Source organism: Pleurodeles waltl, chromosome 4_2 (assembly GCF_031143425.1).
Source record: "Pleurodeles waltl isolate 20211129_DDA chromosome 4_2, aPleWal1.hap1.20221129, whole genome shotgun sequence".
Lineage (NCBI taxonomy): Eukaryota > Metazoa > Chordata > Amphibia > Caudata > Salamandridae > Pleurodeles > Pleurodeles waltl.
Genome location: NC_090443.1, coordinates 540,568,106 through 540,856,463, shown reverse-complemented (window position 1 = coordinate 540,856,463; position 288,358 = coordinate 540,568,106). Strand labels below are relative to the sequence as shown.

At 45.7% G+C, this 288,358-nt stretch overlaps 1 protein-coding gene across 3 annotated transcripts; it reads left to right on the top strand.

Moving 5' to 3' along the window:
• The first annotated feature begins 121,356 nt into the window (after positions 1-121,356).
• On the top strand, positions 121,357-285,764 carry RNASEL (ribonuclease L). Of its 3 annotated transcripts, none has more exons than XM_069232069.1 (7): positions 121,357-121,482; positions 137,935-139,635; positions 218,420-218,520; positions 221,418-221,602; positions 250,386-250,515; positions 269,231-269,352; positions 276,931-285,764. In XM_069232069.1, the coding sequence occupies exons 2-7, from the start codon at positions 138,174-138,176 to the stop codon at positions 277,070-277,072; spliced, it is 2,142 nt and encodes a 713-aa protein (XP_069088170.1). In that variant the 5' UTR covers positions 121,357-121,482; positions 137,935-138,173; the 3' UTR covers positions 277,073-285,764. The 3 variants fall into 3 exon arrangements, with proteins under 3 accessions (XP_069088170.1, XP_069088172.1, XP_069088171.1); XM_069232070.1 differs by lacking the exon at positions 121,357-121,482 and adding an exon at positions 121,789-122,176; XM_069232071.1 differs by lacking the exons at positions 250,386-250,515; positions 269,231-269,352; positions 276,931-285,764 and adding an exon at positions 243,986-244,089 and having other exon boundaries at positions 121,365-121,482.
• The last annotated feature ends 2,594 nt before the right edge of the window (positions 285,765-288,358 follow it).

Sequence of the window (288,358 nt, the reverse complement as noted above, 5' to 3'; positions counted from 1 at the left end):
GGTGAACAGGAAGCAGAGATGCCCGCTATGACAGCTGAGAGCATTCAAATTTGGTGAATAAGGCGGGTGGTTTGGGGAAGTAGATGAATGAGTCAGGGAGACGGCGCATGTGAGCAATTGGTTGGATGTGGCATAGAGAATAATCATGGCATGCAAACTAGGCAGTAGTCCCTGAATTGGCAGCGTCTGCAGAGAGTTTGGGGTGCTCGACAAGTGACTTGTCCTCCTTGGATTGGGTATATAATCCACAGAGGGAAGGTCACAGCTTATAGTGAGGCAGATCGTGTATATCGAATTTAAAGAAGGGTAGTTTGAGTGTGCGGAGAGGGGCTGCACGGAGTGGTAAGTGGATAGGGTGCCGAGCAATGTGCATCCAACTGGTCACTGGAGGCTGGACAGTGGCAAAGCACCTGGGTTACTGGGAGAATTACAAAAGGAGGGCCGAAAGGAAGGGTGTTTATGGTCATTCAGATACTAGGACGGAACACTTGAGTGGCAATGAGATGGGGGTATTGAGAAGTCACAAATGGTGTCCCAGGGGTAGAGGTATGGGGATCAGATATTCCTGCTAGGGTGTAATGTGCCACCCTGCCCCTTTTTTTTGTGCAGCCTGGTTCCCTCTCTAGTTTCTCTCCATTGTCCTTCTATCCTGCAGATGATTAGAGCAAGCTTCCTAACGTTTTTCTTGGCCTCATATCCCCAATTATGTGCCTGACATGCCTGGCCTAAGGATACTCCCAAAGAGTATGCTACTTATATTCTGGGAAGAGCCTCACTAGTTCTGCCTATTTATGCAGCAACAAGGCAAATCTTACAACCTGCAAAGTTGGAAGCTTTGAGATGAAGTAAAGGTTTTTATTTTGTGGAAAATGCTCTTCTATGCTTCTTCTCTCATCTGAAGGCCATGGGCTCCTGTTCTTCTCTCACGTGTCCTTTCAAAGAGACAGATGACACACTCACCCAATCACTCAGCAAACATCTATGCTTTAACTCTGTCATCTTGCCGTTTTCCCTCCAAGTGCTCTCCCTTCCCCACAAATGCAGGATAATCTTTCCTCATTACTCATTCACTCGCTTATTGTAGTCCCCCGCTCCACAGGCCCAGCAAAGACCAAGAAAGACAAGCGGTACGTCAGCAAACAGATTTAACACTTCTCTCTTCTATTATGGTCATACTGCTGCCCTCTAGTAACACTACATGGCAACTGCAGCATGATGATGTGATTTTGAAGGGGGCTGTCCTATGCAAATAATGTCCTCCCATGCTTACTTTGGCCTGAGACATTCACAGGCTTCCATCATGATATGGCCTCCAACATATGGCTTTCAGCAGAATTTTAAGCTTGACAACTTGTCTTAGGCTAAAGCTTTTCCTACTCGAAGGTCGCTCATGGGAAAGCACCCTCATTTAGCAGGGTGCCAAATTGTCTGCAGTCTTCCTCTAAACAGAACATGGGCGTTCGTGGGCGTTCGGGGGCCTTGCTTGCTAGCTAACGACTGAGTGCTGGGTTGTTTAAAGACCCAGGGCCAGGCCAGGCCAGCTGCTGCAACAGGCATGATGCAGGCCCAATGAAGCACACGCCGGACTTTACCCTTTTCTGACTCTTGAAAACTTCAACATGTCTGTCTTCTGATTGCACCTAATAAAGGGAGTTTGACCAGCTCCAAACTTTGCCCATCATTTCGTGAGTGAGAGCTAACACTAGGCCAATATGCCTAGCCAGCAGCACAGGCACTATCCCCCTGATTACACAGCTCTGTTCACACCAAAATGAAAAATCCCCACCACTCAACCTATTTTACTATTTGTGGGAGGCTTATTTCTGCTCAGTTATAGCCCCTAGGCCACATTCGCCCTACGAAATGCCAAATTCAAAGACAAGAAATCAATAGATTGATAACTGAAGATAATGCTTTACCCATATTTCACCTACTAATGAAAAAGGGGGCTGCATGGGAGTCAGGAGAGAAAATATTTATAATTTTCAGGCACTGGTGCAAAAAAGAGTGTCTGAAATTGCTCCTGGTTTTTATAAAATCGAAATATTAGTTAATGGAAAAAAAAAGAAAAACATTTTTTTTTCCACCCATGGCGGGATTTGAACCCTCGGCCAGGGGAGCTTTCAGCATCAGAGGCAGATGACATTACCACTGAGCTATTGCTCCTTGCTGGTAATCAGGGATTCAGGAGCATCTATAAGCTACATACAGGCCCCCTAGTCTACATGACACACCATAGCCATGATATAGGGACTATTGGAAATAATACAAACATGGAAGCCCGTGTGGTCCAGTGGGTAAGTTCCTGCCTTCCACCCAGGCGACCAGGGTTCAAATCCCGGGTTCGGCACCAGATGACTGATGGCGGTGATGCAGAGGTAAGTCGGTAAGTAAAATGTGTGGAGGTGTGCCTGTCTGGTGATTGGTGGATGTAAGAGTGGTTGGTGTGTAAGGAGAGAAGCCTGAATGGTGGAGAACAGAGTGGTTGGAGTGTCTGGGCAGAGAGAGTGAGGTTCAGGCCCAGGCCGAGTGGGAGTAGAGTAGAGTAGAGGGGAGGAGCCACAGAGGGGGAGTGTGAATGGGCGGAGTAAAAAAGGAAAGCAGAGAGAGGGGGGGGGGCATAGTTCGGGGAGGAGCCTAGGGACAGGTGGTGGCATACAGCCTGGGGGAGGAGCCACAGAGGGGGAGTGTGAATGGGTGGAGTAAGAAAGGAAAGCAGAAAGAAGGGGGGGCATAGTTGGGGGGAGGAGCCTAGGGTGGTGGCATACAGCCTAGGAGGGACCAAGGGGAGGGGCATGTGTAGAGAGGGGTGGGGCCACAGAGGAAAGGGAGAAGTAGGCAGAGTCTGGGGCAATAGGTCAGGGGGCGGAGCATAGGGGAGTGAGCCCAACAAGGAAAGAGTACCCCTCCCCCTTCAGCAAACAGAGGGGGGGTGACCTGATAGGAGGGGCACTACGATAGTAGACCCCCAACATTTTATGACCGCTCCCTCCCCCTCCCCAAATACAGAGTGGGGGGGACAAATTTTGGGGAGCAGTGTAAAAAAGGGGTGTTGGGGTGCATTACAAAAGAGGGTGCTAGAAGGCACAGAATGATGTGGTTTGGCTTTGGGTGCGCTACCCATCATTTTTTTTTGCCCCCCCCCTTTTCCGGGGAGAGGGGGTGTACCCCAAAAGTATAGGGGCAACAGAGGGAACTTAGGGGAACAGCCTTAGGGCACTTTTTTATTACCGACCACAAGGGGGGCACCAGACAGACATACTGTAGTTATGGTATTGAAAGAGGTGACAGCAAGGAGCACGTGGTAAGACACGGTGAGGGGGGACAAGGCACCCCAAGTTTTTATTACCCCCACCCCCCACCCTCGCAGGATCTGTTATGAGGTCTCTTGGGGTAGTTGTATTGAAAACAGATGCTTAAGACACTGAAGGGAAGGGGAATGTTGACAAGTGTCCCCCCCATTGTGTGGGTACTTTCTTGTGCGATACCCTCTTCTTCATTTACTCACCACAAAGGAGCAGCCACAAAATGACAATTGCTGTGATGGTAGTACTGAAAGGGGCTTTATAAGGTAGAGAACCAGAAGGAAGGCGAGCTTCAAGTGGCACTTGGAGGAATGGCCATCTGAGCACAGGTGGGCAACTAAGAAAGAAGGGGAAAAGTGGGTGAACAGGAAGCAGAGATGCCCGCTATGACAGCTGAGAGCATTCAAATTTGGTGAATAAGGCGGGTGGTTTGGGGAAGTAGATGAATGAGTCAGGGAGACGGCGCATGTGAGCAATTGGTTGGATGTGGCATAGAGAATAATCATGGCATGCAAACTAGGCAGTAGTCCCTGAATTGGCAGCGTCTGCAGAGAGTTTGGGGTGCTCGACAAGTGACTTGTCCTCCTTGGATTGGGTATATAATCCACAGAGGGAAGGTCACAGCTTATAGTGAGGCAGATCGTGTATATCGAATTTAAAGAAGGGTAGTTTGAGTGTGCGGAGAGGGGCTGCACGGAGTGGTAAGTGGATAGGGTGCCGAGCAATGTGCATCCAACTGGTCACTGGAGGCTGGACAGTGGCAAAGCACCTGGGTTACTGGGAGAATTACAAAAGGAGGGCCGAAAGGAAGGGTGTTTATGGTCATTCAGATACTAGGACGGAACACTTGAGTGGCAATGAGATGGGGGTATTGAGAAGTCACAAATGGTGTCCCAGGGGTAGAGGTATGGGGATCAGATATTCCTGCTAGGGTGTAATGTGCCACCCTGCCCCTTTTTTTTGTGCAGCCTGGTTCCCTCTCTAGTTTCTCTCCATTGTCCTTCTATCCTGCAGATGATTAGAGCAAGCTTCCTAACGTTTTTCTTGGCCTCATATCCCCAATTATGTGCCTGACATGCCTGGCCTAAGGATACTCCCAAAGAGTATGCTACTTATATTCTGGGAAGAGCCTCACTAGTTCTGCCTATTTATGCAGCAACAAGGCAAATCTTACAACCTGCAAAGTTGGAAGCTTTGAGATGAAGTAAAGGTTTTTATTTTGTGGAAAATGCTCTTCTATGCTTCTTCTCTCATCTGAAGGCCATGGGCTCCTGTTCTTCTCTCACGTGTCCTTTCAAAGAGACAGATGACACACTCACCCAATCACTCAGCAAACATCTATGCTTTAACTCTGTCATCTTGCCGTTTTCCCTCCAAGTGCTCTCCCTTCCCCACAAATGCAGGATAATCTTTCCTCATTACTCATTCACTCGCTTATTGTAGTCCCCCGCTCCACAGGCCCAGCAAAGACCAAGAAAGACAAGCGGTACGTCAGCAAACAGATTTAACACTTCTCTCTTCTATTATGGTCATACTGCTGCCCTCTAGTAACACTACATGGCAACTGCAGCATGATGATGTGATTTTGAAGGGGGCTGTCCTATGCAAATAATGTCCTCCCATGCTTACTTTGGCCTGAGACATTCACAGGCTTCCATCATGATATGGCCTCCAACATATGGCTTTCAGCAGAATTTTAAGCTTGACAACTTGTCTTAGGCTAAAGCTTTTCCTACTCGAAGGTCGCTCATGGGAAAGCACCCTCATTTAGCAGGGTGCCAAATTGTCTGCAGTCTTCCTCTAAACAGAACATGGGCGTTCGTGGGCGTTCGGGGGCCTTGCTTGCTAGCTAACGACTGAGTGCTGGGTTGTTTAAAGACCCAGGGCCAGGCCAGGCCAGCTGCTGCAACAGGCATGATGCAGGCCCAATGAAGCACACGCCGGACTTTACCCTTTTCTGACTCTTGAAAACTTCAACATGTCTGTCTTCTGATTGCACCTAATAAAGGGAGTTTGACCAGCTCCAAACTTTGCCCATCATTTCGTGAGTGAGAGCTAACACTAGGCCAATATGCCTAGCCAGCAGCACAGGCACTATCCCCCTGATTACACAGCTCTGTTCACACCAAAATGAAAAATCCCCACCACTCAACCTATTTTACTATTTGTGGGAGGCTTATTTCTGCTCAGTTATAGCCCCTAGGCCACATTCGCCCTACGAAATGCCAAATTCAAAGACAAGAAATCAATAGATTGATAACTGAAGATAATGCTTTACCCATATTTCACCTACTAATGAAAAAGGGGGCTGCATGGGAGTCAGGAGAGAAAATATTTATAATTTTCAGGCACTCGTGCAAAAAAGAGTGTCTGAAATTGCTCCTGGTTTTTATAAAATCGAAATATTATTTAATGGAAAAAAAAAGAAAACATTTTTTTTTTCCACCCATGGCGGGATTTGAACCCTCGGCCAGGGGAGCTTTCAGCATCAGAGGCAGATGACATTACCACTGAGCTATTGCTCCTTGCTGGTAATCAGGGATTCAGGAGCATCTATAAGCTACATACAGGCCCCCTAGTCTACATGACACACCATAGCCATGATATAGGGACTATTGGAAATAATACAAACATGGAAGCCCGTGTGGTCCAGTGGGTAAGTTCCTGCCTTCCACCCAGGCGACCAGGGTTCAAATCCCGGGTTCGGCACCAGATGACTGATGGCGGTGATGCAGAGGTAAGTCGGTAAGTAAAATGTGTGGAGGTGTGCCTGGCTGGTGATTGGTGGATGTAAGAGTGGTTGGTGTGTAGATGAAGATGGTGATTGGTGGATGGAGAGAGTGGTTTGTGTGTAAGGAGAGAAGCCTGAATGGTGGAGAACAGAGTGGTTGGTGTGTCTGGGCAGAGAGAGTGAGGTTCAGGCCCAGGCCAAGTGGGAGTAGAGTAGAGGGGAGGAGCCACAGAGGGGGAGTGTGAATGGGTGGAGTAAAAAAGGAAAGCAGAGAGAGGGGGGGCATAGTTCGGGGAGGAGCCTAGGGACAGGTGGTGGCATACAGCCTGGGGGAGGAGCCACAGAGGGGGAGGGTGAATGGGTGGAGTAAGAAAGGAAAGCAGAAAGAAGGGGGGGCATAGTTGGGGGGAGGAGCCTAGGGTGGTGGCATACAGCCTAGGAGGGACCAAGGGGAGGGGCATGTGTGGAGAGGGGTGGGGCCACAGAGGAAAGGGAGAAGTAGGCAGAGTCTGGGGCAATAGGTCAGGGGGCGGAGCATAGGGGAGTGAGCCCAACAAGGAAAGAGTACCCCTCCCCCTTCAGCAAACAGAGGGGGGGTGACCTGATAGGAGGGGCACTACGATAGTAGACCCCCAACATTTTATGACCGCTCCCTCCCCCTCCCCAAATACAGAGTGGGGGGGACAAATTTTGGGGAGCTGTGTAAAAAAGGGGTGTTGGGGTGCATTACAAAAGAGGGTGCTAGAAGGCACAGAATGATGTGGTTTGGCTTTGGTTGCGCTACCCATCATTTTTTTTTGCCCCCCCCCCTTTTCCGGGGAGAGGGGGTGTACCCCAAAAGTATAGGGGCAACAGAGGGAACTTAGGGGAACAGCCTTAGGGCACTTTTTTATTACCGACCACAAGGGGGGCACCAGACAGACATACTGTAGTTATGGTATTGAAAGAGGTGACAGCAAGGAGCACGTGGTAAGACACGGTGAGGGGGGACAAGGCACCCCAAGTTTTTATTACCCCCACCCCCCACCCTCGCAGGATCTGTTATGAGGTCTCTTGGGGTAGTTGTATTGAAAACAGATGCTTAAGACACTGAAGGGAAGGGGAATGTTGACAAGTGTCCCCCCCATTGTGTGGGTACTTTCTTGTGCGATACCCTCTTCTTCATTTACTCACCACAAAGGAGCAGCCACAAAATGACAATTGCTGTGATGGTAGTACTGAAAGGGGCTTTATAAGGTAGAGAACCAGAAGGAAGGCGAGCTTCAAGTGGCACTTGGAGGAATGGCCATCTGAGCACAGGTGGGCAACTAAGAAAGAAGGGGAAAAGTGGGTGAACAGGAAGCAGAGATGCCCGCTATGACAGCTGAGAGCATTCAAATTTGGTGAATGAGGCGGGTGGTTTGGGGAAGTAGATGAATGAGTCAGGGAGACGGCGCATGTGGCAATTGGTTGGATGTGGCATAGAGAATAATCATGGCATGCAAACTAGGCAGTAGTCCCTGAATTGGCAGCGTCTGCAGAGAGTTTGGGGTGCTCGACAAGTGACTTGTCCTCCTTGGATTGGGTATATAATCCACAGAGGGAAGGTCACAGCTTATAGTGAGGCAGATCGTGTATATCGAATTTAAAGAAGGGTAGTTTGAGTGTGCGGAGAGGGGCTGCACGGAGTGGTAAGTGGATAGGGTGCCGAGCAATGTGCATCCAACTGGTCACTGGAGGCTGGACAGTGGCAAAGCACCTGGGTTACTGGGAGAATTACAAAAGGAGGGCCGAAAGGAAGGGTGTTTATGGTCATTCAGATACTAGGATGGAACACTTGAGTGGCAATGAGATGCGGGTATTGAGAAGTCACAAATGGTGTCCCAGGGGTAGAGGTATGGGGATCAGATATTCCTGCTAGGGTGTAATGTGCCACCCTGCCCCTTTTTTTTGTGCAGCCTGGTTCCCTCTCTAGTTTCTCTCCATTGTCCTTCTATCCTGCAGATGATTAGAGCAAGCTTCCTAACGTTTTTCTTGGCCTCATATCCCCAATTATGTGCCTGACATGCCTGGCCTAAGGATACTCCCAAAGAGTATGCTACTTATATTCTGGGAAGAGCCTCACTAGTTCTGCCTATTTATGCAGCAACAAGGCAAATCTTACAACCTGCAAAGTTGGAAGCTTTGAGATGAAGTAAAGGTTTTTATTTTGTGGAAAATGCTCTTCTATGCTTCTTCTCTCATCTGAAGGCCATGGGCTCCTGTTCTTCTCTCACGTGTCCTTTCAAAGAGACAGATGACACACTCACCCAATCACTCAGCAAACATCTATGCTTTAACTCTGTCATCTTGACGTTTTCCCTCCAAGTGCTCTCCCTTACCCACAAATGCAGGATAATCTTTCCTCATTACTCATTCACTCGCTTATTGTAGTCCCCCGCTCCACAGGCCCAGCAAAGACCAACAAAGACAAGCGGTACGTCAGCAAACAGATTTAACACTTCTCTCTTCTATTATGGTCATACTGCTGCCCTCTAGTAACACTACATGGCAACTGCAGCATGATGATGTGATTTTGAAGGGGGCTGTCCTATGCAAATAATGTCCTCCCATGCTTACTTTGGCCTGAGACATTCACAGGCTTCCATCATGATATGGCCTCCAACATATGGCTTTCAGCAGAATTTTAAGCTTGACAACTTGTCTTAGGCTAAAGCTTTTCCTACTCGAATGCCGCTCATGGGAAAGCACCCTCATTTAGCAGGGTGCCAAATTGTCTGCAGTCTTCCTCTAAACAGAACATGGGCGTTCGTGGGCGTTCGGGGGCCTTGCTTGCTAGCTAACGACTGAGTGCTGGGTTGTTTAAAGACCCAGGGCCAGGCCAGGCCAGCTGCTGCAACAGGCATGATGCAGGCCCAATGAAGCACACGCCGGACTTTACCCTTTTCTGACTCTTGAAAACTTCAACATGTCTGTCTTCTGATTGCACCTAATAAAGGGAGTTTGACCAGCTCCAAACTTTGCCCATCATTTCGTGAGTGAGAGCTAACACTAGGCCAATATGCCTAGGCAGCAGCACAGGCACTATCCCCCTGATTACACAGCTCTGTTCACACCAAAATGAAAAATCCCCACCACTCAACCTATTTTACTATTTGTGGGAGGCTTATTTCTGCTCAGTTATAGCCCCTAGGCCACATTCGCCCTACGAAATGCCAAATTCAAAGACAAGAAATCAATAGATTGATAACTGAAGATAATGCTTTACCCATATTTCACCTACTAATGAAAAAGGGGACTACATGGGAGTCAGGAGAGAAAATATTTATAATTTTCAGGCACTCGTGCAAAAAAGAGTGTCTGAAATTGCTCCTGGTTTTTATAAAATCGAAATATTAGTTAATGGAAAAAAAAAGAAAAAAAATTTTTTTTCCACCCATGGCGGGATTTGAACCCTCGGCCAGGGGAGCTTTCAGCATCAGAGGCAGATGACATTACCACTGAGCTATTGCTCCTTGCTGGTAATCAGGGATTCAGGAGCATCTATAAGCTACATACAGGCCCCCTAGTCTACATGACACACCATAGCCATGATATAGGGACTATTGGAAATAATACAAACATGGAAGCCCGTGTGGTCCAGTGGGTAAGTTCCTGCCTTCCACCCAGGCGACCAGGGTTCAAATCCCGGGTTCGGCACCAGATGACTGATGGCGGTGATGCAGAGGTAAGTCGGTAAGTAAAATGTGTGGAGGTGTGCCTGGCTGGTGATTGGTGGATGTAAGAGTGGTTGGTGTGTAGATGCAGATGGTCCTGGATGGTGATTGGTGGATGGAGAGAGTGGTTGGTGTGTAAGGAGAGAAGCCTGAATGGTGGAGAACACGGTGGTTGGTGTGTCTGGGGAGAGAGAGTGAGGTTCAGGCCCAGGCCGAGTGGGAGTAGAGTAGAGGGGAGGAGCCACAGAGGGGGAGTGTGAATGGGCGGAGTAAAAAAGGAAAGCAGAGAGAGGGGGGGCATAGTTCGGGGAGGAGCCTAGGGACAGGTGGTGGCATACAGCCTGGGGGAGGAGCCACAGAGGGGGAGTGTGAATGGGTGGAGTAAGAAAGGAAAGCAGAAAGAAGGGGGGGCATAGTTGGGGGGAGGAGCCTAGGGTGGTGGCATACAGCCTAGGAGGGACCAAGGGGAGGGGCATGTGTAGAGAGGGGTGGGGCCACAGAGGAAAGGGAGAAGTAGGCAGAGTCTGGGGCAATAGGTCAGGGGGCGGAGCATAGGGGAGTGAGCCCAACAAGGAAAGAGTACCCCTCCCCCTTCAGCAAACAGAGGGGGGGGTGACCTGATAGGAGGGGCACTACGATAGTAGACCCCCAACATTTTATGACAGCTCCCTCCCCCTCCCCAAATACAGAGTGGGGGGACAAATTTTGGGGAGCAGTGTAAAAAAGGGGTGTTGGGGTGCATTACAAAAGAGGGTGCTAGAAGGCACAGAATGATGTGGTTTGGCTTTGGGTGCGCTACCCATCATTTTTTTTTGCCCCCCCCCCTTTTCCGGGGAGAGGGGGTGTACCCCAAAAGTATAGGGGCAACAGAGGGAACTTAGGGGAACAGCCTTAGGGCACTTTTTTATTACCGACCACAAGGGGGGCACCAGACAGACATACTGTAGTTATGGTATTGAAAGAGGTGACAGCAAGGAGCACGTGGTAAGACACGGTGAGGGGGGACAAGGCACCCCAAGTTTTTATTACCCCCACCCTCGCAGGATCTGTTATGAGGTCTCTTGGGGTAGTTGTATTGAAAACAGATGCTTAAGACACTGGAGGGAAGGGGAATGTTGACAAGTGTCCCCCCCATTGTGTGGGTACTTTCTTGTGCGATACCCTCTTCTTCATTTACTCACCACAAAGGAGCAGCCACAAAATGACAATTGCTGTGATGGTAGTACTGAAAGGGGCTTTATAAGGTAGAGAACCAGAAGGAAGGCGAGCTTCAAGTGGCACTTGGAGGAATGGCCATCTGAGCACAGGTGGGCAACTAAGAAAGAAGGGGAAAAGTGGGTGAACAGGAAGCAGAGATGCCCGCTATGACAGCTGAGAGCATTCAAATTTGGTGAATAAGGCGGGTGGTTTGGGGAAGTAGATGAATGAGTCAGGGAGACGGCGCATGTGGCAATTGGTTGGATGTGGCATAGAGAATAATCATGGCATGCAAACTAGGCAGTAGTCCCTGAATTGGCAGCGTCTGCAGAGAGTTTGGGGTGCTCGACAAGTGACTTGTCCTCCTTGGATTGGGTATATAATCCACAGAGGGAAGGTCACAGCTTATAGTGAGGCAGATCGTGTATATCGAATTTAAAGAAGGGTAGTTTGAGTGTGCGGAGAGGGGCTGCACGGAGTGGTAAGTGGATAGGGTGCCGAGCAATGTGCATCCAACTGGTCACTGGAGGCTGGACAGTGGCAAAGCACCTGGGTTACTGGGAGAATTACAAAAGGAGGGCCGAAAGGAAGGGTGTTTATGGTCATTCAGATACTAGGACGGAACACTTGAGTGGCAATGAGATGGGGGTATTGAGAAGTCACAAATGGTGTCCCAGGGGTAGAGGTATGGGGATCAGATATTCCTGCTAGGGTGTAATGTGCCACCCTGCCCCTTTTTTTTTGTGCAGCCTGGTTCCCTCTCTAGTTTCTCTCCATTGTCCTTCTATCCTGCAGATGATTAGAGCAAGCTTCCTAACGTTTTTCTTGGCCTCATATCCCCAATTATGTGCCTGACATGCCTGGCCTAAGGATACTCCCAAAGAGTATGCTACTTATATTCTGGGAAGAGCCTCACTAGTTCTGCCTATTTATGCAGCAACAAGGCAAATCTTACAACCTGCAAAGTTGGAAGCTTTGAGATGAAGTAAAGGTTTTTATTTTGTGGAAAATGCTCTTCTATGCTTCTTCTCTCATCTGAAGGCCATGGGCTCCTGTTCTTCTCTCACGTGTCCTTTCAAAGAGACAGATGACACACTCACCCAATCACTCAGCAAACATCTATGCTTTAACTCTGTCATCTTGCCGTTTTCCCTCCAAGTGCTCTCCCTTCCCCACAAATGCAGGATAATCTTTCCTCATTACTCATTCACTCGCTTATTGTAGTCCCCCGATCCACAGGCCCAGCAAAGACCAACAAAGACAAGCGGTACGTCAGCAAACAGATTTAACACTTCTCTCTTCTATTATGGTCATACTGCTGCCCTCTAGTAACACTACATGGCAACTGCAGCATGATGATGTGATTTTGAAGGGGGCTGTCCTATGCAAATAATGTCCTCCCATGCTTACTTTGGCCTGAGACATTCACAGGCTTCCATCATGATATGGCCTCCAACATATGGCTTTCAGCAGAATTTTAAGCTTGACAACTTGTCTTAGGCTAAAGCTTTTCCTACTCGAATGCCGCTCATGGGAAAGCACCCTCATTTAGCAGGGTGCCAAATTGTCTGCAGTCTTCCTCTAAACAGAACATGGGCGTTCGTGGGCGTTCGGGGGCCTTGCTTGCTAGCTAACGACTGAGTGCTGGGTTGTTTAAAGACCCAGGGCCAGGCCAGGCCAGCTGCTGCAACAGGCATGATGCAGGCCCAATGAAGCACACGCCGGACTTTACCCTTTTCTGACTCTTGAAAACTTCAACATGTCTGTCTTCTGATTGCACCTAATAAAGGGAGTTTGACCAGCTCCAAACTTTGCCCATCATTTCGTGAGTGAGAGCTAACACTAGGCCAATATGCCTAGGCAGCAGCACAGGCACTATCCCCCTGATTACACAGCTCTGTTCACACCAAAATGAAAAATCCCCACCACTCAACCTATTTTACTATTTGTGGGAGGCTTATTTCTGCTCAGTTATAGCCCCTAGGCCACATTCGCCCTACGAAATGCCAAATTCAAAGACAAGAAATCAATAGATTGATAACTGAAGATAATGCTTTACCCATATTTCACCTACTAATGAAAAAGGGGACTACATGGGAGTCAGGAGAGAAAATATTTATAATTTTCAGGCACTCGTGCAAAAAAGAGTGTCTGAAATTGCTCCTGGTTTTTATAAAATCGAAATATTAGTTAATGGAAAAAAAAAGAAAAAAAAATTTTTTTCCACCCATGGCGGGATTTGAACCCTCGGCCAGGGGAGCTTTCAGCATCAGAGGCAGATGACATTACCACTGAGCTATTGCTCCTTGCTGGTAATCAGGGATTCAGGAGCATCTATAAGCTACATACAGGCCCCCTAGTCTACATGACACACCATAGCCATGATATAGGGACTATTGGAAATAATACAAACATGGAAGCCCGTGTGGTCCAGTGGGTAAGTTCCTGCCTTCCACCCAGGCGACCAGGGTTCAAATCCCGGGTTCGGCACCAGATGACTGATGGCGGTGATGCAGAGGTAAGTCGGTAAGTAAAATGTGTGGAGGTGTGCCTGTCTGGTGATTGGTGGATGTAAGAGTGGTTGGTGTGTAAGGAGAGAAGCCTGAATGGTGGAGAACAGAGTGGTTGGAGTGTCTGGGCAGAGAGAGTGAGGTTCAGGCCCAGGCCGAGTGGGAGTAGAGTAGAGTAGAGGGGAGGAGCCACAGAGGGGGAGTGTGAATGGGTGGAGTAAAAAAGGAAAGCAGAGAGAGGGGGGGGGGCATAGTTCGGGGAGGAGCCTAGGGACAGGTGGTGGCATACAGCCTGGGGGAGGAGCCACAGAGGGGGAGTGTGAATGGGTGGAGTAAGAAAGGAAAGCAGAAAGAAGGGGGGGCATAGTTGGGGGGAGGAGCCTAGGGTGGTGGCATACAGCCTAGGAGGGACCAAGGGGAGGGGCATGTGTAGAGAGGGGTGGGGCCACAGAGGAAAGGGAGAAGTAGGCAGAGTCTGGGGCAATAGGTCAGGGGGCGGAGCATAGGGGAGTGAGCCCAACAAGGAAAGAGTACCCCTCCCCCTTCAGCAAACAGAGGGGGGGTGACCTGATAGGAGGGGCACTACGATAGTAGACCCCCAACATTTTATGACCGCTCCCTCCCCCTCCCCAAATACAGAGTGGGGGGACAAATTTTGGGGAGCAGTGTAAAAAAGGGGTGTTGGGGTGCATTACAAAAGAGGGTGCTAGAAGGCACAGAATGATGTGGTTTGGCTTTGGGTGCGCTACCCATCATTTTTTTTTGCCCCCCCCCCCTTTTCCGGGGAGAGGGGGTGTACCCCAAAAGTATAGGGGCAACAGAGGGAACTTAGGGGAACAGCCTTAGGGCACTTTTTTATTACCGACCACAAGGGGGGCACCAGACAGACATACTGTAGTTATGGTATTGAAAGAGGTGACAGCAAGGAGCACGTGGTAAGACACGGTGAGGGGGGACAAGGCACCCCAAGTTTTTATTACCCCCACCCTCGCAGGATCTGTTATGAGGTCTCTTGGGGTAGTTGTATTGAAAACAGATGCTTAAGACACTGGAGGGAAGGGGAATGTTGACAAGTGTCCCCCCCATTGTGTGGGTACTTTCTTGTGCGATACCCTCTTCTTCATTTACTCACCACAAAGGAGCAGCCACAAAATGACAATTGCTGTGATGGTAGTACTGAAAGGGGCTTTATAAGGTAGAGAACCAGAAGGAAGGCGAGCTTCAAGTGGCACTTGGAGGAATGGCCATCTGAGCACAGGTGGGCAACTAAGAAAGAAGGGGAAAAGTGGGTGAACAGGAAGCAGAGATGCCCGCTATGACAGCTGAGAGCATTCAAATTTGGTGAATAAGGCGGGTGGTTTGGGGAAGTAGATGAATGAGTCAGGGAGACGGCGCATGTGGCAATTGGTTGGATGTGGCATAGAGAATAATCATGGCATGCAAACTAGGCAGTAGTCCCTGAATTGGCAGCGTCTGCAGAGAGTTTGGGGTGCTCGACAAGTGACTTGTCCTCCTTGGATTGGGTATATAATCCACAGAGGGAAGGTCACAGCTTATAGTGAGGCAGATCGTGTATATCGAATTTAAAGAAGGGTAGTTTGAGTGTGCGGAGAGGGGCTGCACGGAGTGGTAAGTGGATAGGGTGCCGAGCAATGTGCATCCAACTGGTCACTGGAGGCTGGACAGTGGCAAAGCACCTGGGTTACTGGGAGAATTACAAAAGGAGGGCCGAAAGGAAGGGTGTTTATGGTCATTCAGATACTAGGACGGAACACTTGAGTGGCAATGAGATGGGGGTATTGAGAAGTCACAAATGGTGTCCCAGGGGTAGAGGTATGGGGATCAGATATTCCTGCTAGGGTGTAATGTGCCACCCTGCCCCTTTTTTTTTGTGCAGCCTGGTTCCCTCTCTAGTTTCTCTCCATTGTCCTTCTATCCTGCAGATGATTAGAGCAAGCTTCCTAACGTTTTTCTTGGCCTCATATCCCCAATTATGTGCCTGACATGCCTGGCCTAAGGATACTCCCAAAGAGTATGCTACTTATATTCTGGGAAGAGCCTCACTAGTTCTGCCTATTTATGCAGCAACAAGGCAAATCTTACAACCTGCAAAGTTGGAAGCTTTGAGATGAAGTAAAGGTTTTTATTTTGTGGAAAATGCTCTTCTATGCTTCTTCTCTCATCTGAAGGCCATGGGCTCCTGTTCTTCTCTCACGTGTCCTTTCAAAGAGACAGATGACACACTCACCCAATCACTCAGCAAACATCTATGCTTTAACTCTGTCATCTTGCCGTTTTCCCTCCAAGTGCTCTCCCTTCCCCACAAATGCAGGATAATCTTTCCTCATTACTCATTCACTCGCTTATTGTAGTCCCCCGATCCACAGGCCCAGCAAAGACCAACAAAGACAAGCGGTACGTCAGCAAACAGATTTAACACTTCTCTCTTCTATTATGGTCATACTGCTGCCCTCTAGTAACACTACATGGCAACTGCAGCATGATGATGTGATTTTGAAGGGGGCTGTCCTATGCAAATAATGTCCTCCCATGCTTACTTTGGCCTGAGACATTCACAGGCTTCCATCATGATATGGCCTCCAACATATGGCTTTCAGCAGAATTTTAAGCTTGACAACTTGTCTTAGGCTAAAGCTTTTCCTACTCGAAGGTCGCTCATGGGAAAGCACCCTCATTTAGCAGGGTGCCAAATTGTCTGCAGTCTTCCTCTAAACAGAACATGGGCGTTCGTGGGCGTTCGGGGGCCTTGCTTGCTAGCTAAAGACTGAGTGCTGGGTTGTTTAAAGACCCAGGGCCAGGCCAGGCCAGCTGCTGCAACAGGCATGATGCAGGCCCAATGAAGCACACGCCGGACTTTACCCTTTTCTGACTCTTGAAAACTTCAACATGTCTGTCTTCTGATTGCACCTAATAAAGGGAGTTTGACCAGCTCCAAACTTTGCCCATCATTTCGTGAGTGAGAGCTAACACTAGGCCAATATGCCTAGCCAGCAGCACAGGCACTATCCCCCTGATTACACAGCTCTGTTCACACCAAAATGAAAAATCCCCACCACTCAACCTATTTTACTATTTGTGGGAGGCTTATTTCTGCTCAGTTATAGCCCCTAGGCCACATTCGCCCTACGAAATGCCAAATTCAAAGACAAGAAATCAATGGATTGATAACTGAAGATAATGCTTTACCCATATTTCACCTACTAATGAAAAAGGGGGCTGCATGGGAGTCAGGAGAGAAAATATTTATAATTTTCAGGCACTCGTGCAAAAAAGAGTGTCTGAAATTGCTCCTGGTTTTTATAAAATTGAAATATTATTTAATGGAAAAAAAAAGAAAACATTTTTTTTTTCCACCCATGGCGGGATTTGAACCCTCGGCCAGGGGAGCTTTCAGCATCAGAGGCAGATGACATTACCACTGAGCTATTGCTCCTTGCTGGTAATCAGGGATTCAGGAGCATCTATAAGCTACATACAGGCCCCCTAGTCTACATGACACACCATAGCCATGATATAGGGACTATTGGAAATAATACAAACATGGAAGCCCGTGTGGTCCAGTGGGTAAGTTCCTGCCTTCCACCCAGGCGACCAGGGTTCAAATCCCGGGTTCGGCACCAGATGACTGATGGCGGTGATGCAGAGGTAAGTCGGTAAGTAAAATGTGTGGAGGTGTGCCTGGCTGGTGATTGGTGGATGTAAGAGTGGTTGGTGTGTAGATGAAGATGGTCCTGGATGGTGATTGGTGGATGGAGAGAGTGGTTTGTGTGTAAGGAGAGAAGCCTGAATGGTGGAGAACAGAGTGGTTGGTGTGTCTGGGCAGAGAGAGTGAGGTTCAGGCCCAGGCCAAGTGGGAGTAGAGTAGAGGGGAGGAGCCACAGAGGGGGAGTGTGAATGGGTGGAGTAAAAAAGGAAAGCAGAGAGAGGGGGGGCATAGTTCGGGGAGGAGCCTAGGGACAGGTGGTGGCATACAGCCTGGGGGAGGAGCCACAGAGGGGGAGGGTGAATGGGTGGAGTAAGAAAGGAAAGCAGAAAGAAGGGGGGGCATAGTTGGGGGGAGGAGCCTAGGGTGGTGGCATACAGCCTAGGAGGGACCAAGGGGAGGGGCATGTGTGGAGAGGGGTGGGGCCACAGAGGAAAGGGAGAAGTAGGCAGAGTCTGGGGCAATAGGTCAGGGGGCGGAGCATAGGGGAGTGAGCCCAACAAGGAAAGAGTACCCCTCCCCCTTCAGCAAACAGAGGGGGGGTGACCTGATAGGAGGGGCACTACGATAGTAGACCCCCAACATTTTATGACCGCTCCCTCCCCCTCCCCAAATACAGAGTGGGGGGGACAAATTTTGGGGAGCAGTGTAAAAAAGGGGTGTTGGGGTGCATTACAAAAGAGGGTGCTAGAAGGCACAGAATGATGTGGTTTGGCTTTGGGTGCGCTACCCATCATTTTTTTTTGCCCCCCCCCCCTTTTCCGGGGAGAGGGGGTGTACCCCAAAAGTATAGGGGCAACAGAGGGAACTTAGGGGAACAGCCTTAGGGCACTTTTTTATTTCCGACCACAAGGGGGGCACCAGACAGACATACTGTAGTTATGGTATTGAAAGAGGTGACAGCAAGGAGCACGTGGTAAGACACGGTGAGGGGGGACAAGGCACCCCAAGTTTTTATTACCCCCACCCTCGCAGGATCTGTTATGAGGTCTCTTGGGGTAGTTGTATTGAAAACAGATGCTTAAGACACTGGAGGGAAGGGGAATGTTGACAAGTGTCCCCCCCATTGTGTGGGTACTTTCTTGTGCGATACCCTCTTCTTCATTTACTCACCACAAAGGAGCAGCCACAAAATGACAATTGCTGTGATGGTAGTACTGAAAGGGGCTTTATAAGGTAGAGAACCAGAAGGAAGGCGAGCTTCAAGTGGCACTTGGAGGAATGGCCATCTGAGCACAGGTGGGCAACTAAGAAAGAAGGGGAAAAGTGGGTGAACAGGAAGCAGAGATGCCCGCTATGACAGCTGAGAGCATTCAAATTTGGTGAATAAGGCGGGTGGTTTGGGGAAGTAGATGAATGAGTCAGGGAGACGGCGCATGTGGCAATTGGTTGGATGTGGCATAGAGAATAATCATGGCATGCAAACTAGGCAGTAGTCCCTGAATTGGCAGCGTCTGCAGAGAGTTTGGGGTGCTCGACAAGTGACTTGTCCTCCTTGGATTGGGTATATAATCCACAGAGGGAAGGTCACAGCTTATAGTGAGGCAGATCACGTATATCGAATTTAAAGAAGGGTAGTTTGAGTGTGCGGAGAGGGGCTGCACGGAGTGGTAAGTGGATGGGGTGCCGAGCAATGTGCATCCAACTGGTCACTGGAGGCTGGACAGTGGCAAAGCACCTGGGTTACTGGGAGAATTACAAAAGGAGGGCCGAAAGGAAGGGTGTTTATGGTCATTCAGATGCTAGGACGGAACACTTGAGTGGCAATGAGATGGGGGTATTGAGAAGTCACAAATGGTGTCCCAGGGGTAGAGGTATGGGGATCAGATATTCCTGCTAGGGTGTAATGTCCCACCCTGCCCCTTTTTTTTGTGCAGCCTGGTTCCCTCTCTAGTTTCTCTCCATTGTCCTTCTATCCTGCAGATGATTAGAGCAAGCTTCCTAACGTTTTTCTTGGCCTCATATCCCCAATTATGTGCCTGACATGCCGTGCCTAAGGATACTCCCAAAGACTATGCTACTTATATTCTGGGAAGAGCCTCACTAGTTCTGCCTATTTATGCAGCAACAAGGCAAATCTTACAATCTGCAATGTTGGAAGCTTTGAGATGAAGTAAAGGTTTTTTTGGGGGGGAAAATGCTCTTCTATGCTTCTTCTCTCATCTGAAGGCCATGGGCTCCTGTTCTTCTCTCACGTGTCCTTTCAAAGAGACAGATGACACACTCACCCAATCACTCAGCAAACATCTATGCTTTAACTCTGTCATCTTGCCGTTTTCCCTCCAAGTGCTCTCCCTTCCCCACAAATGCAGGATAATCTTTCCTCATTACTCATTCACTCGCTTATTGTAGTCCCCCGCTCCACAGGCCCAGCAAAGACCAACAAAGACAAGCGGTACGTCAGCAAACAGATTTAACACTTCTCTCTTCTATTATGGTCATACTGCTGCCCTCTAGTAACACTACATGGCAACTGCAGCATGATGATGTGATTTTGAAGGGGGCTGTCCTATGCAAATAATGTCCTCCCATGCTTACTTTGGCCTGAGACATTCACAGGCTTCCATCATGATATGGCCTCCAACATATGGCTTTCAGCAGAATTTTAAGCTTGACAACTTGTCTTAGGCTAAAGCTTTTCCTACTCGAAGGCCGCTCATGGGAAAGCACCCTCATTTAGCAGGGTGCCAAATTGTCTACTGTCTTCCTCTAAACAGAACATGGGCGTTCGTGGGCGTTCGGGGGTTTTGCTTGCTAGCTAAAGACTGAGTGCTGGGTTGTTTAAAGACCCAGGGCCAGGCCAGGCCAGCTGCTGCAACAGGCATGATGCAGGCCCAATGAAGCACACGCCGGACTTTACCCTTTTCTGACTCTTGAAAACTTCAACATGTCTGTCTTCTGATTGCACCTAATAAAGGGAGTTTGACCAGCTCCAAACTTTGCCCATCATTTCGTGAGTGAGAGCTAACACTAGGCCAATATGCCTAGCCAGCAGCACAGGCACTATCCTCCTGATTACACAGCTCTGTTCACACCAAAATGAAAAATCCCCACCACTCAACCTATTTTACTATTTGTGGGAGGCTTATTTCTGCTCAGTTATGCCCCCTAGGCCACATTCGCGCTACAAAATGCCAAATTCAAAGACAAGAAATCAATAGATTGATAACTGAAGATAATGCTTTACCCATATTTAACCTACTAATGAAAAAGGGGGCTGCATGGGAGTCAGGAGAGAAAATATTTATAATTTTCAGGCGCTCGTGCAAAAAAGAGTGTCTGAAATTGCTCCTGGTTTTTATAAAATCGAAATATTAGTTAATGGAAAAAAAAAGAAAAAAAAAAACTATTCCAACCATGGCGGGATTTGAACCCTCGGCCAGGGGAGCTTTCAGCATCAGAGGCAGATGACATTACCACTGAGCTATTGCTCCTTGCTGGTAATCAGGGATTCAGGAGCATCTATAAGCTACATACAGGCCCCCTAGTCTACATGACACACCATAGCCATGATATAGGGACTATTGGAAATAATACAAACATGGAAGCCCGTGTGGTCCAGTGGGTAAGTTCCTGCCTTCCACCCAGGCGACCAGGGTTCAAATCCCGGGTTCGGCACCAGATGACTGATGGCGGTGATGCAGAGGTAAGTCGGTAAGTAAAATGTGTGGAGGTGTGCCTGGCTGGTGATTGGTGGATGTAAGAGTGGTTGGTGTGTAGATGCAGATGGTCCTGGATGGTGATTGGTGGATGGAGAGAGTGGTTGGTGTGTAAGGAGAGAAGCCTGAATGGTGGAGAACACGGTGGTTGGTGTGTCTGGGGAGAGAGAGTGAGGTTCAGGCCCAGGCCGAGTGGGAGTAGAGTAGAGGGGAGGAGCCACAGAGGGGGAGTGTGAATGGGCGGAGTAAAAAAGGAAAGCAGAGAGAGGGGGGGCATAGTTCGGGGAGGAGCCTAGGGACAGGTGGTGGCATACAGCCTGGGGGAGGAGCCACAGAGGGGGAGTGTGAATGGGTGGAGTAAGAAAGGAAAGCAGAAAGAAGGGGGGGCATAGTTGGGGGGAGGAGCCTAGGGTGGTGGCATACAGCCTAGGAGGGACCAAGGGGAGGGGCATGTGTAGAGAGGGGTGGGGCCACAGAGGAAAGGGAGAAGTAGGCAGAGTCTGGGGCAATAGGTCAGAGGGCGGAGCATAGGGGAGTGAGCCCAACAAGGAAAGAGTACCCCTCCCCCTTCAGCAAACAGAGGGGGGGTGACCTGATAGGAGGGGCACTACGATAGTAGACCCCCAACATTTTATGACCGCTCCCTCCCCCTCCCCAAATACAGAGTGGGGGGAACAAATTTTGGGGAGCAGTGTAAAAAAGGGGTGTTGGGGTGCATTACAAAAGAGGGTGCTAGAAGGCACAGAATGATGTGGTTTGGCTTTGGGTGCGCTACCCATCATTTTTTTTTGCCCCCCCCCCCTTTTCCGGGGAGAGGGGGTGTACCCCAAAAGTATAGGGGCAACAGAGGGAACTTAGGGGAACAACCTTAGGGCACTTTTTTATTACCGACCACAAGGGGGGCACCAGACAGACATACTGTAGTTATGGTATTGAAAGAGGTGACAGCAAGGAGCACGTGGTAAGACACGGTGAGGGGGGACAAGGCACCCCAAGTTTTTATTACCCCCACCCCCCACCCTCGCAGGATCTGTTATGAGGTCTCTTGGGGTAGTTGTATTGAAAACAGATGCTTAAGACACTGAAGGGAAGGGGAATGTTGACAAGTGTCCCCCCCATTGTGTGGGTACTTTCTTGTGCGATACCCTCTTCTTCATTTACTCACCCCAAAGGAGCAGCCACAAAATGACAATTGCTGTGATGGTAGTACTGAAAGGGGCTTTATAAGGTAGAGAACCAGAAGGAAGGCGAGCTTCAAGTGGCACTTGGAGGAATGGCCATCTGAGCACAGGTGGGCAACTAAGAAAGAAGGGGAAAAGTGGGTGAACAGGAAGCAGAGATGCCCGCTATGACAGCTGAGAGCATTCAAATTTGGTGAATAAGGCGGGTGGTTTGGGGAAGTAGATGAATGAGTCAGGGAGACGGCGCATGTGGCAATTGGTTGGATGTGGCATAGAGAATAATCATGGCATGCAAACTAGGCAGTAGTCCCTGAATTGGCAGCGTCTGCAGAGAGTTTGGGGTGCTCGACAAGTGACTTGTCCTCCTTGGATTGGGTATATAATCCACAGAGGGAAGGTCACAGCTTATAGTGAGGCAGATCACGTATATCGAATTTAAAGAAGGGTAGTTTGAGTGTGCGGAGAGGGGCTGCACGGAGTGGTAAGTGGATGGGGTGCCGAGCAATGTGCATCCAACTGGTCACTGGAGGCTGGACAGTGGCAAAGCACCTGGGTTACTGGGAGAATTACAAAAGGAGGGCCGAAAGGAAGGGTGTTTATGGTCATTCAGATGCTAGGACGGAACACTTGAGTGGCAATGAGATGGGGGTATTGAGAAGTCACAAATGGTGTCCCAGGGGTAGAGGTATGGGGATCAGATATTCCTGCTAGGGTGTAATGTGCCACCCTGCCCCTTTTTTTTGTGCAGCCTGGTTCCCTCTCTAGTTTCTCTCCATTGTCCTTCTATCCTGCAGATGATTAGAGCAAGCTTCCTAACGTTTTTCTTGGCCTCATATCCCCAATTATGTGCCTGACATGCCTGGCCTAAGGATACTCCCAAAGAGTATGCTACTTATATTCTGGGAAGAGCCTCACTAGTTCTGCCTATTTATGCAGCAACAAGGCAAATCTTACAACCTGCAAAGTTGGAAGCTTTGAGATGAAGTAAAGGTTTTTTTTGGGGGGAAAATGCTCTTCTATGCTTCTTCTCTCATCTGAAGGCCATGGGCTCCTGTTCTTCACTCACGTGTCCTTTCAAAGAGACAGATGACACACTCACCCAATCACTCAGCAAACATCTATGCTTTAACTCTGTCATCTTGCCGTTTTCCCTCCAAGTGCTCTCCCTTCCCCACAAATGCAGGATAATCTTTCCTCATTACTCATTCACTCGCTTATTGTAGTCCCCCGCTCCACAGGCCCAGCAAAGACCAACAAAGACAAGCGGTACGTCAGCAAACAGATTTAACACTTCTCTCTTCTATTATGGTCATACTGCTGCCCTCTAGTAACACTACATGGCAACTGCAGCATGATGATGTGATTTTGAAGGGGGCTGTCCTATGCAAATAATGTCCTCCCATGCTTACTTTGGCCTGAGACATTCACAGGCTTCCATCATGATATGGCCTCCAACATATGGCTTTCAGCAGAATTTTAAGCTTGACAACTTGTCTTAGGCTAAAGCTTTTCCTACTCGAAGGCCGCTCATGGGAAAGCACCCTCATTTAGCAGGGTGCCAAATTGTCTGCAGTCTTCCTCTAAACAGAACATGGGCGTTCGTGGGCGTTCGGGGGCCTTGCTTGCTAGCTAAAGACTGAGTGCTGGGTTGTTTAAAGACCCAGGGCCAGGCCAGGCCAGCTGCTGCAACAGGCATGATGCAGGCCCAATGAAGCACACGCCGGACTTTACCCTTTTCTGACTCTTGAAAACTTCAACATGTCTGTCTTCTGATTGCACCTAATAAAGGGAGTTTGACCAGCTCCAAACTTTGCCCATCATTTCGTGAGTGAGAGCTAACACTAGGCCAATATGCCTAGCCAGCAGCACAGGCACTATCCTCCTGATTACACAGCTCTGTTCACACCAAAATGAAAAATCCCCACCACTCAACCTATTTTACTATTTGTGGGAGGCTTATTTCTGCTCAGTTATGCCCCCTAGGCCACATTCGCGCTACAAAATGCCAAATTCAAAGACAAGAAATCAATAGATTGATAACTGAAGATAATGCTTTACCCATATTTCACCTACTAATGAAAAAGGGGGCTGCATGGGAGTCAGGAGAGAAAATATTTATAATTTTCAGGCGCTCGTGCAAAAAAGAGTGTCTGAAATTGCTCCTGGTTTTTATAAAATCGAAATATTAGTTAATGGAAAAAAAAAGAAAAAAAAAAACTATTCCAACCATGGCGGGATTTGAACCCTCGGCCAGGGGAGCTTTCAGCATCAGAGGCAGATGACATTACCACTGAGCTATTGCTCCTTGCTGGTAATCAGGGATTCAGGAGCATCTATAAGCTACATACAGGCCCCCTAGTCTACATGACACACCATAGCCATGATATAGGGACTATTGGAAATAATACAAACATGGAAGCCCGTGTGGTCCAGTGGGTAAGTTCCTGCCTTCCACCCAGGCGACCAGGGTTCAAATCCCGGGTTCGGCACCAGATGACTGATGGCGGTGATGCAGAGGTAAGTCGGAAAGTAAAATGTGTGGAGGTGTGCCTGGCTGGTGATTGGTGGATGTAAGAGTGGTTGGTGTGTAGATGAAGATGGTCCTGGATGGTGATTGGTGGATGGAGAGAGTGGTTGGTGTGTGAGGAGAGAAGCCTGAATGGTGGAGAACAGAGTGGTTGGTGTGTCTGGGCAGAGAGAGTGAGGTTCAGGCTGAGTGGGAGTAGAGGGGAGGAGCCACAGAGGGGGAGTGTGAATGGGCGGAGTAAAAAAGGAAAGCAGAGAGAGGGGGGGCATAGTTCGGGGAGGAGCCTAGGGACAGGTGGTGGCATACAGCCTGGGGGAGGAGCCACAGAGGGGGAGTGTGAATGGGTGGAGTAAGAAAGGAAAGCAGAAAGAAGGGGGGGCATAGTTGGGGGGAGGAGCCTAGGGTGGTGGCATACAGCCTAGGAGGGACCAAGGGGAGGGGCATGTGTAGAGAGGGGTGGGGCCACAGAGGAAAGGGAGAAGTAGGCAGAGTCTGGGGCAATAGGTCAGAGGGCGGAGCATAGGGGAGTGAGCCCAACAAGGAAAGAGTACCCCTCCCCCTTCAGCAAACAGAGGGGGGGTGACCTGATAGGAGGGGCACTACGATAGTAGACCCCCAACATTTTATGACCGCTCCCTCCCCCTCCCGAAATACAGAGTGGGGGGAACAAATTTTGGGGAGCAGTGTAAAAAAGGGGTGTTGGGGTGCATTACAAAAGAGGGTGCTAGAAGGCACAGAATGATGTGGTTTGGCTTTGGGTGCGCTACCCATCATTTTTTTTTGCCCCCCCCCCTTTTCCGGGGAGAGGGGGTGTACCCCAAAAGTATAGGGGCAACAGAGGGAACTTAGGGGAACAGCCTTAGGGCACTTTTTTATTACCGACCACAAGGGGGGCACCAGACAGACATACTGTAGTTATGGTATTGAAAGAGGTGACAGCAAGGAGCAGGTGGTAAGACACGGTGAGGGGGGACAAGGCACCCCAAGTTTTTATTACCCCCACCCTCGCAGGATCTGTTATGAGGTCTCTTGGGGTAGTTGTATTGAAAACAGATGCTTAAGACACTGAAGGGAAGGGGAATGTTGACAAGTGTCCCCCCCATTGTGTGGGTACTTTCTTGTGCGATACCCTCTTCTTCATTTACTCACCCCAAAGGAGCAGCCACAAAATGACAATTGCTGTGATGGTAGTACTGAAAGGGGCTTTATAAGGTAGAGAACCAGAAGGAAGGCGAGCTTCAAGTGGCACTTGGAGGAATGGCCATCTGAGCACAGGTGGGCAACTAAGAAAGAAGGGGAAAAGTGGGTGAACAGGAAGCAGAGATGCCCGCTATGACAGCTGAGAGCATTCAAATTTGGTGAATAAGGCGGGTGGTTTGGGGAAGTAGATGAATGAGTCAGGGAGACGGCGCATGTGGCAATTGGTTGGATGTGGCATAGAGAATAATCATGGCATGCAAACTAGGCAGTAGTCCCTGAATTGGCAGCGTCTGCAGAGAGTTTGGGGTGCTCGACAAGTGACTTGTCCTCCTTGGATTGGGTATATAATCCACAGAGGGAAGGTCACAGCTTATAGTGAGGCAGATCACGTATATCGAATTTAAAGAAGGGTAGTTTGAGTGTGCGGAGAGGGGCTGCACGGAGTGGTAAGTGGATGGGGTGCCGAGCAATGTGCATCCAACTGGTCACTGGAGGCTGGACAGTGGCAAAGCACCTGGGTTACTGGGAGAATTACAAAAGGAGGGCCGAAAGGAAGGGTGTTTATGGTCATTCAGATGCTAGGACGGAACACTTGAGTGGCAATGAGATGGGGGTATTGAGAAGTCACAAATGGTGTCCCAGGGGTAGAGGTATGGGGATCAGATATTCCTGCTAGGGTGTAATGTGCCACCCTGCCCCTTTTTTTTGTGCAGCCTGGTTCCCTCTCTAGTTTCTCTCCATTGTCCTTCTATCCTGCAGATGATTAGAGCAAGCTTCCTAACGTTTTTCTTGGCCTCATATCCCCAATTATGTGCCTGACATGCCTGGCCTAAGGATACTCCCAAAGAGTATGCTACTTATATTCTGGGAAGAGCCTCACTAGTTCTGCCTATTTATGCAGCAACAAGGCAAATCTTACAACCTGCAAAGTTGGAAGCTTTGAGATGAAGTAAAGGTTTTTTTGGGGGGGAAAATGCTCTTCTATGCTTCTTCTCTCATCTGAAGGCCATGGGCTCCTGTTCTTCTCTCACGTGTCCTTTCAAAGAGACAGATGACACACTCACCCAATCACTCAGCAAACATCTATGCTTTAACTCTGTCATCTTGCCGTTTTCCCTCCAAGTGCTCTCCCTTCCCCACAAATGCAGGATAATCTTTCCTCATTACTCATTCACTCGCTTATTGTAGTCCCCCGCTCCACAGGCCCAGCAAAGACCAAGAAAGACAAGCGGTACGTCAGCAAACAGATTTAACACTTCTCTCTTCTATTATGGTCATACTGCTGCCCTCTAGTAACACTACATGGCAACTGCAGCATGATGATGTGATTTTGAAGGGGGCTGTCCTATGCAAATAATGTCCTCCCATGCTTACTTTGGCCTGAGACATTCACAGGCTTCCATCATGATATGGCCTCCAACATATGGCTTTCAGCAGAATTTTAAGCTTGACAACTTGTCTTAGGCTAAAGCTTTTCCTACTCGAAGGCCGCTCATGGGAAAGCACCCTCATTTAGCAGGGTGCCAAATTGTCTACTGTCTTCCTCTAAACAGAACATGGGCGTTCGTGGGCGTTCGGGGGTTTTGCTTGCTAGCTAAAGACTGAGTGCTGGGTTGTTTAAAGACCCAGGGCCAGGCCAGGCCAGCTGCTGCAACAGGCATGATGCAGGCCCAATGAAGCACACGCCGGACTTTACCCTTTTCTGACTCTTGAAAACTTCAACATGTCTGTCTTCTGATTGCACCTAATAAAGGGAGTTTGACCAGCTCCAAACTTTGCCCATCATTTCGTGAGTGAGAGCTAACACTAGGCCAATATGCCTAGCCAGCAGCACAGGCACTATCCTCCTGATTACACAGCTCTGTTCACACCAAAATGAAAAATCCCCACCACTCAACCTATTTTACTATTTGTGGGAGGCTTATTTCTGCTCAGTTATGCCCCCTAGGCCACATTCGCGCTACAAAATGCCAAATTCAAAGACAAGAAATCAATAGATTGATAACTGAAGATAATGCTTTACCCATATTTCACCTACTAATGAAAAAGGGGGCTGCATGGGAGTCAGGAGAGAAAATATTTATAATTTTCAGGCGCTCGTGCAAAAAAGAGTGTCTGAAATTGCTCCTGGTTTTTATAAAATCGAAATATTAGTTAATGGAAAAAAAAAGAAAAAAAAAAACTATTCCAACCATGGCGGGATTTGAACCCTCGGCCAGGGGAGCTTTCAGCATCAGAGGCAGATGACATTACCACTGAGCTATTGCTCCTTGCTGGTAATCAGGGATTCAGGAGCATCTATAAGCTACATACAGGCCCCCTAGTCTACATGACACACCATAGCCATGATATAGGGACTATTGGAAATAATACAAACATGGAAGCCCGTGTGGTCCAGTGGGTAAGTTCCTGCCTTCCACCCAGGTGACCAGGGTTCAAATCCCGGGTTCGGCACCAGATGACTGATGGCGGTGATGCAGAGGTAAGTCGGAAAGTAAAATGTGTGGAGGTGTGCCTGGCTGGTGATTGGTGGATGTAAGAGTGGTTGGTGTGTAGATGAAGATGGTCCTGGATGGTGATTGGTGGATGGAGAGAGTGGTTGGTGTGTGAGGAGAGAAGCCTGAATGGTGGAGAACAGAGTGGTTGGTGTGTCTGGGCAGAGAGAGTGAGGTTCAGGCCGAGTGGGAGTAGAGGGGAGGAGCCACAGAGGGGGAGTGTGAATGGGCGGAGTAAAAAAGGAAAGCAGAGGGGGGGGGGCATAGTTCGGGGAGGAGCCTAGGGACAGGTGGTGGCATACAGCCTGGGGGAGGAGCCACAGAGGGGGAGTGTGAATGGGTGGAGTAAGAAAGGAAAGCAGAAAGAAGGGGGGGCATAGTTGGGGGGAGGAGCCTAGGGTGGTGGCATACAGCCTAGGAGGGACCAAGGGGAGGGGCATGTGTAGAGAGGGGTGGGGCCACAGAGGAAAGGGAGAAGTAGGCAGAGTCTGGGGCAATAGGTCAGGGGGCGGAGCATAGGGGAGTGAGCCCAACAAGGAAAGAGTACCCCTCCCCCTTCAGCAAACAGAGGGGGGGTGACCTGATAGGAGGGGCACTACGATAGTAGACCCCCAACATTTTATGACCGCTCCCTCCCCCTCCCGAAATACAGAGTGGGGGGAACAAATTTTGGGGAGCATTGTAAAAAAGGGGTGTTGGGGTGCATTACAAAAGAGGGTGCTAGAAGGCACAGAATGATGTGGTTTGGCTTTGGGTGCGCTACCCATCATTTTTTTTTGCCCCCCCCCTTTTCCGGGGAGAGGGGGTGTACCCCAAAAGTATAGGGGCAACAGAGGGAACTTAGGGGAACAGCCTTAGGGCACTTTTTTATTACCGACCACAAGGGGGGCACCAGACAGACATACTGTAGTTATGGTATTGAAAGAGGTGACAGCAAGGAGCACGTGGTAAGACACGGTGAGGGGGGACAAGGCACCCCAAGTTTTTATTACCCCCACCCCCCACCCTCGCAGGATCTGTTATGAGGTCTCTTGGGGTAGTTGTATTGAAAACAGATGCTTAAGACACTGAAGGGAAGGGGAATGTTGACAAGTGTCCCCCCCATTGTGTGGGTACTTTCTTGTGCGATACCCTCTTCTTCATTTACTCACCCCAAAGGAGCAGCCACAAAATGACAATTGCTGTGATGGTAGTACTGAAAGGGGCTTTATAAGGTAGAGAACCAGAAGGAAGGCGAGCTTCAAGTGGCACTTGGAGGAATGGCCATCTGAGCACAGGTGGGCAACTAAGAAAGAAGGGGAAAAGTGGGTGAACAGGAAGCAGAGATGCCCGCTATGACAGCTGAGAGCATTCAAATTTGGTGAATAAGGCGGGTGGTTTGGGGAAGTAGATGAATGAGTCAGGGAGACGGCGCATGTGGCAATTGGTTGGATGTGGCATAGAGAATAATCATGGCATGCAAACTAGGCAGTAGTCCCTGAATTGGCAGCGTCTGCAGAGAGTTTGGGGTGCTCGACAAGTGACTTGTCCTCCTTGGATTGGGTATATAATCCACAGAGGGAAGGTCACAGCTTATAGTGAGGCAGATCATGTATATCGAATTTAAAGAAGGGTAGTTTGAGTGTGCGGAGAGGGGCTGCACGGAGTGGTAAGTGGATGGGGTGCCGAGCAATGTGCATCCAACTGGTCACTGGAGGCTGGACAGTGGCAAAGCACCTGGGTTACTGGGAGAATTACAAAAGGAGGGCCGAAAGGAAGGGTGTTTATGGTCATTCAGATGCTAGGACGGAACACTTGAGTGGCAATGAGATGGGGGTATTGAGAAGTCACAAATGGTGTCCCAGGGGTAGAGGTATGGGGATCAGATATTCCTGCTAGGGTGTAATGTGCCACCCTGCCCCTTTTTTTGTGCAGCCTGGTTCCCTCTCTAGTTTCTCTCCATTGTCCTTCTATCCAGCAGATGATTAGAGCAAGCTTCCTAACGTTTTTCTTGGCCTCATATCCCCAATTATGTGCCTGACATGCCTGGCCTAAGGATACTCCCAAAGAGTATGCTACTTATATTCTGGGAAGAGCCTCACTAGTTCTGCCTATTTATGCAGCAACAAGGCAAATCTTACAACCTGCAAAGTTGGAAGCTTTGAGATGAAGTAAAGGTTTTTTTGGGGGGGAAAATGCTCTTCTATGCTTCTTCTCTCATCTGAAGGCCATGGGCTCCTGTTCTTCTCTCACGTGTCCTTTCAAAGAGACAGATGACACACTCACCCAATCACTCAGCAAACATCTATGCTTTAACTCTGTCATCTTGCCGTTTTCCCTCCAAGTGCTCTCCCTTCCCCACAAATGCAGGATAATCTTTCCTCATTACTCATTCACTCGCTTATTGTAGTCCCCCGCTCCACAGGCCCAGCAAAGACCAACAAAGACAAGCAGTACGTCAGCAAACAGATTTAACACTTCTCTCTTCTATTATGGTCATACTGCTGCCCTCTAGTAACACTACATGGCAACTGCAGCATGATGATGTGATTTTGAAGGGGGCTGTCCTATGCAAATAATGTCCTCCCATGCTTACTTTGGCCTGAGACATTCACAGGCTTCCATCATGATATGGCCTCCAACATATGGCTTTCAGCAGAATTTTAAGCTTGACAACTTGTCTTAGGCTAAAGCTTTTCCTACTCGAAGGCCGCTCATGGGAAAGCACCCTCATTTAGCAGGGTGCCAAATTGTCTGCAGTCTTCCTCTAAACAGAACATGGGCGTTCGTGGGCGTTCGGGGGTTTTGCTTGCTAGCTAAAGACTGAGTGCTGGGTTGTTTAAAGACCCAGGGCCAGGCCAGGCCAGCTGCTGCAACAGGCATGATGCAGGCCCAATGAAGCACACGCCGGACTTTACCCTTTTCTGACTCTTGAAAACTTCAACATGTCTGTCTTCTGATTGCACCTAATAAAGGGAGTTTGACCAGCTCCAAACTTTGCCCATCATTTCGTGAGTGAGAGCTAACACTAGGCCAATATGCCTAGCCAGCAGCACAGGCACTATCCTCCTGATTACACAGCTCTGTTCACACCAAAATGAAAAATCCCCACCACTCAACCTATTTTACTATTTGTGGGAGGCTTATTTCTGCTCAGTTATGCCCCCTAGGCCACATTCGCGCTACAAAATGCCAAATTCAAAGACAAGAAATCAATAGATTGATAACTGAAGATAATGCTTTACCCATATTTCACCTACTAATGAAAAAGGGGGCTGCATGGGAGTCAGGAGAGAAAATATTTATAATTTTCAGGCGCTCGTGCAAAAAAGAGTGTCTGAAATTGCTCCTGGTTTTTATAAAATCGAAATATTAGTTAATGGAAAAAAAAAGAAAAAAAAAAACTATTCCAACCATGGCGGGATTTGAACCCTCGGCCAGGGGAGCTTTCAGCATCAGAGGCAGATGACATTACCACTGAGCTATTGCTCCTTGCTGGTAATCAGGGATTCAGGAGCATCTATAAGCTACATACAGGCCCCCTAGTCTACATGACACACCATAGCCATGATATAGGGACTATTGGAAATAATACAAACATGGAAGCCCGTGTGGTCCAGTGGGTAAGTTCCTGCCTTCCACCCAGGCGACCAGGGTTCAAATCCCGGGTTCGGCACCAGATGACTGATGGCGGTGATGCAGAGGTAAGTCGGTAAGTAAAATGTGTGGAGGTGTGCCTGGCTGGTGATTGGTGGATGTAAGAGTGGTTGGTGTGTAGATGAAGATGGTGATTGGTGGATGGAGAGAGTGGTTGGTGTGTGAGGAGAGAAGCCTGAATGGTGGAGAACAGAGTGGTTGGTGTGTCTGGGCAGAGAGAGTGAGGTTCAGGCCCAGGCCGAGTGGGAGTAGAGTAGAGGGGAGGAGCCACAGAGGGGGAGTGTGAATGGGCGGAGTAAAAAAGGAAAGCAGAGAGAGGGGGGGCATAGTTCGGGGAGGAGCCTAGGGACAGGTGGTGGCATACAGCCTGGGGGAGGAGCCACAGAGGGGGAGTGTGAATGGGTGGAGTAAGAAAGGAAAGAAGGGGGGGCATAGTTGGGGGGAGGAGCCTAGGGTGGTGGCATACAGCCTAGGAGGGACCAAGGGGAGGGGCATGTGTAGAGAGGGGTGGGGCCACAGAGGAAAGGGAGAAGTAGGCAGAGTCTGGGGCAATAGGTCAGGGGGCGGAGCATAGGGGAGTGAGCCCAACAAGGAAAGAGTACCCCTCCCCCTTCAGCAAACAGAGGGGGGGTGACCTGATAGGAGGGGCACTACGATAGTAGACCCCCAACATTTTATGACCGCTCCCTCCCCCTCCCGAAATACAGAGTGGGGGGAACAAATTTTGGGGAGCATTGTAAAAAAGGGGTGTTGGGGTGCATTACAAAAGAGGGTGCTAGAAGGCACAGAATGATGTGGTTTGGCTTTGGGTGCGCTACCCATCATTTTTTTTTGCCCCCCCCCTTTTCCGGGGAGAGGGGGTGTACCCCAAAAGTATAGGGGCAACAGAGGGAACTTAGGGGAACAGCCTTAGGGCACTTTTTTATTACCGACCACAAGGGGGGCACCAGACAGACATACTGTAGTTATGGTATTGAAAGAGGTGACAGCAAGGAGCACGTGGTAAGACACGGTGAGGGGGGACAAGGCACCCCAAGTTTTTATTACCCCCACCCCCCACCCTCGCAGGATCTGTTATGAGGTCTCTTGGGGTAGTTGTATTGAAAACAGATGCTTAAGACACTGAAGGGAAGGGGAATGTTGACAAGTGTCCCCCCCATTGTGTGGGTACTTTCTTGTGCGATACCCTCTTCTTCATTTACTCACCCCAAAGGAGCAGCCACAAAATGACAATTGCTGTGATGGTAGTACTGAAAGGGGCTTTATAAGGTAGAGAACCAGAAGGAAGGCGAGCTTCAAGTGGCACTTGGAGGAATGGCCATCTGAGCACAGGTGGGCAACTAAGAAAGAAGGGGAAAAGTGGGTGAACAGGAAGCAGAGATGCCCGCTATGACAGCTGAGAGCATTCAAATTTGGTGAATAAGGCGGGTGGTTTGGGGAAGTAGATGAATGAGTCAGGGAGACGGCGCATGTGGCAATTGGTTGGATGTGGCATAGAGAATAATCATGGCATGCAAACTAGGCAGTAGTCCCTGAATTGGCAGCGTCTGCAGAGAGTTTGGGGTGCTCGACAAGTGACTTGTCCTCCTTGGATTGGGTATATAATCCACAGAGGGAAGGTCACAGCTTATAGTGAGGCAGATCATGTATATCGAATTTAAAGAAGGGTAGTTTGAGTGTGCGGAGAGGGGCTGCACGGAGTGGTAAGTGGATGGGGTGCCGAGCAATGTGCATCCAACTGGTCACTGGAGGCTGGACAGTGGCAAAGCACCTGGGTTACTGGGAGAATTACAAAAGGAGGGCCGAAAGGAAGGGTGTTTATGGTCATTCAGATGCTAGGACGGAACACTTGAGTGGCAATGAGATGGGGGTATTGAGAAGTCACAAATGGTGTCCCAGGGGTAGAGGTATGGGGATCAGATATTCCTGCTAGGGTGTAATGTGCCACCCTGCCCCTTTTTTTGTGCAGCCTGGTTCCCTCTCTAGTTTCTCTCCATTGTCCTTCTATCCAGCAGATGATTAGAGCAAGCTTCCTAACGTTTTTCTTGGCCTCATATCCCCAATTATGTGCCTGACATGCCTGGCCTAAGGATACTCCCAAAGAGTATGCTACTTATATTCTGGGAAGAGCCTCACTAGTTCTGCCTATTTATGCAGCAACAAGGCAAATCTTACAACCTGCAAAGTTGGAAGCTTTGAGATGAAGTAAAGGTTTTTTTGGGGGGGAAAATGCTCTTCTATGCTTCTTCTCTCATCTGAAGGCCATGGGCTCCTGTTCTTCTCTCACGTGTCCTTTCAAAGAGACAGATGACACACTCACCCAATCACTCAGCAAACATCTATGCTTTAACTCTGTCATCTTGCCGTTTTCCCTCCAAGTGCTCTCCCTTCCCCACAAATGCAGGATAATCTTTCCTCATTACTCATTCACTCGCTTATTGTAGTCCCCCGCTCCACAGGCCCAGCAAAGACCAACAAAGACAAGCAGTACGTCAGCAAACAGATTTAACACTTCTCTCTTCTATTATGGTCATACTGCTGCCCTCTAGTAACACTACATGGCAACTGCAGCATGATGATGTGATTTTGAAGGGGGCTGTCCTATGCAAATAATGTCCTCCCATGCTTACTTTGGCCTGAGACATTCACAGGCTTCCATCATGATATGGCCTCCAACATATGGCTTTCAGCAGAATTTTAAGCTTGACAACTTGTCTTAGGCTAAAGCTTTTCCTACTCGAAGGCCGCTCATGGGAAAGCACCCTCATTTAGCAGGGTGCCAAATTGTCTGCAGTCTTCCTCTAAACAGAACATGGGCGTTCGTGGGCGTTCGGGGGTTTTGCTTGCTAGCTAAAGACTGAGTGCTGGGTTGTTTAAAGACCCAGGGCCAGGCCAGGCCAGCTGCTGCAACAGGCATGATGCAGGCCCAATGAAGCACACGCCGGACTTTACCCTTTTCTGACTCTTGAAAACTTCAACATGTCTGTCTTCTGATTGCACCTAATAAAGGGAGTTTGACCAGCTCCAAACTTTGCCCATCATTTCGTGAGTGAGAGCTAACACTAGGCCAATATGCCTAGCCAGCAGCACAGGCACTATCCTCCTGATTACACAGCTCTGTTCACACCAAAATGAAAAATCCCCACCACTCAACCTATTTTACTATTTGTGGGAGGCTTATTTCTGCTCAGTTATGCCCCCTAGGCCACATTCGCGCTACAAAATGCCAAATTCAAAGACAAGAAATCAATAGATTGATAACTGAAGATAATGCTTTACCCATATTTCACCTACTAATGAAAAAGGGGGCTGCATGGGAGTCAGGAGAGAAAATATTTATAATTTTCAGGCGCTCGTGCAAAAAAGAGTGTCTGAAATTGCTCCTGGTTTTTATAAAATCGAAATATTAGTTAATGGAAAAAAAAAGAAAAAAAAAAACTATTCCAACCATGGCGGGATTTGAACCCTCGGCCAGGGGAGCTTTCAGCATCAGAGGCAGATGACATTACCACTGAGCTATTGCTCCTTGCTGGTAATCAGGGATTCAGGAGCATCTATAAGCTACATACAGGCCCCCTAGTCTACATGACACACCATAGCCATGATATAGGGACTATTGGAAATAATACAAACATGGAAGCCCGTGTGGTCCAGTGGGTAAGTTCCTGCCTTCCACCCAGGCGACCAGGGTTCAAATCCCGGGTTCGGCACCAGATGACTGATGGCGGTGATGCAGAGGTAAGTCGGTAAGTAAAATGTGTGGAGGTGTGCCTGGCTGGTGATTGGTGGATGTAAGAGTGGTTGGTGTGTAGATGAAGATGGTGATTGGTGGATGGAGAGAGTGGTTGGTGTGTGAGGAGAGAAGCCTGAATGGTGGAGAACAGAGTGGTTGGTGTGTCTGGGCAGAGAGAGTGAGGTTCAGGCCCAGGCCGAGTGGGAGTAGAGTAGAGGGGAGGAGCCACAGAGGGGGAGTGTGAATGGGCGGAGTAAAAAAGGAAAGCAGAGAGAGGGGGGGCATAGTTCGGGGAGGAGCCTAGGGACAGGTGGTGGCATACAGCCTGGGGGAGGAGCCACAGAGGGGGAGTGTGAATGGGTGGAGTAAGAAAGGAAAGAAGGGGGGGCATAGTTGGGGGGAGGAGCCTAGGGTGGTGGCATACAGCCTAGGAGGGACCAAGGGGAGGGGCATGTGTAGAGAGGGGTGGGGCCACAGAGGAAAGGGAGAAGTAGGCAGAGTCTGGGGCAATAGGTCAGGGGGCGGAGCATAGGGGAGTGAGCCCAACAAGGAAAGAGTACCCCTCCCCCTTCAGCAAACAGAGGGGGGGGTGACCTGATAGGAGGGGCACTACGATAGTAGACCCCAACATTTTATGACCGCTCCCTCCCCCTCCCCAAATACAGAGTGGGGGGGGACAAATTTTGGGGAGCAGTGTAAAAAAGGGGTGTTGGGGTGCATTACAAAAGAGGGTGCTAGAAGGCACAGAATGATGTGGTTTGGCTTTGGGTGCGCTACCCATAATTTTTTTTTGCCCCCCCCTTTTCCGGGGAGAGGGGGTGTACCCCAAAAGTATAGGGGCAACAGAGGGAACTTAGGGGAACAGCCTTAGGGCACTTTTTTATTACCGACCACAAGGGGGGCACCAGACAGACATACTGTAGTTATGGTATTGAAAGAGGTGACAGCAAGGAGCACGTGGTAAGACACGGTGAGGGGGGACAAGGCACCCCAAGTTTTTATTACCCCCACCCTCGCAGGATCTCTTATGAGGTCTCTTGGGGTAGTTGTATTGAAAACAGATGCTTAAGACACTGAAGGGAAGGGGAATGTTGACAAGTGTCCCCCCCCATTGTGTGGGTACTTTCTTGTGCGATACCCTCTTCTTCATTTACTCACCACAAAGGAGCAGCCACAAAATGACAATTGCTGTGATGGTAGTACTGAAAGGGGCTTTATAAGGTAGAGAACCAGAAGGAAGGTGAGCTTCAAGTGGCACTTGGAGGAATGGCCATCTGAGCACAGGTGGGCAACTAAGAAAGAAGGGGAAAAGTGGGTGAACAGGAAGCAGAGATGCCTGCAATGACAGCTGAGAGCATTCAAATTTGGTGAATAAGGAGGGTGGTTTGGGGAAGTAGATGAATGAGTCAGGGAGACGGCGCATGTGGCAATTGGTTGGATGTGGCATAGAGAATAATCATGGCATGCAAACTAGGCAGTAGTCCCTGAATTGGCAGCGTCTGCAGAGAGTTTGGGGTGCTCGACAAGTGACTTGTCCTCCTTGGATTGGGTATATAATCCACAGAGGGAAGGTCACAGCTTATAGTGAGGCAGATCGTGTATATCGAATTTAAAGAAGGGTAGTTTGAGTGTGCGGAGAGGGGCTGCACGGAGTGGTAAGTGGATGGGGTGCCGAGCAATGTGCATCCAACTGGTCACTGGAGGCTGGACAGTGGCAAAGCACCTGGGTTACTGGGAGAATTTTCAAAAGGAGGGCCGAAAGGAAGGGTGTTTATGGTCATTCAGATACTAGGACGGAACACTTGAGTGGCAATGAGATGGGGGTATTGAGAAGTCACAAATGGTGTCCCAGGGGTAGAGGTATGAGGATCAGATATTCCTGCTAGGGTGTAATGTGCCACCCTGCCCCTTTTTTTTGTGCAGCCTGGTTCCCTCTCTAGTTTCTCTCCATTGTCCTTCTATCCTGCAGATGATTAGAGCAAGCTTCCTAACGTTTTTCTTGGCCTCATATCCCCAATTATGTGCCTGACATGCCTGGCCTCAGGATACTCCCAAAGAGTATGCTACTTATATTCTGGGAAGAGCCTCACTAGTTCTGCCTATTTATGCAGCAACAAGGCAAATCTTACAACCTGCAAAGTTGGAAGCTTTGAGATGAAGTAAAGGTTTTTATTTTGGGGAAAATGCTCTTCTATGCTTCTTCTCTCATCTGAAGGCCATGGGCTCCTGTTCTTCTCTCACGTGTCCTTTCAAAGAGACAGATGACACACTCACCCAATCACTCAGCAAACATCTATGCTTTAACTCTGTCATCTTGCCGTTTTCCCTCCAAGTGCTCTCCCTTCCCCACAAATGCAGGATAATCTTTCCTCATTACTCATTCACTCGCTTATTGTAGTCCCCCGCTCCACAGGCCCAGCAAAGACCAAGAAAGACAAGCGGTACGTCAGCAAACAGATTTAACACTTCTCTCTTCTATTATGGTCATACTGCTGCCCTCTAGAAACACTACATGGCAACTGCAGCATGATGATGTGATTTTTTTTATAGGGGCTGTCCTATGCAAATAATGTCCTCCCATGCTTACTTTGGCCTGAGACATTCACAGGCTTCCATCATGATATGGCCTCCAACATATGGCTTTCAGCAGAATTTTAAGCTTGACAACTTGTCTTAGGCTAAAGCTTTTCCTACTCGAAGGCCGCTCATGGGAAAGCACCCTCATTTAGCAGGGTGCCAAATTGTCTGCAGTCTTCCTCTAAACAGAACATGGGCGTTCGTGGGCGTTCGGGGGCCTTGCTTGCTAGCTAAAGACTGAGTGCTGGGTTGTTTAAAGACCCAGGGCCAGGCCAGGCCAGCTGCTGCAACAGGCATGATGCAGGCCCAATGAAGCACACGCCGGACTTTACCCTTTTCTGACTCTTGAAAACTTCAACATGTCTGTCTTCTGATTGCACCTAATAAAGGGAGTTTGACCAGCTCCAAACTTTGCCCATCATTTCGTGAGTGAGAGCTAACACTAGGCCAATATGCCTAGCCAGCAGCACAGGCACTATCCTCCTGATTACACAGCTCTGTTCACACCAAAATGAAAAATCCCCACCACTCAACCTATTTTACTATTTGTGGGAGGCTTATTTCTGCTCAGTTATGCCCCCTAGGCCACATTCGCGCTACAAAATGCCAAATTCAAAGACAAGAAATCAATAGATTGATAACTGAAGATAATGCTTTACCCATATTTCACCTACTAATGAAAAAGGGGGCTGCATGGGAGTCAGGAGAGAAAATATTTATAATTTTCAGGCACTCGTGCAAAAAAGAGTGTCTGAAATTGCTCCTGGTTTTTATAAAATCGAAATATTAGTTAATGGAAAAAAAAAGAAAAAAAAAAACTATTCCAACCATGGCGGGATTTGAACCCTCGGCCAGGGGAGCTTTCAGCATCAGAGGCAGATGACATTACCACTGAGCTATTGCTCCTTGCTGGTAATCAGGGATTCAGGAGCATCTATAAGCTACATACAGGCCCCCTAGTCTACATGACTCACCATAGCCATGATATAGGGACTATTGGAAATAATACAAACATGGAAGCCCGTGTGGTCCAGTGGGTAAGTTCCTGCCTTCCACCCAGGCGACCAGGGTTCAAATCCCGGGTTCGGCACCAGATGACTGATGGCGGTGATGCAGAGGTAAGTCGGTAAGTAAAATGTGTGGAGGTGTGCCTGGCTGGTGATTGGTGGATGTAAGAGTGGTTGGTGTGTAGATGAAGATGGTGATTGGTGGATGGAGAGAGTGGTTGGTGTGTGAGGAGAGAAGCCTGAATGGTGGAGAACAGAGTGGTTGGTGTGTCTGGGCAGAGAGAGTGAGGTTCAGGCCCAGGCCGAGTGGGAGTAGAGTAGAGGGGAGGAGCCACAGAGGGGGAGTGTGAATGGGCGGAGTAAAAAAGGAAAGCAGAGAGAGGGGGGGCATAGTTCGGGGAGGAGCCTAGGGACAGGTGGTGGCATACAGCCTGGGGGAGGAGCCACAGAGGGGGAGTGTGAATGGGTGGAGAAAGAAGGGGGGGCATAGTTGGGGGGAGGAGCCTAGGGTGGTGGCATACAGCCTAGGAGGGACCAAGGGGAGGGGCATGTGTAGAGAGGGGTGGGGCCACAGAGGAAAGGGAGAAGTAGGCAGAGTCTGGGGCAATAGGTCAGGGGGCGGAGCATAGGGGAGTGAGCCCAACAAGGAAAGAGTACCCCTCCCCCTTCAGCAAACAGAGGAGGGGGTGACCTGATAGGAGGGGCACTACGATAGTAGACCCCAACATTTTATGACCGCTCCCTCCCCCTCCCCAAATACAGAGTGGGGGGGGACAAATTTTGGGGAGCAGTGTAAAAAAGGGGTGTTGGGGTGCATTACAAAAGAGGGTGCTAGAAGGCACAGAATGATGTGGTTTGGCTTTGGGTGCGCTACCCATCATTTTTTTTTGCCCCCCCCTTTTCCGGGGAGAGGGGGTGTACCCCAAAAGTATAGGGGCAACAGAGGGAACTTAGGGGAACAGCCTTAGGGCACTTTTTTATTACCGACCACAAGGGGGGCACCAGACAGACATACTGTAGTTATGGTATTGAAAGAGGTGACAGCAAGGAGCACGTGGTAAGACACGGTGAGGGGGGACAAGGCACCCCAAGTTTTTATTACCCCCACCCTCGCAGGATCTCTTATGAGGTCTCTTGGGGTAGTTGTATTGAAAACAGATGCTTAAGACACTGAAGGGAAGGGGAATGTTGACAAGTGTCCCCCCCATTGTGTGGGTACTTTCTTGTGCGATACCCTCTTCTTCATTTACTCACCACAAAGGAGCAGCCACAAAATGACAATTGCTGTGATGGTAGTACTGAAAGGGGCTTTATAAGGTAGAGAACCAGAAGGAAGGTGAGCTTCAAGTGGCACTTGGAGGAATGGCCATCTGAGCACAGGTGGGCAACTAAGAAAGAAGGGGAAAAGTGGGTGAACAGGAAGCAGAGATGCCTGCTATGACAGCTGAGAGCATTCAAATTTGGTGAATAAGGCGGGTGGTTTGGGGAAGTAGATGAATGAGTCAGGGAGACGGCGCATGTGGCAATTGGTTGGATGTGGCATAGAGAATAATCATGGCATGCAAACTAGGCAGTAGTCCCTGAATTGGCAGCGTCTGCAGAGAGTTTGGGGTGGTCGACAAGTGACTTGTCCTCCTTGGATTGGGTATATAATCCACAGAGGGAAGGTCACAGCTTATAGTGAGGCAGATCGTGTATATCGAATTTAAAGAAGGGTAGTTTGAGTGTGCGGAGAGGGGCTGCACGGAGTGGTAAGTGGATGGGGTGCCGAGCAATGTGCATCCAACTGGTCACTGGAGGCTGGACAGTGGCAAAGCACCTGGGTTACTGGGAGAATTTCAAAAGGAGGGCCGAAAGGAAGGGTGTTTATGGTCATTCAGATACTAGGACGGAACACTTGAGTGGCAATGAGATGGGGGTATTGAGAAGTCACAAATGGTGTCCCAGGGGTAGAGGTATGAGGATCAGATATTCCTGCTAGGGTGTAATGTGCCACCCTGCCCCTTTTTTTTGTGCAGCCTGGTTCCCTCTCTAGTTTCTCTCCATTGTCCTTCTATCCTGCAGATGATTAGAGCAAGCTTCCTAACGTTTTTCTTGGCCTCATATCCCCAATTATGTGCCTGACATGCCTGGCCTCAGGATACTCCCAAAGAGTATGCTACTTATATTCTGGGAAGAGCCTCACTAGTTCTGCCTATTTATGCAGCAACAAGGCAAATCTTACAACCTGCAAAGTTGGAAGCTTTGAGATGAAGTAAAGGTTTTTTTTGGGGGGAAAATGCTCTTCTATGCTTCTTCTCTCATCTGAAGGCCATGGGCTCCTGTTCTTCTCTCACGTGTCCTTTCAAAGAGACAGATGACACACTCACCCAATCACTCAGCAAACATCTATGCTTTAACTCTGTCATCTTGCCGTTTTCCCTCCAAGTGCTCTCCCTTCCCCACAAATGCAGGATAATCTTTCCTCATTACTCATTCACTCGCTTATTGTAGTCCCCCGCTCCACAGGCCCAGCAAAGACCAAGAAAGACAAGCGGTACGTCAGCAAACAGATTTAACACTTCTCTCTTCTATTATGGTCATACTGCTGCCCTCTAGAAACACTACATGGCAACTGCAGCATGATGATGTGATTTTTTTTATAGGGGCTGTCCTATGCAAATAATGTCCTCCCATGCTTACTTTGGCCTGAGACATTCACAGGCTTCCATCATGATATGGCCTCCAACATATGGCTTTCAGCAGAATTTTAAGCTTGACAACTTGTCTTAGGCTAAAGCTTTTCCTACTCGAAGGCCGCTCATGGGAAAGCACCCTCATTTAGCAGGGTGCCAAATTGTCTGCAGTCTTCCTCTAAACAGAACATGGGCGTTCGTGGGCGTTCGGGGGCCTTGCTTGCTAGCTAAAGACTGAGTGCTGGGTTGTTTAAAGACCCAGGGCCAGGCCAGGCCAGCTGCTGCAACAGGCATGATGCAGGCCCAATGAAGCACACGCCGGACTTTACCCTTTTCTGACTCTTGAAAACTTCAACATGTCTGTCTTCTGATTGCACCTAATAAAGGGAGTTTGACCAGCTCCAAACTTTGCCCATCATTTCGTGAGTGAGAGCTAACACTAGGCCAATATGCCTAGCCAGCAGCACAGGCACTATCCTCCTGATTACACAGCTCTGTTCACACCAAAATGAAAAATCCCCACCACTCAACCTATTTTACTATTTGTGGGAGGCTTATTTCTGCTCAGTTATGCCCCCTAGGCCACATTCGCGCTACAAAATGCCAAATTCAAAGACAAGAAATCAATAGATTGATAACTGAAGATAATGCTTTACCCATATTTCACCTACTAATGAAAAAGGGGGCTGCATGGGAGTCAGGAGAGAAAATATTTATAATTTTCAGGCACTCGTGCAAAAAAGAGTGTCTGAAATTGCTCCTGGTTTTTATAAAATCGAAATATTAGTTAATGGAAAAAAAAAGAAAAAAAAAATGTTTTCCACCCATGGCGGGATTTGAACCCTCGGCCAGGGGAGCTTTCAGCATCAGAGGCAGATGACATTACCACTGAGCTATTGCTCCTTGCTGGTAATCAGGGATTCAGGAGCATCTATAAGCTACAAACAGGCCCCCTAGTCTACATGACACACCATAGCCATGATATAGGGAATATTGGAAACATGGGAGCCCGTGTGGTCCAGTGGGTAAGTTCCTGCCTTCCACCCAGGCGACCAGGGTTCAAATCCCGGGTTCGGCACCAGATGACTGATGGCGGTGATGCAGAGGTAAGTCGGTAAGTAAAATGTGTGGAGGTGTGCCTGGCTGGTGATTGGTGGATGTAAGAGTGGTTGGTGTGTAGATGAAGATGGTCCTGGATGGTGATTGGTGGATGGAGAGAGTGGTTGGTGTGTGAGGAGAGAAGCCTGAATGGTGGAGAACAGAGTGGTTGGTGTGTCTGGGCAGAGAGAGTGAGGTTCAGGCCGAGTGGGAGTAGAGGGGAGGAGCCACCGAGGGGGAGTGTGAATGGGCGGAGTAAAAAAGGAAAGCAGAGAGAGGGGGGGCATAGTTCGGGGAGGAGCCTAGGGACAGGTGGTGGCATACAGCCTGGGGGAGGAGCCACAGTGGGGGAGTGTGAATGGGTGGAGTAAGAAAGGAAAGAAGGGGGGGCATAGTTGGGGGGAGGAGCCTAGGGTGGTGGCATACAGCCTAGGAGGGACCAAGGGGAGGGGCATGTGTAGAGAGGGGTGGGGCCACAGAGGAAAGGGAGAAGTAGGCAGAGTCTGGGGCAATAGGTCAGGGGGCGGAGCATAGGGGAGTGAGCCCAACAAGGAAAGAGTACCCCTCCCCCTTCAGCAAACAGAGGGGGGGTGACCTGATAGGAGGGGCACTACGATAGTAGACCCCCAACATTTTATGACCGCTCCCTCCCCCTCCCCAAATACAGAGTGGGGGGAACAAATTTTGGGGAGCAGTGTAAAAAAGGGGTGTTGGGGTGCATTACAAAAGAGGGTGCTAGAAGGCACAGAATGATGTGGTTTGGCTTTGGGTGCGCTACCCATCATTTTTTTTTGCCCCCCCCCTTTTCCGGGGAGAGGGGGTGTACCCCAAAAGTATAGGGGCAACAGAGGGAACTTAGGGGAACAGCCTTAGGGCACTTTTTTATTACCGACCACAAGGGGGGCACCAGACAGACATACTGTAGTTATGGTATTGAAAGAGGTGACAGCAAGGAGCACGTGGTAAGACACGGTGAGGGGGGACAAGGCACCCCAAGTTTTTATTACCCCCACCCCCCACCCTCGCAGGATCTGTTATGAGGTCTCTTGGGGTAGTTGTATTGAAAACAGATGCTTAAGACACTGAAGGGAAGGGGAATGTTGACAAGTGTCCCCCCCATTGTGTGGGCACTTTCTTGTGCGATACCCTCTTCTTCATTTACTCACCCCAAAGGAGCAGCCACAAAATGACAATTGCTGTGATGGTAGTACTGAAAGGGGCTTTATAAGGTAGAGAACCAGAAGGAAGGCGAGCTTCAAGTGGCACTTGGAGGAATGGCCATCTGAGCACAGGTGGGCAACTAAGAAAGAAGGGGAAAAGTGGGTGAACAGGAAGCAGAGATGCCCGCTATGACAGCTGAGAGCATTCAAATTTGGTGAATAAGGCGGGTGGTTTGGGGAAGTAGATGAATGAGTCAGGGAGACGGCGCATGTGGCAATTGGTTGGATGTGGCATAGAGAATAATCATGGCATGCAAACTAGGCAGTAGTCCCTGAATTGGCAGCGTCTGCAGAGAGTTTGGGGTGCTCGACAAGTGACTTGTCCTCCTTGGATTGGGTATATAATCCACAGAGGGAAGGTCACAGCTTATAGTGAGGCAGATCGTGTATATCGAATTTAAAGAAGGGTAGTTTGAGTGTGCGGAGAGGGGCTGCACGGAGTGGTAAGTGGATGGGGTGCCGAGCAATGTGCATCCAACTGGTCACTGGAGGCTGGACAGTGGCAAAGCACCTGGGTTACTGGGAGAATTTTCAAAAGGAGGGCCGAAAGGAAGGGTGTTTATGGTCATTCAGATACTAGGACGGAACACTTGAGTGGCAATGAGATGGGGGTATTGAGAAGTCACAAATGGTGTCCCAGGGGTAGAGGTATGAGGATCAGATATTCCTGCTAGGGTGTAATGTGCCACCCTGCCCCTTTTTTTTGTGCAGCCTGGTTCCCTCTCTAGTTTCTCTCCATTGTCCTTCTATCCTGCAGATGATTAGAGCAAGCTTCCTAACGTTTTTCTTGGCCTCATATCCCCAATTATGTGCCTGACATGCCTGGCCTCAGGATACTCCCAAAGAGTATGCTACTTATATTCTGGGAAGAGCCTCACTAGTTCTGCCTATTTATGCAGCAACAAGGCAAATCTTACAACCTGCAAAGTTGGAAGCTTTGAGATGAAGTAAAGGTTTTTATTTTGGGGAAAATGCTCTTCTATGCTTCTTCTCTCATCTGAAGGCCATGGGCTCCTGTTCTTCTCTCACGTGTCCTTTCAAAGAGACAGATGACACACTCACCCAATCACTCAGCAAACATCTATGCTTTAACTCTGTCATCTTGCCGTTTTCCCTCCAAGTGCTCTCCCTTCCCCACAAATGCAGGATAATCTTTCCTCATTACTCATTCACTCGCTTATTGTAGTCCCCCGCTCCACAGGCCCAGCAAAGACCAAGAAAGACAAGCGGTACGTCAGCAAACAGATTTAACACTTCTCTCTTCTATTATGGTCATACTGCTGCCCTCTAGAAACACTACATGGCAACTGCAGCATGATGATGTGATTTTGAAGGGGGCTGTCCTATGCAAATAATGTCCTCCCATGCTTACTTTGGCCTGAGACATTCACAGGCTTCCATCATGATATGGCCTCCAACATATGGCTTTCAGCAGAATTTTAAGCTTGACAACTTGTCTTAGGCTAAAGCTTTTCCTACTCGAAGGCCGCTCATGGGAAAGCACCCTCATTTAGCAGGGTGCCAAATTGTCTGCAGTCTTCCTCTAAACAGAACATGGGCGTTCGTGGGCGTTCGGGGGCCTTGCTTGCTAGCTAAAGACTGAGTGCTGGGTTGTTTAAAGACCCAGGGCCAGGCCAGGCCAGCTGCTGCAACAGGCATGATGCAGGCCCAATGAAGCACACGCCGGACTTTACCCTTTTCTGACTCTTGAAAACTTCAACATGTCTGTCTTCTGATTGCACCTAATAAAGGGAGTTTGACCAGCTCCAAACTTTGCCCATCATTTCGTGAGTGAGAGCTAACACTAGGCCAATATGCCTAGCCAGCAGCACAGGCACTATCCTCCTGATTACACAGCTCTGTTCACACCAAAATGAAAAATCCCCACCACTCAACCTATTTTACTATTTGTGGGAGGCTTATTTCTGCTCAGTTATGCCCCCTAGGCCACATTCGCGCTACAAAATGCCAAATTCAAAGACAAGAAATCAATAGATTGATAACTGAAGATAATGCTTTACCCATATTTCACCTACTAATGAAAAAGGGGGCTGCATGGGAGTCAGGAGAGAAAATATTTATAATTTTCAGGCACTCGTGCAAAAAAGAGTGTCTGAAATTGCTCCTGGTTTTTATAAAATCGAAATATTAGTTAATGGAAAAAAAAAGAAAAAAAAAATGTTTTCCACCCATGGCGGGATTTGAACCCTCGGCCAGGGGAGCTTTCAGCATCAGAGGCAGATGACATTACCACTGAGCTATTGCTCCTTGCTGGTAATCAGGGATTCAGGAGCATCTATAAGCTACAAACAGGCCCCCTAGTCTACATGACACACCATAGCCATGATATAGGGACTATTGGAAATAATACAAACATGGGAGCCCGTGTGGTCCAGTGGGTAAGTTCCTGCCTTCCACCCAGGCGACCAGGGTTCAAATCCCGGGTTCGGCACCAGATGACTGATGGCGGTGATGCAGAGGTAAGTCGGTAAGTAAAATGTGTGGAGGTGTGCCTGGCTGGTGATTGGTGGATGTAAGAGTGGTTGGTGTGTAGATGAAGATGGTGATTGGTGGATGGAGAGAGTGGTTGGTGTGTGAGGAGAGAAGCCTGAATGGTGGAGAACAGAGTGGTTGGTGTGTCTGGGCAGAGAGAGTGAGGTTCAGGCCCAGGCCGAGTGGGAGTAGAGTAGAGTAGAGGGGAGGAGCCACAGAGGGGGAGTGTGAATGGGCGGAGTAAAAAAGGAAAGCAGAGAGAGGGGGGGCATAGTTCGGGGAGGAGCCTAGGGACAGGTGGTGGCATACAGCCTGGGGGAGGAGCCACAGAGGGGGAGTGTGAATGGGTGGAGTAAGAAAGGAAAGAAGGGGGGGCATAGTTGGGGGGAGGAGCCTAGGGTGGTGGCATACAGCCTAGGAGGGACCAAGGGGAGGGGCATGTGTAGAGAGGGGTGGGGCCACAGAGGAAAGGGAGAAGTAGGCAGAGTCTGGGGCAATAGGTCAGGGGGCAGAGCATAGGGGAGTGAGCCCAACAAGGAAAGAGTACCCCTCCCCCTTCAGCAAACAGAGGGGGGGGTGACCTGATAGGAGGGGCACTACGATAGTAGACCCCAACATTTTATGACCGCTCCCTCCCCCTCCCCAAATACAGAGTGGGGGGGGACAAATTTTGGGGAGCAGTGTAAAAAAGGGGTGTTGGGGTGCATTACAAAAGAGGGTGCTAGAAGGCACAGAATGATGTGGTTTGGCTTTGGGTGCGCTACCCATCATTTTTTTTTGCCCCCCCCTTTTCCGGGGAGAGGGGGTGTACCCCAAAAGTATAGGGGCAACAGAGGGAACTTAGGGGAACAGCCTTAGGGCACTTTTTTATTACCGACCACAAGGGGGGCACCAGACAGACATACTGTAGTTATGGTATTGAAAGAGGTGACAGCAAGGAGCACGTGGTAAGACACGGTGAGGGGGGACAAGGCACCCCAAGTTTTTATTACCCCCACCCTCGCAGGATCTCTTATGAGGTCTCTTGGGGTAGTTGTATTGAAAACAGATGCTTAAGACACTGAAGGGAAGGGGAATGTTGACAAGTGTCCCCCCCATTGTGTGGGTACTTTCTTGTGCGATACCCTCTTCTTCATTTACTCACCACAAAGGAGCAGCCACAAAATGACAATTGCTGTGATGGTAGTACTGAAAGGGGCTTTATAAGGTAGAGAACCAGAAGGAAGGTGAGCTTCAAGTGGCACTTGGAGGAATGGCCATCTGAGCACAGGTGGGCAACTAAGAAAGAAGGGGAAAAGTGGGTGAACAGGAAGCAGAGATGCCTGCAATGACAGCTGAGAGCATTCAAATTTGGTGAATAAGGCGGGTGGTTTGGGGAAGTAGATGAATGAGTCAGGGAGACGGCGCATGTGGCAATTGGTTGGATGTGGCATAGAGAATAATCATGGCATGCAAACTAGGCAGTAGTCCCTGAATTGGCAGCGTCTGCAGAGAGTTTGGGGTGGTCGACAAGTGACTTGTCCTCCTTGGATTGGGTATATAATCCACAGAGGGAAGGTCACAGCTTATAGTGAGGCAGATCGTGTATATCGAATTTAAAGAAGGGTAGTTTGAGTGTGCGGAGAGGGGCTGCACGGAGTGGTAAGTGGATGGGGTGCCGAGCAATGTGCATCCAACTGGTCACTGGAGGCTGGACAGTGGCAAAGCACCTGGGTTACTGGGAGAATTTTCAAAAGGAGGGCCGAAAGGAAGGGTGTTTATGGTCATTCAGATACTAGGACGGAACACTTGAGTGGCAATGAGATGGGGGTATTGAGAAGTCACAAATGGTGTCCCAGGGGTAGAGGTATGAGGATCAGATATTCCTGCTAGGGTGTAATGTGCCACCCTGCCCCTTTTTTTGTGCAGCCTGGTTCCCTCTCTAGTTTCTCTCCATTGTCCTTCTATCCTGCAGATGATTAGAGCAAGCTTCCTAACGTTTTTCTTGGCCTCATATCCCCAATTATGTGCCTGACATGCCTGGCCTCAGGATACTCCCAAAGAGTATGCTACTTATATTCTGGGAAGAGCCTCACTAGTTCTGCCTATTTATGCAGCAACAAGGCAAATCTTACAACCTGCAAAGTTGGAAGCTTTGAGATGAAGTAAAGGTTTTTATTTTGGGGAAAATGCTCTTCTATGCTTCTTCTCTCATCTGAAGGCCATGGGCTCCTGTTCTTCTCTCACGTGTCCTTTCAAAGAGACAGATGACACACTCACCCAATCACTCAGCAAACATCTATGCTTTAACTCTGTCATCTTGCCGTTTTCCCTCCAAGTGCTCTCCCTTCCCCACAAATGCAGGATAATCTTTCCTCATTACTCATTCACTCGCTTATTGTAGTCCCCCGCTCCACAGGCCCAGCAAAGACCAAGAAAGACAAGCGGTACGTCAGCAAACAGATTTAACACTTCTCTCTTCTATTATGGTCATACTGCTGCCCTCTAGAAACACTACATGGCAACTGCAGCATGATGATGTGATTTTGAAGGGGGCTGTCCTATGCAAATAATGTCCTCCCATGCTTACTTTGGCCTGAGACATTCACAGGCTTCCATCATGATATGGCCTCCAACATATGGCTTTCAGCAGAATTTTAAGCTTGACAACTTGTCTTAGGCTAAAGCTTTTCCTACTCGAAGGCCGCTCATGGGAAAGCACCCTCATTTAGCAGGGTGCCAAATTGTCTGCAGTCTTCCTCTAAACAGAACATGGGCGTTCGTGGGCGTTCGGGGGCCTTGCTTGCTAGCTAAAGACTGAGTGCTGGGTTGTATAAAGACCCAGGGCCAGGCCAGGCCAGCTGCTGCAACAGGCATGATGCAGGCCCAATGAAGCACACGCCGGACTTTACCCTTTTCTGACTCTTGAAAACTTCAACACGTCTGTCTTCTGATTGCACCTAATAAAGGGAGTTTGACCAGCTCCAAACTTTGCCCATCATTTCGTGAGTGAGAGCTAACACTAGGCCAATATGCCTAGCCAGCAGCACAGGCACTATCCTCCTGATTACACAGCTCTGTTCACACCAAAATGAAAAATCCCCACCACTCAACCTATTTTACTATTTGTGGGAGGCTTATTTCTGCTCAGTTATGCCCCCTAGGCCACATTCGCGCTACAAAATGCCAAATTCAAAGACAAGAAATCAAAAGATTGATAACTGAAGATAATGCTTTACCCATATTTCACCTACTAATGAAAAAGGGGGCTGCATGGGAGTCAGGAGAGAAAATATTTATAATTTTCAGGCACTCGTGCAAAAAAGAGTGTCTGAAATTGCTCCTGGTTTTTATAAAATCGAAATATTAGTTAATGGAAAAAAAAAGAAAAAAAAAATGTTTTCCACCCATGGCGGGATTTGAACCCTCGGCCAGGGGAGCTTTCAGCATCAGAGGCAGATGACATTACCACTGAGCTATTGCTCCTTGCTGGTAATCAGGGATTCAGGAGCATCTATAAGCTACAAACAGGCCCCCTAGTCTACATGACACACCATAGCCATGATATAGGGACTATTGGAAATAATACAAACATGGGAGCCCGTGTGGTCCAGTGGGTAAGTTCCTGCCTTCCACCCAGGCGACCAGGGTTCAAATCCCGGGTTCGGCACCAGATGACTGATGGCGGTGATGCAGAGGTAAGTCGGTAAGTAAAATGTGTGGAGGTGTGCCTGGCTGGTGATTGGTGGATGTAAGAGTGGTTGGTGTGTAGATGAAGATGGTGATTGGTGGATGGAGAGAGTGGTTGGTGTGTGAGGAGAGAAGCCTGAATGGTGGAGAACAGAGTGGTTGGTGTGTCTGGGCAGAGAGAGTGAGGTTCAGGCCCAGGCCGAGTGGGAGTAGAGTAGAGGGGAGGAGCCACAGAGGGGGAGTGTGAATGGGCGGAGTAAAAAAGGAAAGCAGAGAGAGGGGGGGCATAGTTCGGGGAGGAGCCTAGGGACAGGTGGTGGCATACAGCCTGGGGGAGGAGCCACAGAGGGGGAGTGTGAATGGGTGGAGAAAGAAGGGGGGGCATAGTTGGGGGGAGGAGCCTAGGGTGGTGGCATACAGCCTAGGAGGGACCAAGGGGAGGGGCATGTGTAGAGAGGGGTGGGGCCACAGAGGAAAGGGAGAAGTAGGCAGAGTCTGGGGCAATAGGTCAGGGGGCAGAGCATAGGGGAGTGAGCCCAACAAGGAAAGAGTACCCCTCCCCCTTCAGCAAACAGAGGGGGGGGTGACCTGATAGGAGGGGCACTACGATAGTAGACCCCAACATTTTATGACCGCTCCCTCCCCCTCCCCAAATACAGAGTGGGGGGGGACAAATTTTGGGGAGCAGTGTAAAAAAGGGGTGTTGGGGTGCATTACAAAAGAGGGTGCTAGAAGGCACAGAATGATGTGGTTTGGCTTTGGGTGCGCTACCCATCATTTTTTTTTGCCCCCCCCTTTTCCGGGGAGAGGGGGTGTACCCCAAAAGTATAGGGGCAACAGAGGGAACTTAGGGGAACAGCCTTAGGGCACTTTTTTATTACCGACCACAAGGGGGGCACCAGACAGACATACTGTAGTTATGGTATTGAAAGAGGTGACAGCAAGGAGCACGTGGTAAGACACGGTGAGGGGGGACAAGGCACCCCAAGTTTTTATTACCCCCACCCTCGCAGGATCTCTTATGAGGTCTCTTGGGGTAGTTGTATTGAAAACAGATGCTTAAGACACTGAAGGGAAGGGGAATGTTGACAAGTGTCCCCCCCATTGTGTGGGTACTTTCTTGTGCGATACCCTCTTCTTCATTTACTCACCACAAAGGAGCAGCCACAAAATGACAATTGCTGTGATGGTAGTACTGAAAGGGGCTTTATAAGGTAGAGAACCAGAAGGAAGGTGAGCTTCAAGTGGCACTTGGAGGAATGGCCATCTGAGCACAGGTGGGCAACTAAGAAAGAAGGGGAAAAGTGGGTGAACAGGAAGCAGAGATGCCTGCAATGACAGCTGAGAGCATTCAAATTTGGTGAATAAGGCGGGTGGTTTGGGGAAGTAGATGAATGAGTCAGGGAGACGGCGCATGTGGCAATTGGTTGGATGTGGCATAGAGAATAATCATGGCATGCAAACTAGGCAGTAGTCCCTGAATTGGCAGCGTCTGCAGAGAGTTTGGGGTGGTCGACAAGTGACTTGTCCTCCTTGGATTGGGTATATAATCCACAGAGGGAAGGTCACAGCTTATAGTGAGGCAGATCGTGTATATCGAATTTAAAGAAGGGTAGTTTGAGTGTGCGGAGAGGGGCTGCACGGAGTGGTAAGTGGATGGGGTGCCGAGCAATGTGCATCCAACTGGTCACTGGAGGCTGGACAGTGGCAAAGCACCTGGGTTACTGGGAGAATTTTCAAAAGGAGGGCCGAAAGGAAGGGTGTTTATGGTCATTCAGATACTAGGACGGAACACTTGAGTGGCAATGAGATGGGGGTATTGAGAAGTCACAAATGGTGTCCCAGGGGTAGAGGTATGAGGATCAGATATTCCTGCTAGGGTGTAATGTGCCACCCTGCCCCTTTTTTTGTGCAGCCTGGTTCCCTCTCTAGTTTCTCTCCATTGTCCTTCTATCCTGCAGATGATTAGAGCAAGCTTCCTAACGTTTTTCTTGGCCTCATATCCCCAATTATGTGCCTGACATGCCTGGCCTCAGGATACTCCCAAAGAGTATGCTACTTATATTCTGGGAAGAGCCTCACTAGTTCTGCCTATTTATGCAGCAACAAGGCAAATCTTACAACCTGCAAAGTTGGAAGCTTTGAGATGAAGTAAAGGTTTTTATTTTGGGGAAAATGCTCTTCTATGCTTCTTCTCTCATCTGAAGGCCATGGGCTCCTGTTCTTCTCTCACGTGTCCTTTCAAAGAGACAGATGACACACTCACCCAATCACTCAGCAAACATCTATGCTTTAACTCTGTCATCTTGCCGTTTTCCCTCCAAGTGCTCTCCCTTCCCCACAAATGCAGGATAATCTTTCCTCATTACTCATTCACTCGCTTATTGTAGTCCCCCGCTCCACAGGCCCAGCAAAGACCAAGAAAGACAAGCGGTACGTCAGCAAACAGATTTAACACTTCTCTCTTCTATTATGGTCATACTGCTGCCCTCTAGAAACACTACATGGCAACTGCAGCATGATGATGTGATTTTGAAGGGGGCTGTCCTATGCAAATAATGTCCTCCCATGCTTACTTTGGCCTGAGACATTCACAGGCTTCCATCATGATATGGCCTCCAACATATGGCTTTCAGCAGAATTTTAAGCTTGACAACTTGTCTTAGGCTAAAGCTTTTCCTACTCGAAGGCCGCTCATGGGAAAGCACCCTCATTTAGCAGGGTGCCAAATTGTCTGCAGTCTTCCTCTAAACAGAACATGGGCGTTCGTGGGCGTTCGGGGGCCTTGCTTGCTAGCTAAAGACTGAGTGCTGGGTTGTATAAAGACCCAGGGCCAGGCCAGGCCAGCTGCTGCAACAGGCATGATGCAGGCCCAATGAAGCACACGCCGGACTTTACCCTTTTCTGACTCTTGAAAACTTCAACACGTCTGTCTTCTGATTGCACCTAATAAAGGGAGTTTGACCAGCTCCAAACTTTGCCCATCATTTCGTGAGTGAGAGCTAACACTAGGCCAATATGCCTAGCCAGCAGCACAGGCACTATCCTCCTGATTACACAGCTCTGTTCACACCAAAATGAAAAATCCCCACCACTCAACCTATTTTACTATTTGTGGGAGGCTTATTTCTGCTCAGTTATGCCCCCTAGGCCACATTCGCGCTACAAAATGCCAAATTCAAAGACAAGAAATCAAAAGATTGATAACTGAAGATAATGCTTTACCCATATTTCACCTACTAATGAAAAAGGGGGCTGCATGGGAGTCAGGAGAGAAAATATTTATAATTTTCAGGCACTCGTGCAAAAAAGAGTGTCTGAAATTGCTCCTGGTTTTTATAAAATCGAAATATTAGTTAATGGAAAAAAAAAGAAAAAAAAAATGTTTTCCACCCATGGCGGGATTTGAACCCTCGGCCAGGGGAGCTTTCAGCATCAGAGGCAGATGACATTACCACTGAGCTATTGCTCCTTGCTGGTAATCAGGGATTCAGGAGCATCTATAAGCTACAAACAGGCCCCCTAGTCTACATGACACACCATAGCCATGATATAGGGACTATTGGAAATAATACAAACATGGGAGCCCGTGTGGTCCAGTGGGTAAGTTCCTGCCTTCCACCCAGGCGACCAGGGTTCAAATCCCGGGTTCGGCACCAGATGACTGATGGCGGTGATGCAGAGGTAAGTCGGTAAGTAAAATGTGTGGAGGTGTGCCTGGCTGGTGATTGGTGGATGTAAGAGTGGTTGGTGTGTAGATGAAGATGGTGATTGGTGGATGGAGAGAGTGGTTGGTGTGTGAGGAGAGAAGCCTGAATGGTGGAGAACAGAGTGGTTGGTGTGTCTGGGCAGAGAGAGTGAGGTTCAGGCCCAGGCCGAGTGGGAGTAGAGTAGAGGGGAGGAGCCACAGAGGGGGAGTGTGAATGGGCGGAGTAAAAAAGGAAAGCAGAGAGAGGGGGGGCATAGTTCGGGGAGGAGCCTAGGGACAGGTGGTGGCATACAGCCTGGGGGAGGAGCCACAGAGGGGGAGTGTGAATGGGTGGAGAAAGAAGGGGGGGCATAGTTGGGGGGAGGAGCCTAGGGTGGTGGCATACAGCCTAGGAGGGACCAAGGGGAGGGGCATGTGTAGAGAGGGGTGGGGCCACAGAGGAAAGGGAGAAGTAGGCAGAGTCTGGGGCAATAGGTCAGGGGGCAGAGCATAGGGGAGTGAGCCCAACAAGGAAAGAGTACCCCTCCCCCTTCAGCAAACAGAGGGGGGGGTGACCTGATAGGAGGGGCACTACGATAGTAGACCCCAACATTTTATGACCGCTCCCTCCCCCTCCCCAAATACAGAGTGGGGGGGGACAAATTTTGGGGAGCAGTGTAAAAAAGGGGTGTTGGGGTGCATTACAAAAGAGGGTGCTAGAAGGCACAGAATGATGTGGTTTGGCTTTGGGTGCGCTACCCATCATTTTTTTTTGCCCCCCCCTTTTCCGGGGAGAGGGGGTGTACCCCAAAAGTATAGGGGCAACAGAGGGAACTTAGGGGAACAGCCTTAGGGCACTTTTTTATTACCGACCACAAGGGGGGCACCAGACAGACATACTGTAGTTATGGTATTGAAAGAGGTGACAGCAAGGAGCACGTGGTAAGACACGGTGAGGGGGGACAAGGCACCCCAAGTTTTTATTACCCCCACCCTCGCAGGATCTCTTATGAGGTCTCTTGGGGTAGTTGTATTGAAAACAGATGCTTAAGACACTGAAGGGAAGGGGAATGTTGACAAGTGTCCCCCCCATTGTGTGGGTACTTTCTTGTGCGATACCCTCTTCTTCATTTACTCACCACAAAGGAGCAGCCACAAAATGACAATTGCTGTGATGGTAGTACTGAAAGGGGCTTTATAAGGTAGAGAACCAGAAGGAAGGTGAGCTTCAAGTGGCACTTGGAGGAATGGCCATCTGAGCACAGGTGGGCAACTAAGAAAGAAGGGGAAAAGTGGGTGAACAGGAAGCAGAGATGCCTGCAATGACAGCTGAGAGCATTCAAATTTGGTGAATAAGGCGGGTGGTTTGGGGAAGTAGATGAATGAGTCAGGGAGACGGCGCATGTGGCAATTGGTTGGATGTGGCATAGAGAATAATCATGGCATGCAAACTAGGCAGTAGTCCCTGAATTGGCAGCGTCTGCAGAGAGTTTGGGGTGGTCGACAAGTGACTTGTCCTCCTTGGATTGGGTATATAATCCACAGAGGGAAGGTCACAGCTTATAGTGAGGCAGATCGTGTATATCGAATTTAAAGAAGGGTAGTTTGAGTGTGCGGAGAGGGGCTGCACGGAGTGGTAAGTGGATGGGGTGCCGAGCAATGTGCATCCAACTGGTCACTGGAGGCTGGACAGTGGCAAAGCACCTGGGTTACTGGGAGAATTTTCAAAAGGAGGGCCGAAAGGAAGGGTGTTTATGGTCATTCAGATACTAGGACGGAACACTTGAGTGGCAATGAGATGGGGGTATTGAGAAGTCACAAATGGTGTCCCAGGGGTAGAGGTATGAGGATCAGATATTCCTGCTAGGGTGTAATGTGCCACCCTGCCCCTTTTTTTGTGCAGCCTGGTTCCCTCTCTAGTTTCTCTCCATTGTCCTTCTATCCTGCAGATGATTAGAGCAAGCTTCCTAACGTTTTTCTTGGCCTCATATCCCCAATTATGTGCCTGACATGCCTGGCCTCAGGATACTCCCAAAGAGTATGCTACTTATATTCTGGGAAGAGCCTCACTAGTTCTGCCTATTTATGCAGCAACAAGGCAAATCTTACAACCTGCAAAGTTGGAAGCTTTGAGATGAAGTAAAGGTTTTTATTTTGGGGAAAATGCTCTTCTATGCTTCTTCTCTCATCTGAAGGCCATGGGCTCCTGTTCTTCTCTCACGTGTCCTTTCAAAGAGACAGATGACACACTCACCCAATCACTCAGCAAACATCTATGCTTTAACTCTGTCATCTTGCCGTTTTCCCTCCAAGTGCTCTCCCTTCCCCACAAATGCAGGATAATCTTTCCTCATTACTCATTCACTCGCTTATTGTAGTCCCCCGCTCCACAGGCCCAGCAAAGACCAAGAAAGACAAGCGGTACGTCAGCAAACAGATTTAACACTTCTCTCTTCTATTATGGTCATACTGCTGCCCTCTAGAAACACTACATGGCAACTGCAGCATGATGATGTGATTTTGAAGGGGGCTGTCCTATGCAAATAATGTCCTCCCATGCTTACTTTGGCCTGAGACATTCACAGGCTTCCATCATGATATGGCCTCCAACATATGGCTTTCAGCAGAATTTTAAGCTTGACAACTTGTCTTAGGCTAAAGCTTTTCCTACTCGAAGGCCGCTCATGGGAAAGCACCCTCATTTAGCAGGGTGCCAAATTGTCTGCAGTCTTCCTCTAAACAGAACATGGGCGTTCGTGGGCGTTCGGGGGCCTTGCTTGCTAGCTAAAGACTGAGTGCTGGGTTGTATAAAGACCCAGGGCCAGGCCAGGCCAGCTGCTGCAACAGGCATGATGCAGGCCCAATGAAGCACACGCCGGACTTTACCCTTTTCTGACTCTTGAAAACTTCAACACGTCTGTCTTCTGATTGCACCTAATAAAGGGAGTTTGACCAGCTCCAAACTTTGCCCATCATTTCGTGAGTGAGAGCTAACACTAGGCCAATATGCCTAGCCAGCAGCACAGGCACTATCCTCCTGATTACACAGCTCTGTTCACACCAAAATGAAAAATCCCCACCACTCAACCTATTTTACTATTTGTGGGAGGCTTATTTCTGCTCAGTTATGCCCCCTAGGCCACATTCGCGCTACAAAATGCCAAATTCAAAGACAAGAAATCAAAAGATTGATAACTGAAGATAATGCTTTACCCATATTTCACCTACTAATGAAAAAGGGGGCTGCATGGGAGTCAGGAGAGAAAATATTTATAATTTTCAGGCACTCGTGCAAAAAAGAGTGTCTGAAATTGCTCCTGGTTTTTATAAAATCGAAATATTAGTTAATGGAAAAAAAAAGAAAAAAAAAATGTTTTCCACCCATGGCGGGATTTGAACCCTCGGCCAGGGGAGCTTTCAGCATCAGAGGCAGATGACATTACCACTGAGCTATTGCTCCTTGCTGGTAATCAGGGATTCAGGAGCATCTATAAGCTACAAACAGGCCCCCTAGTCTACATGACACACCATAGCCATGATATAGGGAATATTGGAAACATGGGAGCCCGTGTGGTCCAGTGGGTAAGTTCCTGCCTTCCACCCAGGCGACCAGGGTTCAAATCCCGGGTTCGGCACCAGATGACTGATGGCGGTGATGCAGAGGTAAGTCGGTAAGTAAAATGTGTGGAGGTGTGCCTGGCTGGTGATTGGTGGATGTAAGAGTGGTTGGTGTGTAGATGAAGATGGTCCTGGATGGTGATTGGTGGATGGAGAGAGTGGTTGGTGTGTGAGGAGAGAAGCCTGAATGGTGGAGAACAGAGTGGTTGGTGTGTCTGGGCAGAGAGAGTGAGGTTCAGGCCCAGGCCGAGTGGGAGTAGAGTAGAGGGGAGGAGCCACAGAGGGGGAGTGTGAATGGGCGGAGTAAAAAAGGAAAGGAGAGGGAGGGCATAGTTCGGGGAGGAGCCTAGGGACAGGTGGTGGCATACAGCCTGGGGGAGGAGCCACAGAGGGGGAGTGTGAATGGGTGGAGTAAGGAAAGAAGGGGGGGCATAGTTGGGGGGAGGAGCCTAGGGTGGTGGCATACAGCCTAGGAGGGACCAAGGGGAGGGGCATGTGTAGAGAGGGGTGGGGCCACAGAGGAAAGGGAGAAGTAGGCAGAGTCTGGGGCAATAGGTCAGGGGGCAGAGCATAGGGGAGTGAGCCCAACAAGGAAAGAGTACCCCTCCCCCTTCAGCAAACAGAGGGGGGGTGACCTGATAGGAGGGGCACTACGATAGTAGACCCCAACATTTTATGACCGCTCCCTCCCCCTCCCCAAATACAGAGTGGGGGGGGGGGACAAATTTTGGGGAGCAGTGTAAAAAAGGGGTGTTGGGGTGCATTACAAAAGAGGGTGCTAGAAGGCACAGAATGATGTGGTTTGGCTTTGGGTGCGCTACCCATCATTTTTTTTTGCCCCCCCCTTTTCCGGGGAGAGGGGGTGTACCCCAAAAGTATAGGGGCAACAGAGGGAACTTAGGGGAACAGCCTTAGGGCACTTTTTTATTACCGACCACAAGGGGGGCACCAGACAGACATACTGTAGTTATGGTATTGAAAGAGGTGACAGCAAGGAGCACGTGGTAAGACACGGTGAGGGGGGACAAGGCACCCCAAGTTTTTATTACCCCCACCCTCGCAGGATCTCTTATGAGGTCTCTTGGGGTAGTTGTATTGAAAACAGATGCTTAAGACACTGAAGGGAAGGGGAATGTTGACAAGTGTCCCCCCCATTGTGTGGGTACTTTCTTGTGCGATACCCTCTTCTTCATTTACTCACCACAAAGGAGCAGCCACAAAATGACAATTGCTGTGATGGTAGTACTGAAAGGGGCTTTATAAGGTAGAGAACCAGAAGGAAGGTGAGCTTCAAGTGGCACTTGGAGGAATGGCCATCTGAGCACAGGTGGGCAACTAAGAAAGAAGGGGAAAAGTGGGTGAACAGGAAGCAGAGATGCCTGCTATGACAGCTGAGAGCATTCAAATTTGGTGAATAAGGCGGGTGGTTTGGGGAAGTAGATGAATGAGTAAGGGAGACGGCCCATGTGGCAATTGGTTGGATGTGGCATAGAGAATAATCATGGCATGCAAACTAGGCAGTAGTCCCTGAATTGGCAGCGTCTGCAGAGAGTTTGGGGTGCTCGACAAGTGACTTGTCCTCCTTGGATTGGGTATATAATCCACAGAGGGAAGGTCACAGCTTATAGTGAGGCAGATCGTGTATATCGAATTTAAAGAAGGGTAGTTTGAGTGTGCGGAGAGGGGCTGCACGGAGTGGTAAGTGGATGGGGTGCCGAGCAATGTGCATCCAACTGGTCACTGGAGGCTGGACAGTGGCAAAGCACCTGGGTTACTGGGAGAATTACAAAAGGAGGGCCGAAAGGAAGGGTGTTTATGGTCATTCAGATACTAGGACGGAACACTTGAGTGGCAATGAGATGGGGGTATTGAGAAGTCACAAATGGTGTCCCAGGGGTAGAGGTATGAGGATCAGATATTCCTGCTAGGGTGTAATGTGCCACCCTGCCCCTTTTTTTTGTGCAGCCTGGTTCCCTCTCTAGTTTCTCTCCATTGTCCTTCTATCCTGCAGATGATTAGAGCAAGCTTCCTAACGTTTTTCTTGGCCTCATATCCCCAATTATGTGCCTGACATGCCTGGCCTCAGGATACTCCCAAAGAGTATGCTACTTATATTCTGGGAAGAGCCTCACTAGTTCTGCCTATTTATGCAGCAACAAGGCAAATCTTACAACCTGCAAAGTTGGAAGCTTTGAGATGAAGTAAAGGTTTTTTTTGGGGGGAAAATGCTCTTCTATGCTTCTTCTCTCATCTGAAGGCCATGGGCTCCTGTTCTTCTCTCACGTGTCCTTTCAAAGAGACAGATGACACACTCACCCAATCACTCAGCAAACATCTATGCTTTAACTCTGTCATCTTGCCGTTTTCCCTCCAAGTGCTCTCCCTTCCCCACAAATGCAGGATAATCTTTCCTCATTACTCATTCACTCGCTTATTGTAGTCCCCCGCTCCACAGGCCCAGCAAAGACCAAGAAAGACAAGCGGTACGTCAGCAAACAGATTTAACACTTCTCTCTTCTATTATGGTCATACTGCTGCCCTCTAGTAACACTACATGGCAACTGCAGCATGATGATGTGATTTTGAAGGGGGCTGTCCTATGCAAATAATGTCCTCCCATGCTTACTTTGGCCTGAGACATTCACAGGCTTCCATCATGATATGGCCTCCAACATATGGCTTTCAGCAGAATTTTAAGCTTGACAACTTGTCTTAGGCTAAAGCTTTTCCTACTCGAAGGCCGCTCATGGGAAAGCACCCTCATTTAGCAGGGTGCCAAATTGTCTGCAGTCTTCCTCTAAACAGAACATGGGCGTTCGTGGGCGTTCGGGGGCCTTGCTTGCTAGCTAAAGACTGAGTGCTGGGTTGTATAAAGACCCAGGGCCAGGCCAGGCCAGCTGCTGCAACAGGCATGATGCAGGCCCAATGAAGCACACGCCGGACTTTACCCTTTTCTGACTCTTGAAAACTTCAACACGTCTGTCTTCTGATTGCACCTAATAAAGGGAGTTTGACCAGCTCCAAACTTTGCCCATCATTTCGTGAGTGAGAGCTAACACTAGGCCAATATGCCTAGCCAGCAGCACAGGCACTATCCTCCTGATTACACAGCTCTGTTCACACCAAAATGAAAAATCCCCACCACTCAACCTATTTTACTATTTGTGGGAGGCTTATTTCTGCTCAGTTATGCCCCCTAGGCCACATTCGCGCTACAAAATGCCAAATTCAAAGACAAGAAATCAAAAGATTGATAACTGAAGATAATGCTTTACCCATATTTCACCTACTAATGAAAAAGGGGGCTGCATGGGAGTCAGGAGAGAAAATATTTATAATTTTCAGGCACTCGTGCAAAAAAGAGTGTCTGAAATTGCTCCTGGTTTTTATAAAATCGAAATATTAGTTAATGGAAAAAAAAAGAAAAAAAAAATGTTTTCCACCCATGGCGGGATTTGAACCCTCGGCCAGGGGAGCTTTCAGCATCAGAGGCAGATGACATTACCACTGAGCTATTGCTCCTTGCTGGTAATCAGGGATTCAGGAGCATCTATAAGCTACAAACAGGCCCCCTAGTCTACATGACACACCATAGCCATGATATAGGGAATATTGGAAACATGGGAGCCCGTGTGGTCCAGTGGGTAAGTTCCTGCCTTCCACCCAGGCGACCAGGGTTCAAATCCCGGGTTCGGCACCAGATGACTGATGGCGGTGATGCAGAGGTAAGTCGGTAAGTAAAATGTGTGGAGGTGTGCCTGGCTGGTGATTGGTGGATGTAAGAGTGGTTGGTGTGTAGATGAAGATGGTCCTGGATGGTGATTGGTGGATGGAGAGAGTGGTTGGTGTGTGAGGAGAGAAGCCTGAATGGTGGAGAACAGAGTGGTTGGTGTGTCTGGGCAGAGAGAGTGAGGTTCAGGCCCAGGCCGAGTGGGAGTAGAGTAGAGGGGAGGAGCCACAGAGGGGGAGTGTGAATGGGCGGAGTAAAAAAGGAAAGGAGAGGGAGGGCATAGTTCGGGGAGGAGCCTAGGGACAGGTGGTGGCATACAGCCTGGGGGAGGAGCCACAGAGGGGGAGTGTGAATGGGTGGAGTAAGGAAAGAAGGGGGGGCATAGTTGGGGGGAGGAGCCTAGGGTGGTGGCATACAGCCTAGGAGGGACCAAGGGGAGGGGCATGTGTAGAGAGGGGTGGGGCCACAGAGGAAAGGGAGAAGTAGGCAGAGTCTGGGGCAATAGGTCAGGGGGCAGAGCATAGGGGAGTGAGCCCAACAAGGAAAGAGTACCCCTCCCCCTTCAGCAAACAGAGGGGGGGTGACCTGATAGGAGGGGCACTACGATAGTAGACCCCAACATTTTATGACCGCTCCCTCCCCCTCCCCAAATACAGAGTGGGGGGGGGGACAAATTTTGGGGAGCAGTGTAAAAAAGGGGTGTTGGGGTGCATTACAAAAGAGGGTGCTAGAAGGCACAGAATGATGTGGTTTGGCTTTGGGTGCGCTACCCATCATTTTTTTTTGCCCCCCCCTTTTCCGGGGAGAGGGGGTGTACCCCAAAAGTATAGGGGCAACAGAGGGAACTTAGGGGAACAGCCTTAGGGCACTTTTTTATTACCGACCACAAGGGGGGCACCAGACAGACATACTGTAGTTATGGTATTGAAAGAGGTGACAGCAAGGAGCACGTGGTAAGACACGGTGAGGGGGGACAAGGCACCCCAAGTTTTTATTACCCCCACCCTCGCAGGATCTCTTATGAGGTCTCTTGGGGTAGTTGTATTGAAAACAGATGCTTAAGACACTGAAGGGAAGGGGAATGTTGACAAGTGTCCCCCCCATTGTGTGGGTACTTTCTTGTGCGATACCCTCTTCTTCATTTACTCACCACAAAGGAGCAGCCACAAAATGACAATTGCTGTGATGGTAGTACTGAAAGGGGCTTTATAAGGTAGAGAACCAGAAGGAAGGTGAGCTTCAAGTGGCACTTGGAGGAATGGCCATCTGAGCACAGGTGGGCAACTAAGAAAGAAGGGGAAAAGTGGGTGAACAGGAAGCAGAGATGCCTGCTATGACAGCTGAGAGCATTCAAATTTGGTGAATAAGGCGGGTGGTTTGGGGAAGTAGATGAATGAGTAAGGGAGACGGCCCATGTGGCAATTGGTTGGATGTGGCATAGAGAATAATCATGGCATGCAAACTAGGCAGTAGTCCCTGAATTGGCAGCGTCTGCAGAGAGTTTGGGGTGCTCGACAAGTGACTTGTCCTCCTTGGATTGGGTATATAATCCACAGAGGGAAGGTCACAGCTTATAGTGAGGCAGATCGTGTATATCGAATTTAAAGAAGGGTAGTTTGAGTGTGCGGAGAGGGGCTGCACGGAGTGGTAAGTGGATGGGGTGCCGAGCAATGTGCATCCAACTGGTCACTGGAGGCTGGACAGTGGCAAAGCACCTGGGTTACTGGGAGAATTACAAAAGGAGGGCCGAAAGGAAGGGTGTTTATGGTCATTCAGATACTAGGACGGAACACTTGAGTGGCAATGAGATGGGGGTATTGAGAAGTCACAAATGGTGTCCCAGGGGTAGAGGTATGAGGATCAGATATTCCTGCTAGGGTGTAATGTGCCACCCTGCCCCTTTTTTTTGTGCAGCCTGGTTCCCTCTCTAGTTTCTCTCCATTGTCCTTCTATCCTGCAGATGATTAGAGCAAGCTTCCTAACGTTTTTCTTGGCCTCATATCCCCAATTATGTGCCTGACATGCCTGGCCTCAGGATACTCCCAAAGAGTATGCTACTTATATTCTGGGAAGAGCCTCACTAGTTCTGCCTATTTATGCAGCAACAAGGCAAATCTTACAACCTGCAAAGTTGGAAGCTTTGAGATGAAGTAAAGGTTTTTTTTGGGGGGAAAATGCTCTTCTATGCTTCTTCTCTCATCTGAAGGCCATGGGCTCCTGTTCTTCTCTCACGTGTCCTTTCAAAGAGACAGATGACACACTCACCCAATCACTCAGCAAACATCTATGCTTTAACTCTGTCATCTTGCCGTTTTCCCTCCAAGTGCTCTCCCTTCCCCACAAATGCAGGATAATCTTTCCTCATTACTCATTCACTCGCTTATTGTAGTCCCCCGCTCCACAGGCCCAGCAAAGACCAAGAAAGACAAGCGGTACGTCAGCAAACAGATTTAACACTTCTCTCTTCTATTATGGTCATACTGCTGCCCTCTAGTAACACTACATGGCAACTGCAGCATGATGATGTGATTTTGAAGGGGGCTGTCCTATGCAAATAATGTCCTCCCATGCTTACTTTGGCCTGAGACATTCACAGGCTTCCATCATGATATGGCCTCCAACATATGGCTTTCAGCAGAATTTTAAGCTTGACAACTTGTCTTAGGCTAAAGCTTTTCCTACTCGAAGGCCGCTCATGGGAAAGCACCCTCATTTAGCAGGGTGCCAAATTGTCTGCAGTCTTCCTCTAAACAGAACATGGGCGTTCGTGGGCGTTCGGGGGCCTTGCTTGCTAGCTAACGACTGAGTGCTGGGTTGTTTAAAGACCCAGGGCCAGGCCAGGCCAGCTGCTGCAACAGGCATGATGCAGGCCCAATGAAGCACACGCCGGACTTTACCCTTTTCTGACTCTTGAAAACTTCAACATGTCTGTCTTCTGATTGCACCTAATAAAGGGAGTTTGACCAGCTCCAAACTTTGCCCATCATTTCGTGAGTGAGAGCTAACACTAGGCCAATATGCCTAGCCAGCAGCACAGGCACTATCCTCCTGATTACACAGCTCTGTTCACACCAAAATGAAAAATCCCCACCACTCAACCTATTTTACTATTTGTGGGAGGCTTATTTCTGCTCAGTTATGCCCCCTAGGCCACATTCGCGCTACAAAATGCCAAATTCAAAGACAAGAAATCAATAGATTGATAACTGAAGATAATGCTTTACCCATATTTCACCTACTAATGAAAAAGGGGGCTGCATGGGAGTCAGGAGAGAAAATATTTATAATTTTCAGGCACTCGTGCAAAAAAGAGTGTCTGAAATTGCTCCTGGTTTTTATAAAATCGAAATATTAGTTAATGGAGAAAAAAAGAAAAAAAAAAACTATTCCAACCATGGCGGGATTTGAACCCTCGGCCAGGGGAGCTTTCAGCATCAGAGGCAGATGACATTACCACTGAGCTATTGCTCCTTGCTGGTAATCAGGGATTCAGGAGCATCTATAAGCTACATACAGGCCCCCTAGTCTACATGACACACCATAGCCATGATATAGGGACTATTGGAAATAATACAAACATGGAAGCCCGTGTGGTCCAGTGGGTAAGTTCCTGCCTTCCACCCAGGCGACCAGGGTTCAAATCCCGGGTTCGGCACCAGATGACTGATGGCGGTGATGCAGAGGTAAGTCGGTAAGTAAAATGTGTGGAGGTGTGCCTGGCTGGTGATTGGTGGATGTAAGAGTGGTTGGTGTGTAGATGAAGATGGTCCTGGATGGTGATTGGTGGATGGAGAGAGTGGCTGGTGTGTGAGGAGAGAAGCCTGAATGGTGGAGAACAGAGTGGTTGGTGTGTCTGGGCAGAGAGAGTGAGGTTCAGGCCCAGGCCGAGTGGGAGTAGAGTAGAGGGGAGGAGCCACAGAGGGGGAGTGTGAATGGGCGGAGTAAAAAAGGAAAGGAGAGGGAGGGCATAGTTCGGGGAGGAGCCTAGGGACAGGTGGTGGCATACAGCCTGGGGGAGGAGCCACAGAGGGGGAGTGTGAATGGGTGGAGTAAGGAAAGAAGGGGGGGCATAGTTGGGGGGAGGAGCCTAGGGTGGTGGCATACAGCCTAGGAGGGACCAAGGGGAGGGGCATGTGTAGAGAGGGGTGGGGCCACAGAGGAAAGGGAGAAGTAGGCAGAGTCTGGGGCAATAGGTCAGGGGGCAGAGCATAGGGGAGTGAGCCCAACAAGGAAAGAGTACCCCTCCCCCTTCAGCAAACAGAGGGGGGGTGACCTGATAGGAGGGGCACTACGATAGTAGACCCCAACATTTTATGACCGCTCCCTCCCCCTCCCCAAATACAGAGTGGGGGGGGGACAAATTTTGGGGAGCAGTGTAAAAAAGGGGTGTTGGGGTGCATTACAAAAGAGGGTGCTAGAAGGCACAGAATGATGTGGTTTGGCTTTGGGTGCGCTACCCATCATTTTTTTTTGCCCCCCCCTTTTCCGGGGAGAGGGGGTGTACCCCAAAAGTATAGGGGCAACAGAGGGAACTTAGGGGAACAGCCTTAGGGCACTTTTTTATTACCGACCACAAGGGGGGCACCAGACAGACATACTGTAGTTATGGTATTGAAAGAGGTGACAGCAAGGAGCACGTGGTAAGACACGGTGAGGGGGGACAAGGCACCCCAAGTTTTTATTACCCCCACCCTCGCAGGATCTCTTATGAGGTCTCTTGGGGTAGTTGTATTGAAAACAGATGCTTAAGACACTGAAGGGAAGGGGAATGTTGACAAGTGTCCCCCCCATTGTGTGGGTACTTTCTTGTGCGATACCCTCTTCTTCATTTACTCACCACAAAGGAGCAGCCACAAAATGACAATTGCTGTGATGGTAGTACTGAAAGGGGCTTTATAAGGTAGAGAACCAGAAGGAAGGTGAGCTTCAAGTGGCACTTGGAGGAATGGCCATCTGAGCACAGGTGGGCAACTAAGAAAGAAGGGGAAAAGTGGGTGAACAGGAAGCAGAGATGCCTGCTATGACAGCTGAGAGCATTCAAATTTGGTGAATAAGGCGGGTGGTTTGGGGAAGTAGATGAATGAGTAAGGGAGACGGCCCATGTGGCAATTGGTTGGATGTGGCATAGAGAATAATCATGGCATGCAAACTAGGCAGTAGTCCCTGAATTGGCAGCGTCTGCAGAGAGTTTGGGGTGGTCGACAAGTGACTTGTCCTCCTTGGATTGGGTATATAATCCACAGAGGGAAGGTCACAGCTTATAGTGAGGCAGATCGTGTATATCGAATTTAAAGAAGGGTAGTTTGAGTGTGCGGAGAGGGGCTGCACGGAGTGGTAAGTGGATGGGGTGCCGAGCAATGTGCATCCAACTGGTCACTGGAGGCTGGACAGTGGCAAAGCACCTGGGTTACTGGGAGAATTACAAAAGGAGGGCCGAAAGGAAGGGTGTTTATGGTCATTCAGATACTAGGACGGAACACTTGAGTGGCAATGAGATGGGGGTATTGAGAAGTCACAAATGGTGTCCCAGGGGTAGAGGTATGAGGATCAGATATTCCTGCTAGGGTGTAATGTGCCACCCTGCCCCTTTTTTTTGTGCAGCCTGGTTCCCTCTCTAGTTTCTCTCCATTGTCCTTCTATCCTGCAGATGATTAGAGCAAGCTTCCTAACGTTTTTCTTGGCCTCATATCCCCAATTATGTGCCTGACATGCCTGGCCTCAGGATACTCCCAAAGAGTATGCTACTTATATTCTGGGAAGAGCCTCACTAGTTCTGCCTATTTATGCAGCAACAAGGCAAATCTTACAACCTGCAAAGTTGGAAGCTTTGAGATGAAGTAAAGGGTTTTTTTGGGGGGAAAATGCTCTTCTATGCTTCTTCTCTCATCTGAAGGCCATGGGCTCCTGTTCTTCTCTCACGTGTCCTTTCAAAGAGACAGATGACACACTCACCCAATCACTCAGCAAACATCTATGCTTTAACTCTGTCATCTTGCCGTTTTCCCTCCAAGTGCTCTCCCTTCCCCACAAATGCAGGATAATCTTTCCTCATTACTCATTCACTCGCTTATTGTAGTCCCCCGCTCCACAGGCCCAGCAAAGACCAAGAAAGACAAGCGGTACGTCAGCAAACAGATTTAACACTTCTCTCTTCTATTATGGTCATACTGCTGCCCTCTAGTAACACTACATGGCAACTGCAGCATGATGATGTGATTTTGAAGGGGGCTGTCCTATGCAAATAATGTCCTCCCATGCTTACTTTGGCCTGAGACATTCACAGGCTTCCATCATGATATGGCCTCCAACATATGGCTTTCAGCAGAATTTTAAGCTTGACAACTTGTCTTAGGCTAAAGCTTTTCCTACTCGAAGGCCGCTCATGGGAAAGCACCCTCATTTAGCAGGGTGCCAAATTGTCTGCAGTCTTCCTCTAAACAGAACATGGGCGTTCGTGGGCGTTCGGGGGCCTTGCTTGCTAGCTAACGACTGAGTGCTGGGTTGTTTAAAGACCCAGGGCCAGGCCAGGCCAGCTGCTGCAACAGGTTTGCAGGCCCAATGAAGCACACGCCGGACTTTACCCTTTTCTGACTCTTGAAAACTTCAACATGTCTGTCTTCTGATTGCACCTAATAAAGGGAGTTTGACCAGCTCCAAACTTTGCCCATCATTTCGTGAGTGAGAGCTAACACTAGGCCAATATGCCTAGCCAGCAGCACAGGCACTATCCCCCTGATTACACAGCTCTGTTCACACCAAAATGAAAAATCCCCACCACTCAACCTATTTTACTATTTGTGGGAGGCTTATTTCTGCTCAGTTATGCCCCCTAGGCCACATTCGCGCTACAAAATGCCAAATTCAAAGACAAGAAATCAATAGATTGATAACTGAAGATAATGCTTTACCCATATTTCACCTACTAATGAAAAAGGGGGCTGCATGGGAGTCAGGAGAGAAAATATTTATAATTTTCAGGCACTCGTGCAAAAAAGAGTGTCTGAAATTGCTCCTGGTTTTTATAAAATCGAAATATTAGTTAATGGAAAAAAAAAATAATGTTTCCACCCATGGCTGGATTTGAACCCTCGGCCAGGGGAGCTTTCAGCATCAGAGGCAGATGACATTACCACTGAGCTATTGATCCTTACTGGTAAGCAGGGATTCAGGAGCATCTATAAGCTACAAACAGGCCCCCTAGTCTACATGACACACCATAGCCATGATATAGGGACTATTGGAAATAATACAAACATGGAAGCCCGTGTGGTCCAGTGGGTAAGTTCCTGCCTTCCACCCAGGCGACCAGGGTTCAAATCCCGGGTTCGGCACCAGATGACTGATGGCGGTGAAGCAGAGGTAAGTCGGTAAGTAAAATGTGAGGAGGTGTGCCTGGCTGGTGATTGGTGGATGTAAGAGTGGTTGGTGTGTAGATGGTGGATGGAGAGAGTGGTTGGTGTGTGAGGAGAGAAGCCTGAATGGTGGACAACAGAGTGGTTGGTGTGTCTGGGCAGAGAGAGTGAGGCCCAGGCCGAGATGGAGTAGAGTAGAGGGGAGGAGCCACAGAGGGGGAGTGTGAATGGGTAGAGTAAGAAAGGAAAGCAGAAAGAAGGGGGGGCATAGTTGGGGGGAGGAGCCTAGGATGGTGGCATACAGCCTAGGAGGGACCAAGGGGAGGGGCATGTGTAGAGAGGGGTGGGGCCACAGAGGAAAGGGAGAAGTAGGCAGAGTCTGGGGCAATAGGTCAGGGGGTGGAGCATAGGGGAGTGAGCCCAACAAGGAAAGAGTGCCCCTCCCCCTTCAGCAAACAGAGGGGGGGTGACCTGATAGGAGGGGCACTACGATAGTAGACCCCCAACATTTTATGACCGCTCCCTCCCCCTCCCCAACTACAGAGTGGGGGGGACAAATTTTGGGGAGCAGTGTAAAAAAGGGGTGTTGGGGTGCATTGCAAAAGAGGGTGCTAGAAGGCACAGAATGATGTGGTTTGGCTTTGGGTGCACTACCCATCATTTTTGTTTGCCCCCTCCCTTTTCCGGGGAGAGGGGGCATACCCCAAAAGTATAGGGGCAACAGAGGGAACTTAGGGGAACAGGCTTAGGGAGCACGTGGTAAGACACGGTGAGGGGGACAAGGCACCCCAAGTTTTTATTACCCCCCACCCTCGCAGGATCTGTTATGAGGTCTCTTGGGGTAGTTGTATTGAAAACAGATGCTTAAGACACTGAAGGGAAGGGGAATGTTGACAAGTGTCCCCTCCCCCATTGTGTGGGTGCTTTCTTGTGCAATACCCTCTTCTTCATTCACTCACCAGAAAGGAGCAGCCACAAAATGACAATTGCTGGGATGGTAGTACTGAAAGGGGCTTTATAAGGTAGAGAACCAGAAGGAAGGCGAGCTTCAAGTGGCACTTGGAGGAATGGCCATCTGAGCACCGGTGGGCTACTAAGAAAGAAGGGGAAAAGTGGATGAACAGGAAGCAGAGATGCCCGCTATGACAGCTGAGAGCATTCAAATTTGGTAAATAAGGCGTGTGGTTTGGGGAAGTAGATGAATGAGTCAGGGAGACGGCGCATGTGGCAATTGGTTGGATGTGGCATAGAGAAAATCATGGCATGCAAACTAGGCAGTAGTCTCTGAATTGGCAGCATCTGCAGAGAGTTTGGGGTGCTCGACAAGTGATTTGGCATGTCAGACAGTGAAGTGGCGTAACAAATAGTGGAGTGTCATAGAGTGGAGTGGCTTGTCGTAGAGTGGAACGGCGTGACATGTCATACAGTGTAGCAGAATGGAGAAAAGTGGCACAGTGTGGAGGGTATAGAGTGGAGTAAAGTGTTATGGAGTCGCGTAGGGTGGAGTGAGGTATCATAGAGTGGAATGGTGTTTTATACAGTGGCCTGAAATAGATTGGCACAACCTACCTCAATGAAAGGGTAAACTTCCACACGCAACCTCTGATCAGCCGACCTCGCCCTAGCCCGAGTCCCCCGCATCCATCGCACCACCACAGGAGGCAGAACTTTCTTCTACCTCTTCCCCAAAACCTGGAACTCCCTCCCCACCGACCTCCGCAAAACCAAAGACCTACTGGTCTTCAGAAAGAATCTCAAGACTTGGCTGTTTGACCAGTGACCCTCCCTGCCCCCCCCCCAGTTTCCCCTCCCCCCAGCGCCTTGAGACCCTCATGGGTGAGTAGCGTGCTCTACAAATTTCTTTGATTGATTGATTGGTGTAGAGTGGAGGGAGATAGAGTGGAGTGTCGAGGAGTAGAGTTTCGCTATTTTTCATACAGTGTTGTGTCGAGCAGTCTCTTAGAGTGGCGTCAAGGGGAGTGGAGTAGAGTGGAGTAGAGTGGAGCAGTGTGTCATAGAGTGGAGTACAATGGCATTGAGGGAGTTCAGTAGAGTGTTGGGGAGTGAGGTGGCATGGTTTGTGCTAGTGTGGAGTGAGGTAGCATAGAGTGGCGTAAAGTGTCAGGAGTGGTGTGTCGTAGTCTGGAGAGGAATGGTGTGTTGTGGAATGTTAAAGAGTGAAGTAGAGTGGCGGCTAGTGGAGGGGCACAGAGTGCAGTAGAATGTTGTAGAGTGGAGTGGTGTAGAGTGGAGTAATGTGTCATAGAGTTCAAGACTGATGTGTCATAGAGTGGCATGTTGTATAATGTTTTAGTGTAGAGTACCATATAAGGGATTGGTTTAGAGTGGAGTGGCATTTCGTAGATTGAAGTGGCTTGTTCTAGAGTTGTGTGGCATGTCCTAGAGTACTGTGGATTGTCATAGAGTGGAGTGGCATGGACTGATATAAAGTGGTATGGAGTGACGTGGAGAGGAGTGTCGTTGAGTGGAGTGCTGTATCGTAAAGTGGAGTGGCGTTTTGTACAGTGCAGTGGTGTGTCATGGAGTGCAGTGATGTGTCATAGATTGGAGTGATGCACAGTGCAGTGTTGTAGAGTGACTGGTGTGGTGTGTCGTAGAGTGAAGTGGCATGTTGTAGAGTGGAGTGGCATGTTGCAGAGTGTCTTATGTCATATGTTCTTTGTTAGTTCAATAGGTACTGCTGCACTTCCTAGATAATTGCAAGGATGTAATACTGTGCACCATAAACTTAAAAAAAAACATAAGCAATAAAAAATACTTTTCCCTAACTCCGTACATTTTTCCAAAGTGCCTCACTTCTTTCTCTATATTCCAAAAACAGTCATAAGCGATATTTCCCGTTGAATTCCAGAACAAACACAAAGTGTTTTGCAAGAGCTGTCATTAGCCAATAATATTGTGTTTTGTCCTCACCATCTACGGCAGTATACCATGAAATTACCAGTGTATACTGCACATCTCTACATTTTTGGCACTTATACCTTTAAAACTACTGCACCAATTCAGATCAAATAACAAAAAGGACTCTTTCCACCCATAATCTATATTCTTGCCAAATATCAGGAAAATCCGTTTAGCCATTTTGTCACTACATCCGAGTAAAAAGTCTATGGAAAATGCAATGGTGAAAAACGTATTTTGAGATCCCCCCTTTTTCCTTTGCACTCCCTTAACTAATCACCATGAAACATTTCCCCAACAGACAATGTAGAGAAAGGAATAGGTCTGCAAAGTATAAGACATATTTTGGGGGCCCCTATACAGAATAAATGTTGAATTTTATTACCAATTCCTTGCTACCTCAAAAATACTAAATTATATCTTAAACTTTAATAGGGTCTTACAAAAACTGTTGAAATATGTCTTACTCAGAATCCTAAAAATTCAAAAGATGGCAAAGGGGAGAGAGACAGGGTCAGATGTAGAGATTGGCAGAGAGGGAGAGAGGTTTAGATAAAGCAATAGAAAAGAAAGAGGTCAAAGAAAGAAGGATCACTTTCCCAGGGGACCCCTTGGAAGGTGTGGTTCCTGGGATATTGTCCACCTTGTCCATGCCTTAAAACGTCTCTGGCCTGATGCCTCCTACTTAGAGTACTCAGTCACAAAGACAGATGGATTTAAGATCACATGTTTAATGCGGATGGTGATGAGAAATCAGTGGATGTAAGGGTGTACACACCAAAATGGCGCAGCGCCACTGAGATCAGGAGTTTCCTTGGGATGACAACATACTGCGGGATGTTCATCCCCAATCTTGCCACACTCTCCGATCCCCTCCGGTGACTCACGAAGACCAATATCCCGTGGGAGTGGGGTCCGGAGGAGGACAAAGCTTTCCGGGCCATGAAAACAGCCCTATTGGATACGGCAGTGATGGCTTATTTTCACCGACAGAGGAGAACCGAGGTGGTAGTGGATGCCAGCCTTGTTGGGCTAGGAGCAGTGCTGCTGCAAGAAGAAAGTCACCAGCAATGGACGCCTGTAGCTTACGCCAGCCGAGTCCTCTCAGCCACGGAGGCTCGGTACGCACAAATTGAGAAAGAGGCGTTAGCCATTAGGTGGGCCTGTCAGCATTTCCACTTATATCTATGCGGAAACGAGTTCAGAGTCATCACCGCTCTGCCAGGCTTGCTCCTCCACGCATCGAAAGGTGGGCTATAGTTCTGCAACCGTATCGGTTCCAAGTGGTCTAGCGCCCGGGGGTCAACAATGTTGCGACATCCTTTACCACCGTGCTCCGAGGAACAATCAGATGAAGTGGACGGGCGGGTGGAGAGTTGTGTAAGCATTTTAGTGAACATGGCCTGCCCTACGGCTCTCACGGTGGCCGAAATTGCTAACACCTCAGCTGGAGACACCCTCATAAGCCATGCGAAGGAGGCCTTACACAATCGCTCCTGGAAACATTTCCTTGATAAACCATCCGTGTCTGACCCGGATGTTAGAAGAGCGATGCAACAAGTGTGGAAAGTGAGGCTGGAGCTCTCGGTGAGTTGAGAGGGTCTTCTCCTAAGAGGACAATGTTTGGTGATACCCCGCAGCCTGCAGAGTCGAGTGGTGGAATTGGTGCACCAAGGCCATCAAGGAACCGCAAAGACGAAAGCGCGTCTACGAAGCAAGGTGTGGTTCCCGGGTATGGATACCATGGTGTACGACGTGATAGTCAGATGCCATCCATGCACCATCACCGCTCAGGAAGCCGTCCTCGCTCCTGTTTTGACTGAACTGCCCAGCACTCGCCCCTGATCTAGGATCAGTCTGGACTTTGGCAGTTTCCCGGATGGACTCTGATGGCTGTGATGGTCGACTCGTGCACACGGTTCCCTGTGGTGGAACGGGTGGTATCAACGGCTTTCGAACACGTCCGCCCTGTTCTTGAGAAGACCTTTGCTTTTTTGGGTTTGCCTGACGAGATATGAACTGACAATGGACCCCCTTTCCATGGTCAGGAGTTCCATGATTACTTACGCTCGCTGGCCGTAACGCATAGAAGGATCACCACGCAATGGCCTTTAGGCGAATGGGGACTTAGAGCATTTCATGAGAGCAATGAATCGCGCCCTGCAAATCGGGGTGAGTCAGCAAGAGAACCCCGAGCTCTGCCTCCACACCTTCCTGAGGGCTTACAGACAGACCCCCCACATCACCACTGGGTGTGCCCCGGCGGCTTTGCTGTTCAGCTTGTCACACAGAGACTGTTTACTGGCAGATAGAGGCTGGCATCCTGCTGTCTTAGACATATCCAAGACGCAGGAGAAGAGAGAAATGACTAATGCTAAAGCCAGCGCTAACCGGAGGGCAAAGCGTCCCGATCTGCAAGTAGGGGATACGGTCATTCTGAAGTACCGCCACCCAGGATGGAAGTTTCGTACCCAGTTTGAGCCCGATGTTTGGAGGGTGGAGAGCATTGTAGGGACCATGGTGACCGCCATGAGAGGAGGACGGCAGGTGACAAGGAACGTGTTGTGGTTCCGGAAGGTGGTGCCCTCGGAGGAGGGTGTTGGCTCAGAAGACAGAGAGGAAGAAGAGTGTAGAGAGTTTGAAACCAGAGATGGCTCACAGTCAGACTTGTTGACAGAAGTGTCACGAAACACTGAGGCTGGGCGCCATAGTGTCCCGGTCGGGGTTTGTTCCCCAGACGTGCAGCCAGTGGGGAGGTCTGAGCTCTGAGACGGACGCACCAAGTACCACCTGCGGCCTAACCCTAATCCCAGCCAGCGGCTGAAGGACTTCCTGTGCTGAAGAGGACTCAGGCGTCAGGTTGTCTCTATCTCTCTCTCTCTCTCTCTCTCTCTCTCTCTCTCTCTGTCTCCTTTTGTTTTTCTGTTGATCTATTTTGCTTAATGTGGTTTGTCTCTTGACGTACTAAAACCTAGGGGGGATGTAACAAGCCACTCGGCGCTACCTTGATTACTGCCCCACTCCATGACGTGGTACGGTGTCCAGAGTGAGGGGCTATAAAATAAATGGAGGCGGGCCCCCTTGGTCTTTTCCGCCAGCAAAAGTACATGCCGGGTCTACGTGTTTGTTTTCTGCATTGGCTGCCGCACGTGGGTTGCAGGCCGCGATACTAGCCCTGCCTGCGCCCTCTACAGCTGATATTGATATCAGATTTTCTGGTTTCACATTATGCTATTCAGCCACTAGATGTGTACCTCCTGTTTTACATCAAAGGTTAATGCTTTGTCTTTAATTCTTGGTGCCTGAGACTAGAGCGTAGGTACCCTGCAGAAGCCTAAATAAAGTGTGTCTCGTTTTGGGCTCAAGGATCCGAAAAAACCCTGAGCTGTAGCTAGAACCTTCAGTGGCTTGCCCAAGTCTCTTTCTTCCTTTACCCTAAACATACTGCTTGATGACTGCCTTCTCCAAAAGCTAACGTAGAAAGGTGTATTAAGAAAATATTTGCTTTACCTGTTAATTTCATCACGAGCACAGTGAAAGAGTCGAAACTACATGTGCCACAGAAGGAGGGAATGGTTCAATATGTAGGGGAAGTCACCCATTTCTTCCCTCAAGATATGGCTACTGATCTTGCACACACCCTCATGAGAGTCTTACACCCGCACTGCTCTAGAAAGTGCATGTGCATTATCTCCACTGACAGCTATCAGGGAAAGGAAGTAGGGAAGGGGCCTGGGGCGGGAGAGGTAGTGAAGGGATGGGAGCACCACAGCGGGAGTAGGTGTGGTGGCCAGGCAAGGCTTTGATTAGGCCAAAGATGTGCAAGGGAGAGGAGAAAGGATGAGTGCTTTAAAACATGTAGCATGCTCAATGGAGTCAGCAGCTTCCATGAGCAACAGAAAATGGAATGGCCAAGTACATATTAAGGAAACAAAAGTTAGAACTGGTGACTGTGACAAAGAGAGCAGGTGCTAAGGAGGAGACATAGGAGAAAGAAAGAGAGCTAAGATGGACAAAATGCAGATAGGAGGGAGACATAATGGAGAAACTGAAGAAACAGGAAATGGAAGGGAGCGGATAAGAGGAAAGAACAACTGAAGGGGATTTGGAGAGGGAGTAAGAAGAGAAAGTGGTAAAGAGGAGAGAAAGAGGGAAAGAGAATGTGGATGGGGAGGAGGAGAGTATTTAGAGGCACAGTAAACAGAGTAAAGAAGATAAGAGACAGGAAGTCGGAAAGAGGGTTCTGGGATGGGAGTGTTGTCTACACGGAATATGAGCATGTTTCCATGTCCTGATTGCCTCACTCCACATGACTCTCGTATCCTAACTTTAAACTTGACCCTGGCGTTACTCTAATCCAACTTGTGCAAGGAGGACCTCCCATTGCCAGGGAGAGGAGGCCAGATCCTGGATTGATCTCTGTTGGGTCGCCAAGCGAGTATGAATGCCCTCCAGGATTGCATTTGTCTGTTACATTTGGGCTGCCAGCCCCTGGATGGCATTCACAATGGTTGACTGCCCAACAGAGATGGATCGCAGGAGGTCAATAGCCTCCTCACTCAGGGCAGCAGGGCTAACTGGGCAGGGCCTGAGGTGCCTGGGGCGAAGGAGATGCCCACCATCCTGGCTGAAAGGGAACGGCAAACTCGCTGAGGGGCTGCTGGGGTTGCGGTGCTGGTATGGGGGTGGCAGCTGTACCTGTACGTGGGGTGGGCACATAGGTGTCCGCCACCACCAGGGAGCTTCCATCGGAGGAGGTATCCATGTCTGAACTGTCCCCTCCTGTCTCCGCCGTGGTGCTCTCCTCGCCCTCCGTGCCACTGGTGCCCTTACTGTTGGTGGATTCGGCCGCCTGGGTCCTGTGGGATGCAGCTCCCTCAATCCCTGGTGCCTCTGCTCCTCCGCTAGATGATGCTAATGCACATAAGGACAGGGGGAGACAAAGGATACACTTGGTCAATGGCGCCAACACCACCACCGTTGGAGTACAGAACACACTCACACACAGGGAACAGCCTTACGCACTAGGCAATGCACTACCAGTCACAATGCTAGTCACCAGCCCATGGATAGGGACACCTAACGCAATTGCAGCATACCTGAGACCCACAGGCCCCTGCCCAGTAGTGGATGCCTACTAGCTTGGTTGGAGTACTTTGGTATCAGAACTCTGCCCAGCATGGGACCTACCCTGCAATGCCAGGTCTGGGCTAGGGGCACCCACAGGGCCCACACCCCCACCCGAATTCTACCCCACCAGGCGCAAGTTGTATATTAGAGGGCAGTACTCCCCTTGTGGCTGCTGTGATGCCCCCAAGCATCCATCTAGCTCTGGATAGGCAACCGCCAGTATGCGGGCCATCAGGGGTTCAGGGTTCGACGGGCACCCCTTCGTCGTTGGGAGGCCATCCCCAGCTGGGCCTCTGCCGTCTTCCGTGCCCAGCGTCTCAGGTCCTCCCACTGTTTTCGACAGTGGGTGATCCGCCTGCTGTAGACCCCCAGGGTCCGCACGTCCTTGGCGATGGCACACCATATACCCTTCTTTTGATGGGTGCTGACCTGCAGGGAAATAGACACAGGCAAAGGTATTAGTTAGACCGTCCTGCCTGTTACACTCATGGCCCACCATGCCCCTTCCCATCCCCATTAGCACAGACATGGCCCACCATACATGCTGCACGCAGCACGCTGCCCAGAGCCCATCCACCACCCCCCCACAAGAGGCCTTCACACAAAGCACTCCATGCATTCACGCCCCATGCATCGTACTCACGGTGTACTCACCTGCTGGCCTGGAGGCCCATACAGCAGTAGGTACAGGGGTAGGACCCCATCCACCAGTCGCTCCAACTCTGCTGAGGTGAAGGCAGGGGCCCTTTCCCCAGTCACACGAGCCATGCTTGGTTGCAGACACAGGTCACAGCAGCACATGCAGTGTAGGTCCTCTCCTGTTGAAGGTCAGGTAGCAAGTGAGTACACAGATAGAAAATGGCGGTGCAGACTGTGCGTTGTTTCTGGGAGGCTGTGCGTCAAATTTCACTGTATAAGGAGTCCTTCTTGTAGAGATGAAGTCTTTTTGGTCCTGAGACTTCAGGGAACAGGAGGCAAGCTCTATCCAAGCCCTTGGAGAGCACTTCTTCAAGACAGCCAGAGAGAAACAAGGCAGCAGAGCAATAGCAAGACAGCAGTCCTTCACAGAAAGCAGACAGGTGAGTCCTTTAAGGAGCCAGGCAGGTCTTCTTGGCAGGATGCAGGTTCTGGTTCACGTTCTCTTCTCCAGGAAGTGTCTGAGTTGGCAGGGGCAGAGGCCATGTTTAAATACCCAAAAGTGCCGTTGAAGTGGGGGAGACTTCAAAGAGTGGCTTAGAAGTGCACAAGGTCCCCTTTCAGTTCAATCCTGTCTGCAACGGGCCCAGTAGGTCCTTTTTGTGAGGGCAGGCTACTGTCCTTTGACATGCAAGTGTCAGGCCTGTCAGTGACCTGGCCAAAGAGGGCACGAAAGAGCTGAAAATGGATCATAAATTCAAATCTTTTTAAAAAACTGCCCCCCAAAATACATTTGCCCAGGGTCCCCAAAATCCTTAAAATGTCCCTGAGGTCTGCCCTACTCAGCACCTGGATACTCTCAGAGGTGATTAGCTGTGCTCTACAAATCCACCTAATATAACAGAGTGGCGTAAAGTGGCATACAGTAGAGTGCCATAGAGTAGAGTAGCACAGAGTAGAATATCATACAGTAGAGGGGTGTGAAGTAGAGTTAAAAGGGGTAGAATGGAGTGGTGGAGAGTAAAGTGGCATTAAGTAGAGTGGCATACATTAGAGTGGTGTAAAGTACAGGGGTGCAGACTAGAGTGCAATGGCATGGAGTGGAGTACCAGACAGTGGAGTACAGTGACATGGAGCGGAGAGTGGTAAAGTGGAGTACAGTGGCATAAAGTGGAATGGAGTACAGTGGTTTGGAGTGGCACAGTGTACAGTGGTGTAGAGTAAGATGGCATAGAGTGGCACACAGTAGAGCGGAGTGGGGTAGAGTGCCATAATGTGGCACTATTTGGACTGGAGTAGCATGGCATACAGTAGAGTGGCATAGAGTGCAGTAGTCTAAAGTAGAGTGGTGCAGAGTACAGTGGCATACAGTGCAATGACATAGAGTGCAGTAGCATACAGTGAAGTGTTGTAGAATGCAATGGCATCCAGTGCAGTGGCAGAGTGGCAGTGACAAACAATGCAATAGGGTAGAATGAAATATAAGACAGCCATATTGTTTAGACCACACTGGCTGTGTTGTGAGTTTCTACATAATATATAGCTTATTAGCATGCTTTTAAGCTACATTAAAATATGAGGCAGTTAAGCATAGTCTGTACAGGTAGGTAATATTATTTATATTATCATTTATATGATTTATATTGCTTTATATATTTTAAATACGTTTTTGAAGTACCCTGGTGCTCCCGCTAAAGTAGTGCAGTACTTAGAAAAATTAAGCGATAACACGCTGAATCACTCTACTGTACGTCACTTTGCATCATCAGCCAACGTAGAAAAAGACATTGGCCTACATCTACAAAGTTTCACTGACTTGTCAAACAGTAGCACAGTTATTAGCAAGCAAGAAATCTGAAGAATTCCTAACTCTGGGATTCCTAATTATGACTACAAAGTGCCTAACCACCCAGCCCCTCCAGGAGCTCCATCCTGGGGCCAAAATCCATAATCAAAGAGGAGGGGGATGCAGTCCCCTCCTCGAGCCTTATTAGGCCCCAGGCAGCCCATCCCATGGGGCCAAATTCCATAATTAAGGGGAGGGAGCCTGCTGCCTCCTCTCTTCCCAACCTCTCCTGGGCCTTGTGGACTCCATCCCAAGTGGTAGTCGCCAGTGGGTAGTTATAGTTAGGACCTAGTTACCATAGAAACAACATTTTTTGGCTTCCTAATAACTTTGGCACAGTTTGACGGATAGTCACAAAACCTCAAAAACAAAAGTTCATCCACCTCAGTTCCTTTGTGAATAGTTTTGGGGTTATTCGCCAAGCCAGGGGTAAAAAAATAAGGAGGGTTTCACTACACGTTGTCCCCAAGCAATTTTCCATAGGAAACATGAATAGGAATGCATCAAAAACAGCTGAACAGAATTACACCAAATTTGGCAGAAAGTTAGACTTTGGGTCAGAAAGTGTTTGTTTTGTGATTTGGTGTAAATCCATTTAATAGTTCTTGAAAAATGAAGGTTCAAAAACTTTGAATATCTGGATGGGTAGTATTGTGGGAGGCTCGCAAGAAACCTGGCATACGCAACTTCGAATAATAGAATGATCTGATTGGTCAAGCGGGCTTTTTTCCCCATCAGTTGACTTGTTCCTGTAGGAGTGTAAGGCTCCCGCAAACTCCCGCCAGAGTTCGAGATCCCATTGCCTGACCCCAGGATGAAGAGAAATGTTGCAGCTGCCATTTCAGAACACGGGGACTTGATCCCAATGTCCTGATTATTAAAAAATATAATAGGGGATTAGGGAGGCATGGTAGGGGTTCCCTGAAATTCCTGGACCTTGTGGAGCCAGATTTTTTTTTAATTTTTTTTTTCGGATTTCTGCGATCCAACGGGTATCCCTCAGGAGAAGCACACCCCCGCCCCCAGACTCCTGCAAGAGTACCACTGCAGGGCATGGGCCGTGGTGCCTTCTGTGAGAGTCTTGTGGGATCAGACATTTTTTTTTTTTTTAAGGGGGCAGGCCTGAGCGTCTACAAACCTGCCAACTCACACAGTGCTACTGTGTGTCACACGATATCTGCTTCCTTCTCACGGTCACCCGGTGAGATGCCAATATCACACAATGGCAGGAAAAACGAGCTGAGAACAACGGCAAAGAATGTTTTGTTTTTGAGTTCTGAGGCCTTAAAAGCTGATGTCCATTATGGTAAATGAACGCACCCCGGCTCCAGCCTCGGCAGGCTTGTTTTTAGGAGTAGAGGGTTTAGTGAAGGAGGGTGCAGAAGTGCCTCCTAAGTAGTTCTAGGCACAAGGCCCTGCCCCCTCCAACTTTGCTTCGACCAGGCAAAGGCCGAACTCTGAGGGAGGGTTGGCTGGCTGCAAATAGGTTGGATGTATGGCCTAGTCGCAGGCTAGACGGCTCTGTGCAGTGGAATTTGGCCTTAAATATGATTATAAAATATAACTTTACACTAAAAAAAAAACTAGACATTCACTGAAAAAACAAAGGTAAAGTAACACTGATTAAAGTGGTGTAAGGGATAGTAATAATATCTTACTTTGCATTACAAAAAACTTAGAAATTCACTAAGAAAACCATAGCTATTTCAAGGAACTATTACTCGTGCCCTCGACAGGCACTGCTTATGTCCTCACAAATTATAACACTCATGACATGTTCTGTGACTTCAGTGATAATATTATTAATGACAACTGAACTAACATCATTGACAACAACACTGTGCATGGCAGAGTGTGAGTTATAGTTACTTGAAATAACTATAACTGTCGAATTTCAGTGTTTTTTTTAGTTTAAAACATGACGTTTAATCCGACATTTTCAACTAACTGTGACTTCACTCTAACATTTGTTTTTTTCATTGAAAATATACATAATTGATACCAAAGGGTCTTTTGCATAGTAATAGGTGTGCACCCCTTCCCTGAGTGCCCTACAGTACTGATGTCTAGATCCCTAATTTTAAATTTTGTTGTCATAGGCAAAAAGGCATCATGCATGGATGCCATGACGTAGGCCTGTATCAAGGATGGCAGTCCTGTGGGACCGGCATAGGCACCTCATAGTAGTGGATGGCTACTGCCTTCATCAGGAGCTAAGCAGCAGGAGTGCAGTGGTGGCAGCATTCCATTTAGTGATCAGTAGGAATGAATAGGTCCTTTTTAACCTGTGTCACTCGAATAAGACCTACAGGCTTACTCGTTTTTTTGTTTTTTTTAAAGTTCCACTGCTGTATGCTTAACTCACTCTTGGCTTACATTGGTTTGCTGAGAAGTTCTGCACAGTGCTGAAGTAGTGTAGCTACATTAGGAGTATGTGTGACTATGAAGGGTACAATATAGGGATAATGCAGTGCTGGTCAATGCATGCATGGTGAGTCCATGTGCCACATGTATGTGTGCTTAAGAGTGGTACAATACATTAAGGATACAGTACTGTGCAGTGTGTAAGGCTGTATACATGCACTGTGAGTGTGTGTGTCTGTGGGTGGTAAAATACATGGAGGGTGCTGTGTTCCACTTTGGAAGACCCTGCCTGCATCGTGAAATATGGAGAGAAGGTATAAGATCTCCCCCAGATGAGTTTGCGTATTGCTGCATTCCTGTAGGCTGGGCGGGACACACACTGGAAAAGGGAGAGCCAGACTTCTCCTATGCACATCAAATCATGCTCTTTGTGAGAGGTCACAAGTAAGGGGCCTGGGCACATCTCAGGAAGGAGATGGGGCTGATAAAAAAATCATATAGAATAGGACTGGATGACCCGGGCTGACCTCTTGAGGCACCTGTCTCTGTGGATGACATCCAGGTGTGAACTCTTGTCACTCCCATGGCCTGTGTAGTGGGGCTATCAGATTTAGACTCACTCCTGCTGTGACTGCTTTCAAGAGCAAGCAAGAGCAGAGGAGTGAATACTTCAAAAGAAGCAAGCCCCCAACATTCCCGCAAAATTCAAAGAGTCAGACCCGAAATCACATTTGGTGTCTAGAAATATATTATAAGATGGGGAGGTTGAGACCCAAAAAATTGTCACCTGCCAAGCAACTAGACGGTCAGCTTCTGGAGGGGAAGCTCTGAGTGACTTCTGTCTGTGACCACGACTGGGGACCAATGGCTGCTAGGGTCACTGCTTGGTGAGGGGATATCACTGCGGGAATCAAAGACCACCTGCCCTTGAACCTGGTGCACCAGCACCTGCCTTCTTACCAAGACCAGTGTGCCCTGAGAGGAAGAGGAGAGTGTTGGCAGGTACAAGGTTGAGACCCAAAAAATTGTCATCTGGCAAGCAGCTCGACGGGCAGCTTCCAGAGGGGAAGCTCTGAGTGACTTCTGCTTGTGACCACGACTGGGGACCAATGGCTGCTAGTCTCACTGCTTGCTGAGTGGATATCACCGCTGGAATCAAAGACCACCTGCCCTTGGGTCTGGAGCACCAGCACCTGCCTTCTTGCCAAAACCAGTGTGCCCTGAGAGGAAGAGGAGAGTGTTGGAGGGTACGAGTTCCAGTAGGGAGTTCTGTACAGTGGGGAGCCCTGTACAGTGAACTCCCTCTATGAAATGTGAAGAAACGACTGCTGCACCGATTGGGTGGATGTCCATGTGCAGGACAAAGTCAGGGACCCCCATATTCCAGGGGAGGGTTGCCGTGAAATAAGCTGTGTGCCACTCTGCACTGGTCAACTGGAGCTTGTGCATCGTGCCAAATCGGTGACCCTGTACCCAGGAGGGACCACCGTTAAAAGACTTCTGTGCGCATACCTCAAAAAATCATAAAAATGTTACTAGACCTGCAGATCCAGTGACTTAAATAATCTACTTGACCTAATTATACTGCTCTTGACCCAAAACTGGTTTCAAATGATGTGATCATGGGCAAATATTTTAATTCACTGAGCCGCCATTTTCTTGTTTATCACACATGAGATCAAGAAGAAAATGGCGGCCTTCAAATACAGAAGTACAGCATGTCTGCAGTACAAAAAACACTTTTGTTTGAATTGTTACATTACATGTTTGCTTAATAAATAATAAAAACCTAGCAACTTATAGGATACACATGACTGCTGACTTGCCTCTTAGATCATTGACTGCATTGTCATCAGGGCAGGGGTATGGACATTTCTCAAATCATGTTTAAAATCACTTTTAATAAAAACATACCTGAAGAATGGAATTGTAGCATTTGTAGTCAGCAGATTTTCTATTGAAATGGCCAAAACATTTCCCACTGACGTGGTTTTTACTGATAAAACTATATAGTGAATAATGTTAGGAAATCGAGTTTTTGCAAATATTTGTCATTGCACATCACCAAGTAAAGTGTTCTGAATTGTTTTGCTCCTATTTAAATCTTTGTTTGCATCACACTTCTGTATTACAAAAAAAGGATCTATTGTAATTCCTGATATATTTTGAAATACTTGTACTATTCATTTATAAGCTGTTTAATTGTTGTGTGTTAGTAAAAGATAAACTGACATTTGACTCCTGTCCTTGAAGAGATAGCAAATGTGTCAAGATAAGAACAAGATTTGAAGGTGTTTTTAATGCTCATTCATTTTTTTGAACGAACAGAACACCTATTCCTCCAGGTTGAAAACCACTCACCAGAATGGATGAGTAGGTGCTAAAAAAATTGCTCAACCTATCAAAATCTGACTCACCATAGCGAGTGGGTGAGTGGCTTTTTCGAGGCCTGTGTGCAGTAACTGCCCTAGCCTTGTGCAATAGAGGGGCATGGCCCCATATGCTGGGAGAGTCCTCCCCTGAAGATTTCATTGTGCCGATCGGGTGAGAGCCAATGTGCTTTGGGATACGGTGACCCCATATGACAAAGGAGATCATCAGAAGCATCAAGAACTATGACCTGGTATGCCATGCCCCCACCAGAGAAGTGAGGAAGCCATGGGAGCACCAGTACATCATCATCCAGGTGCAGGACCTGTGACAAGATCATCACAATAATCTCCCACTAGGAGACGAACCATACACTTACCCCAAAGGAGGAGCCTCAGAGAACTTCTGGTTGCTTTAGGAATGTGCGACCATGAGTGAGGGGCTCTGCACTCACTGAGTGCAGCAGTTGGGCCACGTACAGCAGACTCACCTGAATTCAGCTGCAGCTGTTTCGCATGCCCACGAATGGGATGCACATAGGAACTCCAGACACTCCCTACCTGCTGGTGCAGGTGAGACTAACTTCGGGCCTTTCAGCCTTGGGAGAACTTGATGCTAGTAGCGCTGTGCCGCTAGAACACAGTTGACTTTAACTTGAAGTCTAAGTGGAATCTTGAGACTCAGGGGGTCATTACAAGTTTGGTGGTCTTAAGACCACCATGTTGGCGGTGGCAGTCGTACCACCAACAGGCTGGCGGAGAAGACCGTCATATTATGGCCATGGTGGTCTTCCCAACAAAATACAGCCAAAGCACGGCCAGCACCACCAGAGCAGTCAAGCCACCACAGACAACAGTAGAGACCTTCAGACCTGTGAAAAACATGTTTCCGCCAGACAGATTACGAGGCTGCACATCGCCAAGGTTTCTGCAGCGGCCACACCACCACGGGAACCCTGGTGTAACCAACTCTATAAATGGAGACACTCACTTGCAGGAAGCCATACCTGTCCGGAGTCGCCATGGAACCAGAACTACACATCTCTTCCGGCTGCTGCTGCTCGCCCAACGACTTCGGAAACAGAGACGATGACATCATACGTGAGTACACACACTTACCTGTCAAATGCTGAAGTACTTACGCACACACAACATACACAACCGGGACGGCTGGCAAGGGCGACACACACGTTACCTCATACTGCCACGCACACTCACACATTGCCAAATACACACATGCACATACAACTACACACACTATGCCCAACACACACACGCACACAAGCAAAAAGACACACAGCAACACCCAGATACACAGCAGCGACACACTCACACACAACAATGCACAACACCACCAAATGACACAACAACACCACTACTGCAACAGCACAAAAGCACCTTAAGAACACACACTACACACCTCCACATCACAATTCAATCATACAACACAATTTAACAACTCTAGAGACAAGTACACACAATCAGACATCCATACGAGACATAACACATAACCCGCAAACACACATCACAACGGCTCACACATACCAATACACACACACACAGTACAACCACACAAATGCACACAACACTGCAAATTACACATGTCAACACAGACACCACACAATACCAACACAATTACATGTCCCCAACATACACATGCTCATCACACAACACACCCATCACTGGGGGACAAATGCCATGCACACAACCATGCATGCAGGCCAGACACAACTGGTAGCACAATCACCACTCACACACATATGTGTACACACAAACAATATCAGCCACTAGCAAAACTGATTTAAGAAAAGAAATGCAGGACAAAGAGGTTACCTTTGAACCAACAACAGGTTTGCCTGATAATTATTAAAAATCAGAAATCAATATATATATAAATAGATACAAAGGCCATAGGCCACTCCAAAATGTCCATGTGCTAAATGCACAAAATGCACATATCTGTGCCCCAACTTGACTCCTGACTGCCATGTAAACCTCCACTGTTTGGGGCATCAAGGGGGCAGGCAGGCACCTCAGGGATGGGGTGGGTACGAGGGGAGTGGTTTGGGCTTTGGTTTGGGAGGGGGATCCTTGGGTTTGGGCTTGGATGGGGAGCTTTGGTCAAAGCTTAGGGGAGGGTTGGGAACTCTTACGAGGGGTCAACTTCTTGGCAGGGGAGGGGCATGGGAACTTGCAGGGTAGAATGTGGAGGTGGAAGGCTGGACTTGGGGAGGGACACTAATCATTTAGGGGTATCACAGGTGGTAGAGGTGTAGGGAAAAGGGAAACTCCTAGAAGAAATGCTTCTTACTCACGCAGTACGGTCATTGCAAAAGGGTTTGAGAGTGGAAGGAGAGGTAGTGCTTGTAAGAGATGTCTTGGTGGATGTTTTGGGTGCATGTGTGAGCAAGGTATGGTTGTGGATGGTAGGTGTCTGTTGGGTGGATCAGTGTGGACGTTTATACATCTTGGGCGGAGGGGGGGTGGAGGTGCTGGGAGATGCCGTAGTGGATGTTTAAATGTCTTTTGGGATGGTGGCTGCAGGCATGTTAGATGTGTTGCATGTAGTGTCTGTGGTTAGGTGGCTGCAGATGTGGTGACTGGGGTGGATGTCTGATGGTCTGTTATTGTGGTGACTGAGGATATGATAGAATTTGTTGCTGGATCGGTAAATATGGATGTGGTAACTGCAGGTATGTCAGCTTTAATGTCAGAGGTGCTGGGGGTGTCAGTGCAGGAAGTGACTGTTGCTGTGTGTGCAGGTGGGTGTTGTTTGTGTGCATGCAGGTGATGGGTCTTGTGGTGCTTGTGTTTGTCTGAGCTACCTTAGGATGTTGAGGTGGATGCATGCTGGTGTGTCTTTGTGCTTTGGCTGGGTTTGGCAAGTGGGATTTGGGTTTGGGAAGAGGAAGGTGGAGGGGAAGCAGAAGACAAAGGGTGACTGGCTGACGTCACTGTGTAGTTCAGAGCCTGAAAGGATCTCTGTAGGCCTGCCAGTGTACCGTGAATGCCCTCCAGGAATGCATTACTCTGCTGGACATGAGTTGCCAGTCCCTGGATGGCATTCATGATGGTCAACTGACCACAGAGATTGACCTCAGGAGGTCAATAGCCTCCTCACTGAGGGCAGCAGGCTTGACTGGGGCAGAGGTGCCTGTGGCAGAGGAGACGCCCACCTTCTTGGGTGAGCAGACACGGACAACTGGGTGGGGAGAGAGAGGGAGAGCAGTGGTAGAAAGGGGGGTGGTGGACAAAGATGGTGCAGGGGTGGTCCCAGAAGGGTCATCCACTGCCAGGGAGTATCCACAGGAGGAGGTTTTTGAAGAAGATGATGATGTTCTGGTCTCCTCTGTAGCACTCCACTTACCCTCTGGGTCACTGGGTGCCTCGCTGTCTGTGGTCTCAGCACTCTGGGTTCTGTGACTGTCAGCTTCCCCACTCACCTGTGCCCCATCTCCTTCGCATGCTGGTGCTGATGCACATAAATAGAGAGAGAGGGAAGGAGAGAAAGGGTCATCACATTCTTCACATACACACATAACAACATGCACAACTGTAGGTAGACATCTCCCGGCCAGGGAATCCCATATGGAATACCACAATTCTACTTCATGTCACAACTTGTCACTGCTAGCCACCCCTTCATGTCATATCTCTCACTGTTACCATGATCCATGAGAGGTACCACAACTGGACTCTTCCATCTATATACCTGTAAACCTATGTCACCATGCACATCATGCCCTACCTAAAGTTGAACAACCGTCCTCATCCATGTCACATATCACCTATCACCATAATAAACAGCAATTTTCAGATAACACCACATCATGCATGTCCACATACAACTCCTGACAAGTCCATGTCTATAAGGAATGTTCCATGCTGGGCAAGACAACTCAATTGACTAACTATACAGCTCCTGCCATTGCTATCACATGCCTAGCTGAACCCTCTTTACATATCTAACACTATGGATACAATCCATGATGAAGACACAACATGTGGCAGTCCTAGTCAGGTGCCATCTGAATCTGACAATACATGTCTGGAGACCAGCTATTTCACTACATGTATCTAACAGTAGAGGCGTAGTTGCAGTCTCCATACACAGATACTCCACATCACACCATACATGGAAGTACGGCAACAGTGGCTAGACTAGCACACGTGATACACCCACTGACAATCACAGAGAGCACTCTAACCACAACCAAACATGAGACCCACAACTAACACCTATGAGGCCAACTAATATTCCACATGACATCCACATACAGAGGCATCACAGGTCAACATGTAAAGCCACATCACTCATACCGATCCCCACATGTGAATACTATAACCATAGGTCCACATAATACACATATCCCACTGAAAACACATGTACACATGATGCACACACATGGACCCACAAGACTGCCATTGCACATACAACATATGTCACAACTACAAGACCTGTATGACAAATAGTACCATAGCCAAACACTGACATCTCGTATTAAGATGTGACCCTATAGCATGTACTGTCCAACCTGTCCAATTCAGCTAGTCAAAGGGCAACATGGATTGTCCCACTCCACAAGATCTGACCCCAAGTAACCATTGTGACATGATATAGGCAGATATTACCACATGGTGGTAGGGCATTGGCAAATATTACATGGACATTGCAATTTGTGTATGGGTAGGACTGCCTTATCACTTACCTCCACTGAAACAAAGCCATTGGGACACTAGTGATTATTTTACCTTTCAGTGGCCTGGAAACACATGAGTAGCCCACATATACATTATTAAACACCCATATTGGATGTCCTTCAGTTACAAGCTTCACATTCCCCATAATATGCACATTAAGGGACAAAGGAGATAGCACCACTAACCCATATGTAGTGTTCACATCTGCCCATACCTGTTGACTGAATTAGATGCCACACTGACATGGAGTCAACACCTGTACCAGGACAAAAGGTAACTAGGCCCTGTCCCACACATGTATGGCACACTGTAGCAAATACAGATTAGGAACATAGATGGGAGTGGGTTGACACCATAGAGCTACATACTCATACAATCGGATACACGGACCAGCATATACTAGACAGGTAGGATGAAACAGCAGCCTACAGACCTATATACACCTGGGTGGAGTGACACATGTGGCACTGGCCACTGTACATCTCTACATGCAGACATATATGTACCTAGACACACCGGACCTAAACGTACATATGAGCTAGCCTAGGGCCAGATATCCATCTCTGTGTAATGCAAATAGAGTACAATGTATTCCCAGTTGTCTCCATACATGGAGCACCAACTACAGTGTCTCAGCTGCTAAAGTGTGACAGCAAGCACCAAACTATCAGGTAAAATTACATGGGCTCAGTCAGTACTTACCCCCTTGTGGCTGCTGTGTTGCCCTCAAATGCTCGTCTACTAAGGGTAGGCCACCGCCAAAATGTAGGCCATTTGGGGGGGTCAGGGTCCGACGGGAACCCTTCACTCGTTGGAAGGACATGCCCAGCTGGGCCTCCGAAGTCTTCCAGGCACAGCTTCTCAGGTCTTCCCACCGCTTGCGACACATCATGCCATCTGCATGCATCAACATCAACACTAATGCACATGCAGTATGCAACTCACACACAACATCCATCACACATGACTATGGCATAGGACTCACCTTCCCCTCTGTTGTCCCACATAGCTGTTCATACAGGGGTAGGACCTCCTCCACCAGCCTCTCTAGTTCTTCTGGTGTGAAGGCAGGGGCCCAATCACCTGCAGGGCGTGGCATGATGGCTCCAGGAGGCAGTACACAGCATGGGGATCTTGCTGGCAACAGTGTCAGGAGTCAAGTGAGCAATACATCAGAATTAGTTGCACGTAATCTCAGCACGCCTTTGCCTTCCCTCTGCTGCTCTTGTTCTGTCTGCTGGGTGAAGGGGTAGCAAGGGATCATCATCCTCTTCGGAGTCCGTCTCTTTGGGTTCGACTGGTATGCCTCTTGTTGTGGCAATGTTGTGCGACATTGCACATGTAGCCACGATCTTGCAGGTGGTTTCCTGACTGTATTACAGTGTGCTCTCACTCTTATGCAGGCCTCGGAAACAACTCTTCAGCGGGCCAAAGGTCCTCTCAATCATGCTACATGTCCTCCTGTGTGCCGCGTTGTATCTCCATTCAGTTGACGTGGCAGGATTGAGATAGGGTGTCAAGATGAAGGATCGCACTGCATATGCACTGTCTCCTAGAATGACAGGAGTGTAAAATGAGTTTTTGTCATCTGTGACATCACATAGACGCTATGCGACATTGTTCACTGTTACATTACCAAGTAGGTATCCTTCGCCAAACTCCACAACAAGACGTCTTATGTGAATTCCACTGTGCCTGAAGATATATGAATCATGTGTGCTACCGGGGTATCTGGCCACAAGATCAGTTATTATGTTAGAGGCATTGCATATGACCTGGATGTTCATAGAATGTGTACTTTTCCTATTCCTATACACATACTCTGTTGCAGATGGTGGACAGATTGCTACGTGTCCCATTAATGCAGCCAATGACATGTGGAATTTGGGCTTACTGTTAGAAATCAAATTTAGTTTTTTGCAAATCCTGTGCGGTGTTGGGGAATTTTATGTGCAGATGAAGTTTTGTTAACATAGCATTTAGGAATGCATCAAAGAAGCATGAAAGGGCACTTTGAGATACACCTCCAGCTGCTGCTATGCCCCCTTGACAGCTTCCTGATGCTAAGAGGTGCAGGGAGCATAATACCTGCACACGAATGGGTATGGCATTGGTTCTGTGTGTGTGTTGCTGCAGTACGGATTGTAAACCAGCTATTAAGTCAAGAGTAATGGCAGAGTTCAACCTGTACTTGGATCAAACCTGCCAGGAACCGCATCTTCCTCACCGTGACATAGAGTGCAGCCATTGTTGAAAAAGGCAGATGCATTCTGGGCCTCTTTATACAGGTTGCCCATGTTTACCATCTGATTTCAATTAGTGGTAAATTGCACATGCAAAAACCCATTTTGCGTCTAATTGTATTGTATTGTATTGTAATCGTATTTATATAGCGCTTACTACCCCTGACGAGGCGTCAAAGCGCTTTTCGATGAGTAGCACGCTACTCCGGAACCCAACAAGAATTAGTGATGGATTAGTATCGTTAAATAATGAGTACAGTTTTAGTATTATTATGAATTAATTTGAGCCGCTGATATGAGAGTTTGTTAGTTAGACTGGAGTAATGGAGGGGTGGAGGAGGAAAGAAATCCAGAAGTGTTAATTGGGAGTATATCCTTCATTTACTCAACCCAAAGGCTTGGGATGAGTAAAGGGGGGCGGAGGGGGAAGAGTATGTGGAAGGGTTAGGGAGAGCATAGTAGCAGGGTGAGATGAATGCAGGAGAATTTAGTAGGGTTGTGTGGGAGGTCACAGAGGTAGAGTGAGGTTTGGTGAGTTAGATGTGGAGGTGGAGGGAAGAGCTTAGGCAGAGATATTTAGGAGATTAAAGTGGTAGAAGGGATTTGGGATGAGTCAGAGTGAGAATGGAGGATAGTTTGATAGAGACATGACATAAGAGTGATGAGTAGATAAGTGTGATAAGATGAGAGCAGGAATTCATAGATATCTAGTATAACAACCCAAAACCCAGGAGCCATGCAATGATCCACGAACATGCCAAGCACAGAAACAACATATACACATACATACATATATATATATATATATATATATACACACACACACATGAATACACACACATATGCACATACAATACATAATTAGAATCATGGGTAAAAAGTATGGGTATACTTAGTCAGACAGGTTTAAAGAGTGTGTGTGTATTTTATTGTTATAACATAGTAGCAATACATATTTTCCAAAGAAACTATAAATAAATAGAAATATACATATAATCTGAAAAAAAATATGTATCCACATAGGCATATGCAGTTCATAGTTGTTTGAAAAAGGTGGTTATGAAGGAAAGAGCCAACTCTTGAGTAGTTTTCTGCAGACAAGAAAGTTATCTGTGGCTCTTATAGTTGGGGGTAATTAATTCCATAGTTTGGCTGCTTGGAAGGAGAAGGATGTACCACCTATAGTCTTTTTCTTGTGTAATCACAAATTGCGAATGCTTGATACAATGAATTGTGAATCGTTATTTGCGAATCACAGTCTGCGATTCGCAAAATCTAGTTGCAATTTTAAGGAATCGTTATTTTAGCGATTCTTTAAAATTGCACTGCGAATGACTTTCATACATCGTGAAAGGCAATTTTTCATTCACAAACGGTGGAATTTACTGATTTGCACCCTTTGCGAATGCAAAATCCTTTGATACATCTGGCCCTTGGTTTCCATTGTCTATGTTGGGAGCTGTCAGACAAGTTTGGTACAGTTTGCACTGCAGGTGGGTTCTAGTTTAGTCTGATATTTGACATGACGGTTCAGCTCTGTTACCTTGTGAATGGTCAGGCTTGCTAGATGTCATACATGATAGCTGCACAGTGCACAATGGTGTCCTAGTGGGAATACAGTATGTGAGTATGCATAAGTAATAGTCCAGTATCTGGGTGTTGTGCATGTGTATCGACTCTGCCATGTTACTTTCCTACCCAGGTGAGTCTATTTCTGGGTTTGGATATTGGATCTGTGGCCATTTGGAATGGTCACTGATCTGTAGCTGTATTTTGCTTTGGATACTATTGTGATTGTGACATTGCATTCCTGTCATTGCCAGGTACTGGTCCTGACTGATACAATCTAGATGGTGTTGCTAGTACTTTAGTTGTACATGCATCACATGTGATATGGTGTGCATATTCCAGGTTTTCAAAATAATGGTTTAGTGCATTCTGGGTGTTGTAGTGATATGATTGGCCAGTAGTTTATGAGCCGTCGGCAAGGGCTGTGAGGGCAGTTGGGGTGAGTGGAGGTGTGGCATGCAGGAGAGGGGCATTAGGTGAATAGGTGGGAGGGATAGTACGACATTTAGTTATATGGGGAGTATTTGGGTTGTGAAGAGGTATGCAGGACAGGTAAATGTGTAACATGACTGTAGTGGGTGCTTACCAGATTCCAGTCCCCCAGGTATTCCAGTCAGACTCTGAGGATACAGTATGTCCAACACCTTCTCCTCCTAAGATGTGAACTGTGGGGGTGGAGGTGGGGGCCCACCTCCACTCTTCTGCCCAGCGATTTGGTGTTGTGATGTCATGGAACACACCTTTCCCCCTAAGTCGTTCCACCTCTTTCTGATGTCTTCCCTTGTTCGTGGATGGCTTCCCACTGAATTGACCCTGTTGACTATGCTTTGCACAACTCCATTTTCCTGCCGATGGATGTTTGTTGGACCTGTGCTCCAAACAGTTGTGGCTCTACCCTGCCAATTTCATCCACCATGACCCTCAACTCATCATCAGTGAATCATGGGTGTTTTGTGGACATATGGTAGTGGTTGTATAGACGGTGTGTGGGAGTATTTTGTGTGTTAGGGTGCAGTGTTGTGTACTTGGTGAGGTGTTGGTGTTGCATTGTGAGGGTGAGATGGTTGCCGCGGATTGTATGTGCTAGTGATGTGTGTATTGTGTTGGTTGTGCAGTTGTGTGGTGTGTGATGAGTGAGATGTGTATGTGTGCCTATTGTGTAAAGGTGCTTTCTCTCACATTTTTCCTGCTCTCGGTGTATGTGAATAGTGTTTATGTTGCAAAGGATTGTAGGTTGGATTGGTGGTGTTATATAGTGCACTGAGTAGGTATGTCGGATGTGTGGATGTGTGTCAGGTGTAGGATATTCAAACTATCCAATGTGGTGTGTGTTCTGTGGTGATTTGTGGCTCGTAATCTAGTAGGTTGAATTTGTTCAGGCTGGAGGTCCTGGTGGTGGGACCGCCTCTTTCCTGCCTCCAATGTCCTGGCGGTGTCGGTATGTTGGCAGTTTTTTGGCAGTCTTCACAGTGTGACTCTTAATACGGCAGTCGGAGTACCACCAACATGGTAGTCTTTTGGCAGCTGCCACAGCAGCGGTCTTCAAAAAAAACTGCCAAAGTCGTAATGAGGCCCTCAGTCTTCTAGTAGGGGTATATCCTGGATGTAACCAATAGTGAATGGGGAATAACCACTACTGCTACCGCGAGGAGGGAGTAGGTCAGGGAATAGCCACAGAAACACTAGTGCCCTGACCTCAGGGGGAATTGTTTGATTTTTTGTGAATGTCACATTTTTCTTTGTGTTGTTTAAGGTAGAAAATAAAATACTACTCTTTTTTTCATAAAGGTGAGTATTTGGTTGAAAATGATTTATTACTGCATTTTGAATTGTGAGTTCGTGCTCACTATCCTGTATCCACATCACATCTCCCTCCAAGGAAGTCTTGGACTGCTTGGTCCGTGCAGAGTCAAGTGCAGAAGGGGTTCTTGGCTCTGTGACATCAGGAGTATAAGGCTTCAAACCCCCCAAGGCTGAGCCCAGTAACCAGCAACCCTGAAAGGGGCTAAAAAAACAAAATATATATATATATATATATATATATATATATATATATATATATTTTTAGAACAAAGCACGCCAAAGGAAAACGATGCGCACTCAGCTGGTTGGAGGCAAAGAGGGTGGATGAGCCCTCGATTAATTTTGGGAACAAAAGATAAATGCCACGCACTCCGTTCAGCTCCTCAAAAAATATATAAGGTTTATTCAATGCAAAAAACGAGAAAACTACGCGTTTCGACTTTACAGTCTTCTTCCTGGTTTTACAGTCCTTTCTCCATTCTCACTATTTATAGTGCTTCATTCCCAAAGTCACTACAATGCATTATGGTCTCAGTAGTTTTTTTATATATATATTATCATATAGTTAACCTGAAAATAATTTTTTAATAAATAACAAATGCATTGGGATTAAAAATATATATATATATATATATATGTCTAAACAAAATACTATGGAGGAAGGAACAAATAATCACTTGCATACATTAATAATCACATTATATCATTTGGAAGGTTGGCAAGAAATAATAATCTTCTTCTATACATGATTAATTAGAAATACTTTTGAGGATTAGCCACACTCATTATTATACAAAAAATGTTTTAGATTCACATTTTGACATTTATCTTAAATTGAAGTATTCTAATTCCATAAAGACATCATTAACATTGTAATTAGCAATATTCAAAAATTTAAAGATGAACAAAAAGTTCCTCATCATTATTCAATCCCAAAGGGCTCTTTGTCCTCATTAAAATAATGTATTTAAATTCAAGTTGTCTGAGTTTTTTTACTCTGTCTCCACCCCTCTCATGTTCAGGAATATGGTCAATTCCATAATACCGTAACAGTTTCCAACTGTTCACTTCATGTTGCTGAAAATGTTTAGCAATAGCATATGTAAAATCCTTGTGCAGAACCGCTCTGATATGTTCTAAAATTATTTTCTTTAGCATGCACATTGTACTGCCTATGTATTTCAAACCACAATGACACTCAATTACATGAACTGTAAATTTTGTATTACAAGTAATTCGATGTTTTATCTTCAATTTCATGTCATTCCATAATTTCACTTCTTTAGTTGATTTACCAATTTTACATGCTTTACAACTATTGCACTTAATAAATCCAAATTGTTGTTCTATCAACCAATTTTGTTGATTTTTTATGGTGAAATGACTGCTTATTAGATAATCTTTTAATGAAGGTGCTTTCCTATACGTTATCAATGGAGCTAAACCAATTTTAGAACCAAATCTTGATCTTTTCGTATAACATGCCAATGTTTACATAAAATTCTTCTAATTAGACCACTTTCCTTTGTATAATCCAATATCATTCTGACTTTATTTTCACCAGAATTATCCTGTCTTGTCCTCGCTTGTTTCGGAACTAATGTTTCATCCCGAGGGATAGTTCGGACTCTTTCTAAATTCTTTTGTAGAATTCTCTAATTATACCGTCTTTGTCTAAATCTTTGTATAGTATCTTGATATTTTAACTCAACTTCCTGATCATTGGAACAATTTCTGCGCATTCTAAGTAACTCCCCATTCGGGATACTCTTTATAAGAGGTTTAGGGGGAAAGCTTTTACCATGTAGAATGCTATTTGTTGAAGTTTTCTTACGGTATACTGTGGTTTCTAATTTATTATTTTCCACATAGATATTAATATCCCAAAAATTAATTGATGATTTACTCATTTCGCATGTAAATTGTAAACCTAAATCATTGTTATTCAATTTGTTAAAATACGACTGAAAATCCTCCTGTGATCCCAGCCAAATTATAAATAAGTCATCAATAAAATGAACCCAAAGTGCGATTTTATCCATAAATAAATCATTATCCTTGCCCCAAGCAATTTCCCTTTCCCACTAACCCATTGTAAGGTTGGCATAATTCGAAGAAAGGGAGATGCCCATTGCCGTTCCGCACATTTGTTGGTAAATTTCATGATTGAAAATAAAGATGTTATTTTTAAGACATAATTCTATCATAGATAGTAACATTTTTGAATACTCATACTCCACAATACTTCTCTGCCTTAAAATATATTCACATGCTTTCAAACCAATTTCATGATTGATAGATGTATATAACAATACAACATCAATTGTGAACAATAAATATTCATCTGACCAATTTATATCAGATAAAAATCGCAATAAATCTCCTGAATCTTTAATATATGAATTTAAGGTCATCACGATGGGTGCTAAATAATAATCCACATAATCTGAAATTCTCTCATATAATGAATCACACGCCGAAACTATTGGCCTCCCTGGTGGTGCTGTTAAAGATTTATGTATTTTAGGTAAGAAGTAAATTGTGGGTATGGTTGGATTTACTTTTTTCAAAAATTGATGTTCTTCCTTATTCAAAAGTGATTGTTCGTACCAGTCATCAAGTCTTGAATGTAATTGATGGATCATTCGATTGATGGGATTATGATTTAATTTTTTATAATTGGATTCATCATTCAGTTGTCTGTATGCCTCAAACATATAACTCTGTGTGTTAAGAATCACAATATTTCCACCTTTGTCCGCAGGTTTTATTATGATATTATTATTGTTAGTCAATTTCTTTAATGCCAATCGTTCATCTTTGGTAAAATTTTCCCGTTGTCCATGATGTCCAGTTTTTTGTAATCTATTTAGATCCTCCATCACTAGTTCAGAAAATATATCAATTTTATTACCAGGTGATAAAACTGGACAAAACTTTGATCTTTCTTTAAAATTGCTCAATTGATGTTTATTAGTGTTCACTTCCAATTCTCGAAGGACTTCTAATTCAGTATACTCCTCATCCGGTAAATCATGATATAAGTCAAATAAAGTTTTCAAATCTGCAATCTGATCAATTTGCAAATCTGTTGTCTTAGAATTGTCAGTTAATACCTCCTCATGATCTAGATCTGTATTATTGGAATGTGTAGAATAGTATTTTGCCAATTTCAATTTTCAAATACATTTATAAATGTCAATACGAGTATTTACATAATCAAAATGTTTCTCAGGGCAAAACGATAAACCTGTATTTAATAATTGAAGTTCAGATGAAGTTAACTCATAGTCTGAAAGATTTATCACCAAATTTGGCAGATCTAATGTTGTTTCTTCTGACTTCTGAGGGGATATTGCCTTTTTCCTGTTTCTTTTGGCTCTTCTGGTTTTTCTCTTCTGTTTACCATTTGGTCTGTCTTTCTTCCAAATCCTCGATTGTAATTTCTTCCTCTGCCCCTCATTAATCGTTGATCCAGATATAATACTTGCATTTCCTCTAAAAAAGTGTTCCTACTTGGAGTTTCCATACGTTCTGAAGAGCTTTCCCCTTCACTTAAATCTACATCCGATTCACTGGGAGTATCACCATTGCTAGGAACAGTTCTAAAGTCCTTTCGTCGCATGTCCAATTTGAGGCTTTCAAATCTTCTCACAAAAGTTAAAATCCTACCATATTTATAATCTTTTTCATCCCATTAAAATTTATTTTTCTTACGTTCCTGTATTTCAACTTCATATTTCTCCAATTTACCTCCCATATTTTTTCTCAATAATATTTTGTCATCCTTTTCTTCACTATTCTCAATCTGTTCCTCCAATTTTTTAATTTGATTATAGATCTCTTCCAAATCAAGTTTAGCATATTTGATGAGAATCCTCATCATATTCAGTGAACACTATGTATTGTTCTCTTCCCACTCCTTGAATAGTTCAGAATTTTCTCCTGAATATGTTGGTATGGTAAATATGCGTAGGCCTCTTGGTATTCTTTTCACTTCAGTATATATTTTTCTAATGATAATACTTCCCAACTTTTACTGATTTCCTTCTTGTAAGTCTTTTCCAGTTGAAAAAATAAATGTTTTAATGATGTGTTCCTCTGCATTGGTGTGGTTTCTGATAAAGAGGTGGAGACATCCTCATCAAATAATTTAGTGGCCAATGCTAGCCGTTTCATATGCCTTGCTTCCATTTCAAAATATCACACTGTATTTGTCATTCATAAATAAAGCATTGAAAAATAATCACCAGCATTTCATTTCCAGAGACTGAACCGCCCGTGCGTTAAAGAAACAGTTGCTCTCTTTACGCGAGGGCCGCTTCTTTGTATAGTATCTTGATATTTTAACTCAACTTCCTGATCATTGGAACAATTTCTGCGCATTCTAAGTAACTCCCCATTCGGGATAATCTTTATAAGAGGTTTATGGTGAAAGCTTTTACCACGTAGAATGCTATTTGTTGAAGTTTTCTTACGGTATACTGTGGTTTCTAATTTATTATTTTCCACATAGATATTAATATCCAAAAAATTAATTGATGATTTACTCATTTCGCATGTAAATTGTAAACCTAAATCATTGTTATTCAATTTGTTAAAATACGATTGAAAGTCCTCCTGTGATCCCTGCCAAATTATAAATAAGTCATCAATAAAATGAACCCAAAGAGCGATTTTATCCATAAATGAATCATTATCCTTGCCCCAAGCAATTTCCCTTTCCCACCAACCCATCTAAAATATTTTTGTGTATAATAATGACTGTGGCTAATCCTCAAAAGTATTTCTAATTAATCATGTACAGAAGAAGATTATTATTTCTTGCCAACCTTCCAATGATATAATGTGATTATTAATTTATGCAAGTGATTATTTGTTCCTTCCTCCATAGTATGTTGTTTAGACATATCATTTTATTTATTTATTTTTTAATCCCAATGCATTTGTTATTTATAAAAAAAATCTTTTCAGGTTAACTATATGATAATATATATATAAAAAAACTACTGAGACCATAATGCATTGTAATGACTTTCGGAATTAAGCACTATAAATAGTGAGAATGGAAAAAGGACTGTAAAACCAGGAAGAAGACTGTAAAGTCGAAACGCGTTGTTTTCTCCTTTTTTGCATCGAATAAACCTTATATATTTTTTGAGGAGCTGAACGGAGCGCGTGGCATTTATCTTTTGTTAAAAAAAAAATATATATATATATATAGATATATATATAAAACCACAATCCAGAAGTATAAATTGACAGGATTATAAAAGTTTGGAGTGCTGGCTCTTCCTTTCGAATGACGATTAAAAGGACAATTTGTGGATATTTACGGGTCCTGCGCCCGTAGCTGAGCACTAACCTGGATGGCCATAGCAGTAGTTTTCAGCAGGGAGTTGAATGATATATATATATATATATATATATATATATATATATACATACAGTATATATATATATATATATATATATATATATACATAAATATATATATATAGATAGATAATATATTTGTATATACACACACACACATATATATATAGTGGTGGGAAATGACATCATTGACCAAATATATTGAGAATGGTAGGGTTCCACGGGGATCTTCGTATTTTAATATTGCCGACTTTAGGCGATATGGATCCAGATTTGCTGGAAGAGTGGAGAACCCACACAGGAGAATGCTCGATTAAACTCATGGGAACTCTAATTTCTCAGGATAAAAGACGAATGGATAAACAGATTATTAAGATTGAACAACTGACTAAGGAATTAGAGAAAATGGCCAATCAACAAGATGTTTCTAACCAGTTAGTCAAAATGGAAGAACGTATTAAAAATAAAGAAGAAGAAATCAAATCACGTAAGGCACATAAATTTAAGAGGGACAAATTGGATTATGAGCATTGTAGAATCTATACATTTGCACACAAGTATGACAGCTTAAGAACAAAGGATATGCCTATAATTGGGGCAGAGGGTGTTGAACATTAAACCTCTGCTGACAACAGTTCAGAGATAGGTTCCTCTGCGGATGAGGCACCACGAAACAAATTGGATTTTCAGGGGGAAATGCGCCTCATGCAGATGGTCACGCCACCTATTGGCCCAAATCGGAAACGTGGCCGAGGAGGCGGAAGACGAGGTGGGGGAAGAGGAAGAGGCAGCCAATACAAGGAATAAAATCGAATGCTCCTGCTAATAGTGGACATCCTACGACTTTAAAATGGAGCATACCATACAGTCAATTTCTACGGGCTCGTAGAATATGCTCTGATGAGAGTAGATATGATACTGAAATTAAGATCATGACTGAAAGATTCCTAAATAGAGGATGCCCTTTAAAAGTTTTGGTGGATGCACAGAACAGGGTTAAAAAGAAGAGCAGAGATGAGTTACTTTTTAAAAATGCACTGAGCAGTAATGAAATTGCATCATCACCCCCTAGAATATTTTTGGAATACAATCAACAGTATGGCTCATTGAAAACCATATTACAAAAAAATTGGCACATTTTACAGAATGATAAAAACATTAGGGATGTAATTGGCCAACATCCTTCCATAACCTACCGGAAGGCACGATCATTGGGAGACCATCTGACCAGGAGTTTCTTTACCTCAAAAGATAATGTAACATGGCTGAGTAAGAAGAGTCTGGGGTTTTGGAAATGTGGCCATTGTAAGGCATGTAAATATGCCCAAAATATGCAGTACTATCACACATTTGATGGATGCCATTGTGACATCAAGGATCGCATTACTTGTGACACAGAATATGTGGTTTATGTTGTTGAATGTGGTTGTCACAAAAAATATGTTGGCAGTACCATTCATAAGTTAAAAATCAGGTTTTTACAGCACTTTAGAGCCATCAAAAATCATGATAGAACATATCCCTTGGCCAAACATTTTTGGGATACACATGATGGGGATTATAGTACATTAAAATGTTATGGTATTAAATCCATTAAAAGTAATCCGAGGTTGGGTGACAGAACATCTGAACTTAGACAAATGGAATCTAAGATGATCTTATTACTTGGCTCTGAATCGCCATGGGGGCACAATCTTGATGCCGAACTACATGTCCATTTATGAGATAATATGGGAAAATACAAATTAACTATAACATTGGAGAATGTTATAAAATTATGGAGTACTCAGCATTTATGAGATTTTGCAGATAGTAGCACATTTAGACGTGCTACCTTAAAGTGGTGTTTGTAGGACTCCATTTGTCATCCCAATTACAGAATAGTAGGTTTTTTCAATTGCTTTTGACTTTGATTCTTCAAAATAATTTTTTTAAACAAGGCAGCAGATGAAGAGAAGACAGGAATTCTCCATCATCATTTTTCATATGCTACATTCACAATATCTTTGTAGAAGTAGATTTTAAGGGTGGCACTTTGCACTTTAGTTAGCGGCCGTTGTGGTTTAATTTTCTGCATATACATTAACGTTGAATGACAGTAGGAATACTAGTATAGTTTGTCTCATTTTATATCACTTATTTTATTTTTCACTTGTTAAAATAATTAGACATCATGCATGTTGAGGGCTATATTTGGGATCAAATAAATACTATATGTCAATATAAGGTTCAAATTATCAGCAAAACCTATTATATGAATAGATGATTTGACATCATACTTACAATATTTGACATTTTAATGACTTTTCTATTAGATTTTTGAAAAATGGTTAGTGATTGTTTGTATATATCCTTTACATTAGTGATTTAACTGATGAGGAATGTCGAATTTTCTTATTAATAGGGTTATTTTTAGGTAACATGTGGATGATCATCAACAATTCAATGTTCTTATTAGCTTTTTAATGCCAATATTTATATTTGATACTATTTGCTAGTACTTACAACAGTGTAATAACAATATTTAGAAATGATTTGTATGTATATTTAAAATATATTTATTCAATATTGATTGTTATGATTTATTATAAATATTAAAATATACAATAACATTAAAACAGAATAATATATAACAAGAATTTTTAATATATCTAATATATAATGGCATTAAGTTAATGAAGACATGTTGCTGTGTTGGCGGCCTCGATTATCGAATTGGATTGCAATTCAAATTAATTGGAGTTGATTGCCACTTTAGACTCTGTGGTCCTATTCATTGCTGACATAGATTATTATAAATGAAGGCATTTATAATGATCAGCCGTCTCATTTTTTTGAAATTGTAAATAATAACAAGTGTTTTTTAAAGTTGAGACAGTGTCTTGCCCTGCAAATTCAGTTTTATTTATAATTATTTATAAGTAATCAAATGTATTTGCATGTTACAAGATAGCCGCACTATTAGTTTGCACAAGTTTAGCATGGAAATAAATGATGGTGTTGGAATTATGTATATAAAATGCCGTCTTTCTTACGGCCAAGTCTGTCCTGTAGAAGGCGTTTGCCGAAACGCGTTGACATGGTGATATTTTAAGCAGGAAACTGTGAAATAATCTAATGGAATAAAATTGGTGAAACTTCACTTACGAACATTTTGTTTGTCCGTATGAGACGGTCGAGGGATTAGTGCAGTCGTTTGGATGGATATTGCTTCATCTGCTTTGGATTATATATATATATATATATATATATATATATATATATATATATATATATATATATATATATATATATTTATGTATTCAAAATCCCTATGGGAATTAAAATGGGAAATGCAGTTTTGTTTAACCTCCACACACCCCTGTTTCTTGGCCCCAGCTTCACGGTGAAATACCCCACAACTTCCCATGCACAACAAGATTCTTGGGCACACATTTTTTGGAAAATATGGTGAAGATTCATCAAACAGAGACAAAGATATAGGCAAGTCAAAAAACGCTTTTTCAATGCAAACTAGGTCCTAAATATAATTGCCTACCTGCGACCGCCAGTAGGTAGTACATATATATACATATACAGAACTGAGACTAAATTATATAGGAAACTAACTGCTGGCAATATGGTCCTTCTTGCCACTAGCAGCCACCTCAGAACCTTGATACACAGCATCCCCTATGGGGAACTTATAAAACCCAGACACAACTGCAGTAGCAATACAGCTTTTGAGTTAGAGAAAGATGAGATGATTAACAGATTTCCTAAAAGGGGATATAGTTTGAGGACCTTACATGAGGCACTCAATAAAGTGGAAAAACGTAAGATGGAGGATTTGCTTATACCACCACAGAGACCACCTGCAGAGGAGGGACAAACCAGATTAATTACTACATGCAGTGGACAGTCCAATACATTTAGAAAAATATTACAAGAAAAATTGGCACATTCTCCATATAGATGACACTGTCTCCAAATATATTTCTACTCAACCTAGCATTACTTTCAGAAAGAGTAGAACCTTAAAAGATATGTTGTGTAAAAATATGATTTCCAAAACCGAAGACAGAAGGGCTATCATAAGCATGCCAGGTTTTGTAACATGTTAAAATTGTAAGGCATGCAGGATGAGTAAGGATGTGAGGTCAGAGGGCAATCAGGAACGTATTATTAAGGAGGGACTGTCATGCAATTCAGACTGTTGTGTATATGACTTGAGATGTCCATGTGACAGATACTATATTGGGAGCACAATACACAGGGTAAAAAAAAGTTTTAGAGCATATGCGAGCCATTACTCGCTCTGACAGACAGTACCAAATGACTAGGCACTTTGAAAAAATGTCATTTTGGTAATAGTAGCTTACTGCAGTATCTTGTTTTTGACAAAGTGCCACCCAGTGTTCGGGGAGATGAGAGACTTCTTGCACTACGAAGGCTAGAATCCAGGTACATTATTAGATTTAACACTCTCCATCCAGTAGGGTTGAACATGGATGAGGAAATGGCAGTACACCTTCGTTAACATGTTGCTGCATGCCTCATTATGATGTGTCTTTCCCTATGCAATGTAACTGTTGAATTTTACCTCAAATTAAATTTTTCACACAGGTGTATGGGACCTACACTGCAGATGAGTCAGTGGACTAGACAAGCTGAGCATTCTCTTTTTAGGGATGATTATTAATCCATGTTTTCTGTTCATCTGCCCACTTGAGCAGGACTGTTATACCCAGGAGTTACAATATATTTAAGGATATGCCCACTGGGGTGGGATTTTATGTTTATATGTAGTAAAAAGGTTTAAGGTCATTGTGTTTGAAAGTCATCCTTGATCACCCCCAAAATTTCTGACTGATGCTGGTGGTTACTGACTTAGACTGTGCCCTGGGCACTGCTAAAGAGTCCCAGGGCCAGTGTTCTCTGTAAAATGATATATGCCAATTAGACCTAATTATAATTGCCTTTGACAACCTACCTTTAAATCCCTTCCTAGTATATGTTAGGGTGTGTAGGTTTAGGGACCTCAAGGTAGATAGGTCACCCCTGGGTGCACTGCTTGGTCTTTGGTGTCATTGTAAAGGCAGACCTGCCTTGCTGGCTACTTTCAAGTTAAAATTAACCCCAAATGTGACTTTGGAATCAAAAGTACTTCAAAAGTCTCAAGCTACCTTATTTTTGCAAATGAGTCACACCTAAGGTCTGCCCTAGGTGCCCCCAGGGATGGGTGCAGTGTAACTATAAGCAGGGACCTTATAACAGATGTGTTATAAGACCTGGGGAGGGAAAAACAGCCACTTTTGTTTTTCCCCACTGTAGCCACTGGGCTCCTTAGCCTAACATTGGGAATTAAATCTCATTTTCAATAGAGATGAGCTAAATATAGCAAGTTTGGTACCAAATTAAGGGGGTCATTACGACCCCGGCAGTCGGTGGAATAGTGGAAGTATTACCGCCACCAGGCTTGCGGTACCTACCTCCACTATTATGACATTGGCGGTTTGGCCAAAGCCAAACCGCCAATATCCCACTCCAACCACCACAGCGGTAATGACCGCTGGGCTGGAGACCACAGTCTCCAGCTTGGCGGCCGTCACTAGACCGCCCATGGCATTTTGACCCCGCCCTCCGCCATGGTTTCAGTGGTTTCTGTACCGCCACTGAAACCATGACTGTAGGCCCTATCAGTGCCAGGGAGTTCCTTCCCTGGCACTGATACGGGTCTCTCCTGGCCCCCTCCCCCGACCCTCCCCAACCCTTCACCTAACTCTCCCAACCCCCAACATTTACACACCCATACACACACGCATACACACATTTACCCACGCATTCATACATTCATACACACTCACAGCAACACTCACGAACATACATCCAGGCACATACGCAATCTCACGACACAACATGCACCTCCATTCACACCCACTCATGCACACACGCATGCACGCATTCACACACAGTCACCCCCCCCCAGGGGGTCCTCTGGCAGGACCTGGGACGAGGCACTGCTGCCAGCAGCAGCGTCAGTCAGCAAAACACCAACAGGCCGTATCATGAAACATGATACAGTAGGCCGAGTTTTGCTGGTGTGGTGATGCTGCTGGCAGCAGCGCCACCTTACTGCTGTCCCGCCGCCAAGACCGTAGACGGAATTCCGCCAGCCTTCTGGCGGAATTCCGTCTATGGTCATAATGCCATGGACGGTCGGTAGCCACGGCGACGGAATGTTGGTGGCCGTCGCCGTGGCGGTAGGCGGCATTTTCCGCCAATCTCATAATGAGGGCCTAAATGTCATAATAAATCCAACAACCTGCCAATGCTGAATTTAATATAACTAGCACAGGGAAAGTGTTTTAGAACTCATTCTGAAAGTTTCCAAATTCAGCCCTGTAGTGCCCTTTTCTGATTGGTCAGCCTCTGGCATCCTGAGCCAGGCTATCTTAATGAGGTGTGAAGTGGCCTGGGATGAGATAAAGGAAGCATCCGGTGGGCAGAGAACTACTGCAGCAGATGGCAGAGGAGGATTGGGGGAGAGTAGCCAAACTGATCTTCAGAGGAGGGAAAGCCTCTTGAGACAGAAACTAGACCTCCCCATTTCCTGCACTCTCAGACAGATGGGAGCCCTTCTGGTTAGATTAGAAGAGGGCTGGAAGGGGTGTGTTAAGAGAGACTTAGCCACACCAGTGGGTGGACTCAGCCAGCTCTATCCTCTAAGGATGAATCTTTATCATCTTGGATTTTTAGAGAATGTTGTTCCCTGGGATTGAATTTTGCCACACTTCACAGAAAGTGGTCACCTCAGAGAGTGGTGGCCTGCACCCCAGTGGACACAAGCACCCCTTGCCTCCCACCCCCAGGAGCAAGTATAAATATATGGCAGAGCTGCACCACAAATAGGTCCCTGCTGGAAGAAGATACTGGAGAAGAAAGACTGCCCTTCTGGAGCCCTGGTCTGCACCTGGACACTGCACTTACAAGTACTGCACCAGCTTCACACTTTAGCCTTCAACAGGAAGAGGACTTTACCTTGTTTCTGCAACTCCAGAAGTGGACTACCTGTAAGCTACAGGTACAAAGAAGCTGACTAGAGTCCCCTGCATCAAGTCCTGCAAGAAAAGCCCAGCTGGCCAATGTCCAGTGGCCATTTAAGGCTTCTGACCAGGTGCATTCTGGGAACTATAATCCCAACTTGCAAGGAGCAACTTAGAGCTTCTGGAATCTTGGATCAAGTTTGTGGACACTTCAAGGACCCAAAAAGGACCTCTGGAAGAAGATACAGAAGTTTGGAGCAACTCTGAAAGAAAGCTACATAAGTGGACCGACCCCACATTGAGAGTCAAGCAGGCTACCTTCAACTGCGACTTGGCGTGAATTTCAGGTTCATCCTGCTGAAAGCTCCGGAGCTCCAGACTTCCAGGATTAGACCAGGGACTCACACAAAAGCAATCCGATGATGTTGCATCGAAATCGGCTTGCTGAGGAGGACCAGACAACGTCGAGGAAGAGAAGCTGCAGAAAAGTTTCTAAGTGTGAAGCTAAATCTTTGACCGAGGCCTCCCGCTCAGTGTATCCAAGCACTGCTCCATCGTGGTTAGCCTTAACTTTTGACTTTGTTCTAGTCATGTGCGACCAGATGTCCCTGGTTGGAACTTTTGTTTTTTAGGCGCTAGAAATCTTTTTTTTTATTTAATCTGTAAAAATTAGTATCTCCGCTTCCCTACACTGGAACTTTGTAGATTTGGTGTCAATTTAAAGATATATTTTTTTTTTATAAATTAGTGTTTGATTTTTACTGTGTGTTGTGTTTTACTTATTTATTGATATTAAATACTTTGCACACCTGTCTCCTAAATTAAACCTAACTGCTCATGGACCAATCTACCAAGGGTTGAGTAAGGATTAATTTACTGAGACCTTGACTGGACCTAGTGGGGTTTGTGGCCTACTGCTAAGTGTAGGTTCTCCACCTGCCCTTACCAATAATCTACTTTCCAACACATTGTTTTCCTTAAATCATTTCCAAGGTCTCTGGTTTCCCTAAATCATGTCGAATGAGGTGGTAGGCTCATGGTTAAAGGTTGGCTTACAAATCTGGGTGGGGCTCTATTGAACATCAACTGTGAAATGTCTAAAGCCACAATGTTTTCCTTAAACATAAATGACTTACATTATGCCTATTGAGGTGGACTGTTTGTGTTTACATGCTTGTTTGCAATTTTGATCTTGAATAACTCACAGGAGCAAGCCCGATTGGGTGGTTCCTCATGTGAGATACTATGGGGGTACTGAATAAGGCACAACGAGGATGTAATTATGATTATATATGATTCCAGAGTATACCCTTACATGTACCACGGCTGAAAATATTATGTTTACCATAACTGTTCAGATTGTTTTAAGTTTGTACAACTTTATAGGATTGCTTCTGTTTTTGAAGTACTGACACACCTGCTGTCCTTCCTTTATGTTCTTCACAGATAATGTGTATTTAATGTATATTTATTGTCTATTGCTTAGGTCCACTTTCACTTGTGAACAAGACACCAGCTGGTGTTGAAACGCGTTGGGTGTGTTGCCAACAATAAAACACTAAGGAACTAAATACGCTGGAAGTGCGCATGTCTTTCTCCCTGCACTGGGGAGGCTGTTTGTTGATTTTACGGGTTCCCCAAGCTGATGTTCAGTGAAGAGAGAGGAGTGACAGCATAAACCAATCTGAAATGCTGACAGGAGAGAGACATCTGAAGCACAGATGATGTTTTAGTGGCTGCAAACGAAACCACCTCATAGTCTTGTCCAAAAGACGCTTAGTTAGTAACTTTTGGGACTTTAATATAGCAGTGTTTTAGGTGATGTAATTCAGATTCCATTTAGCTTCTGTTCTGTTCAGATGCTGCTGAACTGTTTCTCTTTCATGTCCAGATGCTGTTCCCTGAAGTCCTGATGTGCCTGCGCTTGCTTATGAAGATACTACTGACTGCTTATCCATTAGGAGAGGAATAACCAATGTGCACTTGACTTTCTTGCAGGTTTTTTCTCCCTTAAAAATTCCAACCGCATATTTTGGTTAGCGACATAGTTTTTTTTTTTTAAACTTCTGTTTATCAACGTTTCTGCACAAATATACATCATGGACTCAACAACGATCACGCAGTCCCTGTGATCAATAGCACTAGTCAATTATCATTGTGAATTATTATCACATTTTGAAATTTTTTAGAGATAAAAATTAACATATAGGAAAGTCAACACCAACGTCTCCAACTATTCCCCCCGCCCCCACCCTAATATCCACCCCCACCATGCCAGAACCCTTATTAATAAAAAGATTATCCCACCCATTACAATTCTGTTCCGACTTTGTGCTCTTTCTCTCCTAATTTGGTTATCGATCTAGTCTATGGGTTTATATTCTAATGTGAATTTCTCATTGTTTTGCTCTCGCCGGGTCTGTTGGGAGACCAGCCCTGTTCGCCACTGTTGCATCGCCCCCAATATTTCCTGTATCATGTGTCCCTATGCCAGCAGCAATTCTGGTAGTTTTGCATCCCTACTCGTATGCCTCACATGTACTTCTTCCACCCCCGCCCACTCCCTCAAGTCCCCAAGCCAGCTCTCCTTAGTCGGGATCTGATTGCTCATCCAGTGTATTGCAATTCGTCTTTTAGCTACCATAAGGCCTAGGAATCTCATGCTAAGCCTTCACTTTTGGTCTCGGGGCAATAATCCCAGAATACAGCTAATGATAGTTAGAGGGATGTCCCACCCAGTGGTGTCTCTAATCTGATCTATCACAGCCCTCTAATATGTACATAACTTTTGGCACAGCCAGATCATGTGTAAAAAAATCACCTCTAGGTCAAGGCACTTCGGGCATCTTGAGTCCTGTGTCGGGTAAATTACATGGAGCCTTCTGGGCGAGAGTTAGGTCATATGTATTACGTTGCACAACAGTTGGGAGCACTGTGCCTGACATCCCAGCATGCAGTCAGCCCCATTGCATCATGATAAATGTAGGTCAAATTCTGTCTTATTTCATTAAATTGTCGTACTCCATTAAAATGCCCATTCCAAAGTAGTTCTACCAGAAGGGAATCCAGTTCGCGGAAAGTCTTCCGCGGTATCTCGTACAAAGTGCCCTGTATAATGTACAGACATCTCGGTATCACCACCATCTTCATAAGCACTATCTTGCCCATCATGGATAATTTTAGAGTGTTCCAAAACTGGATGGAATCTCTTTAACCCGTCTAGCACTCTGCCCATATTCTTTTCGTAGTTTGAGGCCTCATCTAGAGTGATATACATTCCCAGGTAGTGTATCCCGTGTGTTAACCAAGGTAAGTCTACCTGTGGGAGCCGCTCTATTGGGGTGCCAATCCGTCCTCCTAAGTGGAAGAGGACAGATTTTGTTCTGTTCACTTTGAGTCCAGAGGCCATTGCGAATGCTTCAAGCTCAGCCAGAATCCTTGGACTGATTCCGCTGGCATCTGCAAATAGAGCATTGCATTACCACATAAAGGGAGACAATGTCTTCCAGTACCCGCACTAGTATCCCCCTGCCCCTAAGCACCTGTCGGAGACTACATGCCAGCGGCTCCATAGCTAGAGCACATAACAAAGGCAACAAAGGGCAGCCCTGTCGGGTACCACGCTGAAGTTCTATTGCTGCCGAGACTGTGCGGCCTGTACGTACCCTGGCCTGTGGGGTCTTATACAGTAGTTTTATCAATTTAATGTATTGCGGGCTCAGGCCCATTGTATCCAGTACCCCCCAGATATACCTCCAACTAACGGTATTGAATGCCTGTTGTATATCCAAGAAGGCCAGGGCATAAACTTCATCCTTTCCCTTCAGTGAGTGAATCGCATGAGCCAGTCTGCGAATATTGTGTAAAGTATTCCTACACGGAATTAACCCTGATTGGTCTTCATTTACCATATATTTTTGCACCTTAAGGTCTACGTTCAACATTGAAATGGGTCTGTAGGAACCCGGTTCAGTTGGGTCTTTGCCGGCTTTGGTATCACCATTATGAGAGCTTCTTTAATGGATCCCCACAGGTCTTCCTTCCCCAACTCCTCACTACAGACTTCTAGTAGTTTATCTTCCATGGTTTCGGAGTGATCATAAAGTTCGGCCATGAGGCCATCGGTTCCGAGAGATTTTAAAGTCCATATTGCTTCCAGGAGTTCCAATCGATTGATCAGAGTCTCCAGGTTTGCATGCGCTTCCAGGGTCAATCTCGGGAGCGTAATTGTTTGCAGGTAAGTGCTCATCCGTTGATCTACTACCATTCGCTGATCATCTGTGTAAACCCTCTTTACGTGTGTCGCAAATACCTTATTGGTAGCCCACTGTGTGTGTACGAGTGTTCCGTGTTTATCATGTATTTCTAGGATTGGTTGGTGTTCTCCTTTTATGAGGCATGTCAGTAGGTGTCCTCATTTGTATCCTTCCAGGTACCACTGCCTACGACCGACCGATCGATTGTCTAGCCAATCCCATATCTCTCCTACTATCTGTTGTTGGGCATTTCAGAACTGGCTAGTTTGCTTCTTGTAGGGACAGTTCTTTTTCCAGAGCGTGTCTTATACCCTTTGTCGCTGATATACAAGCTCCTCTTACCAGTACTTTCATTGCGTCCAATTCCAGGGCCCTCTCATTAGTAGATCTCCAATTGTGTTTAAAGTAACTTATCAGACCCTGCTAAATCTGGTCTCTAAAATCCCGGTCTTTAAGCAATGGAGCATTCAGTCGCCATCAGGGCAGGGGTACATGATTTGGGTACGTAACAAGCAATGGCGAGTGGTCGGGCAAGTATCTCCCCAGATAATGGGCTCCAGAAATATTTTGCTCTTCTGATGGGTTAGCACCATAGTTAGATGTTTTCCAAATTAGGTTTTGACTTAATTTTCTTTTTGCATGAAGCTCACACATGCTTTCTAATTAGAGAAATAGTTGGGGATGCCTAACCTAATGTCTAAATTCGACATATTGTTAATTGTCTTTGATTTATTCAACTGCACAAACTAAATGTATGCTGTTGTTATTCCTCACTTGTTTCAGTTGTTATTTTGCATTGTTCTTTTGGAGTCTTTAACGATAAAAGCTTTGATTAGATTGAGATTCCTCAGGCGTTTTGGACAGCCTGTGATGTTTCTGTATTTCTACCATTTGGTCTTGCCATGATTTACGTGATCTTAGCATTGTTAATCTAAAGGACAATAAATGTTTAATCTTTACTAACCTGATGTGGTGATTCATGCAACATAGGTCATGGTGTGTTTAAATTACTGACTCCAATTGATTATGTTGATTATTTGATGTCATAGTTAATGACTATTGATTCAAATTGTCTGATTGGATGATTTCACACTCTTGTCTGAGTCAAAAGGTCTGAGTCAACCTCTGAATGTAATAGATGACTTACACTATACATTATCATAATAATATAAAAGCAAATAAGGTCTGACATGCCCACAGGGTCAAGGGGAGAAAAGGGGCGAAGAGCAACACGATGAGAAACGACAATAGAAAAGAAAAAAAAAGAGTTATCGACAGTTCTTGGAAGAGGTCCGGGAGGGAGAGTAATAGGGTGTGGAGTGACAGGAAATGAGAAAGGTGACAAGAAAAAACAAGCATTGGGTTGATGTACGCAGCGGGCGGCAGAATGCTATTCAAACTTCTGGCACTTGGAAGATCTACTCACCGGCATCAATTCTTCAGTTGTGACTCACCGCAGCCTTCCAGTACTTCAGGTCAGTTGCTCGTTCACTGACATGCGAAGAGCCAGGGAGAAAGCAGTTAAATTCTATGAGTGCTTGGCAGATGCACTCCCTCGTACTGCATGCATTCCTAATTTTTTGCCATCACTGGAGCTTGACAGGCTCTGATTGGCCAATGTTTTCTTTGCTCCCCTTACACGCAGCTCAGGCAAGTTTTAGATTGGGGAGGAAGGCTCAGATTGGATGGTAACTTGGGGAGGAAGGATCTGATTGGATGGCTCTGTGTTTGTAGTACTGCCTCGGGGCACAGAAGAGCTTGATAGCACTGGCATCTCTTTCAGGTTAAGAAAGTGCTACAGTAGTGGACAGCACATCACAAATGTATATACATGGGAAACTTGGAAGCAAATGGAGACAAATGGGGGGCTAGGGAAAGCTATGAGGGAAGAAGAGGATAAGAATACTTAGTCCCCCCGTCAGTGCTTCAAATGGAAAAATAGAAGTGCAGGTACTCTGTATGAGAGTACCTGCTTGATTCTGAGAAGTGCCGGTACTGTCCAATGAAAAGTATTATGTTTTTCTTGAGAAGTGCAGGTACTCTCACTCTCAAAATAAAAAAGTGCCGGTACTCAGTACCAGACAGTACCGGCCCATTTAAGGCACTGCCCACAGTAATCTGAACTTAGGTGACAGGATATGATGTAACATCCAGAACTGTCGACCATGGAACTGAGGAACCGGGTTCAAGTATAGGCTTCGGCTCAACATTCTGTGATCCTCAGCAAATAACTTAATCTCCCTGTGTCTACAAAAATGAATGTCCTTGTGTAAAGTAAGTGATGACCTTGGATGGTGTTTGTGCTATAGGAGTGAAAACACGGGCACTGGTATGGAGTTGTCCAGGACAATGGAGTATACTACTGGCATTAATATTTGATACTCCTTGTTAAAGCTTTGTGTTTTTTCAGCATAGGATATGGTTTCCACCTGTGTCAACTATCCCAATTGCATTAGTACACACAGAGTACACCACAACAACATTATTGTACATGAAGCATGGTCTTTTTTTACGTGAAAAATATACATTCACGAGACACACAGCAAAACCCAAAGACCATTATTTCACATTTATCCTCAACCTACCCTCTTTTACCCCTGAAGCCACGTATGAAACGAAGCAAAGAAATGTAACGTCGCACAGCAAAATCGAAAACTAAATTCTGTGATGAAAAGTAAATAATATACATCACACTGACACAAACTCTAAAAATTGCATGTGGCCATATTGTAATTCTAAACTGAATATATGAGTATGTGCACTGTAATCGTCTCTCCAACGTTCAGAAAAATCGAAAATACTAAAATGTTTTCTTACTAAGGCTGACATCTATCTCAGTGCACACTGAACACGGAGAACTCACTTGTAAATGCAATTGGTTCTATCATGGAGTCAACGTTTTATTATTGTCTGTCTTTATTCGTTATCTATCAGATACACAAACAGTCCAGTGGTTTAAAAGCACTTTAAACCTACAGATGCTAACTTTGAAAGGGCAATACATCCCTATCTAGAAAAGATTGTTTTGTTAATATTTCTTGTCTTAAAATATAGCCCACTCATTCCCTCTCTCTCATTCCTCAGCTTGGCGGTCGTAACAAGAAATGTGGAAGCAGCAAATAGCACCTAATAATAAAGAACGTCTTCACTGCAGTTGCAGCAGGCCAGATCCTGCATTGCAAATGTAATTCTGTTTTCAAATAAAAAAGCGCACTCACTGTTCATATTATCAGATCCTGCATTACCTGGCAGTCACTAATTGCTGTAATGAATGGCAACAACACAGAGCAGGGAATTAACTAGCAGCAGAGCACGACACCACACAGGACTTCATGGTAGGGCAGCCGCGTGGAGTGCAATAAAACAACAAACTTTCACTGCCAGCACAAATTTGTTGTAATTGTGTGACACACTCCCATGACGAAACCATGCCACTTCTGTGACCTGTTGCCCCCGCACTTCTCTGTGCGCAGCCAATATTGGACGGAGCGAATGAAGGGCCTGGTGTAGAGCAGAGACACAGAATAGTCTCTCAACGGGAGACACAGAATAGTCTCTCCACGGGATCCTTTGTGACAGGAAGGCGTCACAAGGACAGGGATTTGTGGGAGGGAAGCATGGGAGGGATTTAGGGAAGGGGTATATCTAGCTAGTTAGGGGAGGGGTCGGCTTCTTCTGTGCGAAAGCTGATTCTGCTGTAAGACGTTGGCCGTTAGGCAGGTAGTGTTAGGTGCTAGTTTTAATAAGTTTCTTGTGTGTGCGTGTCATGGCTTCAGGACATGATGTGGAGGTGGTCCGCGCTGTGCTCAGGTCTTGGGCGAACCCACTCAGGCCTGGTGTTTAAGACCAGGCCTGGGTCGGGATGGAGGCCCCACATGCACCGGTGCCTATGGTGTGGCAACAGCGGTAGCCGTTTGCTAATCACCATCACCTGGCAAGCCCAGGTGGTGCGTGGAGAGTCGAGGTCAGTAGTGGAGGCTGGCAGAAAGATGGCGATTCCAATGGGCGCACTACGGCCTTTGGACGTTGGTCAGAAGCACTAGGGGGGGGGTTTCGGTTGCCTTCTCTACAAAGCGGGACTGGTCGAGGCAGACACATGGCAAACACCATGGGGGAGATGGCATGGAGGAGTGGCGTGAAGGAGTGGATGACGAGTGTGTGGAAGAGAGGTATGCACTGGATGAGGATGATGTGGTGGGGCTCGACTATGATGATGGCAGTGATGAGTGGGAAGATGGGGAGATACGCGAAGCGTAGGTGAGCATGGCCAAAGGGGGGGAAAGGGGCGCAAGAGCGGCGCAACCCCCTCTTCATTTGATGTCTTGCAGGGTGTGAAGCTGGGTGCAGGAGCACAAGAGGATACATGCAAGGACGACCTCAGTCAAAAGCCAGTTCGGGAGGCAGACACTCACGAACGGGGGCTGAATGGTAAGGATAAATGGTGGTCAGCTTGGGCTAACCCCCTAAGCATTCAGGTACACCTCATTGCAAGTCCATTGGTGTGGGGACAAGTCTATACATGAGCTGTCTGGTGCAGGTGTGGCGCAGTAAGAGAATACAGTGAAACAGCCGCTAAGGAGGTTGTCCACCCGGAAGGGGCTGGGGAGAAGGTGAGGACGTAGAGGCGGATGGTGAGGAAAAAGATGGAAGGGGACACAAGAAGCGGCTCCCGTACATGGGACTGGCGATGCCACTGGATTCCCATGTGGCGGAAAAGATGAAAGCTAGAATATGGAAGAATGAATATGTAGACATATTCAAGCTTCTTCACAGGGACATACCAGCGAAAGAAGCGTCTAAGGAAGAAGAGTGTGAACTGGCACGTAGGCCAAAGGTCCCGATAAGCATGGAAAATTGGACATCTGCTTTCCTAATTTATGCAAGCACTTATTGCGAAAAATACCCCGACAGGGCCATTACAATGTTTAAATATATGGGTATTATTCGTAAGGCGCAAATGAATTTTGGGGGTTGTGCGTGGCGAGCTACGAAGAAGAATTCAGGGCAAGGGTGAGCATGAACCCGGAAAAGCTGTGGGGTGATGTAGATTTGAAGCAATGGATGCAGTGTATGACATCTTCCCATTCGGCCGGATCAACACCTACGGCAAGTGGTTTACCTGTAAAATATAAGCCTTTTCAACCCCATCCCGCCCAGGTGGGGGAGGGTCCTACGCAGCGCTCCCGGCTTCCCAGTACAGGATCCTCTTGAATTTCAATAAAGGTTTTTTGCTCCAGGCATCCCTGTAAATGTAAACATAAGTGCTCAAAATGTAGAGGGGGCAGTTGCGGCTAGTGACTTCTAAAAGTGTTGGGGCAGGGGGCGAATAGAATAAAAATAAAAAATAAATATATACATATTTTTTTAAACTTACTTGGACGTCGCACCGCTCTCCGACGTTCTCCGCTGCACTTCAGGCTCCCAGCCTGCTCTGTGGCCAATCATGACACTGCTCAAAGCAACATTATGATTGGCTGGAGCGCCCTGGCTGGGTGCTCCAACACAGACTGGGAGCCTGGGCTGGCTCTTTCCAACTCTGCAACACAGTGCTGAGTTGGAGAGAGCCTTTGTGCGAATGTGTGTTTGGCCGGGCCGAGACGGCCAGCCAAACATGCATGCAAACTGAGGGGAGTGCTCTGTGCATTCCAATCACACTCGTCACCCCCATGGCTCTGCCCCCCTTTAAAAATAAAACAATAATAAACGTGGTTTATTATCGTTTTATTTTCAAAGGTTTTGCAGCTCCTGCTGCTGGTGGGGGAAGTTGCTCCTCTGCCCTAAGGGAGGAGCCGCCCCTGAGAGGGGGACACCCAGTTATGCAGTGTTTCTCACTGGCCAACCTGGCGGCACAATGACAATGTACCAGGAGTCGAGGAGCGCAACGCGATCCTGGGCATAAGGGCTCCTACACCAATTAAGCTGGCTAAGTTGCTGCCTTGGTTGCGCATGTACCCTGATACGGAAATGGCGCGAAAATTTGAATGGGGTTCCAGAGAAGGTTTCCAGATGGAATATCAAGGACCGCAAGTGCGACGATGGGCTGACAATTTGCAGTTTGCCAGGGAACTTCCTGAGGTGGTTGCTACCAAACTGAGTAAAGAGATGTCAGAGGGACCGATTGCAGGCCCTTTTTATGAGTGGCCTATGGAGGTCAGAACAAGAACAAGGGGGAGTTCCTTCTCGTCCATCGTGGCCGGCAAGGGCGTCGGTGAATGACTTCATCGCGGCAGAGGACACGTGGGTGATGTACGCATCAGTCGATAATGCCATTCGCCTGATTCGATCGGAGCTGGCTAAATGTGACATCAAAGCAACTTTCTGACTCTTGCCCATTCATCCCAAGGATTTCTCATTGCTGGGGATGTAGCTGGATGGGGCCATATATGTTGACAGGGTTCTGCCCATGGGTTGTGTTGTCTCGTGCGCCTTGTTCGAATCTTTTAGCACATTCCTGCAGTGGGTGTTCACGAAGGTCAGTGGACTTTGGGCGGTGTCGCATTACTTGGACGATTTCATTTTTGTGGGTAAAACTGAGTCTGGGGCATGTGACAGGGCTTTGAGGTGATTTGAAGCTGGCATGGTTGGAGTTTCAATCTTTTGAGGGGGTTGAGGAGCAATTTTGGTGTCAGGATCGAGGTGCGCTTGAGGCACGAGTGTTGCGTTTCGTATTGTGTTTGATTTTGATTACGAAAGGTATGCCACCAGCTATGATTGGAGGCTAATTGGCAGGGGTGTCCTTTTATGGAAAGCTGTTTTTTGGCTGTGACCCAGAGAAGGGTGATATTTTGGGAAGAATGTTGAAAAGGTGGGGGAAAGAAAGGATGGGGTCAGGTGCTGCAGTGAGGGAGGCTATTACGTTCGATTTGCTACTTGAGTTGTTACACGTGCTGCCGTGTAAGGTGGTTGGGTGGCCAGCTTACTACAACGCATGCAGGGTGAACGTTTGGGCATCTGGCTTCGAAGGTCCAAGACTGACAAACTTGGAAGGGGGAAATGGGTATGGCTGTACAAAGGGGGTGATGCTGCAGCATGCCCGGTGGGACAATGGGGCAGTTTTAGGGCACAAGTGGTGCCTGGTGAAGGGGCTGTTTTTTGTCACACGAATGGTGAGAAACATAAAGCATTTCAGTTGTTGACAGTTTTGCGGATGGCGTTGCAACGGATTTGGAGTCAGGTGGATCATTTTGGGACTCACTCATTCCAGATTAGGGCTGCAACTGCGGCAGTCAGGCTAGGGTGGGATTGGGTGCTGATCAGGTGAATTGGAAGGGGGCGCTTGCGATGCTGTGAGCAATATGTTAGGGCATGAGCTGTTTTTAAGGGTAGGGGGGGAGAAGTGCATGCATGCTGCAAAGAGAGGGTGGAGGTGGGTTGTTTTACCTCTACTGAAGTTTGTTCTCTTTGCCGGTTGTGCGAGTGGCACAGGCAAGATCAAAAGTGGTCACATGGCTGGTCAGGCATTCCTTTATACACTGGGTAGCAAAATATGCAGAGAAACAGATCTATGGACATTCGCTTGGACTGCCGAGTAGCAGTCATGAGGTCTTGTGGTGGCAGGAGAGCAGAATGAGGTGGGGCATTTGCTTCTGTTTCTAACATCTATGCAGGCGAACTGGGGTTGTCCTGATGTGTTTGTACTGCACATGGGGGAGAGTGATCTTGTGCCACTCTCTGGGCTCGTCCTTCTGCCACACATGCAAGAGGAAATGGCTCTGCTTCGACAAAGGATGGCTGGACAGAATTTGTGCCCCGGAAGAAATAGAGGGGGCGATAAAGCATGGGGAGATCGAAGAGGCTAGGAGGAAATTCAATTGGGCAATGAAGGTTTTTTGCTGGGCACATGATATAAAAGTTTTGACATATGAGGGGATTAATGAGGAAAAAGCGGTGCTCTTCAGGGATGACGGACTGCACCTGTTGGATATGGCAATACATATCATATCATGGAATTGCGTTTTTTGCTGGGGGATTTATGGGGTGAGAAGGTATGGCTCAGAGAGTCTGCTTAAGTGCGTTGCAGTGGTCTCGCTGGTGGGGCAGCAAAACGCCACAAGGGTTTTGCTGGGTGGCAGTAGATGGGGGAAGGTGGAGAGTCAGATGCGCGCCTGGCCACCCTTCCAAGGGGGGAAGAAGAAGCAGGTGAAGGGCGACAGCATGGGGGATGCTCAAATGAGGCAGGAGATGAAAGGAGAATGTGGATAGTAAGTGAATGAAAGTGGAGGCTGGGTGAACGGAGGCAAAAGTGGGAGAATTAAGTGGAAACTGAAAGATGGGGGAGTTTTCGAAAGGGGCAGTATGGGAAAGTTGATGGAAGTTGAAGTTTCAAAGTCATGCAAATGTTATGTTATAAATAGCAATCCTGTCCTAATAAATGGCCTTTTACACTATTCGAGAGTGTGATGGTGATTGTATCATGATGAAAAGCAGGGAAGGATAATTAAAAAAAAAAAAAAATGGCGCTCGGAGCTGAATGAAAACGCCAGTGCTCCTGAGGAGGGCTGATAAACAAAGAAAAAATAAGTTCATACATTGGCAATAAAATGAGTTATAGTGGAAGGATTGCGTACTTGGTCCCTGCTCTATGGAAGGAATAAACAGAGGAAGAGAAGAAATGGGGAGAAAGAATGGGAGAGTGATGATGGAGCCAGCAAATAGTAAGCTCCCAAAGTACACATAAGACGCCTCTTTCGAGACAGCGCATGCGTGCCGTCTAGAGCGAGAACTAAAAAACAGCCCACAACAAAAGCTGCATGTAAAATTGTAAGTTTAAAAATATACTAGTTGTGTTTCTGTTTTAAACCACCTAAAACACTTTCAAACAATCATTTGTTAACACTTCCTATGAACCTGTAAATTGGCATTGGAACTACAACCTGGCATTTAGGTAGTTGAACTCTTTGATTAGTTTCAATTGGCAAAAATTAGCAACCACTTGATGACAATTATTAAGGAAATCCCATTACTTTATGTTATGTGTCCGCATGCCTTGCAGATGTGATACACAATATTAGCACTTTACCTCTGTCCCCAAATATCTACTAGGAGATTCCCACACATGCTAAATTCTGCAGAGAGTGCTTCGAGTGACAAAAAGATATCATCTACCGTACATGCCAACATTTTAGAATATGGAAGTAAATGGAAGATTTTAAAAAATGGGGGAATGTGTTTTCCCCGTTGACTTCTATTGAAACAGAGAGAATTTCAGGCAAGATACAGCCAGGATAAAGCAATTTTTGGGTTAAGAAATCTTGAATGTACCGCCTGAATCGGATCCATTGGCATACATGACCCTCATATTGCTTTTGAAAGGTTTACAGGCCATACATGCCAACATTTGAGATGAGGAAAGAGGAAGATTTTACAAAATTATTGGGAGAATGTATTTCCCTATTTACTTCTATTGAAGCAGATGCAATTTCAGGTGAGAGACTGACAGACAAAATAAAGCAATTTAGGGTGCTACCATTCCTGATGTAGTGTTGGGGGCCCTAGGCCCTTATGCTACTTAAATAAGTGACACAGACACATAGCTGCTCTTGGTACAACTGGCCCAGGGCACGTGTGCCCGGCCCATTTTACTAGCAGGGTCCCCTGGCCGGTGACGCCTATGTTGGATGGGTGTGGGGTGAGTGTGGCAGCCATCCCTCAGCAGAGTCAGTGGCGTAGCGTGGGGGGTGCAGGGGGGGCCGGCCGCACCGGGCGCCACATCTGGGGGGGGACTCGAGTGCTAAAATCCACAGGTTAGGGGGCGCAAATTACTTGCCTTGCCCTGACACCACTGAGCAGAGTGGCTGGTGGAAACACTAGAATGTGTCCAGAAGGACACTATATCCGAGACTCCCGCCTGAATCTGGCCTATTGCCAAATACATGATCCTCGTATTGGTTTGGAAAAGTTGACAGGCATGTTACTTATTACTGCTATAGGAGATCCTTACACATTACTTACTTAGTATGGTGAGCAGGCGTCCTGGATTTGCCGGGACAGTCATAATTTTCACTAGCTGTCCTGCAAGATATCTGTAAATGTTTAGGTAATTTCCCAATTTTTAGAGAGGGTCTCCTGAAAACGTTGGGAGGTGAATTCTTCTGTTTCCCAAAGCACAGATAGTTAGCAGGTGTTATCAGAAAGCAAATTAAAAAGGCATTACATTGGCTTTAAAAATTACATTGCATTTATGTGCTTAGTGCCTCTTGTGTAATTCTGTGCTGATGAGAGTTGTCATTCTGTGCGCTGGGTTGAATTTATAGAAGTTAGAGGGGTATACGAGATCCTTACAGCATCTCCTCTCAGCCTTGAGGAGCTGAGCTGCCGCATTTTTGCATAGAGCAGAGAGCCCTCCACGCCCCCACAGGACTGTGTCGTCACTGTGGAGAAACGAAAGTGAAGGCCGGGCGGCTGCCTGGCTCCTCCCACCGCTCCAGCTGCGCTTGCTGTAAGCTGCTCGCAGCTGCTTTGGGAGCCCGGCTCACCCGGGCAGTCCTACAGCCTCGGACGCTTTGGTGGAGGGGGATTGGGGGTGAGTTGCGTTCTGCGTTTATCATCGAAATTGCAAAGTTACGGCTGGTCACTGATCTGTGGCAATCTTGCAAGCGCATGTAGGCAGTTTTCTATTTTTTTTTGCCAGATTTTGCTTTCTTTCTTATTTGATTTCACTGCAGGAAACGCGAATAGACGTCTAGGCTTCGAAACAGACAGCGGAGGTGACATCGTGCAGCTTTGATGATATTGCAGGATTTAGCTCCGTCCTAAGCCCCGCCCTCAGTAGCCTCGTGTTTGGCGCTGAAGGGGTAGAGGGCAGGGCTCGCGGTGGAAACTACTGAAAGTAAGCAGGGCACGTTCAGCTCCTTTATGACAAGGGCGACCAGATATCTCTATACCCTAGTCCACCCCTATTCCCTTCCTTGACTTTGCTTCAACCTATCATTGTTATCGGGTGTCACAGTCCAATTGGCGCAGCTAAAACGAACTAAAACACTCCCGTAACTCACTCCTATGTAAACGCAAAGCTCAGGAATGGAAAAGTGGTGCCCTGGTGAGATGGAGGTCTCTGGCTACCCCATTCATAACTCTCCAGGCCATGAGTAGCAAGTGTAGAAAAAAAGTACTAGCCAGCGGACACATAGCTGGTAGTCCTGCTTTATCTTCTGGTCTGCGCTACTTTTGAAAAACGTGACAGCTACCGGGCCGAATAATCAGTAGTTGCCAAAAGGGTGAGTTTTTGAAAGTCGATCGAGAGTGAGTAGCCCATGAAATCTAAATGATTTTGGACTGCGTAACAGTCATTAGAATTTTGTTGAATATACTTAAATACGGATTTTGGCCTAGCGTTATTGTAACCACTTATTTATTCCCGTCGTGTGGTAATCGTGAAGTAACAGGCTCCAATCTCTCTGGACGCCCTGTTGTAAGACTCCCACCACAATATGATCAGATGCAAGTAGCAAGTAATGCTAGGATTTTCAGTTATTAAAAAACAGGATGCGCGGTTAAGCAGATGATGTATATGAAGTGTCACAGGCCAGTTTCATAAGGGAGGGGTGAATTGTTGAGGAAGAGTGTTGCCATTTGTTCTCGATTTACAAACGTAATCTTTACGGAGTGTTGTATTTGTAAACGCGTGCTAAGAAGGGCCTTCTGAGAAGGCAACTGCAGCTTGCACCACTAGTTGCCCCTGAAGCCCTGCCAATGCCACTCGAAACACAGCCACTAAGCATCACACTCCTACAAGTGGGAGAATTCAGATTAGTTCAGGCAACTCACAGCTATCATAATGCCCTGGGTGGTGGCTATCATTACTTTTGAATGTGCTGTGATTAAATTGCTGGTGCTGACCACCAGCTAATATTTTTGTCAAAAATAAAGGCTACACTATGACTAGAGAGACGGATGGAGAACACAAATGAGCCGGGGTTTCAGTCTTACATTTGTAGTGATTGAGGGAACCAGAAAGGAAGCATTTGACTGCACTGTGTGTTCTGCAGTCTGGTTTCAGTTCATACAAGAAATATATGCATTGGCACTGGAATTATGCAATTCTGCGACGATATTTGCATAACTATGTATTTGCTACATTTGCCTTGTAATCTGTTTTTTACTGCATAATCTGCCTAAATATTCCGAGCTCAAATGGATCAAAAGTTGCAACAAATATGGCAACTCGGGTTCCTGCATACTGAAGGCTTTTATTCAAAGGTAGACTAGTCGTTGTTCAGTTGCTTATTGCTGTAGTTGAATATTGAATTGGTTCTAATTAAGGTGAACTCTTTTCTCACATAGTGTTACAAGACAAAATAATTAAGTAAAACTAAAACAAAATCTTCCACGGTATGTTGCATAATTTGCCTTTTCTCGACGTATATTTTAGTAAACCCTGCCGCATAATTTGGTCCTCCTCTGACGCATAATTCCAGTAGACCTGACCATAAGGCACACTGCCAGTGATAAGTAGTGAAAGATCGACAAAAACATCTGCAGATAAATTCCACTCACCTCTTGGAGCTGCTATTAGATCTTACAGCGGCCAGAGCTGCATTAGGATAACAGTGGATCATTTAAGCTTGAATCCGGAATGTGGGAGAACAGTTTATTTGCACTGTTTTGCAATAGTTTGCCCCGTTTGTACTTCCCTGCGTTTGGAAAGAAAGCATATTAAGACAGTTTTGTTATGTTTTTGAGTAGTGTGTAGCCCCAAATGTCTTGTCAGTGATATCAAGATAGGGACCCACTAGGAATTGCTTGTGGGGTGCACCCCTTTTTCCACATGCATTCAAAGAGTGCATCTTGACACTTTTCCCCTGGGGGACACATACGGAGCGCATATATAACAACACGTTGGGTTTCTATGATTTGGTTTGCTTATGCAAATTAAGTAGCTACTTTTAAAAAGTGTCCCACGTAGTGCGCTAACAGCCAGTGCCAAACAGGAAAAGTGGAACGCTTTAACAAGCAAAGGTTCTCAAAGAGTAGGTTTACTCTGTATAAGGAGCAGTAGTTTATACTATGATAATTGCAGTACTATTTGCCATAAAAAAAATATATTTAGCATTTTCTATGACAAATGTTATTAATAACAAATATATAGTAAGGAAAATCAGTACAATTAGCTCATATTAATAAGCGTACACATTACAACATATGGATTTCAGAGAGAACCTGCAATTTAACGTTGGTATTAATGAAAAATTTCAAACTGACATGCAGCTTTCCCAAAATGCACAGAAATCAGAAAGTAAATTAGTCAACGAATACAGTGTCATATCAGAATGTGCAGTGGATCCTAATATATTGTAGGGTGGCTATTATACACTCTCATTGTTCCCTGGTTGTCCCTCAAACCCAAAAAGTAAAATACAGTTAGCCACCGCCTCACAGATTGAATAATACATTGTTGCAGATTCCTTTCCACGGCTGCTTAATGCCACGTAAACTGGGCCAATAAAAGGTATATTTGCATCTCTAGTACCAAGCAAAGATATGTAGATAAAGGCTAAAGAGAAACCCCCCTCTTTATGTGGTGTGTCCCAAAATCTGAGGAACACAAAGAGTATTTGTTATTTTTAAGTCAAGAGACCTAGTAAAGTGCAGTGATCATACCAATAGCAAGTAGTGCTTCACTTTGGACACTTAAGCTTAGTGGGCTTAAGTCAATTTTTGGATCCGGCTCAATGCATAAATCATTTTGAAGACGCTTTCAATGAATTTGACTTTATAACATGCCAACCCTATAATTTTAACTTTTTTGAAAATTAAATATATCCATGTGTCAGGGTATGCATATTCATGTCACTTGGATCACACACCAGAAAGCACTAACTATTAACCTTTTTTAGGTTTCGCTTGTGCTGTGCTTTCAAGTCTTTTGTATTGAAAAAAAAGATCTTAGTGGCTTAGAACCCACTACTTACTCACCTGAACTTACCATTTGTTGATTCCAACGTCGCTCTGATTTACTTGTTTCTCATTGGCCTCAACATGGTCTGCTTTCACTTCCTGCTGTGCTTTGTCATCTATGCTGTGGTATGGAGCTTGGACCAAGTACATCTTCGGGCCACTGTCTATTAGCCAGTGTCCTTTCACTGGCTATTTCACTCTTCAAGTACTTTTTCTTTTTCTTTACAAACAAGCACTGCAGTCCATTTCTCTCCGCCCAGCTTGTTTTCGTCCTCCTCCCCCGCGTTTAAATTTCGGGCAAATCATTTAATCTCCCCGTGCCTGCCCGTATTTTTTGTTGGGTGCCTGTCCCTCCGTGACCACCTCCCACCCGTCACTGGTTGCCCCTGCTAAACTCCCATTTTTGTACACAGATTCATGCTCCCCCAGCCCTGCTTTTAAGCTCCTGCAGCCCTGGCAAAGCTCAGCAGCACGCCCCTCTGCAAGGACGGCTGGTAAGTGTTGAGACCCTTAAAGAGCTGTCCCCCCCACTGCCTCCTGTGCTGCAACATATGTTAGCCACTCTCAGGTGTGTAAGACCCTGGAGTCTGAAAGGTAACAAAGAGAGCAATGATGTACCCCCGGAGAAGGGTGCCTAGTCTGTTTGCATCTATGTAGTTTGTGCGAGCGGGAGACCAAATGCACACTGGCCTTTTCTTTAACCTGTTCTAAGTAAAGTGAACAAATAAAATAAATGAGAAGTTTACGTGTTCTTTGCCATTGGTGAGCGGTGTTTCTCAAGCTACTTGTTTTATTAACAGACAGTGAGAGCACTCCTGTACTGTTGTTGTAGCGGCATGAAGCTCCCCATCAGCTTTCTGTTGTGTGGCCACCTCCTATGTGGCAAATTTTGCCCGCTCTTGTTCCCTCATTTCCTACAGCATGCCAACTCGGGTTTCGCGTTTGCCAAGTCGCCATCATTTGGTGTGCTCCAATGGCAAATCCTTATTACCAACAGATGCTTTGAAATGGACAGTACAAGTGCAATTCCTCACGCCCCTTCACAGACTTTCACCTTTCTGAGGCGGTGCTGTACAAAAGCATCTTTAAATTAGTATTGTGTGCATGAGCGTCCGCATAGGGGGGTGGAGGGGTGGCAAGGGTAGGCCCCTGCCCCCTCCCCCCAGATATAGGTAAAGCCAGATGTGCAGGCTCTCAGTGCAGCATAACACTACAGCCGCCGTAGTGTTACTCTGCCTCAAGATGGATAATGTTAAATGATACCCTCCCCTCCGGAAGCAGTGCTTTAAATGGGAAAAAATAAGTGCAGGTACTCACCAAATTAAGCCATAGACTGCGGGTGGAGTTTTGGGTGGAATTTTTGGTGGAGCTAGGGGCGGGGCTAAGAGGAAAGGACTTATTAACAAAATGAAGACTTTCTTAGTGCACAATGGTGCATGAGGATACAGAAACATTTCTACTATCTGCATTATTATTTTTGCATGTGTAAAAAGGATACATTTAGCAAGGTTTTTAAAATTTCAAATGCGTGCAGATTGTTTCTGCACTTATGGCATCTGAACAACTTTTGAATTTTCACGTATCCACTATAATGGATACTGTTTGAAGTATGAGAAAGAAACCTAGACAAGAACATACCATGATCCCAATCCTGTTGATAGATTTTGCCTCTATTTATCTTGATTGTTACTGCTTATTCAGCTTTGGTGCCTCCTTTAAAGTACCTTTTGTTATTCTCTTGAGTTCAATAATATTTATTCACCTAATGTGGTAGTTGTCAGTTTAAAAGTTACAAAATAATGACACGTTGATGTAAAGTATTTAAAGAACAAAAAACAAAGGCTGTGGAACTCCATGTGGTGACTGAGAAAATAAGCATTGATGAATTATGTATTTTTTATTTATTTATCCTATTATGTTGCAAGCCAATTGACTTCCTGGCAAAGTTGAAATTGTAGTCCCAGTTCCTCCTGTGTGCTTTCATTTGTATTTAAAGGGCATAAGAGCCTCTTTTGAATATTTAACATGAATAGACATAATTGTTTCATTTTTCCTTCATTTCAGCATGTAACTTTGTAAGAGGACAAATAGTATTTACATGAATGTTGGTGCCCAACTACTTATTCAGAAAGTGGAACCCCCTTAAAATGATGCATTTTAATTCATTTTTAAGTAAAAAAAACTGCAGGTTCCCCATCTCCTTTTCCTTCATTCTTCCCTTTCCTTCTGCTCTCTTATCCTTTCCATCAGTCCCTTCCATTCTACTTTCTCTAATTATATTTCTGTGACTCCCTGTCTGAATCCTTCTATCTTCTACTTAATGCTTGTCTTCACCCCTCATTCTTTCTTCTATCACTATTTCTCATCTCTCTTTCTCTTTCTTTTGTACCTTCCCTTCTCACCTTCTCCAACCCTGATCCTCATTCCTGTTCCTCCCTTGCACCCTATCTCCAGATTGTTTCTATTGTCCTTTCTATCTCCATCTCCTTTCGAATGGTATAAATGTGCATATGCAAAACTCGACTGACATTCATACATATCATTTACCAGAAAGAGCTATCTGCCAGATAATCAGTGGCAAACAGTATTAGCCTCAGCAGTAAAACGCCCGGCACATGCGTTTTAGGGCACTGATTTGTAACCCTATTTTCCGGGACATTGGAATTCTGCAATTCTGCAGATCTGGCATTTTTCGCCTTGTAATGGAATTACTGCATTTATCACATAAACCATTATCTGCTGCATAATTTGCAGATTATACTCAAAATAATTGTTTCCAACTTTACCGGTTCAAAAGTGGTGACAAATGCTCCTGTGCAGTGGAAGGCCCTTCGCAAAGGTTTGCTGATCATCTTTGAGTTTCTTGTTGCTTTATCAGGGTAGTAAACTGGTACTACTAAGGTGAAGTCCTTTCCCATACAGTGTTACTATATGTAAAAATTGAAAAAATAGTGTAATAATACTATCATAAAATGTGCCGCATTAGGCCTCCTAATTTGTCTTTTCTTGCTGCGTAATTTAGTCATTTCCTCTGTAAAATTTGGTCCTCCCATGCAGCATAATTCCAGTGGCCCTGGTTATAGTGAAAAAATCCTCTTAGAAAACACTATGGCTGGACGCAGAATGAAATGCACCATGCTGCAGCAGAACCAATTTGAAGCATGACCATGGCTTACTTTGGGCACAAGTGCATCACATGTATAACGTTTGAAATATCTGAAAATAAAAGAACGGTGTTAGAATGGAGCTTAATTGATATTTCACAGAGAGTTACTGTTTGATTAAATCATGCCTTATTAGGTGTTGACAAATTCCATCAATATGGCATTTGGTTATGTCAATGTCTCTTGCTCTCCCTGTCTTCACTCTCCACATTTTTTATCTCTTTCTCCTCATTTTCCTCTCTCACATATTTCTCTCCCTCTCTTACGGGGCGCTGAGGAGAACTAAATGCCATTTGCCCTTGTAAAACTGTGCCCACACAGAACTGGAATGTTTTTTTCACCCTGTCTCTTCCAAACTCTACTGTGGCACAAACCACTTAGATCTGCTAAAAAAACATAACATTTCACACTCTGGATTTAATGTCCTGTTTCGCATGGGACAGGCAACGGGCCCTGCATCGCTCACGTACATTGGGATTAACTGCACATGGTCAATAGACTCTGTACTGTGAATCAATCACCTTACCATGAAAGCTGTCTGAACCGCAGGGAGCCCTGACAATGCAAATCAGCTTTGAACAACACTGATACGCGAATGTGGAATGTCGCGCTCACGTTCTCACTGTTCCTCTAAGTACCTGTACTCTCTTTGTGAAGGAGAAGTTCCAGTACTAAGAGGGTGAAAACTGAAAAGTGCCGGTACTTGGTACCAGTGAGTACCAGCCCATTTAAAGCACTGTCCGGAAGCCCATAATTTCTGTGCAGTGAACGTTGCAAAGGATGCTCCCTTTGGTGTTTTGTTCATTTACAGTTGTGCTCGCATCGATTAAACCGGGCCCATTATTCTTACCTTCTTTTGTTTTCTGGCGCATTAAAGCGTTTATTACTGATCTTTAGTTCATTGTCAGATGATCCCAACTATTACTCGGGTGCTGCCTTTTGGTCCTATCTCTGTTCCTATGTGACTGGCTAGCAGATTATAGGCTCATTTGCTAAATGAAAATATTATTGTGCAGAGCGCCACTTCTGGCGCTTTGGTAATAATTTGGGGCTTGTTCATATTGGAGGAATTGTCAGCGTCCAAGCCCTCACTGGCGATGTTCTGATTTCTTTCATTGTTCGTACCTGCAGACTTGTGAGAAAGAGTACGACCTGCAAGCCCTGATGCTCATCCGATAACACTCTGGTCCTGTGGGGCTCACAAATAGCGCTGCACTTCCTGCGCGACACTTGAGTGCTCGAAGAGCCAAATGTGGCCAGTTGAGACCAACTGGCGTGCTTGGTATTGTAAGCAAATGTTACAACAAGCAATTGCAATGCACTGGGGTCTCGCATTTGTCCGAGTTACTGCTATTACCAGTTGTAAACTCCCAACCTGATTTTTCTTGCCACTTTAAAAGAAAAAACAGATCGATCGCGCTGCTATAGTTCACTCGTAATAAAACCTATCGGCAAAAGTGCAATTATATACGTAACCGGCAAAAGTGCAATTAACTGTGTAACAGGGTCGATATTATGCAAAGACTTCTGCCAAGCAAGATCGCGCTGTGAAAATAGAGAAAAAGTAGTCCACAAACCTGACGGGAAACAGCGAGCCTCGCATGTTTTCTGTACTTGGTCGCTGCATTCGAGAAGGCTAACCACCGGAAAAGGCATGATGTATGCCACTAATAAAAGCAAGCAGATTTTAACCGGCAAGCCCACGAACTAATGAAAGACACTCACATGACGTGGACGGGGCTCCGAGCCCTTTTCTAATTCCTAAAGTGTCTCGCTAGCGATACGCATGCGCAAGCGCATGCGATACAGACTCGACCCTAAAAACGAGGTTCACAGCGCACTGTGCACTTTTCAGAGACCTTGCCATAGATAGGGTGACATTATGTAGAAGTGAAAAAAATGCCCATAACCTGTCAAGGATGTGCCGCTCTTGTACCAGGGATAGTCACAATGGCACCAAGAATGGGCTACTATTATGAAAAGAATAGCCTGAATGGCTGCAGGAATGTCCAAGGATGTACCGCTATTAAAGACAAGCTAGGTACTGTTAAGAATGTCCATAATGTGTCAAGGATGAACCACTGGTATGCCAGAGATAGCCAGAATGTCACCAAGAGTGTTCAGAAAAAAGGGAAGAATGCAGCACTTTTATTATGAAGATTGCCAAAAAGTCATTAAGAAAGCCTACAATAGTTTGAGCATACTGGCTACTCCCAAACTCATTACTCAAATGCATTTCCTTATACCTAAAGAAACTCATATTCTCACACATATTCTCTCTATCTGCTTTTCAGCTTACCTTCCTTGGTGTGGTGACTCTGCAGGCAGCCTTTCTTCCCTATTCCAGCTCCCTGGATTCCCTGGAACTAGTAACAGTGTGGCAGCAGGGAGAGGTGAAACTGCTGTCATGAATGTAATGAATGACTGCTTTCACTTGTCCTTCCAAGGTCCCAGCTTCCTGTTCCAATCAGCAGAGTTGGGAGAAATCAGGCAAAGGTACTGACTGTTGTTTTTTGTTTTAAACATGTGCTTTGCACTTAATAGTGTGGCTTCTTAGTCACCCTCTGCCTTAATTAAATGCATGTTGGCAAAAGAGTTGTTAACTAAGCAGATGGCCTTCGTTAAGGCCCTTTTCTTTGTTAATAATTCCTTTGAGTGGCAGGTGGGAAGAGCTGGGGCTTTGACAAATTTGTCCTAATGGATGTGCGACTACTGGGATCTGTCAGGACTCATTTTAGTGGGTGAAGCTGTGAGATTTTAAGATGCTGAGCAGGAATCATTTGATCAGCTGGGATGGGTATCCATTAGGAGGAGAGGTATTCTGCAAGATGATATTGACAGTGCTTAAAAGTAGATCTTGGAAAACAAGATCACAGTTTACCCCAACCAACTTAGTATAGGCCTTTATAATATTCAAGAATTGGTTCCCAGTCTCACAGTCCTTGACCCTGTTAACCTGATTGTTGACTTGCAGGAGGATCCAGATTAATATTGTCACTCAAATCTGGGAGTCCATACTGGTGCAGGGTTGATTTCGAGGGTAGTCGATTGCCCAAGACTGGTGCTGTGGCATCTACAGTATGGACGAAAACAGGATTGTTTATTTCATGATAGTGAAACAGGACCTTCTCCAAATGCAAAAAAACATATGCCTGATGTATTCAGTTTGTCTTCTCAAATGCCAGAGTTGTGCCTACATTTTCTCTCTCTCCCCATGAAATATTTAGAAGCCCCAAAAGATCAGTTAATGGCTAAGGAGGGATAGGCATTGATTTAGAATAGCTAGCCATTAAATTGATAGGGGTGATAAAAGTTGTTGAATTGAAAACTCCTAGTTACTTTAGACAAAGGATCAACAAACTAGCCCTAGAACAGTAAATGATTGGTAGTGAGGGAACATTTATTTTAAACTACAGTTCTGGGGCAATGTTGCAGCAAACCAAGGCGATCTAGCACAAATAATCTAAGCTTTGACTTTAGATATTCTCAAGGGGTATCTCCATGTGTCTGGGAAATAGTCTTTGCAGAAGAAGTACTGGAACCTGTTCACGTTGATCACTGATCTGTTCTGAATAAGGCCCAGAGCTTTGTAAACTTCGAGAGCCATGTGACCTTTGCAGGGCAAACAGAAAAAGTGGTTCTTGCACTCTATTATAGACTATGGGAGTAAGAGCTATGGAGTGTGTAGTGAAAATAGCCACACTAGCTGAAAAAAACAGCCTCACACACACAGTAAATAGAAGGCAGCCAAAGTAAATCTTGGCTTGCCATCACATTTGATAGCACTCTTCATATCCAAGCCCCTAAGCCTGATGTAAGGATTACATTGGCACTTGTGTTAGTCGAAGATAGTGTTAAAGGGTAAACTGTCATTAAAACTAAACTGTTGACAGATTGACTGTCCTTGTATTTAGCATGTGGTCAAGCTTAACTAAGTTCAGCACCTGAAGCTGATCTCCTGTAGACATCAGGTTGGCACAAGCGGTGCACCTCAAAGTGTTGCATATGGCTGGTTCCTGTCTGAGGTGGTATGTTGGGCAAAAAAACTGCGGAACCTCATACAGCCATGAGTAACTTCTAGTTTCTTTGATAAATTCAAGAATTCCACCCATTACCTTTTCTTTTCTTCAAAGTAACCTGGTGTTCACTTCTCTCATCCACAACCCAGAGTAACTAATGCTTCTCACCTTAACATTAATGCCTCATAGCACAACAGCCAGTTTCTTGCTAAGGGAGGGACTGTTACAGATTCATGGGAATAACAAACAATCAGAAGGCATGGAGGATGCTTCCAACTATCTCTATCTGTAGACAAGCTGTGTCTTGTCATATCTGTAGACTGACATGGGAACTTTAGGTTATGTTGTTAAATTGAAATGGCATCCCCTGTAGGCCTTGGGTAGAGAGCATGCAAGATAGCAATGAGGGATAAAATGCTTTTGAGATAGATACCTTAAGATTTGTCATAGATTGTAAGTGGGAGTGTGAATATTTCCAGCTTCGTGCCAGAGGACGATGATTAGATTTGAAAATGGTCCATGTTGCTTGAGTTGAGCAAAAATTCTGTCTTTGTTGGGTTTGGATACACTAGACATCATAATCTAGGTGAATGAGCTGTAGCACATGTGGTGATAGATGAAGATAAGTGATGGAACATTCACATCCAGATCAGTGCCACCAGCTTACTGAAGTCTGCTGATTGTGTGCATGACCCAAAAAGATAAGAGGTTCAGTGTAATCAATCCCTTTTGCTTAGGTGGTATGTTAACCATGACACATATTGTTTGCAGTATTTATGGTTGATTGTTGGTGTAGGACGTACAATAAATGCCTGGAAACTGATTGGATTCAAGCCACAAAACCCTGCCAATGGTGGGCCCCATGTTTTTGTTTTTTCCCTTTTTTGTCTCTTTGGCAGTGTTATAGATGGTCACCACAGAGTACATAAGTAGATCAGCTCTAACACAACTGTTATTCTCAATTATTTATCATTTATTTTAAGCCTTATTCCCTATGCATCGCACATAGTACTAGGGTATGAAATCTAGTTTTACAGTAGCCTATATAGAGCAAATTCACACTTTAATGTCTAGTAAAATATCTGTTATCAGAAATAGTATAGGGTACTGTTGGACCTGGCGCTTTTTGCAGGGTCATCCCCAAACTTTTTGCCTCCTTCCTCCTATTTGTTTATGACTTCTTGCTGTTGGCTCTAGGACTCTGAGCACTTTTATCACTTCTGATCAGTGCTAAAGTGCAGGTGCTCTCCCTTCTAAAGTTGGTATGATTGGCTTACATCTAATTGGCACATTTAATTTACCTGTAAGTTCCTTGTACAGTGGTATCCCTATACCCAGGGCCTGTAAATTAAATGCTACTAGTGGGCCTGCAGCGCTGCTTGTGCCACCCACAGAAGTAGCCTTTCAAACCTGTCTCAGGACTGCTGGTGCAGGGCCTGTGGGTGCAGTTTACTGCCACAGGGACCTGCCATCTAAATTTACTTGCCAGGCCCAGAACTCCCCTTTTATTACATGTAAGTCACCCATAAGGTAGGACCTAGATAGCCCTATGCACAGGGCGCTATGTATGTAGAAGGTAGGACATGTGCCTGGTTGTGTGGCCTGTCCTGGTAGAGCCTAATAGGTTTCTCACTGTGGGAGTGCGGCCTTGCTCATAGGAGTGCTTGGAAATGCCCTGCCTTATGACTAGAAGGTATTGTCTGATTTATGAGGCGTAGCATAGGCATGTTTGGTTTGGTTCTAATGGTAGTGAGAACTGCTGATTTCTGGTGTAGGTAGATTTTTTTTACTACCATTCTAGAAATGCCACTTCTAGAAATTGAGTATTTCTCTGTGCTTATGACTGGTGTTTTGCAGCTTGACTCCAATCCACGACTAGGGCAAAGTGACAGCTGGGTTTTGTGCATACGTTTCAGACAGCTGTACACAGGGAGGGTGGAGGTGTAACAGAGGTGCATTTCCATATTGAATGGTCTTCCTGAGCTGAGAGAAGGGGAGGTGGGGCACACCTTCATTATCCCCAACTGATGTCTAGAGCCTGTGCTGGAGGAGAGAGGGGACACTCCTAGAACCAGTTGGAACCTCTCCCACCCCACTTTGAAATTGCTTTTCAAAACTGGGTATAAGTACAGGGGATTTTCCCCATGTAAAGCGCACAAGAAACATTCTTAAAGAAATGGACACAGAATGCTGCTGGATTGACTCACCAGGAACTGCCTTGGACTACTGCTGCTGTGCTGCTGGGTCACCAGGAGGAACTGCCACTGACTGCATCACTCTTGTGCTGGCCTGCTGTTGGGCCCCACCGCCCTTTGCTTCACTTGTGTTCCCAGGGGCTGGATGCTGTGGCGCCTGCCTCCTGTCAATACTGTATTCTCATTGCAAAGACAGCGCTGTATTGGGAGCTGCTGGGCTAGAGCCTAGCACCTGGCAAGTGCTTTACCTGATTTCCTTAAGCGCTGGAAGAGCGCTTTCCTTGTTTTCTGCGAGGGGAAAATCACCGCCTTGGTCCGGGCAACTTGTATTTCCGAAGCACACTGTTCTGTGTTTCCCCTGGGGAACGAGAAAGAAGTCAGGAGTCAGCGCTCCTGGTTGGTAGCCCCAGGGCCTGGGAGCCCATTAAGGAGTGCCCCCAGAGAACAAGCAGGCATCCATTCCTGGAGCCTGGAGTTGCCGTGGCCTAGCCGTGAAGGAGGAAGCCGGCTCCCAGCGAGGAGGCCAGCGGCAATGAAGGAGGCCCTGAAGGGCTTCCTTGTTACAACCTGCCGTCAAAGGCCGCCAGAGGGGTGGCCCGGGATTCAGCAGTCGCACCGCAAGGCTGCGGGTGGCTGCCTAGTGGATTCCCACCACGGGGAGGGTTGTCGAGAGGTCTCCCCTGCCGGGTAGTAAGGTACAGGCTTTTTTTCTTGTTTTTGGGCGAATCGCTCGAGTGGCGTGGGTGAAGGACTGTGAGGTTGGCAGGATGGGGAGGAAACACTGACCGAGGGACCCTTGCCTGACCAGCGTGTCTGGAACCTACTACACTCACAATAAGGAAAGCGCTCAGGCGCTATAACTATTTCTCCATGTGGGGGTTTGTGGGACTCCTACCCTCCAGGATATTGTTGCCTTTTGTTCCCCAAGCTTATCAATAGGATCACCCAGGATGTATGCCTCCAGGCTCATGCCTGGATCTATGTGCTAATGTGGTTTGCGACATATGCATACTGGGAATGTTGCTGACCTTTTTTTATGACTTGCCATGTGTTCTCTGATACCCTGATGTTCCTTTTATAGGCATTTATGATGGAGTGTTTACCAGGGCAAGTGCATTTTTAGTGCCATGTTTACTATGACCCATGCATTTATGCTAATATGTGTTGACGCAGATATGCTAATTAGAAATTAATAATAAATGTTTATGTGTTTTGATTAACGAAAAGTTCGTAGAGAAATTAATCGTAGAGAAAATAATTTGCACTTTTGAAAATGTGCCCACGGGGTATGTCAGCCACTTATACGAAAGTTTTACTAAAATAACAAAAAATGTGTGAAATAATGAATATATAAGAATAATGTAGTAGTATGTCATAGTGAAATGTATAACCCATGTTTGCATTAATTTGTAGAATTAACTTAGCTGAAGCTATGGCCTAGTCTTTCTCCAGGCCTCATACAGACTGAATTTCTAGCGCACTGCAGAGAAGTCGGTGTATAACCGACCTTGAACCACCCTATGTTAAAGATGCTTAGATAGAATTTTCTGCAATGTACAGAGGGACAGGAGATGATGAAGTCAAATTGATACAATTATGTGTAGAGTTGGCTAAATGTTCTTTCCCAGGACTTGAACAATGGGAGCACTGACTGAAGAGGAACATGCAACATTTTCGATACCTGAAGAGCCAGATGATGAAGACATCGTACAGTGGACCAATCCGTGTGCTGTGAAAGAAGAAATATTAGAACTAATAGATTTGAAAAATTAATATTTTAGGTTAGTCATATCTGCCGATTGACTGACCAATTAGGAATTAGGGGGATGGACTGAAAAACTCTGACAAAACGTCATGACACGGCTAAGAATTCAGAATTAGGGAGAGATGTGGGAGATGCTGATGACGTTAGGAGACGCGGTTCGAGATTCTGTCGTTGGGCTCATGCTTTTGAGAGCCTGATGCGTTGCTGATCTATTGATGACCTAAAGACGAAGACTGACTTTGTTGCTGATCCATTCTGTGGATAGGTAGCTATGAAAATGTGACTGACTAACTTTGTGCCTTTTCTTCTAGATACCAACTGCGCTGTTTAATAGTTTTTCCTCTTAGCTAGATGTTTTTCCAAATTCACGTTTTCTAAATTGTTTGCATGAGGTCCCACATGCCAATGCCAATCTGGGTTAGTTAAGGGTCTTTCGGGTGACTTGACAGTAATAATGATTGACGGACTGGTTTGCTGAACTCTGCTACCAATGCTGCTATATTCATCTTTATTGGCTTATGTAGAAGCATTCGATCATATGTTTTTTCAAGTCTAGATTAGATTTTGTTATTGGTGGTTGCTAATAAACTAACAATGAGCTGATTAAATAAAACTTGAGTTAACCAAATACATTAGAATTGTAATTAATAAGGAAATAAAAAATCGTTAAATGCTTTGAGTCGTAGTTATTCATGAAATTGTTGGTTATAATTGTTGAATAACTAATGATTCTCTTAGTGGTTACTGAATGATTACATTGATTATTGATGCCACTGGTCACTACGTGATGAGGATACTCCATGCAATCCAGAAGGTTCATCGGCCTTTACGCATCCCCTTGTAAGTTTACTTATTAAGGACCAGGCGCGCTAGCATATGTTTTCATAACTTGCAATATGTTTTCTGATGTTCCTTTTTTGGGCATTTATGATGGTGTGTTTACCAAGGCAAGTGCATTTTTAGTGACATGTTTACTATGACCCATGCATTTATGCTAATATGTTTTCATGACTTGCCATATATTTTCTGAGGTTCCTTATATGGGCATTTATGTTTACAATGAAATGTGCATTATTTTAGTAATGTTTACCTGACTATTGCTTATGCTGCAGGATAACCAGTAACCTATATGTTCTATGTGACTATTGCTGGCTTTTGCAGCGTAATAGTACTGTGTAATGTTCTGACAACTGCTTGGATAGCAGGGTATTACTGACGTGTGTGGTCTAATAATGTTATGTACAATACAGTTTATTTTTATATTACTTGGTGTTTTGTTTCCTTTGTGGTGGGGATTGTGCATCACGCATGTTGTGTGTGTTGTGCAAATGCTTTACATATTGCCTCTGGGATAGGCCTGACTGCACATGCAAAGCTACCAAGGGAGTGAGCAGGGGTTATCTTGGGTGTGTAACTCCCTCACCCTGACTAGAGTCGGTAGGGTCTGCCTGGCTTAGGTGGATACCCTAGCCAACCAGAAACCCCATTTCTAACAGGTACTTCCTGTTTGACTTTTTAAGATGACACAAAAGACTGGATGATGGAACACACCTGGCTTTCATGATCTCAAAGTAAAGAAAGTAAAATAGGGAAAGCTATCAATGTGTGATATTTCTGAATACACTGTGATGGATGATTCACTTGAATAGTTTCAATCCTAGAAGCAGTTACTGCAGTTGAGGGTTGGGAGACAGAAGTGAAAACTGTGAATACTATTGTTCACCACTATTTTGAACAAAACCGTGCAGAATTGTTTCTGGTGTTTTCGGAATGACACATATCAAATATTTTAGTGTATTATTGACTAGCTGCACCCAAAACTGTTAAACTTCTAAGTTAATTGTGGAAGAAAGTAGAGAAACATGGTGCTGACATTATTGCTCATATAATTACAATTTCTGCTTTAGGATTAATTGCACCATTTCTCCATTTCAGGCAGAGTCTCGGCTAGATGAAGCAGTTTGGAATCTGTAATACAGTTTAACAGAGGAATCACTCAAGCTATTCAGAAGTTACCATTAATTTAATCGGTGAATCAAAACAATACGGATTGCAGCCTGTGCCTTATATGTGTTTCCAGCAGCTCATACCATCTTTACTGTCATGAATTGAGGAGAGGACATGGAATCCTCTATGTAACATCTCCCTCCCTGGAGGGTCAGGCAATTATTACAATGGCAGAAGAGATGCATAGTGCAGCCTCAAGTATTGAATCTCAAACAGGATCAGAGTTACAAGCCAACACAACCCTTTATCCAATGGGGTTAAGCAAATGCAGCTTACTTTGGAAGGCTGTTGTAGAAGGGAAGATTGATGATGTCTGCCTTTTGCTGGAACGAGGTGCTGATATCAATGCAAAATTCAAATATGGATGGACCCCGCTGCTTCAAGCAGTGCAGTTGGGATGGGATGAGATTGTTCATCTTTTGTTGGAAAGGGGGGCAGACCCGTTAGTCAAAAAGGATAATGGTGCTACTCCATTCATTATTGCTGGGATGCTGGGAAGCGAGGAATACCTGAAACTTTTTCTTTCCAGAGGAGCAAATATCAATGAGCAAGATGACTATGGCTTCACAGCTTTAATGGAAACTGCTTTATATGGTCATGAGCAGGCAACCAAGTTCCTCTTGGGTGCAGGAGCAGACGTGAATGTGGTGCGGAGTGCAACTGATGAAGGCAAGTCCAGGAGCACTGGTGGACAGACAGCTCTTATGGATGCAGCTAAGAAAGGCCATGGAAGCATAGTTAGGATGCTGCTTGCTGGAGGAGCCAATGTGAATCACCTGGACCTTCATGGAAGAAGTGCATTGCTTCATGCTCTGAATAGTTCAGCCCCCACTGTCATTGATTTTCTACTAGATGCTGGTGCAGAGATTAACATGCGCGACAGAGAGGGCAAAACAGCTCTTTTCCTGGCAGTAGAGAAAAGAAGAGCAGGTTTGGTAGAGGCTTTATTGAGCAAGTATGGAGGTCAAGCTGATGTCCAGGATAACACCGGAAGGTCTGCATTGCAAGTGGGCATCAAACACAATGATTATGAAATAGTCAAACTCTTGTTGGAAAATGGGGCTAACCCAAAAAATAAGCATTTAATCCGAGAAGCCCTGACCAAGTATAATCCATTGCTGGTAAAACTACTTCTCAAGTATGGTGCACCTGTAGATCCATATGACATGTCATCAAACTGGACTGCACTCAGCAAATGTTGGGGAGAGAACCTTAAGGAACTCAGTGATATGAATCGTCCACTCAAAGGAAAACTGGAGATCTTTATCAAGGACAAGTACAAGATTAAAAGTACTTCTGGGGTAGGCGTCTATCTGGGCATCTATGATGGTCATGAAGTAGCTGTGAAGATAACCCTGAAAGAAGGTGGCAATGAGAGATTTCTACAGGAGCAGCGGTGTCTAAATTATTTCCAAGGCAGAAGCCATACTATGAAACTACTTGGTGCAGAAGAAGATGATTCTCGCCATTACTTGTGCCTTATGTTATGTGAAAATAGCATTGAGGGACAGAAAAACATGTCTCCATTGAAAGTCAGAAACATACTGAGGGATGTAATCCAAGCTCTTGAGGACTTACACCAATCAAACTTTGCCCACCAAGATGTATGTCCTGCCAACATTTTGATAGGTGAGTACAGTCTTCTCATTCATGCAATGAGTAAATGAGATCTAGTGGGTTAGGTAATTCAGTTGAAACCGAAGGTTATAAATATCAGTTTTGGTTCACCACAGGTAGAGTACAACATTGAATAAATTGCTTTCTGCAGTCTTGCTGCAGACAGTATTGACATAAATAATTTAACACATACTAAAAACCAGGCTTTGTTACTGCCCCTTGCTCATGAGTGGATGATTTTCTTGTTTAGTTTAGCTCCCTGTGCCTGACTTTTTGACTTTGGCTTTCCTATCAATTCTTGTGTTTACATTGCCCAGATAAGCATATCAAAGTATCAAACATTGACTTGTTGATTTGTATACTTCAATTACTGATTTCAGGGGACTATAGTTTCTTTGGTATGCTTCTATTGCATTTCAGTTTTTGCACATCAAAATGTATGGACCTTTCTGTTTTTTGCCTTTCTTTGTTAAGTCCCTGCTCTCTTTGCTTTAGCTGCCCCTTCTCCCTCTCCTTTGCCATGCCTTGGTTTGCCTTCCGTCCCCCTTGCCTTCTCTCCCATCTGAGTCCACAGCTTGAGCCTGTTTATCAATGCATTCCCGCCCTTCCTGCTTTCCTCAAGCTCTTCTGTAACCAGCATTGTGTGAAGAACTGATTCCAGTCTGCTAGGGTGTAGGGGAGCAGATCCACGTGGATAGATTATTTTGAGTTAACATTTTTGTTCATAGCTCCTCTTTGTTACTATGTAAGGGTTGATTCTCTTTCAAATGTCCTTCAAGTACTGCTTGCCAGACACAGCCTTTGTGTAAAGTGATGCCTCTTACAGCAGGTAGCACTGGGGCTGGCTACAAGCAGCAGTACCCAAAAGGGCACAATGGTGTGTGAGGTCTGATCTGCCTTCCTGAAGCAACAATCTGGGACATACAAAAGGGCGGCCCTGGCCTAGAAATGTCCTTATTTTGAATATAAAAAATTGCAGTCTCACACCTCATCCCTTTTCCATCAACTGGCAGAGCTCATAAAGAACCTCTGAGCAGCCCTTGCTTACAAAGTCTCCATGGAAATACTACTAATGGTAGCCATGTCTCCATCCTTCTTGTTTCAGTTCACCCTCTAGGCACAGGATTGTAGTCAATAAACTTTAACTATCTGGGGAACTACTCTCACTGTCCGTGTTGTACATGCTAAATCAGGGGCATCCATAATATATCCCAATGGCTTCATAGTCGTCTCTCTCACAGACACATAAACAGAGTCCTAATATCCTACATGTGTTGCATGCTTACTGTGCGCACATAGGATCTTGACACCCACATACAGAATATCAGTGCCTGGTTCTGAGTTTCAGATAACAGGGAGAATTTACATGAGAGGGGTCAGTAGACCGCACCCTCACTTACGCATTTGTCTTTTATTTAATGCCAGTAGTGTAGAGGTAGCCTAGCAGCAGACAGAATATTCACCAGTTTCTAGTACCTATCAAAAGTTCCTAGTAGAGCACATATGTAAATAATAATGTTGTTTCTTTCGACAGTTGTGGTTCCTCATAATGCCTGCCACGTTAAAATACCTCCATTATGTTCTTAAAACCCTGCATGAAAAATTGACCGGCTTAAAACGTCCGACTGTGACTGTTACCTCTCCATGTTTTCTTACAAATGAATCTCACCTTACTGACCATCCTTTGCATGCGTCAGAGTACAGCCTACCCTTGTTGCATGGTTGTTTGCCTTATTCTCTATTATTGTATTTCCCTAAAATTCATGTATATAATTTCATATATCACAACTTCTCCCTTTTGAAACCATACCTCAGCAATCTATCAATACCTAATTTTCTCTGGACTACATGTTAATCTCAGCAGTCATTTGCATGAACACACTTATCCTCCAATCACATAAAACCCTATCATTTTAATCTACCACAAATACACAGAGGCAAAGGCATGGAATGGACTCCTCAAGAGCACAAGACTAATCCAAATGACCAATGGATTAACCAGTATACTTGGGTTCCAGGGCAGCATGCTGCCTGACTAAAAGTGCTTCAGGGTCTTGTCTAGGATAATTATCACAATATAAATTCAATTACAATACTATAGACGTAACACATGCATCACAAAAAACATGTGATTTGTAATTACTCATTGAAAGAATTGTTGTCAAACACCATATAATCAATGTAGGAAACTGCCTCTTTTTGACATGGCCACCACCACCACTCTTCTCACTCTTCTCCTGGTAACTGATGCAATGTTCACTGAAAGTGCCCTGGGTTCCTGCTAACCAGGTCCCCAGTGCCAGATCTCTATCCCCAAAATTGTACAATTGTTCCCCGGTTGGCAATACCTTTGGCCCCCTGTAAGTCCCTAGTAAACGATAATCCTGGTAACTAGGGGGTGGGTACTAAAGATAATCCACGAGGGCTGTAGCGTGTATGGTGCCACCTTCATAGACCCTTCACCTAGAACACACAGACTGCCATTGCAGGCTACATGTCTCTGTGCAGCTACAAGTGAAAACATGGCATGGCACACTGCCTGTGTGCCATGTCCCCTAACACTGCGTGCAAAATATGTAAATAATCTCTACCGCAGGCTTTGCAACCCTTAAGACAGGGTGCATTATATTACATGTGAGGTCATATCTGCATGACCAGATATGCCCCTGCTATATCTTTGTCGATTCTTAGAAATAGTGAGTGAGCAGGGAAGCCATTTTAAGTACATTTGTTCGACACTTTTCAATACGAGTTCCCCAGCTACATGACGGTTCACTGAAAATAGGGAAGTTAGGTATCAAACATCTCATATTAATAAACCCTTACTGATGCCAGTGAGGGATTATCAATACATGCACCCAGAGGGCACCTTGGAGGTGCCCCCTGAAAACCTACCAACTGCCCATGTGGGGTCTGACAAGTTTTAGCCAGTCTGCCACCACTAGACCCAATTTTGACTCCTTATGTGAGGGTCTGTGCTCTCGGGTGGTCCATCACAAAGCCTGCTGTGGGAGAAGTGTTTTACATACCCCACCCAACAGCTTAACCTGTTAACCTGCATTCCAAAGCAGGAGGCTTCAAAGAGGCCCACTGCTCTTGGTATGCAGATTTGGCTTCACTCACAGGAGAGATGCTGAGCCCTGCCCCAGGGCCCATTTGGCACCTGGATGGGCGGGAAATTCCATATTCAGGGAGGTGTATCCACCCCTTCAGGTGAGTCCCACCCCTGAGGTGAGCTGCCCGGGGTGGACACAAATTTTTTGAAATCTCCCATCTTCGTATTAGCAGATTTAGGAACTCTGGGGCAGGGTTATGCCTGCTTCCCTCTGGAAGTGGTTATGCAGGGGGTGTATTAAGCCCTGAGGTAAGTAGCCCATTGTCTACTACCTTGAACTCCCTGAAACACCCCTAAATGCAGTGTTTGGGGAGCCTCTGGCACCAGGAAATCAGATTCCTGCTGACCTAAGAAGGAGGACACTGGAGAGCTGCAAAAGCAAAGGATGAAGCAACTGACCTGGAGCCAGCCCAGTGGGCCTGTCGGCTGTTCCTGCCGAATTGTGCCAAAGTCGATTCATCCTGTAGCGGTTGCGCCTCAAAGCCTTGGAGGACAGCCTGTCTTCAACAATGACTCAGGAACTTTAATGAATCCGTGGAACTGCTTCCCTGCATCTTGAGGCACTCTAAGACAAAATGTGAGGACTCTGGACCCCAAAAACCCAACACCTGGAAGCACCACTGCAACCGTGCCACAAATCCCGAGTTACAGTGGATTAGCGGTTCCAGCGTGGTCTGCCAGCTCTCCAGAGATGAAACCCACTGTGGACTTGCCCACTGTGGATCCCCAAGATGTCGCCTGCCACCTCTGCACACAGGCGCTCTAAACCACAAGTTCTCTGGTGGAGAAAACATGACGTCTCTAAGCACCTCTGCACCTGTCGACCCTGGCCCATTGAGAAGAGGACCCAAGGAGCCCCCACACCCCTGGACATCTCAAGGTGAAAACCCCCTTGTTGGTTCCTCCCAAATAGATCCCCAGTCCTCACCTGCAGCATCTTCTCAGCTGGACCGCCTCTGAGTAACATTGGGCACCCAACGCTGTACTGCACCCCTGCACCCGGCCACCTCAGCGCCGCCCGGTGTAACCTGTTGGCGCGGTCCTGACCTATGCCCAGTACTTATCTCCAGTCCAGAAGCTTGGCCTTGTAAGTTGCTGTACTATACCTGAATGACTTAGTTGTTGTTCTCATCATAGGATAACATTGCTGCCTCTGACAAATGCACAAAGTATCAGCTTTTCCAAACCTGGAAATATTCTTCTTGACAAAAGTACTTACCTGATCGTAATGATTCTGGTGCCAAAACATATATAAAGATACTTGTCATTTTTGTAAATTGGTGTGGCTCCCCTTGAGATGTGTGTCTCATTTATTGACTGTGTGTGCATTTGCAGATGTCTCACACTCATCTCTGATAAGCCTAAGGTTGCTCGACAACACTACCCTCTAAAAGGATGCGTTGGATTGCTAGAGCAGGCCCCTGTCCACTAGTAAGGGGAACCCCCGGACTCTTTGCACAATAGAACTCATTTTGATATATCATATAAAGAGACGGCTTCCTGCATTGGTGGCGCAGCGGTGGGACACAAGACTTTAACATCTTCTATACCACTCGGTTGATAAGTGATTGCACAAAGGAATCCAAAATTTCCTTTAGTATTAAATATTTTTCTAATCTTTTGATTGTTCTAAATTGTTTAAAATTAGCTGTAGTGTCTTGTGTTAAGTCTCTCAGCCTAAACTGTTTAGGATTTAAAATACTTTAGCTAAGTTATGCCTTGTTAGTAGTTTACTTAGATTAAAAAAAAAAGTTTCTAATAAGGTCCCAACTTCGTTAAAACTATCACTGGGGCAATATGTTCATCTCAGGAGCTCAACCTGGGCCCCAACAAAAATCTCCCCCAACCTAAGGCCCTCTGCCAAGCATAGAACCTTTCCATGGGCCCTAAACCCATAAAAGCACATCTGCAGCAGTTGCTAGCAGAAAATGTTAGGGCCATGGTAATAAGAGACCTCCTTCTGGGAAGAGGAAACTGAGGAGGAGGATGATTCCTTCAGCACTCTCCTAGAGAATAAAACCACTGGAGGCATATCTGATTGTACTTCTATAGATGGAGACAGTGAAGATGCTGAAGTCCAGAAGCTAACTTGGAGGATACTGATTGGAGCAGACGCTGAGCCCTATGACAGAATGAAAGATACTCTGATTGAGGGATGCAGACTTACAAATGAGGAGTACAGGATTAGGGTCAAGGAGTACAGGATTATGTTCAGGGAGAGTAAAAAAAAACTCTAGTCAGTCCGGGGTAGATTTAGTCGACTTCTGAGTCAAAGCACTAGGTGGCTGGTTAAAAGGGAATCAGATGCAAGACCATGATGGGCTTTGAAAGATGAAAAGATGAAAGAGCATCTGTTAAGTAACTGTGGGCCAGATGTAGCAAAGTTGGGAATTGCGACTTGCAATTTGCGAGTCGGAGCGACTCGCAAATTGCAAGTCGCAATTTCCAATGCAGAACGGTGTCTCAGACACCGTCTGCGACTCGCTATGGGGTCGCAATGACCCACCTCATTAATATTCATGAGGTGGGTCGCAAAATGCGGCCCCATAGCGAGTCTAGGCACTCGCAAACATGGAGGCCTGCTGTAGTCAGCAGACCTCCATGTTCGTGACTGCTTTTAAATAAAGTAGTTTTTTTTTTTTTTTAAGTGTAGCCCGTTTTCCTTAAAGGAAAACGAGCTGCACTCGTTTTTTTTTCAGGGCAGGTAGTGGTGCCTTGGACCACTACCTACCCTGAAAAAATATTTGTGGGTCCATTCACAAAGTGGAAGGGGTCCCATTGGGACCCCTTCCAATTTGCGAGTGGGTTACCATCCACTTGAAGTGGTTGGTAACTGCCACACCATTTGCGACCGCTTATGCGGTCGCAAATGGTATTGCATACCACTCTGAATCGCAAATAGGAAGGGAACACCCCTTCCTATTTGCGATTCTGAAATGCATATTGCGAGTCGGTATCGACTTGCAATATGCATTTCTGCATAGGGAAACGCGATTAGCGAGTCGCAAACGGCAATTTTTGCCGTTTGCGAGTCGCTATCCGTTTCCTGCATCTGGCCCTGTGTTTCTTAAAAATTACATCAGTACCTGGTTGACCTAGGTTCAGTTTCTTCCTAAGATTTGGAAAAGAAGGCCAACCACTGTGTCAAGACTAGGGTATCGAAGGCAGCTCATGGTGGGGGATGACCAAAGAAAGGGATCGCTAAGCCCCCCACCCCAAAAGGAAAGATGGTGACCAGTCTAAAGACAAAAACAAAGGGCCTGATTCTAACTTTGGAGGACGGTGTTAAACCGTCCCAAAAGTGGCGGATATACCACCTACCGTATTACGAGTCCATTATATCCTATGGAACTCGTAATACGGTAGGTGGTATATCCGCCACTTTTGGGACGGTTTAACACCGTCCTCCAAAGTTAGAATCAGGCCCAAAGTCTCCTAAAGGACCACAAAAACCTGGTCAGGACGGTGGGCCCTGAGACCACTCACAAACAGATTGTTGGTACCAGGGCAAAACCTTTGACCCTAAGAATGCATGGTACTTCAGTTGCAAGGCCAATGGGCACCGAATTAGAGACACTATCCTAAAAATAATCCCCCTTGTGTACCTGCAGCCCCAGCTGCATTAGTAAGTCTCCACATGGGATCCCAGGTGGGCCTTGATCATGTCAGAGAACTCACCAAAGCAACTTCCGTCTCAGACGGTGCAGTGGATGCAGCTGCCCTGGCTGTCTGGCCCAGTAATCTGAAATATACAGACAACAGCCTCATATTAATGGGATCAAAGTTGAAGCTCTGAGGGATACAGTTGCAGTTGGCACCATTGTGACTGAGAAACTGATTTCCTCAGAACAGTATCTGACTAGTGAAACTTTCACCGTTATCAGTGGTGACAACCAAGCTAAGTTCACCCCATGATGATGGTATCCATAGAATGGGTAGGGGTTGCTGGCCAAAAGAAGGTGGTGGTATCCTCTGCAATTCCTGTAGCCTGTCTGCTAGCAAAAGATCTAAAGTCCTCAGAGCATGGGCTGAGGTTAAAAGAAAGACCCACGCAGCTGTGCTTGGTAAACTTGAATGGGTGTGTTAAAACTTGAGCACAATGCAAAGCCCGGGGTGTAAAAGAGGTGCTGGAGCCTGGAAAAATGACCCAGCCCTCCGAGAGAAAAGGCAGGAAGTATGGTAAGCCAGCTTCTGATCAGCCACAAGCTCAGGTCTCCTCTCCTAATGGAGAAGACATGGCAGCCCTTGGGGGAACTGAGCCCCGGGAACTTGGGCCTTACACAGATGATCTCCTGGGACCAGGGAGCCCCTCTAGGGAAGTGCTGTTCTAGGGAATGAGGACCTGTCCCACTCTTAGGAGCCTGTGAGAGCAAGCTGCTTTCCAGGAGAAGGGTGATGTCAGTGGCTCCCACAGAACCTATTGGGAGGGGGGACTCCTGTATACTGAGGCCATATACCCAAAACCTTGGGCCACTAGGTGAGTGGCAGTGACCCAGCTGGCCAGAGATTCACATTTGCTCATGACATCCTCTTAGCTAGTGCCCTACGTAGCTTTTTCTTTACTAGACTGGGCTCCCCTAAGGAGGTGGTATTAGACAGAGGTAGTAACTTCATGTCTATACACCTCAAGGCCATGCAGAATGAATGGGGAGTGACTTATAAGTTCACAATCCTATGTCACCCACAGTGAAATGGTTTAGTTGAGAGACAACAAAACCATTAAAGGCATTTTTGCAGGACTTCATGAAAAGATCAAAAGGTAATGGGATATCCTGTTACCATGCTTGCTTTTTGCCTATAGAGAAGTGCCACAGGAGGGAGTAGATTTCCCCCGCTATTCAAACTTCTGTTTGGAATCCTGTAAGGGGACCACTGTGTCTCATGTAGGAAGGCTGGGAGAGACCAAACAAGACATAAGGGACTATGGGGGTCATTCCGACCCCGGCGGGCGGCGGGCGCCGCCAGCCGGGCGGAAACCGCCCAAACACCGCACCGCGGTCAAATGACTGCGGCGGTGATTCTAACTTTCCCGCTGGGCCGGCGGGCGATCTCAAGAAGATCGCCCGCCGGCCCAGCGGGAAAGCCCCTGCAAAGAGGAAGCCGGCTCCGAATGGAGCCGGCGGATTTGCAGGGGTGCGACGGGTGCAGTTGCACCCGTCGCGATTTTCAGTGTCTGCAAAGCAGACACTGAAAATCATTATGGGGCCCTGTTAGGGGGCCCCTGCACTGCCCATGCCAGTGGCATGGGCAGTGCAGGGGCCCCCAGGGGCCACACGACACCCGTTCCCGCCAGCCTCACAGGCTGGCGGGAAGGGGGTCGGAATCCCCATGGCGGTGCTGCAAGCAGCGCCGCCATGGAGGATTCCCTGGGCCAGGGGTAAACCGGGGTCAGAATTGCCCATGAAGCACCGCCAGCCTGTTGGCGGTGCTTCCGCGGCCCTCTGCCCTGGCGGTTTCAAACCGCCAGGGTCAGAATGAGGGCCTATGTGTTTGGCCTACGTTTGCACATGGAAAAGCATCCAAAAACCTTGAGGCCAGCCATGAGCTCCAAAAGCTCCAGTATGACCAAAAGGCTGCCATGGTAGAGTCCCAACCAAGGCAGAAGCTGTGGGTACTTGAGCTTGTGGCTCCCAGGGCACTCCAGGGCAAATGGAATGGCCTTAACCCCATCCTTAAAAAGAAGAGTGAGGTCACCTATCTGGTTGACCTAGGCACTCCCAGGAACCCTCACAGGGTCATCCATGTGAACAGCCTAAAGCTCTTCCTTGACAAGGCTGATGTGGCCATGCTGATGGTCACTGATGAGGATCAAGAAGACGAGAGCAAGCCTCTCCCTGACCTCCTCTTCCAAAGCCCCGAGGATGGTCAGTTGATGGTGTGGTATTTTCAGACACCCTCATTGCCCAGCAACAAGCTGAGTGTAGGTAAGTCCTACAGCACTATGCTGAGCTCTTTTCCCTAAACCCTGATGATACTGACTGGTGAATCCATGATGAGAGGACACTGGTGACCATATGCCTGTCAAGAGTAAAATCTGTTGATAGTCTGATCATGTGAAGGAAAGCATCCGAGCTGAAGTCAGCATGATGCAGATTTAGGGGTAATTGAGCCCTTTATCAATCCCTGGGCCAGCCCAATGGTCTTAGTCCCCAATTCTCATTCCAAGGGAAGACCACAACATCCTTGACATCTCCCAATCAGGATTCAGGAAAAAACACAGCACTGAAACGGCCCTCCTGGCCACAACAGACGACATCCGCTCCCTGCTGGACAAGAGAGAGACAGCGCCACTCATCCTGCTAAACCTCTTGGCGGCCTTTGACACAGACTCCCTCCACACCCTGATACGCAGACTTCACGAAGCCGGCATCAGAGACAAGGCCCTCAACTGAATCCAATCCTTCCTCGCCGGCAGAACTCAACGAGTAAGACTCTCTACCTTTCTCATGAACCCCACACTTACCACCTGCGGAGTTCCCTAGGGATCCTCCCTCAGCCCTGCGCTGTTCAACGTCTACATGGCTCCGCTGACCGCCATCGTCAGAAGCCACGGAATCAACATCGTCTCCTACGCCGACGTCAACCAACTCATCCTTTCCCTAGCCAACGAACCCAACACAGCCAGACACAACTTCCACGAAGGCATGGAGGCAATAGCCAACTGGATGAGAAACAGCTGCCTTCAACTCAATGCAAACAAGACACAAGTACTTATCTTGGGCCCTCAACTCAACGCTTGGAATGACTCGTGGTGGCCAGTCACCCTCGGAAACCCACCCACCCCTAAAAACCAAGCCTGCAACCTCAGAATCATCCTAGACTCCAAACTCAACATGAACCACTAAATCAACTCAATCATGTCCGCCTGCTTCCGCACCCTACGTCTCCTACGCAAGACTTTTAAATGGTTCCCCCTCGAACACAGAAAAACCGTCACACACGCCCTCATAACCAGCAGACTGGAATACGGCAACGCACTCTATGCCTGAATCAAGAAGAATCTCACACGCAAACTACAGAACATCCAGAACGCCGCTGCCAGACTAGTCCTCAACCTCCCACAGGGCGCTACGCTCAGCTCAGCCCAGCTTTCTCTTGCCAAAATAACCCGCATCAGGAAAACCAGAACAGGGGGATGCTCCTTTTCCTACCTCTCAGCCACCGCCTGGAACGCCCTCCCACTCCACATCAGACAAACCAGCCCCCTCCTCAAATTCATGAAGGAGATGAAGACATGGCTTTTTTAAAGAACCACCTCACCAGGGCTCTACACTTCCCCCCCACCCATCCCCCCAGCACCTTGAGACCCTTACGGGTGAGTAGCTGCGCTTTAAAAACACTGATTGATTGATTTAGTGATTGAAGGGAGGTAAACAAGAGCTGAGATTTTGTGTGGACTATACGGGCCTCAGTGCTGTCACCAAGACAGATGAACACCCTATTCCATGGGTAGAATAACTAATTGACAGGTTAAGGGGCAGCCAACTTTCTCAAAACTTTTGATTTTACATCAGGGTACTCGCAGGTTGGTCTGACCCCTGGAGCAAAAGAAAAAGCAGCATTCACGACCCCAGATGGGCATTATTAGTTCACTGGTATGGAATGCCCCTGCCACCTTCCGAAGGTTGGTGAATAAAGTCCTTGCCAGGCTGTAAGACTTTAGTGCAGCGTATTTTGACGATATTGCTGTCTTTAACTCCACTTGGCAGTATCAACTGATCCATCTTGGCAAGGTTCCTGAAGCATTGCGAAAGGCAGGCCTGACTATCAAGGCAAGAAAGTGCCAGATAGAGCAGGGCAAGGTTGTATACTTGGTCACTAAGTCAGTGGAGGCCAAGTCCAACCACTACAGCTCAAGATCCAGACGATTCTGGACTGGGGAGCTCCAACCACCAAAACCCAAGTTAGGTCATTCCTTGACTTGACTGGATACTACCAGAGGGTCATGAAGGGGTATGGTACCATTGCAGCCCCCCTTCACAGAACTGACTTCCAAAAGAGATGTCAAAGAAAGTAACCTGAATAGTGAGCTGTCAAAAGGCTTATGGCACTCTTAAGGAAGCAGTGTGTTCAGCACCCGTTCTAAAAGCTCCAGATTATTCAAGGCAGTTCATAGTAAAGACTGATGCCTCTGCACATGGGATAGGAGCGGTCCTATCCCAAGCCAACGATGATGGCCATGACTAACCTGTTGCTTTCATTAACAGGAGACCAGCGTTAGAGTGCCATTGAAAGGGAAAGGGAAGCCTTTGCTGTGGTATAGTACCTGAAGAAGTTGAGACCATACCTGTTTGGTTCTCACTTGCTTGTTCAAACTGACCACAGACCTCTCCGATGGCTGAAAACCCCAAACTGTTAAGGTGGTCCATCTCCCTACAGGTAATGGACTTCACAGAGGAATACATACCTTGGACTGACCACGCAAATGCAGATGGCCTTTCCAGGTTCTTCCACAATGAATACTCTTTTAGGAAAGGTTAGTCTCATTCGCTTTCGTTTGGGGGGTTCTGTAGGAAAGTCCCCCTTTTGACATATTCACCCCCAGTCTTTGCCTGGTATTCGATGCAATTTTGACTGAAAATGCCCTGGGTTCCTGCTAACCAGGCCCCCAGTGCCTGATCTATTTCCCTAAAATTGTACATTTGTCTCCTAATTGACAATACCTTTGGCCCTTCTTTAGATCCCTAGTACACAGTACTTCTTGTACCTAGGGCATGTGTACCAAAGAGGGTCCTGTGGGGCTGGAAAATGTATGATGCCACCCTCAGAAACCTCTCACCCTAGCACACACAGATGACCATTGAAGGCTATGTGTCTTGGTGCAGGTAAAAGTGAAAACATGACATGTGGTCTTGATCACTTCTGGAACTCTGCATTCTCCAAAAGTTTCTTCTAGGAACAGGTGTACTCTCTTTGCGCTTGTAGATGTCATCTGTTTGGCAGTGGGGAATCATGAGTATTCAACCAGCAGCACTAGTATTTATTAGCCAATTTGCAATTGCCCAAAAAATTCAATGGCAATGTTCCACCAGATGTCCACTAGTAGTGGAGGCATTTATAGGGGCAGTGGCTTGGTTCTCTCGCTGACCAGGTGGCATTTATGATATTTCTTTAGTGTCTCTTCTGCCTTTACTCATTCCCTGAATGTTCGCTTGGTGGCAACAATATCTCAGTTTCCTTTATGGGCCTGATTGACCACTTACCTTTGGAGTGTCATTCGGAATCACTATTGGGGTGTCCCTTAACAAGATTCCTTGGGTGGCTAAGGTTAGTTTTTCATGAATTTCTGAAAATGCCTATATCTCTTTCTAATTCACTCCATCTGCAAGTGTCACTTCATCCATCCATGTGATGCCATGCTCCTTGCCATGTTCTTCTTTTGACTTTTATCAGAATGAGGGCTGACTTGTTGGCTTCCTCAATGGAAAGAAATGACATTTATTGCAGCACTGGTTGGCTCATGACGAAGTTGATGTTCTGCTGGTGACGTAGCCTATCTTCGTGAGGTTCTGAGATGCCTTTACATGTAGTCTGCAGGGTTGTTGTCCCTTAGCAGCTTGTGAGTGATGGTATATGAGTATTCTTGCTAGATGAATTTCACATTTTTCGATCTGCAGTGGCATCTTGGCTCTGGGATTCCCAAAGATGGTCAGTAGCTCTTGGTGGTCCGTCATGATATTTAAATGTTTTCTCTAGTTGAAGATATGCTAGTGCTCGCATGCCCATACTACCACCAGGCTGTTTCTCAGCTTGTGCGTATGACGTCTTGATGTCTGAGAGGCTGCAACTGGTGTAAGATACAATTGCTTGCTTGTCATACCCTCTGCATGTTCTGCCATGATGGCTCCCAGTAAGTCTGCGCTAGATTTTACTGCGAGTTCCATGCACAATGCAGAGTCAAAGTAGGACCTGTTAGTGGCATCAGTGGCTCTCCTTTTGAGCCTGAAAAGCTTGTTTACATGTGAGGCTCCACTTAAAATTGTCTCCTTGCTTGCTGAGCTGTTCCAGTGCATTGCTGATGTTGGCATAGTCCTTTATGTATCTGGCATAGAGCTAGCTATTTCTAGGAAACACTTGATGTCACTGACATCTTTGGTGGCTAGGGTGTCTTTGAGAGCTTTGACTTTGTCCAGTTCTGGTTGTATTCCATAGAACTTTGTGTTTTTGGTAACTCACATCTGGTCACGTTCGGTGTTAGGTTTGCCCTATTAGTGCTTTGCACACTTGGTCTAGATTGTGATAGTTTCTCTGAGGAGCCTCCAAATACTAGAATGTTGTCACTGTAGTTCAGTCCATTTACAACTGAGCTGATTTCCCTACTAATAGGTTTTTGGAATAACCAGCAGCTGAAGATACCCCAAAGGTAAGACGTTTGTAGAGAAATAGACCCAAATGTGAGGTGAATAGCATGATTTATTGCATGTTCTTGTGAGGTTCCAGCTGGTGATACCCTTTGATTGCTTTGTTGTGGTGCACCTTCAATAATATTCTCACCCTATTCTGGATTGTAATTGTGTCCGCTTGGTCTGGTACTCAGTGGTGTTCATGCTGGATGATTGTGTGAACATTAATCTGCCAAACACAGAGTAATTCCTTTACTTTAGTGCTGCGATTTGGTACCAGATTGAGGGGGGATACCCATGAGGTTGAGCCTTATGATTTTTCAATGGTGTCATCAGAAGCTCTTGCTGGTATTAGTCAGCGACCTTCTGGAGGTGTAATTTTTTTTCCTATGATTCTGTGCTATTAGCTTGTATTTATATGCAATTGTTTGTTGAAGTCTTTGTCTTTCCCAGGCCAGTAAAGAGCTTCTGTGTTCATGTTTGATGCGTGGCATGTCTTCCACCATATAGAGGACAGCTATGAGCTTCAGTTGCTCTGCTGTTGGGAGACTGAGGAGGCAGTCCATCAGAATTGGTCATTCCATCACATGGATTCCAGGATCAACTATGCAGTCTTTGTAGCTCATTTTTATTGTTAACTTGCTTATACACGGAAGGAGTTTCTTGGCCGTCCATATACTTTCACTTTGACCTGCAATAGTTTTGGTTTGGGCTTCAACTTGTGATTTTCAACAATCCAGATGTAGTTCAGTGATACACTGCTGTCTAGCACGAAACAAGTGGAGTGCTTTTCCACCAGGAGTCTTAATTGTGAGTATTTCTCTCTTCCCTTCTGGTCAGGGGTGACCATGAGCAGGTATTTGTCACTCTCCTGCATGTAGGAGGACTGTGTGTGGCTAGTTGAGCTGCTGGATGATTGTCTCTAGGGGTGGGTAGAGCTCACGGAGTCCCACTATGCAAAATTCCACAAAGTGGTTAAAAAACTTGGCGAGATCTGCGGGATTTTCCTAGCAGGTAGAGTTGCTCAGCACGCCCGTTCGTGCTAGAGTTTTCACGTTCAGAAGTGTGATTCACATTCTCGCTTTGCAAATATAGTGCTAATGGCACCACAAGGTTTGCATGGACGCAGCCATTTTGTTTTCTCTGTCTCTCTGTGTATGGTGCTGGGCCTAACTTTTAATCCTCCCTAAATCTAAGGAATCCCACCCTTATCTAAATTATCCACCCATCATTGTCTTTTATTTCAAATGTGTGTGTATTTGTGTTTGTGTATTTTATGTTTCTGTAATTTTTTTGGTGTTTTTTTTGTGACTTTTTGAATACTTTATTGTTTTTGCTTTTCCTTTTACTTCTTTATTTTTTTTTCTTTCTTTCTTCTATTTATTCCCCTTTCTTTTTTCCACCCCGCACTAAGGCAGAGCAGGGTGGCAGAGGGAGTAGCAGTGCTGGTGCGGCTGCTAGCCATTTACCATGTGGACGTCGGCACTGCAAAAGAGTGCAGTCTGCCCCATTTTCACAGAAGCGGAGGTGGCAACACTTGTCTTTTTTGTGCAGCACCACCTCACCTCCATGCTGGTGGCAGGCCCGGGAGAAGTTACACCCTTCAGGACCATTGACTGTTGTGGGGATGGTGCACCGGTTGGTGCGTCGGCACACTCGGGTCCAGCACACTCAGCAGCAGTTGACGCACCGTTGGCGACCATAATGGACCGTGAACAAGACCTGCTCGACATGTTGAGCGTTGAGGTGTCGGGCTCGGGGAATAAAACATATTTATTTGTTGTGTGTGTTCCACAAAGCTAATCTTTTTCTAATAGCAGTGCTGACTCTCAGAGGTAAGTTAAGTTTATGTTATAATGAATATTATGTTATCCAGTTTTGAGCTAGTCAGATGCTCAGTCAGCTCTTCACAATTGTACTCGGCGCATGTTTGGGCTGATTATTTAAGAAGCCATGCAGACTAAGACTCCTCCTGTCAACAAGAATAAGACAGTGGTAGTAGTAATATGTAATATCAGTGAGTTAGTATTCCCTGCTCTGTGCCTTTCTTTATGTAGCTTATGCAGTCCCTCCCAATCGCAATCTCCCGGTGATGTGTAGTATGATGATATCGTAGGATGCATCTATGCGTTGGAAAAAATGCAGATTGAGCTGCCCCATCAAAGGTGGTTGAGAAGGAAAGATCATTTGTTGCAAAATGACTGCATTGTTAGTGGTACGTGGTTGTAAATGTAGTTTAGGTTTATGAAATTTGGAGTAGGGCATAGGTGTAGTTATTAGGAAATTATGGTCAAGTCGATGACGATCTGATTTAGAAAAATACAATGTTACTGTGTTTGCCTCTGCCTGTCAAAATATTTTTTGGGAGATAAACTGTACCACTAATCTATTTTTTATCTTCTTAATCCCTTACCTCCGCACCCAAGGGGAAGAAGAAGAAGACAATGTCCGAGGTGGGTCCAGGAGGAGACAAAGGTGCCTGTGCCACAACCAGTGCAGAAGGTGGCAGATCTGGTGCCCCCAGTAAGTCTCCCTGTTATATTATTATTATAATTATTATTATTATTGTTATTTCTATAACTTTCACCTCTACTCATTTCAAATTATTTTTCTTTTATTTTTACTGTGCCTGTCTACGTTTTTTATACTTATTTGCATTCTATCTAACCTATCTAACCGTTTATTTCTTGTTATCCCTCCATTTATCTATTTTTCATGCTTCTATACTTGACTTCGTCCTGTCTGTACTAGTATGTAGCTTTCTTCTGCTTTGTTACTAAGCTTAGCTTTCCCCACCCCCCTTATATATCTTGTGGACTTTTACTTTAGAGGACAGATTTTTAACACAGGTACTCTGCAGACAAGATTGCATACCCAAGTCAGCTTTCCTATGCACATTTGTCTAGGTATTCTTTACCTTGCTCATGCCCATTGCATTTGCCAACCAAGACCTCACCATAGGTCCTCCTGGATTGATCAAAATATTCCACCCCTTTATTGCACGTCAGTGATTTAGCTCTGCCCCTCCATTACAAAATATTTGCAGTTGATTTGACCACCTGGCTTTTCTATCATAACTAACCAACAAAATTCCTAAAGTGAATGATAGAAGAACATAGAACTGTAGTGATCTATTGTGGTTGTATTTTGTTAAATCTGAAATGTGTAACATTTTTATCAGCCGCACCAACCACCAGTGCAGAGGCTAGCGGCAGCACCTGTGTGTCGGACACAGCAGCGGATGGAAGGGGAGAACCAGTAGCAGCAGGGATGGGCGTTGGTAAGTCATTTAATTCTTACTCCTTGACAATTACTAGTGTACTCATTGCAAGAGCATTGCTTGTGAACACATTTGGTTTAGCATCTACAGTGGGGGTTGAGTTCTTAATGGCCTCTTCTCTCTGAAAATCAGCAGACAAAAGCTCATAATGAATAGATGCTACAAATGATGGCTTGATGGAAAAGCGAAACAAGGATGGACGGCTAAAAGAAAAAATGAGTGGAATGGTATCTGAGTGAAAGGATGTGTGGGTGGGTGAAAGGAAAGGATGCATAGGTGAGTGATAGGAGATGCATGGGTGGGTGAAAGGATAGATGGAAGGGGTGAAAGAATGCCTCAGTGGGTGAAGGGTGGATGGGTAAAAGGATGCTTGGGAGGGGATTGATGGATGGTAACAAACAATGCATAGGTAAATGGATGGATAGGTGAAAGGCTGGATACTGGCTAGGTGAGTGTATGGATGGAAGGGTGGATATATGGATGGATGGATTGGGATGGTGAAACACTAGACGAGAGCCTGTAAAACTTAAATGGTGGGTATCAAAGGATGAATAGAATAGATGAATGTATAATTGCTTGGATCAAGAAATAAGGGAGCTCCTCTGGAGACGACGTGTTACTTCACCTACTGCACTTGGTTTGCATGATTATCAAAGTTTTGGTTGAAAGTGGGGGTATTTTAATTTTCAGGCTACTCTCTTAACTCACTTGGTTTTTGTAAGCAAGGCAGATATGGATCCTCCCACCCATCATCATTCCTCCCTCCCCATCAGTCACCCCTGCTTCTATGACATAACTGCAGTATGGGTCAATGTTGTCTGTGCAGTGTGCATCTGCTTTAGTTAATGCAGCATTTACAAAGTTGTCAATGCATTGCAAGCTTAAAACAAGGTGTGTTTCCCTTCCCTCCCAGTACCCGCTCTGTCACCTCCAGTACTTTATTCTTTCCAAAGGTCTGTCCCAGCCACACAAAATAAAAATAAAAATCCCTTTTGGCATGACCCACATTTATGTACAAGGGATTAATATTTCATGGCTTCCATAACGGATTCATGCCATTTCATGTTTTACCCTTTAACATTTGTCCACTACAGTGAGGCATGTGTGACGGAAAAAAATGGCCATGTGACTCGTAATCAGACACATTAAATTCATGGCCCTAGGGAACCAACAATTTACTTCTACTGTGCCACTCTACTTTTTAAAAGATTGTTTGCTCAGAGCACTGTTTATAGTTTGTCATTTCCCTTTTTTGTTTCCTGCTATCGCTACTCCTGGTAGACATCCTACTCAAGCAGTCCAGCTGTGATGACAGAGGCTGGAGATATCTGCCACGAATATCAGTGTCTGGTGGCTCTTTAGGAGGAGGCAGAACAGAACGAGGCTCAGGCAGCTACCAACATGCCTGCTGGTCCTTCAACTGGCCGCCCGCACCTCCCAGCGGCACCTTTAATACCACCGCCAGCTGATATCTGCACATCTCACCACTCCTGCTCCCCCTCACATTTGGACTCCAATTTCCAATGCCGCATCCTACTGCACTGTGCGCCCTGTACTGCCAGGTGGCACATATTGAGGCAACCCTTGATGATCTCCAGACCTGCATGGAGACCACCCTCTTCTGACCCTTGTTTTAATGTTTTTGTTTTGGTGGGAGGGACACTTGTGGATGGAGAGGATGAGAAAGGGAGTTGGGACCAAGTTCTTTTGCACTTTGGACTTTCCTTCTTTACTTTTATTGTGAACTTTCTTTGGACTTCGGTTGGGGATGGGCCAGTTGTCTGGTGAGAGGGGTGGGCCTGTTGTGGCTGGAAAGGGTGGGTTTTCTATTTGTAAAATAATAAAAGGGGATCATTTATTTTACTTCATTTATGCCTCAATTCTTTATTTTGGTGTTTTAATTTGCACTGCTGTCTTTTAGTGTAGCCTGGTTTTTAAATCTATTAAAAAGTGTATGTCAGTTACTTATACCCTTCCTCTACTGTCCTCTGTAACTATATTGACCACTAGGGGGTGATTGACATTGCCTATTTTGCCTACAACAACCTAGATACACACAAATAAAATCTTCTTCAGTCGAAGTTTATTTCTAACTAAACGAGTTCACTTCAATCCATAGTTCTTCACTTACCTGAATAGATGAAGTGGGGCCTGATACATCAGTCTTCTTACTGCAGGGTTTTCCCAGGGTAGCATCTTATCTTAAAGGGGTAGTGGTAGTAGTAGTAGCAGGCTAGCATGCTAACAGGGAAGGCACTATGTCAACTAGGGTGAAAGAAAACCGAGAGTTAGTGGGTTATATGTTATGTTATATTATAGCTTTAGAAAGACTGAGACCAGACTACCACGATGACAATATTTGACACACAACAAAGAAGACCTAATACGATAATAAAAATTAGCAATTTCAACTTCTAAGCAATGGGGAGCTAGTATTTAATGAAAACTAAAGCTAGGAAATGAAATCCTCGAGTCGGGAGAAGTGGGCTCAGAGTCAGGAGTGGCTGGACAAGGTTACACTCTTACGCAACACACAACACAAGGCCTGAATGATGATGTTGATGGGGCCAGTGTGAAATATTACTCAGGTAATAGAAGGTCATGCAGTGAGTTGTTGTCACTTTCACCACATCTGCCCCAGCATGTGTTTGATCTATTTATGGTTTAAAATTAAGTCACACAGCCCAGGGGAACGAGGTTAGGGGCTCGATGAAAAGATGGGAAAGGGGATTTGGAGAAAGGTGTGACAAAGACAAACACTACACAAAGAAAACAATGTCAGTATTCATCAGGCACTGAGCAGCACATCATCATCCAGCTGTTGTAGAAGAAAATGATGAAGGGACGAGTATGACACAGATCACTTAAATGCATTGCAAACAGCCTCCAGCCCCATAGAGACCCAAGGTAGTATATCTCTAATTGTTCTGTCTTCTAAGTTTGATTTTTTTTTATGGAGAATAGAAGTTAACCCACCCAGTTCTAAAAATTATGATTGTTAAACTGAAAATGATACTGTATTGCCAAATTGGGCGGTGCATCTCCTTTCTTCTCGGAATGTCAGTCACTCTTGGATGCTTAGCTGAACTTATCCAGTAGGTAAACTGTAGCACTGAGCTTTCACCAAGTTTTGTTGGTGCAGGGGAGTCCTAGGATGAGGCTGGTGCAGTGAAAAAAATAACTGCATGATAGAGTAAAGGAGAAGGACAAAAGGAAGCAAGGTAAGCTTCATGAGGAGTCAGGAGTGTACCAAGAAGCCTCAGAGGCAGAACATAAAGAGGATCATAAAGAGGAGTTTCACGTTTGAGACAGCAATGCAGCAAACATACAATTAGCAGCATTTCCCAAATCAACGCACCTCTCTCCAGTCAACAGAGATGAGTGAGTACTTGGCCTCAGAGTCTTCATCATCATCATGGTTTCTCTTTGAAGTCGACAACTTTCTCCTTCTAGCTGTTGAGTTAGTCCTGCCCTCAGTCCTTCCATCCTCCTGATTCTGAGTAACTCCGTCCCAGTCCCAAACCGATCAAGACATACCTATGTAACGCACTATTGAAGAACAAATAGAGAAACAGAATTGGAGTATTTTATGTAGATTTGTGTTTGGTAACAAAAGTGACATGTTTGTGAGGAACCAGAAAAAAGGAGTCGACCCTGTGAGTAAATTTCGCTAAGTTTGAAAGGCCAAGCACTTTCAGGACAAAATGATCACCCAACAGCCCCCAAACATTGCCAATCATCGAAATCAAGTTTACAAATTTGTTGAACTCCCTCCCTCACTGTTTGCTACCACATACATCATCAATCATCATTCGAAATCACTTAATATGCTATCACTCATTAGTGCAATAGTTAGTAGTTACCGCTTCCAGTTCAAGTATGGTGGTAGATACAAGATATTATCTCCTCTTGATAGTAGCAACACATTGGAAATTGGCACTGGTAGCCTTTTATTCAATGATCTTCTGGCAGCCCTGCTAAGTGATATGAAAAATATGATAGGTAATGGCATGTGAAGGAGGCAGGCATTGTCTTCAATGCCCTGAAGGGAATATGGGGTCTTTTTCACTGCACACAGGTCTAACTCCAATCCGACCATAAATGTGAACAAAAAATGGTGGGCAGCATAAATCCAACACAAACATAATGTTCTACTAGCATTTTATTTTTTATTTTTTTTGCAAAGGAAGAAGTTCAACGAGAAATAATTAAAACGTTCTATGGCGGCACTGGCATACTCAGTCCAGAAAGTAGAGTTCCTCCTCAAACTGAGGTGGTTCTTCCAGAAGTTGGACAACTAGCACACATGATTCTGACCAGTCCTTCTCCTCCTCCTGTGATGTTTCAGGAACGATTTAATCAAGTAGTATGAAATGTTGTTTCATTTTGAACATGGTCAATCTCTCCACGTTTTGAGGCGAGAGGCTGGTCCTTCTCACTGTAACAACTGCGCCAGCTGCACTGAACACGTGCTCAGGAGACACACTGGCTATAGGTCAAGCCAGATACTTTATTGCCAGCCTGATGAGCTCTGGCCATTGGGGCATCTTCCCATACCAATACACCAATGGGTTTTGATCCACATACACCTCTTGCGTCATCCAGATACTCTAGGAACATCCTCTGAATGGTCATTGGTGCTGCTACTTGCTCAACCTCTTTTGCCTTCACCTCTGCACTGGACTTAAGATGTGCCACTTGAAACCAAGCCAATGCAGAGGTTGGGTCAGATTCTTCATTTGATGTTGTTGCCCATGTCTTGTTGTTATCTCTTGTACTTTGAAACATCTCTTCAGAAAAAGGAATTAACGTGGTAATATTTTTTTGTAGCTTGGATCAAGTAGAGTGGCACTGATGTACTCTTTGGTTAAGATAATGTCATTTTGTAGCCCTGCGTTACAAGTCAAGCAATAGCTTAGGCTCTCAACCAAGGCATGCACTTCTGGATTTTTCTTTACACCTATGGGAGCGAACCTTTAAGACACCTTCTTTAGCAGGTCATGTAGCAGATGCAATAACAGGATAGCTTGGCCCATCGTACTGTCCTCCTTGCTAACTTCTGTGTGAATACCTCAAAAGGGAGCAGCGTCTGCGTCAGGCATTTGACTAGGCCCCATTTGTCCACATCTATGGTCATGGCTTTCCCAATTGCATCCCTTCCTCTTTGAATGACAGCCATTGATCTGTCTGTATTGCTCAAACAGACATTGCAACATATAATAGTTAGAGTTCAAACGTGTTTGCACCTACTGTATCAGGGCTTTAACTGCTACTCTGTTAGCAGGCAGAATGATTCACAACTGCTTCCGGGCTTTAAAAGAATGGCTGAAATGAGTGCAGATTAATCTGCAGGTAGTCAATATGTTGCTGACTATGTCTTTCTTGAGAAACCCTTAAACAACCAGGTTGTTGCAGTGCGTCAAACACAGGGCCCTGAAACAGCCACCATCTGACATGGCCTTGACTATGTTACTGCAGTTGTCCATGGCAACTATTCCAGCTCGGAGACTTCTGGGTTGCAGCCATTCTGACACCTTGCTATTAAATGTATCCAAGATGTTTGCAGATGCATGGCGAACATAACTACTGTTGCATGGCGCTGAACACTCTTAAAAATTTCTTCAGGGCCATGACCTGTAGATAGCTTTTTCTTTACCCCCCGCAGAAGAGAGCCAGTGTGCAGTGATGTACATGTACTCAGTCGCCTGACAATTGGTCCACATAGCTATTGTCAGTTGGATAGTGTGGTCAACACTTTGCTGCAAACTTTGCCCAATCAATTGCAGCACATTGTGATGCTGCACTGGAACAGTAACTCTGGCAAAATGGGTCCAACTTGGAGCCTTCCATTTTGGGCAGATGCCTGCCATAAACTCCTTCCACCAAAGAAAAAGGGAGGAGGTCCAGCATTAACTAACATTTTTGCCACCTTCCCGTTGTACAAACGTGCCGTAGGGTGGTTGCGATCTTAGGGTCCCTCCTGCCTACACATGCCCATAATAGTAACCTGGATTTGTATCTTTTCTGGGGCCACTGATGCAGGCGACTTTCAAGAAGTAGGTGATGGTAGACTCAATGTGCGACATGGGGCAGTTAATTTATGCCATGGTGTCTCCATCTGACTCTGAGGCCCTAATTACGAGTCTGGAGGTCCTTGGACCGACAGATTCGCAGTGGCGGTCAGACCACCACTAATGTAGCGGTTCGGCCTCCACATTACGACCACGGCGAAAGCACCACGGTCCGCCCACCGGCACCGGCACTTTTTCGCTGGCCGGCGGCCTGGTGGTGCCAGTGATCTTAATCCACCAACGCAACGCAGCGCTGCTCTGGGGATTATGAGTCCCGTGTCTGCCAGATTTTGCATGTCGGTTCCACTTGGCGTTGGCCTGCATGGGCAGCCCCGTCGCGCTTTTTACTCCTTGAATTACAGGCAGTGAAAAATGCAACAGGTGCTGTCGCACCCGGCACACCGCAACATTGCCACTGCATCAATTACAAGCTGGTGTCAATGATGTGGGTAGTTTCCCGCTGGGCCAGTGGACAGAAACGCTTTTTCCACCTGCTGGCCCAGCGGGAAACTCATTATAGGGCCAGTGGTTGGAAAACCGAACTGGTGGTCTTCCAACCCAAAGAGTTTGGCAGAGGCTGCCTGCAAAACTCACAATGAGTCCCTGAGGCTTCTTCTGCCACTATGAGGTCGCTGAGGTGGGTGATTCTTGTGCACTGCTGGGGACAGGGCTGCTTTGTGTGAGTATGTCACATTCTTCTTCCTGACCTCCCACCCTGATTGGACCAGTTGTGGCTGATGTTTCTCAGCTCTCCACACCTTCCCCACCAGAACCATGTTCAACAATTTTTTTAAGGTGCTTCTCCCACTGGATTGCATGATGTTTTTTCATATGGGTCGTCAGGCCTTCAGTAGAAAAATCTGTACTAGGCTTACCTCGACAAACACTTGTGTGTTAAATTGAGCATATTCCAATGTTTTTCTTCTGTTTGCTAAGCGTTTAAAAGTCCGAAACTGAGGAGGTATACTTTCTCAGTGGATGCCTGAAGAACTGGAGTTAGGTGGGTGGTGTGTCATCAATTGCCTCTCTGCAGTGCATACTTCTACTGAGGTAGGGGTTTGTGCAGATCTCAGCTGGGACTTTCTAAAAATGGGAGTTGGTGGTGCTACCTGTGCCACATCCCTTGGAGTAGTTGAATAATAATTTTGGACTCTGTGCCAGCTCCTGCGATGACTTACTTTGTTGTCATCCTCCTCATCATCCCATTCCGTGATTCTAAGGCTTTTAGTAACTTCTCCTTTTCCCGGACTCTGCCAGCATCCACTCCATGTCCCTGTCATCGTCATCATGAAGTTGTGCTTTTAGACGATGTTGGAGTAGTACCCTTCCTTTTTTTGCCTCAAATCTCGTACCCATTGATTCCTAGGGGAGGTTCATGCTTGGCAGGAAGCTCAACCTCCTGTTCTGCTCCAGCTTCGGGAGGATCTGCTATTGCTGGCAGTGGCTGCTGTCCACTTTGCTCTGTTTCCTGAAAAGATTGGGTACTACTTTGCAAAATGGACAAATCCAATTCAACGTCACCGCTCGTTGGCGTTGCCATGATTGCAGTGGCTGCCTCACTGACAGACAAGGTCTTGGGCTTATGTTGGGGTGGTGCTGTTGAGGCAGTAGTGCTGCTTCCACCTCCATGGAGGCTGGTGTGTCAGGCACACGTTTCCTGAAAAAGGTTGCTGTCAGAATGCCACTGGTGAAAAGCTGCTTCTTCTCACTGACCACTTTCTTGGGTGCAACTTTCTTTGGGGCCACCTTAAATCTCTCTGTTGGCAGTGGCACTCAGCTGAACAAGTGGAAGAGATTGGAGGACTGAAATCACGGTACAAGCGTTCTCTTTGGCAGTACTGCGGAAGGTGTTCCTTCTTCTCTTGTGCACCTAAAAGCAACCAAGCAAGGAAAACGTGTAGTTAGTGAAACATAGCATTGTTGCAGATTGAAATAGTACAGACAAATGCAATATTAGTGTGGTTGGTTACTTATGTAATAAATACCAATTTATCTAAACACTGTAAAGTCAAACCACACCACCATACATTAAAATTTAATTTCAAATCAGGCAACACATCATACAATTCTAGATCTTTGCTTTATCTCCATTTTGGCGACAAGGAGGTCAAGGGGAAATTGAATAAGCATTCAAAAAAAATTAATGATGCCGCACATGTATCTTAAGTGCACTGCAGCCAGGGTGTCCAGGAGGAGATGGAATTATACACCTAAAGAAACTACTGTAGCATAGCTTTGCGTCTGTGGTAAATTAGGTGAAAAGATTAAAATAAAAAATAAGTAATTACAAAATTATAAAAAATCTAATTAACAATTTAAACAATAAATTAGCATAAAATTAAAATAAAAACTTAAATTAAACACTTTTGCAAAAATTGCTGATGTTTGTATGGGAGGACAAGGAGGAAGAAACCAATATGATTAAATGAGGTGCAAAATAAAAAATGCAAAAAAAGAAAAAAATAATATTAGCAGTGTTCATCAGAATCATATTTTTGTTTTGTATACATATACTGCAATGGTCCCCAAGCATATATTAAACTGGTATCACATCCATCCATCCATGCAAGCCTATGGCAAAGACACCCTGGCTGGATGCATAAAATAGCCGCCAGCAACATGGCCAAACAACAACAGCAGCGAGAAATGAAGCATGGGGAACAAAAAACACATGCTAGCCCATGGCAAAGACAGACTGACCGAATGCACAAAATGGCTGCCAGCTTCTTGGTCAAGCAACAACAGGGAGCAAGGAGGCATGGAAAAAGAACACATGCAAGCCAATGGCAAAGGCACACTGGATGCACAAAATGGCTGCAAGTCACATGGTCAAACAACAACAGAGAGCAAGGAGGCATGGGGAAAAGAACACATGCAAGCCTATGGCAAAAACACAATGCTGGAAGCACAAAATGGCCACGAGCCACATGGTCAAGAAACAGCAGCGAGCAAGGAGGTATAAAAGAACAAAGAACACATGCAAGCCTATAGCAAAGGCACACTGGCTGAATGCACAAAATTGCCGCCAGTCACATGGTAAAGCAACAACAGAGAGCAAGAAGGCCTGGTGAACAAGGAACACATGCAAGCAATGGCAAAGGCACACTGTCTGGATGCACAAAATGGCCGCCCGCCAAATGATCACACAACAATAGTGAGGAAGGGGGCATAGGAAACAGAGAGCACATGCAAGTCTATGGCAAACACACACTGTTTAAGCAAACGAATTGCCACCAGCCACTGGTCAAGTAACAACAGCGAGCAAGGAGGCATGTAGAACAAAGAACCCATGCAAGCCTATGGTAAAAACACACTGGCTGGATGCACAAAATGGCTGCCAGCCACATGGTCAAGCAACAACAGAGAGCAAGAAGGCCTGGAGAACAAGGAACACATGGAAGCCTATGACAAAAACACACTGGCTGGATGCAGAAAATGGCCGCCAGCCATATGTTCAAGCAACAACGGCAAGCAAGGAGGCATGGTTAACAAAGAACACATGCAAGCCTATGGCAAAAACACACGACTGGATACACAAAATGAATGCCAGTCACATGGTCAAACAACAACAATAAAGATCAAGGGGTACAAAGAACACATGCAAGCCTATGACAATGACACACTGGCTGAATGCACAAAATGGCTGCCAGCTACATAGTCAAACAACAATTGCAAACAAGGAGGCATGGAGAACAAAGAACACATGCAAGCCTATGGACAAAGACTACACAAAATGGCTCTGGCCACACGGAATGGATAATAAAGACAAAAGGTGGACGATGAAAATCACACACACACAGGACAGAAAAAGGAGTCATGGTGGTAACAATGAAGAAGATACTAACATTAATTCAGCAATGCAAAACACAAAAATTAACTGAGCTATATAAATTTTACAACACACATCCTCCTATGCCATCAGGTATCACCCCACATCATGTACACTTTTTGCAACAAAAAATTAAGGCGGTCATTCCAACCGCGGAGGGCGGCGGGCACCGCCCGCCATGCGGTTACCGCCGAATGACCGCACCGCGGTCAGAAGACCGCGGTGGCCATTCTGGCTTTCCCGCTGGGCCGGCGGGCGACCCCCAAAAGGCCGCCCGCCAGCCCAGCGGGAAAGACCCAGCAACGATGAAGCCGGCTCCGAATGGAGCCAGCGGAGTTCCTGGTGTGCGACGGGTGCAGTGGCACCCGTCGTGATTTTCAGTGTCTGCAAAGCAGACACTGAAAATCATTATGGGGCCCTGTTAGGGTGCCCCTGCACTGCCCATGCCAGTGGCATGGGCAGTGCAGGGGCCCCCAGGTGCCCCACGACACCCGTTCCCGCCATCCTGTTCCTGGCGGTAACAACCGCCAGGAACAGGGTGGCGGGAAGGGGGTCGGAATCCCCATGGCGGCGCTGCAAGCAGCACCGCCATGGAGGATTCCCTGGGCCAGGGGAAAACCGGCGGGAAACCGCCGGTTCCCCTTTTCTGACCGCAGCTTTACCGCCGCGGTCAGAATGGCCCAGGAAGCACCGCCAGCCTGTTGGCGGTGCTTCCGCGGTCGTTGGCCCTGGCGGTCGGTGACCGCCAGGGTCAGAATGACCCCCTAAATGCAATTCCAAACAATAATCATTGTTTTAAATTCAATGCCACCCTTGCCCTAAATGAAGTTTTAAAACCATATACCACAGAAGCATTTTTCATGACCTGCTAGCCCTGGGCCTACTGGCTAGATGGCCTGTTGGAAGCCGAGGTCAAATGGTAAAATAATATTGCAAATGTAACAAACATGGAGAAAAGGTACTGTGCTCTGCAACAGTTTTCCTATACAAAAGATGAAAAATCAATGAAATGCAAAATAAATAACTAGGGGCCAGATGTAGCAAAAATAAAAATTGCGACTCGCATTTTGCGAGTTGCGACTCGCAAATTGGAATGCCAGAAAAAAAAGCGATCCGATTTTGCGACTCGCAGCCGGACTCGCAACGCTGTGTGCGAGTCCACAGTTTGCGAGGTCGCTGTTTGCGAGTGTGCAAAAACGAACTCGCAATTAGCGAGTGGGTGTCGCAAATTGCGAATACCTTCAAAATTGCTTGCAGATGCAGCAGAACACTCCAGAAAGCATACCAGAACACCCTGAAAACACTTCCTGGCACATGATGATGACATCACAGCCAGGAAGTTAACAAATACACCTGGGAGGAGGGCTCAACAGTGAGCAGTGTCTCTGCCACTCACAGTAGGGTGCTGAGGAGTGGTAGGCACAGCACCATGGACGCAGCAGGGACCAGGCAGGCTGGCAGGAGGGGCAGGAGATCATAGATAACAGCCAGGACAGATTCATGTGGCACATGGCGTTAATGTGCCACATGACTGGTTGGCATTTTCCTGCCCATGGACAATTTCAACTTGTATATAGTTTCTTCATGACATTAATAAAACAGTTATTTTTGTTCCACTTAACAAATGGTTAATAGGTGAGTATGGTGGGAGTTGACACGTACCGTCCAGAATATTGCGTTGCAATGTGGTCCCGTCTCAGTCTGCCTTGATTAGCTGGACTCCAATCCCCATGATGGTGATGTGATTGTTCTTGCTCTTCATCATCAGGATCTGGGTCTGCAGGGGTGAGAGGTAGCCCACGTCGGGTGGCTATGTTGTGGAGGATGGCGCATGCGACCACAATTTTGAAAGCGGTAATGGGGGTGTATTGGAGGGCGCCTCCACTGCGGTGGAGGCATCTGAATCTTGCCTTCAGCAGTCCGAAGGTGCGCTCGATCAGGTTCCTGGTCCTCTTATGTGCACTGTTGTATTGCCTCTCTGATTCAGTTCTGGGTGTTAAAAACGGAGTCATGATCCAAGGCCTGAGAGCATATGCACTGTCACCTGTTGGGCACAAAAGTACACGGTTAGTAAGTCCAGATTGTCGTGCACAGTGACCTGTGTGTATGTCTGCAAGGTGTATGCAGCTCTACCTAGGAGGTATCCGTCTCCAAACTCCCCACGTTCCAGACGTTGATGTATCCCACTATGTCTAAAAATTTATGAGTCATGGGTACTGCCTGGAAACTTAGCTACGATGTCCGTGATGACGTAATGGGCATCACAAACAACCTGTATGTTGAGTGAGTGGGTACACTTTCTGTTGCGGAAAATATGTTCCAGATTAGCGGGGGCATATTTGAATGTGTGTCCCATCTACACATCCAATGACATGGGGGAAGTGGGCAATGCGGTAAAAGTCCAGCTTCGTGCTGTTAATTTCTGCCTCATTCCTTGGTAAGTATATGAACTGAGACCTGTGCGTTACTAAGGCATCTAGGAATGCCCTGAGGAACCTTGACACTGCACTTTGGGATACCCCACCTGCCACGGCAATGACCCCCTGATAGCTCCCTGAGGCCAAGAGGTGCAGTGCGCATAGTACTTGCACATGCGTAGGGATGGCGCAGCCACGCAGAGTCTTGTGTTCTAGCTGTGGTTTTAGTACATCTATTAATTCTAGAATGGCAGCGCTGCTAAGGCGGTATTTATCATAGATCTCCTCTTAAGTTTGCTGGAAAAGGGTCTGCCTTGTTCTATATATCTTCTCCTGTCTGGGCTTTTTGCGACTAGTCGCAATTTGCGAGTTGCAATTGCATAAGGTGTGCGACTCGCAAATTGCGACTTGCAATTTGCGGGTCGCAAAATGGGGTCGCAACGGATGCGACTCGCAAACGGGTCCCATCGCTTTTTGCGAGTCGGAAATGGGCTTTTTGCATCCCATTTCCGATTTTGCACTGTCGCAAATTGCGAATCGGCCCGTTTGCGAGTCGCAAACGTTTGCTACATCTGGCCCCTGGCCACTACTTAAACTCTCGGCCCACCACAATAACATTTAAAATTTGAATTAAAGTACAAAGAAATACTAGTATATGCCCAAGCAAGCAAACAAACAACACACTTACACAGTAGTTTTTAAACTTTCTTGTGTGAAATCACAAAAACAAAGTCCTTAAATCCAAAAGTATGTTTAGGAGACAAAGAGAGTTATCCTTCAACCTTGAAATCGTAGTGAAAATTGACCAGGAGATGGACAAAGCACTGGGAGGAGTCTGCTGGCCAGTAACAAGAAGTTGGAATCTCGGTCACTTCCTTCCTTCCTCCCTGTTTGAAAACAAAAGGCTCTTTACACCAAAAAACAACTTGAAGGGTCCATTGGAGAAGAAAATCAAAAACCTCTTTTTCACTAGAATTAGCTGCGTCTTGAGCAGAACATTTACTCAAGGTGCGGTCGCGCTCATGAGCGGCACTGTTTTTGCCATGTCATGATGAGCTGCTACTCCTTTGCCTGACAGCTCTCACATGGTGTCTCCTGGACGTTTCCTTTGGTTTCACTGGTGCCCCACGTCGGGTTCCTTTACATAATTTCCAAAGTGATTGTGTTTGCTATTGTTGCACCTCTAGCCCATGGTGGAACCTGCCAATTTGTGCAGATTTGTTTGTTCGCATCAAAATAATTCTCCCTTCTTGTGTGGGTGTGATACATATTTTTTCAGCTGTGTCAGTCTTTGGAACTGAATCTTCACATGTGGTTTTTGGTTGATCTCTTGGTCGTGTTGTCCTGAAGCCAGAAGGCTTATTCTTGCTTTCTCATCTTGCCTGCCTGAATTTTCTTCACATGGATTTCTGCTTGATCATTTATGTGTGCATTTGTTGAAAGTCTTCTGGGCTATAGCTCTTTCTCTGTGAAAAATGTCTTAGAGATTCAGATTGATATGCCTCAATGATCCTCATCCGGGTGGCTGCTTTGATCTGAGAATTTGTTGAATTTGTGGTGCTTTAAGAGGTGATTTAGGCCCTCATTATGACACTAGTGGTAAATCCTGCTTACCGCCATGCTGATGGCCGCCAACATACCGCCGCAGTGGTGGATATCTGTTAACCATATTATGACACACACACACCAATCCGACAGAATACTGCCACACACACAGATCCACCGACCCAAAGGTCAGGACAAAGGACAAACAACGCCCACCACATTATGACCCACGAATCACTGGGGCGTACATTCAATGGCGGAAACTATTGGCGGTACATACCGCTGCGCTCAGAATAGACACCCACATACAAAACACCACCATATTGGCCAATACCAAAGACACACACCTGACATCCATACACACACCACACCCACACACCATCAGCACTATAAAACACACACCCACAGTACCCACAACCCTTTGCCAACACCAAAGGACTGCGAGAGTTAGCCACCGACATCACAGGGACAACTACAAACACACCACTGACACCCATACATCCCTCACGCACCCCACATCACACACCCCACTACATCACCCAACACACTCTCGCCAATACACAACATAGAACACCAATGGCACCACAAAGCCACCCCCGTTTCACTGAGGAGGAGTTAAGGGTCATGGTGGAGGAAATTTTCAAGGTAGAGCCACAGCTGTTTGAAGCACAGGTACAGCACATTTCCATTGCCCAGAAGATGGAGATATGGCAGAGAATCATGGGCAGGATGAACACCGTAGGACAGCACCCAAGAACAAGGGACGACATCAGGAAGAGGTGGAACGACCTACGGGGAAGGTCCATAGCAACAAGGCACCAGCTCGCCATACAGAGGACTGGCGGTGGACCCCCACCTCCTCCCCCACAGCTCACAGCATGGGAGGAGCAAGTACTGGCATTACTGCATCCTGGGGGACTCACTGAAGTAGCCGGAGGACTGGACACTGGTAAGTCAACATTTACCACTTAACACCACCCATGCCTGCATGCCAACTCGCACCCCCACCCTCACTCCCCTACAACCCATGCACTGCACCTACACATATGACTAACCCCAATGCCAACCCCTGCATGCTATACCAGTGCATGGACACCCCTCCCATCCCTGCATGGGCACCCATCACCAAGGCATGCACAGCACAGGGAAACTAACAATCCCACAATAAATCACCATACACAATCAAAGGTGGCAGGGCAACACCATTGATAGAGGGGAAGCCAGGGACGTACAATATGTCATACACATGAAGCATAATACATCACTTACATCCCCACAGGTATTCCAGCCAATGTCAGTGGAGAGGAGATGCCACGACTATCCAGCCCCCCAACAGAAGATGCCCCCAGTGATGATAGTAACTCTGGACATATGGATCTGGATGACCTACCTGGCCCATCAGGGAACACTGGACAGCCGGTCACCCAAGCTCACTCACAGACCACCACAGAGCCTCCCCCTTCAGTATCCCACACCACAGCACCCACCCAGCGTACCTTCACCTCTGTCCCCAGGACACGTCAAACAGCAGTGTGCCCACCTGTACAGGGACCCCAGGCCACGCCTCGCACACAAGACAATTAGGGACCTGGGGTCAGTGGCAGTGGGCACACTGTTCAGGGGACAGAGGCACAGGCCATAAGGGACACTGGGAGGACTGCTGAGTGCCAGAGGGAGGACAGGAGCCGGGACCGGACTCTTCAGGAGGCACTCTCTGAGGTCCTGGGAGCGTACCAACATTCCCAGGACCCGATGGCCCAGATCCTAGACAACGTGCAGGAGAACAGGTGGCTGCAGGAGGGACAGTATCAGGAGATCAGGGAGGACTTGCAGGCCATCAACACCACCCTGATCTCCATAGCAGGGGTGCTGGCAGACCTGGCCAACATCATGAGGGAGGCAACAGCACACCAGTGGGCCCCTAGCATTAGCCAGTCCATCGACCAGCCCTCCACTTCCGCTGCTGCGTGAACCACCCCGCAAACGTTCCCTGTGACCCAGACAGAAGCCAGAGATAATTGCCAAGTCCACTACCAGGAAATTAGACTCTCCTGATTATCCCCCTTGTGTCCCACACTGTCACCTTGTCCACTTTGAACTGCCTTTGCTCCCCTTCCTATGGCCCCTTGGACACTGCACTTGTGCTACAAACAGACTGGAACAATACTGTGGACTTTCCTCCATCATCACCCCATTCCATTGCACTTTCCCCTCCATGTTTAGCACTACAATAAACACCCTTGGACACAACTCGACTACTTGTATGTCATGTGTTGAAATGTGTATTCTTGGAAACAGTTACATCCATTGCAAATGTACTGTACATTGTGAGAGCATAGAAATAATGACCTGTATCTGTACACGGTTGTTATATCACCAACATCTGCAAAATGACAAACCATAGGTGACAGTAAGTAGAGGTAAAAGGAAGTGAATGCCATCTTGCCACAGCCACACAGAATACACCAATAGTCATAGGAATGTTAATCTACACTGTCTCTCCTGTGTGTCATTGGGAGTACTGACTGATTACTGATGATCTGTTGTCCTCGTCCTCAGCATCTTCATCCTCACTGTCCTCGGGGGCCACTGCTGCCACAGGAGCATCCCCAGTCTCCGCCTCCTGCAGAAAAGGTACATGTAGTCTGAGGGCCAGGTTGTGCAACATGCAGCATGCCACTACTACCTGGCAGACCTTCTCGGGTGAGTAGCACAGGGATCTACCTGTCAGATAGAGGCACCTGAACCTGGCATTCAGGAGGCCAAAGGTTCTCTTGATGATCCGTCTGGTTCGCCCATGTGTTTTATTATAACGTTTTCCAGCCTTTGCCCTGGCATTCCTCACAGGGGTCAGCAGCCACAATAGGTTTGGGTAGCCAGAGTCACCTGCAAGTATTGAGGTACAACATTTAGCCACATACAATCCTATTGGGTTGACACCAGAGGCATACTCGAACATACAGTGGGTGGGGACCAAGGCTCACCTATTAGCCACACTCTATGCCTCTGTAGTTGGCCCATCACATTTGGGATGCTGCTATTCCTCAGGACAAAGGCATCATGCACCGACCCAGGATACCTAGTATTGACGTGGGAGATGTACTGGTCCGCTAGGCACAGAAGACCGCGGAGGCCCAGCTGGGGTTGGCCTCCCAATGAGGAAGGGGTGCCCGTCGGAACATGACACCCTTGATGGGCCGCATACTGGCGATGGCATACTCTGAGCTCGATGGGCGCTTGAAGGAATTACAGCAGCCACAAGGGGGTGAGTACAATGGGTATCATTACATATTTTGGCTGGTGGGGTGGTATCCAGGTGGTGGATGTGTGTTAGTAGGTGCCCCTAAGGCTGGGCCAGAGATTGCAGAGTGCCTCAACTGAAGGATAATGGGTGCATGGCAAATACAGATAACCTAGCTTGTTAGCAGTCCATTTCAGGCAGGGCATCGTGGGTCCCAGGTGTACTGCAGTTGCCGGTGTGTGGTCCTCATCTTGCCTTTGTGACTAGCCATATCACTGGTAGTGCAATGCATGGTGCTTAAGACTGTTCCTTGTGTGACTGTGATGTGCATGCCAATAGTGGTGTTGGTGCAGTTGACCAAGTGTATTCTTTGTCCCCCCCCTTTCTTGTTTTGTCATCCTGTCCTTGTGTGCATTAGCATCATCTGGTGGAGGATCAGGGGCACAGAGGGAACTGCATCCCACAGGACCCTGGAGGCAGAGTCCACCGATGCTGAGGGAATGAGGGGATCACCACAGCGGAGACTGGAGGAGACAGCACATACCTCCTCCGATGGGAGCTCCCTGGTGGTGCCGGACACCTCTGTGACCACCTCAGCTGCAGATACAGCCGACACCCCTGTACCAGCACCGCCCTCCCAGTAGCCCCTCAGCGAGTTGCCCATGCCCGCTCACCCAGGAGGGTGGGCATCGCCTTCGCCCCAGGCACCTCTGGCCCTGCTCCAGTGAACCCTGCTGCCCTGAGTGAGGAGGCTATTGACCTCCTGAGATCCATCTCTGTAGGGCAATCAACCATTGTGAGTGCCATCCAGGGGCTGGCATCCAATATGCAGCAATGCAATGCATTCCTGGAGGGCATTCACTGTGGATTTGCGGCCCAACAGAGATTGATTCAAACTCTGGCCTCCTTTCTGATGGCAGCCATTGTCCCTGTTTCTACCATCCCCCCTCCAACTACTACTTCCCTGTCCCATTCTCCTCAACCCCAACCCATTCCAAGCACACATACTGACGAGCATGCACACAAGACAACACCCAAGAGTGGCACAGGCAAACACAAGCACCACACTTCATCCCACAGGCACTCACGCAAACACCATAGAGTTGCAGACACAACCACATCTACTACCTCCACTGTCTCCCCCTCCACCTCCCTCCCTCCCAGTCACGTCCACAATCACACCTGCATGCACTGCTTCATCATCCACCACCAGCATCACCACACCAAGCAGCAGACACACCTCACTAGCAGACACCTCCACAACATCCATTCATTTGTCCCCTGCGTACTCTCCCACTGTGTCGGTCCCCCCTCCTAAAGGACACAAATGCAAGCACTCAGACACCCAACAGCCATCCACCTCACACATGCACACTGCCCATGCAACTGCTTCCAAGTCCAGCAGACGTACACCTCCAACAACCACTCCCTCAACCTCCACTCCCATTTCTTATCCCTCCTCCCGCCCCACTGTCCCTAAAAAGCTTTTCCTTGCCCAGCTTGACCTCTTCCTTCCCCTCCCTGTCCTGTCCATAGAACCAGGGTGCCAACCAGCCAGCCCAGCACCTCAGCCAAACAGTCCACGGGGACAGTGGAGGCACCTCCTAGTCGTGGAGGTAGAACTGTGAGGGATTCCACCCAACAGCCAGAAAGGGGAAGGAGCCCACAACACCTACAGCCAGGAAGGTAAAGGAGCCCACAACACCCACAGCCAGGAAGGGGAGGGAGCCCACAACAACTACAGCCAGGAAGGGGAAGGAGTCCACAACAACTACAGCCAGGAAGGGGAAGAAGCCCACAACACCTACAGCCAGAAAGGGGAAGGAGCCCACAACACCTACAGCCAGGAAGGGAAAGGAGCCCACAACCCCCACAGCCAGGAAGGGGAGGGAGCCCACAACCCCCACAGCCAGGAAGGGAAGGGAGCCCACAACAACTACAGCCAGGAAGGAGAAGGAGTCCACAACAACTACAGCCAGGAAGGGGAAGGAGTCCACAACAACTACAGCCAGGAAGGGGAAGGGGAAGGAGTCCACAACAACTACAGCCAGAAAGGGGAAGGAGCCCACAACACATACAGCCAGGAAGGGGAAGGAGCCCACACCTCCTGCCATGGAGGGAATAAAGCCCTCAACTCCATCAGAGGCTGGGAGGGTGAAACCACCACCACCGCCACCACCTGTGGTCACGGAGCCCTCAACGCCAGCAGAGGCAGCACAGGAGACACATCATCTGTCGCCACAGAGCAGCACTCCCCACCTGCTGAGGCAGTGCAGCTATCACCGCCAACAGAGGCAGTCCAGGAGGCACCATCACCTGTTGCCACAGAGCAGCACTCCCTACCAGCTGAGGCAGTGCAGCTATCACCGCCAGCAGATGACATGTAGGCCACCTGCCAGGGACTGCTGCTGCACAAGGGGCCCCCTCCAAAAGCAGTTGGCATGTTCTCCACCTGAGAGACTGTGACCTTGCACTCCCCAGCATTGGGAAATGGGCATGGTGTCCCCTTCAGAGCCAGTGGGCATGTTCTCCAGCTCAGAGACTGTGGCCTTGCACTCCCAAGCAAAGAGAAATGGGCATGGTGCCCCTCCAGAACCAGAGGGCATGTTCTCCAGCTCAGAGACTGTGGCCTTGCACTCCCCAGCAAAGAACAATGGGCATGGAGCCCCCTCCAGAACCAGTGGGCATGTTCCCCAGCTCAGAGACTGTGGCCTTGCACTCCCAGCAAAGAGAAATGAGCATGGAGTCCCCTACAGAACCAGTGGGGAAGTTCCCGTATTCGGCTGAGCCGACCCACCATCCCCGTGAGGTGCCTGCCCACTTGCAAACTGATGCCCTTGCAGTGTTCTCTCTGGATGTGTCAGGATACAAGTTGGGCCTTGGACTGTGCCCTGTGGCCTTGTGTGCCCTTATGACTTTGGACTGAGCATTGGCCCTTTAGGAACATTTGAATATATTAGGTTTGTGTGGTGAGTTTTGCTATGCTAATACACTGTCAGTACTTCTGAAATCTGGCCCTTGTTTAATTATGCTGTGTGCCATTGGTTTACGTGTGCAGCTGGTTGTGTGTATGGTGTGTGTGTCTGGTGTGTGTTGTGAATGTGTGTGCCACTCTTGTTTTCCTCCCTCCCTCCCCTGTGTGCTAGGCGACTGCACTCACCGTCGTCGTCAGTGTTCCAGGTGGAGCATAACGTAGAAAATCATCGGGAAGACTTGCAGTTCAGGTTCCATGGCGGCGTAGTTCTTCCCTGTGTCTCCAATGGTGAGTCCTTTCACTTCTGAGCTCTGTTTCTGCTAGGGTTTTGATGGTATTGGTACCGCCCCGGAAAAGGTGGAAGATTTGAGTGTCTTAATATGGTGGCCGGTACTTTGTCTTCCGCCTGGCTGTTGGTGGCTACCGCTGTGGTAAGTGTTGTTTCCATCCTGGCGGTTGGTGTAGTACATTGGCAGTCTATGGGAGTTATCACCGCCATGGTCAAAATTTGGCAGGACTTACCACCAGACTTTTGGCTGTATTACCACCACTTTATCACTCACTGCCAGGGTTTTAATGAGGGCCTTAGACTTGTAATAAAGTTGCCAATAGGTTCAAGTTTTTCTTGGGAAACATGAACATTTAACATTCATAATAGCCACATTTTTACTGAACAAGGTCATCGAGGGTTTCTGATACATTTTGGTATGTGGTTACGCTCTTCCTGGTTTTATCTCTGTTGGCACGATGGCAGTTGCTGGTTGCCATTTGCTGGCACTTGTTTTTTCCTTGGGGTGTCACCAATGTTTCAAAACTGTTTTATTCTGAAGGGGCCTGCCCTCAAGATGGTATCTTGCTTCCACACATTCAATTCCAGACACCAACTTACAGTTCAAAGGGCTTTATTTCAGACTCACAGTCAAACTTACATATATGAGTCTCAAAATCATAAAATATAAATGCCCATAATAACCAAAGGATAATCAAAATGTCTCACAATATAAAAGACCACTAATTAAATAGCGAAAATGCAGAAAATAAGGAAAAACAAATGATGCATTGAGTTTGAATCCAAGTTTTCGTGCCTAACCATTAGATCTAAAATTCTAATTCGGCTAATATTCCTTAGGTTTAGGAAAGTAGTCAGCACGACAGAACTCCTGTAGAAGTTTCTATCAAGAGAAGTATGGCAGCATGAAGCCACATAGAAATTAAAGTTCAAAGGATGTATTTAAGTAAGGTCAGCTCTCGGCTAAAGACAGAAGGAATATGAAACTTACCGCTAACTAACCCACACTAATATCTTGATTCTTCCAAAGGTAATCTCATAAGAAAATACCTTTCCCAGTTCAAAAACTTAATCACACATCATAGGTTTCTAAGTGACATTTGAGCCTTCTGAAGTTTCAGCGTCGACCTTGGTACACCCTCGTGCTTTGGAATTTCACCAGAGTTACAGCTGCCAACCAAGGATACTCCCCCCATCCGCGATAAGCATTCCTCTGGGTCTTTCTTATCTTCCCAAACAATAAGATCCCTATTAATTGGGTCTCAGATCCTGACACCTGGAGCTTTAGAAAAACATTCAAAAAGCAAGCTTCATATTGAAGGGTAGAACACAGGAAAATATATATGGACCTTCACTCTGGCCAAACTAATTAAGCATGAATACACTTTCAGGTTAAATAAATTCTATATGTCTCTTATGTTAAAAATACAATGATTATAAAGAATAATGTTTCTAAAATACTACAAATACATTCTTTCAAATCGATTATAAAATATGGCATACATGTAACATTGCATTCAACTGGGCACTTGTATGTCTTACAGTGCACCATGTTTAACTGAAAATATTTCTTGTGTTAAGCAGAAAACAACTACCCCTTAATTTCATATTTTAAGAGACAAGTTATGCTCTCTCAGTATTCCCTCTGATGACTTTTATAGCAATCATAAATCCCTTTCAGTCTAGAATGAGACTCTCCAAAACCTGGTTATTTTAAATAGTTTTTGCCTGGACTCCTCAAACGCTTCATATCATCATAACATTTTCACTGGCTATCTTCCAATTTAAATTCTGCTCCCTTTCTCTTTTGACCTCACTGGATTTTCCTTCTCTGAGAGATTTTGTATCCAAATATATTCCCATTATTGAAGTAACCAACATTGGTCTCAGCACAAAACCGACAAATCCACTTTCCAAATTCCCAAACCACTTGCATATAACAGAAAATCCATTGCCGTTTGCTTCCCATGCACCAGTTGCATCCAACTCCTTCACATCCTTCATCAACCCTTAAATGTTCTGGATATACTTCTCCTAATCCCTACTTTTATCTGGAATAAAAGTACAGCATTGTTGGACCTTCAGCATGCGACAGACTCCGCCTTCTTTTGCGAGCAACAAATGTAGCCAAAGCCCATTTTGTAAAACCATTGCTCTTAACGCAACCATCTCAATGTTTGCCAGCATCAACAAATTTGTTGTGCTAGTAGCCAGTTTATCTACTATTTTAGACATCTTTCTTATCTTCATATCATTCAATATCACTCCCACTGACGGAATCAATGCAGCAAAGATATCTCCCAAGATTTCTGCAGCACTAGCTCATTGTCTAGTTCTGGGTTTCATCTTCCACTCAGCATCTTCAAGATGCTCCACGTGATAGATCTTTAGAAATACTATTGCTAGATAATATGTGCCTTGCCATCCTTTCAGCATCTTAAAATATGCATACCATCCACAAACAAAATACACTCCAGGAATCACAGGATCCTTTCAATCTAAAAAGAATTCAGTCTTTCCTCTGACATCAAAAACATGCTCACAATCAATCTTCCCTACCAACAGCGGATCTGTATAGCTCTAATCAATGTGTATACACAATCTCCCTTTATGCTGCCAGTCTAAAGTTAAAGCTGGTAAATTCCCTTGCACTTGATGTTCTATTTCTTCCGTCTTTGTTGTGTTGCAAGATCATTATCTGTTTTGGGTCAGAGCAGGTTGTGTCAGGAGAGATGATGACATTTGGGTTTAAATGGATGGATGACCGGTATTGCCAAATAGTCTGTTTTCCCGGTGGCTAGACATTTCCATTGTCCAGCTGATATGTGAAGTGACACTATGGTGAGATTGGGTGCATATGCAAACTATTTTCCTGCAATCTCTGCACCTTTAAAATACAGGGTCTTATTTAGGGTCTTGTCCGCCAAGGTACCACCGTCAGAACACCGCACCACGGTCGAAAGACCGCGGCAGTGATTCTGACATTTGCCCGGGGCTGGCGGGCGGCCGCCAAAAGACCGCCCGCCAGCCCAGGGCAAATCAACCTTCCCACTAGGATGCCGGCTCAGAATTGAGCCGGCGGAGTGGGAAGGTGCGACGGGTGCAGTTGCACCCGTCGCGTATTTCAGTGTCTGCTGGGCAGACACTGAAATACTTTTTGGGGCCCTCTTACGGGGGCCCCTGCCGTGCCCATGCCATTGGCATGGGCACAGCAGGGGCCCCCAGGGGCCCCGCGGCACCCCCTACCGCCATCCTGTTCATGGCGGGAGAGCCGCCATGAACAGGATGGCGGTAGGGGGTGTCAGAATCCCCATGGCGGCGGAGCGCGCTCCGCCGCCATGGAGGATTCAGACGGGCAGCGGAAAGTCGGCGGTACACCGCCGACTTTCCGTTTCTGGCCGCGGCTGAACCGCCGCGGTCAGAATGCCCAGCGGTGCACCGCCAGCCTGTTGGCGGTGCTACCGCCGACCTCCGCCATGGCGGTAATTACCGCCATGGTCAGAATGACCCCCTAAGTCATAATTCGAAAAATAATATTGAAAACGTCCCTCAATAGCGAACTACAAGAAATACCATACGTTAAAGGGCTGTGATAGCAGTTCCTAGCATTCATTGTATTTACATATTCTCACAGTAGCTTAAAATAAATGTTGTCTGACTAATCTCCTCTAGACTCATTTAAGTATAATACCTTCTTATCTAACAAATAAATATTGTAATCGTTGGGGCTAAAAGTTTGTGGGAAACACTAGGAGAAAACTCATTTTCTTCAGAAAGGGTGGAGGGAAAAGCTCCTTTTAGCAACACTATGAATACAACAAGTGAAATAAGCAATAAGGCACCCATTATGTATCTACTGTTATTTTTCTTATTTGGCTCCAGTATGCCTTTCAAATCAGATCTATCATCAGAATAAAGACTGCAGCAGCAAAATATATCTTTGTTGATTTTACCAATGCGAGCAGCAACAGAGTTCAAAGTTTGTTAAGCAACAAAATGTAGATCTTTGTGAGAGGTCCCTAGCCCTACTCTTTCTTCTAAATGACAACCCTCTTTCTTCTAGGAAATCTTCCAAATTCTCGATCCCATTCAATAGAAATGTCTCTAATATTTACACAAACCAAATTTATTGATGGCAGTGAAAATTCAAAATACAACTCATCTACAATGTTCAGTTTATGGTGGTTCAGCCGAACCAGTATGTTCATTCCAACATTCCCAGAACTCTTTATCTGACTGTGTCATTTGCAAAGCGAGTCCACTCTGACGAAGAATAGCTACGATGAGGCACTCTTGTTCTCTTTGATCTTAGTGCCACACTTTTGTCGTCTTTTTCATTCAGATCTGAGCTTTCAATTTCTTCAGCAATTATCGGTGGCATACGTTCTTTAGGCATATTCACTTTCCCTCTTTCCTTCTTTCTGGACAGACGGTCTCCAGCTTCCACTCACTTTCTTCTGGCAATAGTTCCTTCTTCAGTGTCTTTGGAGTCCGACTCATTCACCACAGGGTAAGGTTCGATTGTCTTTGTTTCAGTCTCATACGTGACTTGTTTAAGACCCCCCTCTTCAGTATTATCAGGTGCTGTTTCTGGCTCAGTTTGGTCCCCAGCAGACTGTCTGTCCTGCTCTTGTCATCTCTCTTGAACCACTGATTCTTCTGGAACAGGTGCAGTCGTGTCAAGGGGACACTCAACTCTGCGAGTGTGGGAAGCGTGTATCCAGTTGTGGAGCCATCCACACTTTACAGCAGTCGTCGTCACTAGGATCACCTGGTAAGTCCCATGCCATTGAGGTCCTAAACACGTCTTTCTGACATGTTTCTTCACCAAGACCCGATTGCCAGGAGTAAGGTCATGGTATTGTTCTTGGTGCTGAAGTGCTGCAGCTGCTCCAACCTGATGAGATACAGAATGCCCCACATCAGCTAGTCCTTTGCCGTAGTGTAGGACCATATCATCTGTAATATTCACAAGTGCATTTGCAGAAATCGCTGGCAGTCACATTGCCCTCTCCATTATGATTTCATGGAGAGACAGTCAAGTCTTTCGATGAGGTACAATTATCAGACTCATTAGCACAAGAGGCAGAGCATCAGGCTATTTCAATGATGTAGAAGCAGTCTGGATTTCAGCTTGCCATTCACCTGCTCCTTAAGACCCGAAGCCTCGGGTCTATAACTACAACCTAATGGCTGCTCCATTTACAAAGTTGCACAACAACAATTTCAGCACTACATTGTTGAAGTGAGTTCCTCAATCTGATTCCAAAGAGGTCAGGATACCAAACCTAGGAATGAGTTCCCTTAGCAACAGCTTACCTACAGTGAGACTATCATTTCGCCTAGTTGGATAAGCCTGGACCCAATGGGAAAAGACTCACACTACGACCAGAACATATCTCAAACTATTCCACATGGACATCTCAATGAAATCCATTTGTATCTGTTTAAAAGGTCCCCCTGACCTTCCTATATGACTCACTGTGATTGCAGTTCTTTTCCCAACCTTGTTCTGTTGACACACAAACATCTATGACACAATGCTTCAGCCATCAACCTGAATCTATGGCTGAACCAAGTCTGTCTAAACAATCTCACAATAGTCACTTCCAATATGAGCTGGACAAAGGAAATGTCTAGCCAGTGGGGGTTAACAGCCTATTTGGCAACACCGGTCATCCATCCATCCATTTAAACCCAAATGTCATCATCCCTAATGACACAACCTGCTCTGACCCAACTTTGTTGTTCATCCTCAGACACTTCCTGAATCCTCTTCACTTCATCCCAGGTATCAACTGTTGTCAACAAGAGGTTTAAGTTAGTCTCATTCATTCCTTTGTTTGTGAATTCACCATGAAATGTACATTGTGTGCACTGCATTTTGCGACCTCATCAGAGTACCTATTTCCCAAAGTCACAATCATCTCCAGAACAATGTGCAGGACACTTAACCACTGCAATTTGCTTGGGCAATTGTAGTGCATTGAGGAGGGTTCTCACTTGTTTCCTGTTCCAGATCGGAGATCCAGAAGGTGTCCTAAAACCTCGCTGAGATCACAGTTGTCGGAACTCATGAACGACACCAAAGCTGTACTGACTATCAGTAATGATTGTGACTTTCAATTGATCAGAAGCATAACATGCTCTAGTAAGAGCAATCAATTTGGCTACCTGGGCCAAGAGGTTTCAACAACTTGAGAAAGAGTACAGACAGCATAAGTTGCTCTCAAGACATCCTCCACTGTCTCTTAAGCATGAACCATCAACATAGAGAACATAATCAGATTCAGGTAATGGTTCATCTCCGATGTCTGATCTCGGTTTGGTGCACAGTTCAGTAACATCAAAACAATTGTGGTCCCCTTCACAATCTTCTGCAATTTCCTGATTCAATATTGGCAACAGAGTGGCAGGATTCAACATCCCACAGCATTTGATAGTTACATTCTCTGCAGCCAATATCACCTGCTTGTATTTGGTAAGGTGACTGCTTGTGAGATGCTGTGTTCTGGTTCTAGTCAACAAACTCTCAACAGAATGTGGCATGTACACAGTTAATGGGTGACCCATAACATTATTTTCACACCTCTTCAAACTACTGCTGACTGCAGCTACCAATTTAAGGCAGTCGGGCAATATAGAATCAATAGGATCTAATGTGGTGGAAAAATAAGCCACAGGTCTCTTAGCATTTCCATGTGTTTGGCTTAGCACCGAGAAAGTACAGCCCTCCCTCTCACTGCAGAAAAGTGCAAAAGATTTGTTATAATTGGGCATCCCTAGAGCTGGGTCATGACAGAGACATTCTCTCAGCCCTGGAAATTGAACAAGACAGTTGTTATCCCATGGGACCAGACCAGACACATCCTTGTGTGTCAGCCACTGCCCAGGCTTGGCCATCAGGGAAAAGTTGGGTATCCACTGTCTACAGTAGCCCACCATTTACAGAAACATACTGACTTCCCTCTGTGTAATTGGTGGACTCATTTTCAGTATGGCTGAAATTCTCTCTTGTGACACTTTACTCACTCCCTTTTCAATGTGGTGTTCAAGATATTGGACTTCTTTTTGACAATATTGTAACTTTCCTGGTGACACATTCTCAGCCAGGTGGCACAGCAATGCAATAATATCTTGTTTACAAGCTTCTTGGCTATTCATCATCACCATTAGGTCATCGATGTATTGGATCAAGACTCAACTGCATGGCATGACCAAAGATTTAAACATTTTCTTTGAAATCTGATTAAAAATAGACGGAGTTTCAGGATACCTTTGTGGGACACAACACCACGTTAAGACCCTGTTTCCGAGCCGGAATGCAAAAATGAACTTATTGTTCTCATGCAACGATATCGAAAAGAAGGCCTGACACAAATCAATGACAGTGACCCACTCAGTCTCACATGGAATCTGGAACAGTATTCTAGCTGGATTCGGTACCACGGGTAACAAGGATCAACAACGTTATTCATTTTCCTCAGGCCCTGTACAATCCTATACATGCCACCTGGCTTCTGAAGACCCATAATGGGAGAGTTACAAGGCCTTCCCATTATCTCCTTCAGAATTCCCTGTTGTATCATAGATTCGACCACAGGAGTTATTGCAGCAATTGTTTCTGGTGTCAAAGTATATTGTGGGGCTCTCAGGAACTCTCGTTAGACTTAACAGAAATCCAGACAGGTTCTACACCTTTAATCAGTCCATTATTCATTTCCATAAAATCACACACCTCATGTTTGACAGTTTATCTCAAATCTGGGGGCAAATTATCAGGTGTTAGCAATGGTAGCCTTATGCAACATGGTTCATTTTTCATTAGTTTAAAGACAGCATCATCATCATCATGGGTTTGCACTTTTATTCCTGTTGGTTTGCAAAAGACAACACAATTCAGTTTTGAAAGTAAATTTCTTCACAAGAGACTCACTGGACTGTGATCACATATGATAAACTTGTGTTTATCCTCAAAAGATCCTATTTTCACTTTACCTGGGGCAATCTCTTGAGCAGTCATTTGTTTATTCTCAACACCGACAACTTGGATTGCTTTTCCTGAGAGAGGTAGGTTTGGGACTTCTACTGTTCTCAAAGTAGAACAGGTAGCACCAGTACCGACCAAGAACGACACAGTACGGCCATCCACTTCACTGTCTATAATGGTCCACTCTGGTCCACCTCTAACGCTGCGCCTAGTTCGCAGTCTTCCTTCCCCCTCAGGCACCGTCAGGCTGACTGATCGGAGCCATTCCCTTCATTCAAATTGAACAGGAGAAATTGTTGATTATTATCCTGCGTCAGATTCACATTCATTCTCAAACACTGATTCATATTCTGACGTGACCCATAGCATTTTTGCTGTGGCATCGGAGGTTGAGGCACTTGCAATATTGGAGTAAGGGCCACATTGAATTTTTGACTTCTGGGTCATTGCACACATTGCTTCTGATTAGAATTATTATTCTGAGAAGTTACAAGGCCGGCATTTTGGCCTGATTGGCTGGATTTAAACAACATTCCCATTTCCAATGTCCCACTCTATTGCAGGTGTGACACGGAGTTGATCTTTTTACAATATTTACATCCATCCCTGTACCCGGATCTATAGGGACTTCTCGACCTCTGCCTTGCATGGGATTTTGTGGTTGCTGCTACTCACTTTGCATTGTGCCCACATTATTTTCAGCTAGGGGTGTCTGGCTAGTTCTTTGAGCGGCTTTCATTTGAGCAACCATCCGTTTTTTCTTGAGCTTTTTCTGCTTCGTCTCTGTCTCGTCATGGCAGTATTTTGCATAGTGCAAAATTTCATCAATAGACTTATTCTGCCAACAGATCAAATGTTCCTGGATCATCATACTTGTTTCTGGCATTAACCCTGTCACAAACCTTGCCACAAAATGTCCCTTATTCTTTTCCTTTAGCGTCTCCGTACCACTGTATTGTTTGAATGCCTGCAACAACCTCTCAAAGTAGGCATGGATTGAGTCCTATGATTCTTGATTCGTTATGTCAATTTTGACCCACTCGACATCCTGAGGAGGCACTTTCCCTTGCCGGGATGTCATGACTTCCTGATATTTCTTCATTATCAACGATGAAGGACTCTTTGCCAATGCATTTCTAGTTGGTTCCACCTCAGGCCACCAAACAGCTGTCTTACATTCCGTCCACATGTCACTTGGAACAACAATGTCAAATAACATTCAGATCAATCCACAACACCTGTGAAATTTTCACAAATCTTTCAACCTGTCAATACCATTCCACTGGCTTCTCTCTTAATTTTGGGAAATCATTGGTGAACAATGCAAGATCACTCCTGCTCCATTTCACATGCCCATAACCTCCACCAGGCACTTCTCTCAAAGGGAAGGTTGTAATCCCTCTCTCTACTCCAACCGGAGGCAGTTCATCTGAAGGTTTTCTTTACCTTCTTCTTTTTTGCCCATTTAGTCTCCCATTTATCTAATTCATTCCATTTTCATTCATTCCATTTCCTAATATTCTGAATTAATTCTTTAATCTGAGTTTTCAACCCTGGACTTCTCATATAAGCAATGTCCTTCTCTCTAAAGCACACTCGGTAGCTCCTCTGCAAAGCCTTCGTTTTATTTCAATCAACCTCATATTTTGGAGCCATTTCAGCCAATTTATCATGAATTTGATGCGCTCGCTTAGTGATATACCTACACATAAATGCGAGCTCATCCTCTTAGTAAGTCTCCAATTGTCCTAGACCAAGATTTCCAATAATCATTGCGTCCAATTCTATTGTCAACTTTGTTACAATCAGAGTTCTTTCTCTTGGTGTCGATGGAATTGTTCTTTGACTCACTTCTGTACTCGTAGTCTCTTTAGGTGGAGTGCTTCCTTTGAACAATTGTACGCATTTGTCTATCTCCTTTGCACTAATCGATCAAGTTACTACAGGAATCTTAGGTGTGGAATTTGTTCCCTGAGCACTATTTCCCAAATTCAAAGGTGGTTCGAATTCAGAAGTAGTATGAGTGGGCATCTTCTAATATGTGCCTATTGAAGTATACCCTGACATATTCAAAGTTGGATCTGCACTTGCTACACATGGATTGTTTGTATGTGTTGGCATTAAAGGAACAAATTCCCTAGTACCTGAATTTTTTGGAACATTAGTTGGTCCCGCAACACTATTGGGTAATGCCAGATATACGTATTTCTTCCAGAGCCTTCTGATTTTCACATAGCAACTACTGGTACAACTAGTACTGTGACAGCATCAACAGTACTTATGGTGGAATCAACTAGGACATACTCTCTCAAACCCTCACTTCTTGCTTCACTTTGCACGCTAGTGAGAATAGGTCCCACAGTACTAAAAGCCTTCCGATGTGGGGCAGTAAGGAAAGTAATTGTGCCATTGCATCCAATACCATTGTCCCACCTCCACTTCTAACTTTATCATACAGCTTGCGACATTCAGATAATAAGGTATCCAAAAGACTATCTCCAGAATTGTTGTCATCGTCTATGCTCATCTCATCATACTCTTTTTCCTTCTTCTCCTTTTGGTTTCTGATAGTCTTTCTTTCCCCTTCTCTCTCAGTCACATCTGTGGTAAAAACCAGATACAGCTTAACCCCTTCTATCATATCTGTTCTCCAACCTTTCCTGCTCAGCACCCCATCTATCATCTGCATAAGAATGTAGCTTTCTGCACTTGGTATCACTTCCTTTCCCTCGCAAGGGCAGCATGTTCCCAAGCGTTAAGCGCTTCATATTGTGCAAGTCTAAGAGGTGGCTTCATTTCGTACAGCACTCTCCTCAAATTTTCAATAATTCTCAAATGAAATCTGCTGTATTGTGGGAATCTCAATGGGCCGTGCTTTTCTGTGACCTTGTACCATTCACCAATTCAAACATGTGTGAAGTCCTTTATTAATCACCACATAATGACCAGGAGTACCTTCGGGATGGCCGCTTCACCCTGTCTATTAGGAATATATCACCTCTGAACAAGTCTCTCAAAGCTTTAAAACATTTCATTTTTCAACAATTTTCACAAGACTTCAATTCCATCAAACAATGTTGTATTCTCAATTCCTTGCTCCAATGCAACCACCAATCACAGTGCGGCACAGTAGGACGTTGTCCACTAATAGCCGTGCAACACTACACCAACTGACCTTTACCAGCGCAGTACACTGTGACAGTCCTCGCAGCAGTCCCCCTCCTTTACAATCTGCACACATGCTTGCTCCTAAATATCGCATGCACACACAGAATACAAAACCTTTGTCTGCGCCGCTAAAATTAATAGTTGTAAACACACAAGGAGATTTCCAATCACCTCTGATGAAATCTCAGTGTGTGGGGCATCATCGAGACCAGTATAGCTTCACTCTGCACATTAAGATCCACCATACCAATTGCCTCTCATTCACACAGCGCAAGTCCCTATCTTAACTACTCTGTTGATGAGGTCTCACAATGATACTACCTATGAGCAGACAATATAAGATGGTGTCTTCCAAACCTTTCAAACTATCCCGGGATCTTAGACCACGTCAGACCCGATAATCTCATGTGTTCACAAAATATAGGGGATATACAGTGCCAAAGTAGGCCACTGTTTGAGTTTGGTAGCCTTCACAGTGCCCTTTTCTCAGCCCACCAAACAAAGAGATTCTGTATTTTGCCTTATATATTGCCTCTATACCACTGTGTTTCTCAAGTCACAAGGGTATAGTTTGTACAAGAGATGCAGTAGCCTCAAGCAAGCCAAATCCCCCTCTCTGCTCCTAGCTGACAGGGGCAGTAGGTGGTGCATGCTGCAGTGGCCACCCACTGAAAAAATATCTAGAGCCCTGGCAAGTACTTTTTTTTACAAAATAAAGGAGGGAATGGAGATCAGGAGTGGGGAAAGTAGAAATGCCTGAAATCATTGCAGTCATACAATATGCAAAAGCAGCTCCGCAAGACTGTAGGAAAGTACCATCTTGCCTGGCATGTTACCCCCATATTTCACTGTATATATGTTGTTTTAGTGTATGTGTCACTGGGACATGCCAGCCAGGGCCCCAGTGCTCATAAGTGTGCCCTGTATGTGTTCCCTTTGTGATGACTAACTGTCTCACTGAGGCTCTGCTAACCAGAACCTCAGTGGTTATGCTCTCTCTGCTTTCTAAATTGTCACTAACAGGCTAGTGACCAATTTCACCAATTCACATTGGCATACTGGAACACCCTTATAATTCCCTAGTATATGGTACTGAGGTACCCAGGGTATTGGGGTTCCATGAGATCCCTATGGGCTGCAGCATTTCTTTTGCCACCCATAGGGAGCTCTGACAATTCTTACACAGGCCTGCCACTGCAGCCTGAGTGAAATAACGTCCACGTTATTTCACAGCCATTTACCACTGCACTTAAGTAACTTATAAGTCACCTATATGTCTAACCTTCACCTGGTGAAGGTTGGGTGCAATGTTACTTAGTGTGTGGGTACCCTGGCACTAGCCAAGGTGCCCCCACATTGTTCAGGGCAAATTCCCCGGACTTTGTGAGTGCGGGGACACCATTACACGTGTGCACTATACATAGGTCACTACCTATGTATAGCGTCACAATGGTAACTCCGAACATGGCCATGTAACATGTCTAAGATCATGGAATTGTCACCCCAATGCCATTCTGGTATTGGGGAGACAATTCCATGATCCCCCGAGTCTCTAGCACAGACCCAGGTACTGCCAAACTACCTTTCCCGGGGTTTCACTGCAGCTGCTGCTGCTGCCAACCCCTCAGACAGGTTTCTGCCCTCCTGGGGTCCAGCCAGGCTTGGCCCAGGAAGGCAGAACAAAGGACTTCCTCAGAGAGAGGGTGTTACACCCTCTCCCTTTGGAAAAAGGTGTCAGGGTTGGGGAGGAGTAGCCTCCCCCAGCCTCTGGAAATGCTTTGATGGGCACAGATGGTGCCCATCTCTGCATAAGCCAGTCTACACCGGTTCAGGGATCCCCCAGCCCTGCTCTGGCGCGAAACTGGACAAAGGAAAGGGAAGTGACCACTCCCCTGACCTGCACCTCCCAGGGGAGGTGCCCAGAGCTCCTCCAGCGTGCCCCAGACCTCTGCCATCTTGGATTCAGAGGTGTGCTGGCACACTGGACTGCTCTGAGTGACCAGGGCCAGCAGGTGACGTCAGAGACTCCTTCTGATAGGCTCTTACCTGTGTTACTAGGTAGCCAAACCTCCTTTTCTGGCTATTTAGGGTCTCTGCTTTGGGGAATTCTTCAGATACCGAATGCAAGAGCTCATCAGAGTTCCTCTGCATCTCCCTCTTCACCTTCTGCCAAGGGATTGACCGCTGACTGCTCAGGACGCCTGCAAAACCGCAACAAAGTAGCAAAGACGACTACTGCAACCTTGTATCGCTTCATCCTGCCGGCTTTCTCGACTGTTTCCTGGTTGTGCATGCTCTGGGGGTAGCCTGCCTCCTTCTTGCACCAGGAACTCTGAAGAAATCTCCTGTGGATCGACGGAATCTTCCCCCTGCAACCGCAGGCAACAAAAGACTGCATCACTGGTCCTCTGGGTCCCCTCTCAGCACTACGAGCGTGGTCCCTGGAACTCAGCAACTCTGTCCAAGTGACTCCCACAGTCCAGTGACTCTTCAGTCCAAGTTTGGTGGAGGTAAGTCCTTGCCTCCCCACGCTAGACTGCATTGCTGGGTACCGCATGATTTGCAGCTGCTCCGGCTCCTGTGCACTCTTCCAGGATTTCCTTCGTGCACAGCCAAGCATGGGTCCCCGACACTCTAACCTGCAGTGCACAACCTTCTGAGTTGTCCTCCAGCGTCGTGGGACTCCCTTTTGTGACTTCGGGTGGACTCCGGTTCACTCCTCTTCTAAGTGCCTGTTCCGGTACTTCTGCGGGTGCTGCCTGCTTCTGTGAGGGCTCCCTGACTTTCTGGGCGCCCCCTCCGTCTCCTCATCCAAGTGGCGACATCCTGGTCCCTCCTGGGCCACAGCAGCATCCAAAAACCCTAACTGCGACCCTTGCAGCTAGCAAGGCTTGTTTGCGGTCTTTCTGCGTGGGAACACCTCTGCAAGCTTCTTCGCGACGTTGGACATCCATCCTCCAAAGGGAAAGTTCCTAGTCCTCTTCGTTCTTGCAGAAACCAAAGCTTCTTCCATCCTGTGGCAGCTTCTTTGCACCCTCAGCTGGCATTTCCTGGGCATCTGCCCACTCTCGACATTGTCGCGACTCTTGGACTTGGTCCCCTTGTTTCACAGGTACTCAGGTCCAGAAATCCACTGTTGTTGCATTGCTGGTGTTGGTCTTCCTTGCAGAAACTCCCTATCACGACTTCTGTGCTCTCTGGGGGTTATAGGTGCACTTTACACCTACTTTTCAGGGTCTTGGGGTGGGCTATTTTTCTAACCCTCACTGTTTTCTTACAGTCCCAGCGACCCTCTACAAGCTCACATAGGTTTGGGGTCCATTCGTGGTTCGCATTCCACTTCTGGAGTATATGGTTTGTGTTGCCCCTATACCTATGTGCTCCTATTGCAATCTACTGTAACTTTACATTGCTTGCATTACTTCCTTTTGCTATTACTGCATATTTTTGGTATTGTGTACATATATCTTGTGTATATTTGGCATCCTCATACTGAGAGTAGTCACTGAGATACTTTTGGCATATTGTCATAAAAATAAAGTACCTTTATTTTTAGTATATCTGTGTATTGTGTCTTCTTATGATATTGTGCATATGACACCAGTGGTATAGTAGGAGCTTTGCAGGTCTCCTAGTTCACCCTAAGCTGCTCTGCTATAGCTACCTTCTATCAGCCTAAGCTGCTAGAAACACCTCTTCTACACTAATAAGGGTTAACTGGACCTGGTACAGAGTGTAAGTACCCCTTGGTACCCACTACAAACCAGGCCAGCCTCCTACAAAGACACCACTTATTCACCCAATCACCACAAACTAAACACAACTGCTACACTTTGCAACCCTTTTAATACTCACTCATCTGCCACCAGTACAACTCTCCTCTGAATCTCCACAATTACGCTGATATTCCAAGTCTGGATATGAGCATCTAAATTAGACAATGGGGGCTAAATGTACTAGTTCATCTGATTACGGAAAGAGAACCATCCTCGTCGCTAATATTTGATCCAGCACTGGACCCTATTTCTAAACCTTGGGTCCAATTAATTTTTCTTGTCTGTCCTGAAGGGTGAGGAGACAATGCATCAAATTAGTTTCAGTGTAACTCGATGGTCACACATTCAATTCCACAGACCAACTTATAGTTCAAAGGGCTTTATTTCAGACTCAAAGTCAAATTTACATATATGAGTCTCTAAATCATAGTATAAGTGTACAGAATAACCAAAGGAGAATCAAAATATGGCACAATATGAAATTTAATTAACATGTAAAAGACAACTAATTAAATATGGATAATGCAGAAAATAAGGAAAAACAATTGATGCACTGAGTTTGAATTAAAGTTTTCCTCCCTAACCATTTGTTCATAAATTCCAATAAGGCCAATATCCTGGAAGTTCAGGAAAGTAGTTAGCATGACGCAACTTCTGTAGAAGTTTCATCAAGAGAGTTATGGCGGCATGAAGCCATACAGAAATTAAAGTTCAAGGGATGTATCTAAGTAATGTCCTCTCTCAGCTAAAGACAGAAGGAATCTGAATCGTACCGCTAACTAAACCACACTTAAATCTTGATTCTTCAAAGGATGATCTCATAAACAAATACCATTCCCAGTTTAAAAACATAATAAAAAATCATAAGTTGCTAATTAACATTTAAACCTTCTGAAGTTTCAGCATCGACCTTGATACAACCTTGCGCTTTTGTAATTTCACAAGAGTTACAGCTGCCATCCCAGGATGATCCTCCCATCCTCAATAAGCGTTCTTCCAGGCTTTTCTTATTTTCCCAAACAATGAGCTTCCTATTAACTCATTCTCAGATCCGGACACCTGCGGTTTTAGACAAACATTCAAAAAGCAAGCTTTATATTGAAGGTAATAACACAGGAAAAATATATATGGGCCTTCACCCTGGCCAAACTAATTAGTCATGAATGCACTTTCAGGTTAAATAAAGTCTATACATGTTGGATGTGAAATATCTAATGATTATATTTCTAAAATACTTCAACATAAATATTCTTTCAAAACAATGATAAAATATGGCATTCATGAAACACTGCATTCATCTGTGCACTTTACTCCTATGTCTTACAGTGCACCTAGTTTAAATGGAAACATTTCTTACATTAAGCAGTAAACAACCACCCCTTCATTTCATATTTTAAGAGATGTAATAGCAGAGCCAAGTTACGCTCTCTCACAGCACTGTGGTTGTTACGTGATGCTCTCATGAGCTGCTTCCGATCTTTCATCCTCTTAGATGCATGGTGCTGCCTTCATGTGCATTTCTGATGCACAGTCATCATGATCCCCACCTTTGTTGCCTGTTGTCACTTCGCCGCAGGCAAAAGAGGCACAAGTAGGATCTTCAATGCTTTTCTTTACTTAGCAAAATCCCTGTATCTTACTCATGCTACTTATGAAGGAGCTAGACTCCCACACGTCTTGCCCCATCCTTCTTCAATCTCCATATATATCTCATCCGGGGAAGGGCAGGTCTTGATCATCTAGAGTGCTGACTTCTCAATTCTGATGTTGCATGACAGTGACCTGATACCTGCTATTTTTCCGCTCTGTTTAGAGTCTGAGGAAGTGCCAGGTTTCTGACAGCAGATGTTTTGCTACAGCAAGCCTTTGGCTGATGGCCACCAATCAATATACATCAGACCCTCTACCATATATCAGGGTGGATGTTCCAATGGACATTTTTTTCTTCTTTCAGGTTGACATGAAGCATGTCAGTACTGAACAAGAAAAAAAAGAAAATGCTTCTATGTACTGGGTGAAAACCTTGCCACCGGAATCACAGTGGTCATAGCTTCACTGGAGTCTGAAATTACCCATCTGCCTGTAAACGTTTTCTTAATATCATGCATGTTTATATTTTTTACCAGGGAAAAGAAGACGTCCCTCTGCTGTCCTGGCAGGTCAGCGAGGCAGCCTGTCATTTTCTAAATAGGTCTCTTAGGCGCTCATTAAATGTTTGTGCTAAATGTTGATTTCTGTGCAAACAAATGATTGCACAGGTAAATGTCTGTGCATTTTAAGTAAATTGCAATAGTCTGTAAATGACTTCTGTTAAATATAAACATTTTTCATTTTGTAACAGTCCATGTGAAACTTGATAGTATACGAAAATGATATGCATTAATCAGAAATGCTGAGGAATCTTCCACACTAAGAGTTGGAGTGCTTTTGAGGATGTTATATACATTACAATTATTGCGTTAAAGGAATATTTTGATTGTGCTACAAAATGTGACCTCTATTTGGTGAGATTGAGTCAGGACTGACATGAAGTGCTCAACTTACACAAGCTTTGAAATGCAGAAACCTGACATGTTGAACGGTTTCTACAGATGTAACGGTTTTATTTCATGTAGTTTATATACTTTTTTGGGACTTAACGAGGACCTGCAGGATCTGATTTAACAAATATCTATTGACCGGTGTGAGTTGAAGTAACCATTATCATCCCCATATTCAAACTATAATACATTGTATCCTTTTTTGAGCAAACTGGCCTTTTTCCTAACGGAAATCAGAACGCTCTAAAATCCCCTAATACAGTGGTTCCCAAACTTTTTCAACCTGTGATGCCATTGACCTATTGAGCGTTCTCTGCGGCTCCTCATTATGTACCCAGATGTGGTGGCTCCAATGGGAGAATCAAACAAAGCAGAAGCTGTAATACACTACACTACACTGTGCTGATGAAACCACCATACCCTTTACACTATACAGCTGCAATCCCAGACCCATATAGTGCCTCTAATGCCATCCTTTGCTGTCTTTTTGTGCGGTATTTGCATAATATGGTCCCAGGCACCCAATATTTTCAAAGTGCGCTTGGAGTGAAAGGGGCATGTGTGCCTGCTTTGTGCACCGAGGCCCTTTGTTATTACAGAAGGCACCCGCAGATGCTTGTGTGCCCCATTATGTAAAACTGATTTGACACATGTAGCACAAGCGCTATAGTAAGAGGATATTCCCCATTTGCATGGGGTGTGGCCCCATGCAAACAAGGGAATCATATGTCCTTTACACCCACGCCTTATTACAGCCATGGGTGCAGAGGGAAACTGGCCCTTATGAGGCGCACTGATAGTGTGCCACAAAGAGATGGTGCACTGTTAGTGCACCCTGCGAGGACAGCCCTTTGAAGGAGTGAAGGAGTAAAGGGGTCCCATGGACTTGCAGTAAGGGTCTCTGTCCTCTCTTGGAAGCAGCTATTCCTTATTTTACTGAATGTGCTGTCCTCCGAGCAGGTGCAAGTTTAGGGCTTCCCTGGGTGCAGCACATTCATTCATAATTGGATGCCCTTTCACGGTCTGCACCAGGTGCATTTTTTTCTGTTGCAAACAGGGAACATGTACCTCAAGATTATCTAAATGCATGAATCTCTTCCTCATGCAAGGGTGAACTGAGGAGCCTTAAACATCCTGGTCTGGAGGTCTCCTCAAGTGAACTTACCCTTTGTATCATAAGGTATGAGGAGAGGCTAGTGTGGGGCACGTGTTTCATTATAAGGTGACAAAAAGGAGGAGCTGAAGCACAGAAAATGATTAGAAACACATTTTTGCCTTAGAGATGTGGGAAACTTGCCGTCAAGTAGCTCTGAACCAGCAGGAGAGTTGCTCTAAAACTTTAGTGCTGCATTGCCCATCTGGAATTTGTTCCTATTACTTATTTTTACAGATAAAAGGAACAACCATGGGCTTTTCCTTTTCTCCAAATTTTGCAAACTTAACAATGGGCTGGTTTGAACAGAGAATAGCATGGGCAGAAGAAAATGAAAGATTCCAGCAGAAAGTCATTAGCTGGTTAAGATTCATTGATGATTTATTTCTAATTTGGGATGGCACAGAAATTGAATTTAAGGAATATTTTAACGTTTTGAACAATACTGTTGCCAAACTGCAATTCACTTATGAAATCAGTGACACACGAGTGACGTTCCTGGATACAGAAATCTATATAAGAGAAGGAGAGATACATACCACATTACACAGAAAATCTACTGCCACAAATTCAGTGTTACATGCCAATAGTTTTCACCCACCCAATACTAAATGGGACAAACCATATGGCGAATTCTTACGGATAAAAATAATTTGTTCAGAATCTGGAGAATTTGCTAAACATATGAAGGCCTCAGAAAAAAGATTTATCTCCAGACAATATCCCAGGAAATGTATTAATAAGGCAAAACAGCGAGTGGAAAAGATTTTGAGAACAGAATTAGTTCATAAAAAAACTTCTGTGTTGGAAGGTCAATCGGAGGATCCTATATGTTTCATCACAACATACTCCAATAATGTCTCCCAGTTACGGAAGATTCTAACCAAACACTGGTCTATTCTCCAATTGGATCCTATAGTAAAGGAGATTATGGGAGACTTTCCTTGAATGACTTTTAGAAGAGCACCAAATTTGCGGGACAGAATCACAAAAAGTCACTTTAGCTCTCAGAAAAGGGGCAACTGGCTCAAAAAACCATGTTTTTGGAAATGTGGCAATTGCAAGGCTTGCAAAATTGCGAAAAACACTAAGGAATACACCATTGGTAATGGTGTCACAAAAAGCATTAAACAACATATAACTTGTATTCACAGTATATGTTATTGAATGCCCCTGCGGTTTAAAGTATGTTGGGAGCACCATATGTGAAACAAAGAAAAGGATCCTTGAACATATTCGTGCCATCGTCAACACAGACAGAAGTTATGCCACGGCTAAGCATATGGAGTTGGCACATGATAGCCAATGGGAAACAATGACTTTTTATGCGATTGACCATGTCCCCATAAGTGAACGAGGAGGGGACAGAGAAAAGAGACTACAACAATTGGAGTCTAAACACATCTTGGAGATTCGAACCTTGACCCCTCTGGGGATGAATCAGGATGAGGAGTTATTTGTACATTTGTAATTTTACATGGCAGCCATTGCAAATAATCATAAAACACCGTTTTTTCTATTTTCTATTTTGTAGCACTTGCAGCTAATATTCAGTTTGGTTAATATTTGAGTTTTTTTATTATGGGGGGAGACACGGACAGTATGTCACATACGCACATTTATGAGGTGTATCAACATATTGGTTAAATTGGTTTTGTTTTGCGGTAACAACAACTCCCAGAATGCAGCATTATAAGTTTATAGTGCACTAGTTAATAATTGAATTTATTTGGAAATTATGGGTGAGTTTTAGTTGTGCAGACCGCAGTTATTAAACTTAACAAGCAGAGAGAAGTAGTTTCTAAGTGCATTTAGAAATATGTTGAGTCTTAATGAATTGTTATCTGTAGATATAAATGTGGAAACAGAAACCCCCTACCGGAAATGCCCGTGATCAAGGTCTCTCAGACCGAAACGCGTAGGGCAGGTGATTGTTGAGCTGTAAACGAAGTTAACGTAGCCTGAATAAATGAATTTTGTGAAATAAGAGATCCCGGAGTGCGGACGATCGTGAAGTATTTCATGAATGTTGTTGATAAATTACGGAGTGTCCTGCCGTCACCAGCACCACCGCTGAACTAAGCGCGCTAGTACATGCCGAAACAGGGACAATCATATATATATATATATATATATATATATATATATATATATATATATATATATATATATTTATATACAAATACATACATACATACCATGGTTAATGTCATTAATTGAAAGGGAATGAATGATGAGAAAAGGAGAAATAGAGATTAAAGAATCAAAGACAAAGATCGCAGGACCAAAATAGTAACAGACATATAAATATTTGAAACAGAATGTGACAACTGCTCTGGTAGAGAAAACATGTAATCTTAAACAGAAATTTGACCGGCAGTGAAACCATAGCTCCATATGAACTGGGGGAGAAATTAGAGCTGCACTGCCATCTACAGTCGAAAGGTTGAAAGGAAGAACTATTCACTAGAGTTTATATTTCTAATTTGAAGCAATAGGAACCTAAAAAAAATTAGAGCAACGCTTTGCTGAAAAGAGAACAAAACGTGAAGAGTTCATCAGAGAAATGTTCAATACAGAAGGCAGCGAAGTCTCGCAGAAAACATGGATGCAAGGGAATGTGAGAGGGACTGAGTTCAAAACATTACTGGGAAAGTCTTGCCCTCAAAAGTATATTGAATGTAATCCAAACCCAAGAGGATTCTGAATATTTATTTTGTCAACATTGAATGATATCGGTCCTGACTTATTGAACCAATTGCAAATAGATACAGTGGAGTGTTCAAACAAATTAATGAATACCTTAATCGTTCATGCCGAAAGAAGGCTTGCATAAGCAACAGAAAAAATCTAGGAGCTGGAAAAAGCCTTGGAAAAATACAAGGGCACTGAAGAAGGGGCTAGAGGGCTTGGGAAACTTGAAAATAAATTGGACAAGAAGTCCAACTGAAAAAATGTAAAAACAATTCAACAGAGATAAAACTGGTTATTTGGCAGGTAGGGTCTGTACGTTTGCAAGATGACTTGATGCTATATATAGCAGGCAAGTGATGGATCAAGGCCAGGATAAGCCAGGAAGATCTTCCAGTGTGGAAAGCTCTGAAATAAGTTCAGGGGACAAAGGATCATTGGTGACACAGACCACCTAGTTGGATTTCTCAAGGGAAATGAGACTGCGACAAATGCCAACTCACAGAAAAGGTGGAGACATGATAAGGTCAGGGAAACCGATCGATCGGAAAGAACAAGGCGGCGCAGGAAGAGGAAAAGGAAAGAGAAGCACAAGGAAATGAAATCAGGTTCAATTAGCAATCTTGTGATCAATCTGTCCTCAAAGGTCCTTAGTAGCAAACATACTATCCTGTTGAACAGAGGTTTAACATTTTGTCCCAGTCCGGGAATTGATATGGCAACATCAATGATTGATCTAAAAAATTCAGCAGGAAACTACTTTGTGAATAAACCCTCTATGGATACAAACTTGGGAACACCCCAACCCATGTCAAATTTGATGCTAAAGGATATTGCACCATTGCGGGATTTATGGTACTTGGAACGAGAGTCCAGCACAACATCAACCTTAGATGAAAGGATGCCATTTGACTGGCAATTTTGTAATTAAATGGGAGTGGAAACCAACAAGCCAGGAATGAGTGGTTGTAAATTGAAATCTAGATTTTGTCCACAACTACCACCGGGTAATAAGGTGGATGTATTTCAGGAATTGATGGCTGATGACCTGAGAGACATTATCAAAAAGGAGAAACAAAAACACCATTACGAAGTTAACAATATGACAAACGATGCCTGGTGGGCACGGCAAGATCTACAAAAGGACAAAATTATTGTTATAAAAGCCTCAAGTAAAGGGGGAAATATAGTGGTGATGGACCGCAGTCGATACAGCCAGGAGATTACAGGCAATTATCGATCAAAGACAACTACTAGAAACTGAGGAAAGATCCTATGAAAGAAATTATGAGGGACTTTTACAAAACAGTCATCCCCTAACACCTACGATATGTGTTACCAAAAATACACAAACACATGAAGAATCCTCTAGGACGTCCGATAATCAGCTCCTACGACTCATTGGGGAACTAACCCGCTTCCTATAGGAGAACCGCACCCTGGACCCTTCCTAATCCATATTCCGCAGCAACCACAGCACCGTAACCGCCCTCATCGCCGCCACCGACGACATCAGAACCATACTGGACAGCAGTCCTCATCCTCCTGGACCTCTCGGCCGCATTCTGCCACCACACCCTACACTCACGCCTCAGCAATGCTGAAATCCACGAGAGAGCCCTGGACTGGGTCACCTCCTTTTTCACCAGCAGAACCCGGAGAGTCCACCTCCCCCCATTCCACTCAGAGGCCACCAGAATCATCTGCGTCCCTCAGCCCGACCCTCTTCAACATCTACATGGCCCCGCTCGCTAACATCACCCAATCCCACAACCTCAACATCATCTCATACGCCGACGACAACCAGCTAATCCTCTCCCTCACTAAGGACACCGCCAAGACTTACCTCCACAAAGGAATAAAGGCCATCGCAGAATGGATGAAGAGCAGCTGCCTCAAACTCAATTCCGACAAGATGGAAGTCCACATCTGCGGCTCCACCCCCTCCGCATGGGATGACTCCTGGTGTCCTGCAACTCTCGGAACCGCTCCGACTCCCACCGACCACGTGCGCAACCTAGGATTCATCCTGGACCCCTCACTATCCATGACCCAGCAAGTCAACGCCATCTCCTCCTCCTGCTCCAACACCCTCTGCATGCTCTGAAAAATCTGCAAATGGATACCCACGAAACCAGAAGAACAGTCACCCAAGCCCTTGTAAGCAGCAGACTGGACTACGGCAATGCCCTCTACGCACGAACCACGGCCAAACTCCATAAGAGGCTGCAATGCATCCGCACGCCTCATCCTGGACATCCCCCGCCACTGCCACCTGAAAAACCTGCATTGGCTCCCAGTCAGAAAGAGAATCATCTTCAAACTCCTCGCCCACGCTCACAAAGCACTGCACATCACTGGACCAGAATACCTCAACAGACGACTCTCCTTCTACACCCTAACCTGGCATCTCCTCTCCGCCGACCTCGCCTTCGCAACCATCCCATGCGTCCGCAGAACTACAACAGGCAGTAGATCATTCTCGCACCTCGCGCCAAAATGTGGAACACTCTTCCCACCCACCTGTGCCAGACCAAAGACCTCCTTACCTTTAGGAAACTTCTCAAGACCTGGGTGCTTGGGCAGTAGCAGCACCTCCCACCCCACCTCCTCAGCGCCTTGAGACCCTCACGGGTGAGTAGTGCGCTTTACAAATCCCTGATTGATTGATTGAGAATGCATCAAGATTTTTAGATTATTTTTTTTTTATTCCCATATGTGACAGCACTTCCTTCCTATAGCTGAGACTCTATGGATTTTTTTAAATCGGGTCAATGGCATACCTTGGAAACATGAATATATAATGGCAACAGTGGATGTTGTGTCATTGTGCACCTCAGTCAAACATGAGGATGGCTTGAAAGGCTGTGCATACTTTCTTTGCAGTAGATCAATGAGTTTATTGGAGCATACACATATATTGTTAGAAATGATGGAGTTCTGTCTCACCAATAACATCTTTATCTTTGGTGAGTTTTATATTCAAAACAAAGGTAAAGCTATGGGAACATCTTTCGCTCCTACTTATGCCAACCTTATGATGGGCCACTGGGAAGTAGAATATGTATGGATAGAAGAAAATGTGGTCCTGTGGGTTTGCTTTATTGATGATCTCTTTCTAATTTGGAAAGGATAGTGGAATGAACTAGATATATTCTTGAATTTATTTATTTTTAAAAACCACTTGGACTGCAATTTACATTCAAATAAATCAAGAGAGAGTAACCTTCTTGGATATTGAGGTATACATGAAACACAAAAAGATCTTTACAAAACTATATCGCAAACCTACCAGCTGTAATAGCATTTTATTTGCCAACAGTTCACATCCCAAAACACTTAAATGAAGTGTGCCCTATGGAGAATTTCTAAGATCCAGACGAAACTGCTCTGAACTAAGTTCAGGGTTGGAGAGATGTGTCAGAGATTTGTTAAGAGAAGGTACCCAGCATCCGTGTTGGAAGATGCTATGAGAAGAGCCATGGAAAAAGACAGAGAGGACCTACTAGTTCCTAAAAATACAAAAAACACGAGAGAAGAAAAAATGAGCAGGATCTAACCCTTAGAAATATTATGGATTACAATAAGTCAGTCAAAGATATCAAAACAGCCCTCAGAAAGAACCAGACGATTTTGGCCATTTTTCTCTGGTGATACCTCGCACTTTGCACTTTTGATTTTATGAAATGAAATAATAAATCCCTTGAAAAAGCAATCATTTGTATCAGATATGTGCCTTCTCCTGGAAATGCTCGAAGAATAAGCTACGGAGTGGGGCATGCTTCCTTGGAGATGATCATATATATATATTCGATGGCATGTTTAGCTGCAGATAGACATGCTGTGCATATATCGCCATCTAGTGTTGGGCTCGGAGTGTTACAAGTTGTTTTTCTTCGAAGAAGCTTTTGCTAGTCATGAGATCGAGTGACTCCTCTTCTCATTGATAGGGTGCATGGGCATTGAGTCCTTTGTTAGGTTGTTTTCTTTCTGCCGCCGGGTTTGGATGTGTTCCCTCTCGCTCTGGTAGATTTCGGTTCGGTACTATCTGAACTTCTCTTTCTTTTCTTTCAACAACTGTATAATTTTTCGAACGCATTTCTGACTGCACTCGATCCGATGGTAGCGCAGTGATCAAATAAATGCCCTTTCGGATGTCGTGCCCTTCTCAGGCCTTTATCGGGCCTACTGCGTCACAGGTCCATGGATAGGAATCCAATTCGATTCTGTACTCGGTGCCACGCCAAGTTCCCATACAACGACCAGCATTCGGTGTGCAACCTCTGCCTCTCTCCGGACCACCAAGAAGAGACCTGTGAGGTGTGCCGATCCTTCCGATCTAGATGGCTAGATATGGCATTGAAGTCAGCGGAACAAACTCCCGACATCTTCGGTGAGGAACTTGCACAGTCTCCATCCCGGACTCCGACTGCAACTCAGATGGGGATAGCCAAATTATACCTCCGGCGTAGTATGTTAGTACACCAGCCCCTTCCCATCAAAACTATCTGAAAAAAATCACAAAAAGTATTGAGTTCACCACTGCTTGTCAGCCTTGGTTCGACCCAAAAACAAAATATCATCGACTGACCCTCGGGTTCGGCACCAAAAAAGGCCAAAGCTCACTCTACCGAACAGACTGCCACACCTGTTTTGTATCGAGTCGAAAGACGGAGGGTTCCATTTCGGAACTGAGACGGCTACACACCACATCGGAGCCGAAACACCCACGCTCCTCTTCAGAGCTGAAACACCCAAGTTCCTCCTCGGAGCCGAAAAAACTTTCACCTACGGTTCAAACCAGTTTCTCAGCCCATTTAAAGAATTCCATCACTATGTTTTCAGAGCATTCATTGGTGGGAAGCAAACAAGTTCCATCTTCAGAACAAGAAACAGATAAAACAGACATTAGACCAATTCTTGAGGTTATGGAACATAAACAGAGGAGGATACAGATCCAAAAGGACAGAGGGAAGATTATTGCCTCTCCTTCTCCTATAACAAAGAGGAAACTAACATTCCAACAAACTTTGGAAACTGGCCCTTCCCCAGCAAAGATATTTAAGCATAAGGAGAAGCCAAAGACTGTGCACCAGATTTCTCTACCACATTGGCTTTTTCTTCCCTCATCTCCATCACCTCACACTCCATCACCCACACAGTATTCCGTACAATCTCCTGCCTCATCACATGGGGATTATATGGGTGATGATAATTATAACATGGACCGATGGGATTTGTGTGACTCTGACCCAATTCCATCAAATGACCTAGATCTGTATCCCACAATGCCATCTCCATCTGAAGACTCCATGGCCTATAATCAAGTAATTTCCAGAGCAGCCACATATCACAACGTAAAGAATAAATTAGTAAATATAGCTATTCTTCAATCCTGCTTCATAAATATACAATATATGACAAAGACTAATAAATATACTTTTGATAAGCATGTCGAGAAATAGTTATGTCAAAAATCCTAACATACATATATGTATATGCCACTTATCTTCTGTCAATTAGTACAGTGTCTAATGGCATGCAACATTCACCAACTGATACATTAGAACAGCCACATGTTCCTATAATATTTTATTTATAGCCATTTCTAACAATGAATAAATCAAAAAACGATGATATACAAAATAAAGACAACACAGAAAAAATATATATCCCACCCCATTAAGAATAACAGACAAAAAATCCTGATCAAATGTATACCTCATTCACACTCATTCATGCACAGACTCAACCATCATGACATAAAATCTATACAATAAAAAGTCCAAGACTAATACAAAACTTGTAATATGCATTCAAACATATATATAACAAAAAAATATATAGAATGAAGGATATGCAGAATATGTAAAAACAGATATATCAAGCTGTAATTGAAGAATTCTGCTCGCGTTTTGGTTACGCACGTTTTGGTATTCCTCTCATATGGAGGCCACCTTCATCAGGGTGATGCCAAAAGGATGATTCATGCGGGGAGAGGAAAAAGAGATAATCCAGCTGTAATGTATGCCACTCTTTAAGGATAAGACCACATCTGTAGGAGATATCTAAACAATAAAACATAAACATCCTTAGAAAATAGATAAATGCCACTGTACTATTAACACCAATAACACAACACCCAAAAAGAAAACCAAGTGTCAGGATAGAAACCTTCACCATAATTAATAATAATAATATTCCAAAGAGATTCAAGTCAGGTGCATGTCTCCAGTTTTTCCCATATTATGTGTAGACTGTAAGGAAATGCCTCCTTGGCATGGTTAACTCCTAACTTTTTGCCTTTGCTGATGCTAAGTTATGATTTGAAAGTGTGCTGGGACCCTGCTAACCAGGCCCCAGCACCAGTGTTCTTTCCCTAAACTTTACCTTTGTCTCCACAATTGGCACAACCCTGGCACTCAGGTAAGTTCCTGGTAACTGGTACCCCTGGTACCAAGGTCCCTGATGCCAGGGAAGGTCTCTAAGGGCTGCAGCATGTCTTATGCCACCCTGGGGACCCCTCACTCAGCACATGCACACTGCCTCTCAGCTTGTGTGTGCTGGTGGGGAGAAAATGACTAAGTCGACAGGGCACTCCCCTCAGAGTGCCATGCCAACCTCACACTGCCTGTGGCATAGATAAGTCACCCCTCTAGCATGCCTTACAGCCCTAAGGCAGGGTGCACTATAGCACAGGTGAGGGTATATGTGCATGAGCACTATGCCCCTACAGTATCTAAGCAAAACCTTAGACATTGTAAGTGCAGGGTAGTCATAAGAGTATATGGTCTGGGAGTTTGTCAAACACAAACTCCACAGTTCCATAATGACTACACTGATAACTGGGAAGTTTGGTATCAAACTTCTCAGCACAATAAATGCACACTGATGCCAGTGTGCAATTTATTGTAACATACACCCAGAGGGCATCTTAGAGATGCCCCCTGAATACCTACCCAACTTCTAGTGTAGGCTGACCAGTTTCTGCCAGCCTGCCAGACATGTTGCTGGCCACATGGGGAGAGTGCCTTTGTCACTCTGTGGCCAGGAACAAAGCTTGTACTGGGTGGAGGTGCTTCTCACCTCCCCCTGCAGGAACTGTAACACCTGGTGGTGAGCCTCAAAGGCTCACCCCTTTTGTTACAGCGTCCCAGGGCATCCCAGCTAGTGGAGATGCCCGCCCCTCCAGCCACTGCCCCCACTTTTGGCAGCAAGGCTGGAGGAGATAATGAGAAAAAGAAGGAGGAGTCACCCACCTGTCAGGACAGCCCCTAAGGTGTCCTGAGCTGAGGTGACCATTGCCTTGAGAAATCCTCCATCTTGAGTTTGGAGGATTCCCCCAATAGGATTAGGGATGTGCCCCCCCTCCCCACAGGGAGGAGGCACAAAGAGTGTGTAGCCACCCTCACGGACTGTAGCCATTGGCTACTGCCCTCCCAGACCTAAACACCCCCCTAAATTCTGTACTGCTGACCTACAAGCCTGCAGAGAAGGAGGAAGACGACAACTGATTTGGCCCCAGCCCTACCGGTCTGTCTCCAAATTCGAAAACCTGCTCCAGCGACGCATCCGACAGGGACCAGCGACCTCTGAAGCCTCAGAGGACTGCCCTGGACTACAGGACCAAGACACTACCGTGAACAGCGGCCCTGTTCAAAACCAGCTACTTCTTTGCTACAAAGAAGTAACTTCCAAGGACTTCACGTTTCCCGCCGGAAGCATGAGAAACTACACTCTGCACCCGATGCCCCCGGCTCGACCTGCAGAAAACCAACACCTCAGGGAGGACTCCCCGGGGACTGCGAGCCCGTGAGTAGCCAGAGTGACCCCCTCGAGCCCCCACAGCGACGCCTGCAGAGAGAAACCATAGGCTCCCTTTGACTGCCTGTAACAAGGGACCCGACGCCTGGAACCAACATTGCACCCGCAGCCCCCAGGACCTAAAAGAACCGAACTTCGACGCAGGAGCAACCCCCAGGCGACCCTCTGCCTTGCCCAGGTGGTGGCTATCCCAAGAAGCACCCCCTGTGCCTGCCTGCACCGCTAGAGTGACCCCCGGGTCCCTCCATTGAAACCTCTAGAAAACCAGACACCTGCTTTGCACACTGCACCCGGCCGCCCCTGTGCCGCTGAGGGTGTGTTTTATGTGCCTACTTGTGTCCCCCCCAGTGCTGTACAAAACCCACCCCCTGGTCTGCCCCTCGAGGACACAGGTACTTACCTGCTGGCCGACTGGAACCGGAGCACCCCTGTTCTCCATTGAAGCCTATGTGTTTTGGGCACCTCTTTGACCTCTGCACCTGACCGGCCCTGAGCTGCTGGTATGGTAACTTTGAGGTTGGCTTGAACCCCCAACGGTGGGCTGCCTATGCCCCAAGACTGAGACTTGTAAGTGTTTTACTTACCTCCTAATCTAACCTTTACTTACCTCCCCCAGGAACTGTTGATTTTTGCACTGTGTCCTCTTTGAAAATAGCTTATTGCCATTTTTACAAAGACTGTACATGATATTGTTTTCATTCAAAGTTCCTAAAGTATCTAAGTGAAGTACTTTACATTTAAAGTGTTTAATGTAAATCTTAAAATAAACTAAGAATATATATTTTCAATATAAAAACCTATTGGCCTGGAGTAACTCTTTGAGTGTGTGTTCCTCATTTATTGCCTGTGTGTGTACAACAAATGCTTAACACTACCCTCTGATAAGCCTACTGCTCGACCACACTACTACAAAATAGACGATTAGAATTACCTGCTTTTGCCACTATCTTACCTCTAAGGGGAACCCTTGGTCTCTGTGCACACTATTTCTTACTTTGAAATAGTATATACAGAGCCAACTTCCTAACATAGACTACTATAGTGGTGGAAACTATCTCCAGTTACCTTATGGAGCAATATATTAATGTACTCTGTTATTAGCGCAGATCTCTATCTGACCGCATTGAGGTCACAAGGTCTCAAAAGAGCACCAAAGACTGCAGTAACACGAGTATTCTGAAAAATAATAATACACAATGGTTTTAACACTAGTAACTATATAAATAACCTCATGTATAGTTTGCCAAACAAAGATATAACTAACTTCAATTATAAAATCTGTCCTGATGTTTACCGTCCCTCCTAGATATAAATTCACAGGTAGGCACTGCTAAGTCAAAAGGGCTCTCAGATTACCAACTGCAAAGGAAGGGGAAAATAAAAATCCTTAATGTACGGAATTGATTTATACAAAGTATTTCACTTGGGTTAACATCTTGTTTTCACCCAGAACTTTATACGAAGCGGTTTTCTTGTTTAATACACTTCCCTCTACAGATAAGCAATACCAATGTTTGCCAATGTTACCTGGTATGCTAAAGCATGCTGACGATATTTTTAAAGAGCCAGCAAAAGCAAGGGTGTTAACATTTAGGGTGGACAAAAAATTAAGCTGCACCATCTGACCCAGTCTTTATATCCCAATAAACTGCCATCTGATTCCATTGTGGTCAGTGCAGCTAGAGAAAGAGCAAATAGTCAGTCTACGGGGGATGGTCCTCCTGATAAATAAAGCCGCAAATTTGATGTCGCAGGCAAAAGGGTGGCAAATCAGGCTGCAAATCAATGAGAATTGCCAATTCCCAAGCTCTTTTAGTCAGGTACGATTGGGCACATTGGGATGAGATGCAGGAGTTCCTTCAATACCTCCCTACAGAACATCAAAAAAGAGCACCGCAGGTAGTGGCAGAGGGACATGCGATTGCCAACAATCAGGTTAGGTCTGCACTAGACGCAGCGGACACTGCAGCTAGGGGAATTAACACAAGTGTCATGATCAGGAGGCAAGCTTGGTTGTGATCCTCCGGTTTAAAACCTGAAATACAACAAGCGGTCCTTAATATGCCATTTAATAAACACCCATTTGGGCCTGAGGTGGATACCACAACTGAGAAGTTAAAAAAGGACTCTGATACTGTAAAGGCCATGGGTGCTCTTTATACAATACCTTTTTGGGGTACTTTTCACAAGCCCCAGTTCAGAGGAGGTTTTAAACCCCAGACATCAGAGGCCTCTACGTCCCAACAAAACAGGGACAACAATATTATTCCAGAGGATCTTTCAGGGGCTCCTATAGAGGACACATTTTCAGATCTAGGGGCAAATCCACTACCACAAGAGGTGCCTCCACCTCTTCAAAGCAGTGACTGCCTCTCCATCCCCACACAGCACACATCTCCTTTGGGAGGAAGACTGCAATATTTCCATCCTCATTGGGAATAGATAACATCAGATCAGTGGGTACTGTCAATTATCCACAATGGTTATTGCCTAGAACTCATCTCTACTCCACCAAACATCTCCCCTCATTCACAAAGGCTTTCTCCAGAACACATGGTTCTCTTAAAACAAGAAGTAGAATCTCTTTTACTCAAAGGAGCAATAGAGGTAGTTCCCATCCACCAGCAAGGAACAGGAGTATATTCTTTATACTTCTCATTCAAAAAGAGGATTACACTCTCACACCAATCCCCGATCTAAGACCTCTCAATCAATGCATTCTCTCAGAGCATTTCCACATGGTCACTCTACAAGATGCAATTCCCTTGTTACAAAAACAAGGCTGCATGGCAGCATTAGATTTAAAAGATGCTTACTTCCACATTCCTATCCATCCAGCACACTGCAAATACCATTCAAACCTGTCAACAACACACACAATATGCAATAGATACCTTACACAAGCTAAGGTTCACAATCAATTACCAAAAATCTCACCTTCAAACAGCACAGATTCAACTATATCAGGGAGAAATTCTGAACACTCAGTCAGCATTAGCCCACCCAAATTCACAACGAATTCAAGCGTTTAACACACTCATTTCCCAATTACAATTCAATCAGACTTACACAGTGAGGTTTATTATGAAGGTATTGGGAATGATGGCATTGTGCATAGTGCCCAATGCATGTCTAAACATGAGTCTCCTACAACAGTGTCTCTCACAACAATGGTCTCAGGCACAGGGTCAACTTCACGATCTAGTGTGTTGGACAGGCAAACATACAATTTGCTGCAATGGTGGAATCACACTAACTTATCAAAAGGGTGGCCATTTCAGGACCCAGTGCCACAGACCATAATCACCACAGATGCATCAATGACAGGTTGGGGAGCCCATCTCAACAATCTTACCGTACAGGGAGAATGGGACTCGGTTCAGCAGACTTACCACATTAACCATTTGGAATCGCTAGCAGTCTTCCTAGCACTCAAAGCATTCCACCCACAGATCACACACAAGACAGTGTTAATAAGTACAGACAACATGACAACAATGTACTATCTGCAGAAACAAGGGGGGCCACCCTCATCCCAATTGTCCCTTCTGGCACAAACTATTTGGAAATGGGTGATTCACAATAGCATTCAACTGTTAGTGGAGTATATCCCAGGGATACACAACCAACTAGCAGACCTCTTAAGCAGGACCCAGCAACAAATGCACAAATGGGAGATTCACCCACAACATAGACCTCTTCGCAACAAGCAAAAACGCAAAATGCCCCATCTTCGCATCCAGGTACCCACATCCTCTATCCAAGGGCAATGCTCTATGGATCAATTGGTCAGGGATATTTGCTTACGCTTTTTCCCCTCTCTCACTAATTCCATTTCTGGTCAACAAAATTCGTTACACCTCTCTCACTATGATACTCATAGCTCAACACTGATACACAATACTGTTGGATCTGTCTGTAGTACCACATCACAAACTTCCAAACAGGCCAGACCTATTGACTCAGAAGAAAGGTCAAATAAGGCATCCCAATCCCGGTGTGCTCAACCTGACGAGTTGGCTCCTAAAGCACAGAATTTGAATATCTACAGCTTCCATTAGAATGTATTGACATTCTAAAGGTAGCATGCAAACGGACAACCGGGCAGTGCTATGAAGCTAAATGGAAACGTTTTGTATATTACTGTCAACCCAAAAACATTAATCCACTTAAAGCATCAGTACAGGATAATACCTGTTATTTGCTTCACTTACAAAAAGCAAATCTAGCATAGTCATCTATTAAAATTCATTTAACACCAGTATCAGCCTATCTCCAAAACAGACACCATACCTCTCCGTTCAGAATCCCTTTCATAAAAGCTTTTATGGAAGACCTAAAAAGAGTTATTCCACCTAGAGCTCCACCAGCTCCCGCCTAGAATCTTAACATTGTGCTCACAAGGCTTACGGGTCCACCATTTGAACCCATGCTTTCTTGCGCTCTTCAGTTTCTCTCAATTAAAGTTGCTTTCCTGGTAGCAATTACTTCCTTAAGAACAGTAAGTGAAATTCGAGCTTTTACTTTAGAAGAACCATTCTTCCAAATTCACAAACACAAAATAGTACTTAGAACAAATCCAAAATTTCTACTCAAAGTGGTTTTACCATTTCACATAAATCAGTCAGTGGAATTACCAGTCTTTTTTTCACAGCCAGACACAGTTGCTGAAAGAGCTCTCCATACTCTTGATCTCAAAAGAGCTCTTTTGCATTATATAGACAGAACAACGGATTTTAGAAAATCTAAACAACTTTTGGTGGCTTTTCAATAGCCTCATAAAGGTAATCCTATTTCAAAACAAGGATTAGCCAGAAGGATAGTAAAGTGTATTCAAACTTGCTATCTTAAAGCTAAAAGGCAACTATCAGTAACTCCCAAAGCACATTCTACTAGAAAGAGGGCAGCTTTAATGGCATTCTTAGGAAATATATCAGTGGCAGACATATGCAAAGCAGCCACATGCTCCACCCCACACACATTTACTAAGCACTACTGTGTGGATGTGCTATCTCACCAACAAGCAAATGTTGGTCAAGCAGTGCTTAAAACACAATTTCAAACTACTCCTACAGGCTAGCCACCGCTAGCTTAGGAGGGGACTGCTTTTCAGTCTATGCACAGAATGTGTATCTGCAGCTACACAATACCATCAAACGGAAAATGTCACTTACCCAGTGTACATCTGTTTGTGGCATGTAGTGCTGCAGATTCACATGCGCCCTCCCTCCTCCCCGGAATCCTGTAGCCATTGTAGTACTTTATTACGTAAATATGTATACACATTGCATGGACATTTCCTTTACTTACTATATATCTGCACATATACAATTCTTCACTCCTTACTTTATCCTCCTGCGGAAAAACAATCTAACAAAGGACTCGATGCCCATGTGCACTATCACCGAGAGGAGGAGTCACTCGATCTTGTGACTCAAAAAAGCTTCCTCAAAGAAAAACAACTTGTAACACTAGATGGCGATATATGCACAGCTTGTGAATCTGCAGCACTACATGCCACGAACAGATGTACACTGGGTAAGTGACATTTTCCATATATATATATATATATATATATATATATATGTATATGTATATATATATATGTTTGATGGCATGTGTAGCTGCAGATACACATGCTATGCATATCCCTTCAGACATCTAGTGTTGGGCTCGGAGTGTTACAAGTTGTTTTTCTTTGAAGCAGTCTTTTCAGAGTCACGGGATCGAGTGACTCCTCCTCTCGGTTCCTTTGCACATGGGCATCGACTCCATTGTTAGATTTTTTTCTTTCCGCCGTCGGGTTCGAACGTGTTTCCTCTCGCTCTGAAATTTCGATTCAGAAAACCTTAGAAAACCTTCTCATTCGTTGGTATTGTTTCAATCGCGTTTCCCATCTAGCATCGAACCGGTAGTACCGTTGGATCCTTCTTTTTCGCCCTTCGGGGTGCGTGAGCCCAACTCGGGCATATTTGGGCCTACCGTGTGGAGATCCTGATGGATCGGACTCCATTAGATTCTGCCCTCTGTGCCACGCAAAGTACCTCTTTACAGACCAGCACTTGGTTTGTAATTTGTGCCTTTCTCCAGACCATCAGGAGGAAAATTGTGAGGCCTGTCGATCATTTCGTTCAAAGAAGACTCTCAGAGATCGCAGAGCTAGAAGACTCGAAATGACGTTGAAAAGCAGTGAACATCTCGACGTCGTTGAAGAAGATCAGGTGCAGACAGCAGTCTCTATCCGACACACAGACTCCAAACAGGAATCGGAGGATGACAGACCCATCACAGCTGGACAGTATGTGAGTACATCTGCCCCTACACACCTGCACAAAAGACATTTAAAGGCCTTAGGTACATCACTGCCGGAAGGCAATGGTTCGGCCTGAAAAAAGACTGTGAAAAAGGCCACTCCTCCGTCTACTTCAGAGTCAGTAAATCTGTCAAAGGCTCCATTTCGGACTCGAGTAAAAAATCCCATTCTTCGGATTCAAAAATTCAGCATTCGGCTTCGGAGCCAAGACCTTCCACTATCTTTTCGGGACCGAGAAAACAACAAACTCCAGAGCTGAAAAAATCCTCATATACAGAGGAAAAAGGACTTTAAAAAAAATGTAGAGAAACCCATAAAACCTCTGAGGAAGAGCCTGACATTGAGCCCATTTTACAAATTATGGATGAGAGACAATCGAGAATACACATCCATAAAGAGACAGGAAGAATTGTCACTGCACCTTCTTTAAAAACAAAAAAGAAAGCTGGCTTTCCAAGAGGAACTGGACTCCTTACAGCCGCCAGCAAAGGTACAAAAGGAGAAGCCAATACCTCTTCATACTTCTCCTCATTCTCCACAGTTATCTGTCTCACCTCACACCAGCCCACCACCAATGCCTTCTTCAACTCATTCATTATATTCACAGGGAGATAAGGCAGACCCATGGGATCTTCATGACCCTGATCCCATCCCAGATAATGACCCAGATACTTACCCATCAAAACCATCTCCACCAGAAGATACCACTGCATGCAACCAGGTCATATCCAGGGCAGCAGCTTATCATGGGGTAACCATGCATTCAGAGCCATTGGAAGAAGATTTCTTATTTATTAAACTATCTTCTACACATTCCAAGTCCCAGTGTCTCCCAATGTTACCAGGCATGGTAATACATGCAGACCAAATTTTTAGCGAGCCTGTAAAAGCTAGGATTATCACACCTAGAATTGATAAAAAGTATAAGCCTGCACCCTCTGACCCAGATTACATTACTCACCAGGTCCCTCCAGATTCAGTAGTAGTCAGTGCAACAAGAAAGAGGGCAAATAGCCAGTCTCAGGAGATGCACCTCCTCCTGATAAGTAGAGAAGACAATTTGACGCAGCAGGAAAATAGTTGCTACACAGGCAGCAAATCAGTGGAGAGTTGCAAATTCTTAGGAACTTCTAGCCCGCTCTGATAGGGCCCATTGTGACGAAATGCAGGATATTATACAGCATCTCCCAAAAGAGCACCAGAAGAGGGCACAGCAAGTAGTAAAAGATGGGCGAGCAATTAGTAATAATCAAATAAGATCTGCCGTTGATGCTGCTGATACAGCTGCAAGGAACGTAAACACTGCCATCACAATAAGAAGACATGCATGGCTGCACTTAACATGCCTTTTGATAAAAAGCACCTCTTTGGCCCAGAAGTGGACACCACTATTGAAAAACTGAGAAAGGACTCAGATTGCGAAAGCAATGGGCGCTTTGTACACCACCCCATATATAGGTTCATATCGCAGGCCACAGTTTCGAAGAGGTTTTAAACCACAATCCTCAGAGGCTTCCACCTCCCAAACAAAGCAACCACAACAAGCCCAGTATCAACGAGGTGGGTTTAGAGGCTCATTTAGAGGTCAATACTTTAGAAATAGAGGTAAATTCCAAACCTCTAAACAAACAACCCAGCCTAAACAGTGACTTCCCTCCCTTCCACTCCACACATCTCCTGTGGGGGGAAGACTACTGCAGTTCCACTCTCATTGGCAAAATATCACCACAGACAACTGGGTATTATCAATTATCCGCAATGGCTATTGCCTAGAATTGATAACCACCCCTCCAAAAAATCCGCCAAGATATCACAAGTTGTCCCTCGAACATACATTTCTGTTACAACAAGAGCTACTATTCAAACAAGCAATAGAATTAGTTCCACAATCCCAAGAAGGAACAGGAGTATACTCACTATACTTCCTAATTCCCCAAAAAGATGGCACCCTCAGGCCCAAATTAGACCTCAGGCCCCTCAATCTATACATCTTGTCAGAGCATTTTCACATGGTAACGCTGCAAGATGTTATTCCACTACTGCAAAAACAAGATTTTATGACTGCTCTAGACCTCAAGGATGCATATTTCCACATACCCATCCACCTAGCTCACAGAATATACCTCAGATTTGTCATAGCAGGAAAACACTACCAGTTCAAAGTGTTGCCATTTGGCATAACCACAGCTCCAAGGGTGTTCACAAAGTGTCTAGCAGTAGTAGCGGCATACTTAAGAAGACAACAAATCCATGTCTTTCCATATCTAGACGATTGACTAATAAAATCAAACAATCTGACACAATACCAAAAACATACTCGTTATGTGACAGAAACTTTGCACACACTAGGGTTTCTGTAAACTACCAAAAGTCACACCTTGAACCAGCACAAGTACAACCGTATCTGGGTGCTATCCTGAATACTCTACTAGCTCTAGCGTATCCAAATATACAAAGGATGCAAGCTTTCCAAAATTTAACACCACTCATACAGCCAAATCAACAATTTACGGTAAGATTTACCATGAAGATTCTAGGAATGATGGCATCCTGCATAGCAATAGTCCCACATGCAAGATTAAACATGAGGCCCTTACAACAGTGCCTTGCACAGCATTGGTCACAAGCACACGGTCAACTTCAAGATCTAGTGTTGATGGACTGCCAAACACACATACCCCTTCAATGGTGGATCGCAGCAATTTAATGAAGGGGCGGTCGTTTCAAGACCCTGTACCTCAGACCATAATTACAGCAGATGCATCATTGATCGGTTGGGGAGCTCACCTAAACAATCAAACCATTCAAGGTCAATGGGATGTCAAACAGAAACAGCTATACATAAACCACTTAGAATTATTAGCTATGTTCCTTGCCCTTAAAGCATTTCAACCTCTTCTCAAACAGAATAATGTTCTCATAAAAACAGACAACATGACAACCATGTATTATCTCAACAAACAGTGAGGAACACATTCATCTCAGCTGTCCCTTCTAGGCCAAACAATTTGGAAATGGGCAATTCACAATCAAATTCATCTATTAGCACAATACATTCCAGGAATAGACAATCAGTTGGCAGATCTCCTCAGCAGAAATCGCCAACAAACACACAAATGGGAGATTCACTCCCAAGTACTTCAAAAGTACTTTCAAAGGTGAGGAACACCAGACATAGATCTATTCGCAACAAGCAAAAACGCGAAATGCCAAAACTTTGCATCCAGACACCCACATCCTCTATCCAAGGGCAATGCTCTATGGATCAATTGGTCAAGGATATTTGCTTACGCTTTTCCCCCTCTCCCACTCCTTCCATTTCTAGTCAACAAATTACATCAAACGTCACTCAACATGATACTCTTAGCACCAACATGGGCACCCCAGCCTTGGTACACAACACTATTAGACCTAGCTGTAGTACCTCACTCCAAACTCCCAAACAGACCAGATTTTTAACCCAAAACAAAGGTCAAATCAGCCATCCAAACCCCAGTGCTCTCAATCTAGCAATTTGGCTCCTGAAGTCATAGAATGTGGTTATTTAAATCTTCCATCAGAATGTATGGAAGTAATTAAACAAGAACGAAAACCTATTACTAGACAGTGCTATGCGAACAAGTGGAAAAGATTTGTCTACTATTGTCAATCTAAAACCATAGATCCACCTACAGCATCTATACAAGATATTGTATGCTATTTACTTAATTTACAGAAATCAAATTTGGCTTTTTCATCCATTAAAATACACCTTACTGCAGTATCTGCATACTTACAAACTATTCAACATACTTCTCTATTCAGAGTTCCTGCTATCAAAGCCTTCCTGGAAGGATTAAAACACATCATATCACCCAGAACACCACCTGTTCCATCATGGAATTTAAATATTGTACTTACCAGACTCATGGGACCACCTTTTGAATCCATGCACTCTTGCCAAATTCAATTTTTAACATGGAAGGTCACCTTCCTTGTGGCTATTACTTCTTGAAGAAGAGTTAGTGAAATACAAGCACTCTTGAAGAACCTTTTTTCCAAGTGCACAAACTTAAGGTTGTACTAAGAACAAATCCAAAATTTCTACCAAACGTAGTATCTCCTTTTCACATCAATCAAACAGTGCAATTGCCAGTCTTCTTTCCACAGCCAGATTCTGTGGCAAAAAGAGCTCTTCATACATTAGATCTCAAAAGAGCTCTTATGTACTAAATAGACAGAACTAAAGATTTTAGGAAAACAAAGCAACTTTTTGTTGCTTTCCAACAACCACATATAGGCAATCCTATATCAAAACAAGGTTTAGCAAGATGGATTGTTAGATGTATACAAACATGTTGTATCAAAGCAAAGAGACAACTTTTGATCACTCCTAAAGCACATTCTACAAGAAACAAAGGTGCAACAGTGGTTTTTTTTAGTAAACATACCAATGGTTGATATATGCAAAGCAGCTACGTGGTCAACCCCTCATACATTTACAAAACACTACTGTGTTGATGTGTTCTCACAGCAACAAGCCACTGTAGGCCAAACTGTCTTAAGGACCTTATTCCAAACAATTTCAACTCCCACAGGCTAGCAACTGCTTTTTGGGAGGACTAACTGCTTTGTAGTCTATGCATAGCATGTGTATCTGAAGCTACACATGCCATCGAACGGAAAATGTCACTTACCCAGTGTACATCTGTGCGTGGCATGTAGTGCTGCAGATTCACATGCACCCTCCCTCCTCCCCGGAAGCCTGTAGTCGTTTAAGTTTCTAACATTTGTACATATGTATATACATCTACATTTGCATAGACATCTCTTATATTTCTATACTCTATCATTCCTTTTTTCACCCTCTGCGGGAAAACAATCTAACAATGGAGTCGATGCCCATGTGCAATTTAACCGAGAGGAGGAGTCACTCGATCCCGTGACTCTGAAAAGACTTCTTCGAGGAAAAACAACTTGTAACACTCCGAGCCCAACACTAGATGTTGGAAGGGATATGCATAGCATGTGAATCTGCAGCACTACATGCCACGAACAGACGTACACTGGGTAAGTGACATTTTCCATACATACACACACACTTCGTAAAACAAGTGCATTATTTTGGATCTATTAAACAATTACATTTACAGTTCTGCAGGTTTGACAACATTTTAAGATGACAACAATGAAGTTCTTTTAAATATAAGTAATGAATACTATCTGAATTATAAGTGGCTGTACTCAGAAGAGTTTAGCCTTCACACAAATGATGTTAACCGTATAGCAGTTAATTCCTTCTGCAGTGTATGGCGGGAAATGTTAATGTTCCTGTAGCCTTCATTAATCATTGTTGTACGCAACTGCTTTCAGTATTCTGTTTCAGCTAATATGTTCCATTCTTCCGTCAACATAAAGAAACATCTGCTATACATGTAGGGCTGTTTCATTCCAGTGAACCATTTATCTTTCAAACGTGGGCCACTGCTACCATGTACTGAAGTCAGGATCACACACATACTGATTGTCTCAAGTTCTGAGTGGTTTATATTTTCACCTACTCCTTTTGTTTTACAGTTGTAATCATCTCATTGCATAATTGTGTAGTTCCTAGTATTTGTATAGCGCCCGAACTGCCCATCTGGCATTGTAGATATTAAGCAGTCCGGAGTGATTATAGCCGTACTTGTACATTTGGTTTGAGACTGTGTGGTTGTAGTATCATCTGTGTGGAAGAGACTAGTGTGGTGGGTGTGTTCCTAACTTGTGGTGTTGACACGGCAAATGTCACTGCGGGTATGCAGTGTTTACAGGGTATGTGAAAAGAGCAGGGTCGTCATGCAGCATTTATTCAGCATTGTCGATTTCTGATTCATTGCAAGATGGTTGTGTTGTCCTGTAGATCAGGGTACATTGGTCGAATAACAACACTTCACTCGGGGTTCAGGTCCCTCTTTATTTAGGTTTTTAAGTTTAGAGTGTAGTGATATGCTGATAAATGTTTTACCATATCAACCGTTTTCCATGCATGTAAACTAATCCATGATCAGTTATGCAGGAATTTAACGATCTTCACATCTCATTTAGATAAAGTTTTCAATCAAGTGGAAAACAAACCTCTGCCTTACCCTAAGTCTTCACTGCACAATCATGTAACCAGTTTATGGTATTGATATGAAATCAGCCTATCGAAATTGCTGTTATTTCTAAATCAAAGAGATGAATGGTATTTATGAAAGTGTGTCCCACTGTCCTTAGATTACAGGGGAAAGTGCTATCTAGCAGACTTTGATAAGAGCCTGCGATTTGGAGACAGCGCGGATAACGTAAAGCGAGAGCTGATCAAAAGTGACATGCAGGTAATTTCAAATAATCGACCTGGTTTGGCACCGATCAAGCAGGGAGAGCTTGCGCAGGTCCGTGAATATCTTTTTTGCTCCACATTTTCTGACATAAGTACCTCCACAAAATGTCTTGTGTCCTTTTAAATGATCACTGTTTTCTGTGCGGTTTGTGGTGTCCACGTTCTTGTCCTGTAGAAAATGGTGTCTGTCCTTCCACCCTCTACCCTAGTGTTTCTACTGCCAAATAGCAAAGCAGGTGATGGTGGCCATTCTTCCCTCCCAGTGTAATTCTCTGTGCTGGTAACAGTGTCTGTCCTTTGCTCCCAAGGAACAGATCACTCGGAGATGCAGTAAACAAGGGAGGCATACCTCGGAGGTGAAATCCCGCCAGTCAGCACACGTCAAACACGCTTTTCATGGATGTTTTGGTTTATGGAGCTTGTTCAACCTACAGTTTTCCCAACAGTTAGGAGCAGTAACTTAAAATTGTGGGGAAAATTTAATTGTTTCACAACCCCGTTCTTTCTTCATCATGTTGGTAATGTCCACTAGTAAAATATTAGATGTCTCTTTATGCAAAGGGAAATCTGTGTGGGACTCCGACAGCCTCTTTCCAGTGTTACTGTTTTACTTTTGAGGAAAGAACCTATGAAGTTACAGTTGTCTTTTTCACTATTAGCTTAACATGTCCTGTGTGTGCTGAGACCTGGAAGCTTCCAGTGGCTGGTTGTAAAGCACCTGCTGTGAAATCTGAAGTAAAGACCTTTCGTGAGGTGGTCTGAGGGGAAACCTTACAGGAGGGTCGTTGACCTGAAAATCACATTACACGTGGTAATGCTCCTGGAACGGAAAAATACAATACCCCTGTCACCTGCTACCGCCTGAGTAACACTTTCTGCTGATAGTAATGATGGCGTTGAAAAGGAAAGTGGAATTGTAGAAATCTTTGTCATAAAGGCACTAAAATGCCAACAGAGTTGAGTGGTTCTCAACAATTTATTAGTATTACACATCACACATTACAGTATTTGCATGAGAGACTGTTAAGACAGTCAAATGTGCAAGGTGTCCCTCTGTTTAATCCCCCACAGACGAGCCAGAAGGGTGGGAGGTAGTAGGAGGTGAACCAGCTTTGTGTATTGCATGTGTGCAGGCACAAATGTAACATAACTCAACCCACAGAAAATAGTACCTTAGGGGGCCAAGAGACTACTCATTTTAGAATTCCACTTGCCCAGAACAGGATTAAAACATCTTAGAAATTCTTACCAGGTAGTCCATTTACTGGGGTTATGGCATCTGACCAGATGTCCACCTTCCTTGAGTTGGCATTTCTTAGTTAGGACGTTTGCTTTTGTGATGGTGACTCAAAGATTTCTGAAACTGTGAAGTAAAAATCCTTCCTTGGAAAGTAGGTGTGTAAATGCCAGTGGGGGCAGATATGTGACTTTGTTCTGGATAAGCAAGTAGGAAAGCAGTGGTTTGAAGAGTGTATCAAGAATGAAGGTAGTTAGTACAACCAAAGGTGGGTCCTCTTGAGCACATTCATAAGTGTATTGCAGAAGAGCTGGAGCCTATTTATGAAAAAACTCTAATTACCATCATTCTTAGCCTGCTAATAGTCAGTTTCGTCTTACTGCCCAGAACTTCCTTTTTGATTGTCTGAGGAATGGGCGACTCCTCCCAGTATCCATGGCTTCAGTGAGCACTTAATATTCAGAAGAAAGGTATCAAGACTATCCTTAAGAATACCCTTGAGGAAAACCGTAAATGGCAAAAACATTCTTGGACAATCTTGGTGATTCCTGATTTTTGATGATGGCTAATACAAGAGTTGATAAGCTAGGCACCAAAACCACCCTGAACAAGGGTAGAGTCTGAGCCCAGCATAAAGACTGCAAAATTAAATAATTCAGAAAGGAACCGAATTGCAGAAGAACGGGTAACAATTCATGGACAAAAGGCTTTCAAATGAATGATGAATGTGATGAAAAATAGCGAAATTAATTTATTGTGATGAATCCATATGGGCCAGATAGACGGAACATTACATTACAGGGAAAAAGTTCAGCAACATCTTGGATTAGAACTTCAGGCAACCAACACTAGGAAAGTGACTATCACAGCCATAGATTTAAGGCTAGCTACACCTGCTTCTTCAGGAGACCGGTGGCTTCCAGATGTGAGGTGAAGCATGCCTTGTTTGACAGCCTTCCTATTTGCCATGCTCTTGCCCCCTAAAGCTACACCTTCAGACTGGCACTCCACATGGACCACGGAACAGCATTCCAACTGGCCCTGATGGGGAATATGCCTCACCTAGTGCTTAGCATGAGGACTAGAATACAGGAATGTCTCTGGCAGATTCAACACCTACCAACCTTGATCTCTATCTGATTCTATTCTGTGTATTTATAATTATTCTGAGTGGAACACAATTTGAAGCTTTCAGACGTCTACATGGTTCATGTGCATCCCTTTGCCTTTATCTGTTTCACTGTAGCAGTCAAATTACTAGATTTGTCTCCATGTATTTATGCATAAGCTACTTTCATTTACAGTGGTGTAAGATAAGAGGAGACGCATAAGGGGAGAGGACTGCATATTCTTCTTTGGCCTAAGTACAGTTTAACCTTTAGACTGGCTCAAGTACTGTTGACTTGGATGCCATGATGTCACTTATTGGAATTTAAGTTTAATACTAATGGCACAGTGGTTGTAGGAAGTGAAACAACTATTAATTTCCAAAACAAATTTGAGTTGTTTTTTTACTAATGTAATAAAATGCTGTACATCATCCCCAGTGCATTTAGTTATGACCTGTGCTTTAATATTATTTTAAAACAATGCTCATTGAACATGCAAGTGTCTGTTGTGCCTTGGTAAGATAACATTCTTCCTTCCGGTTTCAGGGCCTAGCAAACGTGATCCAGTACATGACTGGAGTAGTGGGACAGGATATGAATGGATTACCTCTGGATGAGGTGGACAGTTCATTGGAGGCGGAGGACCTGATCCGAAAGCTTCTGAACCCAGATGAGGAGCACCAGTCCTTAAGGGACTTCTTTAAGCACCCCTTCTTTTGGAGCCGTGAAAGGTGAGAAAGGATATATGAATAACACAAGTAATACAGCCAGGACAGTGTTCAATTTATTTTTTTACATTACCAATTTATGTTTGTGTTACTCAGTTACACATATATACAATTTATGGCACATACGTGTACACTGATTTATCCAGACTCGCATGAGTGGCCCCATGCCCAGGTAAGTAATACTGCCATTACACCACATCTCCTCCCACTGGGAATGTTTGCATTTGTTTCTGAGACCTCTATGTCGGTTGCCCCTAATATGCAGAGGTGTAGGCTCACATCCTGAATCGATGTGTGCAGAATGGCTCTCTAATAAACACATGGTCATTACTCTTGCAAATATGTGGCCTCAGCCTTGTTGTTGGTATCCTGCGTACCTTTTTGCAAACATCACGAACGCAAAGCCGCAAACATGCCAAACTGTAATATTTATTCACAATAGGTTCCAACTATGTACACTGCTGCAACCATTAGATTGTGATATGCAGGCATAGCTCACTCATCTAAGAGACCATAACAGGATAAACTCTTACTCGTTTCAGATGTTGCAGGTAACTTACTCAAACACAAAATTCCCTTTATAGATGTTTGTGAAGCCCAAAGAAGTATTGCTGGCACACCCCTCTTGTTTCTCAATTATGATATAGTAGTTATGTTCTAGCCGTGTTAAAACCTACACTACAAATAAAAAACACCTGTTACAGTCCTTTTCTTATTTATATTAATATTTTCATTTATTGTGTGCTTATGTAAAATTTTCACAAATTAATTCAAATACTCCTTAAGTACTCTTAATTATTACTTCATTAAACATTATGTGAACTGCATTGGTTTTCTAACAAGAGTTGCTTTGAGTGTAAATATCTTGTTACAAGTATTATGCATAGTACATTAGAAAAAAAACTATGCATGTTTGTCCACCTCTTTTAAAGATATATCTTATTAGATCTAATGTTCCTCACTTTGACTGGTTCATCTCTACATATCTTAGTGGTAGACTAAAGGTGGCACACATAATGTCGGAGCTGCTGTGATGGCTTCTTCCTACTGAGTCTCAAAAGGGCCCATGCGATACTGCGTTGTGCTTTGATTTCCATGCCAGGAGAATACGTAGTTTAGAGCTAAGTTTTGGCTAGGATCCAACCTCTAATCTGGAAGTAGGTTCTAGCTACCATATATCTACCATATCTTTCCCACCTAGTTTGGTTGTCCTAAGAGTGTTGACTCGCATTTGGTTGTCCGCTTGTTGCCCCCAAACAAAGTATCCACTTCCATGTTCCACCATGACCTCTCTGTCTACTGTGTTGTGCATCTCTTGAAGATGACCTGTGTATCAAGATGGCCACAGTGGACTTACCAGTTGGTGGCTCAGACCTGTCAAGGAATTCTTAATCAGATTCTCACCTTTACCTTCCCTACTCTCCCCTCCTGATGCTTTTTGCAAACAAACAGCAGAGGAAGGATGTGGGGGAAAATATAGGAGAGTCAGAGACAACACAAATCTGGTGTCGAGGGATGACTGGCATGCTACCCGGTGGCACCCTTCTTTGTGCTGAGCAGCCCGTGCTTTTTCAAGTGCTTGCTGCTGCCACACCAGGTTTCTGACCTCCTGCCAGGCACCCTAGGTGCTCCCAGGAGTCGGGAACTAAAGCTGAGGAAGAAAGGAGGTCACACCTCCCGCTCTCAGCCGGGTCAGTGAATAGAGCCATCAGGACGGTGAGCTTCAAATGCTGGACCACCCCTGATAGCCCTCCCTGCTGTCCCCAGTGGAGGAAACAGCCGTCCCCCTTCCTCAGGCACATGTGCTCATGGCCCGGCTGGAAATTACGTATGCAGGACTATGCACACACCCAGCAGGCTAACCACACCTCTAGGGTTAGCAGCCCGGTCTGTGCACTAAATTTTGATTTCTGCCATCTTAGGAGTGTCAGGAAAGAGGGTTTTGGATAGCTAAAGGTGACCTGTCCCACCGGATATGGTCACCTCAGGGGTGGATTAGCTGTAGGAGCTAGCTGCCCATTGGCAACTAGTCTTCACACCCCTAACTCGCCTAAATCCAGGATTTAAGGAACACCCTCAGACACCAGAGCCTCAGATCTGATCGACCAACTTCGAAGAAGGACCAAGAGGAGCTCTGCATCACCGACAACCAGACTTTGTCTATTCATTCAAAGCAAAAGATGTAAAAACTGTCCCTGAGGCAACAGACTCAGAACTGCGTGATGGACCCCCGTCCTTGGCTGAAAGTCATCACTTCCGACCAGAGGGACCGCTGTGGAAGCCAGAGGCACCTTCCGTCTCCCTTTGACTAGTGGCACTACTCCCCTGCAAACTGCACGTAAAAATACCCGCAGATTCCAAATCTTCATCAACCATTGGGGCCCACAGTGGGATCGTCGAAAACTGGGTGGTCCATGGTATTCTGGGAGTTGTAGTCTAGCCTGCCTCCAAGTTTCAGGCTGCTACACCACTCCTTTGGACCCCAGGAAGTATCTAGAGGATTTTTGCACCCTTACCACTCCCAAGGCTCGTTGGTTGCCAGTCCGGTATCTAACCCCCACATTTGATGGTGTAGGGCATAGCGTGCAAACTGCAGCTGGCATCGGAAACCCAGCCCCAGCTGAGATTTGGCATCCCCTTGACAGCAATGTGTGTGAGTGTTAAAATTAGCACCAGCGCAAGTCCTGTTCAGCACCACAGACAGCCAGAGCAACTCTGCACCTGGACCCCATGGACCAGGTAGAAGTGAAATGACTGCTGTGGCCTAGACCTAGGACCTGCACAACCTTAAGCCTGCATGGGTTTCCTGCAGCTTGCCCTCTTAAGTGGTTGTTTGTCAACAGTGGTTTCCCGCCATTGACTTCAAAGTGAGTCCCGTTCAGCACCACAGACAGACAGGTCCACTCTGCAATCAGACGCCATGGGCCAGGTAAAACTGAACTGACTGTTGTCAATTGGTCCTATGGACTGCACATCTTTAACCCTGTAAGGGTTTCATCCAAATTGCTTTCTAATTACATTTTTGCAATTAGTGATATTTCTCGCTTAAACTTCAATGCAAAGTTTGAATGCCAGTTCTCCTGTGATTTAATATGGCTTCTAAAATCTATAACTCCGGTAATACTTGTCCAATTGTGTTCGTTATGGTGTCTAACTCTATATAAAAATGAGCTCAATCTTTATAAATTGGTGTCAGATTTCTTTTGAGTCGTGTCAGTAACTTATTGTCCATGTTGGTGCTCTGAAATGCTTAACACATGTTTATCTGAGTAAAACCCGACTGCTCTTTGCCACACTACCAGGACTGAGCTAAAAATGTACTAGTCTGAATCCAAGGACAATCTTTGGGGTATTGTGAGCATTACACGGTGACAACTAACCCCCATACCATATAATACACCACTTTTTTACAAAGGGTATAAGGAAACAATAGCTTCAGACATGCATCAACTGACAATGCACAGGAAAATAAATTACCAGCTTCAAAAGTAGCAATAGTGATAATGAGTCAGCAGAGAAGAACTGACTTTCTTCCCTGGAGCCCGATTAACCAGTATTTGAGGGGGAAGTCAGTATGCAGTGTAGGCAGTAGAAGCTGGAGCCTATATAATGCCTGAATGCAAGCAACTCTTTGAAACTGGAGCAGAAAGGACAGGTAAGGAGGAGAAATTAAGGAAAACAACAAAGGTATGAGGTGGAGAGGGTGCATACGTGGTCGGATGTGAAAATACAAAGACACCTAGGTCATTTAACTAGGTGCCATGTTTTTGTAAGTAGGTATCCTTACAATGCTTCTGCTTGTCTTGGTCCTGACGCTCTTAAGAGGGACGCACAATTACACTGTTCTTTCCTCTGGGAAAGCCACATTTATAGTTCTTATCTTTGCAAAGCGATCTTCATCTTCCATCCACCATTAATGCCAAGTCCTGTCTGTAGGAAGACATTTTGTGTGCCTAACCTGCCTCATATGGGCCCTCATAAGAACCCTACACCAGAAATACTACCCCTTTTGAGAAGGCACTGACCAGATTTATGAGAATATCTATGATGAGACCTGGCCACTAATTGAGGACCATAAACAAAATCATCAGGTTCTCATTATCTTTTGGAGATCATTAAATTATAGATTTTACCATGTTGTATAAGGGAGTCAAGGAAGAACTACACATCATGATTTTTAATTAATTTCCAATCACAGGAGTGGAAGGAGGACCACTGGGCTCAAACAGAGCTGGTTTTGCCTTGGGTACATTCACAACGAGTTGTGTTATGTAATGAGACTGCAAGGCGAGTCATAGTGCTGTAGAACCCACTCATCTGAGGATTTATAAGGGACCAACCAACTTGGCACAAACGGAGGGGTGACATCCTGTTATGGACAGAAACTTTTGCAGAAAGCCACGTTTTGTCCCCAACTTGTAGGGAGGAGTAGGCCAGTGATTCCCATCAAGGACACATTGGTTCAATGACTTGGCATGTAAGAGATGTTGATAATGAAGGAATAGTTGTTGGAGACAGGGCTTAAGGCAAACTATGTGAAACTTATATTGCAGAAAAGAGATGAACTCTCCAAAGAACTATTCAAATAATTTCTGTATGCCAATTCTGCTAGAGCTAACCACTTTGCCCAGTCCTCTTGATGACTTATGAGAAAACATCAGAAATATTGTTTAGTGTATTGATTTAACCTTTCAATCCGTCCATCCATTTGAGAATAAGTTTACAGTCCCTAGTCTTTTCAATAGAAATTTCCAAAACTGTGATGTATACTGAGGACCTCTGTCTATCAATCTTTTTCCCTGGAGATCGTTGATAATTATATTGCCCTAACTGTGTTTTGCAAGTACAGGGCCCGTGACAATCTTTTGGACGATTGTTTTACGAAATAACCCACCTCAACAGTGGTTTTGAAAGCACAGGTAGAGTTTGTAAAGGCCCTGCGGGTTTCTTTGCTTTGTCTTTTCTGTGCACAGATGGAACAAAAGGGGTACATAGTTGTTGATTTGTTCATAGATCTGGACCACCAAGTACTGATCTAATAGTTAATTCATCTTCTTTTTCCCCATAGTGGCCTCCCATGAGGTAACTGTGAAACCACTGCAAAGCCCTATGTTGGTGCTCCGGTGTGGACAAAAGCAGTGGCCAGCAAAGATCATTATTTCATTGTGAACATTGGCTTTTTATTTGATCCACTCATGGGGGCTTACAGTAGTCTGAGCATCAGATATCTGCTGCATAAATGACTGCAGTTTGACTGGTTTAATATAGGGTGGGAATTTATGGAGCAGGAGGTACGCCTTATGAGACTTTTCGGTTGTCTTAATTGGGCATCAGTCTTCCTGTGCTGGTGATCTACTTGATAAGTGATGTTATAATTAAATTGAGTTAAAATACAGTCCATCTGGTCAGGCAAGAATTGATACCCTTCATGAAATGGAGGAAAAGTTCGGCCTCACGGTCTACGAAATCCTGATCACAAGCTTGGTTACCTCTAAAACCCTTATTATATGTTTCCCAGAGTAAAACTTGTTATTTCACTATCCATGGAATTACCAGTACTGGGGGTCCCAATAAATTAGAGAGTAGGGAAATAAAAGGTAGCACTATTTCTTGGGAATAGAATTAGGGACTCTGGTTTCCCACATTTTTCCCAGCATTTCATTTGGAGATTTCGACTGCATTAATGAGCTGAAATCTTTGTGTAAAACACCACAACCTATAATTCTCATGAGCCACTCTTAATGCCATGTTTATGCCCTGGACTGTGAAGAGCTTACCGAGGACCCTGTAGTCTCAGAAAGGGAAGATGTGAATCCAGCTTCAGCATAGAAAGGCAGCACTTGAAAAGTAATAATGCAGAGTAAAGCCTCTCACTCCCTGATTTCACGTTGTGCTAAATGCCCACTTGTTAATCATCGCTGTCCCCGATTATTCCCTCGACAGATTTGATTTTTCCTTCCTGCATTAGCCTTCGTTTGATCTGTTTTCTGTTGGGGTTTTAAGTCTTTGTTATCCTCTTTTTTACAAGCAGTTGGATCATTACTTGTGGAGCATCTTTCCTTGAACCCCTTGTTCTCATGGGTTCTTTTTTCCTTCCCGATGTCAGGATACGTTTAGTGCCTTGCTGTTATCACCACCGCCATTTACGTCTTTCGTCAAGAATTACAAAGAGTGCCTAAGGAGATTTTGTTTACTTTTGTGACTTTTTCCTACAAATGTTGACCCTCTTCAGTAAACAGCTGTTACAGTTAATTTCTATTATTCCGTGCTGGGTGTAACTGTGGCTTCTAGGAGGAGTCGCCTGTTCCTCGAAGGACGTTTGCCAGAGCTTTTGCGCATCCAGCTCTTGCATTGTAATGAGGGCCTAAGGAGTGGTGACAATGTGAGGAGTCTCTTTGATTGCCAACAGCTCGTGGCCATTGATGGTGTAATTTTTTCGGTCCTGGATAGTGTCCTTGAATAATATGCCACAAGGTGTAACTCCGCAGTACTTAGATGCCTTTGCGACAATATTGCCGTTACAGCTATAGAGTAAGCATCTGTCTCCACAGTAAAAGGTACCTGATCACCTGAATGCATGAAAAGTGGGGCTATTGGGAAGGTTACTTTCAATAATTGGAAAACCTTCTCTTGATCACCAGTCCAGTGAAATAGAATCCCCTGCTTGCACGGACGACCTGGATAGTGGATGCGAAATCCTGTGTAAAATGAGGATAAAAGTTGGAGAAGCTGATTAAACATATTTCAGTAACATTGGTAGGTTGGGGACTGCTTGCGCAGTACCTTAACTGTTTTTCTCATACATTGATAACAACTGCAGAATACTGAAGCCCAAAAATGTAATGCTGAAAACTTTGAAAATATGTGTTTCAGCCATCGCACAGGGCAAATGGCGTTATCTATTCAATATTTCTTTAATGTTTCTGCCATGTTTTGCAGGTTTTTAGAAAAAAAAAAACAGGATGTCATAGAGGTACATGATTACATACGTGTCTAATAGATACCTGAAAATCTCATTTACATATTACTGCAATGCTTCTGGAGTACCCCATAGGCCAAACGTCATCACCAATATTGAGAGTGGCTGCATTGTGTATTCAGTCTCCCACTCTTCGCCCTCCCTGATTCAAACTAAGTTGTAGGCTCTTCTGTGGTCATTTGGAAAATACTGCTGCTGTTTTCATCTGATCTGATTAGGTGGAAAAAAGGGCAATTGGTAGCAGTTTCTGACTTTGATTGAATTCAAAAGTCAACACAAGGATGATCCCGCCTACAGGGTTCAGGAATACACAAGGATGATGCTGCCTACGAGGTTCAGGAATACACAAGGATGATAATGCCTGCAAGGTTCAGGAATAAAGAAGATTGGAGCTCCTGCAGAGGACATAATAAATGTTTTATTCAGATTTTCCTTCAGATATTGCTTTAACAACTGATCATCCTTGTCCGGTGAAGGGTAAATTTGACTGTGGAGAAGGTCTGGTCCTGGTATCAATTTGATAACTCAGTCAGAGATTCTATGTGGGGTAACTTGTCTGCTCCATTCTTACAAAATACATCTGCCTACTATTTGTATACTTGAGTGTGTTGTCATTTTTGCATGTTATTGATTTAATGACTTAACTGTATATAATCATAAACACGTAACTTGTGTCTTACCAGCAGGAAGCAGGACTTCAAACAATATTGCAAGTGAAATGTGAGAGATGGTACCTACCATCTGATCTCTGAGTAATGCCTCTGTAAATGCTAGGTTCCTAAAACTATGGCAAATGCCGGGACTTCAATGATATCAAAAGTACACTTTGCCACATGACCTTTTGTAACCAAGTGCTTTGTACGTCAACGTACATCTCTTCAGGTAAAAGGTGTTTCAGCCTCTGGAGTAGATTTATGTAGGGTAGTATGCTGTTGTGTGTTTTTTTCTAGAAAACTGTATCCATGAGACCTTCTCAGGCTCTAGAGCTAAGTAAGGCTAAGGCATTCAGTGGTTCTTCCAGGTAGCTAGAGCACGTAAATATAAAAATGGGCATTGGGAGGTGTAAGGCTTGAAAGATTGTCATGGCCGATCCTACCTTGTTCGCAAGAGCTGAGCCTGATCTTTGTTTTGATAAATGAGGACAGGAGCGAATAAAGTGCTCTCATTTGCTGCAATACAAAATCCCTATTTGTACAACCTCTCTTTTTCTTCCTTAGTGAGGGTTCTCTTTACGTTACGTTTTTGATGGCTTTTTAATTGGAAGCATCAGGCTGACTTCCATCCGCAACACTGTGTAACAAAACCCAACTTAAATCTGTAGTAATATTCGGACGATTAGCAACCAGAGGGAGCGGTCTTTAAGTTCTTATTGAGACTTTGGAAAAAGGCTGCTGCCGCCTTCATCAGCCTATCCTGGTCTTAGAGTGCTGCTGTAATACACTGATTGATGTGTAAAGTAGAGCGAGGCGGAAGATGCCCGACACAGGCCCAGATTTACTCATGCAGCCCTCTCACCCATATAAACCCAGGGCAGTGTGAGCACATGATAATCAAATGTCAAGAAGATTCAAAAACATACCTGGAATGGCCGTCTATTTTTTCTTGTAGAGCCTTTTGTTATGCAGGAGCCTTCAAAGTAAAATCTCTAGGAATTGATCTTGATTCAAATCTCTGCATGGCATACCAGGCCGAACAGACTGCATCTAAAGGCTGACACCCTATATGCAATCCAAAAGCTGAAACCTTTTTTCCAAGTCTGACTTCAAACCTGTTGTTCAGTGTTTAGTGTGCTCCAAAATGGAGTATGCAGCTCTGTGCTAACGTGTATTTCTACAAGTTATCACATCCCTCTCAAAGGAGTGGTTCATTTCTCATCTAGACTTCTTTCTGGAACAACAAAAATTCAATCGCAGCATTGCAGTACTTCAAGATGTACACTGGTTACCACTTGGGGACAGAATTAATTTGAAATAAGGCTGTATTTTCTATAAACTTCTACATCTTCACTGTCCTTATTACCTTTTGTCCACCTTCAGGAGATCTGGTGGTGCTAAGAATCCGAGAAATCTACAGAATCACATTGTATTCTACAAGACATTCCTCACATAAGTCTTTTGCAGTGCTGGGACAAAGGCCTGGAACTCCTTTTCAGGGAACCCTGATTTGGAACTTGAATCGTGCCTGAAAAAAAACCTCACCTACTAATATCAGTTACCCCTCTTCCTTTTCACCAGATCTCCGTGTAAGGCCTCTCGTTCTTCTTCAGCCTTTCTGGATGCAGAAGGTTAATTGAAACCCTTTATTGAATGCTATGGTTAGATAGAAGCTGTTTCCTACAAATTAAGAGGCTCAGACCTCTGTTTCCTTTACTTTCCATCAAGATCTGTGCTGTGTTTTGGGTAATCATGGTAAACGCTGGTTTGGGTTATTGAAGTGTCAGTCTACCCAAAAATCGTCTGGGTAGACAACAGCAAGCCCAGAATGCCACTGTGCAGTCTTTGGTATCCACGGAAAACATTATTTGCTGCAAGCCTGCGGATTTTACACTGGCCTCCAGTCTTCGAGTGAATTTAATGTAAGATCCTGTGAGTGGTGTAAAACTGCCTCCATCATAAAGGACCACGGTATCTCTGCTCCAGGATTACCTCCTACTATCCTGTTCTGTATTTAAGTGCCATATCTACAAACACATTTTCCCATAGGAACCGAAAGGGTAAAATCCTTTGATAATCTGAGCTTTTTGGCTCTCATAAAAAAAAGGCTTAAAACGAAGAGAAAAAATTACTTGTTAAAAAGCCAAGTTTTAACCCCTTCACTGTCAGGCCTTTTCCCCACCTGTGCCGAGCCTTTTTTTTGGCTATTTGGGGCAGTTCACGTTTCGGCCTTCATAACCGTTTGTTCACATAAGCTAGCCAAGCCAAATTTGTGTACTTTTTTTCCAACATCCGAGGGATTCTAGAGGTATCCAGACTTCGTGGGTTCCCCTGAAGGAGCCCAAGAAAGTAGCCAAAATACAGCAAAAATTTCATAAAAAAAAAAAAAAATGGGTAGAAAGGACTGCAGAAGAAGGCTCGTGGTTTTTTCCCTGAAAATGGTATCAACAAAGGGATTGCGGTGGTAAAATCACCATCTTCCCAGCTTTCAGGAACAGGCAGACTTGAATAAGAAAACCCCATTTTTCAACACAATTTTGACATTTTACTGGGACATACCCCATTTTTACAATTTTTGTGTGCTTTTAGCCTTCTTCCAGTTAGTGACCGAAATGGGTCAGAAACCGTTGTTGGATCCCAGATAGCGAAATATTTCTGAAAAGTAGACACAATTCTGAATTCAGCAAGGGGTCATTTGTGTGGATCTTACAAGTGTTTCCTACAGAAAATAACAGCTAAAATAAAAGAATATTGAAATTGAGGTAAAAAAACAGCCATTTTTCTCTACATTTTACTCTGTAACTTTTTCCTGCGATGTCAGATTTTTGAAAGCAATATACCATTACGTCAGCTGGACTCTTCCGGTTGCGGGTATATATAGGGCTTGTAGGTTCATCAAGGACCCTAGGTACCCAGAGCCAATAAATGAGCTGCATCTTGCAATGGGTTTTCATTCTATACCAGGTATACAGCAATTCATTTGCTGAAATATAAAAAATGAAAAATAGGTATCAAGAAAACATCTGTATTTCCAAATTGGTCACAAGATAAGGTGTTGAGAAGCAGTGGTTATTTGCACATTTCTGAATTCCGGTGTGCCCATACTAGCATGTGAATTACAGGGCGTTTCTCAAATAGACATCTTTTTTACACACTGTCTTACATTTGGAAGGAAAAAATTTAGCGAAAGACAAGGGGCGATAACACTTGTTTTGCTATTCTGTGTTCTGCCAATAAAAATGGTACCTCACTTGCGTGGGTAGGCCTAGCGCCCACGACAGGAGCTGCCCCAAAACACAACATGGACACATCACATTTTCACAAAGAAAACAGAGCTGTTTTTTGCAAAGCGCCTAGCTGTGGATTTTGGCCTCTAGCTCAGGTGGCACCTAGCAAACCTGCACAGTTTTTAAAACTAGACACCTAGGGGAATCCAAGATGGGGTGACCTGTGGGGCTCTGACCAGGTTCTGTTACCCAGAATCCTTTGCAAACCTCAAAAGTTGGCCAAAAAAACACTTTTTCCTCTCATTTTGGTGACAGAAAGTTCTGGAATCAGAGAGAAGCCACAAATTTCCTTCTACCCAGCGTTCCCCCAAGTCTCCCGATAAAAATGGTACCTCACTTTTGTGGGTGGGCCTACTGGCCGCGAAAAGAAATGCCCCAAAACACTATTTGGACACCTCAAAATTATCAAATACAAAACTAACTGTTTTTGCGTCGGGGCACCTGCGTTTTTGGTCCTGGGTTCAGCAGCCTTCTAGGGAAACCTACCAAACCTAGACATTTCTGAAAACTAGACACCCAAGGGAGTCCAGTGAGGTGTGACTTGCGTGGATCCCCCAATGTTTTCTTACGCAGAATCCTCAGCAAACCTCAAATTTAGCTAAACAAATCAAATTTTTCCCACATTTCTGTGTGGGATCACCGCACTGGGACACAGTTCATACCACCTAATGTTCCCCTCAGTCTCCCGGTAAAAATGATACCTCATTTGTGTAGATGGGCCAAGTGCTTGTGAAATGGAAGAGCCAAAAACATGTCGATATTGAGGGGGAACCAAAGGGGGTCCAAAAGAGCAGTTTGCAAAAAATCTTTTTTAGGCTGACAATTGCAGCAGAATTTTTATGGGTATAGATGAGACAATGCTGGGTGGTTGGAATTTTGTAGATTCCTGCAGATTCCGGAAGATTCCATCACAAAAACGTGTGATTTCCAGCAAAGTTGGAGGTTTGCAGGGGATTGTGGGTACAAAAATGGTGTGGGGTGCATTTGAAACACACCACCCTGGAATCACCTAGATGTTTAGTTCTCAGATTTGTCTAGGTCTTGTGGGTTTTTCTACATGGCAGCATCCCAAAGTCCATAAAGTGCCCTCACCATTCCAAGTGGGACAATTTTGAGAGTTAGCCAAGCTCTCATGGCCCAAATCTAAAACTAAAACCCAAAATAATCAAATTTCTTCTTGCTTGCTGCCGGATAAGATGTTTTAGAGTGCGGGGAGAGCTGAAAGACTGTTACCCCCTTCAGTTGGGGTGGGGGCATAACGAGGCCCATACTGGTTGGTAGCCACCACCCCAATATATATATATATTTTTTTTTTATTTACAGGCGTCTTGTAGACTTTCTGCCCCCCCGGGGTGTAGATCAGGTATAATTGCCCCATCTGCCCACTGTTGGGCTGAACAACTTTGGCCCCATTTATTTGGGGTGGGGGTATGGCCATACTGCCACCCTCTTGTTTTTGAAAAAAAACCTTCCCTGGCCTCTGGTGGGCTTTCTGCCCCCTTTGGAGGCAGATGGGCCTTCTAAAAATAGGCCGGGCAGATATGGCCAACAGTAATGTGCCCCCATGGGGAGCTACCCTTACACAAGGGGCTGCCCCTCTAAAGAAAACACACTAATACACACACACCAATCCCTGGTGCCTAAGTGGTTTTTGCCCCCCTTGGGGGCAGGTTGGCCTAACAAAAATCGGCCGATCTGCCCCCAAGGGGGGCAGAAAAGGGCTAAATACAATTTGCCCCCCAGGGGAGCGACCCTTGCCTAAGGGGTCGCTCCCCACCGCTAAAAACAAAACAAACAAAAAAAAACCTAAAAAATGTATCCCTGGCACCTAGAGGTTTCTGCCCCCGCGGGGGCAGATCGGGCGAATAACAATAGGCCAATCTGTCCCCGGGGGGGCAGAAATGGCCTAAAATAAATTTGCCCCTGTGATGCTATTAATTGTGTTTGACCAATGACTTTGTATTTCACCACTGCGCATATTAGTTGCTCGATGTTCACCAGTAGCACATTATGGCCCTCATTCTGACCTCGGCGGTCTTTTCGCAAGACCGCCGAGTTACCGCCGCGGTGAAGACCGCCGACCGCGGCGGTATGCCGCTGTGCGCATTCCGACCGCTGGGAGCGTTCCGCCGGGAAACCGCCGGCAGCCAGACTGGCGGTCGGCGGGAAAGTGGAGACTGGTCAACCTCCACCGCCACGCCAGCAGAACACCGCCCCCAGAATTACGACCCACATTTCTGTGTGGCGGTCTTCTGTTGGCGGTGTGCTGTCGGCGGTCACGTCCCTATGGCTCCCGTCGCCTCCCGGAGGGCCAACGCACAAGGTAAGTTGATCGTCCGTGAGGGGAGGGGGTGGGGGGGTGTTGTGTGATGTGTGCGTGCATGGGGGTGTGCAGATGTGCATGTTGGGGTGCGTGCATGTCGGGGTGCGTGTATGTGCATTTCGGGGTGGGGGTGGGGAGGGGGTTCGTACCACCTCTGGGGGGTGGCAGGGGGGTGGAGGGGGTGGGGGGAGGACTCGGGGGGCAGTGGGGGGTGGGGGGGGGACCCCTATCAGTGCCAGGGAAGGAATTCCCGGGTCCCGATAGTGCCTACCGCCATGGTTCGCATGGCGGTTCCCGACCGCCAGAAACCGCGGTGGTAAGCAGGGTCATGATACGGGTGGCGGTCTTGGGGCGACCGCCGGGCCGGAGTGCGCAAACTCCAGCCCGTCGGTCATGACCGCCGTGGCGGTCGGAGTGGCGAAGTGGCGGTCGATCGCGGCGGTGACCGCCGCGGTCAGAATGCCATTTTTTGGACCGCCGGTCTGTTCGCGGTCCGACCGCCGCCTCTCCGCCAAGGTCAGAATGAGGGCCTATATGTTTTGTTCAGTTTAGCTGCCAATTGGCTTTGACATGGTGTTAGCCATTACATTTTGTATTCAGTTTAGCTGCCTATTGGCTTTGACATGGCATTAGACATTACATTCTGTATTCAGTTTAGCTGCCTAATGGCTTTGACATGGTGTTAGCAATTACATTGTGTATTCACTTTAGCTGCCTACTGGCTTTGACATGACATTAGACATTACATTTGCTATTTAGGTTAGCTGCCTATTGGCTTTAACGTGGGGTTAAGACATTGCAGATGAGCTGTGTTTTTCCACAAGATGGACCAATCTGTTTTCTTCACACCAGACCTTAGCTGATAAGAGCACGTAGATTTTGTGTTTACCTCACAATCCAATCTGAGAGCGAGGGAGCTCAGGAGATTTGGCCACTCTCCAAGTTTCTTCGGCTCTCACACTGAGTTTGCTTTTAAGGATTCCTCTGGGCTACAGGAGGGTATAATGAATCTGCTGTGACTTTGGACAGGAACTAGACGTCAGTTGCCTGACTCCCGTTTGGGTAGAAAATCTCTTTCTCGCAGTTGACCGGACTCATCAACTTGCAGACCCCAGAAAGATGAAGCTGAATATAGGCCCTACCGCCTTGCCCAGACGGTGAGGAATTTTGACTTTTATGCTTTGCTTTGAAGTTATGCTATAATAGAATCACATATATTTGCTGTGTACATTGCAACTGAGAAGTACTTTGATATATTTTGCTTTCATTGCTGCGACTACTTTTGAACGTGTGCTTCCAATCTACTAATTTAGTCTCTCAGGAACTTCGTGGTGGGGGAGAATTAATAACAATAAATGTCTTCTTTAAACTCAGAAGTGCATTCCAGAGAGGTTCTGTAAGCTTGGTTATGAGATAAGAGGGAAAGCAGAACAGCCCCCTCCTCCCCTGGGGAGCGACCCTTGCCTAAGGGGTTGCTCCCCTTGGGTGAAATTGGTGCCAAAAAAAAAAAGATCCCCGGTACCTAGTGGTTTCTGCCCCCCTTGTGGGCAGATTTGCCTAACAAAAATTGGCCGATCTGCCCCCAAGGGGGGCATAAATGGTCTAAATACTATGTGCCCCGAAGGGGAGCGACCCTTGCCTAAGGGGTCGCTCTCCACCTCAAAAAAAAAAAAACCCTAATAAAAACCTTCCCTGGTGCCTAGAGGTTTCTGCCTCCCCCCAGGGGCAGAAATGGCCTAAAACAAATTTGCCCCCCCCCACCCCCATGGGGAGCGACCCTTGCCTAGGGGGTCACATCCTTGCAGACATTGGCGCAAAAAAAAGAGATCCCCGGTGCCTAGTGGTTTCTGCCCCCCTTGTGCCTTGTGGGCAGATTGGCCAAACAAAAATCGTCGATCTGCCCCCAAGGGGGACAGAAATGGTCTAACTACAATGTGCCTCCCAGGGGAGCGACCCTTGCCTAAGGGGTCGCTCTCCACCTCTAAAAAACAAGAAAAAAAAACCTTCCCTGGCGCCTAGAGGTTTCTGCCTACCCCTGGGGGCAGAAATCACTTAAAATAAATACCCCCCCCTCACCGGGGAGCGACTCTTGCCTAAGGGGTCGCTCCGCTTGCATGAAAGTGGTGCAAAAAAAAAAAGATCCCCGGTGTCTAGTGGTTTCTGCCCCCCTTGTGGGCAGATTGGCCTAACAGAAATCGGTCGATCTGCCCCCAAGGGGGCCAGAAATGGTCCAAATACAGTGTGCCCACCAGGGGAGCGACCCTTGGCTAAGGGGTCGCTCTCCACCTCTAAAAATCAAAACAAACAAAAAAATTTTTTTTTATCCATGGCGCCTAGAGGCTTCTGCCCCCCCCCGGGGGCAGATCAGCCTAATAACAATAGGCCGACCTGCCCCCAGGGGGGGCAGAATTGACCTCAAATACATTTGCCCCCCTAACCCACCGTGGAGCGACCCTTGCTAGGGGGTCACTCCCCTTCTGTGAATTTGTCGTAAAGAAAAAACCTCCCTGGTGTCTAGTGGTTTCTGCCCCCCTTGGGGGCAGACTGGACTCATAAAAATAGGCCAATCTGCCCCTAAGGGGGCCAGAAATGGCCTAAATATAATTTGCCCCCTAGGGAGCGACCCTTGACTAAGGGGTCGCTCCCCAACTCCCAAAAAAATTATATATATATATATATATATATATATATATATATATATATATATATATAAAAAAAAAATATATATATATATATATATATATATATATATATATATATATATATTATCCCTGGCGCCTAGTGGATTCAGCCCCCCGGGGGCAGATTGGCCTAATGATAGGTCGATGAAAAGGCCTTGAAAAATATTGACCCCCTGGGGAGCGACACTTGCCCAAGGGGTCGCTCCCCTCATGCCAGTTTCCATAGAAAAATGAATCCCTGGTGTCTAGTGGGCATTTCAAAAGCCGGATCGCTTTATGATCCGGCTTTTGAAATGCTCTGAAAGACTTCAAAGGGAAGGAAAGGAAATTCCTTTCCTTCCCTTTGAAGCCTCTCAGGCCCCCATCACATGAACGGAAGAGAAATGCTTTGCATTTATCTTCCGATCGCGCTGGAAGCTCAGGGGAAGTGGCCTCTGATGAGATCAGTGCGCAAATGCCTGCTGACGTCATCAGACTTCACTGGGGGGGTCAGTGGGGGTCGGGGGTGGAAGGGGAAGGGCTTACCCTTCCATCCCTGCCTTGGGGGGGGTGGGAGGGAAGCCCAAGGAGGAAGCGCTAGCACTCCCGCCGAGCTCCAGGCCAAGTACGTAATGGTTACATCCTCGGCACAGGTGCACTGTGCCACAGGACATAACCATTACGTCCGCGTCACAGAAAGGGTTAAAGGATTTTCTGCATTTGATTAGCCTGTGTTCTGGGTGAGTGGTAGCCGGGAAGGATCTTCACAGTTTGACTGCCGCAATAGAGAAGGATCTGGCTCCGCAAGTTATTGTCCTGACATCTGGTGATCTCTGTAAGAGCTGGTTGCGGGAATAAAGACGTTATGTGGTTGGTGAACTGAATATTTGGTGGTTAGGAAGGTGGTTGTTATTCTATTCCATGTTAAAATGCCATTTATAAGGTGAGTGGCAGCTTTTGGCCGCTTAATAAGTGGCATCAGCATAGTTCAGCCTGTATTGATTAAAGGCATTTACAACTGGTAATTGGCAGTTATTGTCGAGGTTGGGTTTGAGTTTCTTTAAATTTATGTTTGTCACAACGTATACTAGACACTTAGGTCACATGAGTTTCGAGTAATGAGTTGGTATCCAAGTGAATGCCCAAATTACATACAACCGTGGCATGAGATGGTGGAGGTTGCATGGGTTCAGCCAGCAAACAGTCATCCATGAATTGATGAATTAGGCATGAACAACGCCTCATCTTTAAAAAGATTTAACTTCAGGTAGTTTGAGCACATCCACCAGCATATCCTTTTAAGGCAGTGGATCAGAGAATCTCTAATTTGCTCCAGATTTCTCTTTTTATTTGTATTGGGCTTGTCCAATACAGCTTGTGTGTCATTTGCACAGATGAAGAAGCAAACCCCTAGATGCAGTTGAAGTGCTGCTAGGCGTTACATGCAGGGACTGAAAAGCTGATGGTCCCAGGAGGACAATCTAATCTATTTGATGATTTGTCACCCAAGCCAGCTTCAAATAAGATTCTTTCCAAGATGGAGTGGTTCGTAGTGCTGAAGGCCGCTTGGAGACTATGCAGCAAGAACCAACCTCTTTTAAATATGCTTACATAATGTTACAGCTTGGCACGGATGGCACTATGCTAATCCTATGCTTAAAGACTTTGCTGTATAAGTGGCAAACAGGATATCCGTCCTCGTTGTGATGGAGTAATCCATCTGCCTATATCTAAATCAGGCCCTTTGTCTCTTTCTAGCTCGGCATGGATGGCAAAGTGCTAATCCTATGCTTAAAAACTTTGCTAGAAAACCAGACATTTGAGGTGACCAAATTTAGAGTGTCGCTGGTGTTGTAGGGTTCTCTGTACAGGAGCTGCTCTCCTTCTAAACTTGGGAACTACCCAGAGTTCTCTATTTATTTTTTGCATAATTTATGGAGCATTCTAAGCCTGAGAGGGTTTTGTTTTGAGATTATATATATATATATATATACATGTATATATATATATATATATATATATCAGACGCCACTGGGTAGTTGTAGTGAGATCTGTGTTTCCATAGGAAATGGCTTTTTTGGTTTGCTAATAACTTTGGTGGCGTATGACGAATCGTCATAAAACTCTTAAAAAAGTGCTCTTTTTTGCCTAGTTTCTTCATGGAAAGTTTTTGGGTGATCCATTAAGCAAGGGCTTGAGGAATAAAGAGGGTCTCAAAATGCATAATCCTAATGCCTTTTCCATGGACTTTTTTGGAATATGGTATTGCTAAAAACGTTGAAGGGATTTACACCAAATTTGGCAGGAAGGTAGGTGCTTTTTTGTGATTTGGTGTTAATCTGTCAAGTAGTTTTTGAGAAATTAAGGTGCAAACATATTTGTAAATATGGACTGTTTGGTTCGAGGGACTGTCATGATAGTCCTGCAAGATCAAACTTTTTATAAAAGAGTGGTCTTATTGGGCTAGGAGAATTTTGTTTTCCTTGGGCCATCTCACAGCTATGGGACTGAGGGACCAAGGAAGCAAGTGCTCTGATTAGCTTGCCACAAGATTAAAGAACATGTTGCAAAGGCATTATAGGACTCTGGGGATTTAATCCCCTGTGCTGTAAATAAGTTAAAATATACATACATTTATGGGGGCATGGCAGGGACAGTATGCCTCCCCCAGCCCTTGAGGGCCAAGGTTTTTTTTTTTTTAAATTGGGGATTTTCCTGTGATCCTCTAGTACCCCTGTGGGATCGAAGCTAAAAAAACAAAATGGGAGGTGTTTATTTAAAAAAATAAAATGGCCACCAGTGTTGGCCATGGCCTGGGGGTCGACTGAAAGAAATTATTGAGGAGGGCGTGCATGGGACCCCTCTCCTGAGCTGATCAAGGCCCTGGGACACCATCACCTGGAGCCTGCATACGGATTGAAGGGAAGGGTGTGCACAGCCCCCCTCCTTGAACCGATCATGCTCCTGAGCTTCATTCCCCGGCATAAACATACAAAAGGAGATGGGGGGTGGTCCCCCTCCCTGAGGCACTTATGGCCAGAGGACTCCCATTCCCCAGGGCCAGATCCACTGTGATGTCACAGGGAGCTCTCTCCTGGGATACAGTTTCCCTACCTGCAAGAGCGGAAGCATGGAAAGCTTGTCTGCTTCAGTCCAGTGAGAGCTATAAAAATGCTCCCGCCAGGTGGGAGCAAGCAGTCATTTTCCTACCCACACTCTTGTGAGGTGGGAAACTCAGAATGTTCCTGCCTGGCAGGAGCAGTGAAAAGTACTTACTCCTGCCTGATGGGAGCTATGCCGGCTCCTGATGCTCCCAGGATGGATGCATGCAGGGAGTCTGTGGGGCCACAGAGGCCCCGCGGCTCCCCTTGAAGTTTCTAACATAGTTTTTTGTGGTTTCCCTAGGGGATGGGGTCACCGGGGCACTATTGGTTCACAGAGGTGGATGCATGTCCCCCCCTTTATTAAAAAAACAAACAAACAAAAAAAAGGCACTCAGGTTATGGGGTCCCCTGGGCCTTTAGAGGCATGGGAAGGGGAGCTGCACACTCCCTCCCCTTAATAAATTAGTATGCCCTGTGTGATAGGGTCCCCAGGGCCTTTAAATGCTATGGGAAGGGAGCTGCACACCTCACCTCCCTAATAATGATAAAAAAAGAAGGGCCCAGGTGAGTAATGGGACCCCCCCCCCAACAAAAAAAAAGGAATGATAAATGAGCGTCAGGAGCCACTCACTTTATTATTCACAGCTTGTTGCAAGGAGCGCCCCATAATGCCCTGCAACAGCTTTTTAAACATATTTTTTCAGCTTGGTTGTGCTCCTAGAAGGCTTGGGGACCCTAAAGTAACTATAACTTGCACCCTCGCCATGCCCTGCTAATAACTTAACATATTACATCACTCATAACATGTTCTACGACATCTGAAACAACATCATTGCTGACAATATTGTACATGGCGGCGTGCGAGTTATAGTTACTTTAGGACATGTGTAAAAATTACTTGAGATAACTATAACTGTTGAATTTCATTATTTATTTGATTTTAAAACATGATTTTGTCACAGAAATTTTCACCTAACTATAACGCTATTACACACATATATACACTGCTGTGTAGGTATACAGGGAGTGCAGAATTATTAGGCAAGTTGTATTTTTGAGGATTAATTTTATTATTGAACAACAACCATGTTCTCAATGAACCCAAAAAACTCATTAATATCAAAGCTGAATATTTTTGGAAGTAGTTTTTAGTTTGTTTTTAGTTTTAGCTATGTTAGGGGGATATCTGTGTGTGCAGGTGACTATTACTGTGCATAATTATTAGGCAACTTAACAAAAAACAAATATATACCCATTTCAATTATTAATTATTACCAGTGAAACCAATATAACATCTCAACATTCACAAATATACATTTCTGACATTCAAAAACAAATCAAAAACAAATCAGTGACCAATATAGCCACCTTTCTTTGCAAGGACACTCAAAAGCCTGCCATCCATGGATTCTGTCAGTGTTTTGATCTGTTCACCATCAACATTGCGTGCAGCAGCAACCACAGCCTCCCAGACACTGTTCAGAGAGGTGTACTGTTTTCCCTCCTTGTAAATCTCACATTTGATGATGGACCACAGGTTCTCAATGGGGTTCAGATCAGGTGAACAAGGAGGCCATGTCATTAGATTTCCTTCTTTTATACACTTTCTTGCCAGCCACGCTGTGGAGTACTTGGACGCGTGTGATGGAGCATTGTCCTGCATGAAAATCATGTTTTTCTTGAAGGATGCAGACTTCTTCCTGTACCACTGCTTGAAGAAGGTGTCTTCCAGGAACTGGCAGTAGGACTGGGAGTTGAGCTTGACTCCATCCTCAACCCGAAAAGGCCCCACAAGCTCATCTTTGATGATACCAGCCCAAACCAGTACTCCACCTCCACCTTGCTGGCGTCTGAGTCGGACTGGAGCTCTCTGCCCTTTACCAATCCAGCCACGGGCCCATCCATCTGGCCCATCAAGACTCACTCTCATTTCATCAGTCCATAAAACCTTAGAAAAATCAGTCTTGAGATATTTCTTGGCCCAGTCTTGACGTTTCAGCTTGTGTGTCTTGTTCAGTGGTGGTCGTCTTTCAGCCTTTCTTACCTTGGCCATGTCTCTGAGTATTGCACACCTTGTGCTTTTGGGCACTCCAGTGATGTTGCAGCTCTGAAATATGGCCAAACTGGTGGCAAGTGGCATCGTGGCAGCTGCACGCTTGACTTTTCTCAGTTCATGGGCAGTTATTTTGCGCCTTGGTTTTTCCACACGCTTCTTGCGACCCTGTTGACTATTTTGAATGAAACGCTTGATTGTTCGATGATCACGCTTCAGAAGCTTTGCAATTTTAAGAGTGCTGCATCCCTCTGCATGATATCTCACTATTTTTGACTTTTCTGAGCCTGTCAAGTCCTTCTTTTGACCCATTTTGCCAAAGGAAAGGAAGTTGCCTAATAATTATGCACACCTGATATAGGGTGTTGATGTCATTAGACCACACCCCTTCTCATTACAGAGATGCACATCACCTAATATGCTTAATTGGTAGTAGGCTTTCGAGCCTATACAGCTTGGAGTAAGACAACATGCATAAAGAGGATGATGTGGTCAAAATACTCATTTGCCTAATAATTCTGCACTCCCTGTAATTAGGACCAGGTTTCCCTATTAAATTGATTTTTTGGTTTCCTAATAACTTTGTCGCTGTTTGTTGAATCTTAATGACATTTTCCACTTCATTCCTTTTTAATTTTTCAATGAGTGCAGTTGTGAATTAGTACAAAGCTCCAGTGCAATATGTTTTTATTTGCCCAATTCCCCTACTGGTCCCCATGGGACCGCTTGCTTCTTGTTTCATTTTTTTCTTGTGCTATGGCGTGCATTTTGTTCTTTTCTTTTTAACTTTTAATTTACCATTCTTACTGTTCTAACACATCAGTTCACTGTGTTAGAGCAGTATATACAAAAAATAGCTGCTTACGTCATGAACCATGCCTACACACCAAAGCCCATCTTGGATGAGTTTTCAATAATACCCATTGTAAGAATGCTGGCCATGTGTGCCCATGTATCATGGCGCATGAATTGTCACCCAAATGCCAAAAAACACTGGGAAAGCCAATTGCTTGGCTTTTTAGAGCCCAAACCTAGAGCCTTGACAATGCCTGTTTCTTCTGTTACAACACAAAATGTTATGATACACATACATTTTTTTTAATTTATTTGTAACAGTTCTCTTATTTTCTGTTTACAGCATATAAAAGCGCTATGACACCAAATTAAAATATAAGGGTTCTAAAATACAGACATAAATGAACGATTTCTTCAAAATATTTAATCATGAATTGTATATCGTGGTAAATTGGAGAGCTATTGACTTTGTCAGTGGACTTTAATAAATATCTGAAGTATATGGTTGACTAGCTTTACCATTTTTTAACAGATGTTTGGAAGAGAGGGTGTTGCAGAGAATATAGCAGGGGGAGAGTCAACTCATGGTACAGCAGGAATGTGCTTAACAGGAATCATCTGGCTGTAAATTGATCTCTCTGAATCCAGGTTTGTTGTTAGGGCTGCTTTGCTGCCTGCAGTGAGACAAGAGCAATGGCGATGTGGGTCAGGGAGGGGGGCAAATACGGGAACTGTGACATTCCGCGTTTGGGTACAGAGACGCTCAAAGTGCTTCAGAGTGACACGAGGATTGGGGAGGGCATTCTATTTAGGGCATATGATTTTTGGTATTCACAATGTCACTGCCCAATAGAGTACACCAGTTTCATTAAAGGATTGCAAGCTCTTGCAAGAGGAAAATAAAAAGATGTTTCGCATCAGCCCCATAGTGTTTCGTCACACAAACCTAAGCAGCCCAGAGGCACTAGAGCAATCCGAGAGCCTGGTCGCTGCAGAGACAGACAAAAGGCTGGGTCCAAATGCAGAAGTTCGGGATCTAATGAAGCGGGTCTGCCCAGGAAAAGACACAGCCAAAAAAGACACTACAAAAGGTATGCACTAAGCACACAGGGCAGAGAGAGCCGTACCAGCGTAGGTGGGGAGGTGGCAAAAACAGATGCTGAACTGTAACATTTCGCGTTGGGCTGAAGTTCAAGTAGTTAAGTATCCCCACAAGAAATACAGTTCTCATCTTGCAGTCTACTTCAGACTGAAAAAATATACAGGTCTGCGTGGAAGTCACTCTGGGAAAATGTGACCAAATCACTGCAAAGTACATAAACAGCTGATATTGTGTGCAATACAAATACTTTATTGATGGCAAATCTAATTTCTGATTGTTCCTGAAATATCACAAAGTCGATACACGGGGCTGTTTTATAAGAGCCACTATTGGTCAGTCTTTGATCTCAGAAACATGCTTGATAAGCAGTACTCGCTTAACCACGCAGCAGCGTAAGTGTTGAAAACAATGCAACATGCACTCTATCTAAAGTATGTGTTTTGAGAGGTTAGGGGCAGTAGCTGAAATAGAAAAACAGATGACTGGGCGTTGTATGTGGCAAAATATATTAAAGAACGTAAAAAAAAAAACAACCTCGGAAACAAGTTCTCACACGGGGACGTCCGATCGAGGGGTGCTACAGAGCCCTGCTAGAATTCTTTTTGGGGTGAGAAACTGTGCCCTGATCATTTTAGTTTATTTAAAGGCTGAACGCCTTCACTTCATCCTGACACCATATCAGAGCACACTGCCTCCCCACTTCAAACATAAACTGCCCTTGGGATGCAGACACCAGCAAGAGCTGACACTGAATAGAACACGTAACAGCGAGCAGGCCTCCAGAAGATATACTCAGCTTTCATTCTTTAAGCTGATTGTAGGAAACTGGCCCTTGTTGCAGTTATATTGATGCTGACTTGACCTAGAGTGTGCTGGGATCCTGCTAACCAGGCCCCAGCACTAGTGTTATTTTCCTAAAAATGTACCATTGTTTCCACAATTGGCACACCTCTGGTACACAGTCAAGTCCCTTGTAAAAGGTACCAGTGGTACCAAGGGCCCTCTGACCAGGGAGAGTCCCTAAGGGCTGTAGCATGTGTTGTGCCACTCTAAGGGACCCCTCACCAAACACATGCACACTGCCATTGCAGATTGTGTGTGTGGGTGGGGAGAAAAAGGCAACCTCGACATGGCATCCCTCTCAGGGTGCCATGCCCACAAAACACTGCCTACGGCATAGGTAAGTCACCCCTCTAGCAGGTCTTACAGCCTTAAGACAGGGTGCACTTTACCACAGATGAGGGCATAGCTGCATGAGCAATGTGCCCATACAGTGGCTAAGTCCATTCTTAGACACTGTAAGTGCAGTATGGCAAAATATAAGTATATAGGGGGTCATTATGACCCTGGCAGTGAGTGGTAATGTGGCGGCAGTACTGCCAACAGGCTGGCGGTACATACCGCCACATTATGAGAGTGGCAGGTTGGCTGCAGCCAACCCCGTCACTTCTCCACTCAGACCGCCATGGCGGTAGCATCCGCCGGGTCGGCGATGTCAATCTCCAGCCCGGCGGCTGCTATAGTACCGCCGACGGCATTTTGAGCCAGCCTACCACCATGGGGGTAGGCCCTACTGGTGACAGGGAATTCCTTCCCTGTCACTGGTAGGCAGCTCACAGCCCCCCAACACTCCCCAGATGCGCCCACACCCCCTCCATCCACACTCCCCCCTTCCAATCCCCTCACCCCCACCATACACGCACACACCCACTCACTCACACTGGCATACACGCATACATTCAGTCATGCTCATACACATTCGTACACACATTCACACTGACATGCAGACACACACTCACATTACTATTCTTACATGCACTCACACACATGCATACACCCACGCAAACAACACTAAACATACAAACACATTCACGCAAACACTAACACATTCATGCACACAACCCCCCCACACACACAACACCCTCCCAACCCCCTCCCCTGTCGGAAGCCCAACTTACCTTCTTCCAGGTTGTTTTCCGGCAGGGAACTGTAAGGGGAGCTGCTACCACCTGTAGCACCCGCTAGCAGAACACCGCCAGGCCGTATCACAGGTCATGATACGGCTGGCGGCGGTCTACTGGCGTGGCGGTGCTGGTGGTAGCAGCACCACCTTACCACCATCCGCCACTAAGATCACTGCCTGATTTTCCACCCTTCTTGTGGCGGAAGTCCGGCATTGATCATAGTATGGCGGACGGATGGTAGCCGCGGTGATGGTCTTTTGGTGGCCGTTACCATGACGGTAGGTGGTTTTAACCGCCAATTACATAATGAGGGCCATAGTCTGGGTGTTTGTCATTATGAACTCCACAGCTCAATAATGGCTTCCCAGCACAATAAACCCACACTGATGCCAGTGTTGGATTTATTCTAAAAAGCACACAGAGATGCCACCTGTATTTTACCCAATCCACTAGTGTAGGACTGACCGGTCTGTGCCAGTCTGCCAATAGCAGACAAGTTTCTGACCCCATGGGTTGAGAACCTTTGTGCTTTCTGAGGCCAGAAACAAAGCCTTCTCTGGGAGGAGGTGCATTACACCTCCCCCTGCAGCAACTGTAACACCTGGCGGTGAGCCTCAAAGGCTCAGCCCTCCTGTTACAGTGCCCCAGGGCACTCCAGCTAATGGAGATGCCTGTCCCCTGGACAAAGCCCCACTTTTGGCAGCAAGTTCTGTGGAAAACAAGGAGGAGTGGCCACTTCAGCTGGGACCACCTCTAAGTTGTCCAGAGCTGAAGTGATGCCCTCCCTGCAGAATCCTCCATCTTGGTTTGGAGGTCAGGGACCAATAGGTTTAGGAGTATGTTCCCCTCCCCAAAGGGAGTGGACACAAGAAGGGTGTAGCCACCCCCAGGGACAGTAGCCATTGGCTAGTGCTCTCTGACCCCTGTAACGCCCTTAAATCCAGGAACCCTATTCGTCAAATTCCTGGCAACCTGAAAAGAAAGAAGAAGGACTGCTAACTTGAAACCTACCAGCCTGTCTCCTGCTTCAATGAACCTGAACAAGAACAGCGATGCATCCTCCGGGACCAGTGACCTCTGTCAAGCTCCAGAGGACTGCCCTGCACTGCAAAGGACCAAGAACTCCTGAGGACAGTGGCCCTATCCAAAAAGAAACTACAGCAAAGGACTCCAGAGCCTGTCTGGATCTGTGAGTACTGACCGCTCTGCACCCGACACCCACAGCCCGTGTCCAGGTGGCCTAACCGGCTAGAGAGGGTCCTGAGGCGATTCCAAGAAAGTGCCTCTCATGCCCCCCACGACGATGCCTGCAGTGCGAATCAAGAGGACCCCCCTGACCGCGAAAGTTCCAGCCGAAGATATCCAACACCTAAAGACACACTGCATCCGCAGCACCCAGGCCATGGAGAGCCCAACCACTGGTGCCGCAACGTTCATCAGACAGCCCTCCTACTTGTCCAGCCTGTGGTTTTCCCGAACCACCCCCCCCTGAACCCAGCCTGCAGCATCTAAGTGACCTCTGGCGTCCCCTCGTAGGAAAGCATTGGGAGCCCCAACACTGTGTTTGCACCATGCTTCCAGCTGCCCCAGTGCTGCTGAGGGTGTGTGTTTGTTGTCTACTTGTGGCCTCACCGGTGCTCCTCTAAACCCACCAGGTCTGCCCTCTGAAGACCCGGGCACTTACCTACCAGCATATCAGAAACTGAGTGCCCCCAGTCTTCAAAGCAGCCCATGTTAAATTTGCCTCAACTTTGACCTTTTCACCCGGCCGGCCCCGTGTTGCTGGTGGTGGGTGTTTAGCGTTAACTTGAACCCCAACCTGTGGACATCCTAACCGCCGGAGACTGGAACTGTAAGTCAAGTACTTAACTATAAATCATACTAACTTTTCTTCGCTCCAGGAACTGTTTCTGAAAATTGCACTGTCAACTTTTCAAAAAGATTATTGCCATTTATTCTTAAACTGTATAATTTACTGATTCTAAACAAAGTAATATTGATTAATATGTGAAATACAAATTTATCAATGTACTTACCTGCAACTTGAATCTTGTGGTTCTAGAAATACATTAAGAAAATATATTTTTGTTGTATAAAAACTATTGGTCTGGAGTTAAATCATTGAGTGAGTGCTTTTTATATTGTCTGTGTGTGTACAACAAATGCTTTGCACTACCCTCATATAAACCTAACTGCTCTTCCACACTACCACAAAAGAGAGCATTAGTATTATCTGTTTTAGCCTCTGTTAAGCCTCCCTGGGAACCCCTGGACTCTGTGCACACTATATCTCATTTTGATGTATAGGTTATACAGAGCCAGCTTCCTACACTGATGTATGGTTATTTCCAAAAAGATGTTTCCGTGCTCAGAAATTATCTGTGTAATTTAACATGAGAACAGACGGACTCTGAGCATACGTGCTGCCTTTAAGATAGAACTCCCAACATTTTCCCACTGCATTGTAGCATCCAAAATATGTGTGCTTTGAACAGTGGGTTTAAAGATTATCGACAGGATTGAATCATTTTTAAAGGAAACGCTCTTGGGGAGGGTTAAACACAGGGAGAGGCATGATGCATGCATGCTGTGGACAAATGGAGAGAAAGAATATAAGAGCAATGATGGAGCCTGCGAATGAAAAGCCTATGGGCGGACTGAAGGCCACAAAGTATATAAAACATGTCTCTTAGAGACAGGTCGTGCACTGTCTAGAGCTGAGATCTAAAAAGGTAATAAAATTAAATCAATACTTAAATCTGTGTAGTGCTACAGTCTTTGTCCGTTTGTTCATACAATATGGCTGCAGCATCATGCTCGACTTGGCATCCAGGCAGGCATCAGGAGCTAATGGGAGACTCAACGTCAAGAGGTTCAAATAGTTTAAAAATTCCCCAGTTTAGGTATAGTATTATTGCCTAGTTTCTTACCCTTTCTGCTCAATTGAAATGTTCACACTTCCATAACCACCACGAAGTAGACATGCGAACTTGAAAATTATCTTACCACCAGGGCCCTTTTATGGAAAGTGTCACTGGAGTGTAATGGATGTCTGTGCCCTCTTTTTGCCCCCAGGGCACTTTATTATAGAAGGCTCTGCAGACATTTGTGAAGTGCTTGCTCTGTTGTGTGGATCATGCTGGTGCAAATGTTATGCTTGCACCATCCTAAAAGGTTGTTATTTTATTTGCATGGAGCATTACTCCATAGAAAGGAGGGATCACCTGGGCCACTCCTACCATGCTACAGACATGGGGGCAAAGGAGGAGCACTAATTGTGTGTCACATTTGAAGGGACGCATAGTGAGTGACCAAAAAAAAGCACACCCTTTGGAGTGCACAGAGGTCTCAGGAAGCCCCCAGCTTCCCTCCGCTGCAGACGGAGGCATCCACCTATGAGGTATCCCTACCCTCTTGACAAGGCACAGTTGATCACTCTGCAATGAAATAGGGCCAACAGTTTCAAACTGCTGGTCAACTTTCCATGCCTCTCAGACCCTTATGAAGGTGCAAGATCACACATGCACAAGATACAGCCAGTTCTTTATCTAATATAATACACAGTACCTGTTTGCACTGATGCACCCAATTGCGGTTGCCACCCCACATAAGCTAGTGCACAGTTTTACATACATGTACTTTCTGGCTAACATGAGAAATTAAATGTAAGAAGTTTATTAAAAAAATTAAAACATGGCATTGCTAATTGAAAATAAATATTTTTCTTAGATCTACATTTGTTCTAAATTGCCATTCTTGTGTTTTCGAGCTAGGTTAAAGTACAATAACTCTTCAGTGTTTCTATTCTGACCTTACCTACCAACGCTTGCAAAATGTAAATTTCCTTTTCACTTTGCCCTTTGCAGCAAATTTGACTTTCTCCAAAATGTTGGAAATGAACCCGACATCAAGAAATCAGAGAACTGTACTCTGATTAAGAGATTGAACCGCCCGGATGCAATTGAGGGTAAAACTTTCAACGGATGGACAAAAAAGGTAACAGATTTACCAGCAACTCATAGGTGTGCCTCATATGTATGACATTTGTGTGTGAATATATTTTCTAAACTTTGGTATACATTTTAGACACTATAAGGGGCTGATTCTAACTTCGGCGGGCGGCGGAGGCCGCCCGCCGAAGTTCCCCCACCAAAATACCGCTCCGCGGTCGAAAGACCGCTGAGGGTATTTTGGGATTTGCCCTGGGCTGGCGGGCGGCCGCCAAAAGGCCGCCCGCCAGCCCAGGGCAAATCAGCCTTCCCACGAGGACGCCGGCTCAGAATTGAGCCGGCGTAGTGGGAAGGTGCGACGGGTGCAGTGGCACCCGTCGCGTATTTCAGTGTCTGCATAGCAGACACTGAAATACTTTGTGGGGCCCTCTTACGGGGGCCCCTGCAGTGCCCATGCCATTGGCATGGGCACTGCAGGGGCCCCCAGGGGCCCCGCGGCACCCCCTACCGCCATCCTGTTCCTGGCGGGAGTCCCGCCAGGAACAGGATGGCGGTAGGGGGTGTCAGAATCCCCATGGCGGCGGAGCGCGCTCCGCCGCCATGGAGGATTCTGCAGGGCAGCGGGAAACCGGCGGGAGACCGCCAGTTTCCCGCATCTGACCGCGGCCGAACCGCCGCGGTCAGAATGCCCTGCGGGGCACCGCCGGTCTGTCGGCGGTGCTCCCGACCCCCTAAATCAGACTGCAGAACTCCCCATGCAAATTAAGTTTCAGATTTACTAAACTTTGACACTCATGGGACAAGAAAAGGGTGCTGTACAACAAACAGTGGCACAAATGACATTGTCAATCAACTTTTACAATAAAAAAGATTTCTGTGTCAAAAGTTGACATAAGCGCAATACTGCAACACTTGAACCCATTAGTACTCTATGCAAAGTAGTTGTAATGGGGTGGGAATGGGGTAAACACTTTTGGGAATCCAGGTAAATCCATACTAACTAAAGTCATGCAAGGTAGCACAAACAACTAAAGTCAAGCCAAGTAGTACAACCTAGCTTTGTATGGAATCATAGTGCCAAATTAAATTAGTCAGAAACAATGTGCATAAGGTAAACCAACATGATATTGCCAAATGTACTACATCTAATTTCCATGAAATTACATACTCATTAGGTGATTTAAACTTGAGTGGTTATATTTTTCTAAGTTTTAGAGGCACTTTATTGATCATAGTTATATGAAATATAAGATAATAAACATTCTGTAATGGACAACAGAGTTATGCTTTAACAAGGATAATATTTTATACTAGAGCATCATATCTAGAGTAGTACCTGTGATTCAAAACATTAGCAAAAGAAATATATACAAACGTTATTGTATGATCAATAAGGCAATTAGAAAGTTAAAAGGAAATTAAAAAAAGACTGAATAGTGGGGTATTCATTAGAAGTTAGACATTTTGAGAAGTAAATAAGTGAAGCATATGTAATAATAAATATGGAGCATTATAATAATAATTCAGTAAAAAACATTGTATGTTTTAGAAAAACAACAGCCATTTAGAATCATCATGTTATACACAAAATATATACAGATTATAGATAAATGTGGTAATTGTTTATAAATTGTACTTTTCAAGGGGGTTTAGGTACCGCTTCAATCAAAGGTTGATGTAAAGTATTCGAAATAGCGGTATAATTTAGATGAATGGTAAAAGGAGACAATAGAGCTTCTGTTAGCAAGTGAGATAGGTGCAATATGAACACTACCAAGTCCATAGTTATAACATCTTTCATACCGTCAAGCTTGACATAAATGTCTTTTGAGTTCTTCCAGTTTTTGGTAATTTCTTGTAAAGCAAATGTAAAATAAGATCAATTATTTCTACATTCAATATGCAGTAATTTCAGTCTTATGATAAGCTGCCTAGGAACAGATTGATATATGGAAAAAATAACATTTGACTGAAACAGAATTTATCTGTTCCCAAATCTCAACCTAGCACATGTGAGTATCATCGCAAATGAATAATAAGTGTTTGTAGTCTGTGTTACATTCATGACATGACTGGCATGTGGTAGGTGTCAGGAGTTATCTTAGACAAAATTTGAGAAGTTATAAGAAGTCTGTTATACTTGAACAACAAGGGTTGGATGGTGTTTCTGCTCTTGAAGATTTTCAAATCTTGAGCCAATGTTATTCCACAAATTAACTTGCCAGTTAACATTGAGATCTTCTTCCCTTTTCAGTTTCACCTGTGTTGGTTGTCTCTCAGTATCAGAATATCTAATAATTTTACATAGTGTGAATGCTACCTGAGCAGTTATGTTTGTGTAGAGGGTTGTAGTGAAGTTTGAGCTTGAAGGACAAAACTCATGAAGACACAGCATTCATGTTGTGATTCAATGCTAAATTGTATTTAACATCTCATAAACAAGGCGTTTAATGCATGAACCCCTTCATATTTACACACTGCACATATCTGGGCTTATTTCTCCCAATTGCCTTCAGACGTTTTTTTAGATGGATTTTGACATTTGCTTGAAAACTGGGTAAAAAAGTGCATAAACATTTTTGCACCCACTGTACACGTTTAATATTCACCTGATTGCAAAATATGGCTGGAAAATTCAAATGAGTATACCTGGCATGCCACTCATATCAATCAGCACAGTCCTAAACACCAATACAAAAATGTTTGCATACATTTTTAGCACTGCACCAATCTCTAAATCACCCCTTTGTGTCTGTCTCTGAGAGTCAGTGTGGTAAAGTGTGTTAGTGTGTATACATGAGAAGGGGCATGGCAAGTGAGTTTCTTTAGACAAATTATACATTGGTATTTAACCTGAGTGCTCCAGCTTTACTGGCTTCTTAGTCCACAAACACCATAAAACGTTGTATTGCATCCATTCCGTGACATGACAAAGTTAAATCTTTGCGGAATATGACAGATCTCATAGTACAACAGTAGTTGGTCAGGGAAACACAGCACGAATGTTCGAGGTATGGGTCTAACCCAAACTATATGCTCTCTCAAAAGTAATTTGAATGAAAGTGTTTTTTTTCACTTCTTATTTATAAGATGCACCCAAAGAGGTGGATGCACCCTGTTAACCAGATGTAGAATGTGCTCTCTCCCTTAAACATGGAAAAAGTAGTCTACGCCTAATTGGCACATTTCAACTTCCTAGTAATTGATACTACATGCCACAGCAGCGTGTAGTGCACTTTTAAACTGCCATTGTGACATGGCAAAATAAACCAAATCACAACTGTGCCTTGGTTTAGTTAAAAAATAAACCTTTTGCAAGGGGTAAGTTAGGCCCTGAAGGTTCATAGAACAGGGTGCTCAGTATTTCAAAATTAGAACATGTGTGTTTAAGTTTTACACGTCCTGACAGTGAAAAATCACCATTTTTCACTGTGGTAAGACTTTCTCTCTCATAGACTAACATTGGGTTACCCTATTACACCTATTACATTATAACTTCAGTTAGGGAACAGGAGAAAAAATGTTTTTCCTCTCATTTGAATTGTAATGTAATATCCTCTTTAATGGTAACATTGTATTTTAAGTTACTATTTTGAAAATGCCACTTTTTGAAAGTTAGCATTTTCCACCTAAACCAAATGTGCCTTTCTGCCAATGTATGGGGTCACATGACTGTGGATGGCTCCCCTCTTGTGTATTCCTTCCATGCATGGGGACCAAAAGACCTTCGATGAGAGAGAGGGTGTTCCTATCGTGAGCAGTATGTCCTGGAGGATTGTACTCAGCCCTTCCTGAGCATCAAAGGATAGCCTTAGGGCTATGCCCACCCCCTTCCTGACTTTTAAGGGCTGCCTACCTAGCTACTGACAAATGCCGCTCACACCTAGGCCTGCTTGTCCTTATTACCCTGGACCTGTTTGGAGCAAACCAGGAAATGGTAAACGTTAGTCAAAGGGGTATCCCGCACCCACAGGCTGGAACTGGGTATAAGAACAGTGCCTACAGAACCTCTCATCAGAACATTCTTGGACTTGTGTAAGATTCAGAAGAAGTACTACCCTGCTGTTTGAAATAGGAAGACTTGACCTGCTTGCCTTGAACCTATCCTTCTCAAAAGTGACTCCAATAAACAGTTGACTAGACTCTTGGCTGGCATCAGAGTGTACTCCTGAATTTCTGGCGAAAATCCAGATCTTTTTAGCTATTCACGACTGTGAAAGGACTCCTTACTGTGAATTTCGACCATCTGCTATGCCTGCTGACATAAATCTCCAGGGACAACTGCTCTTCGAGTCAGTAGCAACAGTCCACCAAACAGACTGCCATATAAAGCCAAATAAAGCATGAAGGATGACCGGATCGTCAGGCCACAACAGAGGCTGTCCACGATGCCTGACCTGCTCCTCACTCCGACAATGATCTCCTTGCGGTCCCTGGCAACGCAAAACTCCACCTGCAGCTCCTTGCGTGGACCTGGACTTGAGAAGAATAACTCTTAAGCAGAACATACCTGGCCCATGTATACAACCCATGCTCCATTGTGGTCACCCTGAACTTGTGACTTTGCCCCATTCTAGCCCAACAAGGTAACCAAGTGTGGCGCTTTGTCATTTTTGGTGCCATTTTCTTTTTAAACTGTACTTTGTTTTTATAAATTAGGTTACATTTTTTTCTTGTTTTGTGTTTTCACCTCATTACTGTTTGAGTACGACATAAAAACTTGACGGATTGCCTCTAAGTTCAACCTGAATGCTTATGTGTCAAGCAACCTTAGAGTTAAGCACAGGTTTGTTTAGTGACTTTTATCCTTCAGCCTGTCTAGGGTAGTATTTATTATTTGAGTGGGGCTTCCACCACTCTCAACTCATAACTCAGTTTCTTACGCCTTTCATTTACCCAGTGTTAGACTTTTTAGTTTATGCAGGGTCATTCCCAATCTTTTTGCCTCCTGCCTCCTATTTTTTCTGACCTGTTGCTGTTGGCTTTTGAACTCTGAGCACTTTACCAATTCTAACCAGTGCTAAAGTGCATATGATCTCTGTGTAAATTGTATTGTTGATTGGTTTATCCATGATTGGCATATTTGATTTATTAGTAAGTCCCTAGTTAAGTGCACTAGAGGTGCCAGGGCCTGTAAATCAAATGCTACTAGTGGGCCTGCAGCACTGGTTGTGCCACCCACATAAGTAGCTCTGTAATCATGTCTCAGACTTGCCACTGCAGTATCTGTGTGTGCAGTTTTTAACTGTAAATTTGACTTGGCAAGTGTACCCATTTGCCAGGCCTAAACCTTCCCTTTTCATACATGCAAGGCACCCCTAAGGTAGGCCCTAGGTGGCCCCAAGGGCCAGGTGCAGTGTATGGTTAAGGTAGGACACATAGGTGGTCATTACAACCCTGGCGGTTGGTGTTAAAGCGGCGGTAAAACTGGCAACAGGCCGGCGCTAAAAAAAATTGAATCACGACCGTGGCGAAAACCGCCAACATAGACAGCCACCTTAACACTCCGACTGCCACGGCGGTACAAACAAACACAGCGGCGGTAACCGCCAACAGACAGGCGGATGACAATGTACCGCCCACACTATTACAACCCACCAATCTGCCACCTTTTCTGGGGTGGATTCACCGCGAACAAAAACACGGCGGAAACAGGACTTCAAAGGGAAAACGCTCACCTCTACACACCCCACGAGGAGCCAGGACGCCATGGAACCGGAACTTCAGATACTCCCAGCCTTTATCTTCCTGCTCCTCTACCAGGAGCACGAACGCCGGCAGCGAAGACCACAGTGAGTACTGCACCTACGACACAGGGGAGGGGGGAGGGAAAAATCAGTGACACACACACGCAACACCCCCACCCTCACCCACTACAACACACACACTAATACATATTGATACATCACAGTTACACCCCCCAAGCCCCCCTGGAAGAATGCAAGGACAAAAGGAAATGAGTCGAATAATTGTGATATATTCAATTACATAAATCAAAAATATTTACAAATATATACATTTATACTATATACAATTATATACACCAAGAACACAAGTCCAAGGGATTCCACCATCATAGTCCGTGGCTCACTGGGCCCAAAAGGCATGGGAGAGGCCCACACTCAATACCCGAACAAGATGGAGAGAACACTGCAGGGGCATCAGATAGAAATAAAACAGGCACCTCAGGGGGAAGGGAAGGGGGGGGGCACCTAAGCCGGTTGAGTGCACGACACCAGATCCACGAGGGGGCTCCATGCCCACTGTTCAATCCTGGGGAGTGCAAAGCCACAGTCTCTCAAGTCTCTACAGTAGGTGGGTTGCCCACTGTTCAATCCTGGGGAGTGCAAAGCCACAGTCTCTCAAGTTTCTACAGTGGGTGGGTTGCCCACTGTTCAAACCTGGGGAGTACAAAGCCACAGTCTCTTAAGTCTCTACAGTGGGTGGGTTGCCCACTGTTCAATCCTGGGGAGTGCAAAGCCACAGTCTCTCAAGTGGATGTAACTCTCCGCTGGTTCTGGAGGGGGCTTTGTGCCCAGAGTGCTTCATCCTGCCAAGGATAGATGTAGTGGATGAGATACTCCACTGGTTCGGGTCTGGAGGGGGCCTTGTAGCCCAGAGTGCTTCATCCTGCCAAGGACAGAGGTAGTGGATGACATACTCCACTGGTTCTGGAGGGGGCTTTGTGCCCAGACTGCTTCATCCTGCCAAGGACAGAGGTAGTGGATGCCTTTCTCCACTGGTTCTGGAGGGGGCTTTGTGCCCAGAGTGCTTCATCCTGCCAAGGACAGAGGTAGTGGATGCCTTTCTCCATTGGTTCTGGAGGGGGCTTGGTGCCCAGAGTGCTTTATCCTGCCAAGGACACAGGTAGTGGATGTAACTCTCCACCGGTTCTGGAGGGGCTTGGTGCCCAGAGTGCTTCATTCTGCCTGTGGCGGCCTCAGTAGCATCGGAATCATTGGCGCTCACTGGCCTGCGGTGCTGCTGGCGGCGGTGTCCTGGGCAGTGGTTCAGCTGGTGGCAGTCTTGTCCTGGCCTGCGGTGCTGCTGGCGGTCTTCTTCTGGGCAGCGGGGCTGCTGCTGGCGGTCTTGTCTTGGGCAGCGGTGCTGCTGGCAGTCTCCTGGGCAGCGGGGCTGCTGCTGGCTGTCTTCTTCTGGGCAGAGGGGCTGCAGCTGGCAGTCTTCTCCTGGGCAGCAGGCTGCTGCTGGCCGTCTTCTCCTGGGCAGCGGTGCTGCTGGCGGTTTTCTCCTGGGCAGTGGGGCTGCTGGCGGTCTTCTCCTGGGCAGCGGGGCTGCTGCTGGCGGTCTTCTCCTGGGCAGCGGGGCTGTTGCTGGCGGTCTTCTCCTGAGCAGCGGGCGTTCTTCTCCTGGGCAGCGGGGCTGCTGCTGGCGGTCTTCTCCTGGGCAGCGGGCTGCTGCTGGTGGTTTTCTCCTGGGCAGCGGGGCTGCTGCTGGTGGTCCTGTCTTGGGCAGCGGTGCTGCTGGCAGTCTTCTCCTGGGCAGCAGTGCTGCTGCTGTCGGTCTTCTCCTGGGCAGCGGGGCTGCTGCTGGTGGTCTTCTCCTGAGCAGCGGGCAGTCTTCTCCTGGGCAGCGGGGCTGCTGCTGGTGGTCTTCTCCTGGGCAGCGGGGCTGCTGCTGGCGGTTTTCTCTTGGGCAGCGGGGCTGCTGCTGGTGGTCCTGTCTTGGGCAGCAGTGCTGCTGGCGGTCTTCTCCTGGGCAGCGGGGCTCCTGCTGGCGGTCTTCTCTTGGGCAGCGGGGCTGCTGGCGATCCTGTCTTGGCAGCGGTGCTGCTGGCGGTCTTGTCTGCCGTGCTGATCTTCCCAGACTTGCCAGTTTTAATGTGCCCCTTTCCCAGCTTAGATGGTGTCAAAGCTGTCTCCACACTCCCATCTGTAGCACTGGGAGCTGCTTTGGTGGCTGATTTCTTTCCCCTCTCCCGCCGGGCACTGGTCAACTTTTTATGCTTGACAGGTTGGGGACTGTGCGTGCTCTGGCTCCTTGCCACACTGGTTGCCCTGCTGCCTGGTGCACTCCATAATCCGGTGACTACTGGCACCACTGGTCCCGCCAATGTTGTGGCTGAGGTGCTAGGTTGGGACCTGGAGAGTCGGGCCCTAGGAGACTGAAGGGGTGGGGTAGGTGAGGGAAAGAGGTCAAGGCTGGCCAGGAAAAGTTTCTTAGGAACACTGGGACGGGTAGCTGGAGGGGGTTTGGGAGTGGTGTACGTTTGCTGACTTTGGGTGAAGGTGCATGGGCTGGAGGCTGTTGTGAGGTGGATGGCTGTTGGGTGGGTGTGTGGCTGCGTTTGTGTACCTTGGGAGATGGCCTCACCGACACACTGGGAGAGGACACAGGGGATGTGTGAATGGTAGTGGGGGTGGTGACTGCACATGAGTGGGGTATGGTGGTGGGTGTGTTGGTGATGGATGTAGTGGCTGAGGATGTAATGCATGCAGGTGTGAGTGGAGACGAGACAGGGAGGGAGGAGGGAGACGAGGAGGAGGGGGACACAGTGGAGGCAGTGGATGTTGGTGTGTCTGCATGTGTCTGATGCTTGCGTGAGTGCCTGTGGGATGTGTGGTGGTTATGTTTTCCAGAGCTTCCCTTGTGTGTTGAGGTGTGTGCATGCTGGTCTGATGGTGTGCTTGGGATAGGCTGAGGTACAGGGGTGGGGCTCTGGGTGGAGGAAGTTGGAGGGGAGGCTAGAGACAGGGACAATGGCTGCAATCAGTGCTGAGGCCAGAGTCTGAAAAGCTTGCTGAAGGGCTGCCTGACCAGAGTGAATGCCCTCCAGGTATGCATTGGTTTGTTGCAACTGCCTCTCTACACCCTGGATGGCATTCAAAATGGTATACTACCCAACAGTGAGGGACCTGAGGAGGTCAATGGCCTCCTCAATGAGGGCAGCAGGGGTGACTGGTGCAGGGCCTGAGGTGCCTGGGGCGAAGGTGATGCCCACCCTCCTGGGTGAGCGGGCACGGGGCAAATGCTGAGGGCGGTGCTGGTGGGGGGGTGGCGGCTGTACCTGTAGATGCGGGGTGCACAGATGGGGCTGCCACTGCAAGGGAGCTCACATCAGAGGAGGAGTCCGTATCGCTGGTGTCAGCTCCTGTCCCAGCCATGGAGCTCCTCTCGCCCTCCCTCCCACTGGTGACTTGAGACTCCGTAGTGTCACCCTCCCGGGCCATGTGGGATGCAGCTCCATCCTGCTCCGGTGCCACTGCTCCTCCGCCTGATGATGCTAATGCACACAAGAACAGGGAGACCACAAAAAGGGGGGGGGGAGGACAGAAGAAAGACATGTTCAGTGCATGCAATACCGCTACCGTTGGCAGACACGACAGACACAGAAGCCCCCTGCACTACGCCACGCACTTGGAGTCCATTATTCAATCCCTGGGACATGGCTTACAAGGCTATGCCCGATTTCTGCACACATGGATGTCACAGGAGCCTGACTAGGTGTAGTTGCCACTGTACACAGGTGGGGTGCCACATGGCCTGCCTGAAGAAGGGACCTTAACTACTAAACTCACCTGGCCTAAGGGAACCCACAGCCCACCTCCCCCACCCAGACACCTACAATGCGCACTGAATCAGCAGAATGAGAGTGTACTCACCCCCTTGTTGCTGCTGTGATGCCCTCAAGCGCCCATCCAACTCCGGGTACGCCACCGCCAGGATCCTGAACATCAGGGGGGTCATGGTGCGACGGGCACCCCTCCCACGTTGGGAGGCCATCCCCAGCTGGGCCTCCGCCGTCTTCTTCCTCCAGCAGGAAATGTCCTCCCATCTTTTCCGGCAGAGGGTGCTCCGTCTGTGGTAGACCCCCAGGGTCCGGACTTCCTTGGCGATGGCACGCCAAATGTCCTTCTTCTGGTGGGTGCTGACCTACAGGAATTGTACAGGTGAAAAAGAGAAGTAATTACCAACTGCACCGTCACAGTCATTGGCCCGCATCCCTACCCTTGCCATGATGCACATGCACTCACCGTTGTTTCATGCATATCCTCATTCTCACCCCCCCTATCTTTCATCTACCCCACTCCACACAGGCATTGCCCATACAGCATGCTCACACTGTACTTACCTATTTGTCTGTAGGACCGTAGAGTAGCGTGTACTGGGGGAGGACCCCATCCACGAGTTTCTCCAACTCCTCCGTGCTGAAGGCAGGGGCCCTTTCCCCAGACACACGAGCCATTGTCTCTTCCAGACCAAGGTCACAGCAGCACTTGCAGTGTAGGTCCTCTCCTGTCGAAGATCAGGTATTGAGTGATTGAACAGAGAGAAAATGGCAGTCACGTCCGCGGCGGTGCGTACCGCCACCGCCGGCGTACATCATCATTGGCTCCTGGAACCCATAGGGTCCAATGTTAACCAATGCAGAATTACACCACGGTCTTCGACCGCCTACCGCGACGGTGTACAACGCCAGCGCAGTTACCTCATATCCCCTTGTCCCACCTTACAGGTCAGGCAACTGCCATTTCAGGGGGCCACATGGCATTATTTTTGACTGCGTCACACATACCTAGGCCTTGCCTAAACACTCATACAGGCAAATTTAGAATTATGATTATTTTCAGAGTAAGCAGTGTTTACGTACCTCAGAGTTGGTTGACTCTCTGCTCGCTGTTCTCCTCCATAGGCACCATCCGCTGGGGCATGTGAGGCGATGGCGGCATCCTCTGGTGTACAGACCGCTGGTGGACCTGTCGACAATGGAGGAGCGACATGTGATCATCACCTACAGGCTTGATCGTGCCACAATCCTAGAACTGTGTGCCCAGTTGGAGCCAGACCTGATGTCAGCTATCCGCCATCCCACAAGAATCCCCCTCAAGTGCAGGTGCTGTCAGTACTCCATTTCCTAGCAAGTGGGTCTTTTCAATCAACAGTGGCCATATCATCAGGGATTTCCCAGCCTATGTTTTCCAACGTTTTGTCCAGAGTGTTGTCTGCCCTGCTGAAACACATGCGGAACTATATCGTTTTCCCCTCAGGTGGAGGATTTCCCTACAGTGAAAGGTGACTTTTATGCCCTGGGACATATCCCCAACATCATAGATGCCATTAATGGGACACATGTGGCCTTGGTCCCGCCACGCAGGAGTGAACAGGTGTACAGGATCCGGAAGAGTTACCATTCCATGAATGTGCAGATGGTGTGTTTGGCAGACCAGTACATCTCCCATGTTAATGCAAAATTCCCTGGCTCAGTGCATGAAGCTTACATCCAGCGGAATAGCAGCATCCATCATGTGAGGGGGCAACTACAGAGGCACCGGGTGTGGCTATTAGGTGAGCACATGGACCCAATACAGTGGGAATAGTTGTCTGGGTCTGTGGATGTCCCTATGAGTTAGTGTGTGTCTAACAGTTGTCCCTCGCCATTTGCAGGTGACTCTGGTTACCCCGACCTGTCATGGATACTGATCCCAGTGAGGAATCCCAGGACAAGGGCAGAGGAAGGCTACAATGAAGCCCATGGGCGAAATAGGAGGATTATAGAGTGGACCTTTGCCCTCCTGAAGGCCAGGTTCCGGTGCCTCCATATTACAGGTGGTTCCCTATTCTACTCACCAAAGAAGGTATGCCTGATCATCGTGGCCTGCTGTATGCTTCACAACTTGGCTTTGTGATGACAGGTACCTTTTCTGCAGGAGGATGGTCCAGATGGAAGTGTTGTGGCCGCTGTGGAGCCTGTGGACAGTGAAGACGAGGAAGCAGAAGAAGAGGACATCGACAACAGGAACACGGTGATCCTGCAATGCTTCCAGTGAGACACAGGTAAGAAGACAACGCTGCCTGCTACATCTAATTTAAATCTACTACCTCTCTAGTGTCTGTCATTTTCACACAGTGTATTGTCACTGAGTTGTCACTTTCCCTTACGTTTTCACAGATGTGGGTCCCACTGTGTGACATCTGCTTTGTTTCCTCATGGACTAGAGCTGTGTGACATAGGTATGTTGACATTACATTTGAAAGAGCATTTTGCCACTGTAATTTCTAATACACTATTTCTAAATCACAGACAGAATCCAGATTGTTTTGTGCTTTAAGGGTGTTTATTTAAGTGCTCAATATTGGAGGGGGTTGTAAAATGGTGAGGGGTGATGGTGGAGGAATGTCCATGGGAGAGTCCAGTCTATTAGTCTCACAGGTACATTGTCCAAAGGGGCATAGGAAGTTGAGCTGGGGCAGTTTAAGGATGGACAGGGTGACAAGGTGGGACAAATGGATGACAATCAGGGCGGTCTCATTTCTTGGTAGGGGTCTTGGCATCGTTCTTTGTCTTTGTCCTGGATCTCAGGGACCGTTTGCGGGTGGTTCTCCCTCTGCAGGGGGTGGGTTGCTGGTGTGCTGGTCCTGTGGCGTGCCTCCTGTCCACTAGCACCGGCAGAGGTGGTGGGCAGTTCATTGTCCAGGCTGGCGTCAGGGGCCCCTTGTTGTGCCACAGTGTTCCTCCTGGTGTTCACAAGTTCCTTCAGCACCCCTACAATGGTGCCCAGGGTGGAATTAATGGATTTGAGTTCCTCCCTGAAGCCCAAATACTGTTCCTCCTGCAGCCACTGGGTCTCCTGAAACTTGGCCAGTACCGATGCCATCGTCTCCTGGGAATGGTGGTAGGCTCCCATGATGTTGGAGAGGGCCTCTTGGGTTCCCTGGGCCTGTCCTCCCCCTGTTGCACAGCAGCCCTCCCAGTTCCCCTGTGTTCCTGGGCCTCTGTCCCCTGAACCGTGTGCCCACTACCACTGCCCCCAGGTCCCGCTTGTTGTTGGGGTGGTGGGTTCGCCTGGGTTCCCTGTAGTGGTGGACACACTGCTGATTGACGTGTCTTGGGGACAGAGGTATGGGCCCGCTGGGTGGGTGCTGTGCTGGTGTTTCCAGAGGGGGGAAGGTCTGTAGTGGCTTGTGCCAGTGTGAGGGGAACCGACTGTCCCGAGGTCCCAGATGGGCCAGGCTGGTTGTCTAGATCCAGTTGGACAGAGCTGCTGTCATCACTGTGGGCCTTTTCTGTGGGTGGAGTGGACATGTCTGGACCCTCCTGTCCGGTGACGTTGGGTAGGGGTCCTTCAGAGGTGTAAAAGCATGATTATTGCATCTGTGTGTGCCATGGTGTGCAATGGGTGGGTGACCGTGTACCCCAGTGCTTGCATTCCTGTGTAGGACCTTGTGTGATGATGGTTTAGGGGAGTGTATGGGTATGTGCATTGGCCATGCTTTTTGTTGATGGGTGTCCATGCTTTGGTGTTGCATGCAGGGCTTGGGTTTGGGATGTGTGGTTTGTGATATTGGGACATGTGTGAGGAGTAGGAGTGATGGGGGTGAGGGCGAGGGTGGGGTATGTGATGGCATGCAGGTAGGGTGGGGGATGTAATAGTTAAGATTTGACTTAACAGAGTCCATTCCTCCAGCTACTCCTGCGAGGCCCTCAGGATGCAGTATAGCTAAGGCCTGCTCCTCCCATGTTGTTAGTTGTGGGGGTCCGCCGCCAGTCCTCTGTACCGCAAGGTGGTGTTTTGAGACCACGGAACTCACCTTCCCCCGTAGGTCGTTCCACCTCTTCCTGGTGTCATCCCTATTTCTTGGGTGCTGTCCCACTGCGTTGACCCTGTCCACGATTCTTCGCCATAGCTCCATCTTCCTAGCTGTGGAGGTGTGCTGCACCTTTGATCCGAATAGCTGTGGCTCTAGCTGGATGATTTCCTCCACCATGACCCTGAGCTCCTCCTCAGAGAACCTGGGGTGTCTTTGCCGTGCCATGGGGTGTGTGGGTGATGTGTGGGGTGGTGTGTGTTGTGATATTTAGTGGTGTGTTGTGTGAGGTGCGTGGATGTTATGTGGGTGATGGTGTTGAGTGTCTGTGGATACGAGTTTGTAGATGGTGGTGTCTCTCTCTGGCCTTCAGTCGCAATTGTGGTCGTAGGGGTTTGTGCGTGATGTGGTTGTGTGTTTTATATTGTATTGGGTGTGTGGGAGTGGTGTGTGTATGTGTATCAGGTGTGTGTATTTGGAATTGTCCAATGTGGTAGTGTTTTGTAAGTGGGTGTGTATTTTGAGCGCAGCGGTGTGTACCGCCAATGGAATACCGCAGTTGAAAGACCGCCGCATGGATTCGTGGGTCGTGATAGTGTGGGCTTATTCCTGTTGGCGTGACTGTGGACGATTTTTTATCGCCAGTTTATCACTGACCTTTGGTGTGGCGGACTTGTGTGGGTGTCTAGATTTTGGCGGTTTCCGGGCTTTGGGTCATAATGACCGTGGCGGAATTCTGCTGCCGTGGCGGTGTGTTGGCATTCTTCTGCACTGCGGTAAGCGGCTTTTACCGCCACTGTTGTAATGAGGGCCATAGTAATGTGTTTTAGATGTCCTGACAGTGAAATATTGCTAAATTCGTTTTTCACTGTTGCAAGGCCTGTCCCTCTCAAAGGTTAACATGGGAGTTTCCTTTAAATATTATTGAAGTGTAGATTCCCTTTGAGCTCACAATTAAAAAGTACATTGTTTAGTAAAGTTGATTTTAAGATTGTGTATTTGAAAATGCCATTTTTAGAAAGTGAGCATTTTTTGTATTTCTGTGACTCAGCTTGTTTGTGGATTCCCTGTCTGGGTCAGTTTGACAGTTGGGCTGGTTGCACCTCACACTAGACAGTGACACAAAGGGAGCTGGGGTGTAGTCTGCATTTTCTGATGAGCCATCTGTGCTAGGAGGGAGGGGAGAAGTGGTTACTCACACCTGAAAGGGCTGTGCCTGCCCTCACACTATGCAGTCTCCAACCCCCTGGTGAGTGTCTGGGGCCTGGCTTGGGCAAGACAGGGTTTCACATTCAAGAGAGACTTTGCTTTGTAGTAGGCCTACTTCAAAGGAGAAATTGGGTATAAGAAGGGCACCCAAAACCACAGACCTTTGAATACTTCTGGAAACCACGAGGAACCTCTGTCTGGAGAAGAGCTGTGGAAGAAGAGCTGCCCTGCCCGTGACTGTGCTTTGTGGAGCTATCCTGCAGTTGCTGCTTCTGCCAGAGTAAGAGGGCAGAGACTGGACTTTGTGTGCCTTCCATCTTGTGGAGATCTCGAAGGGCTTGATTTAGAGCTTGCCTCCTGTTGTTTGAAATCTCAGGGACAGCAAAGACTTCTCTCTGCCAGCACCTGGAGTCTCTGGAGAGACTCCTACTCTGTCCTGTGGTGCCCATCCAGTTCCTGGGACCCTGAAAGGAGAAGCTGGCAGCCTAAGAGGAGGAAATCCACGCACAGATTGCCGTGCGGGGAAAAGATCGACGCAACTCTGATCTGCAGCTGGGAAATTGGCACGCCGCCGGCTTCGCGGCTGAAACTCGACGCTTGCCTGTAACGCGACCGAAGAATTGACACACAGAGCTGGAGAAACGATGCACAGCATCGCTGACGGAGGCTGGTGAGATCGCAACCCGTGCTGCGTGGTTTTCAGATCATCGCGTGGCTGGATTTCCGAAGTAAACACTGCTGGCCGTGTAAAAACAATGCAAGGCCTGCCCGGACCCGAGAGTGCTGACCGGATCGACACATCGCTCTCCTGTGAAGAGAAGAAACGACGCACCCAACCCGACAAAAGGAGAAACAACGCAAGGCCTTGGTCGTGAGTGAAATCGACGCATCGCAAGCCCTTTTTGACGCACACTCAGCCGTGCTGGGTTATTTTTGACGCACCCAAGGTACATTTTCACTCTAACAGTGTTAGTATGTGTTTAAAACTACATGAAGACTCTTTTTGATTTGTAATTGATGACTTGTGTATTGTGGATGTTTGTCGTTTTGGTCTTGTTTTGTTTAGATAAATATTCTCTATTTTTCTAAACCTGTGTTGTGTTTTCATTAAGTTATTGTGTGTGTTGGTACAAATACTTTACACCTAGCACTCTGAAGTTAAGCCTACTGCTTGTGCCATGCTACCACGAGGGTAAGCAAGGGTTAGCTGAGGGTGATTCTCTTTTACCCTGACTAGAGTGAGGGTCCTTGCTTGGACAGGGGGTAACCTGACTGCCAACCAAAGACCCCATTTCTAACACCCAGCTTTTGGCAAATAGGATCTTGTGCCTTGTAAAAATGATATCCTTTTTTAACTGCCCCCATACCTGAGTTATTGCACCATGTCATTCCCCTCCCTGTGTGTTACATATAGTTCACTTTAATAAGAGGACATTTACTCAAAGCAACTGCTTTAATGTCTTCAATTTTACACACAGTAATTAATGCAGAACATGATATTGGATTTTTACTTCAAACAGACCACATATTATTCTTAATACCATCCCATAGGTCCTCTCTTTTATCTTTTAATCTCCCTACTTTTAACTTTAGTAGACAGGCCAGACAAAAATGATAATTACTAAAATGTTTTCCTCCCTTGTACCTATGAGATGCATGAATATCTTAAATACTAAAACATTTATATTCTCCAAGGGATTTTTGCTTTTGTTCATTTTGTACCCTAAGAATCATATTTGAAAATGTTTACTTCTTATTTCTCCATGCTTCTTGAAGCACCTGGCATGGGATTCCATCGAAAGCTCTCAGTTCACATTGGTTAGGTCTGTATAGGGGTGCTTTGCATTAAAATGATTAAGATCAACAGTAGAATACTTGTAATATGCATCAACAAATACTCCTTAATCCTACCTTTCCATTTTAGTAAGAACCAATCATTCTCTGTCCCTAGAGGCAAATACAGATTGAGAAATTACATCTTACTTGGTTACCTCACATCAGTCTTTCAACACTCCACTACTAAATCCGCATCATTGGGTCCTTTTCAGTAAGGTAAATTTACACATGACTAAATCTACATGTGTAAAGTTCCTCTTACATTTTGTTAAATGTTACCAAAAGTAGTGTATTGAATTTAAATAGTTTTAATTATTTACAAAAAAATGTAAGTTACAATTATTTTTAAATTAAAAAGGTTATTAAAATATTTGAAAACAAAATTAATGGTTGATACGGAGTTCTATTTTATGTCCTAACTGCCATTATTTTCTAGGGAATGGTGTTTCTGTACTGGTGGTTGTCCAAGTGTTGTGCTGGACCTACTGCAGTTTTGAGCTGGACTACATTTAAGAATTTTTTAGGTCCTTTTTATCTGTAATAACTGTAGAAGTACAGTTTGTGAACAGTAGTGGTCTCACTCCTTTGTGGATGAGTTGCATTTCCCTCCCGAAAACCCTCTTTATCCCTCCCTAAATGCTGCCTTATTCCTCCGTTAACCCCTCCCATTTTGTAGTAAGAATTCATATTTTTCTAGCCAATCTTCCCTGTCCCTCCTACATTTGCTACTAAAACACCAAAACATAGGCATACGGATGCTTAGATTGCCACAGCTGGGGCAGAGATCTCTGCACAGAACAGAAAGGAGAGGTAGCTAACCCGTACATGTGGGTTATTAAATAGCACCTTGTAGTACATGAGTGGTAGTATTGTAGTACTAAATAAAAGTGTACTACAAAATCAAGTTTGTGAATAGGCCCCATTATATTTGGTTTATTAACCCTAATCTCAACATCTTAGACAAATTTATCAATATTAAACAAGATTGGCTCTTTTGATCTTCCTTTTGATCCTTTCGTTGACATCTTCGTTAACAGGATGAAGCTGTGAACAATAATGTTGTCAGAGATCCATGCTTCCTGAAGCACAAAAGTTGCTGTCTTACTGTCTCCCCCTTATCAGTTCATGAAAATAATACCAAGTCGCCAATAAGACCTCTGTTCGCCTTTCAAATAGGAGCCTGTGCTGCAGGGGAACATCGCAGCTGGTGCATAGTCGTAAACCATTAGGAAGAATAAACTAGGGCCTCGGCAAAGTTGTAAAGTCAGTTGATTCGCAACTTCTTTTAACTAAAAAGAATATAAGCTTAGCAAACTGCATAGCTCATGAAGCTTTAAAAAAATCAGGACATCTTCAGCACTCCTTTGCACTAGCAGTAAATCATTCCGGATGCAGCAAGGGGCAGCTAGTGGGGTGCCAGCATTTGCCACCAGTCCCCGTCAGAGGCCTACCTCCTGGAATGCACCTGCCTTGAGCCATTCCCTTTTCCCTGCCACATTATAGCCACCCATCCCTTTTCAAAGTCCCCATGTTTGAGCACTTAATCTCCTTGCATCCTCTCTGAGCGTATTGCAGAGCTCCAGCCATCTTGAGCCCAAGTCCCAATATCACCCCATCCCCTGCCGGTCACAACCCCAGTCAAGCCTCAGTGTACACAATAGTTTTTTGGCCATAGGATCTTCACCACTTCGCAATTAGGTCATACGGTGGTGAGAAATTAGCCCAATGTTGCCGAATGACAGATGGTGAATCTTAACTTCAGTTAAGTCATAAAACTTGGCCTTGCTTCCCGAAATAGTTTTCCCTAAGTTACCTCACTTTGGGGGTAAAAGTGAAGCTTTTACGTGCCTCCAGTACTAGTTATTCTTGAATATTGTGTGTTGTGAACGCATTCCACACAGAAAGCTCATTGACCCCCTTCTGTGTAACTGGCCACTTCAATCCCTAACCTTTTCTAAAGTCACTTCCTGTTGACATATATCCCCAGTATATCAATAGACCAGTGATTTTGTGGTTGTACGATTGTGCCAAAGTGTGAAGTTAGTCAAATGAGCTATATTTCTTGAGTGAAAGACAGCTAGGATTACTAAGGCTAGCTAACAATATCTCATTGCAGTGCATACCCCATGTTCATTTGCCTTGCTAATTGTGTCCTTCATGCGATGCTGTAGATGAACGAGACAATTCTGAATGACATGGCTCGCAATCCGAAGTTCCCTTACAAGGACACTGTTGAAAGCCTACTGAAATTCATCAGGAACATGGGCGCTCACTTCGAGGAGAAAAAAACAAAGTAAGCTATGAGCGCCTGTTTGTGATAAACTTACCGAATGCGCTGACCATTTATAGTGTTGGGTGGATGAAATTAGCTTTGGTTGCGTACTTCTATGATTTTATGGATTGGTGTGATACTGAACAGATTATCCGTACCACTGAAAGTGTGTAGTAAGGAGATGACTCAAGTACACGTTTTCTCCAGCACTACAAGTTAAGAGTTCTGCCATAGCGACTAGCAATACGATTTTCTTCTTTTCTACTTCAGCACCATTATGAACTCATGGTGCACAAATGTTATTACTTCTATCCTAATCTGAAAAGTTTTCATTTGGGGAAGGGCAGGAATGCATGTTTCAAGCAATAAGCCCATTACTTTCATACAGTGTATTCAGCCATGTCTTAATACTTCTCACTGGTACAAAACACTATGAAAATTAGCCTTTAGGCTCCCCTCTTTTGACCCACCTTCTTTTAGACAAGAAGGTAAAACTCTAAACAGTGATCCTCAAACATATAAAGTGTGGGCAGGAGACCTCAATTCGCATCCTGTTTTAGGAAATATTACACATAAGCTTATGAACACTGTACGTGAATGCTCTAGATCATAAGTTAAAATTCATAAGTTGTAAAACATAGGCTAAAAAAGTGTACAGAAAGGTGATGAGGACCAAAACCAAATGGATGAAGAATGCTTGAATTACTTACTGGTAATCTTCATTACTAGAATTCTTCCTTTCTCTTCCCATTCCGAAATATGTGAAATGAGTGTGCACATTCACTCCCTTGTCACACACTGTAAAAGCTGTTTCTTCCCTTTCTATGAAAGGGAAAGGGAGTATATAGCCCTCCTGTTCCTCCTTAATGGCATGTTTACCACCAAGCACCAAACCACGGGCTGATGAAAGAACAGGGAGAGATGTATGGAATTGGACGAGGAAGTAAGAATCGGAGTAATGAACGTTATCAGTAAGTAATCCAAGAATTATCTCTGCATCTTACTTTCCTTGTCTCATTCCGAACTATGTGGAGAAATGTCAAAGCTTAAGGCCTCTTTCAGCAGCCCCCCAAGGAACTACAAGAAACACTGCAAAGAACTACAAAAATTCAATCTTTATTCAGCATACAAAAAAGCAAACAAAGAAGCAGCCCCCAAAAAAAAGTCCACCTGGACAGAAACAGAAGCGTTTGTGGAATCAAGGGGCAAGAACACAACAACACCTAAGAGGAAGAGCTAGCACTTATCAAGATTCCAAAATCAAAAGACAACTCCGAACCCTTTGCCACATGCAAGCTGTAGCAGGAGATTAAGGTGAATGGAGAGGACCAGGTGGTGGCCTTGCAGATCTGTCTGAGGGGAATGACAGACCATTTCGCCAAGTTGCAGCCATTCCCCTAGTAGAATAGGCCTTAATCCCACCTGGTACATCTCTCCCAGGGGCCTAATAAGCAGAAAAAATCACCATCTTCACCAAGCGTGGCAAGTTAGAGGAAGAAGGTATTTTGCCCTTCCTCACAGGGCTAAACTTGAGAAAACGACTATCAGGGTAATTAAACTCTGAGTACCTTACAAGATAAATCTTCAGAGCCTGGACCACTTCCAATAGAGACAAAAGAGGATAAAGGTCCAAAGCATCCTGTGACAACACAGGGAGAACAATCTCCTGATCACAGTGAAAAGAGGAATTCACCTTTGGCAGGATCTTAGGGTCAATAGAAAGAATCACTGTCATCAAAGTTGCATAGGTAAGGATGGTGACAAACCAGATTATTTAGTTCCCTCAAAAGCCTGGCCATAGTAACAGCCACCAAAAACAAAACATTTCAAGGTAAGGAACTTAAGGGACACCGACTCAAAGGCTCATACAGAGAGGACTTCAAATGAGAATGAACCAGAGGAAGAGCCCAAGGAGGAAATGGGTCGGGGTATTTCGGCCTCAGAAGCTGATATCCCCAGAACAGCCTAGAGGCCAAGCACTCAATAGAAGAAAGATTATCCCAGAGAGAACTAAAAGTCTAAATGGACTCTGCAGTTTAAAGGTAGCAAGAGAGAGGCCCTTATCAAAAACCCCCCTGAAAAAATTGAAATATCTCAGAGGTGGGAGCAGACACAGGAGACAAGGTCTTTTTCCTGCACCACCTGTCAAATTAACACCAATAATGTGCATATGCCTTGTTGGTGGAGACCCGCCTGGAAGACTGAAGAGTTCGGGACATGTATAGAGAAAGACCCTTCTTCATGAGACTGTCCCTGTCAATCTGCATACTGAGAGGCGTAACTTGGCCAGAGTCTGCACAGGAAGAAGAGGGATGGACAGAGGGGAAAGGCTCCAGAGGAAGAACCCACTTCAGTTCCAGAGCCAGACATTAATGAAGAGGGAGCCAATGACTTCAAACCCACAAAGGAAGGACTCTCTCCACCTCCACCCCTTCCCTGAGCAGTTGAGTCATAAAGTGCTAAATCAGGGAAATCGGTGGGAAAGCGTAGAGAAAGCTGGGAGACCCAGGTCTTGTCAGGGCATTGAAACCCAAGGCACCCTGACAGAGGAACCTGGTGAAAAAGAGAGGAAGGTTGGTGTCCACATGAGTAGCAAAAAGATCCACCACCACCCCCCGCCTCCCCCCGCCACCTACACCTGCAAATCTGGTAGAATACCTGAGTGGCCAGAACAAACTCCTGGGAGGGCGGAATCCCTGACCAAACCGATCTGCTTGATAATTCAGTACCCATCAAATGTGGATGGCCTTCAATCCAAGAAGATTGGCTTCTGCCCAGGACACAATGAGGTGGGCAATGACATTGAGGGAAAAGGACCCAGTTCTGAACTGGCGATTGAAATAAGACATCACCAACCGGTTGCAGGGAATTGCAAACCCCCTCAGTTCCTTCCAGCTGGATAATCCCACACTCTCTGCCATGGCCAAAAGACCATAAGATGTACGATCCCCCAGCAAGGCCCCCCAACCCGAGCTTCTGGCTTCAGTAGTCAGAATCACAGGATCCAGATAACAAAGTGGGCAGGCTCTTACCAGAGAAGAACAATGTAAACACCAGCTGAGTTCCCACTGGACGGGAGTGGAGTCTGGAATCTGAACCTCGTAGTCTCCCCCCTCCGGGGTCTAGTGGAGCAGAATATGATGCACAATTGAACACAGGTGAAGAAGTGCCCAAGGTACCACCTCAATGTTGCAGCCTAAAAAGGAGAGACAAAAAACAGTAACAGAAAGAACCACAGAGACAAAAGGGTGCAGGCAAAAAAGAGTAAACATCAAAAAACCCTGCTTGCCATCTGTCACAGAAGTTGCAACCAAACTCTTGCAGAGGCCCTTCGGACTCCCAACAGGCTCTGAATGGATCATCTCAGTTTGGCATACCTCTATTCTGGAAGAGGCACTGTCCCCTGGATTGTGTCCAAAAGGGCCCTAATATACTCCAACCTCTGTGAAGGGACTATGCAGGATTTTGTGGGATTGATCAGTAAACTAAAGTCCTTCAACGTGGAGACAGTGCTGGTCGTGTTCACCAGAGCTTTCTGCAGAGAGGGAGCCTGAATAAGAAATTCATCAAGATATAGATGGATCATTATAACTCAAGAATGAAGAAGGCCCATTGCTAGGGCCAAGAGTTAGGTGAAAATCTGGGGGAGCAGACTTCAGACCGAACGGGAACACCCTGAACTGCTAGTGCTGGGACTCCATGGCAAACCTCAGAAATTGCTGGGAGGTAGGATTCACTAGAAAATGGAGATATGCATCCTGAAGATCGATTTTCGACAGGCATCCCCTCAGAGAAATCGAGGAATCCCCTCCTGCAAGGTGTTAATCTTGAAGTGTAGTGTAGGAACATAGCCATTCAGAAAATACAGATCGATAATCCCTTGTGACATTTCTGACCAGGATCACACAAGAATAACAACAGCAACCCCTCTCCTGAGATGGAACTTCGATGAGGGCCTGCTTCAGTACAAGAGAGGCAATACTTTCTTCAAGAACCCATTCCTTCCCAGAATCAAGAGGTCAGGTGGTCAGAAAGAAGCAGGGTTCTGGGAACTCCTGGGAAACATCCAGACAGATACCTTGAGATATCATCTGAAGAAACTGTCGGTAATCCAAGCTTCCAAACTCTAAATTACTGGCCCATGTTCCCCCCTATGAGACAGAAATGGGGGGTCAGACTAGTCAGGAAGGTTGTTTAGGGTCACCCTTAGCACTTGACTTGGGGGAGGCTCCTCCATACTGAGAACCCTTCCGTTGGAATCTGGAGTGATTCTGTTGAAAATCAGTCCTTCGTCTCTTGAACTGATCAGGATGTTTCTTACTACCCTCCCAAGACTTCTGTTTCTGATGGAAAGGCTGGACATGCTTCTGGCTTTTGAAAGACTTCCAAAGGACCTCCTGCAATTCATCACCCAAAAGTTTACTGCCCCAAGGGCTTACATAATAAACAGTTATTTTGCGTGGAGTCCACTTTCCAACCTCCTAAATGAAGATGACGCCTTGCAGCAACAGAACAGGCTGTTGCAAAAGCATGAAGAGAAAGAAACCTCAGAAAGAAACTCAGCCTCTAACTCCCTATGTCCCAACAAGTCAGGAAAATACTCTACCTCCTGAATAGCATCAGTAAGGGATTGGAAATCCTTGACTAAAGACTGAGAAGCATAAACCCCATAATTCTCAGACTACAAAGGAAGACTGAGGCCAGGATTAGACCTCTTCAAGGCAGCCACCACCTTCTAATTCACTGGGTCATTCAAGGTCACATCCTCTGATTCAAAGAAGTTTCCTAATGAAATTTGTAATCAAAGGATCCAAGGGGAGGACCTGAGTAACTTCAGTCTCTCCTGAAGATAAAGGATAGCGCCGTCCCATGTTTCGAGGCACAGAAACCCTGTCAGGATCTCTACATGCATGTTGCAATAATAAATGAATGGCAGGAAGGACAGGAAGTTTAGGAACTGAAGAGAGCTGAAACTGATGGACGCACTTCCCACTAGTGCTGGGTTGTTCCATATCTGCTGGAAGCTAAAGATTGAAAGATAACTGAGACACCACTGGCTCCAGGTCCTCATTCAGGATATAGTTCCTCCTAGAAGAAGTAGCTGTGGGTAAACCTTGATCCTCTTCCTCGTCATAATCTGGAGAGGGCCAGGAGGAAACTGAAGAAGGAGAAGAAACCAACCAAGCAGAACCAGTGGAAGAGGCAGGAGACAGCGGCGAAGACAGTCTCCCCTGATGCTTACTATAAGCCTCTGACAGCTTCGTAACCATGTCCTTGAGACGTGCCTCAGAAACAGGAGGGGAATGATGCCTTGTACCCCCAACACAAGCCCCCCCAAGAAGGCCTGTCTGGACAAGAATGGGAGCTCTTTTGAGTATGCTCAACATGCTCAACAGGCAGAGAATATGCCACAGAAGAGAAAGAAGAGCATATAAAGAAAAAAGCGACCAAAGAACAACCACTATTATGCCTGTGAAGAGAGGCATATAGCCCTCAGGCAGCCTCTAGCCACCTAGCTAAAAAGAGAGGCACTGTCCCCTCCCTAAGCAATCTGCGAAAGGAAGCCAGCCCACTGCAACTGCAACCTACCAGCACCATCAGCAACCGCCAAGGTAAGTGGAGGTCTGCCAGTCCGATAGATTTCTCCCAAAAAGCTCTGCAATAGAAGGCCCCTTGAAGAAGAAGGTGGCGCATGAATGAAAGGTAAGATTCCTGAATTACACCCCATGCCTCAGGGAGTCAACAAAAAAAGTGTGGTGCTTCCGCAGCCACCTCAACTGAGCAGGAGCAAGTCTATGACTCTCCATACATGCTGTCCACATGAATACACAAACATTGGGGTACCCCCTGCAGCCACCCGCCAACTCTCTGTGGTCCGGATCCCTGCGCCACCCTCCAGGGCCCGTCCAGGAACAGCACTGTAGCCACCAAAAGCAAGCAGCAATAGAAACACAACATGGCCTCCCCGCAGTCACAATGAAAACATGGGGTGCCCAGCAGCAGATTAAAATAAAAACGGAAGCCTGTAGCACACGCAAAAACTTGTGGTGCCCGGAAACCCCAATAAAAACATGCAGCACTCCCACAGTCAGCATAAAATACGCAGCCGCCATTAAACACCAAGCATTGCCCATGGAGCTGCGCTGACAACATACAGCACCCTTACAGGCGGTACAAAAAGGAAAGATACCAAACACATACCTGAAACTCCAACGGTGCCCCAGCAGCCCTTCATAGCCCTACAGTAAGGTGTGGATACAAAAAGGAAACAGAAAGTTCAGGAGGAGGGGCTATATACTCTTCGAACTTTCAATTTCGAAGAAACAGCTTTTACTGTGTGTGACAGGGGAGAATGGGCACACTCACTCCTCATAGTTCGGAAGGGGAAGAGGAAGAGAAGATGAGGAGGCAATGGTAAAATCAGCCACTTATTATGGGGCATTGAAACTCAGGTTCCAAGCTGACACCTCACTAGCACTTGCAGGTTTTCTGAATGGTTTTTACAAAACCCTAAATTGAATGTTCAGCGGTCATGCCTTAAATGTATTTCACTTTATTTGTTCTTATGGTCCACCTATGGACCCTCATTTTAATAACTGTCTTTGAGCTAGTGGGTGATGCTTTATAAATGTTGATACACCAAGATTGTCGCAGCGAAATATGAATTGGGGTTATTTTTCCATCAGGGATGCTTTTATGGTAACTCAGCTTAGCCCATGCATGGTGGGGACTTATGACCACTGACAGATGGGATCTTAGGGTAATCAGATGCCATGGGCTAAGCCAATGGATTTAGGGGGTTATTCTAACTTTGGAGGAGTGTTAATCCGTCCCAAAAGTGACGGTAAAGTGACGGATATACCACCAGCCGTATTACGAGTTCCATAGGATATAATGGACTCGTAATACGGCTGGTGGTAAATCCGTCACTTTTCCGTCACTTTTGGGACGGATTAACACCTCCTCCAAAGTTAGAATAACCCCCTTAGTACTTAATGGCCTTCATTCACAAAGTTAACTTACATCTTTCATTAATTTTGCACTTAGGAGTAAGTTTACTACTTTCTGTATTCCCAAACTCCCAGTGTAAACAAAAGAAAGCAATTGGCTTACTCTTGTGTGGTGGGTGGCGTCCCTCCCTAAACTTCTCCTAAACACCTTTTACTCCTCCCTTATCACATCCTCCTTTGTAGACTGCCCATTTTCCCACTCCCTCCGGGTCAACCCACATTTACTACTAAAATATATATTTGTGTGTGCTGAGTTTTCTGCTTCAGTTACAGAGTCTTCACACACTTAAGTATGCATAACGCAGAATACTGAAATTCTGCACATAGTCTGTGAATTGCAATTTGTAGTAAGTTTTGTAGTACTACAAAATGTACTACAAAGTGAAGTTTGTGAATCAGGCCTTAAATCTCCAAGGTTTACCTGCACATATCCCCTCCATTCATCTAGTATTCACTAGTGTTCTCCTTTGTTGAGCTTGGTCATATCTCTTATTCATGTATGTAAGAAGTCGTACAGTTTGTGGTCCTTATTTAGGCTTTTGAGAATTTCTTTGTTGCTGTTTATCACAGTCCCTTTCTCCCCTTTCAGCATACAAGAGATCATTAAAGACCCTGGTGAATACTTCCTGAATTTGTTTCCAGATCTGACCCTATACATCTATGAAAACATACGAGTCTTGGAAGAGAAGAAACGTTTGCTGGACCCATACGGTATTTCTCTGCAGACTTGAGCAACATCCAGAAGAACATAGACTGTTAGTAACTAACAACCTGATCTGAAAAGCTTCTTTCAAGGTGTAGGTGTTATTTACTCCTGGTTATTCATATGTAAGTCAGGAATAAGTCACACATACTCACAGAAACATCTCTTTTAATCAAGTCTAAAGTTTTTGCACGTTGCTTAATCTTCTCCTGAGATGCCTGCACCCCACTATGGCAATATATGTGTACTGGAGTGCTAAACAGCATAGTAGACTGACTTGTGCCTTGAATCTAAGAGAGTAAAATAGTGCATTGACATCCGAAGAATCTAGCACACTGTGCTGTCTGCCTGTTGTTTTTTAATAATATTACATTTATTGGAAAAATAGTAAACATTTACTTCAGAGATCCACCAGATCCACATACCAATGATTTCAGGTATAAACATTTTTTGAAAGTTTAAAGGGAAGTTTCAAAAGGAGGGGTGGGTCCTGGACGTTTTGATTACTAGTCATTGTTATGTGGGGTGTTGGACCAGTTGGTTTAGTGACTGCAAAAATTGACTACAGCTCCCATAATGCATTAGATGGTCATATGAAAGTTGACGACCAGAAATATATTGCCCTGGCCACATAGAGCGAAGAGGACAGTTTTAGGTGGAATTTGTCTATTTTGTGTACGGGGAAAATGTGTATTGGGGTGGGTTCTGCGTGACTGTGTGCTTAGGTATCACTGCTCCTCTACACTTATTTATGTGTGTGTGAGGGAGTGTGAGAAATAGAGAAAGAAATGGCTTTCACTCCCTATGCTATACCTGCTCTGTGTTGGTGGAATGCTTGATTGCTGCTGCCCATGCTGTTCCAGGTCTCTTTGTGGAGGAAACATTGGCTGCCATTGCATTTCCAAAGCTGCACATGTGTGAGGGAAGTGCTTGTGTTTTAATGCTTTGTTGATGGCTAAAGACTGCATTTCTACTCACTATGTTGTGTCTCAGAAGAAATGCATGTCATTCGTCTTAGCGTACATTTCAGTCAATATCATACATTCTGAAAGATTCACCAATTCTGCATCAAATCACAGAAAATCTGGGACGATTAACATTAACAAAAGTTTGGGTATCTCTGCTTCCATTACAAAGTTCACTGCATTGATGTTCTCCTGAACTATTAACCTATGAATAATACTCATCTCTTTATTGGGATAAGGATTGCTGCATTTAGTATGCAGCATTAGTTGGGGAGGGTCTCTGTGCTGTACTTGCTGGGAAACTGGATCTTTTCAGACCCTGTTCGGGAGATCAGAGAGAAAATAGTGGCTACTAACCCCACTGTGGTTGTTGAGTTTGTTTGCCACTGATGTCCTGGGGTATGCACTACTGTGGTTTTTCAAACAGGGCTATGTATAGCTGTTTCCACATTTCACTCTCATGATAGTAATGGTGGGCATCCAAGTCTTCTCAGGGAAGTAGAGTGGGGCGCAAGAGCTCAAAACTGAACAGTCAACCAACAGACATAGGGGGTTATTCTAACTTTGGAGGAGGTGTTAATCCGTCCCAAAAGTGACGGAAAAGTGACGGATTTACCACCAGCCGTATTACGAGTCCATTATATCCTATGGAACTCGTAATACGGCTGGTGGTATATCCGTCACTTTACCGTCACTTTTGGGACGGATTAACACTCCTCCAAAGTTAGAATAACCCCCATAGTACGGTACTGCCCAGCCAAGTGCTTATCATCTTATGAAAGAAAATGCTTTGATCTTACAACAAAATGAAATACTACACAGTTTAATAGGAATCACAATTACAGCGTTTTAAGCTCAGCTACCATTTTTAGTATGGTGGTACACTTCTTTTAAGTGCCCTCTTCCCATTCTAGGAGATGTCTAAAATCTATTGTTCAACAGGATGAAGTGGGAAAGTCATTAATTAGGCAGAGGTGCTGATTATTTCTGTTTACCCCACCAGTTAGAGTTGCAACTCAGTTCAACAGTTCTCACCCTAGTCATTCATCTGGGCAAAGCATCATACTTCCTTGTGCCACATTCCTCTGTGCACATTCAGTATCTTTCTTCAGTTCGCAGATCAAGCTTCGCTTTACATACTCAATGTTTGTTGCAGCTTTGGTTGTTCGGCAGGAGTAGCTAGCATCGCCGGTCTGAGCAGCTGCAATTTCTCACTGCGAGTGACTCTGGCTGCCTCCCTTCAGAACCAGAATTTCTTGAGGGAGCCAGCATGGCATGCAATGAGCAGCATCACAACTTCACAACCTCACAACTTCTTCAGTATTTGCAGTCTGGCGAAACGCAACCGGGCTCCCGGTCATAGTTGCCTCAGAGCTAATTAGTCAATGGTGATGTGTCTTTAGCAGTTGCAGCTTCCAAGACTAATTTATCCTCCTCTTTAGCAGCAACAAGGCTCCTGTTCTCCGGCAGTGTCAGCACCAGTTCTCAGGTCCACTTTGGTCTGCCAGATGACATAGTGGTACTTTTACGTGTTACTTGCAATCTCTTAGTGAACTTCAATGCCCACTCCTGTCTTTCCTTTCTAGGTGTTGCTCACCTGGGGAACATGCTGGGCCTGTTCTCCTGGACCGGGTTTCCTCCTGTAGGGCTGGGAACTCTACTTCCCTCTCACAGCAGGCAGACAGGCTTCTAGACACTAGGCAGTCTGTCATCTCCTCCAGCAGAAGATGCAGACTTAAGGTGATGTCCTCTCAGTAGTGGGAAGACTGGCTGTCATGCAGACACCAGCCCTAATCACATAGTAGTTCTCTGAGTGCTCTTTGGATCACTCCTTTCCTTGACCATGAAGAACTTGGAACAGGAACAAAGTAAGGTGGTTTTGATCCAAACACAATTTCCAGACAGGAGAGGATAATCCGCTGCCTTAAGATTTTAGAACTGGTTCAGGTTGTTTCTCTTTCAGATGTAATTTTCAAGTTACTCCTCATATACAGCCTTTGTGCAAGGTGAAGGTTCTCCAGTAGCCATGGAACTAGCTCCAAGCAGTAATATCCAATACAAGGGCACAATGGACTGTGAGCTATCTGCACCTGGGTGCTATCAGTCTCCCTGAAGCAGTAATCAGGGACAGACAAAGGGGTCGGCTTGCCTAGAAACGTCCTTCCCTTGAACAAAATAAACTGTAGCCCCACCCCATCTACCAAATGGAGGTGACTCGTTGAATTTCCAAAGGTAGCTCCAGCTCCCTCCTCCTCACATCAATGTGTTGATCTCCACCTTCCAGTCACAGTAATGCAAGCAGATACTTTCATTACGTAGGAAGCTACGTCTGGTGGCAAGTGGACTGTGTGTGACAGAAAAGAGGGCTTAAGAGAATGGTGTGAGAAGAAGGCAAGACTGTAAGATATGTGAAAGGAAGATATGAGAAACGAGTGTATGAGATACAATAGTGAGAAGACTTCCAGGAAGTGTAGAGAGAGCAGGGTATTGGAGAATGGACACAAATGATCATGTGAATGAAATATGTGACCGGGTGTTATGTGAGAAAGAGAGGTGGAGGGTTTAGAAAATAAAATGTGAGGCTCATGCAATCAAAAATCAGAAGGGGATGAATGATAAAACAAAGAGTCAGTGGAAGCACTCGTGAGAAGGAAGGACAGTATGGGGCATATGGGAGACAGGGCATTTTTTGGGAAGAGAATACCAGGTGGATGCCTAGTCTGCCACCAGCATGGAGTGTCCTATTTAAAGTGAACAAGCAGCAACTGTGGTTCCATTGCTAGAATGAGTGGTACAGAAAAATGTACCATCAACTAGAGATGGCAAAATCCCTTTGTTTTTGCAGATGAGCTAGAAGCAGAAGAAAGAGGGGAGGGGGAGTAAGTGAGGGGAAAAAGCAAAGGGTGTAACAGAGACCTGGACAATAGTTCAAATTGAGATAGAAGAAGGTGGGAGAGGCACAGGTGTGAAGAAGGCAGTGAGGGGGCTCCGGGTAAGAGAAAAGTGCAAGAAAGACAAAGGTGAAACAAGAAGAAATGAAAAGTGAAAAAGTGATACACATGTTGCACACAGTGAAGACTCTATTTGGGAACAGGAAGAGTCAAACATATTGTACAATCTGTATGACAAATAGTGCCTGTTATCTCTGGCTCCAAGCACTGGAAACTACTCTGCAGCTTACTGAAACAGCTTCCTATTTGGGCTTTTTTTCCCAAGAGGTAGCAAGGGTGAGCAATCGAGTCTTACTCCTGGAGAATAACAATGCACAATCATTTGATTCCAAAGGAAAAGGACATTCATATACTCCAGCCGCAGTCCCTTACCTTCTCTCAGCACTGGGATTCCTCTGGGTAGCAGCCCTCTTGAACAAAAACATAAATAAAACATCTAGGTATTCAATAGAACAGTAAAAATGTGAAGCTTCTAAGTGATATGAGTTCCATCCAAATGACACAGTCTGACTCTCTTTAGCAGGTAAAAGCTCAGTCCTGAGCACAGGCTAGTTTCTAGCAAAGCAAGGGAGCACCTCTGTGTTTACACTACTAATGCTGATAAGTGATGCATATTTGTTTGGACATCAGCATTTCAGAATGGTTTGTCAGGGATATCTTAGGGACTTTGGGGGCCCTAGGCCAAACATAATTTGGGGCACCATTCTTGGAACAACTCTTTATTTAATTTATAATTCATTTTAGGCTCATTCTTGCCCATCTCGCCCTCAGGGACTATGGTCGGATCATTGACAACACTGTCTCTCAGCCAGCCTAGATCTTGGCTCATCTTTGGATCAACAGTGATTCTCAGTACGAAAGAAGCAGAATGCCCACTGGTCTGAACAAGCCCGCTGTATGAAGTGCATGGTGGAATGCACTGGTGTTTCACCATTTTTACCTCTGGAGGGTTTCTTTACTGCACTTTAGTCCCTAACCCGTGAGGAACAGGGATTCTGAGTCAGGTGGCACAAGGCTGTGATTACATGGGTCAAATAATGGCACTTTGCACTGCACATTGACATGTGTCCTACCCCGAGATAAGCAAAAAGACGTGTGATCCGACCAAGCCTTCTACCTACATTGTGTGTTGTAGCTAGTCTGTCATCACTGTTTGGGCATATGGTGCTGATGGGTGCTGTTGTTTACTGCACTGTTTGTGCTGCCTGTGACAGAAATCCAACTCAGAAGGCAGCAGGCTATGATTGCCGCTGCTGACAGCAGCTCCACAATGATGATGTAGTCATAGAGGGAGCACACAATACCTGAATCTAACCAGATAAAACAGGCATTTTTCTTTAACCCCTCTCTGAGGCAAGGGTGAGTTTGCCGGGCATCCTGCGCTGTCTCAAAAATAAGATTATTTTAAAACTGGAGACAGTCTGAACTGTCCCGGAAGATTAAGTGAAGGGGCCCCTTATAAAGATTGGGGCAGTGGGCCAGAGCCCTCTTTGTCCATGTCTTTAAACGTCTCTGCGGTTTGTGATTTCATCTTAGGTCAGCATTCCAAGTTGGTTACTTGACATTAGTACAGTTGTGCTGATGTTCGTTGGCTGTTTGATGGCTGAGAGCATGGTAGGAAATAACTTCTATCAGAACAGTTTTGTTTGCAGGAGTTTCGGGTGCCAGTGTGTATCTTTCAATCCTCAGTGGACGTGCACAGGCACAGCAAGGTTGATGCAAGGGCCAGTGAAGATGACAGTCCTTGGAAAGTGGTGCAGGTTGAGGAGACATTCACAATGTAGCTGCTCGGTGGGTTACAAAATGCTGGAGGGTCTGCAGCTAGCATACAGGAACTTGTCCCTTAGAGGGTGCATCTTTGACACACTAGAGGAAATCTCTTTTACCAGAAAAACTCTGAAAAAGCAGACAGAGAATACATTTCTCCAATGGTTAAGTTGTCTTGACTGAATTGGGCACCAATGGCAGCATTTAGAGCATGAAGCAGACCCTTTGTGCAAGATGTGGGCACTCACAGCTGGCACTGACACATCATGTCCCAGACTTACGACTGGGCCAGTTCACCAAATTCATGCCACTTACCTCTTACTGAGGTTGCAGTAATAGCAGGCGTCTTCTACAATCATGAAATCTATCGCTGGCACACAAGGTCCAGTAATTCCTGACTGCTTGTGCACTGAGCTTCGAAGAAGTGAAAGGTGAATTTGTATCTTAGTTTCAAAAGTCACTGTGCATCACAAAGTTGCGGCAGTTAATGCCGGCCCACCCAGCCACTCAGATGCTGAGCTGCATCTAAAGATGCGGTCTAGGTCTGATTTAGTTGCATGTTCTTTGTTTATTGTCTTGTTCCACAGAGGTGAGGCAATCCATAATATGGGAGTGTTTCAGGATCCATAGTGAAGGGAGACATTCAATAATAATCATAAAGGATTTCAACACACCCTTCGGTTGAGCCTTAGCCATCAGAAACAGTTAGTGGGACTGCGACTAACCTTCCTGAGTTGAAGGCAGGATACAGGGAATGAGCATTGAGAGACTATTTGTCCCTATAAGAGATAAGCTCCCATGCCCATTGCTTTTAGTTTATAAATGACACTTTTTTGTAGGTCGCAAACTGACATGCTGGATCTAGCTCACAGTTGTGTAAGCACAAAGGCCTTCTCTTGACTCCATTTTTCTTTTTTAGCCCAAACACTGACAGACAGCAGCACAGGATACCCTGACCATAAAAGAGGGAGAGTAAAGACAGGTAGCAGCAGCAACAGGTAGAGGAGCAATGGCGAGAGAAGCTACCAGCAAAGTCCATAACTGATTTATCTGACAACCCACTATCTTGGATTTACCCCATTCTATCATGTACTCGCAGCCAAACTAACTGCATTCATCTGGTAATTGAAGTAGAAGTGTAGAAGTGATGTCCCCCAGTTGATTTTGCATGGAGGGACAATAGGAAGCATATCTCTAAAGAGTGAATTAAAAAGGCTTGTATGCCTCAAATTATAATCATATGCAACCAACCACCAGCCAGGAAAAGGCTTGGTGAGGGGATTGTAGTCCCCACGTTAAAAGGATGTACTTTTTGTGTGAACACTTGCATAGTCGAGCACTCTGCAGGGGAGCAACATCCAAAATCATTGTTGAGGAACTCTATGAGACATGTGAGAAAACTTTCCTGATGATAACATATTAGATCTGCCAGAAATGTTGAAATCATCTCTAATGCTTTCTCGCTGAATTGTGGTGCTTGGTATAGTTTCCATCTGGGACATAAATGAAGCACTTGGTTGATGTTACTACTGTGTTATCTGACCTCAGTTGACAGCATGTCCTTTATCTTGAGTTAGCTGCCACATTTACAGGTTGAATTCTGGTTATTGACATTGTGGTTGATAACTCAGATCAGGTAAATTTGAATTTTTGCTTCAGGTGTGTTAAGGTCAGTGCTGTCACTTGCTGAAGCAGGTGTTTTAATAAAAATTATTAATGAGTATTCACGTATTCTGACTAAGGGATTTGCGTAGAAAATGTGTTAACCTAGAGAAAAATAATGCACGCATTTCAAAATGTGCCTATGTGAGTGCTAATGTTCACGAAATATACTTATTAATGGCTTTGTAATATGAGATATTGAGCTTATGTTTGACTAACGTAGTAATATGTCATATTAAGGGTTATGCATTAGCTTTATTAATTGTAGGCTTTAACTTAGCGGAGGTCTTGGCCTAGTTGCAGGGTCTCATGTCAAGCTGTATTTCTAACCCAGATTAACAAAATATCTGCTTAAGAATTAAACTGTGATTGTCCACTGTGCTGACTAAATGTGCTCGTAGCTTAAAGTTTTTCTCATGAGAACCGATTGCTAGAAAATGCTGTTCTTGCTAAATGTAACAATATGAGTGTAATGTGTGTAAGACTGACTTTCTCAGGAAGAGAACAATAGAGACACTGACTGGAGTATAAGCTGCAACAATATTGTTACCTGATGAGCCGAACGATGAGGACGTTAAAGGAGGAGCCAATCAGCGACATGTGAACAGAGTACTAGTAGAAGTTATAGATTTGAAGTTTTAGTTTTATTGGACAAAGTGTGAACATGCAATTCCTTCACCAATAGGGACTTGGGAAGTAGTTTTAGGGAATCTAACTTACTCGGACTGCACTGATGGAAGACAGGCCATTTTCCCATTTTCTTTCTTGCTATCAGGCCATTACTTTCTTGAGCGTCTTGACAAGAGGCATGCTTAACGTTAATGCTTTAAAACTTTGCGTTTTCTGAACTCTGATGCTGAATTACGATGCCTTGCTGACTGAACAGATGTCCTGATGACAAAGTCTATCTTATCTTGCTGATCCATTTGAGGAGAGGTATACAATTACCAAACGTGACTTGCAATGTTTGCTTTCCTTTTTAGGTACCAACTACACTATTTTGATAGAGCCATAGTTAGATGTTTTCCAAATTTGTGTTGACTAAATTGTTTTGCATGAAGCCCAACATGCTGATGCTAATCTGGTGTTAGGTAAAGATCTTCACTAATGAGAATTTGCTATATGGAGTAACAGTTGATGTATTTCTTTGCTGAATCTAAATGTATGTGATAGTGTTTGTGCAATTGTTCTTGTTATTAATTTGCACTGTAACTTTAGAATGTGTAGTGGTTCGAGCTTTGATTAGATTACGTTTCTTCTGCAGATTTGGACAGCCAGTGGTGTTTCTGTATGTTTATCATTTGATTTTGAGATTATTTTACGTGACATTAGCATTGTTAATAAAAGGAAATAAATATTCTAACTTTTAACAAAAGGTGTGGTTATCAATTACTGAAAAGTCATGGTGTGTGACAATTACTGACTCCATTGGTTACTAATGTTATTGATTAGCATTGATTGTTGATGTGATTGATTAACTATTGATTATTTATCTGCCTGTACTGGATCTATGGTGGGAACATCTTAATTGACCGTCAAAAGGTTCATCGACCTATTCGCGTCCCCTTGAAAGTTTACTTATTAAGGTGAGACGCGCTAACATACTCGAGGCTTAGGCCTTAATGAACAGAACTTTAAGGCACCCAACTCAAGACTATACATATGTATTGTGGTTCCATAATTTTCCTACAAGCTAACTATAACTTTTATGATGCAATCTGGACCACTTTTTCCCTTTTTTTCTCAACATTTCCCACACCAAGGCCTTTCCAGTGACACCTTTAGGCAAGGGCAGATTGAGCTGTGACAAAAGATCCCACCTCTCAGGACGCGTGCTGATGGTGACTAGGCATATGTTGCTGACTGTTAATCTTCGTGTAAAAAGGCATTCTGGCCTAAATTAGAGTTTAGCAGACAGGGTACTCTGTTGCAAATGAGAAAGAGTACCCTGTCCTCAAAGCCATCTGTCCGCCCGTCTCATTTAGAAGTGAGCAGACTTTAAGGTTTTTATCAACAGAGTCCCCCGTTAGGTTTTTTTATGTAAAACGTACTCCACCAGCCTGACATAAGAGGGGACATTGGAGGAAGGACATTACAAAACCCAACATAATTAGGGAAGAAGCACATTACTACGCTAACCCTATTTAGGGTGGACTATTTAATGTCTTTTTTTCTGTCCTTAACCACTAGGTAAAGCCTGGTAATGCCCTCTTCTACCTGACAGATGGAGTGGACCATAAATCAGGCTTTTAAACAGCAGCTCTCTGAGCTTCGCATTTGTGAAAGTGGGGGATTTTGTACTACTAGCCCTCAGTGTAAATTCAATGCATCACATGAGCATAGAATTATTTACAAAAGAAAATGGGCCATCCTCATAAAGTATCTCCTTCATAAAAAGATAGTGTCCCATGGAACCTTAATTCTGAAAGTTCTCAAAGACAGATGTATGCATGTCTTTTACATTCAACCTCAAATGTACTGGATGCAAATTATTTTACATTTGCATTTATTTATTGAGGTGTTTTAGAAGTGAATCGTTGCACTGTGACATGTTTTCGTTTCTTTTAAAAGCTATCAACTAATTCACAAGAAACTAGTTTTTGAGATCAGTGCAGAAACATAGCTGTTTAGTCCTTGTGCTGGGTCTGTGAGACTTGTGTAGCTTGAAGGATAGCTTTGCTGTCAAAAATATCAGTTTGCAATGTATTTGTAAGATTAAGAATAGTTCTGTTATCAGAGAATTGACTTTTAACACCCGTGCAACCCTAGAATAGCTTCTCTGTCTGCCTTCAGATTCTGTAAAATAGCCAAGGCTTTGCTGTTTCAAGTATGTGCCTGTGACATCTTTATCATTAGATAGTTTGTCTGTTTCAGACATTAGAATGTAAGAGTTTTCTTAGGGATCGGTGTGCTGTCGAGCTCCTGAGACAATACTCAAAAAATATTCCTAGTCTTCTGTATGTATATAAAATGCATAGCTCACATAATTTGGTCCAGAAAAGCTAACATATGTCCTACATTTTGCTGAAGTTAATTAAATTAAACAAAGATGTTAAAGATCTACAATGCTAGTCTTTTTCCTAAGCACATTTGCAGATACAGCAGTACCCCTTCAATGTCTGCATAATTGCTAACATCTCTAAAGTTTAAGGCCCTGATTATAACTATAGAGCTGATTCCATTTTGGGTTTCAACTGCTGGTTGCTCCCACCACAGAAATGTGAATCGGGCAGTGTTTGCCCAACTGCTTACTGCACATGTCCAGTTTTACCCAAATGCAAATCGCATACTCAGTGCTATAGGTCCACAAGCTTACCTTGGTGCAACGTGGCTAGGAGATTGTTTGTACACAGTTCTGTGCAAATTCTGACTTGTACACCCTGGAGTGTGTTCAAGGATGCAGAGTTCGAATTTGTGAATCCTAAAATGCTTTGAGAATGCACAGCTCATAATTGTAACCCTCAATCCGCTCGAAATGGCTACTAGAAACTTCAGCTGAAATCTCATGAATATTATGAAGTAGGATAAGTACTCTCTTCAGCTTGACTACCTCTGGGGTATTTCTAAATTGTTCAAGTCCATTCAGGGAAGGGACAAGTAGAGGGAGCACTTATCTCACTTCCAGTATGAATTACAATTAAGATCTCCAACTGTGAGACTGGCTTCACCTTTTACAATGTGTTACACATATGTTTCTTCCTGATGTAAAGAGGTTTTGGAGAAAACTTTTGTCACCAAAACGTTGTTTTCTTTCAAGACTTCATCAAGGAATCCAAGGTAGTAAGGGGTCTTTTTCTTCAAGTGTTAACGTTTCACCGTAGGATTACTAGGGTAGCTTCTTTGTCTGTAATCGGTGATTAAGCTGGCTAAGAAAATACAGTGGAACATTGGATCAAAGCAGCTATAGCCCATTGGAATGTATCTACAAGATCCCTGAACTTGCAATAGAACATACATTCCACCAAAATG

Excerpts from the sequence above, each read along its gene's own strand:
- RNASEL (XM_069232069.1), top strand. The coding sequence starts at position 138,174 with ATGGCAGAAGAGATGCATAGTGCAGCCTCAAGTATTGAATCTCAAACA. Across the intron at positions 218,521-221,417 it reads TGATCAAAAGTGACATGCAG|GGCCTAGCAAACGTGATCCA; the intron begins GTAATTTCAAAT and ends TTCCGGTTTCAG. Across the intron at positions 221,603-250,385 it reads TTCTTTTGGAGCCGTGAAAG|CAAATTTGACTTTCTCCAAA; the intron begins GTGAGAAAGGAT and ends TGCCCTTTGCAG.